General features: G+C 44.3%; 5 protein-coding genes, 2 long non-coding RNA genes, 1 other non-coding gene and 2 pseudogenes across 12 annotated transcripts; 4 read left to right on the forward strand and 6 right to left on the reverse strand.

Moving 5' to 3' along the window:
* The first annotated feature begins 63,852 nt into the window (after positions 1-63,852).
* On the forward strand, positions 63,853-102,412 carry TCF7 (transcription factor 7). Of its 4 annotated transcripts, none has more exons than XM_059698404.1 (11): positions 63,853-64,302; positions 64,483-64,549; positions 65,053-65,177; positions 87,773-87,884; positions 88,649-88,736; positions 90,424-90,516; positions 91,748-91,867; positions 92,357-92,519; positions 92,610-92,717; positions 93,227-93,275; positions 95,854-96,066. In XM_059698404.1, exons 1-11 carry the CDS (start codon positions 64,063-64,065, stop codon positions 95,931-95,933), a joined length of 1,245 nt encoding a protein of 414 aa, XP_059554387.1. In that variant the 5' UTR covers positions 63,853-64,062; the 3' UTR covers positions 95,934-96,066. The 4 variants fall into 4 exon arrangements, with proteins under 4 accessions (XP_059554387.1, XP_059554389.1, XP_059554390.1 ...); XM_059698406.1 differs by having other exon boundaries at positions 95,831-95,996; XM_059698407.1 differs by lacking the exon at positions 90,424-90,516.
* A 2,887-nt stretch (positions 102,413-105,299) lies between these two features.
* SKP1 (S-phase kinase associated protein 1) lies at positions 105,300-123,928 on the reverse strand. 2 transcript variants are annotated; one of them, XM_059698413.1, is made up of 6 exons: positions 123,792-123,928; positions 120,160-120,256; positions 111,832-111,905; positions 109,542-109,685; positions 107,325-107,465; positions 105,300-106,180 (listed from the first exon to the last, which is right to left on the reverse strand). In XM_059698413.1, exons 2-6 carry the CDS (start codon positions 120,254-120,256, stop codon positions 106,145-106,147), a joined length of 492 nt encoding a protein of 163 aa, XP_059554396.1. In that variant the 5' UTR covers positions 123,792-123,928; the 3' UTR covers positions 105,300-106,144. The 2 variants fall into 2 exon arrangements, with proteins under 2 accessions (XP_059554396.1, XP_059554395.1); XM_059698412.1 differs by having other exon boundaries at positions 123,695-123,829.
* Positions 123,630-144,569, forward strand: LOC132236151 (small ribosomal subunit protein uS5-like; annotated as a pseudogene).
* A 2,226-nt stretch (positions 144,570-146,795) lies between these two features.
* PPP2CA (protein phosphatase 2 catalytic subunit alpha) lies at positions 146,796-172,669 on the reverse strand. The gene is made up of 7 exons (XM_059698392.1): positions 172,320-172,669; positions 155,111-155,320; positions 151,486-151,659; positions 150,873-150,962; positions 149,810-149,971; positions 148,036-148,154; positions 146,796-147,543 (listed from the first exon to the last, which is right to left on the reverse strand). Exons 1-7 carry the CDS (start codon positions 172,419-172,421, stop codon positions 147,471-147,473), a joined length of 930 nt encoding a protein of 309 aa, XP_059554375.1. The 5' UTR covers positions 172,422-172,669; the 3' UTR covers positions 146,796-147,470.
* Positions 162,161-162,995, forward strand: LOC132235651 (homeobox protein OTX2-like; annotated as a pseudogene).
* Positions 172,670-187,574: 14,905 nt separating the features above from the next.
* Positions 187,575-201,722, reverse strand: LOC132234321 (uncharacterized). The gene is made up of 2 exons (XR_009452885.1): positions 201,454-201,722; positions 187,575-187,635 (listed from the first exon to the last, which is right to left on the reverse strand). It is a non-coding gene; the product is annotated as an uncharacterized LOC132234321 (long non-coding RNA).
* A 16,701-nt stretch (positions 201,723-218,423) lies between these two features.
* CDKL3 (cyclin dependent kinase like 3) lies at positions 218,424-258,298 on the reverse strand. Its single transcript, XM_059698394.1, has 13 exons — positions 258,118-258,298; positions 253,998-254,192; positions 249,762-249,940; positions 240,860-240,972; positions 238,641-238,780; positions 234,552-234,640; positions 229,604-229,757; positions 229,182-229,510; positions 227,925-228,018; positions 222,765-222,927; positions 221,856-221,953; positions 219,601-219,695; positions 218,424-218,687 (listed from the first exon to the last, which is right to left on the reverse strand). The coding sequence occupies exons 1-12, from the start codon at positions 258,280-258,282 to the stop codon at positions 219,642-219,644; spliced, it is 1,773 nt and encodes a 590-aa protein (XP_059554377.1). The 5' UTR covers positions 258,283-258,298; the 3' UTR covers positions 218,424-218,687; positions 219,601-219,641.
* Positions 234,259-234,362, reverse strand: LOC132236207 (U6 spliceosomal RNA). Its single transcript, XR_009453174.1, has one exon. It is a non-coding gene; the product is annotated as a U6 spliceosomal RNA (small nuclear RNA).
* A 984-nt stretch (positions 258,299-259,282) lies between the features above and the next one.
* Positions 259,283-263,607, reverse strand: LOC132235654 (uncharacterized). The gene is made up of 3 exons (XR_009453068.1): positions 263,222-263,607; positions 260,872-260,974; positions 259,283-259,373 (listed from the first exon to the last, which is right to left on the reverse strand). It is a non-coding gene; the product is annotated as an uncharacterized LOC132235654 (long non-coding RNA).
* A 71-nt stretch (positions 263,608-263,678) lies between these two features.
* On the forward strand, positions 263,679-278,506 carry UBE2B (ubiquitin conjugating enzyme E2 B). Its single transcript, XM_059698393.1, has 6 exons — positions 263,679-263,852; positions 266,194-266,274; positions 268,154-268,179; positions 272,168-272,257; positions 276,419-276,507; positions 277,960-278,506. Exons 1-6 carry the CDS (start codon positions 263,809-263,811, stop codon positions 278,086-278,088), a joined length of 459 nt encoding a protein of 152 aa, XP_059554376.1. The 5' UTR covers positions 263,679-263,808; the 3' UTR covers positions 278,089-278,506.
* The last annotated feature ends 5,102 nt before the right edge of the window (positions 278,507-283,608 follow it).

A 283,608-nucleotide genomic window follows, 5' to 3' on the forward strand; every position in this document is an offset into this window, starting at 1 on the left:
CTAGCAAAGCCCGCGCGGGGCATTAAATCGGGCTCCCGGACCCGGCTGAGGGGCAGGGCAACCTGGCGGCGGGGATACAGAGTAGCCGCCGCGACTGTGGCTCCTGCGCTCTAGACACTATGTTTCAGGCGTCGCAGCCCCTTCCTCTTGCCGCGCGCCACAAAACTCCCAGAAAACCCTGTGCACCGAGTTTGCACTCCAGATTAGCAGTTTTCCCCGTCATCAAGCTGCTAGCAGCTATTTCTGGAGCATTTGAGAAGTGAAAAAATTGCATTCTGCAAGAGGGTCTAATCGGGTCGCACCGCGCGCCGAGGTACTGCTGGTTCCGGCAAGCGGTAGGCTGGGGGTGAGGGCTGAAGGGGAGGGGGACTTCGGGGAATCGGACTCTGACTCCCCGCGGAGCTGGGTTGCAGAGTCTGGAGTCTATCATATGATCTCACTCATATGTGGAATCTAATGAACAACATAAATTGTGAACAAAAATAGATCCAGAGACATAGAAGCAATTGCACAGACTGTCAAACCTCAGAGGGAAGGCGGGGGAGGGAGGGAGGAGATCAATCAATGAACTTGTATACATAACCCATGGACACAGACAATAGTGTGGTGAAGGCCTGGGGTGAGGGGCGGGCTGGGAGAGGTCTATGGGGAGGGGGAAGGGGGACATACGTAATACTTTCAACAATAACGATTTTAAAAAACAAAAAGAGTCTGGAGTCACCACGCTAGGCTAGGCTGGTGATCTGGATCACCACGGAGTATCAGCGGCATCCCCCGCAAGGCCCACTCCAAGCTGACTTTTCCAAGCCAACTTCCAGAAGAAGTGAATTCATGGCTGAATGAAGATTCTGCATATCCTTCTCCTTCAGCCAACATTTTCCGAGGCTTGAGGTGACTCAGACCCGGTAGAGGAGGCTCAGAACCACAGAAACAGAAAAAGACAAGAGCTCACAACCAGCTGTGGCACATATTAAAGGCGTAGGCAGCTGGGCGGGCGAAGAGGCCATGGGGCTGGCTGCTGGAAAGCAGCGACTGGGCTTCCAGTGGTGGACAGGGTGTTGAGGAATGGGGCTTATTGGAGGGTGGGGGGTGGGGGTGCAGACAGGGTTCCCTGGGCCCTGTAGGTGGCTCAGGTCTGATTGAAAATGTGAGGAGGCCTTAAACCCCTGACATCCTCAAGAGTGAAGGACCAATGCCGGAATTCTCCCCAGGCCCTTGAGCTGCTCCATGGCTGACTGGGGACTCTGGCCTTCCCAGCTGGCCTTCCCCGCCCGCACACAAAGGCCGGCTCCTGGAGAGGGCCAGGCAGAGAAAGTGCTGAGTCACCCAGGGCCTCAAGGAGGCAGGGCAGGACCCGGCGGCTCTGAGGGACAACGGAGCTCTAGAAACCTCACTCCAGCCGAGCTAGGAGCAGATGCCATGCCCTGGCTCCGTGAAGCCGGGTGTGGCGCTTGAACCAAATGGTCACGGCGCTCCCTCCCCTGCAGCACTGCCCTGCCAAACCCCCTTTCAGGACCCCAACATGGGAGAGTTCCCCCTGCCCCACTTCCTTCTGGGGCTCCACTGGGAGTCGCCTCCAGGTTAATCACCAGAGCACCCTTTGAGTCACTTACTGGCTGTGTGACCCTGGGCAACAGGCCTCAGCTTCACTTCAGAGGGTTGTTGTGAGTTTAGAATGAGTCATATAACAAGTAACACTCAGAAAATGGTGAAGAAGGAAGCCCTCGGGCACAGTGTTGGCCTCTTCCCACACAACCCAGATGGAAGAGCTGAGCCCAGGCAACATTTCACACCAGACTTACCCACCCCCACCCCCCGCCCACCTCCACTCCCTCTGCCACAGCTGATTGGGCTGGGGGTGGGCACCTGACCTGAAACCTGCCAATCAGATCCTCTCTTATAAATTTGAATTAAGAAACCCAGGTCAGGTCTAACATTTTTTTCTTTGAGGGAATGACCCTTCTCTTCTCAGCCCACACACTTTGATGGAGCTGACTCCATCCTTGACTTTCTTAGATGGCCCCTGGCTCAGCCTGGCCAATCCGAGCACTGCACTCTCCTGGGATGGACCAAAGAGATGTGCCAGACTCCCTGGCTATTGAATGAAAATGAGACCAACCCACAGAAGAGAGACACCAGGTCCTGGGGACTTCATCTTCTGAATCCAGCCACACCTGCCTGCGCTTTCCACTGAAGTTTTTCCTTTTTACATAGTCCAGACTGGATTAGATTTTGTTCCAGATCCTAACTCATTCAATTCCTCCCTTCAAGCAGAACAAGATACAACATCCAGAAAGATGAGGGTTTTTTTTATTTTTTTCTTTATTAAGTTATTACATATGTGTCCTTATCCTCCCATTGCCCCACCTCCCCCCGCTCATGCCCTCACCTCCTGGTGTCCGTGTCCATGGGTTAGGCTTATATGCATGCGTACAAGTCCTTTGGTTGATCTTTCCCCTTTACTCCCTCCCTCCCCTGCCTTCCCTCTGAGGTTTGAGCATCTGATGGATGCTTCTCTTCTCTGGATCTGTTCTTGTTCATCAGTTTATGTTTTTCTTTTATTTATTTTATTTTATTGTTTTAAGTATTTTTTTTTATTGATTTCAGAGAAGAAGGGAGAGGGAGAGATATAAACATCAATGATGAGAGAGAAGCATTGATCAGCTGCCTTTTGCACAACGGGGATTGAGCCCACAACCTGGGCATGTGCCCTGACTGGGAATGGAGCCCTTGACTTCCTGGTTCACAGGTTAATGCTCAACCACTGAGCCATACCAGTCGGGCTTTCTTTTATTTTTAATACTGGGATGGCTGAACAGTGTAAGAATGTTTCATTTTAGGGAAGTGTTTTTTTAAAATGTATTTTTATGATTTCAGAGAGGAAGGAAGAGGGAAAGAGAGATAGAAACATCCACGATGAGAGAGAATCATTGATCGGCTGCCTCCTGCAAGTCCCCCACAGGGGATCGAGCCCACATCCCGGGCATGTGCCCTTGACTGGAATCGAACCTGGGATCCTTCAGTCCTCAGGCCGACACTCTATCCACTGAGCCAAACCGGCTAGGGCAGGAAGTGTTTTCTTATATCTAACTTACTTCCATGGGTTTTATTATAGATATTTACTAAGATGGAAGCAGTCAATCACCTTTCTAAAAACCCTATTTGAGCCCTAACTAGTTTGGCTCAGTGGATAGAGTGTCTGCCTGTGGACTGGACTGAAGGGTCCTGGGTTCAATTCCGGTCAAGGGCAGGTACCTCTCTTGCAGGCTCCTCTCCAGCCCGGGCCCTGGTCGGGGCTCATGCAGGAGGCAACCAATTGATGTGTGTTTCTCTCACATCGATGTTTCTCTCTGACTTTCCCTCCCTCTTCCACTCTCTTTAAAAATCAATGGGAAAATATCCTTGGGTGAGGATTAAAAAAATAATAATATAATATAATATTTTATATTATTTTATTTATAAAATAAATAAATATAATACCCAAGTTGAAACACTTCCCACACTTCTCTTTTCAAGACCAGATGTACTGCAAGATAATTTATTTTTTTTAATTTTTTACTTATTGACAGAGAGAGAGAAACATTGATTTGTTGTTCCACTTATTTGTGCATTCATCGGTTGATTCTTGTATGTGCCCTGACCAGGGGTCAAACCCACAACCTTAGCATATTAAGATGACATTCTAACCAACTGAGCTACCTGGCCAGGGCTCAACACGATTTCTTAGTGTTGTCTTTGCCAAAGTAACCAGAGCTTGAAGATAAGGTCCATGAGTGTAGAAATAGGAGATATAAATTTATATAAATTAGTTTTTAAAGAGAAAAATATTCTGCTTGTAACCAGCATCAATGAATTGGAGTATAACATTTAAGTTGTCTTAAAGCCCAAACCTGGTGGTTTGTTGTAACAGCAACAGGAAACTAATACCCCTGGCAGGCAATGCTGTAAATGATTGGTGGGGCCCTAGCTCAGGCTGCTATGACAGGACGCCGCAGACCGGGGGCTTACGCAGACATCGATGTCTCACCGTCTGGAGGCTGGAAGTGAGAGGCTAGGGGGTTCTTGGTGGGAACCCCGTTCCCGGTCGGTCCCCACATGGTCCTCCTTGGCGTGTGCAGGCAGAGAGCACAGCTTGGCGCCGGCTGAGACTGCTCAACCTGCATGTGTGGTACAACACTTACCCGCACCCAGGTGACGTGTGGCCTTTGCCCTCGGCTTCTGGAACATGATTGCCAAGCCCTTGCCATGTCATGTCAGATAGGAGCGTTTTCTTTAGGGTGCGGGAGGGCTGGCCACACAGGGTAAACTAACAATATGAGCCCGAGCAGGGTGGCTCCATGGTTGAGTGTGACACATGCACCAAGAGGTGGCCCGTTCCATTCCCGGTCAGGGCACATGCCCAGGTTGTGGGCTTAATCCCCAGAGGGGGCCGTGCAGGAGGCAGCCAATTGATGTTTCTCTCTCATCCGAGTTTCTATCTCTCTCTCCCTTTCCCTTTCTTTCTCTGGAATCAATAAAAACCTATTTTTTTTAAAAAAAACTAACAATATGATTTAGGGTGGGGACTGACCATACTGGATCAACTAACCTGGGATTTAGAGTGGGGGTTCTGAGTCACGCAGTAACAGCTGCACCTCCAGCGGGACTGGAGGCTGATGGTGTCAGCTACGTGGAAAGTTGACTGCAGACCCCAACAGACCTCTGGACAGCAAGGCTCGGTGACGCCCCGGCTGACGGGGTGCCGGGCGGAGGGTCGTGCAGCACTGCTGGAGTTCACACTGTCTGACTCCACTGGGGAGGACAGCGGGAGCCCCGCGTGTGGCACCCCCGTCCTCTGCCGGCATTGCTGCTTCTGGCCGGCTATTCTGTGCTCTTCCCCTGGGATAAACCATAGCTGTGAGTCTAAGGGCCCTCGGTGAATTATCAAATTAAGGGTGGTCATGGAGCCCCCAAACCTGTCAGCAGTGGGGGTGGTCTGTGGACTGCACGCCCTCTAATGTCCACTGCCCGAAGCCACACACACACACACACACACACACACACGCACGCACGCACGCACGCACGCGAGTCTTGTGCGAGGACTGTCTTCTCCTGATTTCTTCTGCTGACCAAGGTCTGCTGTCGCCCTGGCTGAGACCACGCTGCCCGCTGGACTTCTTCCCCAAGGCCCTTCCAGGAGCTGGAGAGCGGCTGCTCCCTCACGGCCCCCGCCAGTGCCGCCTCCTCCGTCCTGGGCGGGAAGGGCTTTCTTTCTAAGTGTTTTTTAAGATTTTTTAAATTGATTTAGAGAGAGAGAGAGAGAGAGAGAGAGAGAGAGAGAGAGAGAGAGAGAGAGAGAGAAACATCATTGGCTGCCTCCTGCACGCCCCCTTCTGGGGATGAAGCCACAACCTTCCAGCACATCAGACAACTCCCAGCCACTGAGCCACGCGGACCAGGGCTACCGGGGTCTCTGATGGAGGAGAGACTGGGGAGGAAGAGCTGATGCCAGGGTTTTCTCTGGAAATGGCATAGCTCTCCTAGAACTCGTGAGGTCCCTCCTCCCTCTAACGCCTGCCCTCCCTCTCCCCCACTGCCCAGGGGGGACTGTGGAGCCGAACACACAGCCCTCCCTGCCCTGTCAGCACAGCCCAAGGCCACAGGAGCCTCAGATGCCTCTCGAAGTCCAGGCGTTTCAGGTTAAAATCTAAACTTAGCAGCCCTGTTGCCCTGGGATTACAAAACAAGTTCTTCCATGACTCTTATGTAAGAGTGTTAGGCCCTTTATCCTCCCTCCCCCTCCCCAGGTCCTCCTCACCCCCGGGGAAATGCTGGCTTCCCCTTAACTGTGCTAAAGGCTCCCCCATATCAGGGGCCCCACCTCTTCTCTCCCCTAAGCCCCAAACACAAACCTCATAATTCCACACACAGCAAACCGGGAGAAGGAGAGAACCAGTTTGCTTCTCCCTGCCTGGCTTTTGGGCGTGATCCTCCCCAACCACTGGGATTGGACCACCCGACCTCTCCACGACCCCGAACATCAGGCTTCCCCAAAGATAAGGAAACACCCTTATTTTCTAGAGATGATGGAACAGACTGATTGCTTACAAAGCCTTCTGGGGGAAATAAATAACCAAAGCTCCCAAGATCTTAAGAGACACAGGGTGGTCTAAAGCGAAACCATCCCGGCCGGCGTGGCTCAGTGGTTGAGCGTTGACCTATGACCCAAGAGGTCACCATTTGATTCCGGTCAAGGACACATGCCAGGGTTGCAGGCTTGGTCCCCAGTGTGGGGCGAGCAGGAGGCAGCCGATCGATGGCTCTCTCTCATCATTGATGTTTCCCTCTCTCTCTCCCTCTCCCTCCCTCTCTGTGCTAGCCCTGGAGAGACCATGGGGGGCAAAGGCAGACACGGTCCCCACCTTTCTTCACGGAGCTCATAAGCTACAGAGAGAGACAACATATTTGCAAATGTGACGAATGCTATGTGTGGACAAACCAGGCACTATAATACCAAATCATACCGAGGGGACCAACTTTAACCAAGGAGGTTGGGAAAACTGCTGCAGAACTAACGGTTGAGCTAAGGTCTGAAGAAAGAAGGACCCTCTTTTATTGAAAGGACAATATAACACCAGCTCGCATTTCTTAAATTACTCACATTCCTCTCCCTACCCACCTACCATCATTGCAACTCTGTTTTGTTTTTTGTTTTCCTGTATAATAAATTCAGCCCCAGGCCTTGTTGCTATATTGCTACAACATTTCACCATCCCTCATGTATATGTATTGAATCTTCCACTTTTCTCCCATGCTGCTATGTTGTTTGGTGATGGCCATTTGTAACGCTGTCCAGTGTTTCGGGAGGGAGAGGATTACCTAAATGGTTCCCCAACTGTTGTCCATTTCCACGTGAGGAGGGACGTCCATGCAGCCTAAAGGCGCTCCAGAATCAGCTCAGCTCACAGTTCCTCTGGCCTGGAGCTGCCCTGCCCTCTGCCCCCCTGTGAGTGTCCACTGAGGCAGGTGGGAGGGACTCTGAGGCCAGGCAACTCGGTGGTGGGCAAACCTGACTGCGGACGGATCAGGGAACCTCCATAAAGTTCGGATTCTGGGGCCCAGTCAGGACCTCAGGCGGAGGCGAGTGGAGGGTTTAAAACATGTCCACGAATTCTTCCCCAATCCTCCCTCCCAAAGCTGGATCCCAACCCCCCTTCCTGAGGAGGACCAGAGGATGTAAGGACCCGCTCCCAATGGAAACAGGAAGCAGGAGTGACGCCGGGCGCCTGGGGCAGGTGGGAAAGCAGCGAGCTCCTGCCCTGCTGGGGAGGGGCCTCCAGCGGGCCTGGAAGAGGCCCGTATGGGGAGGAACTGAGTCCTGCCAGCAACGGCTCCCGTCGCACCGGCTAGGACAGTCCTAGTTCCCACCATGGAAGCCTCACATTCCAGGAAACGTCCTACTCCCAGGCCATGGAGACCAGTGGTCACCACGACCCGCAGTGCCAACTCTCCAGCCGTGTCGGTGAGACGCCGGCAAGCCAGCCCCCCAGCCCCAGCCAACCGGCTTCCGGCAGCAGATGACAGCAGCACCCAGCACCGGGAGCAGCATGGTACTGCGACCTCACAGGAGGCTGAGCCCGAAAACACAGCTGAGTCACTCTTTTTTTTTTAACTGATTTGAGGGAGAGACAGAGAGACAGAGAGAGAGAGAGAGAGAGAAATATCGACCTGCTGCTCCACATGTTTATGCATCATTGGTTGCTTCTGGTAGTGCCCTGACCAGAGTTTGAAACCACAATCTTGGCGTAATAGGGCGCTGCTCTAACCACCTGAGCACCCGGCCAGGGCCAGCGGAGTCCATCCTGACCGCCTCACCTACAGAAAGCATGTGAGATGATAAAGACGGACTGTCTGCAGCCACTACGTTTGCAGCGATAGGTGAGTAACACACTCAGACGCCTGGATTTCGCGGCGCCCCTGGGTGGTCAGTCTCTGAGTCAGCACCTGAGCCCCGGGTCAGAGCTCAGTCCCAGAGCAGCCCTTTCCGCTGGAACATAGGTCCGTGTAGGTCCGTGCCTCCCGATAGGAGAGTCACTCAGCACTCTGAGGTGGCTGGTGTTACTGAGGAACCGAACTTGCTTAATTCAAGGAATTAAACTTCAAATTTAAATAGCGCACATGTGTGATTTGATCTATGGAACATTCTCAAAATGGCAAAACCATGGAGCTGGACAAGAGACGAGTGGTCCCGAAGGGATGGGGTAGAGGGGAAAGGTGGTGTGTGGGACGATGAAAGGGTAGCATGTGAGGGATCTTCGTGGAGATGAACAGCTCTGTCTTGATTATGGTGGTGGCCACACAAACGTGCACGCGTAAGGAAATGACGTAGACTATGCACATTGCACCAACGTCCGCTTCCTGGTTTTGATATTGTGTGGCAGGAATGTAAAAAAAAAAAAAAAAAAATGCCTGGAAAAGGCAAGGAAACAGAATCTGTCCCAGAGCCCTGCGGGAGCGTGCCCTGACAAGGCCTGCATTTGGGAAACCATTTCAGGCTTCTGGCCTCCAGAGCCGTAAGACAAGAAATCGTACCGTTTTAAGCCATCCATGTGTGGCCATTCGTTACCGCAGCTCTAGTAAATTAATACGTTACCTGGCAAAACTGTACCGTTTGACCTAGCAACCTACTTCCAGGGATTTACTCTGAGGATATACCTCCAACAAAACAAAAGATACGCGCGCAGTTATTGATCGCAGAGTTGTTTGTCGTTGCAGAATTCTGGAAAGCACCTAAATGCCTGCAGCTAGGAGAGTGCCTGTCTAGACCACGGCATGACCGTATGATGGAGCGGCGTGCAGCTATAATTAAACGGGGGGAAACTGAGACAAATTGATTCCCAAGAGATATTAAGTGAAAAAAAAGAAAAGTGCAAAAGGATATCTATTTTTCATGTAAAAAAGTAGGGGGCTAAGAAAATATACAGGGGCCCTGGATGGGTAGCTCAGTGGTTGGAGCCTCATCCCGATGCACCTAGGTTACAGGTTTGGTCCCGGTCGGGGCATGCGCAGGACTCAACTAAGGAGTGCTGAATGGGTGGCACAACGGATCTCTCTCTCTCTCTCTCTCTCTCTCTCTAAAATATAAATCAATAAATTTAAAAATTTTAAGAAAGAAAATGCATATGTATCTGCTCATTGTGCAAAAAGAAATTGAGGAAGGAGGACCTAGTAACTAGTGAGGAAGGTTACCTCACAGGGAGGTGGGGACCGGGTGGTAGGAAGAGGGAAGGGGAACGGGTAGGAGGAATGTCGGTGCCGCTTCTCTGAGTGTATCTGTTTGAATCGTTCTGAGTCTTAAAAACATGGTAATATTTTACATATTTAAAAATTTTAATTAAACGCAACCAGGATGTGAGGAAGCCCCAAATGGAATAAAAATAGTAATAAGTGAATTTAACTATATTAAAAACAAATAACAGCCAGCTACGCCAAAAGGTGTGGAAGAAAAGATCTAATCCAAGTAGCTTTGGGGAACAGTGTTTTGATACACCTGGTAAGACTAAAGACAAAGCAACAGACTGTACACACATCTCAGTAATCTGCTCTCCAGGAGAGAATAGGTTAGCAATTTGAAGACTACTTTATGTGCATAATGGATTGAATAGTTTGCCCCAAAAAAGATACACCCCAGTCCTACCCCCCCCCCAATACCCATGAATGTGTCCTTATTTGGAAATAGTCTTTGCGGGTATAAGTAAATTAAAGATCTTGCGATGAGAATGGGCCCTAAATCCAATGGCTGGTGTCCTTATAAGAAGCAGGAGAGATCTGACAGCCAGAGATGCCCAGGGAGGAGGAGGCAGTGATCGGAGTCGTGCAGGTCCACGCGGAGGGGCACCAGGGGCTTGGCAGCCACCAGAAGTCAGGAGAGGCAGGAAACGGATTTTCCCTCAGAGCCTCCACAGGAACCAGCCCTGCTGACACCTGGATTTTGAACTACTGCTCTCTAGAACTGTGAAGAAATACAGTTCCATTGTGTTAAGCCACCCGGTTTGTGGTAATCTGTTGCAGTGACCTTAAGAAATAATACAATGTATATATGGGGATTGAGCAAATAAGTAAATACATGTGGGTAATGAGGGCCAGGTTTCATACTTTTGAAGAAAGGAGCTAAAAATAAGAAAAAGGGGAGAGTTAAAATAAACACTGTGGTATTGGATTGGTACCAGAGGTATCAGTATAAATTCATGGATATATATATATTGATTGAGCAAGGGGGAGAGACAGAAACATCAATGATGAGAGAGGATTATTGATTGGCTGCCTCCTGCATGCCCTCTACTGGGCATCGAGCCCACAACCCTGGCTCCAGTCCACAGGCCAATGCTCTACCCACTGAGCCAACAAACCAGCTAGGGCAAATTCATGGTTTTTTTAAGAGAGAAGAAATAGGTTGTCGCCTATATCTACATGTATTTCTGAGCTCTGTCCACCAGAGGGCACAGAAGCAGCGATGCTGCAGTAACAGTGCGCCCGGATCTTGGTTTCCAAGCACTGTGCTCCAGTGGAAGCAGCCAGGGCTCCTTGGAGAACTGGCCGGTCCCAGAGCGGACACAGGGAAAGTACAAGATGACCCTGGTTCCAGAAAGTACATATTTTCTGGGGGGAGGGGAGGGAGATAGATGCCCACATGAGCCAATCTGAAGGAGCTCTCAGTTGCCAAACATGAGACCATTTGAGCAACAAAATCAACCATGACATTAATAGATTATAACTCAGAATAAAATGATGCCCATGAATCCATAGTGATATAAATAACCTAGTAAATAACTAAAGGGGGAAACGGAACAACTCTTCTTTACATTATAATTCCACTGAGTAAGTTAGAAATAGAGAAGCAGCGCCCTAGCTGGTTTGGCTCAGTGGATAGAGATGGGCCTGTGGACTGGGGGGGTCCCAGGTTCGATTCTGGTCAAGAGCACATACCAGGTTGCAGGCTCGATCCCCAGCGGGGTGGGGGTGCAGGAGGCAGCCGATCAATGATTCTCTCTCATCATTGATGTTTCTATCTCTCTCATCATTGATGTTTCTATCTCTCTCTCCCTCTCCCTTCCACTCTGAAATCAATAAAAATATATTTTAAAAAATAAATCAAAAAGCACCACTTGCCAAACACCACAGTAATCATCGCAGGGCAAGGATTATCAAGGAATGCTAAATTAGTGAGCCAAAATATGATGAGAAATAGAATATCTGCAGAGTCTCAATGTATTTCCTTACAAGACTTTTTTAATTACAAAGAGAAAAAAAATCATAGCTCTCCAGCAGAGAAACCTGGCAGACAGCACCTTAGCCAGGTGATCCAATCCAACACCCCCATGATGAGACTTACAGACGCTGTGCCTCCTGGCCTCCTGCGCCGAGAGCACAGCCTCACTTCCGTGGTATTCCTACCCAGATGCATAACCGCAGTCTAGTCATGAAAAATATCAAACCAACGTGAAGTGGGGACATTCACAAAATAACTGGCCAGTACTCTTCTATAGGGTCACGGGCATGAAAGGCTGGGAACTGTCCCAGGTCGGAAGAACCTAACGAGACATGACAACTAAAGGCAGAGGATGGAGCCCTTGGACCGAAACTTCCACCAGAAAAAAAGGTCATTAATGGGTCGATTGAAGTTCTGTTAAGGTCAGTAGATTAGTCACTTGTATCATATCAATGTTAATTCCTTTTTGGACCATTGTCCTATGGTTATCCATGATACTGACATTAGAGTAAGCAGAGCGAAAGTATATCTAAACTCTTGGTTGTGTTTTTTGTAATTAAAATTATTTCAAAATAAAAGAGGGTTTTAAAAAAGTAATATTTATTAAGTCACACCTGTGCGCTGGGGACTGTGCCGGAGAACGAGGGCACTGTAGTCAGTGCTAGACACGGCCTCTGCCTTCAAGGGCTTCGCCAACAATAAACACGGGAACAAATACTTAAGGGAAACCCTGCAAACAGCGAAAAGTGCCACAGAGGGTACAAAGGCGGGGAAAGGACTGGGCAGGGCCCTGCTTCCGTTAGGCCGGTCAGGGAAGGCCTCTCTGGTGAGAGCTGAGGTCTGGACGAACTCAGAGCAAGCCAGGCAAACATGTGGGGGAACGGAGCTCCAGGCAGAGCCAACAGCGAGTGCAGAGCCCCTGAGGTGGGAACCAGCGCCCACGGGCGGGCGAGAACAGCGCAAGCGGGGTGTGGCTGGGGTAACGCCAGTGGGTGAGGTGGAGAGAGGAGGTTAGGAGGCAGGCAGGGGCAGGCCACGGGGTTTTGCCGGCCCTGGTTAGGAATGGAGACGTTATTTCTTGCCCAAATGGCAAGGTCTCCTCCCTGCCCGCCCCTCCCCAAACATCGCTCACAATGTGAATGTGTGGGACTGCACGGGGGCAGATGCTACAAGTTCGGAATAACTACCGTGTTGTTCTGCAAAGATGAAGAGATGACTCAGTTCTCCTAAGCCCTTTCTTCGTTCGAGCTGCTATAAAACCTTCATTTGTAAAATGTTCTGGAATGTTCTCTGAGCTTTCGCCTGGTTCAGACACATCCTTCACCAGCTAAGCCCTTTCGCCCTCTGCTAATTAGCCCGTAGCCATGGAAGTGGTTCTGCTCGGCATCACTGAGGCGCAGAACGACCTTGGACACCAAAACCTTGGGAGAGAGAGCCCGTGGACCGCCCTCCGGTAATGCGCGGGGCGTCCATGCTGCCTTCTGAACATTACCGCTGAGATGAGACACAAAATCAGCAAATGCCCATAGGATACCTGTGGCCACAAGGAAATGTCCGCAGGCACTCACAGGAAGGCCCAATCACAGACCCAGTCTTTACTTAGGACATGCTGCAGGGTCATGGCTATGACTCGCCGACCTACATGCCTCTGGTGTTCAGAGCGCCTGAGCGGGTGCACACAGGCGGCGAAGCGTCTCTGCAGGAAGCGTCTGGGATTTCTCCTCCCCGCCCACCATTCTCTGCTGTTTGGCAAAGGACTAGGGCACCGGCTATCGGTGCTGCAGTGCTTCGCAGTCTGGGTTCACGTAGGTGTCACCCGGAGAGCTCTAAAAACACTGCTTCTGCTCCCCCACCCACCCACACACACCCCAGAGGGTGACTTAATTGGTCAGAGGTGACTTCCAGGTATCAGTAATGTGAAATGCTACACGCGCAGCCCAGCTGGAGCGGAGAACCCTCTGTGGCCAGATGAAGACCCCATTGCTACTAGAGAATTGGCCACCAGGTGGCGCTAGAAACTGACCAAAGGAGCACAGGGGCTGTCCTCCAGCTCTGGGAGGAAGCAGCGTCCTCAGAATTGGGGAGCAGTCCTGGCCGAAGGGAGGTTTAGGATGTGGATGTGGGACAAAAGATGTTTCCCCATTCCTCAGCTGCTCCTGGTTGGAACCTACGTGGCCCTTAGTAGGGTGCAGGGGGTCCCAGAAGCAGTACCACCCTACCCCCCACCCCCACCACACACAGCACATCCCCATGCACCAATGATCCAGTCAACTAAGAAAACAAGAGGGGTGCCGGCCACCCCTTCAGGTGCAGGAGCTCCTAAGCCAAGGGGGCTCCCCCGGGGCCCAGGGGTGGGCGCCTCCGTTCCCTGGGTCCACAGGAAAGCTACCTCCCTTTTGGCAGCCAAGACGCACACCTCTAAGCAGGCCGCCCTGGCAGCTTAAGGGGAGTGACTGGTTCCGCATCTCCCAAGACGCCCTGGGAAGAAAAGCCCAGGTACCCAATAGTGCCTACTCCCTGGTGAGAAAGAGGGATGCCCTCGGAAGTCACTTCTCCCCGAACTACCTCGACGCCCCAGGAGTTTAACATCCATGGGCCCCTTTAATCTGCAGCATTCTGCGTGGGCATCCCTTCCCCCACGGAGAGAGTCTACAGCTTTCACTAGAAAGATTACACGTACAAATGACTAAGAACTGTCAAACAGATGGACTTTAATAAAGAAATGAAAAATGTTAAGATCCAGTGCCTGCTCATCCCACTGTCACAGTCCTCCTGACGGGCACAGCCCTTCCCTTGGTGCTTCCAGGACTGGCCCCCGGCTTCCCCCTGGACAGCCCTGGGCACCTGCAGGCTCGCATGAGAAGGAGCGCACCTTGCAGGCGGCTGCTTTCCCTGGAAGGTGTCGGACGGGAGGCCTCCCTGCCTGCGGGCTGAGAGTTCCTGGACTAATCTTTTCTGCTTCAGGTACACGCATGACACAGGAGAGGGCCACAGGCCCGGGGGCGTGGGCGCGTCCTGGGTCATGGAGCCCAGGCACTGTGGGGCCTCTCCCTGACCAGAGGGCAGATGGAGGAGGACAGGTGGGGCTTGGGGACACCAGGCCTGAGAGCCAAAGGCCCAGCGAGATGCGAAGTGCTTTCCCCATGGACCCAGGTCTAGCTGCTCAGGGCGGCCCTGGAAGTCAGCGTGGCCTCCCCAACCCGCGGCCAGCGGAGAGGCAGAGACGGGGGGAACAGAGCCCAGGCCTCATTTCACCAGGGAGGAACCTGAAGCTCAGAGACGGGTAGGCTCTGCCTGAGGCCACACAGCGAGGAGCCTCAGAGCCATGCCTCTGACCCAGGCCTGCTGCCCCGCTCCCTCCCCCCCTGTGCAGGGCCTTGCCCTGGCCCCCTGAGGCCTCCCTGTTGAAGAAGAATGAACTCCATGAGAGCAGGGCCCACCCAGCGTGGCTGGTGGCCTGTCCCCCGAGGAAGCGAGCGAGGCGCCACCCTCACCACCACCCGCCCCTCCCAGAGGCCCCCACGCTCCCTGACCGGCCTGGCCACCCTCGAAGCTTCTGAGGTGACCCGTTTCCCTCACTTTCCTCTCAACTTCAAAACAAACCAAAATGCAGACCAACATCCTTTGTTTGTTTTGGGGGATCAGAGAAAGGGGAAAGCAGCTCTGTGGGTTTGCACTTAAAAACAAAACTGCTCTGAGCTGCCCGAGCAGAAACCAAACCAAAGGTGAATTCAGAGGCCAGAAACCCTCGCGGCAACGCTGTCTCAGAATGAGTCAAGGGAGGGTGTGGTGCGCTCGGAAACAAGGCCGCCACTGCCCCGGCGCTGGTGGCGGGGTCAGACAGCGCACAGTGGGCCCCGGCCCTGGCACCCCACACTCACTGGGCAGCGTGGACTTGGCAGACGCCCTCCTCCCCCAGCATGGAGGGTGGGGAGATGGCACAGCAATGGAAACCAAGCCCCATGACTCGGGACCACAGTCCCTACGTATCCTCTCTCTCAGCATCCCTTTTGCCCCCAGGTCCCAGATGGGGGCCCAGGACAAGGTGAAACAGACCTGGCCCTGCCCCATGGGAGCCCCCGGCCAGCAGGTGAGATGATGGGGACCCACTTAGCACTGGGTACTATCACGGGGGTTGTCCAGGCTCTGTCTCACCTGCCTGTTGGACTTACGCTTCCTGATGAAACTGGGCTCCCCCACCTCCAGGAAGGAGCACACAGTAGGGCAGAAACCAAGATGCTCCAGGCATCTGGGGCTCCCCTCTCAACACCCAGGGTATGTGAGCCATAGGAGACATGACATGCTGGGTGGGGGCCCTGCCTAGGCTTTTCCTGGGTTGGGATGAGGAAATGGGAGCATCTGACGACTGACCCCAGATGCCCAGCTGGTGCTGTTGGACCCGGGCAATAGCCTCAGTGACCACATGGGAGCCAAACGTGAGAGCTGCAGGAGGAAGTGGTGAGAGGCTCAAGGATGAAGGGTGGATCCGCTGGCCTGCAGCACAAGGTCATCCATATCGAACCAGGAATGCCAGAGGTGCTGCTGGCCAAGTGAGGGTTCCTCACCTCTAGTAGCTTTAGATGCACAGTCTCATTGGAGCTTCACAACTCTCCAGGCTGGAGAGCATGAAGCAGCTGGGGTCAGACAGGCGAGGAGAAATGTACTCAGGTTCACCCTGCAAGCCAGCACCGGGTCAGCGGGGCCTGCTGCTCCCTGGGCGTCACTGGGCCGCGCAGGGAACACAGAAGAGGATTCTAGGCTGTGCGGCTGACCGGTGGGAGGTGGCCGGAGAGGACTTCCCACCTCCTCCTGGTTATTCTGGCCTAGGATGGGTTAAGCAGACTTTGGACCAAGGGCTTCCAGTATCTTACGCTCCCAGTTTTTGCTTATATTTTGGGCAATGAGCTGAGCACTTCACTCTCATTCTCTCACCCGATCCTCCCTCCAGCCCGGATAAGTAGGTGCCTTCACCAGCCCGTTCCAGAGATGCAGCGACACTAATGAACCCGCCCAAGGTCACCAGCTGGTAAGGGGCAGAAGGTACCCTAGTAAGGGGATTGTGCTCAATGGCGCCCTCTTGTGGCATTTAGAGGACAGCACCCTAGTAAGGGATTCGGCTCAGTAGAGCCCCCTTGTGGGCATTTAGGAAAAAGCACCCTTGTAAGGGATTAGAGTTAGACTCAATGGCGCCCTCAATGGCACACTCAAACCAAGCCTTTCCGAGAGCAGGGGTCCTTTCTTGCTCGGTACCCTCCATCCCACCCTTATCTTTTTACCAGCGGCATTTTTAGCTTACACGTCCTCATTTCTAGGATAACTGCCCCAGAGTTGGGCCTCCCCCAAGATCCAGGGTGACTTGTGATTGGGGCGCAAACGTCAGAGGCTCATTTCCCCTCGCGGGGGAGCGGACTCAGACACCTGCGCTGGCTCCTGGCACTGCAGGTGCGCGTGCCCACCAACGGCAGCCAGCACCTGGCTCCCACCGCCTATCAGCGGGAGATCTGCCCCGTCCTTCCTGTTGGGAAGCCCCTGCTGCCAGTAGATTCATAAAATCCTCCCAGATCTGCTGCCCTCGCCGGCATCTGGCATCTCGGCTCTCACGATGGGACAGAAGTGTCCTCCTTCCTCCAATATAGGGGCTGGGCAGCACGTGCCTGTGCTCACTGTGTCCGTGCCCAGGCCTGTGTGCGTGTGTATTTGTGCGTGTGAACTCGTAGGCAGGTGCCTAACGAGGTAGGTGTCTCGGTACAGAAATGGCTGTGTGATGTGCTCAGCCGTGTGTCTGTGTGTCATTGGATCATTCATTCATTCAATCAACACATTTCTTGAGCAGCTGCTCCCTGGAAGTCTCTGGGCCAGTGCTGGGAACGCAGAAGAGGATGGGGCCGTGTGGAGTTCAGAGTCTGCATGGAGCCCTTTGCCCTGTGAGGCATCCTCAACCCTGGCCATTCTGGGGAGGGGAGGCCTGGGCAGAGGCTGTAATTCTAAGGGAGCCAGAGGCAGTTGTGGCCTTTTAGGGGATTTGTCCCAAGACAAGGCTCAGCCCAGGGGTCCACAAACCCCCAGCAAGGCCCACCCTCAAAGCTGCCTTCTTTTCCTTCAACCTCATGGCAGACTAAACCGCCCACGGCCATAGGAGACAAAGCTACGTGCTAGATTCCCAAAGAAAGTCCATAAAACCAGTCAAAGCGACTCCAGGCCCTGCTGGCCTAGACCTGCAACACCTGTTGAGAAAGCACCGCAAGCAGGGCCCACCTGGCCAGCTGCCCGCTTGTTTACAGAGGGGACAGCTGAAGCTCAGTATATTCGTTTCCTGTTGCTGCTATAACAATTTACCACAACTTCAGTGACAAAACAACACACATTTACTACCTTATGATTCTGGAGGTCAGGCGTCCTGAACAAAGTGTCAGCTGGGCTGCATTCCTTCTAGACCAGTGATGGCGAACCTATGACACGCGTGTCAGAGGTGACACGTGAACTCATTTTTTTGGTTGATTTTTCTTTGTTAAATGGCATTTAAATATATAAAATAAATATCAAAAATATAAGTCTTTGTTTTACTATGGTTGCAAATATCAAAAAATTTCTATATGTGACACGGCACCAGAGTTAAGTTAGAGTTTTTCAAAATGCTGACATGCCGAGCTCAAAAGGTTCACCATCACTGTCCTAGACTCTAGAGCAGCGGTTCTCTTCCTAATGCCGCGACCCTTTAATACAGCTCCTCATGTTGTGGTGACCCCCAATTTCATTGTTACAAATTGAACATAATTAAAGCATAGTGATTAATCACAAAAACAATATGTAATTATATATGTGTTTTCCGATGGTCTTAGGCGACCCCTGTGAAAGGGTCGTTCGACCCACAAAAGGGTCGCGACCCACAGGTTGAGAACCTCTGTTCTGGAGGCTCAAGGAGGAATCATTTCCTTGTCTTTTCCAGCTTCTAGAAGCTCCCAGGGTTCCTTGGCTCATGACCTCATCCTCCCTCTTCCACACCAGCAGCGTGGTATCTCCCAGTTGCCCACAGCCTCTGCGTCGTTGCCATAGCTCTTCTGACTAACTCTCCTGCCTCCCTCATGAGGGACCCTCAGGATGACTTTGGCCCCACCTGGATAAGCCAGATCCTTAACTGACCACATCTGGGAAGTCCCTCTGGCCTTGGAAGGGAACTTGCTCACAGGTTCCAGGGATCAGGATGAGGGGGAGCATTATTCTGCCTGACACACTCAGAAGCGGAAGGACCAACCTGAGGGCTAAAGGGGTTGAGGGAAGGCCAGAACTCGGGCTCCAGACCACCCCCTCCAGTTCTGGGTCCCTTTGGGCAACACCCCAGGACAGAGGAAAAGGAGGCCTCTCCCGAACTGGAGCTGCTCTCCTGAAATACGCTGCATCCAGTGTGGTCCGTAGCACCTGGTTTGCTTTTCGGCCCAGCTGCTACCACCTGCTAGGGGGTCACCCTGGCCTGTGGCTTCACGTCCCTGGTGGCCTCGGTCTTCTCATCTGGGAAGTGGGGTGATGATGAAGGGCCACCATGTGCTTGCTGTGTGGTGGCCGCCCTGTTAGGGCTGCGGCAGGAGCTTAGCCACTCACACCTGCTCAGTCAGAAACGCGGGAAGTGAGGGCCTGGAAAGGGGAGGGCCAAACACATGGCCCCGCAAGGCTGGTCACCAAGGCTGAGCTCCTGCCCTGGGAGCTCCCAGAGAGCGAAGCCTTTGTTCCTAAGTGGGTCCTGGGAGGGATAAAGGGATGCTTCCGGCCGGAAAGCCCCTGGTGGTGCCGGAGAGAAGCCGGGATCATAGAGGGTCAGGGTTGTGACTGCGGACACCCAGGCAGGGGCCCTGGTGCACCTGGGGGCGGGGCCCCCACAGAGAAGCCACAGAGATCCGGCCAGTGTCCCCACAGCTTGGAGGAGGGAGGACGGCAGGGGTGCGGCCAAAGCCTCTCCAAGCAGGAGGTCGGGAGAGGGAGGGCGTGAGCCAGCTCCGAGGACGGCTCCTGCGGGAGGGGGAAGGGATGCTCTCGCCCACCTCCAGGCCACGTCCACCCTCCAGGCCGTGGGCCTCCATCCATCCCCACAGGAGGACACTCGCCCACCTCCAGGCCGTGGGCCTCCATCCATCCCCACAGGAGGACACTCGCCCACCTCCAGGCCGTGGGCCTCCATCCATCCCCACAGGAGGACACTCGGGACCCGCAGGGCTGCCGGCCCGCCCTCCACGGAGGCTGCCTCCTGCACGCCCCCTACTGGGGATGGAGCCCGAAACCCGGGCATGTGTCCTGACCGGGAATCCAACTGTGACCTCCGAGTTCATAGATTGATGCTCAACCACTGAGCCACACCCGCCGGGCTTCTCTGACGTTTTTAAATGTATAGAAACTTCACTGCTACTCATAAAAGAAGTTCACACTCCTTACAGAAAATGGGGGCATGAGGGCAGACCACCCAATGGCCTCACCACCTACCCAACGACAGTCACAGCTAACATCTTGGTCTAGTCCTAGTCTTTTTAATCCCTGGCGGCCTTTTATTTTTATTTTTACCACTTTTATTTTTAACGTATCTGTGCTTGGGCTGCATACATACCGTCTGTTTTGTTTGTTTTTCATTGAGCATTAATTTATTTACTGCTGGAGCTCTGGTACTTGGCACAAATAAGACCCCAATGAATATTGCTGTATTAATGAATGCATGTGTAGGTAATTTTTCTATGGTATGCATGAGTAATAATGATCAGAATATGTACGTGACAAGGGAGGGATTGGTGCTGCGTACTTTATATATGTTACCTCACGCTCACAATGATCCTATGAGAAGGGGTACTATTATCACCCCCACTTTACAGATGTATAAGCTAAGGTTTAGCGAGACAATCCCAAGGTTATTCAGGTGGCGCTGGGTGTCTAACCAGGTCTGGCAGGCCACAAGCCTCAATGCTAACGCTACATCCCTGCCTCTCAGTGAACATTTTTAGGAACAGCATTTAAAGTGACTTCCTAATAGTCTTTTAAATGGATTTAGCCACTTCTCAATCACTACCAATTTAGGTTGTTTCCTCGGTTTTTATTTCACTGTCATAAATAATTCTGCAAAAACAACTCTATGCATAACCCAACTCCATGTTCAAAGGCTGTTCACCCAGCAACAACGCCCCAGAAACTGAATTACTGGCTCCAATGGTGCATGCATTTCTAAAGCTCTTGAGGCCTGTTTTTATTCAATTGTGTTGTGTTTTCCATATGGAAATTTAGATGTGTCACACCTGCCACCTTCTCTTTTATAACATTGTCCGCTGTTTCCGGCTTTGGAACACCTTCCCTTCCCAGAGAAACTAATGGTTCTGCTTTCCAGTGACTGTACAGTTTGCTTTTAAATTATCCAGCCCTTTGGTTCTTCAGCGCACCCTTTGGGGGATGTGCTGAGGCCCCCATTGACACTTCCAAGCCCCCAGAAACTGTCCCTCCCTCTCTCCTGTGGGCAGGGAGAGATGAAAGAGAACATGAATGAGAGTGTGAAAGGGGCTGCTGTTTTCCTCACTACAGGCCAGTGTTGCCCCCTGTGCTCGTCAATGACTCCCTCACGCTCGTGTTCTTCCATTCAGTCTTGGAAGCTTCTAAAATGCGACCGATTGACCTGGAGTTAAGACCGCACTAGCCCAGTAGCTTAAGAAACTCCTTGAAAGCCTCAAAAGATGCGACAAACTCTTTAAGTGGAATATTAGGAACATGTCAAATTGGGAGTGAGGCTGTTGCCAAGCATGTCGGTTTTCGGTGACTTGCTTTGGACCAGTGGGTGGTGGAGTCAGGGGGGGAGGGGGGAGCAAGCAGCCGGGTGGGTGAAGACCTACCCACTCCCCAGCCAAACAGCCTCTGGGTGAGGAGGCCGCTGGTGGTTCTTAGAGGCGTGCGAGCCGGCTGCAGCAAGGGCTGGCCGTGTGGCACGCATGCCACATCCAGTGTGTGGATGATGCCTCACACGAGGGCATGTGGTCAAGGGAGCCCAGGAGGCTGAAACCCAGTCTCGAGTGGAGCAGCTTCCAGGCGGGCCAGTGGCTGCCTGGGCTGTTGGATAGTGACGGAACGCCGGACCAGCAGCTAGGAGGTGTGTCTGATCCAACTCTGCCAGCCCAAGGACCCTCCCTGGCCTCAGTTTCCCCATCTATGTGGCAAGGGGTTGGCTAGCCGATTCTGATGGTCCCGTCCAGCTCGGGTGCAGAGTCTATTCTGAGAATCCATAAGCAGCTCTTATAGGGCCCCGAGGCGGCCTGCGGACTGAAGGGCCCCGAGTTCGATTCCAGTCCAGGGCACCTACCTTGGTTGCAGGCTCCCCAGCCCTGGTCGGGGTGAGTGCAGAGGCAACCCATCGATGTGTTTCTCTGTCTCTCCCTTTCCCTCCCACTCTCTCTAAAAATCAATGGGAAAATATCCTTGGGTGAGGATTAACAACAACAACAAAAAAAGGGAAGGTCCTTACTTAGTCGCAAATCCCCTCAATAACCCCACCCCAAGCCCGGGAGATTCTGTACTTTGTCAATTTCCTGTGGACCGATGGCTCCATGGCCCATCCACCCACCGTTCTCTAGGTTCCTCCCATGAGCCGTGTGTTCTAGGGAGAAGGCCTGCACCCACGCTGTAGGAGGAAGTGCTCAGGGCGCCCTGCATCGTGGAGTCAGTCCCAGGAGCCGGGCTAGGGGAAGGAGGGGCACAGAGCAGGCTGGAGGCACTCGGTCCTGCCAGCCTCGGGCCACATTCTCAGGGCAGGAGCAGCGCCAGGCCACCCCACACCTATGGCTGGGCCTTCTCTCCAACCTCCACTGGACCATTTGGGCAGGTCACTCGGGGTCTCCGTGCTACCCACTGTGGCAGAGACTCAACCAGCCCAGCTGCCCCCTCACTTGGGGGAGACGGGTCATTTTCTAAACCACAAGTCAGCCAGTCCGAAACAGGGCTTCTCCCATTCTCTGTCTTCATGGCGGATTCCTCCCGGAGCTGGCATCCCCCATAACATTAACAATGAAGTACAACCGAGAAGTTACGACTTCCTGTGGGCTCCGGAGACAGGAGGAGGGGACAATTAGGCCCTTTGTTGCAAGGGCTGCTGTGTTTGTCGCTGACAATGGCATTCTTGAGGGATTTTGATATTAAAGATTGAATCACCATTTGATATACACAGTAAAACATTTCATTTACGGCATTTCTGGAAAGTGCTGTCTTCATCTATTACAGGAACTTACCGCGTGTCTTTTAATTAAGTCGGTCCTAAATGAGACACCTCCTCCCCGGTGCGGTAATTTTCTGAATGAAGCTACCCTGAAGTACTAATTAGTTTGCTTTTAATGCTTAATTTACGCTGCTGACACGGTGGTTAGGGTGGGGCTGACCTGCTGAAACTGGATGAGGTCCTGCCGGCTGGGACCAGGGGCAGCAGCTCAGGGCTCCCCTGGCCGGAGAAATGGAGCCTTTCTTTCTCACCCTGTCAAGCCTCTAAACTGCCCGCTGAGAACTGACCACGGACTTGAAACTGACCTGAATGCCCCAGTTTCTGAAGAACTTTATCTATGAACTTTTCAAAGATTGTTTTCAATAATTAAAAAATCTTATGATCAACAATTAAAAATCTATTGGATTTCCATATCAGGTGTCCCCTGACAGCAAAGTCTTAAATGTCCCTTCTGCCATATGAAAATATGCCTCCGCCACTCTCCCTCCTCTGACTAGCCCATGGACGCCACCTCCTCCCCTCAGGAAGGGAACTGAGCCGCCTCAGATGGCAGTGGCTGCCCACCACTGGAGGTGTCCAGCAGGGGGCAGTGGGAACTGGGTAGGAAAGTGGGCCAGGTGATCTCAGAGGTCCCGTCCCACCCAGCGTCCCTCTGATGGTTCCTATATTATTTTTTAAATTTTATTTTATGTTTTTATTGATTTCAGAGAGGGAGGGAGAGGGAGAGAGATAGAAACATCAATGATGAGAGAAAGTTATCAATACGCTGCCTCCTGCACACCCGCTACTGGGGATCAAGCCCGAAACCCAGGCATGTGCCCCTGACGGGAATCAAACCCAGGACCCTTTAGTCCACAGGCCATCGCTCTATCCACTGAGCCAAACCAGCCAGGGCTCCTATATTATTCATTCTCATGTCACTCACCAAAAATTTAATGTGGCCCCTCTCTGTGCATGTAAAGGAAGAGCAGAGAGGCGCAGGATTCTGCCCAAGGTGCAGATCTAGCTGCTGGGGGGGGAGGGGGGTCACCAGTGTTAAGGGCCACAGAGACAGGCAGGGGGCTCTGGGAGCACAAATGGGGGCAGAGAGGTCCCCAAGGAAGTCACCGGGAGAAGGGAGGGTAGGCCTGGGAGTCAGACCCAGCTGCACTCCCACTGGGAGCTTTGCCCTGAGGGAGGAAGGGGCCTGGAAAGTCTCCAGTCCAGAGGGAGGCAGGAGAGATCTCGCCCCCATCTCCCCTCTCACATGCATGCGTTCCGGTCCTCGGGATGGGGAGGGACAATGGCTTATTTTGTTTTTAATTGTTTTTTTCTTTCTTATTTAAAGTAAATGCACACATGTAAAAGCATCATACAATATAGGAATAAATACATTAAGAAGTCTCTCATTATCTCAATTATCAGCCCCTTCCCAGAGAAAATCGCCACTAACCTCCTTCCAGACCTTTCCCTATGTACACACACACACACACACACACACACACACACACACACAAGCGCTTTGCTGGTTTAACAGGGCCATATTAAACACATGGTCCTGTGACTCCTTTTTCCTCTACGATATATCATGCACCTCCTTCCATGAAGACCTGGATCATACGGATCTACCTCATTTCTCCAACAGCTGGGAGCACTCGCTAGTGGAGTCGGGTCTATTTATCCCTCGCCCTGCGGATGGGCATTGAGGCTGTTGCCACTTTTCTGCAGTTGCAAACAAAGCTGCAGAAAACATTCCTGGACGCAACTGTCTCCGTCACGTACGCTTCCAGAAACACGTGAAACTGCAAACTGGTTTTGTATCGTTGTGGACATTTTTTTTTTTTTTTTTTACATAAAATGCTCTCAGAAATGTACTGCTGGGTCAAACACGAGTACAGAAAGTACATCTGTCTTTTAAATGTTAACAACCACTGCCAGGCGGCCCTTCAGAGACAGGCTGGGCCGTGCTCCCTGCCGCTGGCGTAGGACGTGCCTGCTTCCTTACCTTCTCTGCACTGCTGGTGGTTACTAGGCCTTCCGATCATTTGCCTATCTGACGAGCAGAAAAAAATTACAAGGCGCTCCTCGCTGTTCCCCCTTCTGTCCTGATTTACAAGAAAATAATGAAAGGAGGCTGAGGGAGCGGCTGGAGGGCCCAGGTCGGTTGGCAGCCTGGCTGGCCCTGGGTGACCTGGGACCTAACTCTGAAGCCCTCCTGAGAGACCATGGCAGACCATCCGTGGCCCCAGCCTTGGGGATGTGAGGCAGGTGCCAGTCAGGGCCCGTGGGGAGCAAGTTCCAGAGAACGAAGGGACCTGAGCACCACAGGCTGGGGCTCCAGGGCCTCTCAAAAAGCCCCCCTCCCACCTCACCCCCACCCCCACCCCCACCCCCACCCCCACACACCCGCTGGCCCTGCAGACAGCCTCTGGGGCTCACCACTGCCCCTTCTCAGAGCTGAAGCCAGCTCTGCCCAGCAGTCGGAAGTGGGGTCTACCACTGCCCAGGGCCCAGAAGGCGCTGGGCCCCTGGCACTCCTGGCAGAACGGGCAAGCCCAAGTGACTCAGCATGGCCCACGGTTGGTGAGGGGCCATGAGTCACAAATTACAGGCCTCCCGTGCAGCAGGCCGTGCCAGCCGGTGAGGCTGATGCTGGCAGGGAGCTACCGAGCGCTGGGCTTGGGGCGATGGGGAAAGAGAGGCCCGGACAGGAGCAGCAGCCTGGGCACCCTTACAGCTTCCCGCCCCGCCAGCCAGCGGGAGGTTCCCAGGCCACAGAGCCAAGGCCCAGTTTCAGGGCTTGGACCCCAAGGGGAAGGCCTGGACGTGCTCTGACCCAGGTCTCCCCGGCTCCAGACCCAGAGGAAACTGGCTGGCGGCAGAGCCTCCTGGAGCTTCAAAGCTCCTACTGGTATCTTCCAACCGAAACTGCGGGCGAGTCCAGGGCCCGGGCGCCTGCTGCGTACAGGGGGTGCTGAGCCCCGAGGGGTGCACCCTGTGAAAAGCTCCCCGCTAATGGGAGCTGACACCTCAGGACTTTTTGGTATCGACACCAAGCCATTTAGCCTGGGTAGCAAGGCAGCAAGGGCTCCCAGAGTTTTCATCCTTTTGTGCTATGACAATGAAGCTAGACACTCCTGCAGCCCCCACCCCACCCCAGCTCCGAACTTTCCTTAGTTCATTCCGTTTACCTGCAGATTTCCTTGCATTTTTTATGTAGACAATTATGTCATCTGCACCTCAAATTGCAGTTTTTTTCTTCCATTGCAATCTTTATTCTTTTTCTTTTCTTCTCTTACTCTGCTAGCTAAAACATGTAGTTCAATGCTAAATGGTATCTCCAATAGCAGGCAGACCTCAGTCATGTCTGAGTTTATTTTATTTTTTTATAAAAATATATGTAGTTTATTGATTTTTAGAAAGAGAGGAAGGGAAAGAGAGATAGAAACATCTATTGGCTGCCTCCTGCACGCTTCCTACTGGAGCCTCCAACCCAGGCGTGTGCCCTGACTGGGAATCGAACTCTATCTTCTTGGTTCATGGGCCGACACCCAGCCACTGAGCCACACTGGTCGGGCTTGGTAGACATTTATTTTTTATCTGGTTCAGGGAGTTTCCGTCCTTTCTAAATTGATCAAGAATTTTTATGAGTGATATTAAATTTTTATCAAATACTTTTTCTGTTTGCATCTATTGAGGTAATTATATGGGTTTTCTTCTTTGCTCTGTTAATTTGGTAAATTACTTTGAGTGTTCAAATTTCACATTCTAACTTAACACTGTTCTTGTACTCCTGCTGAATCAGTGATATATATTTTCAGTTTGCTAATTTTTCACTTAGGATTTTTGCCTCTTCATAAGTAATTGGCCTACAATTTTCTTTCGTCATATTGCCCTTCACCAGTTTGCATATCAAGATTATATTAACCTCATTGGCCTGGCTCAATGGTTAGAGTGTTGGCCTGCGCACCAAAGGTTCTCGGGTTTGATTACTGGTCAAGGGCAGGTACCTGGGTTGCAGGTTCCATCCCCAGCCCTGGTTAGGGCTCGTTCGGGAGGCAACCAATCCATGTGTCTCTTTCACATCGATGTGTGTTTCTCTCTCTCTCTCCCTTCTTCTCTTCCAGTCTCTCTGAAAAGCAATGGAAAAAATATCCTGGGGTGAGGATTACTAATAATATTTTTTATAATTTTATTATCTTAATAATAAAATTTTAAAAGATTATATTAACCTCAGAAAGTTAATATAATCTTTAGAAGACATTCTTTCTTTCTCAATTTTCTATAACAATTTAAATAAGAGAAGGATATCTGTTCTTTGAATAATTTGGCGAAAATTACTATCTAGGCCAGTTGCTTTTCAGTATGTTGGAGGGTTGCTGCTTTTTAAAAAAAAATAAATAAATAAACTTTTAATTTTGGAATAATTTTGATTTAAAGAAAAGTTTTCCAAAGGTAGCTAAGAGGGTTCCCCTATTCCTCTCACCTAGTTCCCCCTAATATACGAGTTACATAATAACCAGGGTACATTTGTCAAAATAAGAAACTAAGATTACATCTGAAATAGTGTACACAATAAAAATAAACTTAAAAAAACTGACAGGCTACAACAAAAAGTAACCAAAATAGCAAAAAAAGAAAGAAAGAAAGAAAGAAACTAAGATTGGTACATTACCAGACTCTATATGGATATCACCAATTTTTCCTCAACGTCCTTTCCCAGCACCTAATGTGGAATACCACATTACATTTAGGGAGGGTTGATTTTTATGTTTACATACCAGTTTTGGTTGATTGTTATAGTAACGGGCCCCCTATGAATGCCCCTCCCTGTATCCTTACGTGTATAATTCCTCCCACATTGATTCAGTGACTTGCTTGGGCCAAGATTTGTTATTATTTGGCCAGTGAGACATTGGAAAACATGACACAAGCAGGGGCTTGATAATACTTGTGCACTGGGGCCTACCCCATTCTGCTGCTTGCTTCTGCGAGCATGAGAAGCCCAGAATAAGCTGATGGAGGCAGTGACTCAGCTGATGGCCAGCTTCGACTGCCAGGCATGGGAGGGAGGCCGTCCTGGACCACCCTGACCCAGGAGAGCTGCTGATGGCTGCCACGGCCACAGGGACCCAGGTGAGACCCACAGAAGACCTGTTCTTATAAAATGCCCTGCCCACCTGCTGACCAGCAGCAAATAAAATGGCTCTTGTTTAAGACACTGTGCTTTATGGTGAATGCTACTTAAGCAATACATAACTGATACAAGGGACAGAACATTTCTGTTTTTCTATACATTTTATACATTTACATGTTTCTAGAAAAGTATCCATTTTTTTGAAATTTCAAATTTATTGGCACAAAGCTGCTTATAGTATTCAGTCATAATTGGTTGTTGTTGTTAATCCTCACCCAAGGATATTTTTCCCATTGATTTGTAGAGAGAGTGGAAGGAAGGAGTAGGTAGAGACGGAGAGAAACACTGATGTGAGAGAGACACATTGGTTGGTTGCCTCCTGCAGGTGCTCTGACCCGGCCGGGATCAAGCCTGCAACCCAGGTACACGCCCTTGACCGGAATCAAACCCGAGACCCTTCAGTCCGCAAGCCAACACTCAACCACTGAGCCAAACCAGCCAGGGCTCACTGATAATTTTTTAAAATTTTTATATGTTTTTATTGATTTGAGAGGGAGAGAGAGAAACATCAATGATAAGAGAGACACATCGATTGGTTGTCTCCCACATGCACCTAGACTGGGGCCAGGGATCGAACCTGCAACTGAAATACATGCCTTTGACCAGAATTGAACCCGGGACGCTTCAGTCTGTCGGCCGACGCTCTAACCACTGAGCAACTGGCTAGGGCTTGCCCTCATTCTTTTTTTTTTTTTTCCCAGAGAGAAAGGGAGAGGGAGAGAGAGATAGAAACATCAATGATGAGACAGAATCATCAATCGGCTGCCTCCCGCATGCCCCCCACGGGGGAGAGAGCCCTCAACCAGGGCATATGCCCTTGACTGAAATCAAACCCAGGACCCTTCAGTCCACAGGCTCTACCCACTGAGCCAAACCAGCTAGTAGGGCTTGCCCTCATTCTTGAACAATGTGTAGTTTAGAGTAGAATTTGAGGATGACAATTCTTCTCTCTGCACTTTGAAGGTGTATTCTTACCTCCTTTGTTGCTGATGAGAAGGCTGTTTACTGATCGTTTCTTTGGAGGTAATTTTTTTTCTGTGGTTTCTTTTAGGATTTTCTCATTGTCTTTGGTGTCATGAAATTTCGCTGTTTTATGTTTTCTCTGCTCAGAAATCACTCTGCCTGAAAATTCATTATTCATCAGTTCTGGAAAATTAGTAGCCATGCAGTGTTGCTTCTTTCCCATTCTCTCCGTGGTCTTCTTCTGAAATTCATATTAGAGGTGTTTGGCCTGCTTATTCTAGCCTATGTGTCTTGTTCTCCTTTTCTCATTTATTTATTCTCTTCCTTTCTTTTTTTTTAAAAAATGAGTTTATTTGAGCCAAACTGATGACAATTGCGGGAAAACAAAATACCAACAGACTGAGAAAGGGCTCCCTCCTTTATTTTCAATATTTTAAAAATCTCTACGTTGATTCAGTATAGTCATCCAAAGTGAATTCAGGGGAGGGGGCGGATAAAAGGTTCTGTGGGAGGTGATTTTGTGTGTCTTAGCAGCAGTACCCTCCGGGGGCCCCAGCAAAACTCCCACCCACACAGCCACCTCCCCACCCCCACGGTTTTACTGTGCTTTCAAAAGAAAACAAAGACGAATGTTAAAGAAATCAGAAGCATAGAATGACTTAGAGCAATAAACTGCTAGGTTAGGAGCAAGAACATCAAAAGATCACCAAAGCTAACTAGAGGAAAGGGAAATTTTTTTAGTGTTCTCTAAACCCTATGGTAAAAGGCAGAGAGGCCCATTTCAATGACTGTAGCATTTCAATTGAGCTCAAACTCCCTGAATACTTTTCAAGACAACAGACCTCTCCTCAAGGCTTCTCTCTCACCATCCATGCCCTCACAATTCAGGGCTGTTCTTAACCCCCTGAGGGGCCAGCCATGAATGAATGGGTTGATGGGGAGGGCAGTTGGGATGATGACCACCCAGAGGTGGAGGGACCCTCCCACAACCAGGTAATCACCACCTTCTAGAGAAAACTGAATGTTTGACCAGTCCAAGTCCCGGCCACCACCGGGTCTCCTGAGTAGCCACAGAGGGAAGAGCAGGATGGAAAGCCCAGACCGGGGCCTCTGGGAGGCATACTCCTGCTTTGTAACATTTCTGTAGCAAGGGAACCGAGAATATAGGTCCCGGCCACACCTGCTGGGGCGTGGGGCCTGCTCAGGAGGGCTCTGCACACCACCTCCTCCCGCCTTCCCGCCCCCTGACCCCAGGCATGCTCTGCAAACTGGAAGGAGCCCTGTTTGTTGGAAGACAGAGTGGGGTCCTCTGCCCCTCACCTACAAGCCATCCAGCACATCCCCAGGCACCAGTCTCCTCTTCCGAATGGGGGCACAATGATCACCCCCCCACACACACACACACACAAACACACAGACTGGAGGCTGTTTTGAAAACAAAAGAGAAAAATGTGCTAAAGAGTTCTGTACGGTGCCATTCAAATTCAGAAATTGAGAAATCTGGTAAAACTTTGTTTTGTATTCTCAGAACTGAAATGTTATTTCAATAAAATTTACTTTGATATACGTGGTTATGGTAAAAAGCATTAAAAAATTGGCATCCTATCCTTTCCGGTCTTTTTTCCATACAGGTCCATAGAGTTACTGCTTTGCTTTAATACCGAGAGAACTAGGTCATCATCGCTAATGCTTTGGAGCAGCGGTTCTCAACCTGTGGGTCGCGAACCCTTTGGGGGTGGAACGACCCTTTCACAGGGGTCGCCTAAGACCATCGGAAAACACATATATAATTACATATTGTTTTTGTGATTCATCACTATGCTTTAATTATGTTCAATTTGTAACAATGAAAATACATCCTGCATATCAGATATTTACATTACGATTCATAACAGTAGCAAAATTACAGTTATGAAGTAGCCACGAAAATAATTTTATGGTTGGGGGTCACCACAACATGAGGAACTGCATTTAAGGGTCGCGGCATCAGGAAGGTTGAGAACCACTGCTTAAAGCCACGGGTTCTCCCAGCGGCATCGGCCCCTGGGGAACTAGCTGATCAGTGACTCCGAGGTGCTGTGTGTGCAGACACCTGTGCACACCTGTGCACGATTATTTTCCTAGCGGCGGCGGACTTGCTTGACCGAAATGGCGGGTTGCATGCTCCTCGAGGACCAGTCCCCGCATCCCGAACCCACCTGGGCGCGTAGGTCCCGCCCAGCCGCGTCCCCCGGGTCCAGAGGAACCTGCGGGGCTCTGACGGTCGCGCCCTAAGTGAGGGGTTTGCGGGGCTAACCCTACATTCCGAGGCGCTGCGACCCCAGAGGCGAATGACCCCGAGCGACCCCTGGGCCGAGCCGTCGGGGGATGAATTTACAAAGAGCGCCCAGCGGGGGCCTCGGGGGCCCATTCCCAGGCCGGGCGCAGCGGGGGCGGCGCCGCGCCGGGGTGGGGGCTGCGATAGCGGCCACTTCAAAGCGCTCCGTTTGGGGCCGTGGTGGGGAGGGGCTGGGCTCGGGCCCACCCAGGGAAGCCTCGTGGGGGTGCGCCTTCCCCACGGTCCCGGAAGGGGCGCGCGTGCCTGGGGCGCCCTGGGCAGGTGGGGGCATCCTCTTCCCTCGGCCTGGAGGGGGGGCGGGGGGCGGGGGGGAGCCCTTCCCCGCGATCCCTGGCTCAGCCCCACCCAGGGGCCGATCTGCAGACCTCAGCGCCCGCTGGTAGCTTTGGGCCCAGCCTCACGCAGACCAAAAGTAACACCCTGAGCTTTTCCACCAAGCAGAATTCCCCCAGCCTCGACTTTCGATTTTTGGGTTGGGAGCAAGTGTCTTGAAAGAAATGAGAAAGTTAAGTTTTGAGTCTGAAAGGGTTAAAATGGTCCCTGTCCCTCCCCCCAGTTCCGCTATTACTGCAGAGTGCGCAGTGCAGGCTGCTGGAGGCGTGGGTGATGGGTCCTAGGCAGAGAGCGTGGCCTGGCCCTGAGCTGGAGCCCCCAGGCCTTGGGCACAGCCCCTCCTCTCCACACTCCCTGCCCTCCCCTGGTAACCCCAGCACAGGAGGCAGAGTTTCCCCCCAGGTCCCCTTATCAGCGGAGGTTGTGCAGAGGGTGTTCCTGGTGGTGGGACCCAGCACCCCACGGCGAGACGCGCAGAAAGGGCCTCAAAGGGCTGAATAGCTGGCGCTAGGGTGTAGCCTCCTTACCCAGGGCGTGAGCAGCCCCAGCCCATCTTGCAGGCACCTTCTAAGATATTTGTTTGTTCATTTTTCATGTATTCGACAAGGGTCTGATAGATTCTCACTGGGTGCTGGGTGCTGAGATTACAACCATGAAAAAAATCCGATAGGACCTTCAGGACTTTAGCGTAACCCAAAGGAACAGACACAGCAGCCTGCTTCAAACATTTCTCCACCAGATTAGAGCTGGATCCAAACTTTGCCCTCGCTGAAGGAGGGGCCTGGAGCAGCTCTCCGGAGGCCAAAGACACTACCATCCCCCCCCCCACACACACACACACACCACCACCACCACCACCAGGGCCTGGCCCTGAGGCTCCCTCCTCCTCCCTTCTGATACCTGCGGCACAAGCCCACAGACCAGGAGAAGCTGCTTTCTGACATCAAGGTTGCTAAGGTTCATGGACAGCACCTTGGGGACCAACGGGCAAGGAACCTGGGGAGCTGCAAGGTGTCAAAAGTCAGCTCCTCGGGGAGGAGGCACTGCCCAACTGTCCATTGGGGTGTGACCCTCAGTCTGCACCCGGACCGTCCTCAGGTACAGAGGGTCCCTCTCAGAGCCACCAGGGACACCAGTGCCAGGTGTCCAGGTTCCCCCACTCCCACCCCAGCAATGCTCTCCCCCAACCTCCGTGTCACCTCCTACAGCCCAGCTGGGAACAGAGTGCCTCAGGGTCCTGAAACCCCAAGACCTTTAGGAGCCCCTCTCTGGGGATGTGGTCTCCTGCCGTTTCTTTTATGAAAACCTCAGAGCCCTTCCCAGCCACGCTGTGTAAACAGCTCACCACCAGCCCTTCCTTAGGCTCCACAGGGAAGACGGGGGTGAGGTGCAGGGGTGAGGGGTTGGTGCGCAGAAAAGGCTGGTCCTGCAGAAAAGGCTATGTCTACAGCCAGCAGGTCCCGGGCTTCCAGGCCCAGCTGGAACATCTGCCGAACAGACTTCTGGACCCATTGCTAACCAGACCTCTGGACCCACTACCAGTGGCCTGTAGAGCCCTACCTCCCAGCAGGATACCCACCCTGCAGCAGCGGGAGGAGCCCAGGGCGAATTCTCCTGCACATTGCCTCCCAAGGGTCAGGTGGCCCTTCAAGTAAGTGGAGGCTGAGCACTGATTCACCGTGTGGCCCCTGATCCAGCAGCCTCACCTGGCAACTCTGCGGCCCCCATCAGACCTACTGAGTCGGAAAGTCCAGGTGCCTGGCCCAGCAACCTGTACCTTTAAAAGCTTTCCAGGTGATTCTCACACACAGTAAAGTTTAAGCATCAGTGTTCTGAAGTAAGGAAGACATTCTTTGCCCTTTTACTTCAATACCTCCTATCCTTGAGTCGAGCTAGGCTGAGGGTCACATAAAAGGATTTGCTTGTGATGGTGGCAATCTGGAAACAACGTGGCTCAATGAGAGAATGAGTAAATAACCTGTGGGGATATATACTTGGGAATACTACGCAGTCATTAAAAAGAGTAACACGGGCTCCTACCTTGAGCTAGTGTGCAGACGGCGCCAGAGCCGAGCCCAGCTGGTCGGGATGATTACAGGCGTGCAGCTCGCCATCTTCGCCAACATGCTGGGCATGTCGCTCCTCCTGCTTGTCGCTGTCTATTACTACGTGGCCGTCAACAATCCCAAGAAGCAGGAATGGAAGTGGCGCTTTCTCCGCCCCAGGGCTCCAGGGCATAGTCGAGGCAAGAGCGAGGGCGTGAGGGGCCTTCCCACTTCCCTTCATCCCTTCTACCCATCACAACATATAAAGTAACTACACCTGGGTTTTTCCAAACAACTTTTATGTCTTCAAGTCTTCCTTAACCCTATGGAACACGAAGCTGCTACCACGTAGGGCCCAGGATAGTGCCTGCTTTCTTTTCTACTCCTCCACCCAATATAAAAATATAGATTTTTTTTTTTGTGGTCAAAAACAAAAAAAAAGAATAAGGTGGGTTTTCATACATTGACGTGCAAAAATCTCCAAGATACACGTGCACCATTAAATAATAAAGGAAGTTGCTAAATGATACTTAGAACTCAGATTTATGTAAAAAGAAACATAGCCCTAGCTGGTTTGGCTCAGTAGATAGAGCATCAGCCCTCGGACTGAAGGGTCTTGGGTTCGAATCTAGTCACGGGCACGTACCTCGGTTGCAGGCTTGACCCCACACCCTGGTCAGGACAAACGGACTTAGTGTTCACTCGGGGAGGGGAATGAGGGAGTAGAAAGGCTAGACAGAGCCTCCGGTGTGTCTGGCCCAGGGGAGCAGGCAGAGGTGATATTTATGAGCCAGGAACCTAGGAGGAGCTGCATTTGTTTGGGAACATATTACATTTCAATTTAGAGCAGTTGAATGAACATGTAGGGAAGGCCTACTATGTGCCCCGCCATATATTCCCTTTGTTTTCAGAGCCATAGATGATTTAGCCGTTTTCCCAGCGGCTGCACAAAGCAATCTCCTAGGCCCTCCCAGATGAAGGGTTCTAGCCAAGCATCTGCTGGTAAGCCCCACAGGCCACTGTCACCCCAGTCTTCACCCCAAGAAACCCACTCAACAAGGGAGCCCAGAGGCCAGAATAGAAAGAGAAATAAAGGCTGTTGTTGACATAAGAGGAAAAACCAGGCTTCCTGTTTGAAGTCAGGCAGGTACTGGAAGCTGTGAGTAATGTCTGAATCTTGGCCTGCTCTTAAGACAGCCTGCGGTAGGGGCTTCTCACACTCGCTGTGAATCATTCACTCGCAGGGGACATGGGGCCCAGCAAGGGCAGGCTGTGTAGAACCAGGCACACAGGCGGCAGGGTGGGCGGTGACAGCTCTCGATGCTCGCGGCTCTCAATCACCCTCGATAAGGACCCAACATCAGATGATAAGGGATTCTACAGTCCCAGTGCCCAGTGGCCTGGCTCCCAACAGCCAGACCATTCCCAGGTCCTTGGAGGCTGGGACTGTCCCCTTTTGTCCTGCTTGGGGTCAGGCCAGTGCAAGATGGCACAGTGCTGGGGACTCACTCAAGACTGGAAATGCTGCCCTGCCCTGCACTAACTCCCTGGGAGCCCTGGGCAGGGTCCTGAACCTGTCCCAGCCCCAGGCCCCTGTCTGTAACGGGACCTCATATTGGAATAAAATCTGCAAGCCATCTACAGAGGTAAAATACCAGACACCGAGCTAACGCCTTATCTCATTTAAGCCTCAAAAGAATATTCCTGGGTCACAAACAAGGAAACCATCCTATTCTAAAATGTACATAGTTTTCAACTTTATTGAGGAATAATTGAAATATGCTAAACTATCCAATATTTAAAGTGTACAAGTAGTAAGTTGGATATGTTTGTAGTCACGCAATCATTGTCACAAGGATTCCTATCAGCCCCCAAAGTTTCCTCATGTCTCTTTGTAATCCATTCCCCCCTCCTCCCATCCCAGGCCCAGGCAACCTGCTTGCGGTCCATATACATTCCTTTACATTTTCTAGAGTTTTATAGAAATCAAATCATACACTATGTCCTCTCTTTTGTGGAGACTTTCTCTTTCAACATAATGGTTGTGAGATTTATCCATGTTGTTGCAAATAGCAATAGTTCATTCCTTTGACTCGGTCAGTACTATTCCACTGGATGGAATACAATGGTACCATTTGTTTATCCATTCACTTGTTTAAAAAAAATATATTTTATTGATTTTTTACAGAGAGGAAGGGAGAGGGATAGTGAGTTAGAAACATCCATGAGAGAAACATCCATCAGCTGCCTCCTGCACACCCCCTACTGGGGATGTGCCCGCAACCAAGGTACATGCCCTTGACCGGAATCGAACCTGGGACTCTTCAGTCCGCAGGCCGACACTCTAGCCACTGAGCCAAACTGGTCAGGGCTCCGTTCACTTGTTGGTAGACATTTGGGTTGCTTCCTGTTTGGGGCTATTACAAAAGAAGTTGCTATAAACATTTGTGTGCAAGTCATTGTGTGCATATGTTTTCATTTCTCTCAGGTAAATGTCAAGGAGTAGAATGTCTGGGTCATATAATAGATATTTGTTTAACTTTTCAAGAAACTACCAAACGATTACAGTCCTGTCAGCAGCTCAGTCACTTCACATCCTTGTCAACACCAGGTTTGGCCAGCTTTTTATTTCTGATGGATACGGTGGTGGTATCTCATTGTGGTTTTCATTTGCATTTCCCTGATGACTGCTAATGTGGAGCATCTGTTCATGTGTTTATCAGTCATTTGTATGTTGTTTTTTGCGAAGTGCCTATGCAAATCTTAACACCTGTGAAATGGAGATAAGTCTTACAATTGATGGCTTAGTCTAGTTTAACTGGCAGGGAGCGCTTTTCTTTCTTGGTGGAACCTTACAAGGGATGGAGTCTCAGATTCACAAAATACATGGAGTCACTTGCCCTGGGTCACACAATGGATGGGGAACAAAGCGTCCAGCCCTGACCCTGTGCTTTTATTTATTTAAATTTTTATTTATTGATTTGAGAGAGAGAGAGAGAGAAATCAATTTGCATTTTCACCTACTTACCCATTCATTGATTGCTCCTTGTATGTGCCCTGCAGCCTTGGTGTGTCGGGGTCAGTGCTCTAATTAACTGAGCTACCTGGCCAGGGCTCTGACCCTGTGCTTTCAAATAGTACGTCATTCTACATGTTAGAAGACTTAGAAGTTTGTGGTCGTCCCACAGCACTGCTGTTCTCCAAGTGCCAGAGAGCCCTGGAATGGTCAGCAGCTGGCCCTGTCGGACCAGCTGGGAGCAGCGGCAGCCCCCCGGCTTGTGGCCCAGCTGGCCTTGGCACGCCTGTGCACCCTAGGTGTCTTCCCTCACCAAGCCTCCAGCTAGCAAGGGCTTACCGAGGCCAACTATGTGCCAGGCAGGTGTGTGGAGTGGATGGTGCCAAACAGGATACAGCCTCTGACCTGCAGGACTCAGTGCCCAGAGAGGGAGACAAGAGAGACCCATAGAACACACTCCTCTGAGGCTGGGAGTGCTCAGAAAACGAAGGGGTGGACCCCAAGTGCTCTGTGCATGGGATAGAGAAATCAGTGTCATGTGGTGCATAAGGTCTGGGCCTTTTAGGTCAGATGGTTCAAATCCTGGCTCCAGCCCTGACCAGCTGTGTTCTCAGGCACATGGCTTAACCTTTGTTGCCTCAGTTTCCCCCTCTATAAACTGGGGGATAAATGATGTTACAGAGAGGATTGTTATTCCCATTTTACAGATGAGGAAACAAAGAGGATTAAATACAATGTATGGCCCTAGCCAGTTTGGCTCAGTGGATAGAGCGTCGGCCTGTGGACTGAAGAGTCCCAGGTTCAATTCCTGGTCAGGGCACATGCCCAGGTTACAGACTCAACTCCCAGCAGGGGCCATGCAGGAAGCAGCCGATCAGTGATTCTCTCTCATCATTGATGTTTCTCTCTCTCCCTTCCTCTCTGAAATTAATACAAATATATTTTTTAAAATTTAAAATAAATAAATAAATACAATGTATGCAGAGCACTTGGTTCAAAGGAGGGCTCTTTGATCCAGGCTTTAAGGATAGCTAGAAATTTGCTTGGCTGCAGGAATAAGGAGATCCCAGGAGGGGAGCCTATATGATCCAAGGTATGGGGTGTGGACACATAGGGAAGGGCTGAGGGGGAAAGAGTCTGCTGGGACAGTGATTCCCTGCCGTCACCTCGGAAAGCCCACTTCCTGGAATGCTGCCAGGAGTCCCCTGTGGGTCCTTGGGCCTGACAATTGGAGATGCACATGGTAAAGAGGCCCAGAGGACCGGGCACTCCAAACCAAATCCTGAGGCTCTGGCCGGCATCTCAGTCCCCTCCGGGATGGCACAGTAGGGGTCTCTGGACCGAATGGGCTGCCTACAAGAAATCCCCACAGGTCTGCTCAGGTCCTGGCCAGCGCCAGCTTGCTAGGGTTTCTATGGCTAGCGCTTCATCTTTTTGTACCTCAATTTCTCCATCTCTGAAATGGGGATATGAAAACATGACATGCCTGCCTGCCCACCCCACAGAGCTGTGGCCAAGATCAAATAACTTGCTGAAAGGTATGTGAAAGTACTGTGAAACCTATATGATGTTATGCTTATGCAAATCCAGGGTAATTCATAGAATCACCAAGACCATGGACAGTCATGTATGGCAGGGATCCTAAAGAGCTTTTACTAGGACACCTGAATTTTCCTGATGAAGAAACTGAGGCCCAGAGAGGTAAAGTAACTCACTGAAAGTCACACAGCTGGTAAGCCCGGAGTCCCCTGTGGGTCCTGGGGCCTGACAATTGGAGATGCACATGGGAAGGAGGCCCAGAGGACCAGGCCCTCCAAATTGAAGCCTCCGCTCTTCTGATCCAAGCCAGCTCCAATTTCTCTGCCCCACAGGCTGGGGATCTCAGGGGTCCCAGAGCACAGGCAAATCTAAAAATGAAGTCAACAGCCAACATGCTGTCTGCTAAGGGTCATGGGAAGCCACCAATTTTGGTCCAACGCTTAGAGGTCTTTGCAAATGCCTGGTCTCTGCAGACTCAATGATGGGACCTCCACTGAAAACCCCTCCTTGGCCTTGGGGTATTTCTGCGGTTGCTGCTGTAGTGACTCTTCCCTTATCCGGAAAATGGACACTGTTCACTCCCGGGGTTTGTGCTGGCCGCCACATTGATACCAACCTTCTCCGTAGAATGGGAGATGAGATAATGGACACGAACGGGCTGTGAAAAGTCAACCCATGCTTACACAACGTGAGGGCCTGTTCCTATTGTGACGTAAGGACTCCAGGTGTGGGCAGCCCTTGGCAGATTCTAGACACGGATGAGCCAAAGGGACAGCTTCGACTCGACCACAGGAGATGCGGTGGCGCTGACTGCAGAACCGCCAGGCCTCCCCGAGAGCCAGCATGCCCAGGGCTCTCCCTGGGCCACTTGACATCAGCCTCACAGAGTCTGTCCGTTTTTGTCTTTTCTTGCACATTTGTTTTTATTTGGAGATAGGAGTGTCACTGGGGGTAGTTCTATGCCATCAGGCTACTGTCCATTCTAACGCACAGAGTCTTTGCAGCTCAAGAAAACTGACGGGCGTGCATGCAGACTCTCAGCGGCTTTTGCCACCAGGAAAACTGCTCTTTCCAGGACTCTGCTCACCATTTTCTCCTCACAAAATCCCCGTCGGTATATGCCTGGCTCTTTTTCCTCTCCTCTCCTCTCCTCTCCTCTCCTCTCCTCTCCTCTCCTCTCCTCTCCTCTCCTCTCCTCTCCTCTCCTTTCCTTTTCTTTCTTTTCCTTTCCTATGCAAAATCTGTAATACAGGCAGCAGAGAGAATTTCACAGACTCAGCACATCCCTACCCAACTTCTCATAAGTTCGGGCGCCTGATTTTCCCTTGTGATGCGCATCCGAATGGTGGGCACGAGGTACAGTGAGTGGTTTTGAAGGCAGTTCCTTATCATGGAGCGTTATCTGAGCCATCAAAGTACACTTTAAGAAAAAAGCAGTTTCGACATTAAACTTGAAGGTTTGACTGTTAAAAGTAAGAGCCTAAGAGCCGGGACAAAGCGACCACAGCTTTTATCGCACATTTGTGAGGGCGGCGTGCGGTGGGAATACTATATATTTGGGGCTTGCTGCTGAGAATGCCTCCATGGCCTTTGAACAAGAAACAAACCATGCTATGGAAATTGCCGGTAATTGTCTTTACCTACAGTTTCAGAGGGCGCACACCGGGCCTTGTGGTTGTGGGCGCCGTTTCATGCTGGGGTTCGCGTCCCCTGCTCTGCTTGGCACAAAGAACGGAACAGATCAGAGCCTCAGATCTGCGCGCACCTGTGGTTGCTGCAGGAGCAAGGCGGATCGCCACGCGGTAAGGCGACAGTGGAAAATTTCTCACCTGAAAGGAGCCAGGAGGCCTGGGCAACGCATCTGCCCCCGAAACAGGGAGTGAGGAGGAAACCAGCCCCTCCCACCTAGGAACCTCCCACCCCCACTCTGCATTTTCTCCCACGGTTTCTTCAACATCAACATGGAGGGATTCCTTCTACCCATTAGAGGGTGATACCCGCCTTCATCTATCGATATTCTCATTGAAGAAATGAAAAGAGCAAACAGAACTTTGAAGATCAGAGATTTTTCATTTTCTTATTTGTTTGTTTTGTGTGTGTTTTTCAAAAACTCATGTTCTAAAGATAGGCCTAACGGCCCTAGTCGGTTTGGCTCAGGGGATAGAGCATCGGCCTGCGGACTGAAGGGTCCCAGGTTTGATTCTGGTCAAGAGCACATGCCTGGGTTACAAGCTCCATCCTCAGTGTGGGGCGTGCAGGAGGCAGACAGTCAATCATGCTCTCTCATCATTGATGTTTCTCTCTCTCCCTCTCCCTCTCCCTTCCTCTCTGAAATCAATAAAAATGTATTGTTTAAAAAAATAAATAAATAAAGATAGGCTCTTCTTTCTCAGGAAAGGTGCTCCCGGGCACCCCTTGGAGAGATCTGGTATTGTCGGGCAGGCCTCCGCCAGAGGTCACGTGGCCATCCACAGAGGTCCTCGGTCCCCTTCACTCAGCCTGTGGGCAGTTCCTGCAGGAAGCAGGAGAGTAAGTCCAAGCAGCTCTGGCGGTTCCTGCCCTGAGGAGGGACCGCGTTGAATCTCTGAGCCAAGGAACTTGTCCAGGGGGCCCAGGGCTGGGCTCAGCCAGTGTGGGCCAGGGGCCACTGAGAAGGGGGACCCACAGACTCCTGAGCTTCCAGGCTCTCTGAGGGTCAGAGCCCCCTAACTTGTGACTCCACCAGCACCAAGGAAGGCCTGGGCTGAGCCAGGCTGGGTGGGCACTGGGAGGGCTGACCAGGCATGAGGGAGGAGGAGGAGAGAGCTTGCCAGGGACCTGGGAGCAGCAGTGAGCTGGAGAGAAGAGGCAAACTGGGGGTGGGGGGCAGCGAGTGTCACGCTCAGTCTCTCAGTGTCCCTCTGGTTTTGTTTTCTTAGCCTTTTTTATGGTGAGAAATAACACATTCGAAAAAGTACATAAAGCATACATGTACAGCCTTATGAGTGACTAGGGTGAATGCTCCTGCAGCCACCTCCAGGGTCAAGAACTAGGACATGGCTTGCCCCCTAAAACATCGACACCCCACCCAATACCCTCCTCCCTTCTCACTAAAGGTTACCACCAAGCCAACTTTTAGGGTGATCACTTCCAACTGCAGTTTTATCCCCTCAGCTCACCCCCCTAACACCACAGAATAGTGTTTGCCTAGCTTTGAACTTGATATGAATGGAATCAAGCAGACGTATCCTTTCAGCTTCTGTCACTCCACACGGTGTGTCCTCACTGCGGCCGGCCTCCTGGCTGACGCCGATGCACTGCCCCCGGGTTTGCAAGGATCCGTGCCTGGGGGTGTCCCGAGTCCTGGATCCCTGAACCAGCCTGGGGCTCCAGGCCTCCCACAGGCGTGCTCAGGCTCAGTTGTTTCCAGACGGCTGTGCTCTGTGGGGGCCGCAAAGACAAAGCAGCGTGCTCCCAACTGCCTCCGCAGAGCTTCGCGTGGGGCACGCCGGAGGCCGGAGGACTCACAACAGAGGCTCACCCCAGCCTCGGCACAGACGCCTGGCAAGGGTAGTGATCCGTGGCTGCCCTGCCGTCTCCGAACCAACCGGGCACTGGAAACAAACAATAAGCCCAGGCACATCCTAAATGAGAAGCAGGTGGCTTCCTGGGACCAGCTTTCCTAACATTCCGCCCTCTTGATTTACCCCCTCTCCAATGTGGTTCCCATTTGAAGGAGCCGGAGCCTTTGGAGCCTATAACCCATATGAAAAATGATATAAATTATAGCTCACCATCATAGCCTGGCTGTTTGACATCTTGGCATAAACATGAAGGAAGGGCCACCCTGATTATAAGGTAGAGGCACTGGGGAGAAGTGGGGAGGGCTGGGCAACCCCCCAACGTGCCTCTCTCAACCCACCTGGGTGCAGGGAGCAGCAGTTCACCTCTCCCAGGCACCTTTGAAAATCATGGTCCACAGCAGTTAGCGAGGTAGGCTCCCAAGCCCTGGGAGCAGAGGCAGGTCCCCTCCTGTCTCAGCAGCTCCCCTGGCTGCCACCTGTCTCCCATGACTCCCCACGTGCAGGCCCCGCTGGTTCCCAAGTCCTGTGCTGCTGGGCATCCTCTCACCCACCCACGTTGTCCAGACCCCAGGAGCGATTCTAACTCCCCACGGACGAGTCCCAGGCAGCTGGTTCAGAGACCCACTGATGTCCTGCCCCCAAACGCCTGGCATTCCTCCTCCTCCTCCTCCTCCTCCTCCTCCTCCTCCTCGCCGCACCAATTAGCCCTGATTACAGAATGCATGCATTGTTCTCTAAGGGTTTCATGTGTGCAAGTCCCAAATCCCCAGATGGAGAATGGGGATGGGGTGGGGGTGGGGGTGGGGGTGGGGGGAGATTGGCCAAGCCTCTCCCCCTCTCTGGGCCTCAGTGTCCCCATCTCTGAAAGAAGGAGCTGGAGCCAGAGGCCAGGCAGCCCGTCCCACCCCACCCCTCCTCCTTCTTGGCCCTGAAGCGATGGCCTGAGGACTCTGGTCTTCGGGGAAAGAGAAGTGAGCATGGACCCTCCTCCCACCCTCAGCCTCCTCCCTGGGCCCTCGCTGCCCGGAAACCCACTCCCACAGACCCTCCGAGGGAGGTCGCAGCCTCCACCCCCAGCCCACTCCCTGCCACTGAAAGGCAAGCATTGGGGCAAACATCCTAAACCACCGAGTGCTTCTAAAAATATGGTGTTTTTGTCAGAGAGCAACCTTCCACTTCCTTCAGACTTTGATCTCCATGCAGCCCACGGAGGAGTAGACACACTGACAACAACAGTTGAAAGCCTTCATCTTCCTTTGGGGGCTACCTCTCAAGAGCTTTGAACCCCAGCCCTTCTGAGCATGCTCAGATCCATGGGGGCCGCTGGCTCAGGGGTGGGAAACGGACACAGCTGCCCCCGGTGGGTCTGTGGCGGGGAGAAAAGACCGGGACAGAGATGCTGCCAGGACACAAACCGGCCACAGAACCCCCTGCAGGTTTGCAAGGCCCCTTACTGGCTACAATCTAGAGAGAAATTAATGCTGCAGGGCAGGGCGGAACAAGCAAGTGCTCGCGCACAGAAATGGGCTGGGAAGAAAGAATGGAGGCTAACGCCAGTGCGGTGCTCGCACACAGTAGGCCCTCAATCAATATCTGTGAGCTTTCAATGAATGTTCCCGACTGTGCGCTGGGCCTTGGAATGAGGATGGGTGGGGATGGGGTAGTAAGGGATCTCCTGGCAAAGGAACAACATGGACAAAGGCTCGGCCGCCTCCTGAACAAGAAACGCACACGTTCACACCATATTTGGCAGAAACAGGACTGTGGAAACTCTCCCACCAGTTCTGCAGACACATGAGCTGCTGCCACCCTGCCGGAAACACAGGTACGGGCAGAAAGAACAGGACGGCGATAAAATGATCGTCCCTGAGCACCGACTGCATGCCAGGAACCCTTCCAAGCTCTGGACATGCAGGTCCTCGCACTGTGGCTGTTGTCATCTGCACTTATTTTTCCTTCAGGAAAACAGCCTCAGAGAGGGGACGTCCTGTGGCCCCAGGTCAGGGGCGGAGCTGGATTTGAACCCAGGAAGCCCCGTTCCTGACCCATAAGGCTGAGCAGGCCCTGCCCGAAGCCTCCGTTCAGGGTTCAGGCTGATTCTGTGCTTGCCGAGCAAGACCCTGGCCTTCCTGCTTGATCGGGTGGGTGCCCAGGGAGTGACCCCAGTGCCAACTTATTCAGGCCAAGCACTCTGTTACCTCACTGAGTCCCCAGCAATCTTTGAACCAAGTGCTGGTGTGAGTTACCAAAACCAGGTGAGGCAACCAAGGCCCAAGGCAGCTAACTCTCATAGTAAGTGGCAGAGCAGGGATTTGAACTCAGATCCATCTGACCCCGAATCCTATGCCCCGAGTTTCCTCAGCAGCCTCTCTGGGTCTCACCCCCTGCCTGGGAATTCCAGACTATGAGTAATTCAAACATGTCTGAAAAAATCAAAATTACTATAATTTCCTAAAGACTTTAATAGAGGCAGATCTTCAAAACAAAACAAAAAAAATCTATCAGCAAAACTGCCAAGGGCCTCTGAGTCACTGTCTTGGGTTCTCTCTGTTTGGAAGAGGGACCTGCGTGTGAGGGACTCCAGGCCAGGGACCAGGCTCAGAACGGAGGTCGGGGTCCTGGCTTCCCCATCACGTGCTGTTCAATCCTGGGGGGATGTCTTGACCCTTCTGGGTCTGTTTCCTCATCCGGAGGATGTGCAGGTTTCTCTGGGTGAACTCCAACACGGACTTGAGATTCCCCGACTCACGACAGTTCCTCCCACTGACCCCCCACTCGCCCCGCCGGAAGGGCTGGCGGTACTGTCCTTGTGCCATGGATACACAGCTCAGTAAATCCCCTACCAGGGTTTAGGTTGCCACAGATCTCCATTCAAGCCTATTTCTTGGTTGCAGCCCTTGCCTCTTCTTGGGGACCAGTCTTGCTGGAATTTCCTTGTCTGATGGATGGTTCACAGCTTTGACCAGAGGTTGCCAAAGCCACCTGCAGCAAAGGCCTCTTTTGAGCAAATGCACAGTCATCTTTACAGGGGATAAAGGTGGTTTATGATTCCTGACCCTGAGTCATAAATCTACTAGCGATCTGCCGGAGTTGGGAACGGCCTCCGCCCCGGCCCTTGGCAAGCCTGAATGTGAGTCATTGGGGCACAGGCAGGTGCACCTCACTTGATAGAGCTTGATAGGGCCCTGAAAAGTTAGATGTAAATGAAACCCATTTCCAACACCCTAGGTCTGTGGTCGGCAAACTGCAGCTCGCGAGCCACATGCGGCTCTTTGGCCCCTTGAGTGTGGCTCTTCCACAAAATACCACGTGCGGGCGTGCACGTACAGTGCGATTGAAACTTCGTGGCCCATGCGCAGAAGTTGGTATTTTGTGGAAGAGCCACACTCAAGGGGCCAAAGAGCCGCATGTGGCTCGCGAGCCACAGTTTGCCGACCGCTGCCCTAGGGAAGGCCATTATCTTCTGCGGTGGGTAAGGACTTGTATGCATGCATATAAGCATGACCAATGGACCCAAGAAACGGGGGGGGGGGGGTACGGGCATGTGCGGGAGGGGGGAGGGGAGGCTGGGGGAAGGTCAATGGGGGAAAAAGGAGACATATGTACTACTGTTTGTAATACTTTAAACAATAAATTTTTTTTAAAAAAAGATCACTATTTTTTAAATATATTTTTATTGATTTCAGAGAGGAAGGGAGATGGAGAGAGAGAGATAGAAACATCAATGATGTGAGAGCATCATCGATTGGCTGCCTCCTGCACACACCCCACTGGGGATCGAGCCTGCAACCCAGGCATGTGCCCTTGACCGGAATCGAACTCGGAACCCTTCAGTCCGCAGGCCAACGTTCTACCCATTGAGCCAAACCACTTAGGGCTCATTGCCTATTTTCAGTCAAGTTGGATGTTCCTGTGTTGGGAGCACTGAGGCCTGGTGTGAAAGATGTGTGTGGTCATAAGACTAACACACTGTGTGCGTCCCCATTAGGGCCCCGTGTGTCCCGCGTGAGTGGTGCGCCCGGACTTGTGCTGTGGTTGCCCTGCGTGTGTGCACGGTGTGTCCACAGGGACACAGGCCGGGCCTCGGGCCTCCGGCGGGGGCAGGCTGTCCCTGCACGAGGCAGAGTGAGAATCCCATCTCAGCCCAAGCCCTCAGACCTGCGACTGCCCAGTTGGCTGGTGATGCTTCTTCACAGGCTGCCCAAGCCTCCCCGACAGCACTTTAGACACCCCAGAGTTGGCAGAATATAGACAGCAAATTTCCCGTCTGTATTCCACACGCCAGGCTCAAAGCAGTGGGCTGGGGAGGAGAGCACAGGCTCATGCAGGGCAGAGATCTGCACCCCCAGAGTTCTGGGAGGGGCAGGGGTGAGGGCCCTCCTTCCTGTTACCCAGAGAGGACGAAGCCTTCCCCCGAGGGAGAGGCACTGCTGGCCACAACCCTCCAGAGAGGGGTAGGAAGTGCGGCTCCTCTTGTGTTGGCCATTTCCGACTCTGGGAAGCGCCCGGGGCCCCTCAGAAAGCCCCCAGCTGCAATTCCCTGCCTCCCCTGAGAGTGACTGTTCCTTTCCTGCAATCCACAGCTCTAACCCCACTGGGAGCCCCACAGACCGGGGCTGTGCAACCCGGGCCTGCCTGGGCCAGCGGCAGGTGGGTGAGCGCAGCTGTCCCATCGCCGGCTTAATGCAAAGGTGGACAGGCTGAGCGCCGCCTCCTCCCAGCAAACACGCAGCGTCTCCCAGCGTCTCCGGTTGGAGCTCTTGGATTCTCCCTGCAGGCCTGCAAGTCCCAGCGGGCTCCAGGCCTCAACCTCCAAACTGGCTACCTGAGCAGGTGGAAGGTGCACTTCACAGATCCCTGCCCTGCCTCTCTTCGCTCCTCATCAGGGTCCAGCTCGCACACTGGAGCCACAATAGAGCTCGGCCCTGTCCAGCCTCTGTCGTCAGCCAACACTGTAGAAGACTGAAAAGACATGAAAAGGGGCAGCTGCCTCCACATTCCCCACAAGTGGTCCATGTCCCCATGTCCTGAGCCAATGGGCAGAGCAGGGAGGAGCTGCCCCTGGCCCCACAGCTGCCATGTCCAGGGCAGAGCACATAGTGATGGGGCTCCCAAAGGCCACCGCTGGGTTCTGGGAAGGGCGGGGCAACGAAAGCCCCTGCGGAGAGCAGCGAGGCTCTGGGCCGGGTGGAAATGGGTCTGGGTGACTTTCTGTAAGCCGTGCGCTAGTGTGAGTGTGAGCCAGTCCCCACAGCACAGCACCTGTGGGTGGCTGACCACACTGATCCCTGGACCCTTAGAGCTGAAGATGAGACCCTGGAGAGCTTCACTCCTCTCCTCCAGCCCTCCCTCAGCCAGCCATTCCCAAAGAGGGGTGCTCCTAACCCTCAAAAAGGGGTACAGTGGAATCGATCTGGCCATGAGGGGCAATGTCCACTGTGCCAGTTATAAAACAGCATGCGTGCAGCCTCAGTTTTATGAAAAAGAAAAGATGCACGTATGCAGGCAAAAGAAGGTCTGAATGAAGTGCATCAGAAGCTTAACAGGTGTTACCCTGGGTCCGGGAATTAGAGATTATTTTTATCTTATTTTCTACAATGAATATGCATTATGTTTTAACGCAGTGGCTCTCATCTGCGGATAATTCTGTCCCCAAGATGGCATTCGGCAACATCTGGGGACACTTGGTGGTAGAACAGTGGGGGAGGGGTGCATGTGCCGCTGACCTCCAGTGGGTAGAGGTCAGTGATGCTAAACATTCTACAACGCGCAGGACAGCCTTTGTAACAAAGAATTATCCAGCTGAAAGGTCAATGGTGCCAAGATTGGGAGACCCTGAGAACAACACCGGAACTTATTCTAATGGAGAGACAGGGCTGGGGAGGCATGTACCACTGCAAGCAGCGTTAGCCCGTCCCCCCGACTAAGTGACAACCCCTCTCACCCACCTCACCATGTGTGGATAGACATTTATGGGCTCACCAGCAGGCACCCTGAGGCCTGGCCAAGGGGCTTGCAGCTCCCCCCAAGGAAGTTGTGAGTTTCTGGGACCCAGCCCATAACAGGCTCATGGCCCTAGCACACATCCCACCAGCATGTCCCATCTCACCACTCCCAAAGCACATCCCCGTCTACTAAACAGACATCAACACAGATGAGTGCTGTCAGGTTAACATCACTGCCGTCAGTGAGACCTCCACGTTCTCAAACATCCTGTTCCCAGCATTTTGACACGGCATCCTGTTTTCTTTTGGAAGGAAATACAGGTTGGATTGATTAACAGATACAGTCATTATTTAACCTCAGAACTGGGTTTCAAAATTAATTTACAATAAAAGAAAAAGTCCATGCTAAATAATCTAATTATATGTTCAGGGCTCAGAATGGAAAACATTCAGGAGCACAAAAGGCCCAACCAGGCTCATTAGCTCTGTTTCGCCTCTAGTATCTCTATGGCAACTCGCTGAGGTCCAGGGGGGAAAGGCTTTTAAAATCAGACCATCAAAAACTTCACCCAGAATAGCCACCACACAAACTCTTTTAACTAAACCTTCAGATGATGAAACGGTGAGCCTGTGTTCCCAGTCGCAGCTGGGCTCAGGCACAGGGAGGCCACCTCTTCCTGGAGCCCCCGGAACCGCAAGGTGATTCATTGGCTGCAGGGTGCTTGGTCCTGCCGCTGTGCACACCCACACCTATGGTGGAGGGGCTGCTGGTGATTGGGCCTCGGGGAGCTCCTCTAGGGGCTGGGAGCTGGGGACGGACAGGAGCAGAAGTCTGTGCTTGTGCAGAAAGAGGCTGATGCCGGAGGAGGTGGCTGTCTCATTTGCCTGGCAACTCTGGGTCCATTTCCTGGGGGCTTTCCCACTGGGACCCTCACAAGACAGGTCTTGCAAACTCGAGGATTTCTTTCTCTTGGACCAATCGACTGCCAGCCTCTGACACTGCTCCCTCTCACCCTCCAACTCTCCAAGCCTGGACAGGTGGCGGTGCCCTGTGTGGCCCTGACCACAAGCCCCATGTTCGTCAGGGAAGATCCTTGGTCCCGGGCCCCGGAGGTCTCCCGCGTGGCTGTCCTGCTTTCCCCTTACCTCTTTAGTTAGGTCTCCTGACACAGAGCAGATTGACCGGGGAAAATAAAATGTTGATACATGCGCATGGTGGATTCACATAAGCATGAAAATTCTAAATATAGTGAGGCATGACTGAGAATAGATGCCATTTTGTACAGAGGAGAAAAGTAGGGAAGGGGATCTTAGCTCTTAAAAGTAGAAATGGGCAATTGCAGGCAGCTGAGAGAGCAGCAAACGCACTCCTACTGGGCAGCTCAGCAACGATGGGACCCAGGGGACTGCAGCCAACAGGCCCCTGCTCGGATCCTTCTGGCTAATGTTGGGGCGAAAATGCTTAAGGTGATTATACCAAGGACTCCTCCTGAAGCAGGGTTTTCTACCTGAATCTTTAAAGAAGAAAAGGGGCTTTAATTCATTTCTATTAGAAATAATCTGCATGCCAGCGGGGGGCGGGGGGGGGCACACTCTGGGCATCCTTGTTCCCAACACCCCCACCCAGGGGTCAAACTCTGCTGCAGGGGTGAAACAGAGCCTGGGGAAGAGGGGAGGGGGGAGGGAGGAGGAGGGGAGTAGACAGGCAGGCGGGAAAGACAGAACTCGTTGAAACCTGGTATGCTTCGGGTGAGCCCAGACTCTTAGAGTGAGGGCTTCTCAGGAGATTGGACTTGGGTTCAGCAGAAAAAGCCAGCTTCTGACTGGGCCTGGCTTGGGACAGTCTCACCTGCTCTCTAGTCCCCACAGAATTGCCCCTCGATGGGCCCAGCCCTTTAACTTCTCAGAAGTTAAGTGCTCCCGCTTCTCAGGGATCAGGTGAGAAGCCTGGGCCCATGGGGTCCCTCCCATCCCCTTTCTCGGCTCATCTTCTTATCTGAACAGCCTGGCACGGCCTGGCATCATGTCTGGGGAGTCTCTAGGGAATCTGCCAGGTGTGAAACAGCCCCACGCTGCCTCCACAGAGCAATTTCCTGGTCTCACCGGAATTGGTGGTCCAGGCCCAGGCCCAGGCCCAGGGTTGAGACCGAGTGGAAAGGGAGATGCTCATGTTTCCCAGGCTTTGCTGGTACATACGGCCTGGCCCCTTGGCTGACCCCGGGCCCATCCAGCAGGCGTGTGCCCAGCCCCGTGCAGCGGCCACAAGTGGGGAAAACAGAAGTAGCTGAACGCTTTTTATTGGTTAATTTAGACTTTCCACCCCACCCACCTGTGAAGGATTGTGAGGCCCCTCTGGGAGTAGAAGAGTATAAGTGCCCAGGGTACAGACCCCAGCAGTGGCCCAGCAGGTTTCCAGGACGAGGAGAAAACCGACCTGCCTGAGGCCAGGGCTCTCCCTGGGGGTGAGCAGGTTGAGCGTTTTCTGGAAGGCACAGAGTCCAGGCCCCTACACATCTCACCCATCGGCTGGGCTTTGAGGGCACCCCCTCATTTGCATACTGTTTGCATTCTATTTGGTATGATGCAAAGGACGGAAAATCACCCCCACACTGGGCCCCAGCTTACAGGCCCTCGCGCTTTGCTCGCACAGCCGCAGCACCCATTGCAGAGAGGAGGTCCTGCCCGTGGTCTGGGACTCCTGCCTCGAAACGGCAGCTGCTGTGAAGGTGGCAGCGGCAGAAACAGGCCTCACAAAACAAGAGACTTTCACGTGTGACTCACACACCGAGAGCCAGAGCGAAAGTACAGTGTGAAAGCCAGAGCCGGCTGCGTCTTCTCTGGGGAACCCCCTCCAGCCCCCTCCCCGTCTCACCTCTATAAGGTCCTGGCATGGCCTAGCCCTCTGGAACCATCCAAAAGAGTGCCATGCTCCCCTGCGATGGTGGGCAGGGGCCATGCCAGCCAGGCGGGGTCCCCTGCTGCTGTCTCCCAGGGTTCTAGGTCTGGGAAAGTCTGTCTAAGCGGAGGAACGGGCAGAAGAGGGTTCGTCTCGGGGAAGCCCAGCTGCGACCTCTGAGCAGTTGCTGCCTTCCAGGCCCAGGTCTGCTTCACGCTCATCTTTTCCCAGCGTGACTCCCTCCTTCCAGTCCATTCTGTGAGCCAGTACATATCCTTTCAATACACGCTTATTCTGCCCAAGACCACCAACGCTGGTTTCTGTTGCTTGCAAGCCATCATTTCAACTGGCACATCCCTGGGATGACAGGATGGCCCCAAACCCTTAGCAGAGCCACATTCGGCTCCTGGCACACCCAGGGGTCTCTGCCACCCCCAAGGGAGCAGCCTGGCTCCAAACCCCTCTCCTGTTGGCTAACAGTGGCCTGACCTTGGGGAGACACGTCCTCCCTTTGAACCCGTTTCCTCACCTGTGAAATGAAGCTGTTAATTGAGAAATATAGGATTGTGGTAAAGATGAAATGAAATAAAGGAGAGCTGACATGGGGTCTCGGCAAACCATAATTCCTTTGAATTGTCATATACCTTTGCAATTATGCCGACTTTCTATTAATTGTTCTGATTGCTTTATTTTACTATTATTTTAATTGTTATTGTTAGGAGCAAGAATAACATGGCACACGCATGCATTAGCAAAGCAATCATTACTATTCCCCACTTTACAGAGAGGGAAACTGAGGCCCAGAGAGAGTGACTTAGAAGGTGAGCTCCCGAGTCAGACACCCTGGGTTCAAATACCATCCGCAGCCCGCACGAGCCGTGTGACCTTGGGCCAAGTTACGTGTCCTCCCAGAGCGCCTGCTTCCCCATCGGTGAAACGGAGGCAATCAGGGCAGCTGCCTCACAGGCTGGGTGTTAACACCAAGGAATTGTTAGTCACTCTTTTTGGACACCATGCTGGCTTCGCAATTATGTAAGAAATCGTCTGTATTTTTAGAAATACATACGAAAGCATGCCAAGGTGAAATGACATGATATCTGGGATTCTCTTTAAAATATTTAACTAAAAAGAGAGATAATGTCAATTGAAAAATAAAAAAGAGAGAGGAAGACAGAAAGAGAAAGAGAGAGAGAGAGGAGGGAGGGAGGGACAAATAAAACAATCATGACAAAGTCCTGGTAATTGTAAAATTGGGAGAACGAGATAGATGTGGGTTCATCATACTATTCTCTCTGCCTTTGTTTGAGATCTTCCATTGATTTTTTTTTTTTTTCTCAGAGATCCCCGTCTCAGCACTGTTGTGAGGCTCTGCCCACAGGAGGCCCTCAGTCAACATGAGCCAGCATCCTCACTGGCATTATTGTGTGCTTTTTATTATCCTCCAGGCTGAGCACCTGTGCCAGGTCAGAGCCTGGATTCCTGACCCCAGGTCAGTCTCAGGGACACCTTGCCCTGCCCCGCACTGTGGGGCCTCGCCGGCTGGATGTCACACTCCGTCACCGACACTGAAGGCTCAGCCGTGAGGCTCGGAACCACTGGGGGCTGCCAGGCTCTCATGAAAGCTGTCACCGCCGTTGGGGTCCCTGTGAGTGACTGTTCTAAAAGGCCTCTTCTGCGTTTCAGCTGCACACACACATCTGGCCACAGGCCTGCCTCAGAGCCCAGGTGGGAACCTCTCACAACTCCCTGGTGACTGATGGAGAGTAACTCTGCCAGTGACATTCAGTGCCACCACCTAGTACGCAGTGTAGCAGTTATAGGGGAGATAGGGGCCCAGTGCCTAAGCATCACTCGCCTCCCATCCCTGCAATTCAGATAGAGCCTTTTCCAGAGCCAGCCACTAGGGGGTGGTCTCCCTCTGAATCGGATCCTCTCCAGGATTGAGTCAAAGGAGGCTTTGCAAGGAGCCACCCCGGTCACCCTGGGCCAGGCAGTGAGTGAATGAGTGAACTACTTGTAATGGAACAATCCCCCAAGACCCCCACCTGGCCGCAAAGTTTTTTATTTCCACTTGCATTTTAAAAATAACATGAAAGAGTTTTAATTTTTTTATTTATTATTATTATAAAAGCAACTTAATACACTAGATAGGTGCTTTGGAATTTTGTCTGTTTTGTTTTGCTGCATGTTTCAAGATTTCCTGAGCTTAGGGCAGATGGTTTTTAAATTCTTTGGGCTATGGAGTAAAGGAAGGAGCTCAAATATCCTCTGAGACCCAGGCGGGTTTCTGCCTCTCTGCGCCTCAGTTTCCCCTGTCTGCATGTTTGGGGTCCTGGCGATCTCCTGACCTCCAAAGTCTGAGCTCTAGTGTCAGGCTTTCCAGGGCTAGCAGGGAAGGTGGGGCAGGGACCACCCACACCATTCTCCACAGACCCCTAACTCCCTGGCTCCCATCTCACTTGCTCTTCAGGTGCAACCCTGGCCTCTCCTGCAGGGACTCTTCCTGGCCACTCCGGTCCTCACTGCTCACCTCCGACAAGGAGAAAATTCTGAGGTGTCCTAAATCAAATCACTGCTGGCCAGACGGTGCAGGAAGAGACAAGAAGGGGTTCATCGGTTGACAGAACCAACAAAAGACTGTATTCCCGAGTGTATGTTGGAACTCTGAACTAACTTCCAGGAGACTAGTTCCATGATTACCTGAGAACAGCCCGGCAGCACCCAACCCCAGGCCACCGCATCCTGCATATGCATGAACTTTCAGGACTGTAGCCCACTACCAATCCTAAAAAGCAAACACTTCTTCCATAGGAACAACTGCTAAACAAAAAAACACTAACTCCCAGGCTGCAAGTCTTTTTTTAAAGAAAGGGCTTGTTAAGCATGGCTGGCAAAAAAAGACCAGTCTTGGGGCGCGCAGTCTAAACCCCCAGCAGCATGTCTAGGTAGGAAAATAACATGTCCGTCACCCTGGAGTTTTGCAAGCCTGTTTATTCATCACATAGGGGGAGAGAGATGTAAGCTGTTCTGAAAGGATTTACATTAGCTGGAGAAAGAAGGGACTGGAGAAGGTGAATTGGAATCGGGGCTAGTCTTGGGACAGGAGCAGAGAGTCCTCCAGGAAGAGGTGTCTGCCCTGTGGATTAGCTATAGGCAGCGGATCGGGAAGTTCATGTGCAAATAGGAAGCAGAGGATCCTGGGGTTCGAAGGCGCCTGGCTAGTCTCTCTTTTGGATAATCTTGGAATAGCCACCTGGAAGTTAATCCTAAATTCCAACAGATATACAGGAATGTGAGCAATCTTTTGCCAGAGCTGGTCCACTGCGATTAACAGGCTAACTTTCCTCTTTCTCCCACTAACTGGCCGCTGTCATTTTAGTTTAGAGCACCTTGGAATTTTTTCTTGTGAAAACTTAAGTCTTTCTTCCCCCTACTTGGTGAGCAAAGGAGCCTGCCAGCACCATGTGGTCTTTTCCATCTGTTGGCGATTTAGACCTGGTCCTTTTTCTTGCTACCAATGTGATCCAATAAATCTTTTTCTTTCTTTCTTTCTTTCTTTTTTTTTTTTTTTTTTTAAAAAGAGAGGGAGCCAAAACCGGTTTGGCTCAGTGGATAGAGCGTTGGCCTGCGGTCTGAGGGGTCCCAGGTTCGATTCCGGTCAAGGGCATGTACCTGGGTTGCAGGCACATCCCCAGTAGGAGATGTGCAGGAGGCAGCTGATCGATGTTTCTCTCCCATCGATGTTTCTGACTCTCTCTCTCTCTCTCCCTTCCTCTCTGTAAAAAAATCAATAAAATATATAAAATAAAAAAAAAGAGAGGGAGAGAGAGAGAGAGATGTGAGAAACAGTCAGTTGCCACCTGCATGCACGCACCCGGACCCAGGATTGAATCTGCAACCTGGGCATGTGCCCAGACCTGGAATCGAACCCGTCACCTCTTAGGTACAGGATGATGCTCCAACCAGCCAAGCCACACCAGCCAAGGCAAACGCTTTCTTTTAAAAAGACTTTCAACCACGAAAGTTAATTTTTTTGTTGAGCACCAACCTCTGAGGGCCTGGGCGTGTAATTGCACCAGGCTCTTGTCCATACAGTGCAGTCCTCTACCTTCCCCCAACGCTCCCGCAGTCTCTGGGGCTCCGACACCAGCAGTGAACAAGACCAGACCAGCCCTCCCTGCTTGAGCATCCCAGCTCAGCTCCCCGACCAGCCTGAGAACTGGTACCCGGGGCATCTTCGGGACTTTCTGTGGGTGCACAGGAAAGGCCAAGACAGCATTTCCCACGCTGGGGAGCAGTCGTGCTGTGGGTCTGTCTCATGTACAAGTTCCAGCCATGAAAGGGGTTTTAACTGCTTTCCCCCTGCAGATCGGAATCTCATCTTCTAACACAAACTGTGAGAGCTCAGCCCCACAAACATGAGTAGCTCAGGTACCAGCCAGATCCTACGCCTACTACTTTGTAGGGGGAGGAGTTTGGCCTTCTGTCCCTCCCCAGTTGGAGGTCCTAGTGCAGGGGTGAGCTGGAGATGGAGCATCTCTCTGGCTCCCAGGCAGAGGCAGAAATTCAAGTTAACCTCTGAGATCTGGTGGTTCTCAGCTCTGCCGACCTGCCCTCCCAGAAACCAGTCAAGCACTATGCCCACAGTCAAGATGGAGAATGGCCTCAGCTCAACCAGCGGCCGGGAATCCATTACTAGTAGCCCGTTGTGTGGCCCAGCCTGTGGCAACCCAAGAAACCCCCACCCAAACCAGAGGGGCTGTGAATTTCAGAAAGAAAGTTTTTGGCCACAGACCTGGTCCCACAATGAATCAGGAGGAGCAGAGACCCCATCCCCCACCTAGTCAGTCTCTGCCATGTTTCCCAGGGCACTACAGGCCCCCAAAGCAAGGTGACTTGCTTGGCACAAAAAGAGCTTGGGTGTGAAGGACTGGAGGCACCCAGCTCCCCCTTAGAAAAGCTGCCTTCAGAGACAGGTCCGCCCTGAGGTCCCTCAGCCTTCTGGGGGCAGGGGCAGGGAGATGAGGGATGTAGGGCAAGTTGCTTTTAAGCCCACCCCGATCCATCTCCTGCTTTAGCATCTTCCAAAACCATGGGCTGAGAAGAGAAAGAAGAGAGGAGAGAAGTTCTAAAATGATTAAAAAAAAAAAAAAAAAAAAAAGCTTGACCAGAAAGGGAAGCCCTTTAAGATGTCAGTAATAATAGAGCCGTGAGCAAAAAGTAAAAACAGCAAAGCTGACGAGGAAAACCGCAGTTCTCAGCAGAGGCCCACCAGTGGCCCAAAGGTGCCGAGAAGCACTTTCACCCCTGCAGGCTGGCCCTGCAGATCCCGGGCCAGCAGAGCTGGGGATGCGAGAAGGAGGCATCCCGAACAGGACATGGTGTTCTGCCTTCAGGAACCAGAGTGCTGTTCCCCGCAGTGAGGCAGAGCTCCCAGGCCCCATCTTTGGGACAGGGACTTGGACCTCTGGCAGAGAGCTCCTGAGGGCATGGACCTATCTATCCTGGCTCCCAAGAGGTTAGGGGGAACTTGCTTCCTAAATCAATGACCCTCAGCACCCCAGAGCCCCCTCCCCCATCAGAAACCCTGGAGGGTGTGGCTCTGTCCCACTAGTGGCCAAGAGCACTACCTCCCCTGGCCATTTCTGAGGAGCACTTCTGTGCTGAGGGAGGCCGGGGAGGCCTCTACCAGCTCAGGATTCCTTCCATCCCCTCACTGTCCTCACAGAAGGAAGGGGGAGACATCTCCACAGCCGGCAGAGCTAGAGTTAATTTGGAGCCCTGAGACCAGGGTTTGAGCTATGTGACCTTGGGCAAGTCACTTCCTCTCTCTCTGAGCCACAGTTTCCTCATCTGTAAGATGGGGCTAAAAGACCTGCCTCTCAGGGTTGTTGGGAGGATCAGACGAGATAACAGATGGGAAGGAGTTTTGTAAACAGTAAAGTGCAGTGTAAGTGTCTGGAGACATTCTTGAGCCCAACACATATTTATTAAACATCCGCTTTCTGCCAGGCTCTGGCTTGGTCCAGGGGACACAGCCATGGGCAAGACAGGGCTCCTGATGGAACAGAAGAGGAAATGGGAGTGAGGAGGACACCCTAGGCCTACAGCGCCCACCCCGCTCCTGCCCCTGCACCCAGAGAGGCTATGCAGGGAACCCGGCTCCTGTCCCTGGTCCCTGGAAGCTGTCAGGAGTGGTCCAGCTCTCTCAGCAGTGTCACCGCCAAGGCAAACACAGCCAGCCCAGAACTCTGGCTGCTCCCAGGACCCCACGATGGAGGTGACTCAACTGAAGGAAGCAGGATTGCAATTTGTAATCGGAGTCACCCAGCAACATTTCCACAAATTAGTCAGAGAAATCTCTCCCAGGCAGCCAGGGAGAGGGGATTCCAGCCTGAGTCAGTGGGGGTGGGGAGAGGGGGCAGGGCTTCTCTGACTCCCTCTTGCCTGGTGACCTCCTGTAGCCCTGCTCCTGTGGGCACTTGACCTCCCTAGAGCTGGGACAGTTGCAAGAGTGGTTGAGAGAGAGCCCAGTTCAGGAGACAAACCATCCTGAGTTTAAACCTTAGCTCTGCCTCTCCCCAGCTAAGTGACCGTGGACAAGGAACTTGACCTTCTCAGATTCATTTCCCTAATGACAGTACTTTCAATCTCATTAGGCTTTTGTGAAGACTAAACCAGGTGACTGAGGTAAAGCCCCTGCATATTACTAGGCTAGGCATAGATGAGTTGCTTAATTAATTTTTTGGCCACAAACTGTTCCAGGTATTTTACCAACACTAACTCGCTTAATCCTTACAAGAACCCAGTGAGATCGCTATTATTATCATTCCTTCTTACAGAGAAAGCTGAAGCACAGAGAGGGTAAATGACTTGCCCAACGTCACAGAGCTACCTAGTGGCAGAGCCAAAATAGAAACCCAGGCACCTTCCGATCCTGCTTCTTCCCGTCTTTCTCCTTCCAGCCTCTGGTTTTAGAAGTGGAAGCAAGTGAGGGGAGACTGATTTAAGAACAAGCCCGCTCCTACTGCCAATCTCTGGCCTCCCCAACTCCAGCAGGCCTGTGCAAGTGCCCGGCACAGAATGGGCTCAGGCTCCAAGCTGCTAGCCTTTGCTCCTTCCCCAAAAGGCAGTGTTGCTGTTATTAATGCCCTTGAGATCAGCCTCTTACAGCAAACCTCCCCTCGAGCCTCCAGCTCCAATTAGGAGCCAGAGATGCCCAAGCCTTTACCCTCACACTTACCTCAGAGCCTGTCGTTGCTCAGATACCTGCAGCGGCTCAAGTGAGGGGCAGAGCCGAACAGGAAGTACAAGGGACTGCCCACAGCCTTGGAGAAGCCTTGAGGGTGGAAACCCCCTGAGTGGCTTCCCTCCCTTGGGAGCCCCCAGCCTCTGCTCTCACACATCTGGTGACAGAGACCTCACTGCCTCGGCGGCTGGGGCAGGCCACGGTTGGCCAGCTTGGACTGGTAGACGTGCTTCCTCAAGCCGAGATGGAATCTCTCCGTGTAATTTCCTCCTATTAGTCCTGTCTCTGCCCTCAGGCCCCACAGGCCAGCCGGCTCCCTCCGGCTTGTCGACATCTGGAGATGGCCATCTCTTGGCAGGAGTTTCCACTTGGGCTGAACGCTTGGTGGCCTCAGCCTGGTCTCAGATGGCAGGGTTCCTGGTGCCTTCCCCACCCAGGTCCCAACTCTCCACCTCAGGACTAGCAGGACTGCAGGATTGTAGGCACAGCCTCTGCTAACCACTTCTAAGGGCCTGGTCCCAAGCACAGCCTTGCTGGCTGGGAACAATAATAATTGACACTGGTCACCACTTAGCAAATACCTACTCTGCCTCGGACACCACGCTAAGTCCTTTACCAGCAGGAACTCACCCCATCTTCCCAGCTCTTTGAGGCAAATATTATTTTTGCCCTCACATAGCAGATAAGGAACCAAAGGTCCCAAGAGGGAGGGGACTCGCCCAAGGTCCCACCCCCAATAAGTACGAGGAGAAGGCCCACTTCACATACTGGCTGTGAGTTTCAAGCCCAGCTCTTGACCATCAGTTGACAACGATAGCAGTAGAAAGACAGGAGACTTACGCAAACAGAGACCAAAGGGCTCATGAAGTTGAGTGGCTCCAATTCTAAAGGCAATGAGAGTCTGGCAGGGAGAGAGACCCCGTGGACCTGAGCAGGTGGAAAGGCTTCCTGGGGGAGGGAGAGACCAGAGGTGAGCTTGACAAAACAAGGCATCTCAGACACTGCGGAATTCCCAACCAACAGACCAATGGGAAACGCCCTGCCCCCTGGAAGTTAAGGAGCTGAGTTGGGTTGGACCCTTCCATAAGAGCTCCATCTCATGGGCAGCAGGCATTTATTTATATTTGTTATTGTTGTTTTTAATATGTTTTTTATTGATTTGAGAGAGAGAGGAGGGAGAGGGAAAGAGAAACATCGATGAGAAACACTGATCAGCTGCCTCCTGCATGCCCCCTACCAGGGATCAAGCCCAAAACCTGGGCATGTGCCCTGACTGGGAACTGAACTGCATGGGAGGGCCCTCAACCAACCGAGCTACACCAGCCAGGCCAGCAGACATTTATTAAGCACCACGGTATGCTTGTTCATGCTAGCGCTCAGCAAGGGCACAGATAAGCTTTCCATCATCCCAAGAAGCTGAGAATCCAGCAGGGCAGGAGCGAAGCCTTATCAGAGCTGTGATGACCAGTTTGGGAAGCAACCATTGCTAATTTTCTCCATATCAGGGACACAAATTGGAATATGCTTGGGGGTAAGGAGTGCTTCTCCTTGCCTCTTGAAACCAGGGATATTAGCATTCCCCAAAGACATTCAGAGGAGCCACATTTTTGGAAAATCATATATAGGAAAATAGTTTTATGGTCAAATAAGTTTGGGAGACACTTGGCTGAAGGAGGTAGACAGATTCCTCTGGGGTAGGACCTCCCAGAGTCTTTAATGGCTGTATACATTGGGATTGACAGTAACTACAGCATCTGGCACAGGTTCTCTTGGGAACCAGAACACAGGCCTCCCACTACCAAGCTCTTGGGGGACCGGTGTGCCCTGGTGGCACAGTGCTTGTCATATGCCAGCCATTCCAGGCTTGCCTTTGTTCTGGTACCTTGGTGCCTTTGACTCCAGACCCTTTCCTATGGAAACCCTGGGCTATTTATTTCTCCTGGGAAGTAAATCCTAGCCCCATTCATTGGGAACAGTGGCTGGCACAGTGGGAAATTAGCCCATGGGAAATTGTCATAACAAGCCCTCTGAAGCTGTGGGCAGCTCTCTTTGTATTCTTACTACCAGCACCCTCAAACCAATTTAGCCAAACTTCCTTGGGGTTTCATCAGGAATAGCTAACATCTAGTTTTATTATTAAATGTTTATTTTAAGAGCAATTCTTGGCTATTGTACAATTGGGGGTGGAGAGCTGGTAGAGGAGAAAACCCACTGAAGATTACAAAGAAAGATGACTCCAAACCGTTTTCGCTTCATTCTAAGGCAGCTGCCTGGTCCCTGACCCAGAGCCGTGGCATCATAGCAATTGTGTGTCTTTGCCATTCTCAGGCCAAAACCACCCACATGCACACACACATGGACACACATGCACAAACATGCAGCGAAACTACACAGAGTCTCCAGGGAGCAAACGGTGTTTCTAGTAACAAACCACAGTCTGCTTCTAGGACGTGTGACCAGGCTTTGCTCTGAGAGAGAAGGTTCCATGGGAGGGGAAGTGTTCCTGCCCAAGCGGCAGCCCAGCCTCCAGGCAGCGGTTGGCAAGCCCCAACAGGATGCCAGGTTGGCTGGTGGGCAGGACAAGACGCCACTCTGAACCTCTCCCCATTGTAATTTACCAAATCTCTCTGGGGCTCCTTTGAGCCGTTTTCTGGAAATGCCACATTTCAAGGGTCTCCCTGTTAGAAAAGGTCAGAGTTCATGTGGGCCTTTCATGTTAAAGTAACTTGAAAGAAAGGAAAGGAAATGTATATTTTCAGCCTTAGCTGTGATTAAGTGGGCTCAGGCCATGAGAACACTTAGATGGTTTACATGACGTTACACGAAGAGCCAATTAGCCTAACAACTTCCGAAAAATTTCTAGCTCAAGAGCACCCGTTTATTAGAGCACTTGGAATGTGCCAGGCGTTGTGCTAAAAGTTCTTTCTTAGGATATGTGATTCATGCATCTCAGCCTCGCTCCCACAGTGCGAGGCAGGTTCAGGTGTGATACCCACTTTGCCCACAAAAAAGCGGAGCCTCAGAGCGGGTCAGTGGTTTGCCTGGGGTCCCCCAGCTAGTAAATGGTAGGGCAGGGATGAAATCTCAGGGCTGCCTAAATCCAAAGCCAGAGCTCTCTTGCTCTAACCCCCAACCCTTGAGAGCACTTTGTCCTGCATCCAACATCTGAGGACAGCACAGGTCCACCTGGTTTGTTTGCATGAAGATGAAGCCTTGTTACATCTCCAGCTCTGACCTGGGCTTCATAAGCCCAGAAGGCTCTGGGGCCCCCCTGCAGATTGCCTGGTCCCAAAACTCCCCTGGTCACATCCAGGGGCAGTCACAGCAGATCTTACTCACCTCCCCATGGAAGAACACCAGGGCCTATCGCTATGGCATCTGAGTCCGTGTCCAGAGCAGGTAGTCTAGAGCGGGCCCAGGGGTGAGATGGTACTGACTGAGGTTGCTCAGACTCCGGGAGACGCTCTAAACCCTCTTGCCTAGCAAACAGTTGAGCCACCCTACACAGACCAGTCACAGGATTCCCCAGTCCTCCTGGCAGCCCCTCCAGGCAGCATGAGTCAGCCAGAAAGTAGGAACTCGATTATTGGGCAGCTCACTGACATTTGTCTGCAAAGACCACAAAGCAGAAAAGGACCCCGCTGAATTGTAAAGGTCATAATGGAACACTAGTGAGGGTATAAAAGGGTGTGGGCTCAGGAGTTAGATTGCCTGGGTTTGGAATGCTGATAACCTCCCTTCCAAGCTGCGAGGCCTTGGGTGACTTATTCAACCTCTCTGGGCTTTAGTTTCCTCATTCATACTGGTAAATGAGTACAATCGTGCCTATATCATAGGATTGGTATGATGTTTAAGTGAGATAATGTGTGTGAAGCTCTTGACAGGATGCCTGGTACATAGCAATCACTCAGTAAAATGAAGTCACTGTGTGGATGATGACAGAATCAGTGCTAACCAGACAAGGAAGGGGCTGCTACAGGGCCTGCACTTGCCTTTTAGGGACAAGCCTGAGCTCCTTTTCCTGTCTCTCCAGGCCCAGTTGAAATCTTCCCACTCCTGGAAGCCAACCTGACCACTCTAGCCCCATTGATCTCACCACATCTGAGCTCCTTCTACTCACGGTTCGTATAGACTAATCCAGCAACAAACTTGGCTCTAATCATTTCTCAGCTTCTTAAGCTGCTAAAGTGGTCTCCTGAGCCCCTCCCCTCTCCACAGCCTGAGCTTAGGTACTCAGGTCTTCTGGCTGATTTCAGTGTGGCTGTGGATATCTGAAACTCAGCTTGTCTCTCCCTCCCTTACCCCTCCTCACACACCTATTTCCCTACTCACCTATCTGCTCCCTGTTCCACCCAGCGGGGCAAGAGGTTGGAGCCAAGACTCCACAGAGCGATGGTTCCCGGACTTGAGGATTTCAGAGGCCTATAAAATGCCCAGAGAAACTTGGGGGTGGGAGAGTGAACAGAGTTGCCAAGCTTTTCTTTTGCCAAATAAGAACATTAAAAAAAAAAAATCAATTCTCACCATCATTTCAGTAAAGAAAGGCTGTTTTCACACCAATAAAACAAAGTTCATAATCTCTGATTAAAGGCTAATACTTTAAGCTGAAAAAATGTAGCCCTCTTGAAAAAAAACAAACTCACTCACTGTTGCCCTGACTTCTCTCCTTTCTCTATGGACTGGAGAAAACTTCAGCCTGTGTCTTCATGGCTCTGGGGAACTTTGTCCTGGAAGAGGCTCCTGCTAAGTTGGGGTCACCTGAAAAGGCAGGAAGACCCTCGGAGCCTTTGGGTTAGGCAGATCCGAATTCCAACTCAGCTGGAACAGGGGCGGCTCATCCCAAAGCCAGACCGGACATCTTCAGGGGTTGAGGTGGGGGAGGCCCTGGGCCCCTCCTCCAGGGCTCTCCCCTGAGACTGGGCCCCGTCTGGCTGGAGCCCCTCGCCCTACTCTAGAGGGGATGAGGTGAGACAGCAGCAAGCTCACCCCAGAAAAGCTGACTGGGGGGACCTAATGGGCAGGGTCTTCCACACCCTTCCATGGCCTTACTGAGCACTCGTGCCCACCCCCCAGCCCCATGCCTCCTCCGCACCCCCCCCCCCAACCAGGGGCGGAAAAGAGGGCACTCCAGCCCAGAGGTGGAGGGGCCGAGGCGCCCCGCTGGGCGGGCGCAGATAGGATCTAAGCGCAGAGAAGGACGGGCCGAGGCTCTTTGATCCTCAGCCAGCCAGGCTGGGCCTGGACCCCGAGGGGCGGCGCGGCTCTCTTCCGGCCCGACTTTGCACCGCAGCCAGGGGTCCTATGAGGCTCTGAGCCGGAGAAGCGTCCAAGGCACCCTCCCTTTCCAAATACCCTCTGGCGCAGTTGTTCTTGGGAGAGATGGGAACGTAGACTCTACACTGAGTCCAGCACAGAAACCTGCTGGGGGCTGCGGTTCACTGCACCGCGACTCAAAGGGGCCCAGATCCAGGGGCTGAGCGGAGGCCAAGCGTGCTGCAGAGGCCCGAGTGGACTTGCCCCCTGGTGCCTGGTAGATGCGATGTAAGCGGACGCGCTGCCCGCGCGCCTCCTGGCTTATAGACCCTGCAGCCTGGATCTTGCGAGGTCCCGTTTGCGCCGGGCTCGGAGTCAATAGGCTCCGCGGGAATGCGGCTTCTCCCGTGTTAAGTTGCCTGGCACCCCCGGGCCGCAGGTTCTAGGCCTGGAACTGAGTTGGGACAGCCGTGGGAGGGAGAGGGTGTGGCTGGAGGATCCCCATGGCGGGGGGGGGGGGGGGGGGGAAGGGGGGGAGCGGGGTCCTTCCTCCTTGTCCTGCTGCTGTGTTCGCTCCTTGGAGCCGCCACATGGCCGAGAGGCCCTCACAAATGTGATGTATGAGCCCCACATGTAACAGGCACTCAATAAATGTGTGACGGGCACATGCTGGTGTTCGCGCTGTGAGGGGACGACCTCATTGGCTTAGGTTTGGAAAATGGGCTTGGAGGCCAATTCCTGTCGGTGCGGGGTTGGAGCACAGCCTCCGAGCAGCCCCAAACTCTAGGAAGGGCCCAAATCCAAGCCCAGGACGTACTAGGCTCAGGGCACAGACGCAGTTCACACTTTGGCTCCTGCTTTAAAATCCCCGCAGTTTTTCTGGGTGTCCGGCGCCTCGCTCGTGTTCCGCCGGGAGAGCGAGCCCTTTAAGAATATACCCCTGGGCGTGTCCCGGCCTCTCCCGGGAGAGGAGGGGCGGGGCCGGGCGACTTGGCTCCACCCACCTCCCGCCCCGCCCCCGGCGCCCCGCCCCGCCCCCCGCACTCCGCCGGCGGCGCCTTTGATGTTCCGACCCGCCAGCTCCCGAAGCGGCTGAACCCGGCGCCCGCGCCCAGTGCCCAGCGCCCAGCGCCCCCAGCCCGTCCAGGCGGAGTCCGCCCGCGCTCCTCCCGCCGCGCTCCGGGCTCGGAGGTCCGGACTCCGGGTTCGCCGCTCCGGGGCCGGCTTCGCGCCCCGCACCTCGGCGCCCCACGCCCCCGCTGGCGGAGCGCACCATGCCGCAGCTGGACTCCGGCGGGGGCGGCGCGGGCGGCGACGACCTCGGCGCGCCCGACGAGCTGCTGGCCTTCCAAGACGAAGGCGAGGAGCAGGACAAGAGCCGCGACAGCGCCGCGGGCCCCGAGCGCGACCTGGCCGAGCTCAAGTCGTCGCTGGTCAATGAGTCCGAGGGCGCGGCGGGCGGCGCGGGGGTCCCGGGGACCGGCGCCGGCGGCGAGGCCGAGGTCGGGGCCGAGGTGAGCGCCGGCCCCCGCCCCGCTCCTCCCCGCGCGGCCGCGGCCCGACTTGGGCTCTCGCGGACCCGCCCCTCCCTTCCGCGGCCCAGGGGGTCCCCATCCCTCAGAGCCCCTCCAGCCCCTGGCCCGGAGCCCCCAGCTTTCCTCGCGCCCCTCACGGCCCCTCCGATTTCCCCGCAGGCTCTCGGGCGGGAACACACTTCGCAGAGACTTTTCCCCGACAAACTTCCAGAAGCTCTGGAGGACGGTGAGTTTCTGCACGGCCCGGGTGCCCGCCACCCGCTCAGGCCCAGGCCTCCGGGGGAGGGAGGGAGCGAACCGAGGGGGCGCCTCCCCCCAACGGCAGCTCCAGGAGGCGGTAAAACCGAGGGGGTGGGGAGAGTGGGGGGCGGGTTTCCCGGGCGCCTCCGGGCTCGAGTCACTTCCGGTGCCCTGACCTTTATAGGAGTAAACAGACCCCCTTCATCTCCGCCTCCCCTCTGCCCAGGTGACTGCCTAATCCCCGTCCCGAGGAGAAAGCGCTGGCCAGGGTTCCGGGGCGGCTGGGAGGGTGGGGGTCAGGTGGGGGCCGCCTGGGGAAGGCCTGGACCTAGGATCTTCGCAGCCCTTGGCACTGGGCACCTCCATCCCGTTTCTTCTCACGAACTTGAAGGGGACCCCTTGGCAATTCTTGCTTTTCTCTCGAGAGCAGACAGCCTTCAGCCCTCGCTGCCCGGGCTGGCGTGTCTGACCCAGCTGTGGTTTTTCCAGGCCTGAAGGCCCCGGAGTGCGCTAGCAGCATGTACAAAGACACCGTCTACTCCGCCTTCAATCTGCTCATGCACTACCCGCCCCCGTCGGGAGCAGGGCAGCACCCCCAGCCGCAGCCCCCACTGGTAAGTGGCCCTAGCCCAGCCGGGTGCCTGCGACCTCCTTGACCAGGTATGTGAGGCACGGGCAAGAAGTGACTTTCGCTTACAACAAAATAGATACGGGAGAATTCCGTTCTGGTCTCTCTTCCCGTTCATGCCCAGCGGGATCTGAACCAGAGCAGAACTGTGCTGAAGGAAGGAGGGGTGGCCCTGGGCACGCCACTTCCACGCTGGCTGTTGGCTTTTGGCCTCCCAGCTTGCTCACAAGCAGGTGTCGGCCTTATCCTGGTGCTTGGTGATGCTGGGGTGCAATCTTCTCACAGTACATTTGAGCTGAGATCCATCCCCCTGACTCCTGAGGGTGGTGTGCATAGTGTGGTCTGAGCTGTGAGCTCTGTAGTTAGCCTCCCCCCTAAAGCCCGAAGTCCCAAGCCTTGGTGCTGGGAGGAACACGCAGAAAAGCTGGTGGGCTTCAGATTTCCTGGCTGTGGATCGCTACTTGCTCTGTCCTTATTGGCCTGAGTGCACCATGCAACAGAATGCCTAAACACCATGTGTGGAAAGTGAAGCTGGCTTGGTCTCAAATGCACCACGAAAGGTTTGTTGAGGTGTTTCAAATCAGTAATGTTGGTAAAGGGCCTGTTTGATGAATTTGCAAATTAAGTATGTTTACATACCCAGTGGTTTGAAAAGATTTCATGATCATTACAAACCATGCTTTTCTGACCATTGGAGCAGATGATCTCAAGTGTGAAGAGCCTACTCTGAGTGCTTTGGAGCAGTTAAGCTGCACTTAAAAAAAAAAATTCAGATTAGTGTTTAGATTGTCCTCAGTTGGGGTGAGGTTAGAGCTCCTAGAGTACATGAAAGGTCTGGGGGACTCTCTTTGGCGGATGTTGGGTGCAAATGCGGGCACAGTGTAGGTGGGTCCCACAGGTACAGGCCCTATCCTGGCTCACATGGCTCATGGTGGGGGTCACCCAGAGGGAGGAGGGTGACTGCCTGGCTTTCTGATCTGGAGATGAGGGTTTCATGCTGAAGGCAGTGGGAGGTGAGATGACAGATTGAGGCTTCCCTCTAGAAACCCAGGATGGAAAGCCTTGTAGACAGCTGACTCAGGAAGTGAGCTCCTTGCCCTCTGCACCCCTATTTTCTCATCTCTAGAAGGAGCATGTTGGATGAGTGTTCTATCTCTTTCTGCTCAGGGGTGGAGAGGATGTTTGCTTCCTTTCAAGTCTAGCGGGGAGGGGGCTGACCTTGGCACCTGATGCCGCAGCTCTCCTGAGAGACCTCTGCCCACAGGAGCAGATGCTTAACAAAGATGCTTTTGGGGCCCCTTAGAAGGAGCAAGCCCTTCGATTTGGGGCCAAGTTGACATAACCCACTACTGCCAAACCACTGGCAGGTGAGTTGCTTGCTTACATGGTCAGGGGGCTTGAGTCACTGTGATAACCCTGACTAGACAAAAGGCCTAGGCCCGAGAACAAGCCTAGCAGGGCAGGCTCCCCTCCTGCTTATTGTGAGTCCACAGTGGTGCAAGGAGAAGCAGTGTTTCCGAGTTCCTCTCATGGCATGGGCAAGTGGTGGGAGAGTGCCCAGAGAGGGAGGGCCTCGTTCTCTGTAGGGGTGTGATGCTGAGACCATTTGGTGTCCTTTAGTTCACATTGGCCAAAGAGTAGGTGGACCCACAGCCAACTCCAGCCTAAGGATGGCGGCGGGGTACAACACCCCTCTCCTGGCCTGGGTTGTGTGTTTTTTTCAACTTAGGAGCTTTCTCAAGATACAGCAGATGTATTTGTATGTGTCACACCCTCCCTATAAGGGCAGATCCCTAGGTTCTCCTCCCCACTCAGCTGCTGCCTCCCCACTGCCTCACTTCTGGGAGCACAGGAGGACAGGCTCTGGCACTGACTTTCAGTGCCCTGGGGCCAGCTGCTCCAGGGGATGTGGGCAAGGGCCTAAGTAGGGGTGGCACTGCGTGCAGAAGATGTATGTGAATGTAGTGGAGCCTCTTTTAAGAAAACTTGATAGCCCTAGTCAGTTTGGCCCAGAGGATAGAGTGTCAGCCCACGGACTAAAAGGTCCTGGGTTCGATTCCAGTCAAGAGCATGTACCTCCCTTAAAGGCCTGATCCTGGCTCTGGCCCCAGGCACATGAGGGAGGCAACCGATCGTTGTGTCTTTCTCACATCGATGTTTCTCTCTGTCTCTCCCGCTCCCTTCCACTCTCTGAAAACTTGATAGTTACAAGCAAATAGCAAGTAAGAGTAGTTGTTTGCAATACCTGAAGAGTTGTATAGACAATTACAAATTTGGTTGTGTTTTAAAAAGCAAAATTAATTGACCCTATGTTTTGGGAGCACATTTATCATGTGACTCAAGGTTCATGTCTAGAATCAGAAAATATTCTCTTCAAGTGGGTCAGGAGCTCCTTGCAGGGGCCCTGAGGGAAAACTGCCTTTGGAGGTTTTCTTCAAAGCGGTGCTTTCCTGAGCTCTTCACGGCACAAATGACAGGCTGCCCAGCCCCTGCCCGTGGGCTTTAGAACTAGGCTCCGCGGCCCTTTGTCCAGCCCTCTCTGAGAGAATGCAAGTGGTCAGCAGTTGTGCTGAGGAGCTCAAGACCAATCCCCTGACTTCCCTGCCCATGTGTAGATGGAATGTCCATGTGGCTACCACATTCAGTACCTCAAAACAGGCAGACCCGAGCCTAGCCTGGAGTAACGGGCCAGGTAACCACCTCAAGCTCAATTGCCACAGGGGAGAGGGAGATTTTTTTCCCCCAAAAAAAAGTTTGTTTCTTTTTGGTACTTGGTGTCTTGTAGACTCTGTAAGGGGAATTAGGTCAGAGTTTATTTCATGGCTGATGTTTGTCAGGCATCTAATGCGGGTTTGCACAGTTACTGGCCTAGAGCAGTCGCCACTCCTTATTTTGGTTTTATTTCCTCTGCTCTGAGACCTGGGGATAGGGGTAGAGAGCAGTGAGTGGGTTCTGGGCCAGACTTTGAGGGGCTTCTGGGATGAGTAGGGCATCATTACTTAGGGAAACACAGGCTTTTGAATATGCAGGACTGATAATCTGGTACAAATCCTCATCTCAAAAGGAATACGAGGCCACATTGCTCTTGTGACCCCTTCCCTGGGCTACACTGAGAACCTGTGGCCTAGAAGGCTGATGAGCCTTTTGCTATTTAGATGAACTGTCCAGAATGGGCAAATCCATAGGGACAGACAGTAAATTAGTAGTTGTCAGGGCCTGGGAGAAGAGGGGTGTGAGGATGGACTCTAATGGGGTTGCTTTTTGGGGTGATGAATATGTTCTGGAATTAGATAGTGGACACAGTTGTACTACCATATGAATATACTAAAAGCCACTGAATCATATACTTTTTAATGGTGAATGTTATAGTACATGAATTACATCTCAGTACAATGGGAAAAAACACACACCTGAGGCTCTTGGCTCTCATAGGGACTCGGGACTATTTCCCTGTGTCTGAGACTATAGCCTTCCTGATACCTGGGTGTGCTTCAAGCCAGGGAGTCAGGCATCAGCTCCTGGGTGGAGGAGCCCAGCTAGGCAGTGGACTCATGCTGGGGCTCCTGGCCATTTGGCTCACATTCCCTGGCTCCAAGGCCTGAGGTCCAGGTGAGGGCTGTGCAAACAAGTCCCCGGGGAGCAGGAGGTGAGGGTGTGAGCAAGACAAGCATAGGAAGGAAGTGCTGCTGACACATGGCCAGCCTATCCAGGGGAGCTCTGCAGAGATGCACCCACTCAGCCCGCCACACCCCGCAGAGAGAGCATCAGGGCCTTGTTAGGGAGGGTTACTGATGGTCGATCACCAGCTCTGGTTGGAGTGAAGCCTGTTAGAAGGGAGGCTGGCACCAGGCTGAGCACCTAGGTGCTCCGCCTCTGGGAGCATCTGGCCGAGTGGAGAAGACTCCCCCCTGGCTGGACAGTGCTGTCACAAAAGACCCAGCTGGGAGAATCCTGGGCAGAGCTGGCACAGGAGGGTCTGCTGAGCAAATTCCTAAAGCACAGTTGTCCGACAGGTGAAGACAGAGGGACTGGCAGGCACCTGGGCTCCTCTCCAGATATCCCCGATTTCCCACTTTGCTCCACTTCAGTCACCACCTCCCACGCATCTCCATCCCTCACCCAGATGGCAGTAGCAGCCCCCTCCAGGGTCCCTCTGCACCCGCCCCCACCCTAATCCTTACCCTAACTGCCACTTCAGGCTCCACATAGCAGCCAAAGGAGTCCTTTAAAAACATAAATCAGCCCTAGCCAATTTGGCTCAGTGGATAGAGCATCTTCGGCCTGCAGACATGAAGGGTTCTGGGTTCGATCCAGTCAAGGGCACATGCCCAGGTTATGGGCTCGATCCCTAGTAGGGGGCATGCAGGAGGCAGCCGAGTGATTCTCATCATTGATGTTTCTATCTCTCTCTCCCTCTCTGAAACCAATCAATAAAAATATATTTAAAAAACAACAACATAAATCAGATCCCATCTCCCACCTGATTAAACCCTACAGTGGCTTCCCAATGCTCATGGAATAAAGTCCAAACCACGCACCACGGCCTGAGTGACTGGGTGGCCAGCACCTGATCACCCCTCTCATCAGCACCATACTCTTCTCTCCCTAAATAGCAGCCACTTCAGTGTCATAATAAGTTTTACAATCAACGAGAATCTTTTCCACCTTAGGACCCTTTGCACTTGCCCCTCAGCTTGGAATTCTTTCGCAGCTTTTAACATAGCTACACCTTTTTCATTCCTCATTCGTGGCTTAATTCAAAGGTCGCCTCCTCAGAGAGGCCTCCTTTGGTACCCTCTGTCATGGCCATGGGCCTTGGCTGCCTACCCTCACAGCCTCTCTGGCCAAAGATGGCCCTGCTTTATGATGCACTTGCCATGCTCAGACCAAAGATAGCTCATCCATCAAAAGTATCTCAGCCTGCTCTGGCCAGGTGGCTAAGTTGGTTGGAGCATCATCCCATATACCAAAAGGCTGGGTGTTCTTTCCCAGTTAGGGCACATACCTGGGTTGCAGGTTCGATCCCCTGTTGGAGCGCATATAATTGATGTTTCAATCTTTCTCACATCCATGTTTCTACGCCGCCCCCCCCTTCTCCTCTCTCTAAAATCAATAAACATATCCTCAGGTGAGGATAAAAGAAAAGGGCGGGAACAGTATCTCAGCCTTAGTGTCCTCATCTGCACAATGTGAGTGGTAAGCCCTCCTCCCAACATTGGAGTGAGGTCAGGAGGCAGAAGTGCCAGGGAGGTGCCCAGGAAAGTGCTGGTGTGGCCTGGGCTTGCGACAGTGGGGGTTGGGCCATGACTGATGCTTTCTCCCTTGCTGTCCTGGCTCCTCTGGGGCCGTTGTGGCTCAGTTGTAGCCCCATGTGGACTACCATCTAGAGGGCTGTATCTCCACTTTGGGCCACAGGGGCCTGGGGATCTGAATCCTGGGGCCAGCCCTAGGGTGGGGACACAGGTGCACAGACCCCCTCCTCACTGCTGCTCTACGTCACCCAGGGGTTCTTGGAAGGGGAAGTGCTATTCCCGGGCCAGGACAGGAGCTGTGGCCACTCAGTTGATCCTGAGAATCCTCTCCCACCACCCCAAATATTTATCTGAAAGAGGTCCCCTTTCCTCAACCATATAGAACCCCTTACACAGGATGATAGGGGCTTAAGCTATATTGTAAGAAAAAAAGGGAAAGAGACCCACGTTGTCATTAGCCTCCGAACCATCCTCAGACCTTTTCTCACAGTCACCCCTGCATGCAGCTCTGTGTCTTGCCACGATTCTCCCCTTGTGTGGGGGTGCATATTTGCAGGCCCCCTGACAGTGCCATGTACAGCATCTTTACTTGTTTATCTCGAATATTGACTCTCTCCCTCATGTGGCCTCATTTGCTCACAGGTTGGGAAATGTTGCTCTGTAGAAATCACTCCTTAGTGGCTATTTTGCTTATTTTCCTGAAGCACAGTATCCAAGGAGAATGATGGGACCAAGAGGGAGGAAGAATCTGGCATTTGCTTCCCTGTAGCCCCAGTTCACTTTGGGATCCTTGCAGGGCCTGTGTATACATGGCTAATGTGGACTTTTCTCTTTCATCATTCATGTAATAGGTTTGTCGTGTGCATTGGGACTTAGAAGTTACTTTGACTTGCATTCTTTCCTGACTTGGAAGGCCATGTGGTGTTGGCTGTGGTATTTGGAAAATCTGCAGCACCCCCTCAGCTGCTCCCAAAATCGGACTTTGCTTCCAGGGTTCTCCCTTGATGCCTTTCAGGACCAGGAAGGTCCATCCTGCAGATCCCTGCACCACCCTGTTCCCAGGGACAGCAGTTTTAGGGCTGCCCTCTAGCTCAGTGGGGTGGAAAGGCTAACAGAGAGCCTTGGGTTGGTTGCCAGGACCCAGGTATTCTTCCTGAATTCTTATCACAGTTTCACCAAGTCAGTTTCCACAGCCAGGAAATAGGGACATTCATACGAACTCTGTCCACCTCCCCAGGTGCCCAGAGGCTCGGGTGTGAGTGGGGTTGAAGGGAGGTCTTGGTGATCCCCTCCCAGAGGCTGCCAGCAGCCCATGCCTCCTGGGTCTCCTGAGACTCCCATGCTCTGTCCCTGCGGGAAAGGAAGTTTAGTTGAGCTGTAAAAATGGGATCCAGGGGCACTGGCTTCAAGTCATTTAACTGCTGAAGTCTAGCTGGATCAGGATGGACATAGAGCCACACGGTGAGGATAGGGGGGCCTTCTTAGGCAGCTGCGGTCCTCAAGACATACAATCACACTCCCTCATACCTTGTGACTGGCTGCTTCCTGCCACTGTGTACAAACAAGACTCTGTTGGAGGAAACAGGTGTTTTATCAGGTCACAGGGCCTCCCTCCCCCAACGGTAAAGTGCCCAGATCCTCGGGTAACAACCCTTCTTCTGCAGGTGGGGACAGTAAGACCAGGTCAGTACTGGTGTGGCCTGGGCTTGAGACGGTGAGGGGACTTGTCCAAGGCCCCTTAGGAGAGTGGAAGGGGAAGGCATTGAGTCTAGAAGACCCACCCTCAAATGTATCTGCCACTTCTTGGCTGAGTGGCCTTGGGTAAGTTACTTAACTCCTCTGGATCATAGGTTCCTCATCTAAAATTGAGGATAATGAGAGTTCCTACCTCCATGGGTTACTGTGGAATGGATTGCGATAGTGTATGTGAGATCCCTAGCACGTAGTAGGTGCTTCATGAGTGGAAACCACTGTGGGAGGAATTGAACACTGTGATAATGGCCCTTGTGAAGGGCGCTGTGCCAAGTAGGTGGGGCACTCCTGAAGCTGAGACTGGGCTGGAGCCGGGGTGCTCTCCCTCAGCTCAGCAGCCAGCTCGCCTGGGGCAGTGCAGAGGACAGCTGTTCTGCCCATCTGGCCCTAGAATCCTGGGCCGAGACCCCTACTGGCAGTTACTGAGTCACCTGCTCCTATCCCCACCCCCACCCCTGCTGTATACTTGGCCTTGTCTCAGCACTGAGAGGACAGCTGTCTCTGCCCGCCCAGAGCTCAGTCCTGGCAAGGCCAAGAGACTCTCCTGTGGGCTCAGAGTCAGCTTTGAGGTTCTGCCTGCCTGAGTTGGTAAAGGGCACTGAGGAGGGAGAGGGGCCAGTGGGGGCAGCCCGGGAGGGTTCCAGCTGGCCAGGAACCTGCAGTTGAGAGTGAGAGAACACTCAAGGTGTGGGGACACAGCTTGTGCATAGGGTGTGAGACAGAAATTTGTATTTTCTTGACCATTGGAAGGGTGGACCAAAGCCCAGGTCTGTGGGGGCCACGAGGTGTGAGGCTAGAGTAACAGGGCTGATACTGATGGCCCAGCATGTGACCTTGATGCCCAGGCAATGCTGGTTCCAGAGCCTGGGAGTGCCTGGTGGGCACATGTGGTGTTTTGGCAGCACCAAGGTCAGGGTAGTGCCCACCAGGGCGAGGCAGGCAGAGCCTGCACCTGGCACAGGATGGATGTTGGTAGGTGCAGGGTAACTGAGGTGCGAGCAGGGCCTGGGGAGGGGTAGGCTTTGGGGAGGTTCAAGGGTGCTGGCACGTGCAAGAAGAGTACCTCAGAAGTGGAAGTTTCCATTTTAGTGTTATTGTATTTGACTCTCAGTCTCTCCAGGGTCATGAGTGGAGGGTTTTGGCCCCCTGTTTACTCAGGGGAACTGAACCTCAGAGGTCAGGTCCCACCCATTGGTGATTCAGCCAGAGTGTGGAGAGCACCTCTCATCAGCATTGTCTCTAGCAGGACTCTGAGGTTCCAGGAGTCTGAGAAGGGGGTTCTCTGAGAACCAGGACATTGTTAGCTTCTTCCTTCAGGCAGTTTGCTGCCTCAGCTCACAGACCTATGATGCTTGGGGTTTGGACATGGGTGACACCTCCCTCCCTAAAAGGTGCAGTCCATATCATCCTTCGCATGCATGAAGTCTCTGAGCTGCAGCGGGGTGGGTTTGTCCTGGTCAGAGGATCTGGCCCCTTCTTGGCTCAGTCCCCTGGTGGGTGAAGAAACTGTCCCTTACTGGGAGGGGGTAGGGACCCTGGCCTGGGGTGGGGCTGAGATGCACGTGATCTGGTCCTCTGGGGAGGCTGCCTGTGTAGCTTGTCTCACCCATTGAGACTGCCTGCCTGGGCTGTGTCAACAGACAGAGCCTTAACGCCCAGAGGGAAACTGGAGATACAAAGCCTTCACACTGTGGCAGACTTCTACAGGCAAAGCTCCCCAGAGGTCAGAGGAAGTGGATGTTCTGCCAAATAAGCTTCTCCCTGCCCCCTTACTCCTCCCATTAAAACAACCAACTCTTTCTCCCTCCAAGGACAGGAGAGCTGTCTGGGCCCCACTATCTGCTTCCAAATGATGGGTATACAGCGGTGGCTGTAGGCATGGGTGGGCAGGCTGAGGCCCCAGGGAACAGTGGGCTGGCCCCCTCCTAGAAAGCCCCATTTGCCCATGAGGCCAGGGGGCTGTGATGAGTAAGGAAGCCAGGGGACCAGGGCATCTCCTCTCATGGCTATATGAGTTCAAGCAACTCTATTAACCTCTCTAGGTCTCAGTTTCTCCCTCTAAAATGGGGGCAGGGGATCCCTAGCCTTGGCAGATTTCTGAGCGTCAGATAAGTATTGGCTGGAGAGGCCTGCTGTATGGGGGCGCTATTATAAGGATTGCTCCAGGGCCAGCCTCCCCATCAGGCAAGAAGGGATTGTGAGGAGGGAGGCACAGGTGACGGGAGTCCAGGCTTAGGGTATTCTGACTAACTCTGACCTGGCTCTGGTTGCAGCAGGCCCAGCCTCCCAGTCTGCTGGGCCGCCATCTGAAACGCATTACCGATGCTTTGTAAACTCTACATCATTCGGCCACATGAAAGCCTGGAATCTAAAAATAGGCACTCCCAGAAGACGCCCCGCATTGGTGAGGCTCAGCTGACCTCTGCACGAACACCCACCACTAGGCCACCTCCCTTGCCAGGGAGCCCCAACTGACAGGACCACACCCATCCATCCTCCCAGCGTGGGCAGCCACTGCCTGGGGCCACTTTATCTGGGCGCAGATCTCATCCAGCTGGTCAAAGCTTCAGGCCCCAAGGCCTCACCCAGGGCAGAATGTCTGAAAGAACCAGGAGGAAGCAGTTGAGAGTGTGTTGGTGGCCCTAAGACCCCTTCCTCAGTGCCATACACGCCTGGAATGTCCATGGGAAAGTTAATGGTGAAGCCATTGGGTCCTGTGGAGGGAGAACACAGAAAGGGAGCCTTGGCCACTTTCAGATTGGTGGACAGGGCGGCCACTGGCTGATGTGCTGGTGTGAGAAGGGCAGGGGCCTGCACCGGATCCTGTGGTGGCGGTGGAGAGCCTGCTGCAACAGGAACGGGGAGCGGCTGTGGGTCTCCAGGCTGCTAGGCTTGACTATTTGCCTTGCTTTCTGTGGGTTCCCTTTCCCTATGGTCTCCATGACCAACTGCAAACCACTCTTTTCCCTAAAAATAAACATGCTTATGGGATTGGGGGAAGCTTTGTAACTATCAAAGGAAATAATAGGGTGTTTAAGAAAATTACATTGCGTTTTAAATAACCAGCATGAAAGTCATTAAGTTTGAAGTTTCATTCAAATCATATGGCTCTGTGGCTGGCCTGGTGGCCAGGCAGGCAGAGGGTGGGTGAGGCAGGCAGAGGGTGGGTGGGCCCGGGCCCTCAGAGATGCTGAGAGACAGCCTGTGGAGAGTTCTGCAGCAGCAGTGAGGTCTCTGGTGGGATGAGCTAGCCGAGGGTCCAGGCGGCGTGACCACTGTGTGTGTGCCAGGCTGTGGCCACCACCCCAGAGCTTGCTGGCTGGCTTTGAATCAGGGTGCAGCCTGGGAGCCACCCAGCTGTGGTAGGCAACCTCATGGGTGGAGCTGAGGGTGACCGCAGTCCACAGGGTGTGGGGACAGATGAAGCTGGGATTGCTTAGGCTACAGGGATTGATGGCCATGATGAGTTGGGGGTTTCAGGGAAGATGGTTTGGATTAAAAAAGGATAGAGGAGATCTACAGGGCCAGGGCCACGTCTGTCCTCTTCATTGATGGAATTTCAGTGCCTTACATGGTAGGTGCTCAGCAAGCAGTTGCTAAAAGAATAATAGCAGCAGTATTGCCAGATCTGTACTAGGGGTTTTAATCCCAATATCAAGACCCTTGCAAGAATCCAAGAAAGTAGATACTATTATTGCTCTCATTTTGCAGATGGGGAAACTGAGCTCAGAGTGGTTAAGATCGTGCTAATACCTAGCAGATCAGGACTTGGACTGAGGTCTGTTTTATCTCAAAGCCCATGCTCCTCGCTGCCCTGCCCCTTAGCTGTTGAATGTGTGGAGATGGGGGCATTGTAGGCCAAGAAGCTGAAGGTCTCTGGTGGGATAAGCTAGGCGAGGGTCCAGGCAAAGTTTTCCCTACTCTTTTGGGTTCATGCGTTGGATCCAGCTGGATTCCTCTGGCCCCAAGGAAAGATTTGGTCTTCATTGCCCCGCTGCATGTGACCTCATAGCTCTCGGCTTGGGTCAGGCCTGGACCCTTTCCTTCTTGGATGCCTGGCAAGGTTAGGGCTCCCAGGGCCAAAGAGGTTGTATTTCTTGGTTAGAGGCAGGAGCACAGGGCTTCCAAAATAAATGCTACCTGGAAAAGTGTTTATAAATGACATTTAAAATTGAATCAGGTTTGATGCATGACATAGGACAGGTCCTGGTCCTAGCTTAGCTCAGAGCTCACTGTTGGGCTTCTCTGGGCCCAGGAGCCCTCCTCTGTGTGGTCTGGGGTTAGGCTGGAGGGTTTCTTAGACCCTGAGTCACTGCGAATGGCTGGACTGAGGAAGTTGAGGGCATCCTTGAATGTGCCCCCCACACTCAGTGGGAAAGCTTTTGTGAACCCGAGCCAACTGCCAGCCCTGCAGGGGCATTTTGAGAGCAGTTTTTTCTATTGCTACCATCCTCTGCTTCCCGCCCCCGACTTTAGTCACTGAAAGCCAGTCAGGAGCTCAGCAGTCTGAGCCGATAGCAATCAGGCAATAGTCCAAAGGAAATAGAGGGCCAGCGGCCCCAGCCTGGCACAAAGGCTGGCTTTCCTGAAAAGCCTTGGTCCAGGAACGCACTTGCCTTTGTCATTATTAACTCCCTTAATCCTGACATCAATCCAGTGAGGGATAGCCATGGTACAGTTGGGGAACCTGAGGCATGGAGAGACTTGCACCTTGTAAATGCTGGAAGAGGGATTTGAACCCAGGCATCTACTTGTTTTTACTGCCCTTAAACTGCCATGCTTCCTTGCCTCTTAGACAATTTATCTCTCCACCCAGTTTTTTAAAAATGAGTTTATAGTTACAGCTGGGTCTCCCTGTTCCATCCCTCCCCACACTTCACCCCCAGCAATTTGGCATTTCACCCTCTCCCCTGTATTTTTATACGGTTACACTCAGGTGTGTATCTATAAGAGCTGCTTGGTGTGGTTTGGGAACCCCTAACTCAACCTCATTAGGAAGCTCCATCACAGAGGGGCCCTGTGGCAGTTGGCAGCCCTGCCCTCCTCCCCCACTCAAACTGGGCAGGAGGAGCTTGGGTAGAAGAACTGGGGCCTGAAGCCTCCAGCAGCTCCTTTCCTCTCCTTGCCTCCATTCCCTTCGGATAAACCGCTGAGTCCAGGCAGAGCCCCAAGGGCCTTAACTGGCAATAGCTACAAGGGGTTAGACCTGATTGAGCTTCCTGACTGTGGCCCAAGGCAGAACTGTTCTGGGACTAGTACAGGCCAGGCAACTCAGACACTCTTGCTCCTCAGAAGCTGGCTGGAATGAATCTGGCTGGGAACATAGTGCCGAAGCTGGGGGTGAGATCTCCAAGTCTGTCCCTTCCACCCTCAAACCATTTCTGATCAGCCTCCGAGTTTCTGGGCCTGGCCAAGGCTCTCCTGGCTCTCACTCCTAGGCAGCACACTTACCCTTCTAGATAAGCCCTATGGAGAGCCACCCCAGGGGCTATCCCACCCCTCCTGGCATGTGGAGGGGAGAGCACAGCCAGACCCTGTGGGAGGATAACCTCTCGTTTTCCCTTTAGTCCAGTGGTTCTCAACCTTCCTAATGCCGCGACCCTTTAATACAGTTCCTCATGTTGTGGTGACCCCCAACCATAAAATTATTTTCGTTGCTACTTCATAACTGTAATTTTGCTACTGTTATGAATCGTAATGTAAATATCTAATATGCAGGATGTATTTTCATTGTTACAAATTGAACATAAAAGCATAGTGATTAATCACAAAAACAATATGTAATTATATATGTGTTTTCCGATGGTCTTAGGCGACCCCTGTGAAAGGAGTCGCGACCCACAGGTTGAGAACCACTGCTTTAGTCCTTTATGATAGAACCTAAATCATTCAAGGACAGGGTCATGGCACCCTTCCCATAAGGCTAGGTGGAGGTCAGAGCCAAGCTTCCAGTCAGTTTGTTCCAAGAAAGGTTCTTGGCAAGGAGTTTCTGGCAGAATTGGTGGTCCCAGCTCCCCAGTGGGCTAGAGACCCAGTGTGGGGAAGAGTAGAATTTGAGAACCGCTGGCTCCTTGGTCTCCATGCTGGCACACTACCAGATAGTCTGTGAGGTCTGTTGCCGGGTGGTAAAGATCTTTGGCCAGGAACCCCAAAGGGCTGGATTCAAATCCAGATCTGTCACTACTTGCTGAGAGACCTTAGGCAAGTTGTTGAACCTCTCTGGGCTTCCCTTTCCCCACCTGCAAAATCTGCACAGTCACACAGTGGTTGGGAAGACTGGTGGGACTTTGGTGGGGAACAGAACCCTGCAAGGTGCTAAGGCACACAGTCAGCTTTTAGTAGTGGGGGCTGCCATCTCTAAACCTGTACCTCTGCTGGTTTCTTCCTGCCTTTTCTACAAAGCCTTATGGTTTTGCTCCCAGGGGACCAAAATCTCTGAGCTCTTCAAATGCCTCCTTCCCCAGAGCCTTGCTTTCCCTACTGCCAAAGACAGGCTGAGCTCTTAGGCTGAATCCTGGCCTGCCTCTTCCCACGGTGGGCTCTTGGATGGCTGGGCAACTACCCAGTGAGTGACTACCTGGAGATGGGAGGTGCCCAGCCTCGGGGCTGCTGCAGAGTCCCCAGACAATGTGTCGGTAGCATCAGCTAGCAGCTTGCTGCAGCAGCTCCCGGAAGCTTGTATTTTCCTCTGAAAACATCCTGTCCTGAGGGGCGTTCACCTCAATGAGGAGGAAGGAAAACACAAACGAATGCATAGAAACCGCTGGAGGCTGTGGGCCAGGCCACTCAGCTCACGAGGCTCAGCTAGCTCCGAGGGTGCCTCGGCTGGGCTGGGTCTAGAGCAGGCCTGTGGTTTGCCAAGGCTGCATGCAGGGACCCAGTCCTCACCTCTGCTGTGGCAGGGCCCCGTTATCTGATGTCGAGGCCAGGCAGCTGGTGGACTGGTCGGTCACACGCACCTGGCAGGGCTCTGTGCAACCATGGCAACAGTCCTGTGCTGGTAGGCAGGACCAAAGCCTCCTGGTCCACGAGGGTGTGGCCCAGCCAACCTCCAGCCCTGTAGCTCCACAGACGATTCGGCCACGGCTCCATGGTCTGGGGTAGGCGTCTGGCACAAGACATCCAGTATGCTGTGGGTGGGGAGCTTTCGGGCTGTCCTCTGGAGAGCACCATGTCCTGGGCAGCAGGGCTCAGAGCGGGGGCTGAGGATAAAAGGGCATGAGCCCAGCTGGGGGTATATCTGCAGAGGTAGGGTCTGGAGGAGTCCACAAATTGAGGCCCACTTGATATGCAGGGAGTCCCCTTTGGAAGATATTGGGGTACCTGTCTCCCTCTGGGGAGTTCATTCTCATGGTCCCAGGACTTGGGGGAGCTTCCCACTCAGCAACTGGCCAAAATCCTTAGCACTTAATTTAAGCACCAGTGGCACTGGACAGTGGACCCCAGCTCCAGACGCGAAGTCTGAGGGAGCTGTGGGGTTGCCTGGAGCTGGGAGAGGAGCCCAGAAGAACTGATTGAAGCCAGAGTAAATAGATGCTCAGGGGCAGGCTATGGATGGAGACGGGCTCAGAGCTGGTAAGCCTGGCTCTTTGCAATGTGGGGAAGAGAAGTGAACTGGAGGGGGCCTTTTGAGCAGGGCTACTATGATAGAACCAAAATCATTAGGTAGTTGGTCCAAGGAAATGAAACCCAGGCTGCAGTATGCTCCCCCAAATCATGTGTCCTGGCATGGGCCTGGGTGTCTCAGAGGAAAGGGTACTTTTTCTAATTAGCACAAAGATACCATTTGAACTAGTGGCGACCCTGGCTCTGTCTGGTCATTCTGACTCCCAGAGGTATTGCAGGCAGGCAAAAGTCAGGGTAGGAGGAGGTTCAGGGTCTCAGGTGCCAGGCAGGATGTCCCTGACTCTAAGCACTGGCCTCAGCTCCTCCCATCTTCCTGTGAGCTACTGACCCTGTGCCCAGCTCCACCAAGGTGCTCTGTCCAGTGCTGGCACATTCTCTCTAAATAATGGCTCACACTGGGTGGGGCACCCATCCACAGTGCTAGAGACCCAACTTTGAGGGCCTAGCTTTAATTTACATAATAGCGATAGTGCAGGGTATGATCTCAGACCTCAGGGAAGGCATGAAGACAGACACTTATAGCAAAGCCAAGTCAGTGCTATAGTCGGTGGGCCTTAGCAGGGAACTCCTGCTCAAATGGGGAGGGTAGGAAAGGCTTCCAGAAAGAAGTCTCATTTATGATGAGTCCTGAAAGATGGATGGGAATTGGATAAGCCAAGAGGAGAGGAGAGTTCTCCCAGCAGAGGAAACAGCATGGCCCTCAGTGGCTGGAGCAGTGAAAGGAGGGGAGAGATGAGAGTGGCTGTCTGGCATCACATGTGACATTTATACTACAAGAGGCCCGATGCATGAAATTCATGCAGGGGGCTCAGCCCCCACCACCACGGCAACTGCCTCTGCCTTGGCCCCCTGCCGCCAAAGCTTCGTCCAGAAGGACGTCTGGTCTAATTAGCATATTACACTTGTATTATTGTAGATTTTTTATGTGCCTTGGTGGAGAGAACAGTAACTATCAATAGCCCACCTTTCTGTCTGGTCAGGCCCTGCCATTAAGGAACAGAGGCTCAAGGTGTGGATCTGACACTCCTTCTCAGGGCTCGTCCCCAAGGACCTCTCCCTAGCTCCACAGCAGGCATTGGGAACCCCCACGAGCCAGGAGCTGAGAGACTGAAGTCAGCTCCTGGCAGATGAGTGAGTGAGGCATGCAAAGATTCTCAGGGGCACCGGGGATTCAAGAGGCCTTCATTCAACAAGTCTTAGCGACTGTGCTCAGAACCTGACAGGAAAAGATGATTTACCAGCCAATTCTGTCTTCCAGGCTCCCCAGGCTGACCTCTGACCAAGTGGGCATCTCTGCATGCTGGGCGTTTGGAACCCCACCCAGATCACGGTCCTTTTCAAGAAAGTGACCCTTAGCCTGAGGTTAGCATGAGGAGCCAGCCTGGCAAAGTGCAGAAGGAAGTACAGGAAGTTGTGAGAGGAGGGAGAAAGGGATAGGTAAAGGTGCTAAGAGGAAGAGCTGGGCACCTGGTAGGAGAAGCGTAGGCCTGAGCAGCGGGGCATGGCTGGGATGTCGCTGTGCCATAGTGATGTGGGCTAGGACTCTGGGGGCCATGTCCATTGATTACCTGCAGGCAGGTGCGGGGGTGTGGCCAGACCCCAATAACAGGAACCTGCTGGAACATTTTTAGGATCAGGGAATCACTGGCTCTGGTAACTCTGACCAACCAGGCTGGAGAAGGGGGACATTGGCTTTAGGACTGGGACTCCCTCCTCTATTCCCCCTTGTTCTGTCCATGATAGCCATAGAACCGTTGCAGTAGAGTGGGTAGAATCCCAGCTCTGCCACTTACTAGCTGTGGGACCTTGAGCAAGCTTTATAACCTCTCTGTGCCCAACTTTCCTCATCTATCAAATGGGAATAGTAATTATACCGATATAGGTTTGTTTTAGAGGAGTATGAGTTGAACTCTGTAAGGTGCTCAGAGCTATGCCTAGCAGATGGTAAACACTCACCTGTCATTAACAGATGTTCTCTCAGCCTGGAACATTCTTTTGCATGGCACATAGTAGGAGCTTAGTAAATACATCTTGATCGACTGTGTCTGCCAATAGCAACCAACTAAGAATTCTGGTGTGTGTGTGTGGGGGGGGCGGTGGTAAGGGGTGGGTGTTTTTCCTGACACAGCCTCTGCCACAGGGAGGCCTTCTTGGGAGGACCTGGTCAGCCCCACATGCTCCTCAACCTCTGTCTTGAGGGCAGAGGAAGCAGCAACTTTCTTCACTGGGAAAGTGTTGTGGGGCTTAAGCGTTTGGGGGTTTTCAGAGTCAACCGTCAGAGGCGAGGGAGTTTCTCTGCTAGCGGTGGCAAGGGCTCTCAGGGTGCGCACAGCCTGTGAGCAGACCGCTGCGGTCTGCAGGGAAAATGCCGACTGTGTTTATTTTTCACCTGAGCCTGCAGGAAGTTAAGGGGGGGTTAGGAAGGGAGGAAGGGAGGAGGGGAAGCCAGCCAGCCAGGCCCAAGCTCAACTTCAGAGCAGAGGAGATCTACCTCAGGAGTCCCTCATTTCCACCTGTGCCTGCCCAGCCCTGCCCTTGGGCCCCTTCCTGGCTCCAGCCTGCTCAAGAAGAGGAGGGCATGCTGGGGCACCGCAGTAAGGAATTTCCAGCCATGAGCTAATGAAAATATCCCAGAAGGATGAGGACCACCTCTGGGACATGATTTTGAGTTCGGCATGGGAAGAGCAGTAAGAGCAATGCAGCAGCAGGAAGGACCACCTCTGCTGAGACTGTAGCAGACATAGCCTCCCAGCCCCAGGGTCTGAGTGCTGGATCCATCTTGGAGTCTGGAGGGAGGGGTTCTCGGGGAAGGGGGCACTGCAGGCAAAGGCAAAAAACAAGAGTAGCGGTCCTGAAGTGTTTTGATCAAGGACTATGGACTGCTATTGAGTCTTTCATTCATTTATACAGTCTACCCTGCTATGAGCACTTAATGAGTGTCCAGTTCTGTGCTCAACACACTGCCCTCAGAGGTAAGAAAGATGAGGTTGCACCATCACGATGCTCAGGGCCTGGTGGGGACAATTGACCCAGGCCTCCTTCCCTTGGAGGCTGGGCACAGTCAACACCAGGTAAAGGAGAGGAGAGGAGCTCCAGTCACTGGGCTTCCATACACAACACCAAGCCTCAGGCAACCCCACCCTGTTGTCTGGGCAGCCTGGCCCTGGGACAACCTTGTGCTGAGGCTGTGGAGCGGGACGTTCCACTGGCTGAAAAGGGTATGAGACACTGGGCCCTGTGCCAGACAGCTCCCCCTGGCTACCACCACTAGGCATGGAGGGGGCTGGAGAGTGAAGCCAAAGGGCAGCCTGCATGAACGTGGGAAGGACTGGCTAGGCCCTTAATGCCCTACCCTGGAGCCCTGGCCACCTCAGGGCCTCCGGCTGCTGAAAGGCTCTGCCCTACCCCCTGCCCACCTGGCACTTCCCCTGTGCTTTGGCTGCAGGCTCCTGTTTAATGAGGCTTTTCCCTAGTTCCCAGGGAAGGCTGGTAGACAGGATGAACCCTTTGTCCACCAGGCAACGCCCCACGCCCCACGCCCCACCCAACTGCTCCTGTCACACACATACATACTAGGCCAGAGGCTGTAGGCTGAGCTGAATTCTGTGGTTTTGTAGGCCTACCCTGAGCTGTGCTGCAACCTAGGGCTTAACCAGCCTGGCCAAGGAGGGTCAGCTCTAGCCCTCCTCAGGGAGGGTGGTTTGCCCAGAAGCTTGCTGTGGAGCCAACACCCCTCCGCCCCAACCTTGCTCCAACGGGGCAGAGTGGGACTCTGAAACTCTCTTCCTAGAGCTGGCACCTTGGAAGTCTTAGGCTCTGCTCCTAAGACTTCCCAGGGTCAGAGCTGCTTACCCAGAAGCCAGGCTTACAGCCCTGAGTGCCAAAGCGCCAGAGCCAGGGCTGGATATCAGGATCTTCTCGGAAGCAAGATCTTAGACTCAGAAGTCCCCTGTGGTGTAGAGGGTGTCCATTCCACCCTTTGGGCCAGGGCACCAGGCATTTGTGCTCTCAGGCAGTGAATGGTGGAATGCCTGCCACCAGGGTCCCAGGTTCTTGAGGGAGTAGACCCTGAGGCTCAGTCTCCTGACTTTCATGAAGCCTAGTCAGGGCTGATGCTGTCTGGCTACTACTACCCTAGGAACCTATCAGGATCAAAAGGCCCCAGAGGTTTCCAGGAAGCTTCCTACCTTCATAAGCCCTCGGCTCCAGCTCCTAAAAATTTTATAAAGCTGGGTTTTGCATCTGTGCCCAGTGAGGTAGGCAGGGCTGATATTCTCATCCTTCTTTTACAAGGGGCAGACTGGCCCAGGATCCCATAGTGAAAAGATCAGTAAAAGGTCAGTGAGCTTTGAGATGAGCTTGCCAACTCACTCACTTCACATCATGGTACACTTAAAAATTATCACTGGAGCCCTAACCAGTTTGGCTCAGTGGATAGAGCGTCGGCCTGCAGACTGAAAGGTCCCAGGTTTGATTCCGGTCAAGGGCATGTACCTTGGTTGTGGCACATCCCCAGTGGGAGGTGTGCAGGAGGCAGCTGATTGATGTTTCTCTCTCTCATCGATGTTTCTAGCTCTCTGTCCCTCTCCCTTCCTCTCTGTGGAAAATCAATAAAATATATATTTTTTAAAAATCAATAAAATATATTTAAAACAAACAAAAAAATTATCTCTGGAGTAACTAGAGGAGGAGGTTGGAGGCCGAAGTACCTATGGGAAGTCCTTGGCATAGAGCATGAGGAAGAGAGGGCAAGGTAATAGGGTTAGAGATGGAGAGGGGGCCTAATCGTGTAGAGCTTTGTAGGCCCAGGTAAGGCAATTAGAGGCTTGGGGCAGAGGAGGATGTGATCTGATTTATGTGGCTGCCAGATGAGGCCTGGCTGAGGGGGCAGGAGGCTACTGCAGTCATCCAGGTGCGAAGTGGCTGTAGCATGGACTTGGTGGGGGATCAGGAGGAAATGGTTGTTTTCTAGGTATATTTTGAAAGTAGAACCATTAGGATTTGCTGACAAACTGGATATGGGTGTGAGAGAAAACGAAGAGTCAAGGATGACTCCAAGGTATTTGGTCTGATCATCTGGAAGAATGGAGTAGCCATTAATTGAGGAAGATGGAAAGGAGCATTTGGGGCAAAAAGTCCAAGGTTTTGCTTTGGACATATTGAGTCTGGGTAGCATTTTAGACCTCTGAGCAGAGTTTATGAGTAAGCATTTGGAGAGGGGAGTTCCTAGGAGAAGTTAGCACTGGAGATATAAATGTGGAGTCATCAGATGAAGATGCTCAAAGCCATGGATGAGAGCACCCTGGGAGTGAGCTGAAGGCCAATTTTGGGTCAGGTCAAGAAGAGAATGAGATGGAACCAAAGCTGAGGAATAAATAGCTTGTGAAGTTGGAGAAAAATCAGATAAGTGTGGAATTCCATTGTGGAAGACTAATGAAGAAACTGTTTCAAGGGAGGAGGAAGAAATCAGTGTGCCCAATGCTGCTGAGATGACATGAAGATAACATGAAGACTGAGAAGTGACCACTAAGATCAGCAACATGGAAGTCATGGAGATCTTGGCAATAGTCATCTGGCGAAGTGGATAGGGCAAGAAACTAGCTAGGTTGAAGAGAGGATGAGAGCTGAGAACTGGACAAGTGAATGTGGACAGATCTGTTGAGGTTTTCAAAAAAAGGGGGATTGAAACATGAGGTAGTAGCTGGGGGAGGATTTACAGATGTGAGAAATGAGAGCCAGTGGGTACCCTGATAGGAATGAGACTGGGCTTGCAAAGTGTTTGGCATAGTGCCTGGCCTGTGACTGGTACTCAGTATATGAAGGATTTCACATGCATCCACATACCCCACAGCTGTCCCAGCCCACTCCTCTTTCCAGCCACCTGCAGATCCAATGATCCTACATCTCACCTTCCATTCCCACACATACTCCCAAACTGTCACAGTTGTGTCTGAGCTCAGTGCTGGAAATAAAAGAAAGCCTGAGATTGGCACAAGACTCCCCCAGGAAACCTGGCCTCACAACAGCAACAGGAAAGTCACAGCACCCAAGGCCTGGGGACTGAATGGTGCTATCATTACCCTCCCCAGGTGATGCTGCCAGTGGGCTGCCAGGCATGCCTGCCATCTCCAGGCAACACTCGCCTCCCCTCAACTCTCCACCCCCACTTGGCATATAAGGCCTAAGTGTCTGGCCTGTATGGGGACCAGCACCAGACGGCTAGGGAAGCACTATGAGTAGCATTTCCTCTGCACCTGTGAAGGCTTTGTAGGATGAAAAAGGGGCTTCCTACATGTCCCTTCCTCATTGCCTGACACCTAAGTAATTCAGCTCTTGGGTATTGTCTGGTTTTATCCTCACAACAACCCTCTGATCATCTTCATTTTACAAGGAAATGTATGGTCAGATATTGTAATAAGTTCTTGAAGGCCACACATGTTAGAAAAAGGATCTGAACATGGTTGGCCCACTCTTCCTCAAGTTCACAGCAGAGAGCCCTCCCTGGGAGTGACAGAGGGAGGCTCACCTGCCCTGCCCACAGAGGCCAGGAAGGCTCCAGTCAGAGGTAAGGCATCAAACTCAGGAAGGTGCTATGGTGCCATATATACGCCAGTTGCAAAGAAGGAGCCACTGCTATTGGGACATCTACCCGTCTGCCTGAGGACAAAAGGAAGGCTAATTAGCTCTGGGATGTAAGGTTGCTCCTGGTGGGCAGATGAGCAGGAGACTGATAGGTGGCAGTGACAGTACCTTCCCTAAGCCCTGAGGGGAAGGATGCAGTTTATAGCCCAGCCTCAAGCTTCCATGGAGGCAGAAATGTAGGAAAGATGGAGGCCGGAATGTAGGAAAGATGGAGGCCAGGACTGTTGCTGGGAGGTACGGGAGCCTGTGCCCACCTGGTAACCTCACACTTCGACTCTATGCAGTTCATACCCCATCTTCCCTTGTAGCCTCACCCTGGATCCCAACAGCCAGTGCTAAGAGTCCTGTGGCGAGATGTTAAGGAGTCTGGCTAAATTCCACTAGTGGGAGATTTCACCCACAGGGCCACAACCTCATTATTGTCTTGCCCCAGAGATGTCCCATTCCTTCTGTGCCATGGATCAGAAGTCACTCATCAGTGCTCCCAGCATCCCCACAGATGGACTTTCCTGAGTGGAAGTTGGGCCTCAGTTGTAGATGATGTCTCCAGAGCCTTGGCCCGTACAGATGTGTGCTCAGGATATGCAGAGCTGGGCCTTGGCCCTGAGCAACAACTCCCTATGCCTGGGTCGCATGGGGAGCCCCCATCTCAGCCTGACTGAGTCATCTCATGACAGATCCATGTGACTAGTATGAAAAGTAAGAGTCCTGTGGTGTGAGCAAACAGGAAGTGTGGGGTTGGGTGGGTTGGCCCTGGGGGAAGCCTGGCCCCACTTAGCCCCTCCCCTGAGTTAGAGGGCTGAGTGGGGGCTCTTGCCTGTGTCAACAGATCCTATTAAGCCTGAGGTGGCACAGAAGGTCAAAGTCAGGACCCCTAGTCTGGGGGCTGGAGGAGGAAAGAAAGCTGCTAGGGTAGGTCAGCTCCTCAGACCATATCCTAATGTATGGGCCTAGAGGCTGTGAGCAAGTCATAGGGCCTCAGAAACCGGAGGATCTCTGAAACTGGGAAGCAGCAAGAATTTCGTGGGCAGGGAAGATGTGCCTCCTGGAATTGAGTGCACACTCTCTACGAGGTGGGATAGCTTGGGCAAAGCCTGGGGAGGGGGAGGTGGGCAGGAGGGCTGGATCACTGGACACAGCCTGGTTTGAGTGGTACCCCCTCCTATGAGGACTGTGGTTTTGACCACCCCCATTTTCCTGTGACAACTGGGCTGCCCCCACCCCCCACACACACACAGCTATAGCCCCAAGCCCTGTGCCTTCCTGCCTCAGGTCTCCCCACAATCACCCATCCTCCTCATTTTTTCAGCACAACAAGGCCAGTCAGCCTGCCCATGGCGTCCCCCAACTCTCTCCTCTCTATGAACATTTCAGCAGTCCACACCCCACACCTGCACCGGCCGACATCAACCAGAAGCAAGGTACAAATCTGGGATGGGAGGGGCCCAATGAGACAGGTGGCTGGATCCTTTTTACAACTAGAGAACGTAGTGCTGTGCAAAATCGGGGCCCTCCTAGATGCCAGAAAAGTGGATCAGGGGACTTTGGCGGTACCAGAGGGCTGGGGGAGATGGTGCCAGGTCAGAATTTGAAGGCTTCAAGTTGAGGTAGAAACCTAATCCTGAGTGACCTCCCAATGCCAGTATGAGAGCAGGCATTTGTGTAAAGCTGATTAACTATAACACTTGTAGCTGTTCCCTCCCCCAGTGAGAAAATGGAAAGTGGTGGTTGTGATGGCTGATTCACCTCAGCCTCAGGCAAAGTCATTCTGAAATCAGCCACTGTCGACTGTGGGAAACCTGCTGACTCAAAGGGGGTGCTTGAAACCCTGGCTCCACAGGCCAGGTTCCCCCAGACTCGGGGGGGGTGGAGTGGGCAGTAGAGGCCCCAGTTGCAGACTATCAGTGGCAAGGCCTGGCCTCCCATTCCTGAATGACTCCAACTCTGCCATTGACCAGCCAGTGTCCTCAGTCAGGTCACCCAGCCCTTCTGCCTTTGGTTCCCTAGCTTGTAAATGCAGCACTGTTTTCACACTGGGGTAGTCCTGAACAAAGCCATATGTATGGTACCCTAACATGGAAGGTGGGATCTTAGAAGCCCCCCACAGGAAGCTCTAGAATGCAGTAACTAGCTAAAGTGACCTCCAAGTCAGGCTAGCTCACTTACTCGGCCCTCTCCACTGCAGTTCACAGGCCTCTGCAGACCTCTGACCTCTCTGGCTTCTACTCTCTGACCTCAGGCAGCATGGGACAGCTCCCCCACACTGTGAGCTGGTGAGTGTGGGCCCAATGGGAAAGGGGCACCTCCTGATTTAGACTGCCCTTCTTTTTTCCATCCTGTGCCGAGCACCCTGCTGCCAGTTCTATATACATACCAGAGCTGGCCAGCAGCTCTATCATTCCTCAGGTAGCCTGACATATTCCCTTTGGCAAGACTGGAGACTAGGCTACGGTCCCAGCCCTGTCGCCCTTGAACTCTGCTTCACTGTCTGAGACTTGAATGAGAGAACCTTGAACTGTTCAGGGCCATCTATGTGAGGAAGAAAAGGTAGGCCTGAACAGGGAGATAACAGCATGAATGGCGATAAGCGAGGCTGTTGCTTCTCAGCTACCTGGTGGGCAGGAGGAAACTTCCCACTCACCTCAATGCCTACTGCTGGCTGGACCCTTCCTTGGCTGAGTTACTTGAGGGCCAGGGTCCCTCCTTGCCTCAATTGTGCCTGCTTGAGCCTAAGCCCTGGGCCAGTCTGCTTGGAGAGCCTATTTAGGCTGGGCCAGGAAAAGCCAGCCTAGACCCCAAGTCAGTAGGCCCAACTGTGGGCCAAAAGCCTGTCTTCGGCTTGAGTTGGGTCTGGCAGGCTAATTGGCCCTTTGCTCAGCAACCACAGTGTGATTTGGGCAGGTCTTTAGCCTCTCTGGCCTGGGGCAGTCACTTAACATCAGGAAAGCTTGGCTTCCCAGGAAGGCAGGGTAGGTCCCGAGGCCCAATCCAGAGGCCCACCTGTCCCTTTCTACTTGCCTTTCATCCAAGTTAAACTGATTCCTCTATTTCTAGATTCTCCTTGGACAGAATTCCACTTTGAATACAAACCATGACTACCTCCATGAGTACCCCCAGGTTTGAACTTGCCAAGCAAGGATCTGGGCACCAGAAAAGCACTGCTGAAGCTTGCTGATCCTTAGGTCCCCGTCCTCACAGAATTCACTCTTAACTAGTGCACAACCCAGACAAGTGGCCAGCCAATTACAAGGCACTGTTTGTTAGCAGTGCTTTGACGGGACTGTAGGAACCCAGAGAGGCACCTCATCTAGTTTGGGATGTCAAGGGCTTTCATTTAGGATGACCAGGAGCTGAAGCAGGCAAAGTGAGCAAGAGAACAATCCTGACAGTGTCGACAGTAAGTGCAAAGGCCCTACAGATATCAACCCTGTACTGACAGGGACATTTCATTTCAGGAGGCTAGGCTGGAGGGGACCTGGGGGCCTGCTGAGCTGGCTCCCCAAAGAATGCTGTCATTTCTACCCCTTAAGCACCAGTACTAGCCTGTAGAGCAGCGGTTCTCAACCTGTGGGTCGCGACCCCTTTGGGGGTCAAACGACCCTTTCACAGGGGTCGCCTAAGACCATCAGAAAACACATATATAAATACATATTGTTTTTGTGATTAATCACTATGCTTTGATTATGTTCAATTTGTAACAATGAAATTGGGGGTCACTACAACATGAGGAACTGTATTAAAGGGTCACGGCATTAGGAAGGTTGAGAACCACTGCTGTAGAGGCAAATAGGTGCAGCACAGGTTGCCCTCTGGTGGTAGATGCTTAAAGCACACATTGGAGTGGTCCAAGCAGAAGCCAATTTCTCTCTCATCTATGGGTCAGGCCTGAGCATGGAGGGAAGTCCTTCCCCATATAGAGCCAGTAGCCAGACTGCTAACAGCTGTCTCTCCCAACCACAGGCCCAGCCCTCCTCTCTATCCCCTGTCCCCTTCCTGCGGATATAGACAGCACTTCCCTGCCCCCACTGCAGCCCCTGGCGCCCCCTATCCCAGGTGAGTCCCCTACCCTGCAGCCAGGCTCCTGCTTTCTGTTGCCCAGGCTTCAATGCCCACACAAGGCCATGTTCAGGCCACTGCTTGCCCTGTGCTAGTCGTCTGTTCATCCGTCTGTCTGTCATTCTGCAGCACCTTGCTGCCCTGTGTCTGAGAATGAAGCCAATGGGACTGCAAGAGTTCTAAACCCAGGCCAAACTGTGCAGCACAGCACCACAAAGCAGCCAGGGACAGTACATGCACATGTGTGCTTGAGCTCCTGCCTCTGTGCATGTGCAAGTCAGTCCGTGTGCAGGTCTGTATGCATTCATCCCTGTTCTGCATCCCTGCTGAGGGAAGGGCTAGTCAGAATTCTCCTGGGCATTCCCTGAGCTCCACCCAAGCTGAGGCAGCATTTCACATGTGTCTTCAACATCTGGCCTGCTCAGAGACCCTACACCAGTGTAAGCAGCAAGAGGCAGAGTGGTAGCCATACAACAGCAAGAAAGTAAAGTGGGAGGCATGTGTATATGTAAGCCCCTTTACTTAGCTCACTCCTTTAGTGACAGATGTATGCTAAGTATGGAACAAGGAATTCAGACATTTTCAGCCCTATGGAGCTCACCCCCTAGGATAGGAGGTATAGACAGCACACCAGCAATTGAATTAGGCTATGCCCTGTGGGTGATGGGGAAGCCCCAAGGAGACCTCAGCCAGATTTGATGGGTCACAGAGAGCTTCATAAAAAGGGTTAACATCTCTTGAGTAGGGGATGGCTGGAGGTGGGAAGTGATGGGAAATGGGGGAAAAGATGGGGCTAGAAATGTCAGCAGGGCTGTAGGCAAAGGGAGAACTCCGGCAAGAACAGCCAGGAGCACGCAGGTGTTTTTAAAAGGTCACTCTGGCTGTTGTGTGGAGAGAGTCCTAGAAGAGTCAGGAGAATGAGGAAGCACACAGGGTAGTCACAGGCTCATGAGGCTGAGCTGGTGAGGGCAGGTGGTGACAAGGAGAGAGATTCAAAAGCTATGTAGGGCTTAATTTAGTAACCACCTAAACGATGAATATATAGATTTTTGCAGTGATGTCTTTGTGATGTGTTGGGAGCAGGTATTTGTATGTATCAGTGTACTTGTATGCAAGCCAATGAGGGTGGTGTATCTGTTCACCTGTCGTTTAATGTGCAGGGCCTCTGTGTTTGCCAGGGTCTGTCCTGCACACACCTGACTCAGTGTTAACTTTCTCCTGCCTCTAGGTTCACCCACCCATCCCTGATGCTAGGTTCCAGCGTACCTGGTCACCCAGCAGCCATTCCCCACCCGGCCATTGTGCCCCCCTCAGGGAAGCAGGAACTACAGCCCTATGATCGAAGCCTGTGAGTGAAAAGGCACAGAGTGGGGAGGAGCAGGGGAGTGGGGACAGGGGAGCAGACTTCAGGTTCCCATCTATTTGTCAGCCAGGATACACATTTCTTCCATCAAGCCCAAGTCTTGCTGCCAGAGGAAGCCTTTGGTCAAACTGTTTTGTAGCTATTGCCACGGGCCACTGTTTTTTGAGGCTCTGAAGCAGGAGGGATTGGGTGGAGTGAGAAACAAGGCTTTAGTCTGAGCCAAGATGGGAGGGGCTGAGAAGTCCTTACACATACTTTTCTTACTTAGCTGCAATATTCCTATAAGGAACAAATACTTAACTCTGGTCACCCATTTTGGAGCGGCTAAGAAAAACACACACACACACACCACAGAATTTCACTAAAAAAACCCCTAGTATCCATGCACTTACACATGCACTGGACACACTACAGGGTGGTAGCATTAGGTGTGCATGTGGGGACTCCCAAGTGATCTGGACATGTGCTCCTCAGGAAGACGCAGGCAGAATCCAAAGCAGAGAAGGAGGCCAAGAAACCAACCATCAAGAAGCCACTCAATGCCTTCATGCTGTACATGAAGGAGATGAGAGCCAAGGTTATTGCAGAATGCACACTCAAGGAGAGTGCTGCCATCAATCAGATCCTGGGCCGCAGGGTGAGGCCACAGGCAAGGTGGGCTGGCAGGGGTGGTACAAGCCTGATGATTGCCTTACACATCCCATATGTCCCTCCTTCCCCTTTGCAGTGGCACGCACTGTCACGGGAAGAGCAGGCCAAGTATTACGAGCTGGCCCGCAAGGAGAGGCAGCTGCACATGCAGCTATACCCAGGCTGGTCAGCGCGGGACAATTACGTGAGTGGCCAACAACACACAGGGATGGGTAGGGGAACCTTCAAGATTCCATGCCCTGGGCCACAGTCTCAGCAAGAAAGGACTTTTGTCCTGAAGGCACAGATGAGGAAGGTGGTAGACTGGTGGAGGGTCCATGGCCTCCTGTGGCTAGCTCAGGAGAGGATCAAGCAAGGGGAGCCGCCCCTGAAGGCAGACCCGTGTCCTGTTTTCTACCCAGGATCTATTCCCATGCAGGGCTGTTTCCCAGTATTTGATTGGGGCTCATGAGCAGAAGGGGAGAAAAGGGCCTGGAAGTTACTCTTCCATTCAAAATGGAGACAAGTGTGAGAAAGGGAGGAGGAATCCCTAATTGCCCCATATTACCTAGCAAGAACTGCAATCAAGAACCTGTGCCTGGAATCCTAGCCACAGCCATGCTAGGCAGCAAGCTGCAGGTATCCCAGCCATTTGCTCACTGGGATTAGTGTTCTCCTCCCACATCTGAGGATCCCTCCCTTTACTCCCTGCAGGGGAAGAAGAAGAGGCGATCCAGAGAAAAGCACCAAGAATCCAACACAGGTGAGGCCTTCCCTCAGCAGTAGTGGAAGCTTCTCTCTAGGTCCCTATGTGACAAACAGCACTGCTCTAGCTCAGAGGGAGGGGCAGAGTACTTGGCCATGAACCTTCAATGCCTGGGCCCTCGACTCTGTATACAAGGCCTGGCATCTTACAAGTCAAATCCCTACTTTAGGAACAGCTATACTAAGTCCTAGGGGTAACCAGTAGAAGCCAACACACTCCCACAACCTTGGCTAACCCTACCCTATTAACAGCTTTGCCTGTCAGGGAAAGTTAGTGAGGAACTGACAGTCTGATCCATGTTAAAAAACACTGCATCCTGGTTAGTTCTGAGGTGGATAGCAGATTGTCTGGAGACTGAGCCAGGCCCCATACCTAGGCCCAGTGATCACCAGCCTGCTGGCTGGTGCCCAGCAATTTCTCTATCACACTGTACCCAACTCCCAAGCCCTGTTTTTCATTGCAGGTTCTAAGTGCTCTATATAGAGGACCCAGGGAGCCCACACTCTGTTGCAAGTCTCCTTCCTGTGAATAGATTCCTGCCCCAACTCTGATCCACATTTATGAATGACTTTCTCAACAGTGCTGTCCCCACATGCTACAACCAGGGCAGGGCAGACCTCAGCCATTTTTCTGAAGTTACAAAACGGGCTTTACTTTCACATAGAAAAGTGTGTGGAATATGTTTTAAGTTACAGCACAAGGAGATATGGGTCAGGCAGACAGAGCGTTCGCAAAAATGAAAAATAAAATGGCAGGAGTTTGGGGGTGGAGGCAGCCCTAAGGAAGAGGAGGCTGGATCTGGATCCCCATGGGCACCCCTGGATTCTTCTGCCACAGCTCCCATACTGCAAGTGGTCCCTCAAGCCATAGAAAGGAGCTAGCCTGATATGGTCCCTTCTCTTCCCCACCATTCTTCCCACTGCCTCTTCTGCCCAATTGGGTGCCGTGCCCGCCTTTCCAAATATCTTGACTCTGGGCGCTAGGGCTCCCACTGGGGCTGGCTGTGCCATGGAGAGGCCCTCTGCCTGTGGGGGCTGTGGGGTATCTGTGACTAGCTAACACTGATGTTACCTCTTCTTTCTGGGCCCTGCTCTGCCCTGCTGCCTGCCTGCTCGCCCTCTGCCCTGCTCTGCCCCTCTGGCATGGCTGTGAGCAGACCCTGGCTCGCCTAAGAAATGCCGTGCTCGCTTTGGCCTCAACCAGCAGACGGATTGGTGTGGTCCGTGCAGGTGGGTTTGTCCCCACCACCATCTTCCCTTTGCTTCAAGCTGCTTCCTTGACTCTGCACATGTTCTGCTGGGCTTATATAAGCCTTCCTGTGGCTCCCCAGCCCCATAGGATACCTGCAGATTAAAGAGCCCATGCCTCGTAAGAATGGGAATGAATACTGAACACATCTTGTAGGGAAGATCTTTTGGATCTAAGTGGAAGGAGGGGGAGAGACAGAATGTTCTAGAAGGGAAGGAAAGGCAGACTCAAGAATGTAGTTCTGGTGTCTAGGATCCTCGGGTAATGATGGTTTGGTGCTAACTAGGCCCAACTGTTCCTCAGTAGCCAAACCTCACACCATTCAGGTGGCCTCTGCCCCTACTCTCAGGCCTGAAAGTCATAATGGCCAACCAGCTCCATCACTTCAAGTTGAGATCCGTCTGAGCCCGTAAATCTAAGAAAAATAAGGTAACTATAATAGAGAATATCATGAGTAACCTGGATGCCAAGTGACTCACAATTTTGTACCTACTGAGACCAGAGGGCTAGAGAGGAAGGGAGAGAAGAGGAGGGTTGTCCTAGCCAAAGGACCATACAAAGGTTTCATCTCATAACAGAAAATATCCGTATATATGAAAAGGTGTGCCTATCAAGTGGCTAAAAGTTGCCTAGTTTTAGGTTCATGCCAGGCCTGATACGGCCAAGGCTGAGGCTACTCTAGGCAGGTAGTTCACTGACTAAGGAATATTTGAGCAGCCCCTCAGAGTGCCCTCATGCTTCTTTATCAAAGGGTAAAGGGAGATCTTGGGTAATATGTGTGTGCATGTGTATATAAACATGATGGGAGGCAACCCTGTCCCTCAGGGAAAGTCCTACTTTTACCCATTCCACAATCAGAGACAAATTATGGCCCAGAGAACTCAAGATAGTAAGAAAGTAGAAGACTGAAAGAATCACTGTTCATTTCTATTTCCCCTTCTCCACTCCTAACCTCGCTTTGAGCCCTGAGATTGCTCAGTCCAAGAAGCCACAAGCATTGCAGCCCCTTGCCTTAGTGCTGATCTGAGCCCCACAAACATTCAGAGGCTCAAAGGCTCTCCTGGAAAACAAAGCAGCCCACAGGTCCAACTACAAAAGGTCCCTGTGCCACCATGTGGTGGTAATGGCAAACTGCACTTGTCCCAGGTCTGGGCCAGGCCCAGCCAAGTTGCAGTGCTGATTCAGGTCTGAAGGATAAGCACATCCAAGTACTGGGGAGAGGGGATGAGAGGTCAGCTAGGCCTGTGCAAGGACAGCATTTTTTGTTTGTGGTGTATGACCATGAATTCACCCTCTATTTACAGATAACTCTCTTCACTATTCCTAGGAGGAAAAAGAAATGCATTCGGTACTTACCCGGAGAAGGCCGCTGCCCCAGCCCCTTTCCTTCCGATGACAGTACTCTAGGCTGCTCCGGGTCCCCAGCCCCTCAGGACTCACCCTCATACCTCCTGCTGCCTCACTTCCCTACTGCACTACTTGCTAGCCCTGCGGAACCGGCGCCTACATCACCAGGTCTCTCTGCGGCACTCAGCCTCCCAGCTCCCTGGGCCCCCACAGGCCCCCAGCAGTGCCCTGCAGAGTACACAGGTACAGCAACAGGAATTTCGGAGGCAGGCAGCCTAGCATGCACAGGACACCTGGCCTCCTCCAGGGACCCACTCTTTGAGAAGCAGCAACAGAGCCCCAAAGCACGTGGAAACCGATCAGGGGCCCTGTTAACTTCTTCTTAGGGTCCAAGTGCTGGAAATTTCAGAGGCTGCACAACTTCTGCCTGAACCTGGGGCCATCCATTCAAACTGCTCCGAGTGGTGCATCAGATCTGTGTTGTCATTTGATTTAAGGGCATCTCCTGTGCCGGTGGCAGCCTGCGTGTTTTTACCATCTGTCTGGTTAGCCAGATGCCCCTGCCTCCCTTCCTTTCCTGCTATAGATCATAGATGGACTATCCTGAGTTCAGCTGCTTTCTCTACCCTGCCTCCTCACTCCCCCTGCACTGCCACACCCTCCCCATATCAGACACTTCATGGACCAAGAATGAGTTGGTTTATCACACATGTAAGCCTGGTCACAACCACAAAGCTCAAAATGACAGTGCTTTTCTCTTGAAGGCCTGGCAAAGCCATGTTTTACAAAAAACTAGCTACCATTTTTAAACTGGGCCAGAGGAATCCTGCCGAATTCTCAGGAGCTTATAAGTGGATGGGATGAACAAGTTAGTTTAAATCTATACCCTAGGCAACAGAAAAACCTGACACTACCTTAATCTGGCTCTCTACTTCAAATTACTTGGAAATGATTCCTGAGAAACTCAATCGCCTAAGAAGCCCTGATATCAAAGCCCCAAGGCCTGTTACTAGTGGCTGTAGTCAATAGTTCAAAGAAGTTATGGCCCCAAATCCAGTGTGTATCCCTCCCCATTCTGAGGGCCTTTGTTACGGATCCATTTCCAGCTTATCCACCCCTTGGGCAATGTTGAGGGCAAACCCAACCTTTTGTGACTGCCAGTATCTTTCAGCATGAAACCAGGCCAGCTTCAGATTTCCTATGGTTCTGTGGGAATGAAGACTATTACAACCAAAACAATAAGTCCAGAAAACCTTTAGGGATAGACACTGGGTTTTCACCACAGCCTAATTTAACCCATTTATGAGCCAAGCTTCAACCCTGAGCCTTTAAAAAAATCTTTTTAATTTAACTTGTTTTTTTGCCTCCTCACCATCCATAGCCTGAATCCAAAGAAAAAGGGCTGTCCCTGTACCCACATACACCCTTCAACAAATGCCTTTAATACCTACTTTAGCCACTGGCTTCTCAGATTCCAAAGATCATGTATTCTAGTGTAGTGTTGCAGGAAGTTTTGAGGAAAAAGGACTATTATAGTATTCAAAATATTTTTGTATTGTTAATGCATCATCATAGAAAAACTTTAAACGTGAGAATAAAGATACTTTTTCCTGTTGTTTTTTCTGCCCCCCAAAGCTTGACCCTGAGGAATAAGCTGTTTCAGAAACAGGATGATAATTCTTTTCTTCACAGCCATGAAACTTGGGGTTTCTTCTCTACTATGGTACACATGTTAAAGACTCAACCTATAGAAGCCGGGGATTACTCTCATCTCCCCTTAAGGGGCTTGGGCCTGCCCGGCTCATGCTGCGGCTCCCATTCCAAGCCTTGCTCTGAACCCACCAACCCTCTGACCTAAAAACTGATGCAGGCACAGGCCAGCCTGCCTCCCACCCCCATAAGACTATGTTGGAAACGGCTATCCACAAACCCTAAGACAATCCAACTAGAAATAGATGTACAGACCACTAGGCTCCATTTTCTCTGAGAGTTGAGATTAGACTAACCACTCCATAAGTACATATCCTATTACAAGGAAAATAAGTCTTTTTATGTACTGGTATAAACTCAAAAAAAAAAATTAATAGAACACTTTCCTCCCAAAAACTGTATTAAGGTGCTTGAGGTATCTCCATATTTTTATATAAAACCTCTGAAATTTGATAATTCTACAACCTTCTTTTTACACAGCAGCTTCCATGTTAACTTTAAGACCCATCACGAATGTAAAAGGTGTCAAAGCCACCTCAATAGGTCAGTCAACCAACCACTGGGCCACCATCATGCATTGTAATTTTCACTGAGTTATATTTTTTGGATTTTGTGTGTCAGAGTAGTGTATTTAAAGTAGGCCACTGGAAATTGTAATCTTGGAGTTGCTTTTTTCTGGAAGGGTGCTAGAGGAGACCAGCCATTCTCTTGACATCTGTCCCATTTAAAGAATTCCACTCTGGCTACTGGCCTAGATGTTTCAAAAAACTACATTCTAACCAAGGCTTATGCAAGACTAGGTTGCTGCATCTGATTAGATGTCTTATTTAGAGTACGCTGGGTACATGAACAATGCACTCTTTGTGTATGTGAGAGTAGAGGGGGGGGGCTTTGGCAACATTGTTAAAATCGAGCCAGCCTTTTTAAAAAACTGACATCAAAGAGGAAATTCAAACCCTCCTGGATCACACACATTCCTATGAGGTCTCACGGTGACTTGAGAGTGTCCAATTCAACTTCAAATACCATACCAGTTCCACCTTACTGCCAGCCAAGAACTAGCCTCGTTTTCTGAGACCTGAGACAAAATAACCTAACACGTCCTGTACATGTTCCCACACAACTGGCATATTTGCTTGAAATACAGATCTGGAGCCCTCTCCCGTTGCAGCTGCTCCCACTGTGCTCAGGATATTGTGATGGCTTAGCATGGCAAAACTAGCAGGGATTTCCCAATTTGAAGGTGTTTCTCACTTATAGGAAGTCCCAGGGCTAGGATCTTCTGAGCTGTTAACTATCTTGAATGGCCCAGAAGCATAGCTATTCATTGTACAATAATCCTGGACAGGAAGGCCACACCTGGAGGGAAGAGAAATAGTTCTTTACGTTGTTCCAAAAAAGGAATTGATTACTGTGTGCATCATTAGAAAAACAGCACAGAAGGAATTTGTCAGGCCTATATATCAAAGTAGAAGATTTGAGACCAAAAAATAATTCGTATCATAAAAACACTGAATTGGCTTTTGAGGTTGGAAAGGCTGTTTTAGCATAAGTTTTTCTCAGGTCTTTTCAGAACTTCAATAGTTCACCATGGGTCCTTGAGACCAAACTGTCTATGCAAGCAGATCCTGGTTCTTGAGTCAACTCACCCGATCCCAATTATTCCAATCACTTTCTTTCTGAGATCTCAAATCACTACAGAACTCTTTAACTCAGGCTTCTGGGCTCTCCAATGTCTGGAGCAGCTAATAGATTTTTAACTGGTCTTCTATTTAAAGTAGGCCACTGGAAATTGTAATCCCAGACTTGCCCACAATGGACATGGTTGTCTGAGAGGGGCCCTAATTTTATGTATCCAAAACAGCAGAGAGTTTTTAAAAAGAACAGACGGGGATATTCCCATAGTCAGTTCTGTAGAATAAAAGCCTAGCCCAGGTTAGGAGAAATTTTGAAGTAGTTAAAGATAGTATGGGATTGGGCATAGAGGTAATTGGAAAGGGCAAATTCTATCCTAGGGTTAGGAATTATCCTATCCCTGGCTATACGCATGAGTTAGATCACTAGCAATAAAAGTAAGGAATATTTCAATAGCCATGAATTATATGGGAGATAATTAGAAGTTCAGGCTAACACTTATTTCAAGTTCACGAGAGGCTCTGGACCATCAACCAGGGTTTATGTTTTCATTCAAGTGTTCTCTCATTCCTTAATCGGAAGTCTTCAGACATGTTGTACAGTCAATGTTAAGGGTGGGGGAAAGAAATATGGAGATGGAGGAGTTATGGTCTACTCACCACCACCCCCAATGCCACTCTGGAAACCCCCTGAATATAAATTTCTGAGAGGGTAGTGCTCTGTATTCCTACCCCTCCTGTAAATCATACAGGAATAACCTGTAAACCATTTGAAGCAAAAAAAAAGTTGAGGTTGTGAAATGGCATGGTCAGCACAGAAAGGGCACATGAATTTGCACCATACAGGTGGGAAGTATTAAAAGTGAAAAAACTTTTATGAAATAGGCTGATCCTCAGAGTGAAAGAAGAGGCTGGTATATAGCAGGTTAGGGTGCTCATTAAATACTTCCTGAAAATATCAAGTTCAGTGGTACCAGAAGGTCATGAGAACAAGAGAAATGGAAGCATGTATTGTGAGCAACTAACTATACTTCATCCACAAAATGCCTCTCACATAGAACAGCTTTATCCAAAAGTGCAAAATTTTGCAAGCTAGCAGTTAGCCATGAATTAAACTATCACACAAAGTCCCACATTGGAAATCTGTCAAATAAAGAGCACTTTTATACCACCACCAATGCTCATAACTACTGACAACTCAACAGGAAGGACTAAGTGTCCAAATCCTGTTTAGGTGTCCAAATGACTCAATCTTGGACCAAGGATGTTCTAAACTACTTCTTACATCATTCTTTGTCTTGATATATACATTGAGCTCTTAGTCATTCTTCCTTCTTTTTAAAGATACAGTGATTTTAAAAATATATTTTTTATTGATTTCAGAGAGGAAGGGAGAAGAGAAAGAGAAACATCAATGATGAGAGAATCACTGATCGGCTACCTCCTGCACACCCCACACTGGGGATCGAGCCCACAACCTGGGCATGTGCCCTACCGGGAATCAAATGTGACCTCCTGGTTCATAAGTCGATGCTCCACCACCGAGCCATGCCGGCTGGGCTAAAATATAGTGATTTTTGAAAACAGTAAAATAAGGAGTCTAGTTGTAAAAACCCTAAATATTCAGAACACTTTAGTCCAGCAATTAAAAAAGAAGTTTTAGTTCTAACATTCAAAAATAGCAATGTTGCCAGAACCGGTTTGGCTCAGTGGATAGAGCATCGGCCTGCGGACTGAAAGGTCCCAGGTTCAATTCTGGTCAAGGGCATGTACCTGGGTTGCGGACACATCCCCAGTAGGGGATGTGCAGGAGGCAGCTGATCGATGTTTCTCTCTCATCGATGTTTCTAACTATATCTCTCCCTTCCTCTCTGTGAAAAATCAATAAAATATATTTTTTAAAAATAGCAATGTCCAACATGAGTCTGATAAACACTCTTCCTAGTGTCACAAAAATCCTGTCACCGATCTGGCTTTAATGTTTCTTTCCAGCCAATAATCGCCAGCAGACCTACTAACACCCAACCTCTACTGCCAGTTCCAGACTGAGCACTGCTTTTCCTCCCTCACCTTGGCATCCCTCCACCCCCAACCAAAACCAGCTTCACTTTTGAAACTAAATAAATTTTCCTCATGAAACATCTCCTAGACCCTTCCAATCCCCTAGCCCCACTTTTACTAATCAATCTTCTGTACAGGAACGTTTTTATTACAGTTACCCATTCTCTCCCAGCAGTATTTATGCTTTACCACCTTAACTATATTCCAAAAGCTCCCAAGAAGGCAACCATGTCTCACCCTTCCTACAAAGGATAAGCCAGGAGCTACACTTTAGGTATTCAACCATTTCATATGCTTTGCTTTTACTTGCATTATTCTCCCTTATTCTCCCCCTTCCTAGCTGGAAATCAGTTTTCACATAAATCTAAATAATCGAAGATTATCAACTTTTTAAAGCTCAAGCAACTTAGTAGGGAAAACATTTGAGTCCTCCCCACTTGAATGTATACTGAGCTTCAGAAAAATAAAAATAAAAAAGACCTTCAAATGGAAGTGGTTGCAAACAAAAGTTAAGCGCCGAAAGATGAGTGAGATTCTGATGTTCATGGATTCGGTAAAGGGTGCTCAGAGCATGAAGTCTGTTTTTCTCTCAGTTCTCTTTCCTGGTGAAAGCCCCTGTTCAAACTGCCCTATTAAGAGCCTAGACAACCTACCAATAATTTTTTTAATTTACCCTTGGACCAGAAAACAAATTACAGGATTGGGCAATTTTTAAGTAAATTAAGAAATCGTGAGTTTTGGAATATCTGCCCACCCTAAGTCACATGCCTATAGTGACTCACTGTTACCTTCTCCAGCTAGTTCCAAGCTAAGCTCAGCACAGTCCTAGCAGTCCACCAAATTATAATATAGGTCTTGCTTAGTTCCAGCAGCTGGTGTGTTCAAACAGTTGTAGAATAAACAAATCACAACTATAATGTCACTCAAGCATCTGTAACTTAAAGGGATGTCTTTGTGAATCTTTGGAAAAATATAAAAATTGTAAAGCAATACCTACCTTTGTGTGTTGCTAAAGGTAGATTTATGAAGGCAAGCTAAATAAACTATGGGCATAATACAGGATATTGCAAGTTCGGTTTCAGAACACCACAATAAATGAGTATTGCAATAAAGCAAACCGTAATCCTTTTGTTAGTAGAGTCTCTTGTCTTCAATTTGTAAAACACCTATTAAGTGCCATGAAGTGAAATGCAAGAAAACAAGATCTGCCTGTATAACCACTTCAAAAGAAGTAACTTGCTTTTACAATTTAAAATTAGAATCTATTGGAGGAGCTACATCCTTAGTCCATGACAATGTTAGGGAGAAATAATAAGGGCTTTGGTTTCATTTTCTATCAAAAGTGTCATAGTCAATGAAAAACTGAAAAGTCAAATGACTCTCACAGAGGTCTTAATTACCAATAGCACCGCACTGCAGGTTAACTACTGTTTCCAACTTATCCAGGCCATGCAGGCACTAAAAGGCAGAGGGAGGACTCCAGCCTTACAGTATGACTTCATGGCACAGTATTAGTTTAGAAAAGCTGGGAAGTGAGGACAGGCAGGAGTGGGTATATCTTTGAAGACAGGTTTGGCTACTATGGGAAAGGGCCACTCTTGCACAAGACAAGAGCGGAAAACTCTTTTTAAAAAAAAAAAAATATATGTTTATTGATTTCAGAGAGAAAGAGAGAGGGCGAGGGAGATAGAAACATCAATGATGAGAGAGAATCATTGATCAGCTGCCTCCTGCACGCCCCCTACTGGGGTTCGAGCCCACAACCTGGACATGTGCCCTTGACCTGAATCGAACCCAGGACCTTTCAGTCCGCAGGCCAACGCTCTATCCACTGAGCAAAACTGGCTAGGGCGAGAGCGGAAAACTCTTGGTAGACATAGTAAAAATAGCATATAGCAAGAAAAAGGGGAAAGGGTAGGAAGAGTGCTGCAGCTAGCTTAAAGGGCCTCTTAATATCAAGCCTATGATTCATTTGGGTACAAGGTATCTACAAATGGCCTACTCTTGGATGAGCTGTCAGATCTATATTAAACACTAGAGACCTGGTGCACGAATTTGTGCACGGGTGGGGTCCCTCAGCCTAGCCAGCAATCGGGGCCAGCTGAGGCCAGCTGGCCTGGGAGAGGGACCACAGGAGGTTGGCTGTGCATGTCACAGTGACCAGTCGTTCAGTCATTTGGTAACTTAGGCTATTATATTTATAGATGAGTTCAAGATTATCAGGACATTTTTATTTGTTTAAAGACTAGAGCCATGGTCTACAGAAAGGGAACAAAAATTTGAACTACTCTACTGTCTGTCTACTCAATCTTAGCTATTCAGAAAGGTCCCAGTATACTTTACATATGGGTAATAAAGTTATTTAGTCCTGTAATTCTAACAATTTGGGGGAATTATACAGATCAAGAGCTAATAGTAATAGGCTTTTGTTTCCTAGAAGCTAATACTTCGTTTCCAAATTAAACACAGCATATGCTAATAATTTTTGACTTTCAGTAAAGGTTTATGTTTGTCATAATATTGCTAGGGATATACTTGGGGTGGTTAAGGTTTTTGTAAGAATTGGCCATTATTGCAGGAATTAGCAGATGAGATACTCCAGCCAGATGGAACTCTGCCATATTCTCCACTAAAACCAAGGTAAGTGGGAAAACAAGCTTACTCTCTGAGAGTAAAGGGAATCAGGGATCCAGAGGTAGTCACAGGGGTTGACAAAGTAAACATTTTAGGCTTCAGGTCAAGTACAGACTGTGTGTGTGTTTTAAATTGATTTTGGAGAGAGAGAGAATCATTGATCAGTTACTACCTTCAGTACATGCCCTGACCGGGGATCGAACCTGGCACCTTTTGGTGTACAGGACAACACTCCAACCGAACCACACTGGCCAAGGCTCTGTGTATATTTAATGATCCTTTAAAAATGTAAACTCAGCACTGACTAGGTGGTTCTGTTGGAGCATCATCCTGGACACCAAAAGGTTGCAGGCTCAATTCCTGGTCAAAAACACATACCTAGGTGGCAGGTTTAGTTCTTGGTCGAGGTGCATATAGGAGGCAACCAATCAATGTCTCTCTCTCACATCAATGTGTCTGTTTCCCCTCCACCTTCCTCTCTCTCTATCATCAATGAAAAAAACATATCCTTGGGTGAGAATAAAAAAAAAAAAAAAAAATTTTTTTTTTTTAAAACAAAGAAGAGTAAAAATCATTTTTAACTCACAGACTGCAAAAACGCTGTGAGCTGGATTTCACCCACACACAGGCTGTGGTATACTATCTCCAGTACAGTCAACAAATGGGGATTCATGTGATACAGCATATGGGACTTTATGTAATAAGGCAGATTTGGAGCAAATAAGAGGTGAAGTTAAGCTACTGTCAATAATCTGGCCAGAACAGCTCATGAAGAGAATACAATAAGGCTACATGTGAATACGGATGATGCTAAACGGGAAAGGAAGAAAAAAGGAAACACAGAAGAAAAAACACATTTGTGAATCATCTCATGCCACCAAAAAAACTTCGTTCTACTGTAGGGGAGAGGCTGGAAACAATGACAGTGTAGTTTTGTGTGCCTGAGTACACCATTTAAGAATTAAAACACCGGCCCAGCCAGTGTGGTTCAGTGGTTGAACGTCCACCTCTGAACCAGGTCAAGGTTCAATTCCTGGTCAGAAACATGCCTAGGTTGTGGACTCGATCCCCAGTGGGGGGCGTGCAGGAGGCAGCCAATCAATGATTCTCTATCATCATTGGTGTTTCTATCTCTCACTCCCTCTCCCTTTCCCTCTGAAATCAGTAAAAAAAATTTTTTTAAAAAAAAAAGAACTAAAACACTGGCTCCAGCCAACCTTTCAATGACATTAGAGGAGACAAATGTCTATCAGAACCCTATTGCTATGTCAGCAGCTTCAGCAACCTAGGACTGCCTACGAGTCTTTTTCAGCTACAGAACCATTCATAAATTTAACTCATATAATACTAAGTGAAGAGACACATTTAAGTACACAAAAGCAAACCGTTTACTACCTACTATGTAACTTACTTTTTATTGAAAGTATCTTGCATTCATGCTGGATGCTTTCTGGGTTTTGCCACACATTTTAATGTTAAAGGTTAAATTTTTTTGTTTTTTACATGCAAGTAGTGTAAATAGTTTTGCCCATATGGGATCACTGATTATAAAAAGATGACATACCACAAGGGCTGTCTTTTTTAATTGAAAAGCTAACAACTGCATAGTTATATTTCCCCCCAAATCACAAACTGAGTAGTAACTGAATCTCTAACCAACATAAGATTAAAAATGCAAAAACAAGTCCTCAGATTCAATTAAGGAAGCCCTGCTACATATGGGCTAATCAATACCAGTGGTACTCCTTGACTCCAGGAAGCTGAAAGACATCCTAATAACCCCACTCAGAACATTTACCTCAAGTAGACTTTTCCAGCTCCCAACTCATGAATAAAGAAATACATTGTTAATTCTATTTCAGAAAACTTCTGCAAGTTGTTTTATTTACAATGCCAACTTTTGAAAAGTCACTAAAGTTAACTGGACAATAAACTAGGCAGAAATCGCTTTGCAAAAAGAGGGAAAGCCCAAAATGCCACTTTCTATAGAGAACCCACAATTCAGTTTTATTCAGAACAAGAAAAGATATTTTGATCATACTGGAAGAAACTCAGCTATAGGTTTGCAATCTGTACCCCAACTACACATGCAATGAAGACAATATTCTGCTAATACAATTGATTTGCTGCTGCATTTGTCTACTGTTTGCCTAATATTAACAATTATAAACAGAGCAGTGCAACTAGTATTTGGAACAATCCTTACAGTGTTACAGTGTCAGGCACAACTTTTCACTTCTCTTCACACCACTGGTTCTCTTTGCGTACCTAGAAAAAGAGATGGATATAAGAAAGTACCTTAAGTAGTCTTTCCTAAGACTAATACTTAGTAATTCATTAATAATCTCCGAGGTTGATCATAAAGAAACAGATGGAAAACTGGAAAAACACCAGGTTAATAGTAAACTTCCTAGTCATCCTTCTTTTCCTCCCCTAGGTTATTTTGCCCTGCTGAAATTATCAAAAAAGCAAAGGCATGCCCAGCCAGTGTGGTTCAACAGTTAAGCATTAACCCAGGAACCAAGAGTTCACTGGTTCAATTCCCTGTCAGGACACATGCCCAGGTGGCAGGCTCCATCCCCAGCAGGAGGCAGCCAATCAATGACTTTCTCTCATCATTGATGTTTTTATCTCTCTTGCCCTATCCCTTCCCCTCTTGCTAAAAATCAATAAAAACACATTAAAAATCCGTAGCCTGTTTTGCTCAGTGGATAGAGCATCGGCCTGCGGACTAAAGGGTCCAGGGTTCGAGTCCAGCTGGGGGCACATGCCCGGGTTGCAGGCTCAATCCCCGGTAGGGGGCATGTAGAAGGCAGCCAAAAAATGATTCTCTTTCAACATTGATGTTTCTCTCCCTCTCCCTCTCCCTCCCCCCTCCCTTTCTCTCTGAAATCAGTAATACACACACACACACACACACACATTTTTAAAAAAGCAAAGGCAGAGGGCAATTATAGCTTCAGTCACTAGAGCTAACAGAGCAAATTCAAATAGTTCATTTACATTATTCCAGTTTGGAGCTGTGTAAACAAAATCATTCTAATCTATTCACTAATTTCTTCCCTGTTCACAAAGTTGCTCTAAAGTATCCTAGCATCCAACCATCCTGCTTTTCTGAAGTCACTTATGTCTTATATGTAAGGTCCCAGATGCCAAAACTAGTAACAACTAAGGAATAAGTACCAAAGAGCACCTCTGGCTGAAAAGCATATTGTTCTTATGTTTATAAAAAAGCAGTATCATTCAAGTGTTTAGACTCATTTTAGGACACAGAAGGTACCTGTAATGTTTTAGGACATAGAAAGTATCTTCGTCTTAAACCCCAAATAGTCAACATTCTTTTCCTGATATGTTACGGATTTTATTCTCTTTTAAAAAGCATGTGACCAAGAACAAACTATTGGCTACATACCTGGGCTTCCTCTTCTTCAGTAAAGTCATTTTTTATATTGAAGGTCTTGCGAATCTCTTCAGGGGTTTTCCCCTTGATCATATTGGCAACAGTCTTGCATGTAACATCAAGCAAACCTTTGATGTCTAAATAGTTTGCAGCCTGTGAAGTGATTGTTGTTTTCATTAAAGTATATTTGATGGTTTAAACTAAATACAAAGTTAGCAGTTGATAATTCATATCTAATTAAGCTTAAAATGCTACTTTTAAGAAATTAAATGGAGAAGAGTAAATCAGACAAGTTTTGTGAAAGATATTTGTTCATACCCTTCATTGTATACCTCTATAATAACGAGTCCTCCTGCTGCCTTAAGTAAACTATATACACTACACCTCAAATGTTAAAGAATTGCCATACTGTGTGTGTGTGTGCGCGTGCGTGCACAACGCAAGTGCACAAGCACCACAGGTCAAATCTTGACATTTAAAGAATTCAAACATAAGCAGTTACAGCATTACATTTTATTGATCTTCTGAAATAATCAGCTTTTGGTTTCTTTGATTTTCTCTCATTTTCTATTGATTTCTGCTCTTTAACATTCCCTTTGGGTTAATTTCATCTTTCACTCGTTTCTTTTGGTAAAAATTAAATCACTAATTTGAGATTTTTCTTCTTTTCTAATATCAGTGTTTAGTGCTATCAATTCCCCTCTCATGACCCTCAGGAGGAGGAGGGTCATCCTTGTGGTGGGTGTTCCACTGAATGACCTACCACAAAAACAAAAGTTCATTCCTCTGTGGCATCTCACAGATTTTCATGTATTCTGCTTTATTTCCATCCAATTCAAAATACTTTATAATTTTTCTTTTGATTTCTTCTTTGACTCATGGGAAATTTGTTTTTCAGTTTTCAAATTATCTGCAAATTTTCCAGATAGCTTTCTGTTATTGATTTCTAATTTAATTCCACTGCGATCAGAAAATACCTTGAATTCTTTCAAACTTGAGACTTATTTTATGGCCCAGAACATGTCTAACCTTGATGGCATTTATTTTAATATACACAGAATATGTATTCTGCTGTCACTGGATGTAATGTTCTGTAAATGTCAATTAGGACAAGTTGATCAACAGTGTTACATAAGTCTTCTATATCCTTACTGATTTCTCTACTTGTTTTATCAATTATTTATAGAGAGGCCTTGAAATCTCTATGATTGTAGATGTGTCTATTAATCTTTGAATTCTATTGGTTTTTGTTTAAATTTTTGGAAGTTTTGCATTTAGGCAGATAAATGTTTAGAACTGCTCTGCCCTCTTAATAATGAACTGATTCTGTTATCATTATGTAATGACCCTTTTTAATCCTGGTAATATTCTTTGCCCTGAAATCTACTTAATATAGTCACTCCAATTTTCTTTTGATTAATATTAATATAATATATACCCCCCCTTAAATCTACTGTGTCTTTATATTTAAAGGGAGTTTTTTGTAGGCAGCATAGCTGAGTCTTGCTTTTTTTAATCCAATGTGATAATCTCTCTACCCTTTAATTGTGGTGTTTAGACTATTTACATTTAATGTGATTATTGATATGTGGATTTGAATTCAGAGTGTTAAAATTCAGTATCAGCCATAACCGGTTTGGCTCAGTGGGTCGGCCTGCGGACTGAAAAGTCCCAGGTTTGATTCCGGTCAAGGGCATGTACCTTGGTTGCGGGCACATCCCCAGTGGGGGGTGTGCAGGAGGCAGCTGATCGATGTTTCTCATCAATGTTTCTGACTCTCTATCCTTCTCCCTTCCTCTCTATAAAAAACCAATATATTTTTTTTTTTAATTCAGTATCAATTAATTTAATAAATTAAACTCTTTAAGAAGTCTAAAGGCTCTGAACTAGAGTGTCTTACAGTGTTCCTTAAAAATATACCAGAATAGCAGCTCTCTATGGAGCACACCACACCTTCGCCCATTCCCTTCTTTCTCTAGTGCACTCTCTTTTTCCAGTGCACCCCTATGCCTCTCCTCCCTCTTTCATCTCTCAAGGCACATAGCTCTCTCCCTCTTTCTCCTAAGCTCCAAGGGTCATTCCATTGCCTCTGTAACTTTCTAAATAAATCTTCCCTTATTAAAAAACAAACAAACAGGGGGGCGGGGAGGTTGGGGGTTAATGGGAAATGAGGACACATTTGTAATACCTTAACCAATAAAGAAATTAAAAACAAACAAACAAACTTACCAGAATTAGTTCAAATAGTGTTCCTTGGTCAACTTTGAGGAATTCTTGGTCCCAAACAGGAATATCATCTGTTCGCTTTTCTTTGTTCTCATCATCCTCAGGAGGAGGAGGGTCATCCTTGTGGTGGGTGCACCACTGAATGACCTACAACAGAACAATAGTTCATTCCTCTGTGGCATTTTATCACAAGGTATTCATTCCACTGCTGGGGCAAGGTTATTCCTATAATGAGCTAAGAACGAGCTAGAAGTTGACTTGAATAATAGTTAGTAGCCAAGCTCGAAAAGCAAGTATGGAGCTTGAGGAATCTTCACAACTCTAGAGGGTGGAAGATCTTAGATATCAGCTAAACCTGCAGACTATACTTGACCGCATTAAAAAGCTCTTGTGCAAAAAGATAAAGTCACACAGGAAAAGGAATGGAAAATACATACAACTAGCAATGGATTACCCTATAGAATACAAAATCTTAAGAATCACTACAAAGAAATAAGCTAAAAACAAACAGGCAATTCATAAATCTGATTAGTAAAACAAGAAGAAATACTCAGCCTCACTAGATGCAAAATTAACACTCTGGTCAGATGCAACTAGTTTAGATTGCTAAAAAATATATATATATTTTAAATAGCGATGTGAGAGAGACACATCAATTGATTGCCTCCTGCATGCACCCCATCTAGGGCCGGGGATCAAGCCTGCAACCAAGGTGCCTGCTTTTGACCAGGGATCCAACTCAGGACCTTCAGTCTGCAGGCCAACACTCTATCCACTAAGCCAAACTGGCTAGGGCGTATTAAGATTTTGATACCCTTACACTATTAGCAAAAATAGTGTAAGGGTAACAACCTCTTCTACAGGAGAGTATAAAATGGAATAACCCCTTTGAAAAGTAATCTAGCACTACCTAGTGAGACTGAATATGTACATACATTATCACCAAGCAATTTTAAATACAGACACATACACAAGACTACTCAATGTAATAACAAAACAGGAAAAGCCCACATGTTCCCTTATTAGGGGAATGAACACATTATAATTAAATTTTCAGGGAGCTGATCAGCTAGACTAGATGTACGATTGTAAAGGCCAAAACCAACACTAAAAGTATTAAGCTGTAGAATCTAAGTGGCGGGCAAATGGGTGTTTTCTGTATGATTAAAATTTTTTCACAGTATTTAATATTGGGGGGAAATGCTGAGAAAAAATGGCAGAGCCAAGAAATTTTACTGCCAGGATGCAAAAAAAGTAAAGAGCTATTTCAAGAAGGAAAAGCCAAGAATAAGGGGATTTAATTAAATAAACAATAGCTTTTTAAGAAGTATTCCAGTCTTGTAAGAAAAGGAGCACACAGGCCCAGCTGGTTTGGCTCAGTGGATAGAGCATCAGCCTACAGACTGAAGGGTCTCGGGTTCAATTCCTGGTCAAGGCACATGCCTGGGTTGTAGGCTCGATCCCCAGTGTGGGGTGTGCAAGAGGCAGCTGATCAGTGATTTTCTCTCATTACTAATGTTTCTATCTCTCTTTCCCTCTCCCTTCATCTCTGAAATCAATAAAAATATATATATATTTTTAAAAGGAGCAATTAGTACTTGCTTATATAGGCATTAAAAAAAACTCTTGAAAGGAAATAAAAGAAAGTAATGTTTATTATTATTTATGGAGGTTTCTGGTCAGATGAGAGGCAGATTTTTATCATATATTTTTAGGTTTTGGATCATGTGATTATTCAGTATACTTAAGGTTTAAATAATCTTTTTTTAAAATATATTTTCCTCTAGCCATTTTCCTCTAAGTCTAGCCAGTTTTTCCCCCAATGTGGAAACTAGTTGCTGTTTTGTTTTTTTTTAGATAAGAATTCAATTTAAATAGCTGGTTCTGTTAAGGAGCCATGTGACCTGAAACACTAAAACCCTATTCAATGTGGAGAGCCGTTTATGCTTAGACACAAGGTAAGGTGATCAACTGAGATAACGAAAGTACATCTCTTATTCTCAAGTTCCCTTTGAGGCACCCATTCAGTGGACAAACAACACAAGAATTTTCCTTTCTGCTAGTCACATATAGTCATATTTAAGTAATTTAAATGTGTTAATGAAAAGACTAGACAATTCAAACTCACAGGGCCAGGTTAAATAAACTACAACAAATACTTAGTCAATGATACTACAAAGAGTTCTAAATTTTTTTAAAAGGAAGCTATCTCTTTACCAATATAGAAAGATTACCCGGATACTATTAATGAAGAAAGAAAAATCACATACAAGTATATAGCTTGCTAATTTACCTTTTTTAATATTGCTGCATTAACATTTGGTAGAGGAACTGGGTCATCATCGCCTTCATCATCCATTCCCAAATCTAACAAAACCAGAAGAGATTTGCCATTATTTCCTAACTCCATTATAACATTTATACGAAACTAGGCTATTTCTCAAACAAGTGACTAGCATGACATGTCTGAAAGAGTATAAAAAGTACTTTACTAAGAATAGTTCTTTTAACAGCATTTAAAACTGGTGGTTCCTAATAAAAAGTCCATGAACCAAAAAAAAAAAAAAAAAGTCCATGAACCACCCAAAACTATATAAAGTTGTGAGTGGACAAATATAGTAATATTATATCAAAAGATTTCTTAAATAGGAAGAAAATTATTTAATAAATGTGACTGAGATGGCTGGGCAACCATTTAGAAAAAACACACAATCTAAACTCTTATCCTCATTCTTTATACTAAACTTTTTTTTTTTTAAATATATTTTATTGATTTTTCACAGAGAGGAATGGAGAGAGAGAGAGAGAGAGAGAGAGAGAGAGAGAGAGTCAGAAACATTGATGAGAGAGAAACATCGATCAGCCGCCTCCTGCACATCTCCCACTGGGGATGTGCCCGCAACCCAGGTACATGCCCCTGACCGGAATCGAACCTGGGACCCTTCAGTCCGCAGGCCGACGCTCTATCCACTGAGCCAAACCGGTTTCGGCTATACTAAACTCTTTAACTGGACTGCATTTAAAAAAATAAAACAATGACAGGTATCACATGTAACAGAATCTCACACAACATACACAACATATCATGCAGTCACTGACAAAAACAAGGCAGGCAGCTCCATACCTACTGGTATAATTTCAAGATTAAAGTTTTTAAAAATAAAATACATGTTATCTGAATAAAAAAGGGAATATATATTTATATTTAAAATATTTATATTTAAAATAAGGAACTGTTAAAAATATGTCATTGAGAGGCTCAGTTTCAGGGTATAACCTTTAGTGTTACTCATCGCGTACATATTACCTATAATTTTGAATCTGTAAGTTTCTCTGATTAAAAGGCCTACCTTTCCAATTCTCAAAGTGGCTAGTAAACTCCAAAGACAAAACTGAACATAAAAATCCATGTTATTTAAAGACTAGTAGCCCAGTGCACAAAATTCGTGCACATTAAAAGGGAATTAATTGCCCTAACCGGTTTGGCTCAGTGGATAGAGCATCAGCCTGCGGACTCAAGGGTCCCATGTTCGATTCCGGTCAAGGGCATGTACCTTGGTTGTGGGCACATCCCCAGTGGGGAGTGTGCAGGAGGCAGCTGATCAATGTTTCTCTCTCATCGATGTTTCTAACTCTCTATCCCTCTCCCTTCCTCTCTGTAAAAAATCAATAAATATTTTTTAAAAAAGGAATTAATTAGCAGAGATATTTTAACATTGCTATTTGCCCTTTCTCTATAGAAATGTGAGAGATGAAAGGAAATTAGTAAAATGTATATGAAAATAATATATAGATTTATTAATAAACAGTAACAAAAGGATATAACAGAGACATGATATAAAAATGACAAAAATATATGAAAACAAAAACATGATATAAAAACTGTGATGCAAACAATGACTGATAAAGTGATTAAAATTATTCTAATATCTCCCTGTACACCACATTAAGAGTGAAAACACTTTCAGAGTGCTTGACTAATTTCCCTTGTGATGAAGTACTTAGAACTTTCACTGTAACATCACATGCTCTTCAAACTCGAGAGAAAGCAACATACAAGTGACCATGTGCAAAAACGGGTTCAGATAGGAACATGCCTACTCTGTCTAGAGTTTGTCCTTGTGATTTATTAATAGTCATCACACATGCTGGCATCAAGGGAAACCATCATCGAATCAATTTAAATGGGAGGCCAGTGTCAGAGGGGGACAAATTAATTCTTGGAATCAGAACAGCCTCTCCCTCTGCAGATCCTGTTAATACTTCAGCTTCAATGTTAGGTCGTAATCTTTTGATAATAAATCTGGTACCATAACAAAGACCCCATTTACTATTGATATTTCTCAATAGCATGATGATTGCACCCACTTTCAATTTTAATTTATGACATGGCATTCCCGAAGGAGTAATACTATTCAGAAATTCGATGGGGAAATTTTCCTTTGTTTCTTTGTTATGGGGTGGGGCCACAACATTAGTAACAAAGAAACAGAATTAAAACTTTATTGTGGGGAGCCGCTACAGTGTTTTGGACAGGTTCAAGCCTTGGACTGATGAGAGGACACAGTCCTCTCATTGCCACATGCAACTCCCAGCTTGGAGGGCAGGGCCCTCCCAGCACAATTATAGTCAACTGCTGTATTTATAAGCTTGAACCTATGGTCGCAACACGTGGCCCCGTGTGCCTGAGTGATGTGGGCTTGATAGAGTTCAGGTGCATGTAGTTGAGTAGGATTGAAACCCAGGAGAATGTTTGTAAACATCTTGGTCACGCCCTTACTTTGCCTGGTAGCATCTGCTATTAACTAAAGGCATGGCTGTGGGCGTGGTCGCTGTCTCTCAGAAAAGCGAGATCCGGCTTTCATTCTCTTGTCTGTCTTTTCTAAGCCTTTCAGCGGCCCCACTCAGGTTCACCCCTTGCCGTGCTGGCACGAGACACACTTGAGAAAGATCTGCCTCCACGATCCCAGGGTGGGTTCCTGCCTCAAACTCTGCCCTTACAGGAAGCAGCTCCGGGAAACAGCTCGGGGGGAGGGCGCAGCCGTTGCCAAGACAACCCCTGTAGGACTGACTTCCTTCCGTCTGTATGTGACGAACCCCACCCATGGTTTTTATATAAGTAGATTTGTCTTTTGAGGACAGTGGATGGGGAGTGAGGGAGGAGGGTGGGGTGGGAACTGGGTGGAGGGGAGTTATGGGGGGAAAAAAGAGGAACAAATGTAATAATCTGAACAATAAAGATTTAATTAATAAAAAATAAAATAAATAGATGTCTTTAAAGATTCTATATGATATTTTCAAACCAAATGGATTTGTCCTTAGGTATCTACAAGACTAAAAAAAGGTGCCAAAGAAAAGTCAGTTAATAGTTAGCACATACCAAGAGTAGAGACCAAAAGTTACTACAGTACTATATCGGTGTAGCACAGTATCAGTTATACTGACATGGCCCATGTCGAATCAAACAATTTAGTCCCTGATATATCCAGGTGCTGTCCCAGGCAGTTAAGAGTCAGCAATGAGCCCTGACCAGTTTGGCTCAGTGGCTAGAGCGTCAGCCTGTGGACTCAAGGGTCCCAGGTTCGATTCCGGTCAAGGGCATGTACCTTGGTTTCGGGCACATCCCCAGTGGGGAGTGTGCAGGAGGCAGCTGATCGATGTTTCTCTCTTGTCGATGTTTCTAACTCTCTGTCCCTCTCCCTTCCTCTCTGTAAAAAATCAATAAAATATATTTTAAAAAAAGAAAGAGTCAGGAATGAATACAGAATGGGAGGAATTGTTGCAATTTTAGAGATCAGGATGTCTCAAGGAGATGACGACATGACGTTTCAGTATAATTTTAGAGGAGGGAACACCTAAGCAGAGGAAATGGCAAATGGGAAGGCCTTCTGACTGGAGTGTCTGGCATGCTCTAAAAACACTAAAGAACCAAGTGTTGCTAGAGCAGCATGGGCAAGGGTGAAAGGAACAGAAGAGATTAATAACAGGGGGCCTGACAGTAATAGGGCCTTCTGCATTTTTGGCTACTGTATTGGTTAAAGATGATAGAGAGCAGAGGGAAACCAATTATGGGGCTAGCAATAATCCAGGCACAAGATGATAGCTAAAAGATTTACAGCCATGAAAAAATTAAGAAATGGTCTAATTCTGTATGCATTTTGAAGGTAGGGGCAATAGGGCTTGCCAACAGATGGGAAGTAGAACGTGAAAGGAGTCAGAGAAGACAAGGTTTAAGACATGATGAACTAGATGGAATTGCCATTAATTCATATGGAGAAGGCTGTCCGGGAACTGTGATTTTTGGAGGGCAGAAAATCAAGGACTCTACTTTCATAAGTATGAGATAGAAATTAGATACAATAGATTTAAATCAGATACATAAGGGCAGACAAAGTGGTTAAATATGCAAGTCTAAAAATCAAGAGATCAGAACTGTAGGTAAGTTTGGGAACTGGTGTTTAGATGGTTTACAACACTACTAGAGGCCTAATGCATGAAATTCATGCGGTGGGGGGGGGGGGGGTCCTTCAGCCCAGCCTGCACCCGCTCCAATCTGGGACCCCTTGGGGGATGTCCAACTGCCGGTTTAGGCCTGATCCCTCAGTCAGACATCCCTCTCGCAATCCAGGACCACTGGCTCCTAACCACTCACCTGCCTGCCTGCCTAATGCCCCTAACTGCTCCCCTGCCTGCCTGGTTGCCCCTAACGGCCCTCCCTTGCCAGCCTAGTTGCCCCCAATATGCATATGGCTGGGGTCCCTCAGCCTGGCCTGTGCCCTCTCGCAGTCCGGAAGCCCTCAGGGGATGTCCTCGGGGGAGCGGGCCTAAGTCAGCAGTCAGACATCCTTAGCTCTGCTACAGAGGCGGGAGAGGCTCCCACCACTACTGCTGTGCTCGCCAAACGTAAGCCCAGCTCAGGGCTTCTGGCTGAGTGGCACTTCCCCTGTGGGAGCACACTGACCACTAGGGAGCAGCTGCTGCATTGAGCGTCTGCCCCCTGGTGATTAGTGTGCATCATAGCGACTGGTTGTTCCACCGTTTCATCAATTTGCATATTAGCCTTTTATTATATAGGATGAGACTAGATGAGAAGACCAAGAGAATAATAAATCAGTATAAATATAATGAAGAGGCCCAATGATTAAGTACACCTTGGGGAACTTCAGGCTTTAAAAACAAGGGAGACAGAAGGCTGTGACAGAGGTACAGTACTAGTAAGTAAAGTATCCAGGAAACCAAATGTAGAAAAGAATGACCAACTGTCACATGCTGTCAATAGGTTTAGATGAGAAATGAAACAAGATGATGCACTTGACAACACGTAGTTTCTTATTTTCCTGTATATGTTAGGGTTACTCATCTCCCCTCTCCTCCTTCCCACCAATGTCTTTTCCTGATCCCATCTCTGCTCAGAGTAAAACTGAAATATGATACTATCCTGTCCCAGCCTGTATGGCTCAGTTGGTTGAGCACTGTCCCATACATCAAGAGGTTGCTGGTTGACTCTGGGCCAAAGCACATGCCTGGGTTGTGGGCTGATCCCCAGTAGAGGGCATGCAGGAGGCAGCCAATCCATGTTTCTCTCTCACTGATATTTCTCTCTCCCTTCCTCTCTAAAATCAATAAAAACATATTTTTAAATAAAAATAATAATATCCCAATTTGGATCAAGTCACTTACCCTTTTCCTGAACTAGTAGAAAATATTTTTTAATCAGAAAGAAGAGAAAAAAGTTTTACTATGTGAAATACTTGTGTTTGAGGAATTAAGATTTAGAGAAAACATAATACAAAAGACCATCTTGCTTAAATCCAAATGTTATTTGGAAGAAGGCTTAAGTCACATTAAAAATAAGGGCCTTAGGGGGAGGTTGGGGGTTAATGGGGAGGATGAGGACACATTTGTAATACCTTAACTAATAATAATTTAAAAAAAAGGGGGCCTTAGCCCTGGCTGGTTTGGCTCAGTGGCGAGTGTCATCTTGCTGACTGTGCTGACTGAATGGTCCCAGGTTCGATTCCAGTCGAGGGCACATGCCCAGGTTGCAGGCTTGATCCCCAGTAGGGGATGTGCAGGAGGGCCATTCAATGACTCTCTCTCATTATTGATGTTTCTCTTTCTCCCTCTCCCTTCCTCTCTGAAATCAATAAAAATATACGAAAAAATTAAAAAAAAATAAGGGCCTTAGCCTTGGCTGGTGTGGCTCAGTTGGTTGGAGTGTTGTCCCAAGCACCAAAGGGTCATAGGTTCAATTCTCGAACAGGGCACATACGCAGGTTTCAGGTTCAATCCCAGGTCAGGTAGCGTAGGGGAGGCAAACAAACGACGTTTCTCTCACACATCGATGTCTCTCTCTCTCTCTCTCTCTCTCAAATCAATAAAAACCTATCCTCTGGTAAATACTAAATAAAAAAATAAAAATGGTTGCAAAGGATTACTTCTCTAACATTTAAACTAAAGATTTGCTGGGGCTTTTTTGCATTTAGACTGAATGTACAAGTAGCAACAGTCACTCCTTTAAGCTATTTAGTTTTAAGAACTTCTGAGAGACACCTGTATCCTGATACCACACCCTGTACCTGAACAAATCAGTCAATCCACATGTACAAAACCAAGATTTTCACTTCTGATTGTCCGGTGATTAGAAGTTTATATTTATGTTTTCTGAGTCACAAAAAAACCCATATTAGAGATATTGCAGATGCAAAACAAGGAAAGCAGTAAGTTGCTGAATTCAATAGACTCAAGTCCTCAAGAGGCTCAACTTCTAGATAAATCATCGGTATTTAAGACAAAGTCAAATGCCATGGAGGAAATGAATCATTTAACTGTTGCTATCATGCCACTTGATTCAGTGGGCAAAGTTGGTGTGGAAAACCTTCAAGGAGCCCTATGTTCTTACATTGGCAAATGCTTCTTTGAAGCAGTACAAAACAGATTAGTGTGCCAGGCACCAACTAAGATGAAATAAAGAACACTTTCATTGCTAAATCAAGTATTCATGCAACAATTGTGTTATCAGTTTCTACATCTTCTAGATAAAGCCTTACTCACCTGCCTTTAGGGACACTGGATTTTTTCATACTTGATGAATAGTGACTGTAGGATATACCAAGGGTTTAACAACTTAACAGAAATTATCTATGTATGTAAGTTACTACAATACAGGAATGTAAGTACCACATGATTGGTATCAATGACCAAAAAGAATTATACATTGTTTTTATCAACCAACAGAAGTCACACACTGAGAAAACAGAAGACACACCCTCTGCAATTCAGCTTCCACCTCTACCACACCTATTATCTGCTGTTGTTAGAAATCCTCTAGCTTATTAATCGTAAAATCCTAAGTGATCAGTCAACAGTATATGAATCCAACAATCAGTCTGTTCACCTCAAAATGCCTCCCTCTTACCTTGGCTTTCACAAATACTACTTCACTGATTCTCCACTCCTGACTGCTACATTCCTGCCCCAATTTCATTTACTGCCATAGATACTTCCATTCCTCTCAAGCCCATTCTTCAGCTCTACCAACTACAGTATCACAATCTCATCCGACCCCAAAAACACAACTAAAAACCTTGATTTTACTTTTCTTTAACACATCCTCTCTACTGCAGAACAATCTTCCAAAACATCCTAATTCTACTAGATTTGAAATATCACCCAGGACTACACACTGCGGTCTCTCCACAAGCCTGAAGAATAGCATCAGCCAAGATGTTCCCACAGCACCTTTTGGCACACAATTTTATTAATGCACTAATTATATTACCATGTGGCAGTTTGACTTCTTTCGTGTCTGTCTCCCTTCCTGGTTTAAAAGTCCTTCAAGAGCAAAAACTATTTCTCACTTACCTTCTTTTCACCAGAATATAGCTAGTGCTTGGCACATAACTCACTTAAATATCTGTAAGCTACATATCTTCCCTATATAAAAGCATTTGATATTTGAAAAATTAAGAAATGGTCTAATTTCTGAAGAACACTCTTATTACTAGTAAATTTCCCCCTCCCCACCAATTCTAGAGACTGATTTGTATGTCTCCATTTTATATTTACGTCCACCAGCCCACTGGTAACACTAAGGGATCCATGTTAACTAGTAAAAAATTTCAAAAATGTTTCAGAACCGGTTTTTCTGTCTTACTTCTTTGTTGTGCTGCACATACACTTTGCAGTAGTTTCAGAGGAATGACAAACTAGACAAAAGGGAAAACTTGGTTAAAAAAAACAAACACACATCGACTCGGTTTACAATCTACTCAGTTTACTCCTGTTGAAACCAGGTGCTCTATTTAGCTACCTTATAGAAAGGATCTCTTTTCCAAAGGCTTTAATTTTTGTCATTAGAAATTGTGAATCTAAATTTACTCGAAACTGAAAATTGGTCTTATCTATTTAATAGGGGGGGGAAATCTCATTATTTCAGACAATGCAGAAGAGGTGACCTGTATCAAAAAAATGCAGTTAATACTTTAAATTTAAAAAAGGTAAACTTAACCCCTTCATATTCTTGAGAACTTTGACAGATTACTTGTATAAATTCAATGTTCACAGGTTATCTCAAACTATTTATTTTTTCCCCCTGACCCAGGCTTTTAAAATAACTTACCTTCTAACATGGTCTTGATAGTCACAGATTGTTTGGCAATTTCAACATCAACTTCAAATATCTCTCCATCAGAACTCTGCAATTTAATTGAAGGCATCTAAAAAAAAAAAGGCATTATATTGAATCTGAAATTTACGAGATATTATTTCCATACACTACTGATTTTTTAAAAGTAAAATCAAGGTTTTTCATTGTTTTTTTGGGGGGTGGGATTACTCTGTTAAAAGCCCTCTATAACTATAAAATCCTAAAAACCTTTAGTATATAGCCCTGTAAAACACCGTGAGTGGTTATTCACGGGCTAACATACAAGTGTTTCTAAAAAATTCTTTCAAAGTATAATTCCTAGAAACAGAAGCTCTTAAGGCCTTCCCTACTGAACTCATTGCTGGTTTAAATTTAAAGTTACATTCCATACTTTTGATGCAAAATATTTCTAAAATGGGACTTACTTTTTTTGTCTGCCTTTCTGCTTTCACTCAATACTGACTACTGCATTTGAAGTTAACTGTCACAGTTAACTACCTGCAAACCTGAGGGAGGGCAGTCCAAAATAAATAAAGCTACCAAATAAGATAGTAATTTTCCTCTAGTGAAACTTACCAATGAAAAATAAGTTCAAATCCAAAGTTGATCATGACATACTTATTTATGTTTGGATCAATGCAAGATCATATAACAGAATAAAGAGCTAAGGATAAACAGATGTCAATCTAATTCCCTATGCCAAATAAGAAACAAATTGCACAGCATCCTTTTTATCTTTCATTACTGACTGTCCAGGTGTCCAAGTTTGAGATCTTCTGCCAAAATCCTCATAGTAATAACCTACTACTCGTTTCAAAAATGTATTTATTAACTAAGATTGAGTCATTAGGAAAAAGACACCTCTTACATGAAAGTTAATTGAGCAATTAACTTCAAAGACTTGAATTCTGGCCAAAAAAAAAAATTGTTTAAAATTAAAAATTCTAAGCCAGCAATTTCTTACCATCTTCGCATTCTTCGGGAGAAGAGGGTGGGGGGAAGAGAGAAAGGTAGCAATACCTGCCCATAAAGATTAATTCAAGACCTCTTCAAATTTCAAGTACAGATTTTATGATCCTTTTATTTTGTTTGTTTTATTTTTTGTTAATCCTCACCAGAGGATATTTTTCCATTGATTTTTAGAGAGAATGGAGGGGGAGAGACAAAGGGAGGGAAACACTGATGTGAGACACACATCCATTGGTAGCCTCCCACAAGGGATGAGCCTGCAACCAGAATCACACTCGGGACCCTTTAGTCCAGTGGTTCTCAACCTGTGGGTCGCGACCCCTTTGGGGGTCGAGCGACCCTTTCACAGGGGTCGCCTAAGACCATCGGAAAACACATATTGACTATATAATTACATATTGTTTTTGTGATTAATTACCATGCTTTAATTATGTTCAATTTCTAACAATGAAAATACATCCTACGTATCAGATATTTACATTACGATTCATAACAGTAGCAAAATTACAGTTATGAAGTAGCAACGAAAATAATTTTATGGTTGGGGGTCACCACAACATGAGGAACTGTATTAAAGGGTCGCGGCATTAGGAAGGTTGAGAACCACTGCTTTAGTTCATGGGCCGACACCTCTATCCACTCAGCCAAACTGGCTGGGGCTCAAGTATAAATTTTAAAGGCTTCTGAGAGTCTTAATCCTGTGATGTCACTATTAACGTGAACGTGGATAATTTGGCATTTAAAACACTCATTCACTTTATTTAGGTTTAAAGACTTAAGTCCCATTAAATCAGTTAAAATGTTCATTCAGCTTTTCCCAGACAATTATCTCCATCCCCCAAACAGACAAGCTATTAGGGAAAGGAAGCAAAAAGGTAAAGGTATGTTTTAAAACCAGGCACTGAAATATCCTCTCACTGACCCATGATTGTAAAGAATTGAATTTCGCTTTTCAGTTTACAAATATGTCTGCTTCTCCATGTTGCTTCGTGCTTGCCATAATGCAGAGGGCCCAGGGCGGAGGACCTGCCCTGTGACAAGGCAAAAAAAAAAAAAAAGACGACGACGAAGAAATCTCCAAAAGAAATATTTTAACCTAAGTCCAGTTTTTAATTACAAAATATTCTACGTTCTTTTTATGTTCTATAGTACTTGGAATAAACATTACAGAATCACAAGTCTGGCAATGCAGTTGATAAAATTATTTTTAAGGAAGACTATCATTGCACTTTTTTTTTCAAATAACTCAATAAATAACAAGATCTGCTTAGTCATAGTCAAATTAATATATTAGCTTACTCTTAAGGGAGTTTAAGTCTTATTAAATAGCAGGGAGTCAATCGGCTAATCTGTAATTCGATGCACATTGTAATCCTAAACTTAATATTTAAAGAGAACTTTTTTAGTGTTATACAACTGGAATTTGGTGCAACAATTTTTAATAATGGATGAAATTTTGATTTGACATGCTTTCAAGACCGTTACTTCATTTATTTAGGCTCCTGTTAGCTGGAAATTAAATCACTCTCCATGGCTAGCAAGATGTGAATTCTATCAACATCATGAAGGGAAGAAAACTGTTTTAAGTGACACCTCTTTTCAGGGGGCAGAGTGGAGTAATGCATTGCTCCACGACACAAATAATTCTATTGTGACGTTCTGACAAAAAAAAAAAAAGAAAGAAAGAAAGAAAGAAGAAAAAAAAACTCATGACCCAAAAACCCAAACCCGAAGTCTCCATTAAAAAAATGATCTAAAGCAAAAACAAAACAAAAAAAAGTGAACCAACTCAGGGTCACTTTTTAAAAGCCAGACACCTTCAGTTTTAGAGTTAGGGTTCCTAAAAGTCACACCCTGTTAACTATGGTACCTGCTATTACAACCGTTGTGTCACCAACTCTAGACTGTGGCAAAATAATAGGAATATTCAAGAGGAACGGGCAGCTATCTGCAAAGATTCGGCCCCACCTCAGCGGGCGGAGACCCGGTTACTAGCGACGCCAGAGACGGGAGGGAAAGGACGAGCGCTTTAAAGAAGCCCTCGGACTAGCACCGCCACGCTCCCTCTCCCACCACAACCACACGGACACACGCCCGCGCTCCCCACAGCGGGGCCGCCACTCAGACCCCGCGGCCTTCCCCGCCCCGGGTCCCCGAGGCCGGCAGTCTCAGCACCAAGGGAGGCGCCGGCCGCCGCCCGGGCCTTGCAGCCGAGCTCCGCGCCGGCTGACGCTGGCCCCGAGCAGCCAAGGCCCAATTCCGGGCTCGGCTCGCACCTTCTCCCGCCCGCCCGTGCGCCCAAGGGGCGTCGAGACGACGCACGACCAAACGAGGCCTCGCCGAGTGGAGGGGCAGAGCGGGAGAACGGAGGCCGCCGGCACCTCCCGGAGAACAGGGTCTGAGACGGGCTGCACCGGGCCGAAGGCAGACCAGGCCCCGGTGCCTCCCGCCTCTGGCAAGCCGAAGCCGCAGCGATGCGGCCACCAGCTCGCGATCCGCGGCGCCACCGCCCCTTCCGGCTCCGTCGGCGGCTACTCACGGTGCTCGGTCTCAAGGAGAGAGCGGGCCGGAGGCTGACGAGAGCCGGGCGCGTCAGCAGAACCAAAAGGTAAAAGGTGGAGAACAAGGCCACTTACAGCAACAGCGCGGCTCGGCGTCGGTCTTTATAGGAGCGGCGGTCGAGGACCCCAGGGCCAGTGACGTCACAGAGCGGCGGGGCTGGCCGCCGAGTTCGCCTGACGGCAGGTGGGGGACGGCAGGGTGGCCCCAGGACGCCTGAGGGGCGGGGCCGGGCGTAAAGACGGAGGGCGCGACGGGGCGGGCCTTGATTCTTATTCCCACCCTCGGACGCGGCATTCGCTGTTCTCAGAGGCCCCGGGGAAAGGCCGGTGCACTCTGCGACCTGCAAGGGTCTTTCAGGCAGGGGCTGCCCCCAGCCGAATTGATGACCCCGGTCCCGAAAAGCCTAGAAGCTGCTAGTGTCTGGGACGGGCAGCGGCTCCCGTTTGGGGCCGGGAAAGCTGGGGCTCCGAGAAAGAAGGCAGATGGGGCCCTGCAGTCACCGCTGAGCTTCTGTTCAGGCTCTCCGCGCCCTCCATTGAGCCTGACATGAGTTAGCTCACAGTCCGCAATACCTCTTGAGGTGAAATATCATTACCCTTTTCTCCTTTCAATGTGAGGGAACGGGTTCTGAACGGTTCCGTGGCAAAGCCAGTTTGGTGCTCTTAACCTTTTACTAACATCGACTTCTGCAGAGACTTCCGGGCCCAAGATAACCACTGTTTTAAGGAAACCCCCGGCCTTAGAGAAGAGGCCTCCCTCTGGCAATGGGTCCCCATTCATTCAGGAAGGAATGCTGAGCTCCTGTGTAGGCTCGGGCACAGCGCTGGGGATTCGCAGTGAACCAGCGGGCCAGCCAGCCAGGGTCCAGCCTGGACGGAACTCTTAATGGGTGCTCCCTGAGGTCAGTGATAGATAGGGTCCATAGGATGAAGCCAGCCCTAGAAAGAAAGGATTGGTCTGAAAATCCCCTCCCTCCCTCCCCACCCCGTCAAGGACTTTACCTGGCTCTACCCTGCTCAGCTTTGGGAACATTGCCACCCTCCCGAGGAGACTAGGGCGCCAGGCTCACCTAACCGGCAGGCACATGATGTGTTCCCGACGCCAGGGAGACAAAAGACTCTTCCACTCAGGGCCCTCTGAAGAAATCAGAGGCCTACAGTCCTGACGGGACGGGCTGGGCAGGGAGGCCAAGCAGCGTCTTGAGTTACCGGGTCTTTGTCTACCAGCAGTGGTATCCAGTGTCCGCCAGGTGCCACAGCTGATGAAGGAAGATGAAAGGACCTACAGCTCTTGCTTTTTTCCATAACACAGCCCTGCCCTCAACAACTGAGCCACAGGTCCCCGAGGCAAGGCCCCCTGGAGCCCCTTCGCCCTGTTTGCCCCTGGCATACAGTGGCACCTTGTAAACTCAGTTGAGTATCCTAAGCAGGACTGGGCAGTGCCATGTCACACATCTAGCCCAAGCACCCAGCACAAGGCCTGGCATAAAGTAGGTGTATGGTTTTCTTTGTTTTTGTTTTTTTAAATACATTTTTATTAATTGCAGAGAGGAAAGGAGAGGGAGAGGGAGAAACATGAGTGATGAGGGAGAATCATCCATCGGCTGCCTCCTGCACGCCCCCCTCCTGCACACAACCCAGGCATGTGCCTTGACTGGAATCAAACCTGGGACCCTGGTAGTCCACAGACACTCTAGCCACTGAGCCAAACCGGCTACAACAGTTAGTGTATGATTTTCCAAATTTGTCTGAGGACCCCCAATATTAGAATCATCGAGAGATGCTTGTTTTCAGGTTCTTAAAAAATGATTTACAGGGGAAAAAATAAATGATTTACAGACAGTCCTTGGGGAGTTACATCAGACTTGACATACGTCGTTTCCTGGTTACATTGCCATCTCCCATCCTACCTAATAAAGAGGGGATATGCTAATTGACTGCCATGCCCTCAAAGATGGCTGTGCCCAGTCCCCTCAGCCCCACTGGGGCAGCAGGCACACAGCAAGGCTAGACTCCCCCAGTCCCCTCATCCCCCGCAGCCGCCCAGGGCCAGCCTGAGGTGCAGGTAACCAGGGCTGGCCAAGCAGCAGAGGTGTGATGGGGGTGTCGCCTCCCACCCCTGAGGGCTCCCGGACTGTGAGAGGGGGCAGGTCAGGCTGAGGGACGCCCCCTCCAGTGCATAAATTTTCATGCACCAGGCCTCTTAGTTATTTATATAAAAGAAAATTCCGTCATTTTGACGTATATATATATATGTGCTTTATGTTTTTTATTATTTATTTACAAGTAAAGGTCAGGAATTGTTATCTTTTAAAATTTTTTAACTGTTTTACTTCTTCTGTGTATGTGCTCCATGTGAGTGACGTAGGTGCTTATGTAGGTGGGTTCCGGCTTACAGAAAAAATCACGTTACGTCACGCCGTAGGAACAGATCTCCAATGTAACACGAGAACCTACTGTGTTTTTATTTGGCCTTAATGTAGTGTTACAAATACTGAGAACACTGAATTGCAGCAATTACCATTTAATAGTGTTTTCTTTCTCACAGAATTCTGTAAATATTAATTTAAATTAACTTAAAAAGTAATTCCATTGAAATAAGTAAAATAACAAATAATATATAGTGATATGAGATCATCATAGCAAATATAAAGTGTCCCCCCAAAATTTATACACACTTGAACAGCTGATGACTCACTTAATTTTCACTCCTTTTCAGGTTTAACTGATTTGAAATAATGGGTGAAGCCCTAGCAAGTTTGGCTCAGTGGATAGAGCGTTAGCCTGTAGACCAAAGGGTCCCAGGTTTGATTCCAGTCAGGGCATATGCCTGGGTTGTGGGCTTGGCACAACGTGCAGGATGCAGCCAATCAATGATTCCCTCTCATCATTGATATTTCTATCTCTCTCTACCTCTCCTTTCCTCTCTGAAATAAATAAAAAAAATATTAAAAAAAAGAAATGAAATAATGGGTGAAGCTAGACTAAGCTTTGAACAAAGAAAATTTATCCTGAAGTGCCACTAGACTTTTTTTATGGAGATACATAAAAGATAAAGTTTCTGGTACAAAACCCAGCAACAGTTGATGAATTGAGGACACACAAATACCAAACAAAATAATTCTTTTTTAAATATATATACATTTTATTGATTTTTTACAGAGAGAAAGGGAGAGAGATAGAGAGTTAGAAACATCGATGGGAGAGAAACATCGATCAGCCGCCTCCTGCACATCTTCTACTGGGGATGTGCCCGCAACCCAGGTACATGCCCTTGACCGGAATCGAACCTGGGACCTTTCAGTCCGCAGGCCGACGCTCTATCCACTGAGCCAAACCAGTTTCGGCACAAAATAATTCTTGATGCTTGTGATTCCATTGCTTCGAGTTATCAGCAGTGCCTGGACCAGAAAGGTCATCAGTTTGAAAACAGACATTGACAAAACAATTATTCATTTCCGTAGATTCTTTTAAATTTTGAAAATGAACTATATGTTAATAAACACTGACTTTATAATGATTCAAAGTGTGTAAACAATTTTTGGGACATCCTGTGTGTATTTTGCATGCTACTAACTGCTTTATTTTTATGAATAAAGGAACTTTTTCAAAGCAAAAAAAAAGAAAAAGATGCTTGCTTTTAACATTCAGATCTCATTTACTCATACGTACTATTATATGCATAGATTATTTCAGGAAAAATACACAAGACATTGTTTGCCTCAGGGGAGGGGAACTAGGTGACGAGGGAGCAGGAGTTGAGGTGATTTTTCACTTTATATCCTTTTCTACATTTTGAATGTAAATCCATATGAATGTATCACATAGGTCAAAAATTCTTTTCTTCAAAAAATAAATTGGCTTCAGGTCAAGAAAAATGCAAATTCCTGGGTCAACTCTTGATCTAATGAATCAACTCCCCAGGGGGTAGATTTTTCTGCCTTTTAAACAAGTCTCCAAGCCCAGGACAAGTTGGGAAACCTCTGCAGTAGGACTCAGTAATAAAGCACTGCTAAGAAGGGACCAGCAATGTCTGTCAAAGGTGACTGGTTTAGCTCCATACTTTTTGAATCAACCCTACCCTCTTTCAAACCCTCCACTCAGGAGGGACAAGGCAATTGCTGGACTGTGGGGTACAAGCTAGGGATCACTCATCTCCACTCATCTATACTAATAAAAGGGTAATATGCTAATTAGACTGGGAGACCTTCCAGGAGACCTTCCGGATGTTCTTCTGGACAAAGCCATGGTGGCGGGGCCGAGGTAGAGGCGTTTAGAGGCCAAGAGGGGAGGGCAGGGTGGGTGATCAGGCTGGTGGGGGGCAGGGCCATTGGGGGTAAGCAGACCAGCAGGGGGGCCAGTTGGGGGCAAGCAGGCCATCAGTGGGGGTCAGTTGGAGGTGATCAGGACAGCAGGGGGTCGCAGTTTGGAGTGAGCAGGCCAGCAGGGGGACAGTTGGGGGTGATCAGGCTGGCAGGGGTGGGGCAGTTGGGGGTGAGCAGGCCGGCATGCAGAGTGGTTAGGGGCAATCAGGCAGGCAGGCAGGTGAGCAGTTAGGAGCCAGCAGTCCCAGATTTCGAGAGGGATGTCCGACTGCTAGTTTAGGCCCGATCCCTGTAAACCGGCAATAGGACATCCTTCGAGGGGTCCCAGATTGGAGAGGGTGCGGGCTGAGCTAGGGAACACCCCCTCCCCCATACATGAATTTCATGCACCAGGCCACTAGTTAACTATAATCACCAGCTTAAGTCTGAAAGAACTGGCTTCTAACAGTCCCCATGGTGTGTGTGGATGGAGGGGTTAAGCCCTGAGAAGGCTGAGGTGTCATTCTTACTTCAATCACTCCACACACTACATAATGAAAACCCCTTGTTCTACAGAGGAAGGAAATAAAACCAAAGAAAAGGACTCTTCCTGTGTCACACAACCACTGCAGAGTAGGGCTGAGGCTCAGGCCCAGCTATGCTTCTGCCATCACAGCCCATATGTTGAATTTTAGCCCCATCCCTCAAATGCCAGAAATGTTTTCTGATTTACAACTATTCCCTGCATACTACCACGAGGGAAGGTAAAGGCCTTGGATTCAGGTAGTCCTGGTTTTTATGGTGAAATCATTTCCAGAGATGATCTCCCTTTGTTAATAGTTTCATTACCTGTAAAGTGTTTACAGGAGGATTCCTTCAAGGACCAGCCCCCTCAGTGCATCTAAAATGGAACAAAACTCAGTTTACATTCCCTTTATCTGGCACCTATCACCCATGGGACAGACCTTGGATTCTAGATTGTGCATGTGTGTTCCAGCCCATAGGACGGCATATAAACTAAGCAGTAATACCATTCTCATGGTCAGAGATCTCCTGGCTGCACTCTGCTGTGTCAACTTCCCTAGTCTTGCTCTCCTGATAGAATGGTAAGCACATCAACTCTGTTAGGTGATCTTGAACAAGTTATTTCTCCCCTCTGAGCCGCACCTTCCCCTGCTGAGCCTCTCCTTCCTCCTTTTTGCCAAACTCTAAGCTTTCCACCTGGGTGTACCTAGGCATGGGGACCTGAGAGGATCTCAGGCTCATGCCTAATGTATAGGATCCCAAGGAGCATTAAATATGTCCTGAGGCCCTAAAACAGCATGGAAATTGCTCAAAGAGGGGGTAGGTGACCAGGAAGGAGCTTCTGGGGATGTGATAAAGGGAGCACAAAAGCAGATGAACTCCAAGCCAGAGACCATGGCACCAATGCAGACACCTGTGGGCACAGTAGAGACCAAGGATGGCAGCTCACAACCTAGTAGGGGCAAGGTCTGCCTGGTTCCCTGGGCACTAGAGGAAAATGTATGATGACTAAGGACCAGACACCCTCCAGCTCCCTCACCTCCCACTCCATACCATGACCATATACTAGTTAGCTCTGCAGAATGTAGCTGTGATCTCGGATAGCAGAAGAGGGACAGACCCTCAACTTGACTGAGTGTACCCCTGAAATGACTGAGTAATCATGCACTCACCCAACTGAATTCCCCAGGAAGTGATCAGATCACATTTCTGCTATCAAATGGTAATAGGTACTATAGATGAAGTATAGTAACCTCTGTTTTGTAAAAGGTGCTGTTTGAAATTTCCACTAGACATAGATAGTCCTTTGTTCTGTGAATTAATTCTGCCATTATTGGCTTGCTCTAATCATAGGAACTCAACTGTCTGACCTTGCAAGCCGCTCTGCGCTGCTATTCCTACCTACCCCCATACCAGGTGTCTTTTAGTTATCTGTACTCAAGGCTACTGAACTGTGTTGTACTCAAGGCTACAGGCTTCTTGCGAGATATCTGCTACCAGCAGTTCTCAACCTGTGGGTCATGACCATTGGAAAACACATATAGCATATCAGATATTTACATTACGATTCATAACAGTAGCAAAATTACAGTTATGAAGTAGCAACGAAAATAATTTTATGGTTGGGGGTCACCACAACATGGGGAAGTATATTAAAGGGTCGCAGCATTAGGAAGGTTGAGAACCACTGTCAGCTAAGCATACATAGGGCTTTTTTGAAAACTTGCAAAAGGGACCAGAAGCTCCATATTTAGGAGACAAAGACATTAGAAAAATATAAAAAGGGAAAGCTTCCTCCATGTTTTTGCTCAAACTCTGGAAGCAATATTCCTCTGAGCCCGCTAGCGTAATAAAAGACTCCAAATTAATTTGGCGTATTAAGACGTCTATGTTCAGCTCACTGATTTACAATATAACAGAAAATAATTAAGAAAATGTTATTGCCCTAACCAGTTTGGCTCAGTGGATAGAGCATCAGCCTGCGGACTGAAAGGTCCCAGGTTCGATTCTGGCTAAGGGCATGTACCTTGGTTGTGGGCACATCCCCAGTGGGGGGTGTGCAGGAGGCAGCTGATCGATGTTTCTCTCTCATCGATATTTCTAACTCTCTATCCCTCTCCCTTCCTCTTTGTGAAAAATCAATAAAATATATTTTTTAAAAAAGAAAGAAAATAAGTTATCATTTTGGCACACCTGAGTTTTCTTTTAAGATTATTTTTATTTTTTAAATTCTTTATTGTTGAAACTATTACATATGCCCCTCCCCCCTCCCCCGTCCCATTGTGTTTATTTATTTTAGAGAGAGGGAGAGAGGGAGAGAGGGAGAGAGGGAGAGAAATATTGATTTGTTGTTCCACTTATTTATGTATTCATTGGTTGATACTTGTATTGATGGGGAATATAAGACATTTTGAGGCGGTGGCGGGGGGGGGGGGGGGGGGGAAGGCTAGCAATCTGAATCTGTGCCAGTAACCTAATGTACATTCTTGATAGCCTATAATTCACTGCCCCTTTCTTAATAGTCTGGTCTAGCAAGACCTGTTTTCCTAGTTACTCCCAATTTACAAAGGCTCCATAAACAAAAATGTAACAGTTTTGCTACAGGGAAGGTCACTGATTAATAACAATGTACCTACCTATGTAGTTTAAGTTTAAAAAATTTGGCTCTCAAAAGAAATTTCAATCGTTGTACTGTTGATATTTGGCTCTGTTGACTGATGAGTTTGCCGACCACTGGTCTATGGGGATACATGGGTGCCCACTGTGGTCTGAGAGTGGTCATCTGGCCCCAGCAAAAATTGGGTCAGGGTTGGGGTTGCCTGCAGTCAGGTCTTGAACAGTTCCTAATAAGTTCTAGTGCTGATTGGCTCCAGCCAGCAGATGGTGCTAGAGTAGAGGGTCAGATGGGTATCCAAAGAGAGCATCATCACTAAACCTACCCCCTCATTGAGAAGCCTCCAGAAGCTGTCCTCTCCTCTCTCCAGGTCCCAGACTCCTGTCCAGATTCCTGGGATGGCCATCAGAGACTGGGTGCCAGGGCAGCTTGATCATACACCCACAGTGTGACCCTGGAAACAGCCTCCAATCCTACGGCGCTAGTGTCCCTCTGTGAGATCAAATTCACAGCAAACCCTAGCAGCAGTGTTTGGGTAGGCTCAGTTAAGAGTGGGGTAGTGCAGTGCATCAAGGGGTCTTTTATAGATTACAAAAACCATGACATGACCTACCATCTCCTGCTATGTCCTCCCATCTGCTTGATTCCATGGGATTCCAGAGGACCCCAGCACCAATGCGGCATTTGGAACCAGCACACTGGGGCAAAGACCACCAGAGAGGATAATCTAAAAAGACTGCAGCCCAGCCTGCCAGCTGGCTATCCATGGAGCCCCAGGCCAGGCCCTGAGATGTTAAGCATTCCTGTGCCAGGCTCAGGAGACATCAGTGAGGTGAAGGCAAGTGTGAATTCAGCATGTCCTATAAGCCAATTGCCAGGTTGTGATTTCCTAAGGAGAGTCTCTGAGTCCAGGCCCAGCCAATGGCCCACTAACTGGCTCAGAAAGCTACCAGTTTGGACTGTGCCAGTCAGTCAATAAATATTTACCTAGTATCCTCTCTGCTCAAGTGCTAGGCAGTGGTAAACAAAACAGAAAAGGGACTTCTGCCTTCAGAGAGTTTGTCTTCTAGTGGGGTAGATATCGTAAGCCTAAATTAAAGAACGTTAGGTAGGTAGATAAGTACTGTCAAGAGTTGATCTAGATGTTAATTTTGTATCCTGCTGCATTGCCAAATTCATTTATTAAGTCTAGTAGTTTTTTGATGGAATCTTTAGGGTTCTTTATGTACAATATTGCCGGGGTCCAGCCCCAGCAGGTCCAGGGGTCCCCAAAGGTGTGGACGGAGTCGGCGAAGAAGGAATGACACGGAGACAGCGTTCAGTTGATCAGCAGCCTAGCCAGGATCTCCAGCCAAGTTCTGGTCTTGATCTCCAGAGAGGCTCTGCTGTTTATTGTCTTGTTACATCCGTATTTATACCAGTTGATTTTAATCCTGTCAATTTCTATTACAAAGGTTAGGGCGTTTCTTATCTCCATTCCAGGGAGTAAAGATTATGTAGCTTAAGCATGATTGTTTGTAGTGATTAACTACCCGCCTGGCACTTAGTTAAGGAGTTTCATCCCCTCCCTGACTTCAGGGAAAAATTCCTACCTGGGGAAACAACCTTTCTAGGAGAGGCATCCCCTCCCTGACTTCAGGGAAAAATTCCGACCTGGGGAAACAACCTTTCTCGGAGAGGTGACCTTGGTTAAAACACACAGCGCTAAGGGGAGCAAACATATTAAGAATAGTATGCTATATACGCCAGGTCTCTTGAAACATATGCTGTGCAGATGTTTCTTTCCTGCAGCGACTGTGTCAGGCAGCAAGGATGGACCGGCTTCCGGCACAATATCATGTCATCTGCGAATAAGGACAGTTTTACTTCTTCTTTTCCAATCTGGATGCCTTTTATTTCTTCTTCTTGTCTAATACTACCAGTACTATGTCGAACAGGAGTGGTGAGAGTGGGCATCCCTGTCTTGTTCCTGTTCTTAAGGGAAATGGTTTTAGTTTTTGCCCATTGAGTATGATCTTGGCTGTGGGTTTGTCATATATGGTTTTTATTATGTTGAGGTATGATCCTTCTATTCCCACTTTGCTGAGGGTTTTTTTTTTATATCGAGAAAGGGTGTTGGATTTTGTCAAATGCCTTTTCTGCATCAATGGATATGATTATATGGTTTTTATATTTCAGTTTGTTTATATCAGCCGTGGGCAAACTATGGCCCGCAGGCCGAATCCGGCCTGTTTGAAATGAATAAAACTAAAAAAAAAAAAAAGACCGTACCCTTTTATGTAATGATGTTTACTTTGAATTTATATTAGTTCACACAAACACTCCATCCATGCTTTTGTTCCGGCCCTCCGGTCCAGTTTAAGAACCCATTGTGGTCCTCGAGTCAAAAAGTTTGCCCCATCCCTGGTTTATATGGTGTATCAGATTTATTGTTCTGTGGATATTGTACCATCCTTGCATCCCTGGAATAAATCCCACTTGGTCATGGTGTATGATCTTTCTAATGTATTGCTGGATTTGATCTGCTAGAATTTTGTTGAGGATTTTGGCGTCTATGTTCATGAGGGATATTGGCCTGTAATCCTCTTTCTTTATATTGTATTTATCTGGTTTTGGGATTAGGGTAATGCTGGCTTTGTAGAAAGCGCTTCAAAGTGCTCCTTGCTCTTGAATTTTTTGGAATAGTCTAAGGAAGACAGGTTTTATTTCTTCTTTAAATGTTTTATAAAACTCCCCTGTGAAGCTGTCCAGTCCAGGGGTTTTGTTTGTTGGAAGCTTTTTGATTACTGCCTCAATTTCCTCCATAGTTATCAGCCTATTCAGATTTTTTTATTCCTACTGGCTGATTTTTGGAAGGTCGTATTTTTTTAGGAATATGTCCATTTCTTCTAGGTTGACCAGTTTGTTGGAGTTGCTCATAGTATTTTTTTTTTTTTTTTTTTTTTTTACGATTCTTCATATTTCTGTGGGGTCTGTTCTTATTTCACCTCTTCGGTTTCTGATTTTGTTTATTTAGGTCCTCTCTCTTTGCTTCTTGGTGAGCCTGGCTAGAGGTTTATCAATCTTGTTTATCCTTTCAAAGAACCAGCTCTTGGTTTCATTGGTCTTTTGTATTGTTTTTTTGGTCTCTATGCCATTTATTTCTGCTCTGATCTTTAGTATTTCCTTCCTTCTGCTCACTCTGGGCTTTTCTTGTTGCTCTCTACATCTTCAAGTTGCAGAGTTAGATGGTTTATTATCAGTTTTTCTTGTTTTTTGAGGTAGGCGTGTAATGCTATGAACTTCCCTCTCAGTACTGCTTTCATTGTGTCCCAAAGATTTTGGATTGTTGTATTTTCATTGTCGTTTGTTTCCAGGATGCGTTTTACTTCTTCTTTGATCTCTTTGGTAACCTACTCATTAATAGTATGCTATTCAGCCTCCAAGTGTTTGAATTTTTGTGATTGTTTTTACTGTAGTTAATTTCTAATTTTATGCCATTGTGATCTCAGAAGATGCTTGATGTGATTTAAATCCTCTTGAATTTGGAGAGACTTTGCCTGTGTCCCAATATGCGGTCTATGTTTGAAAATGTCCCATGTGCACTTGAGAAGATTGTATATTCTGTAGTTTTGGGGTGGAATGTTCTAAAGATGTTAAGTCCATCTGATCTAGTGAGTCATTTAGGATTAAAGTTTCTTTTCTAATTTTTTGTCTAGAGGATTTATCCAGTGATGTTAATAGTGTATTAAAGTCTCCTACTATGATTGTGTTGCTGTCAATCTCACCCCTGATATCTTCCAAAAGTTTTTTTATGTATTTGGGTGCATAAATGTTTACCAGAGTTATATCCTCTTCTTGCATTGATCTGTTTAGAATTTTGAAGTGGCCTTTCTTGTCTCTTGTTATGGTCTTCACTTTGAGGTATATTTTATCAGATATAAGTATTGCTACCCCAGTTTTTTTTTTCATTTCCATTTGCCTGGTAGATATTTTTCCATCCCTTCACTTTCAGTCTGTGTGAGTCCCTTATTCTGAGGTGGGTCTCCTGTAGACAGCATATATATGGGTCATGTTTTCTTATCCATTCATTCACTTGATGTCTTTTAAAAAAAAAATATATATATATATATATATGTATATATATATATATATATATATATATATATATATATATATATATATATATTTTATTGATTTTTTACAGAGAGGAAGGGAGATGGATAGTCAGAAACATTGATCAGCTGCCTCCTGCACACCCCCAACTGGGGATGTGCCAGCAATCAAGGTACATGCCCTTGACCAGAATCAAACCTGGGACCTTTCAGTCCGCAGGCTGACACTCTATCCACTGAGCCAAACCGGTAGGGCTCGATGTCATTTGATTGGAGCACTTAATCCATTTACATTTAATGTTATTATCGATAGGTACTTGTTTGTAGCCATTTATGTACTTTATGCCTGTGTTCCTTCCTCCCATTCTATTTCTTCTTTTTATAGCATTCCCTTTAGCATTTCTTGCATTGCTGGCTTGGTAGTAATAAACTCTCTTAGCCTTTTTTTGTCTGCAAATCTCCTGATTTCCCCTTCAATTCTGATTGATAGTCTTGCTGAATAGAGTATTCTTGGATTCAGTCCTTTGCATCACTTTGTACACCTCCTTCCATTCCCTTCTAGCTCGATGTGTTTCTGTTGAGAAATCATTTGATAATCTGATGGGGGATCCTTTGTAGGTAACTCTCTGTCTCTCTCTTGCAGCCTTTAAGATTCTCTCTTTGTCGTTAACATTTGCCATTATAATTATGATGTGTCTTGGTGTGGGTCTTTTGGGATTCATCTTACCTGGGAGACTCTGTACTTCTGTAACTTTTTTCTTCTCCATATCAGGGAAGTTTTCTGTCATTATTTCTTCAAATAGATTTTCTAATCCTTGCTGCTCTTCTTATCCTTCTGGCAGCCCTATTATATGTATGTTACTTCGTTTTGCATTGTCCCAAAGCTCCCTTAGGCTCTCCTGCTTTTTAATTTTTTTCTCCAGTTGCTGTTCAGATTGGGCTTATTTCTGTCCTGTTCTTCTAGTCTACTGTTGAAACCTTCCTTGGTGTTTTTAATTGTAGCTATATCACTTTTGACTTCTTCCTAGCTTTTGCATAGATTATTGATTTTCTCATCCATCTGGCGTATGAACTGTATGACCATTACTCTGAATTCATGTTTCATGCTTCCTTTTCACTTATTTCCTTTCTTGTCAATTCCTCATTTTCTTTCCTCTGGGGATTGTTTCATTGTCGCCCCATTCTAACTATCACCAGAAGGTTCAAATGTTGAGTTGCGGGGGCCTGGGCCATGTGCAGTGGGAGCTTCGCATCCCCCGAGTGTCACTGAAGAGTTCTGACACCAAGACGTGTGGCTGCCGTGGGTTGGTGGTAGCAACGCTTGCCCAGGATCAGAGTCACAGGCACTTAGTGTGGCCTCATGTGCACACCTAGAATCAGAGACCCCGCTTGTGCTGTGCTGAAACAGAGACCCGGCTCGCATGTGCCAAAAATCAGAGTCTCCTAGCACGTGTCAGGAGTCAGGGACACCCTGTGCCCGTGCCGAGAATCGAGTATCAGAGTCTCTGTTGCTTGGTGTGGCCTTGCACCAAGAAGCAGGGTCCCTGTGTGCACATGCACCAAGAATTGAAGTCACTAATCATCCGAGAAATGCAAATCAAAACAACAATGAGGTATCATCTCACACCTGTCAGAATGGCTATCATCAACAAATCAACAAAAGACAAGTGCTTGAGAGGATGCGGAGAAAAGGGAACACTTGTGCACTGCTGGTGGGAATGCAGACTGGTGCAGCCACTATGGAAGACAGTATGGAATTTCCTCAAAAAGTTAAAAATGGAACTCCCATTTGACCTAGTGATCCCCCTTCTAGGAATATATCCCAAGAAAACAGAAACATCAATCAGAAAAGATATATGCATCCCTATGTTCATAGCAGCACAATTTACCATAGCGAAGATCTGGAAACAGCCTAAGTGCCCAACAGCAGATGAATGGATTAGAAAACTGTGGTACATCTACACAATGGAATACTATGCTGCTGTAAAAAAGAAGGAATTCTTACCATTTGCAACAGCATGGATGGAACTGGAGAGCATTATGCTAAGTGAAATAAGCCAGTCAATGAAAGAAAAATACCACATGATCTCACTTATTTATGGATAATAAAAACCATTATAAACTGATGAACAAAAATAGATAGAGGCAGAGCAGCGCACCAACAGACTGTCAAACTACAGCGGGAAGGCTGGGGAGGGTTGGGGGGCGGGAGGGGGGGCAAGAGATCACCCGAAGGACTTGTATGCATGCATATAAGCATAATCAATGGACACAAGACACTGGGGAGTGGGCGGGGGGGGGGGGGGGGGAGGAGACATATGTAATACCCTTTGTAATACTTTAAGCAATAAAACAAAAATTAAAAAAAAAAAAGAGTTGATCTAGAGAGTAAAGGTAGAAGGGCGGGGACGAAATATAGTTAAGCAGAAACTTTCTGAGGAAGGCACCAGACATGGGAAGAGGTGGGATAAGTATTTAAGTGGAGCACTTGCAAAAGCTCTAAGATAAGAATGAGTTTGGGCCCAGCCAGTGTGACTCAGTGGTTGAGCATCAACCTATGAACCAGCAGGTCACGGTTTGATTCCTGGTCAGGGCACATGCCCAGGTTGCAAACTCCATCCCCAGTGGGGGCCGATCAATGATTCTCATCACTGATGTTTCTCCCTCTCTCCCTCTCTGAAAACAATAAAAATATATTTTAAAAAAAGAATGAGCTTGGTATGTCCTAGAAACAGCAAGGCCAGCATCATTAGAACTGAATGAATGGGGGAGAGTGAAAAGAGATGAAGGCAGAAAAGCAGGTAAGGATCCAATCATAAAGAGCTTTGTATGGAGGACACCATTAAGAAAGTTGGATTTTATTCTATTTGCATTTAGCAACCTTAGGGAATGGAGGGTTAGCGAGTGGAATCCTCTAATCTACAATTTAAAGATCACTCTTGTGACTGTATGGAGAATGGGTTGTAGTTGGAGGAAGAAGGAAAGTAGTAAGATCTTTTAGGAGGCTTAAACTAGGACAGGATCTGTGAGATGAAGAGAAAGATATATTTGGAGGTATAGCTAATGGACTACATGTGGATAATAACTGCATGAATGGTGGTACTATTTACTGAGGTAGAGAGCACCAGAAGTTTGAGTGGGAGCTCAGGAATTCAGTTTGAGATATATGTTAGACACCTGAGTCACATCATGGAGGCAACGGCACTAGCTGGTTTTTCCGTGGATAGAGCGTCGGCCTGTGGACTGTAGGGTCCCGGGTTGGGTTCTGGTCAAGGGCACATGCCCAGGTTGCGGGGTCAATCCCCAGTAGGGGGCGTGCAGGAAGCAGCTGGTCAATGATTCTTATCATTGATGTTTCTATCCCTCTCCCTTCCTCTCTGAAATAAAATCATATTAAAAAAAAATAGCAAAGTAAGTTGGGCAGCAGCCGTCAAAAAGGGAAAAAAAAAACAAGTCTAGTGTAACAGTAGACAAATTATTTCCAGTACATCATTCTGTTCATCTCTTCAAATGCTAAAACTAGAATAGTCAGAAAAATAGCTACTATACTTGGCAATGGGAAAATCATCTTGATAAAGCCAATTACTTTAGTGGAGTGGTCCAGTGAAATGAAATATGAGAAGATAGAGAATAGATAACAATTTTAGTTTTGCTAACAAGAAGAGCATAGAAAAGAGGCAGGTACTTATGAGGTTTGCAGTGTCAAAGAAGTTTGCTTTTAGGATTAAAGATACTGGAGCCATGTTTGTATGCTACTGGGAATAATCCAATTGAGGAGATCCACTTTACAGGTGCAGCTACAAAGAAGTTTGTGGAGGTGGTGGCAGGAAGAAGAGATATTGTCTGATCGTACTTTGAAGTATTAATAGGCAAAGTCATCAGAGTTTTAATTAGAGTTCTGGACGGGAAGTACTGGCAATTTGAGAATAGAACATGTGAATCGGTCCTTTTGAAGCTTGAGAAAGAATCTCAGGAAATGGAGGGGATTGTCTGAAAGTAACTATGGCTGCTTTGACATTTGTATAAATGAGTCCCTACCATTATAGTTCTGTCAGTATCTCTAGCCATGCCCTACTGCTCAGGTGTAGGCATCGGGTTCTGATCAGAAAATCCCAGTCTGGACTACAACAGGTTCCCAACCAGCCAGCACCTTCCCTCCTGTTGTCCCTGACCTCCCACCCCCCACAGCTGAAGAACTCCCTGAGGATGCTGTCAGATCAGTCAGTGCAGGCTCTACAAACTGTATTTTCAGTTTTTTTCCTTTTCAAATGTCTAAATAACCTGGCCAGTGTGGCTCAAAGGTTGAGCATCAAAGGTCACATGCCCAGATTCTGGGCTCGATCCCCAGTAGGGGGTGTGCGGGAGGCAGCTGATCAATGATTTCCTCTCATCGTTGATGTTTGGTTTCAGCTCAATGTCACCTCCTCAGAAACCACCAGCCCTATTACTCACCCAATCAGTGTATTGTTACATTTAATTCAAATTTATCTAAATTAAAAAATTTAGCCCAGCTGGATGTGGCTCAGCAGTTGATTCAGGAACAAAGAGGTCACGGGTTCAATTCTTGGTCAGAGCATATGCTTGATCCCAGTGTGTGTGTGTGTGTGGGGGGGAGGCGTGAAGGAGGAGGCCGACTGATGATTCTCTCTCATCACTGATGTTTCTCTCTCTCCCTCTCCCTTCCTCTCTGAAATCAATAAAAAAAAACATTTTTTAAAATAAATTTGAAAATTTAATTCACAAACTACTTGAATTGTGCAGACCACCAGCTCTGGCTAAAAGAGTACTTCTTTTTATTCTCTTGCCTCCTACCCTGCTTTATTTCTCTTCATAGCAAATGATATTCCTTTTATATTTGTCTCTCAGAAGTGTAAGCTCTACGAGGGCAGACACTTGGTGTTGCATACCACTGTATTATTCCCAGTGCCTAATAATACCTGGCATATAACAGGTACTCAGTAAATAGTTGTTGAGTGTTTAAAGGCATTTCCTTATGTTTTCCCTTTAAAGGTTGTTATATTTTAAAGGGCTCCTGGTTAACACAGAGAAGTGGCTAATGAAACTTCAGAGCTGCAATTACCCAGGACCTGGGATTGGGGGGCCTCACTACCCTTCTGTTTCCTTTGCACATCTAACAGTTCTGTCTTACAAGGACAGGACATAGCTGCGATGAAGTAAAAATAGCTTCTAAGCCCACCCATGCCATCTAATCACTTGTCTGACTCAAGGTACCTGTGATACACTACCTGAACCAGCCACTACCAGCACTCTACCAAACCACTCAGCTCAGCTGGTGCCTGGCAGTGGCTTACTTACTTCCATGGACATTAAAACACCATGGCAACATCTCTTCTTGCTCAACTCACTTGCCACACTCCCCCTGGCTGAAAAAGCTAAGCCCTTTTACTAGAATCACATACCTTTCCCCTCTAACACAGAAAAACCCTGCTTTCCCCTTCTTCCTATTCAATAAATCCTGCCAATTTATTCTTACCTCTGATCTCCCCTTTAGACAAATATATCTGTCCTCTGCCTCAAGGCTTGGAAAGCCTTAACATTCTTTCATAAACAAGAGCATGAATATGCACAAGGCTTGGAATGTTGGGTGTCAGGGAGTTATAGGCTTTAAATTAAAGGCAGGTTCCTGCTGACCCAAGATACCAGGCCAAGCAACAGATGGATTTAGGACTCACAACTCACATCTGGCAATTCATCTAGCTACCACTTCCCTCACTCCATCACCAGGAACCCAGATAAGAGCCAAAGCAGAGCCTGGATTCTGTCCAGTTCGTGAGGGTGAGAAAGGCCTTCTGTGCCTACAAAATGCAGGCACAGAACCACATATTAGTAAGGGTTTTCAGTAAGGTGAGGAAATGGTCAGGTGATGAAGGGCTGGCATAAGACTCCATTTACTACACTTTGTTAAAGTCTAAACAGCTGACTAGTTTCTAACAGTCTTATACGGAATACCAGATTACTAGAGTCTAAAAAAACAAGGTCATTCTTTAGCTCCAATACTCCAAAATCAAACTGGCTTCAGGGAGAGAGAAATTCTTTCACTTAGATAATAACAGATGGAGGTGGGGGGTGGTAAATAGCACAGATTTTATGAGCAGTGAAAATACTCTGTATAATGGTAGATACATGTAAATACATGTGTCCAAACCCATAGAATGTACAACCATGAATTGAATGTACAGCTTAAATCCACAGAATGTTTACCAAGAGTGAATGAATCCTAATGTAAATTATGGATTCTGAGTGATTGTTAATATAGGTACAATTTTAATAAAGGTGCCATTCTGGTAGGGGATGTTAATAGTAGGGGAGGTTGTATGTGGGGCCAGGGGGCATATGAGCAATCTCTGTACCTTCTTCTCAATTTTGCTGTGAATTCGATACTTCTCTTAAATTTTGGAATTGCGTGTCCCATTCCATATATACCTCCTTAAAAGAAACCCCTTTCATTTCTAATCTATCTGTTGATCTAAGTCCACTGTGAAAGTTCCTTTATCCTCAGGAACAATGGCTAGGCTGTGGTGGCTGATGCTGAATTGAAAATCATTTTCTTGATTAGATTTAGCTCTTTCAAATCTGGCTCATATAAATGTCCTTGAGAAACATAGTCAAGTCATTCCATGAGCTCTGGGAATGCAGTGACCAGATTATACTTGACTTGGTCCAAACTCAAGAGGGCCAGTGTGCAAATAACCCTCCCTCACTATAATTCCCAAAGGGCTTGCCACACATTTGACTTCCTGAAGCAGGGGTCAGGCACACACACGTCACTTTCTCTAGACCCAAACACTGTAAGGGAACTCAGTCGTTTAATTTGGTTTAGTATTTTATAGTAGGCTCTTGCCCACCCTTCAAAGGCCACTAAATATATATTTCAGCGAACAAAAAAGAACTCTAATGCTTCCTGAGTCAGTTTTCAAACTGTTGAAACAGCTTAATAAAATAATTCGTGTAAAATGCTTGGCACATGGGAAACGCTCACTGTTACACATTATTCACTTAGCTATCTCTGCCATTTCAAGGACTGAACATTCAATACCTATTGCTCTCCTGGGCACTCTAAATTCAACTCAACCCTTTACAGTAATGGTCATTTCAGCACTCTACTCTCATTCACATGCTGAATGCACCAGAACCCTAACTCACTCAGAATGTCAACTATCTTTTAGGATTGCAACATCAAAATTATGTACTTCAGAAGCCACATACTCTTCTAAGATACCTAATGATGTAGGTCATCTGCCACGCAGGTTGATAGCAGAAATGTCCAAATGCTTCCAAGAGGCGCCTTAAACAAATTCATTATGAAGATCCAAGTCATCTATCAATTCCCAATCCTATTTTAAAAATCTTGGCTTCTGTCCTGGCCTGTATTGCTTGTAGTTTAGAGTGTTGGCCTGCTCACTGAAAGGTCATGGGTTCGATTCCCATTCAAGGGGCCATACAATCCCTGGGGTTACTTTTCCTAGGATCTAAGGTGAAGCTGGAAAAACCCAAAGGCCTACACACAATCATTAAAGTTTTGTTTTAAAGAAGTTCAGTGCCAAAGACAAAATATGATGCCGTGGCGTGGCACCAGGCAGAGCGGTCATAACCAAATCTCTCATCACTATGACCTTTTCAGAGGTTATAAGCTATTGCAGCGATTTTCAACCATTTTTGTCTCACGGCACACATAAACTACTATAATTCTGCGGCACACCAAAAGTATGTATACCTCCCCCCATCTGACAAAACTAATAGGTGTAATTTTGATTCATTCACACTGGATGGTGTTGTGTTGACTATTGTCCTTTTCTTATTCGACAATCTACAGGAAAAGAGATCATGCCCAACTAAATCATCATTGCATATCTTAAAAATTCTTGCAGCACACCAGCTGAAAACCCCTGAGCTACTCTACTGCCACCTCAAAGATCTTGATGAGCTTATTTAAATGTTTATCTCTCCAGCCCTTTACAACTTGTTCCAGTGTGGCTATAGGGAAGGAATAGTGAGCTGGGCTTAGGTTTGTCTTTGTGGTGTACTTTTAGTCAGATCATTGAGAGGATTAAAATTAAAATGGTAGTTTTATTTTAACCAAGGTAAAGATTAATCACACGTCTTTTGCATGTGGTTCTGGGAAATAAAGAATGCTCAAGATCACATACATACATTATATTGCTTCCCTTCCCACTCCTGCCTGCTGCATTCAATACACACTCCAGACCCCCACTGCTGTTGGCAAGGGACTAACCCTAACCTGGCTTTTCTCCTGACACGTGTTTTGACATGTAACCTTGTAGTCAGGTCTACCCTTGACAAGGCTTACAAAACTTAACCACTATCCCTTACCCCTGCCCCCTAAGTACCATTGCCATGCTGAAGCAGTTCTGAATCTACTGCCAAATACCAAAACAAATTAAACCACTGAGTTTCCTTACAGCTCAGAAAGCATGCTAAGCCTTGCTTCTTTTCTGAGGAAACACCAAATGGCGAGTGATGCTGGCACTGTGGGAGGGCCCTGAACGCCATGGAATGGGAGGTTCTGGTGGCTTCAGTGGAGGATTTGGCCGTGGCATCTGGGGCCAAGGTCGCACTCAGGCTGAGGTTGCAGAGCTCGAGGAGGCAAGGCCAAGGACCTGAAGATTAAGTTGCTGGAGATCTCTCTTCTCCCTGCCTATCAAGGCATCTGAGTTAATTGACATTTCTTGCCGGCAACCCTCAAAAACGAGGTTTTGAAGATATGTCTGTGCAAAAGCAGGAGTGCTGGCTAGAGCACCTGGTTCAAGGCATTTGTCACTATTGGGAACTACAACGGACGCATTGGTTTCGGTGTTAAGTACTCAAAGGAAGTAGCCACTACCATCTGTGGGGCCATCATACCGGCCAACCTCTCTATTGTCCCTGTGTGGCGAGGCTACTGTGAGAACACTGACAAGCCCCACACTCTCCCTTGCAGGGTGATTCACTGTGGCTCTGTGCTGGTGTGCCTCATCCCTGCCCCCAGGGGCACTGGCATCGTCTCAGCCCATGTCCAAGATGCTGCTGCTGCTGATGGCCAGTACTAACGACTGCTACACCTTAGCCAGGGGCTGCACTGCCACCTTGAGCAACTTCACCAAGGCCACCTTTGATGCCACCTTTAAGACCTCAGCTATCTCACCCCTGACCTCAAAAGAGACTATGTTCACAAAATCTCCCTTTCAAGAATTCACTAATCATCTTGTAAAGACTCAAACCAGTTTCTGTGCAGAGGATCCAGGCTCTAGCTATGGCCACCATATACTTCTACACAAGAAAAATAAAGTGGATTTAGCCTGTTAAAAAGAATATGCTAAGCCTTGAGGTAGAAGCATTCATTGGCCTCTGGCATTTCCAAGAGATTTAATTATACTTTCTACTTTGGTCTTCAAGTGTCTGCAGAGAAGTACTCTTCCTTTAACTTCCTTTTCTATCACAATTCTGGTCTTTGACTTCCACCAATGGGCACTGGACTTGTGGTAGCTGCAGCCTACCACTGCACTCAATTATCTCTATCATTAGTAAGAACAATTGATTTGTCCATTAAAGCCTAAATGGACTTTCCTAATAACAATACTCTGGTTGACTGAAGCTATCTCAAGAGAAATTTCCAGAGTCCAAGTAGCAAAATGAGCCACATGAAGTGGTTTGTTACATTAGCAGCATTCTAGGTGGAGAAACAGACTAGCTACTTATCCTAAACCTGTTTAGGATACAAACTCCATTCAATTAAATTTCAGCCATGACAATCTATGGTTTGTCTTAAAGAAACATGGTCTTATTTTGAGCATTCAATCACTAGCTATAACTATCTTTTTTCTTTTTTTTTTTTACCTCCTGGGAAAGACAGTCTAGTCCAAGTATGACAGGAAATATAAACTTGGAGTTTGCTGCCCAGTTTACTTGTAAGTTGTATGTCCAACCTGTAAAAAATGTATACATTATAAACATCCATAATCCACTTTTTCCTTCCCTCAATTTTATACAACAGCTGATAAATGAACACTGTAACCTATTTATAGGATAGCACTAGGACTGCAAGTCAGCATCCCATTTTTGTCTACATGGCAGTCAGTACCTGTGCAATTAACCAAATATATTTAATAAAAAGCAGAAATAAAATGTACTTAGCCATAAGGCTTAAAAATTATAATTACAACAAATATAGAGATCATCAGGCACGCCCAAGATAATACATCTACAACCTTTATAAGGCTATTCAATAGAATAAATTAACTGAAGGGGAAAAAAACACTAAGATTTGAAAAGATTAAGGCTTTAATGAAAATAATTTTAACCCACGGGAACAGATTCCACCTCAAAATAAACATGCCTATTACTAAATTTTAAGGTCCAATTCTAGGAACACACTACAGTAGAAATTAAGGGACTGCTTACTACATACAGGACAGGTAGAAATCACTATTGAAACAAAGTAAGAGTCACATGGTTTATCTTAATTATTTACCAAAATCCACAACCATCATCATCCACCACAAAAACCAATTTTCTTAAATGTGTAGTTGGGAAACTGAGTTCTTAAATCTACATGTAAATTAAACTCAATTGGGAAACTTAAAAATATGTATACCTGAGCCCTCCTCCTCCAAACTAAATCAGAGCCTCTGCATCAAGGATGAAAACCACAGAAATACCATTGTTTTCCTACAAAGCCAAGGTTAAGTCTTTCTTACATGCTAATATTCACGTTACACTTTAATTTAAAACACACTACTGCAACCAAAAAAAAGGTCATCTATCTTTGCTTAGGGTATTTAACCTAAGAAATGAGCCCATCATTTTACCAATTCATTTTACCCATACATTCCAAAGCAAACTTCAAGTCCTCAGTGTATTCAAAATACTCATTTTTAGTTGAGAAGTCTTTGATATTTTTTTTGAACAAGAACCTTTTAAAATATGAAAATTTTATTTTAATCTGTTACTGAGAAATTAACAACAGCAATTATATATTTTTAAAGGAAATTACTATACTTACCAACCATTTTCTTTACTTATTTCATAATCAGGTAGATTACTAACACTTTCTAATTGAGATGACCGAAGCCCACAGTATCTACAATTAGACAATTAATTTATAACAATATATTTATAACCAGAAACTGCACTGAATAAGTAGACACATTATTTACTTCGTGGCTCTACCTGAAAACATGCTGTTTTATTAAAAAGCCCAAAAACTTAAATCTCAAGTTACATGGTTTTACAGTCCGATCTCACTGAAGTAGCACACAGATTTCCTTTCTTGAAAACAAGTTAATATGCAGGAAGAACCCACAAAGAACACACTGGCAATCTGATAAATTGTACTATCTGAACTATAAATCATGAAATTCACCTGAAGAATGTTAAAGAGTTACCAGAGAGACTATGTAATGGACTTGATTTTTTTTTTCTTTACCTAACATTCTACAAATTCTAAAATTTATCAACTGATTTATCTTTTAAATAAACAGCACCAGTCTTGCCCATTGATACAATTAAAATTTGACTTTCTCAGTTCTTAGTTCACAAGTTTATTATGAAAAACACTGCAGTGCCCTTGTGCAGTTAACATTGTCTTACAGGAGGGGGAAAAACAGTTCTGTCAAAGCAACTCACCAGGTTCTGACAATAACAAAGAACAACATGAGGCTGAGATTTGAGAAGGGAGATAAACTGAGTGCAGACAAATCATACAATTAAATTAAACGGTATCCCTGAAAATAAACAGAACGATTTCAAAACTCACAAGTAGAGGGGAGGCCTTGGTACTTATTTTTAAAAATGTTCATTAAGCTCCAATGATTGTTTGTTGCTATCCTTATCTACAGTCATGCTGAGTAAAGCTATAGCTAAATGGAAGTTAAATTGTATTCACGAGGTGTTAATGTTTACATCTTATCTGCAGTCTCTCATAGAAAGCAAAAGTAACTACAAATAACGTTATGCCAGAAACTGGTTTCTTGACCAACAATGTCGCTTCAGCATGCAATGAACTGGTTCATTCTAAAGTGGTCACGGCTGTTGATGACAAGAGGCTTTGTATTTTTATATGGCACATCTTTTGGTCCATGTGAAAACAAGTTTTTTGAATGTTAACTATTCTCTGACACTTTGGAGTTACTGTTGCTCTTCCAATTTCCATTAGGTCAACATATGGTTCATGGCAATACTGTACAAGTTTAAAATTTCATTACAGGAAGTAGTCTGGGGTACGACGAGTAACATGTGGCTCGCCCCTGCGAGGTGCTGGGTCAAACTGCAAGCTGAAAAACAAGACATATTTGTTGTTTATACTTGAAGACACCATTGTACTGACACTCAAAATCAAGAACATCATTCTTTCAAACTTTACTCTATTTTTTCCTATCAAATTTCAGCTTGCCTTAATGTAACAAAACTAGTTATAGCTCAATCATGCTTTTAATAAGGGTGTTCTAGCTGAATGCCTCCTCAAAGAGCCAAGGTAACTTTAGCCAGAGAGGATATGCTTTTATATACTAGGCTTCCTTATAAGATCAATTGTAAGATGGGCTCTACTAAATAAGTAAAATGTAGGTTTAAAGTTCTAATTTATATTAGGACCTATATATCACAAGTTTCTGTTGATGTATTTCAAAATACCATAGGTCTGTTTCAAAGGAAACTTAAAAATCAAATTGGAATGTATTTAGCAATGAGCTTTTCAACTCTTAAAACTCCCATTAAAACTATATATTCAAATAATAGCAATCAACTACTCAGGTATAGATACTTACAAAGAGTATTTTAGAGTATCATCAAGTTCCATGATTGCAGCTTGGTTACCACAACGATAACAATAGTTTGGAGCACTGAAAATCGTTACTACATTTCGGTCATGGCACCAGTTATATCCCTACAAGGAAAAAAGAAAGACATAAAAATACATTTTACTCCCTTATTTACAAAACTAAATGTTACTCAAGAAAAAAAACTTTTCTCTCAAAAAGTCTTGAAAAATAGCAACAGTTTCTAGACAACAATAATTTTCTGTGCTCTACACAACTTTTTAAATTAGAAACAATAATCAATACATCTTCTTCTTAAATATCTGGCCTTCTGTAAACAGCACTGTCTCACCAGCCTCTCTTATTGCAGTGGCTCTAAACTGATCCAAGAATGAGTATATGGCCATTCCTTATAAAGGCAGATAAATACTCATAGGAGACCACAACCTTATTAATTCTCTCATCAGTCATAAGTGAAGGTCCCAAGGCGGTCATTGCTCAGGTAAAAAGAATAGATGCCTCTAGCATTTCTGGCTTTATTCAAATGCATCAGTTACTTTTAAAATATTGTTCACAAATTTCTTTCCCTATCTTTAGCAAAGTCAGACTTTACTGATAACCACAGATTTGTATTAGAATTAATCTAACAGGACTCAAATTTTATTTGTATGCTAAAAGTCAATGTTCTATGCTAAGAATTGAGCCCATTTTTCCCTTTTCTTCTTTCAAATCACTGTAATCTTACCATCCAAAAGACTACTTAAAATATTTTGGTTTATTTCTTCCCAAACTCTCCTCCACACATACACATTAAATATACGAAATAACAAAATTGAGATAATAAAATATTACATTCCCTCTTCTCCTGCCCCCTGAATCTTACTTCCCCACTCTTAAATCCCAAGCACTATCCTGTCATTAAGAATCTGTCAAGCCTGGTTGGTGTGGCTCAGTGGATGAGCGCTGACATATGAATCAGGAGGTCACGGTTCGATTCCTGGTTAGGGCACATGCCTCAGTTGTGGGCTCAATACACCGTAGGGGGCATACAGGAGGCAGCTGGATTGATTATGCTTTCTCACTGATGTTTCTTTTTTTAAAAAATGTACTTGTATTGATTTCAGAGAGGAAGGAAGAGGGAGAGATAAAAACATCAATGATGAGAGAGAATCATTGATCAGGCTGTCTCCTGCCAAGCCTTCTACTGGGGATCGAGCCCGCAACCCAGGCATGTGCCCTGATCGGGAATCAAATTGTGACCTGGTTCATAGGTCTATGCTCAACCACTGAGCCAAGCCAACCTGGGCTCACTCACTGATGTGTCTCTATCTCTCTCCCTCTCTGAGGTTAATAAAAACACATTAGAAAAGAATCCTGGGGGGCGGGGGGGAGGAGAGGGCTGGGGGGGTGGTGCGCGGGGGTCAACTGGGGAAAATGAAGACAAATGTAAAACTTTAGACAATAAAAAAAAAGAATCTGTCACATTTATGGTGACGGACGGAGACTAGACTTTGGTGGTGAGCACACAATATCATAATTGTACACTTGAAACTTAGATATGTTACTAATGAACATTGACTCAAACTTAAAAAAAGAATCTCTGAAAACATGTTACCTATGAATTTCATGGTGACCAAAGCTTGAGATTTTACTTCTAGTGTGCACCTACTGAAAAGGCTCAGGCTACATGTTCTCATTAGTATCATTCATTTAAAACCCCCTAATATCTTCCTTCATTAAGTTTACATAAAAGGCAAATCAGGTTTCAAAGAACAGAACGTACCTCCATCACCAGCTGGTGAGCTCTAGACACCAACGTGAGGCCATTGGCATGATTAAATGTCTCAGAAATATCTTGCCCAAAGGTGTAACCGGCTCCTCGAGGAGATATACCCCAACCACCACGGTCATCTGGATCTGACCACAGCAAGTCACACATTGGACCCTAAAAAAAGCAAGTTAAGTTAAACAGACTTGCAAAAATGGTTAATACATGATTTGAATAATTCATCAAAAGCAGACTTTATTGATAATCACAGAATTGTATTAGAATTTAAACAGGACCCAAATTTTATTTGTATGCTAGAAGTCAATGTTCTATGCTAAGAATTGAGCCCATTTTTCCTTTTTCTCCTTTCAAATCACTGTAATTTTACCATCCAAAAGGCTACTTAAAATATTTGGGTTTATTTCTTTTTAAGTGGTGTTTGCTGAAAACAGTAAAAGGTTTTACAGTTACAAATATCTATGTCAAATAAATAAACTATTTCCAGATGTCTTTTAAGAGAAATAGCCTACATCAATGAGCCCCAATAACAAACCCTAATAATTTGCCTATAGTATACAAATGTCAATGTTAGGCACTAGAGCAGGGATGGACAAACTTTTTGACTGGAGGGCCACAATGGGTTCTTAAACTGGACCGGAGGGCCGGAACAAAAGCATGGATGGAGTGTTTGTGTGAACTAATATAAATTCAAAGTAAACATCATTACATAAAAGGGTACGGTCTTTTTTTTTTTTTTAGTTTTATTCATTTCAAAAGGGCTGGATCCAGCCTGCGGGCCGTAATTTGCCCACGGCTGCACTGGAGTCTAGTAATTAAGACAGAGACTCTGAAGAAAACTATACCCTATGTCCCAAGCCCAGTCCCACAAGTAGGCGATCTTGGCAGGTTCCTTATATTAGCTTCTTCTGAAGAATGGGTGGACAAGAGTGTTCACACCACATGGGGTCATTTTTGAGAATTGAACAAAAGAATACATATAATGAACTAAGTTACAATTAAATTTTTTCCTCCAAGAAGTTTGCTAAAAAGATTTTATTAATCAAATAAAAGTCATTACCTCATGGGGAACTTCTTGTAGGCGATCAAGTGCTCTGATGTGATCCAGTGTATCTATGGATGGCGAGAGGCCTCCATGTAGACAGAAGATCTGAAAAGAGTGGTTTATAATGTTAACCTCACCTAAAAACAACTTGAGACATTCTGGCCTAAGGTGCAGACAGCAGCCCACATTATTTAACCCACCTGTATCTATGTTCTGCCACAACCAGGCTTGTCTCTGCACCTCCTCTAAGCCATCTTTCTCCCAACCCACTCTAAACTACTGAATACACTCCCTTTCTTCCTGATAAACCATCACTACTTAATGCAGACTCCACTTCAATCTGCTCCTCCAAGAAAATGTTTCTCTGATTTCACCCTCACCACAGACTATAATCTTCTTTTGCACAGAATTTTGTTATGGTCTCCTTAATTACATCTCCCAGATGTGTCCAGAAACAGTTTGAAAGGATGGATGTAGTCCCAACATATAGTTCAGGGCCTGATACAAAGGCACTTCAAAGAGGCCCCAAAGGGATGTGAGTGGACAAAGAAGTTACTGATCCTTAAACATTAAGAAAGCAGAATACTGAAAACAATCAGTGATGTAAGTTTTAAGAAGACCTACATACCTGCCCATCCACCAAAGCAGTGAGAGGAAGATAGTCAAAAAGATCTGTAAAATATTTCCAAACATTTGCATTTCCATATTTCCTTAAACACTCATCATAGAAACCATATACTTGTGTGATCTGTCTGCTCTCATGATTTCCTCGAAGAATAGTGATGCGTTCACGGTAACGAACCTGAAACAACAAAATGGAAAACAACATGAAATGCTGGCTCCTTCAAAAACCAAACAATTCAGCAAACCTTCCACAGCGAAATCTAGAGTTCTAACTTTATTGGGGGAAAAGACAAAAACCGAAAACCATTCCAAATCCTTGTATCACACTGAACTGAAACCACACATCTACAGGCACTTGTCCATGAGGTATTTGTCAACCCCATCTCAACTAAATCAAAATTCTACCACCAATTTTACACCAAGAGAATTATCAGCTATAATACTCTATTCATGAATTATTTCTTGTTAAATAATTTTTGGTAAATTTATAATTATGCAACAATCATCACAATCCAGCTTTATAATCATTCCATTATCCCCAAAAGATCCCGCATGCCTATTTGCAGTCACTCCCAACTCCCACCAACCACTGATTTACTTTCTATTGATTTGCTTTTCTAGAAATCTCATATAAATTAATCACACAACATGCAGTTATTTGTGCCTGGTTTCTTTCACTTAGGCGGAATATTTTTGATGCTCAACTGTATATGGATCAGTAATTTGTCTTTCTTAATTGCTGCATAGTATTCCATTGTATGGCCATACCATCTTTTGTTTCTTTATGCACCAGTTGAATGAATACTTGGATTGTTTGCAGTTTGGGGCTACAATGAATAATGTTACTATAATCATTTGAATGTACATGGTTAAAATTGAATTTATTGGGGTAACGTTGGTTAATAAAGTTACTACATGATCTATATATTGTACTGTGTGCTTACCACCCCAAGTTAATGCGTGTAAGTTTTTAATTTAATTTTTAAAATATTTTTAAATTGATTTCAGAGAGGAAGGGAGGAGAGGGAGGGAGGAGAGGGAGGGAGGGAGGGAGAGAGGGAGAGAGAGAGAGAGAGAGAGAGAGAGAGAGAGAGAGAGAGAGAAACATCAATGTTGAGAGAGGATCACTGATCGGCTGCCTCCTGCACCGCCCCCCCCCCTCCCCCGCCCCCGGGATTGAGCCCGCAACCAGAGCATGTGCTCTTGACTGGAATCAAACCCGGGACCCTTCAGTCCACAGGCCAATGCTCTTTCCACTGAGCCAAACCAGCTAGGGCCATGTAAATTTTTATATGAACGTATTTTCATTTCTCTTGGGTAGATTCCTAACTGAGTATAATTGCTGGGTCATATGGTAGGGATACGTTTAACTTTTTGAGAAACTGCCAAACTTTTTCAAAGTGCAGAGCATTTTATATTCCCATCAGCAATGCATAAAGATTCAATCTCTCCACAAATTCACTAACACTTGGTATTATCAGCCTTATTGATGACAGCCATTTGAATGGCTGTGACTTTAATTTGCATCTTTTTATGTGCTTACTGATATTTTCTTGGGTGAAATATCCAAATACTTCGTCCATCTTTAAATTGTCATCTTAGTTATAACAGGTTTTAAATATATATATGAATACAAATACATTTTCCTTAGTGATGTCTTTTGAAGACCAAAAATAATTCTGATGAAGTCCAATTTATTAATTTTTTAATGGATCATGCTTCTGGTATCATAGCTAAGAAATCTATGTCTAACCCAAGTTTACAAAGATTTTCTAAGTTTTATTCTAGAAAATTCATAGCTTTAGCTCTCATATTTAGGTCTATGATCAATTATGGTCCATTTATATGGTATGAAGTATCTAAGTTCCTCTTCTTTTTTTGTAAATGGATACTCCTGTTCCATCACTATTTGTTAGTTTCCTTCCCCCTTTATTAGTTTGTCATAATAAAGAATAGGCTGTCATAACAAAGCACCACAGACTGGGTGGCTTAAATATCAAATGTATTTCCTCACAGTTATAGAGGATGTTGGTAGGATTGGTTACATCTGAAGGCCCCTGTCCTTCGCTAGTAAATGTCTATCTTCTCTAGTCTTATCATCTTTCCTCTGAATCTGTGTCCAAATCTTTTCTTATAAGGACACCAGTCATACTGGATTAGGGCTCCCCATCTGACCTCATTTTAATTACATCTTTAAAGACCCTATCTCCAAACACAGTCACATTCTGAGGTAATGGGGGTTAGGTCTTCAACACATGAAATTTGGGAGTAGTAGCAGCACAATTCAACCCTTAACAGCTTCAAACATGAATTCTTAAAGTTAACATATTCAATCCTTCTGAGCACTGGGATTCATATCCTGGGCTTTAAGGTCAGCTTATAAGTCTGCTCTTGTAATATCTAGAGCTACCACAGAAAGTTTCCATCATTTAATCTAACCCCTTTATTTTACAGATGCAGAACATAATGACTCCAAAAATGTTCTGTAGCACTTTATATGATTCAGACTAGTAGCTTCAAACACATACATTATATTAGTTGCCTAAAATTCAGCTCTTGCCAAAACCACATCTCACTGCTTCTCCAATATTAGAAGTCTTCGGCATTTTACCATTCTGCATATTTAGTAAAATCTTTTCCCCAAAAGGTAAAGTCAATTTTTTTATGGGAAAGACAGAAGCTTACCATACTAAACGCTATTTATCATTTCATGTTTCACCTTCAGACCTTTGTACATTTCCCAAAGCTATACCCGATATAAAGCAACTTGTTTTCTTTAATTATCATTTCTATTGTTCTAGATTATCATGACATGCTTAATGGTTACATGCTTAATAGTCCATTGAGATAAATCATATTTTAGATATTCACTTTCTGTTGGATATTTAGGTCAATTCTTTCTGATATTAAAAATAATGCTGCAGTTTATGTTTTCATATAAATAAAGCTCTTTTCCTCTTGAATTTCTACTTCAATAAAATTGTAATAGGACTACTCTGTCAAAGGATATAAACATTCCAACAACTGACATTTCATTCCTTTAAAATACTTCAAAAGTATCTAGGAAGGTAATTATATTCCCTCCACATCCCAATTTATTGATCTAAAATCTATCTGACCAGCCTTCTAATATTTTTTCAAATAATCGAAGGTTATTTTCTTCCTTAAGGAATAACCTTTTTTTGCCCTGGCTGGTGTTGCTATGGCTATTAGAACATCAACCCGAATACCACAGAGTCTCAGGTTCAATTCCCAGCCCCAAGTGAGGTGTGTGTGTGGAAAGGCAATCAATCGATATGTCTCTCTCACATCAATGTTTCTCTCTCACTCACTCTCCCTCCCACCTCCCTCCCACTCTCTAAAAATCAGTAAAATAAAAATCCTCGGGTTAGGATTAACAAAAAAACTCCCCACACACAAAACTTTTTGTTTTTATTCTATACCATCCCCTTACTCAGACAGACAGACCTATGATTTCTAGGTCCCAAATCTAAATATTTGCAATCCCAAGTTTAAAGTTTTATTCTAAAACTTAATATTCAGAGAAAATCACAAATCTCTGGAAAAAAGAACATTCAAAAGGACTGTTTTACTCAGTTTAAAATATCTGAACATAAAATTGAAGTTACCTTAAGAGCTACAAGCAGAGTAACTGTTTCAACTGAGTAGTATCCTCTGTCAACATAATCTCCCATAAACAAGTAATTTGTATCTGGTGACTTGCCACCAATTCTAAACAGTTCCATGAGATCATGAAATTGCCCATGAACATCTCCACAGACGGTGACTGGACATCGAACTTCTTGCACGTTGGATTCTTTTGTCAGGATTTCTTTAGCCTACAGAGAGAGAGAGAAAAAAAATAAAATAAACCAATACACTTGACATTAAACATTAACAAATACACGTTTCTTCACACTTAATGTAGTGTAAGGCGCAACTCAGTAGAAAATGAAATTGCAGGCAATTATGATCCCATTATTAAGAGGGCAAGATTTTGTTCCATTGGTCATCTATCCTCGGAATCCAAAACCAAATGTGTATCAAGATGCACAGCCCTATTTCTCTCTTCAGTATCAAGAGTTTTTAGGCCTATTAGTTGTCATCTAAGTAAACACTAAAGAAACTATATTATTAGTAGCTGTATAAAGATCAATGAAAATGGAGCAAGACATTTAGGTACCTAATTCCTTAGTTTTAGAGTTCTTTTTAAAAAAAATATATTTCTTTATTGATTTCAGAGAGGAAGGGAGAAGGACAGAGAGATAGAAACAACAATGGTGAGAGAGAATCATTGATCGGCTGCCTCCTGCACGCCCCCTACTGGGGATTGAGCCCGCAACCCAGGCATGTGCCCTTGGCTGGAATCGAATCCGGGACCCTTCAGTTCTCAGGCTGACACTCTATCCACTGAGCCAAGCCGGCTAGAGTTCTAACTATAATGCTGGCATTCCAGGAACCCAGGCTATGAGGAGAGGTTTCTTAGTCCTGCTTGACTTTAATTTTTGAAGGACATTAAAATTTTATCTGTATGTTAATATACTTTTTTTAAAAATTATATCTTTATTGTTCAGATTATTACATTTGTTCCTCTTTTCCCCCCCCATAACTCCCCTCCTCCCAGTTCCCGCCCCACCCTCCGCCCTTACTCCCCACCCAGTGTCCTCATCCATAGGTGCATGATTTTTGTCCAGTCTCTTCCCGCATCTCCCATACCCCTTTCCCCCCCAAGAATAGTCAGTCCATTCCCTTTCTATGTCCCTGATTCTATTATAATCACCAGTTCATTCTGTTCATCAGATTATTTGTTCACTTGATTCTTAGATTCACTTGTTGATAGATGCATTATTTGTTGTTCATAGTTTGTATCTTTACCTTTTTCTTCTTCTTCCTCTCCTTAAAGGATATCTTTCAGCATTTCATATAATACTGGTTTGGTGGTGATGAACTCCTTTAGCTTTTTCTTATCAGTGAAGCTCTTTATCTGACCTTCAATTCTGAATGATAGCTTTGCTGGATAAAGTGATCTTGGTTGTAGGTTCTTGGTATTCATCACTTTGAATATTTCTTGCCACTCCCTTCTGGGCTGCAAAGTTTCTGTTGAGAAATCAGCTGACAGTCTTATGGGTATTCCCTTATAGGTAACTGAGTTTCTTTCTCTTGCTGCTTTTAAGATTCTCTCTTTGTCTTTTGCTCTTGGCATTTTAATTATGATGTGTCTTGGTGTGGTCCTCTTTGGATTCCTTTTGTTTGGGGTTCTCTGCGCTTCCTGGACCTGCAAGTCTATTTCTTTCACCAGGTGGGGGAAGTTTTCTGTCATTATTTCTTCAAATAGGTTTTCAACATCTTGCTCTCTCTCATCTTCTGGCACCCCTATAATTCTGATGTTGGTACGCTTGAAGTTACCCCAGAGGCTCCTTACACTATCTTCGTATTTTTGGATTCTTTTTTCATTTTGCTTTTCTGGTTGGGTGTTTTTTGCTTCTTCGGATTTCAAATCTTTGACTTGATTCTTGCGCTCCTCTCGTCTGCTGTTGGGTGTCTGTATACTATTCTTTATTTCAGTCAGTGTATGCTTAATTTCTAGTTGGTTCTTTATCACAACATCAAGGGTCTCATTAGATTTCTTGTAGATCTCATTAAGTTTATCGGCAGTTTCTAGAAAATTATTGAAAGACCTTAAAAGTGTGGTTTTGAGCTCTATATCCTCCATTTCTGTCATGTTTCTTTGTCTCCGCATTTTTTATGCTTTCTTGGTGCACCCCCCTTGTGGTCTTTGTGCACAGTCTTGTTGTAGTTAAGCCTTGATTGTTGTCGGTAATACTGGGGGTGATTTGACCCCCAGGCCAACTGGCTATGAGAATCAGCTGTGACTAATATACTTTTTATACTTTACAGTATACCAAAATACAAGCTTCTTGTTTTACAGTTTGTGCCTATTCAATATACATGGGTTTTATACTGCTTTTAGAAAACTGTTTGACAGCATTCCTCCACATAGTCACAAATTCAAACATTACTTTTAAGGGTAACATAATCTACCTCTCAATACCATTTCATTCATTCAACACAATTATTGACCATTACTATATACCAGAAACTGTAAAGAGCACTGGAAGATATCATTCATTTGCTACATTTATCTGAGTGACATTATGTGTCAGGCAGGTTCTGTGCTAGCTACTGAAGGTATAGTGAACAATGTAGGTCATTCCCATGGTAGGGTAGGGGGTACAGGCCAACAAACAAGTATCTAAGCAACAGAGTACAGACTGTTAAATGCCATGAAAGGGAGAGAGTAACTGGTGGAGGCCACTTTAAATAAGATATCACAACAAACAAGACAGCTCAAAAAGCACACAGTAGAGCAGGAGAGATAGACAATAAAAATGATCATTACAGCCCTGGCTGGTTTGGCTAGGTGGACAGAGCATCAGCCTGTGGACCAAAAGATCCAGGGTTCAATTCTGGTAAAGGGCACATGCACGGGTTGTGGGCTCGATTCCCAGCAGGGGGCATGCAGGAGGCAGCCAATCAATGATTCGCTCTCATCACTGATGTTTCTATCTAACTCTCCCTCTCCCTTCCTCTCTGAAGTCAATAAAAATATTTTTTTTAAAAAATGATCATTACAAAAGGGCCAAGTGCTAAGACATGCTAGAGTAAGCAGCAGTGCTCCAGGATCACAGTCCCCGGGACAGCTAGAAAAACTGACTGAGCCTGAGATCCAAAAAAATGAGTGAGTTAGTTCCACAAAGGGGATGAAAGTAGAACATCGGAGGAGGTCCTACACAGGCAGATGCAATTACTTGTAAAAATGCCCCAGGAGTTAAAAGAGGGAAAAATTAACATGACTGAAGCATAACACACAAGAGTAAAGAAGAGGGTGGACTGGGGTGGAGGTAGGGTAACCCACTACCCTGGTTTTAACACTGAAAATCCTGCATCCCAGGAAATGCCTCAGCTGTGCCCATGCAAACCATAACAGTTGGTCACTCGAAGTAGGAAATGTAGGAGGAGAAAGAAACATGGATATAGACTGAAAAACAAAGTGGTATTGGAACAAAGATCCACTGGCAGCAAAGTTGATGAGTGAATGTAGTATTTCAGGGGCAGGGGCTATGAAATGTGGTATTGTGGGTATCTGAAATGGAGTAGAGCTTAAAGACCAATAGTATTCCAGGACTGATCCACAGGCAAGTCTTGCCCAGTCTCCTCCCAAAACATATCTCAAATCTATCTGCTTCTATCTTTTTTGCTACTGCCCTGGCCCAAGCCACCATCATCTCTCTGGATTACTATGCTGGCCTCCCTATTTCATTTTCCTGTCTCTAATCTATGTTCCATGCAACAAATTGACAATTTTTACAATGTTTACCAGATTCATTTTAGTCACAAATGTGTACACAGCACCTTGCTAGAACAATGCCTGTGATGTAGAAGGCACTTCGTTCAAGCATCAATAATTTTTTTAAGTCTCCCCTCCCCACCCCATACTGGTGCTCTCACGTGCAGCCAAGTTTAAGAACCACTATTTTCAAGTCTCTAAACATTTTGTAACCTATTTCAGTATATTCACCAACCACTGACATCCAAAATTATTAATTCAACCTAACATTTTTAAATGTAGAAAATATTCACTGTTCTCAAAAAGGGATATTTCTAAAGAAATACATATAATCCACATCACTAGTGTAATTCCAACCTTCCTTGGTTTCTTATTACTAAAAAGCAGTTCACTAGAGATATTCTATTACTGTTTGGCATTAATACCATGTCTACATACTAATGAAAATAGCTATGAATGAAATGATAGGCCTTACTTCAAAGAAATTTTCAGAAGTTATTGTCCACTCTCCACAGCCCCACTGAACAGAGTAACCAACAATAGCATTCTGATATATATCCTTTCAAAACCTTGTTTACACATTTTAAGTCATATTATGAGCCTAAAGAAATATAACTGCATATTTAAACTAGAAACAATATTGTTCAGCAGTCTGCTTTTCTCCTTACCAAAGTATCTTGGAGTTCAGAATGCATATATATAGACCTGGTTAATTTCTCACATTGAACATGGAATATTATCTGAGGAACTAGAGGTCTGGTGCATGAAATGCATGCACAGGTAGGGTCCCTAGGCCTGGCCAGTGATCAGGGCCTTCTGGCTGCCGCCCCCTGGTGGTCAGTGCACATCGTAGTGAGTGATCAAACTCCAGGTTGAACTCCTGAGGGGACACTTTTATATATACAGACTAAATACCTAGATAGCTAGCTAGATAACTAGATAGAAGATAATACTCTGGGGGAGGGGGAAGCTGCATGTATATCCTAGTATTTGCTCCCTTGTATACATATGAAGGCACATTTCCTGAAAGAAGATACTATGAAGTGGACTTATCAGTATATCTAGTGGTTTGCATTTTTTTAAAAAATATATTTTATTGATTTTTTACAGAGAGGAGGAGAGAGGGATAGAGAGTTAGAAACATCAATGAGAGAGAAACATCGATCAGCTGCCTCTTGCACACCCCCTACTGGGGATGTGCCCGCAACCAAGGTACATGCCCTTGACCAGAATAGAACCTGGGACCCTTGAGTCTGCAGGCCTATGCTCTATCCGCTGAGCCAAACCGGTTAGGGCTTTTTTTAAAATATATATATATTTTTATTGATTTCAGAGAGGAAGGGAGAGGGAGATGAAAGATCAAAGAGGGAGAGAGAAACATCGATGAGAGAAATCATTGATCAGTTGCCTCATGCACACCCCTAACTGGAGATCAGGCCTGCAAACCAGGCATGTGCCCTAACCGGGAATTGAACCATGAGTTCTTGTTTCATAGGTAGACACTCAATCACTGAGCTATGCCGGCAGGTCTCATCCTCTGGTATTCTGACTTCTATAATTTAAAGCCTATGTCCCTGAATTATGCATGGGCACAAAAAAGCAAAACACACACACACACACACACACACACACACACACACACTCCCAAACTTTTTTGCTTCTCCTAATCCCCTAAAACAGTTTTTCAGACCTTCAAATGTCTCAGCTACTTAACATTTGAAAAAAGATCAAGTTAAAAAAAAAATAGTGTAATTAGCATCATATTCATTTTTTTTTTATTGGAACCCTACTGAAATTCAGTCAAGTGGTAAATAATGAAATGAATGAATTCAAGGAAAAAAAGATTTGATGTAAAATTTCCTAGCTTGGCCGGTGTGGCTCAGTGGTTGAGTGTCAAACTAGGAGGTCTTGGGTGACTCCTGGTCAGGGCACATGCCCAGGTTGTAGGCTTGATCCCCAATAGGAGGCAGCCAATCAATGATTATCTATCATCCTTGAATGTTTCTATCTCTCTCTCCCTTCCCTTTCTCTCTTCTCTGAAATAAAATATATATATTTTTTAAAATTTCCCATTTAAAATGGGAATAGGCTATTTTATTAATAAGAGACCATCACAAGTAACAGTGTGAAGCTAAATTTTATACCATCCTAATAAACAATTTGGAAAATCACTTGAAGGAAAGGAACCTTTAGGGGTATTAATTTATTTTCAACATCCTCTCAGCATTCTGAGTTCAGATTCAGAAATCAGACTTTATTTCAACCTGCTATAAAGCAATCAAGTATAAGGTGAATGACTTATATAGATCTGCTTGACATTCTTAGATATAGGTCATCCCTAGCCACCATAATAGTATGAAATTACAAGCAACGCAGACTTAAATTAGACCTCACAGATCATCTAAACCAAGATTTTTCAAGGAAGTAAAAGAGAAAAAACATGAACCAACAGATTCACCAACCACTTATAATCAAGCAAACACTTAAAAATACAATATGATTACAACTAAGGAATTTTTTTTTGTATAAAAAGACCAAAAAGCATTAAAATGTTGATTGTTAATTTCAGTGGAAAAACTTTAAGAATAATATGACTGTCATAATCCTACCACAGCAACAAAACTACTCATTTCTTTCAGTTTTTTACCTACATACAGACCTCATGTCTATAAGTGGTCAACATCTCGTTTGTGTTCTAATATTTCATATTCACTAACCCAATTTCCTACAGCATTATAGTGATCATTTTAAACTGCTGTAGAACATCCTCCTGAACAGACTTATGCACGTACTATTGTTATCTGAATGATTTCCTTTTAGAGTATTTTCAATTGATGGGATTACAGAGCAAGATAGTATTTTTTAGTTTCATATGCACTACACAACAGGATTATGCTTTTTGTTAGTGGTGGGATGTGGAAGAGCTGCTGCTGCCTCTGAAGCAGTAAGCAAGCTTTTCACTTAGTTCCACCACTCCAAACACTCCCACCAAGGGCCCGAATCTGTCTACCCTGGGTGAAGCCAGACCTTCTAGCTGGATCAGCCGTGGGCAAACTATGGCCCACGGGCCGGACCCGGCCCGATCGGCTGTTCTATCCGGCCCGCGGAGCCGAAAGAGCGGAGGGTTCTCTTGCTCTCCCCTCCGCTCCTTCACCAGCAGCAGTGTTAACATGAAAACGTCGGAAACACGGCTACTGCTCCTTCTTCTGAGTCCAGTTTAAGAACCCATTGTGGCCCTCGAGTCAAAAAGTTTGCCCACCTGAGCTGGATTCTACCCCCCTCACCCACTCACCATTTGGACTGACTTTGGGTGTCCTAAAACCTTATTAGCATGATGCTTTATCTTAAGCAACTGCCTTATATAATCAATGGGCTGAATCTGACCATTTCTGGCATAGACTTGCCGAATTCCTTGATGGGCTACCAGAATACAGTTTAAGAATCAAAGAGCTAAGTAGCATCACCAGCAGCAGCAACAGAATGGAGGTTAAAAAAAAAAAAAAAGTGATACCTGCCAAAAGGAATTTCCAGCCCAGAAAGTGAATTCAGAGAGTGGAGCAAGTGGCCAGTTCACTCACCCCTCTAGCACCCCAGTTCCAACCATTTCCAGCAGCAGTGCTCCTGTATCTACCTGGAGTCCAGCTTCCATTTCCCCACTGTCAGATCCCTTGTCCACCTTCTCTTCCTCCATGCATGACCTATAGCCCATAGCCTATACTGGGGTTTCAGGTTATAGTCAAGAATATAATAGCTCAACTTTCTACTTTGGGGGCATGCATGGACTACAGATCTTACTTGACTCCTCTGCATCACCAGCTTCCTGGACCAGAAGTCACACACAACCTACTGGTACCACTACAGTCACCAGCCATCTCAATCAGTACTTAGCTTCTCTTTCCACCCAGAGATATGTAGCTTCAAGCCTGGTTTTAATTCAACTACTTAACTGCTTGGATTATAAGGACCAAACTGCCTCCTGGAAGTTTAACTTCAAGGATGACTACTTGGATTATAAAGATCAGACATCTTGTGGAAATTCCAGATTTTGTGAAGACCTGTAGAAACTTTGTTGTGTGGGTGATTTTTAAATATACTGGGCTGGACATTCCAGTTTTAGTATGGTTTTGCAAACTAATGTCACCACAATAAATTCAATTTAAAAAAAAGAGAGATGGGATGATGCTCAGACTCATCTTCTGGAATACTTGAAGGAAAAATGAAGGTCCTTAGAGGGGCCCACCAATCAGCAAACTGAAATGGACAAATCAACCTACTTAAGATCCTGTCATAGTCTTAGATCATTGGTTTTCCTGATGTGCGAAGTAATCAAAAGCCTTCTATCATGTGCAACCAAAACAATAAGAACACTAAACTGTAAGGGAAAGAGGGGAAGCACAGAGCCTACATAAGCAGAGGCGATCCAACGGTTTAGCCCATTCTGATTGAATCTTAAAAAATGGACAGTATCTCAAGTTCACTCGCGTCTCATGACCAACTGTTAGTTGGCACTGAAAAACTTCAGGGCTGTGTGAATTGTGCAACTGATTGTCCTAGATGCACTACTTTATTTTTAATGTTTACGAGGAGTCAATACGTAGTTTAAGAGACAATCAGCGTCTTATATAAATGATATACCAGTGGTTTTTAATCTATGATCTCAGACTTCAAAACTGTGATCACCTGTTATTGTATGCGACCTTGAACTCAACCTTCGTAGGGGTTCTTCTGTGATTAAATAGGTTATAATGATAAGTAAAATTCAGAGCAACCAAGTACTTATCTAAAAACATTACCTTTGCCTGGAGGTGCTGCACTGCAACTTTACATCAAAATGTCTCTGGACAAGGAGAATGAGAGAAGAGAAGGACACAAATTCATCTGCAATTTATGGCCAGTAAGTCTAGCAGTAAAGAGACACTGGTCAATTGCTCTGGCCCTAATAAACTTATAAACTGAGATCATTATTTATGTTTGCAGATGTTAACTGGAAAAGTTATATATGTGTAAACCTTTTCTTCCTGTATTTAGCAGGTATTGTGTCTAACGGTTTGGGCCTGTGTGAAGCGCATGCAAGATCGTGCATGCGCGCACACATACACATTCACACCAGATTATGCCCAACTTGTTATGCAACATGCTCAGCTATCCTATATAATAAAAGCCTAATATGCAAATTGACCGATTGGCAGGACGACCGGTCACTATGACCTGCACTGACCACCGGGGGCAGACACTCAACGCAGGAGCTGCCCCCAGCCTGCAGGCCCCCGACCAGCAGGGGTTAGGGCTGGTGAGCAGGCGGCGCTAGGCCACCCAATCGCCCTGCCGGTAGCCCCACAGATTGGCCCTGATTGCCAGCCAGGCCTAGGAACTCTACCCATGCATGAATTCGTGCCCCGGGCCTCTAGTTTCAGACATAAAATGCTATCTCCTGATTTAACTGGCACTTTTCCTTTAAGATTTCTAACTTTTTATTCCATGTTTATTTACTACCAGTTATTTCTCCTCTTATACAAATTGTCCACACATACTCTTCAAGTAGTCACAGAGTTGGGTGATGATCTTATGAATTTTTTCTATTAAAATTCTGATTAGCCAAAACTGGTTTGGCTCAGTGGATGGAGCGTTGGCCTGCAGACTGAAGGGTCCCAGGTTCGATTCCGGTCAGGGGCATGTACCTGGGTTGCAGGCACATCCCTGGTGGGGGATGTGCTGGAGGCGGCTGATCGATGCTTCTCTCTCATCGATGTTTCTGACTCTCTATCTCTCTCCCTTCCTCTCTGTAAAAAATCAATAAAATATATATTTTTAAAAAAATTCTGATTATTAATTCCAATATTCATTGGAACTCTAGTAAGTAAATTTAACATTTCACACTCTAATCATACATCTTCACCAATATAGCCATAAAGGCATAGGAGAAGCTGAGAAAAATGCAATCTTTGAATTTTACTTTTCAGTTAAACAATTCAAGACATTTTAAAACTTTTAATTTAAAGTTTTAATTTACAGCAAAATAATTAAATTTGCAGGCAAGAATACTTTTTTCAATATCTTAAGAGAATTTCACTTTGCTTTTTGCTGCTTTAAAAAAGATAAAAGATAGGTTTCTTTGATTTTCATAACTATGCAAAAATTATGTTTTAAGATAAATATATGTGGCTAGATTTTTACTTTGGTGTGATACATAAAGTAGTGCATATTAGCTCTGGAAGCAAATGAATTTATGTTATCTTCAATTATCAAACCTTTTTTTATACTACTTGTCTTTCATTAATTATACCAAACAGATGGTTCTAACATTTTATGAAACAATTCGGTCTTCTTTGATTAAAATCTGTATGATTAAGCTTCATATAATCATCTTCATCTCTAACCAAAATAAATGATCATTTTCTTTAAAACCATATATCTGACCTCAATCTTTACTAAGCAACCTACACATGTGCATAAATTAAACATTCCCAATCATTCCTGCATGGGGGGGAAAAACGTTAATCTACTAAGCTGAGAAATGTTGCTACATACATAGTTCATTAAAAAATTCTCACAACAATTGATCATAAAACTAGATTCAACCACTCTGGGTCTGTTTCCTCCCCGATCTGTAAAAGATGACTTGGCCTAGGTCCAATGGTCGGCAAACTGAGGCTCGCGAGCCACATGCGGTTCTTCGGCCCCTTCAGTGTGGCTCTTCCACAAAACACCACGTGCGGACGCACATATAGTGCGATTGAAACTTCATGGCCCATGCGCAGAAGTCGGTTTTTGGCCTGGACGAGTCTATTTTGAAGAAGTACTGTTGATATTTGGCTCTGTTGACTAATGAGTTTGCTGACCACTGGCTAGGTCTTTAAGGTTCCTTCTAACACTAAAATTCTACTCCATTCTAAAGTCATTCTTAAAAGTCTTTTAATGAAAAGTCAGAGCCACACAACAAAATAGATGGTGGGCATTACTACTAGTTTACAAATGATGGGTGCAGAGAAATAAAATTCCCTCGATCACCACTAGTACAAATGTTCTAAAACCTTTCCTATATAGTTTACAAAAGTTCAACCTTCTGACTAATCTGAAACCCTGCTATTAAGAACAAAAAGCAGTCCTAACCCGTTTGGCTCAGTGGATAGAGCATCGGCCTGCAGACAGAAGGCTCCCGGGTTTGATCCAGGTCAAGGGCACATACCTTGGTTGCAGGCTCCTCCACAGCTTGGGCCCTGGTCAGCACGTGTGCAGGAGGCAACCAAGCAATGTGTTTCTCTCACTGAGAAACAACAATATTTCTCTCTGTCTCTCCCCCCCCCCGCCCCTCTCTTCCACTCTCTAAAAATCAATAGAAAAATATCCTCCCTAGAGGATTAAAAAAAAAAGAACAAAAAGCAAACTAACAAATCCCTGTGATAATGCTATTTAGACAAAGCTAAATACTGAAAGCCAGTAATGCATGTAATAGGGGCTTAAAATTTTTGATTGAATGAATTCCAAAAACAAATGTACAGTGTCACATTGTTAATAGCATCAAATGACACTCCAGAACCTTTGTCAACTACACTTCTGTATATGACTTTAGCTGCTAAATAAACAAACTGTTTCCCAGGGCACTCTAGAACAAAGGTTCTCAAGCTTCTTTCAGCCCCCCCCCCCCAACAACATAAATGTAAAAATTCCAATCTGTAGTAGTAATTAAATGATTAAGGCAGAGGTGGGGACAGGGAGTGGTGCCAGAGCAATTGGCCAGCTGGTCATGTACAACCTTTAGACACACATTTCTCTGTCACTGCCTTGTTCATCCATTCCAAGCCACAATACCAATACATAACTAGGCAATAGTAACTTGGTATTGTGAAAGTAAGCTATTAACCCCAGGTTGTTACTTTATAGTTCTTTCAGACCCTAGCCCAGGGGTGGGCAAACTTTTTGACTCGAGGGCCACAATGGGTTCTTAAACTGGACCGGAGGGCCGGAACAAAAGCATGGATGGAGTGTTTGTGTGAACTAATATAAATTCAAAGTAAACATCATTACATAAAAGGGTACGGTCTTTTTTTTCAATAGTTTTATTCATTTCTAATGGCCGGATCCCGTGGGCAGTAGTTTGCCCACGGCTGCCCTAGCCATTTATTGACAAGCCATAAGTCTCAACTTCAGCTTCTTCTACTACTTCTGCTCCAGAAGTAGAGAGAAAAGCTATTTAAAACAAAAGGAAATCTTTCCCCTTCCTAGTTCTAGTCCAATTCAGATTTCACTTGCGTAGGAGTATAGGTTGAGGATTTTTTCAGACAAGGATGGTAATAGGAAATGAATTTTTTAAAAAAAGTGATATAAGCATAACCCATGGACACAGACAGTAGGGGGGTGAGGGCATGTGCTGGGGTGAAGGGGGGCAAATGGGGAGAGGTCAATTGGGGGAAAAGGAGACATATGTAATACTTTAAACAATAAAAAAAATTTTTTTAAGTGAAAAGAGAGAATTGGACCAAGTAGAAAAGAGTTAAAAAAAGGGGGGCGGGTCCCTTGCCACACAAAACTTTTCCTATCTCTCCTAAGCACTTTCACAAAAAAAAGATTCTTGGCCCTGACCGGCTTGGCTTAGTGGATAGAGCGTAGGCCTGCGGACTGAGGGGTCCCAGGTTCGGTTCCGGCCAAGGGCACATGCCTGGGTTGCGGGCTTGTTCCCCAGTGTGTGTGGGGGGGGGGGGGGGGGGAGGGGGTGTTGCGGGAGGCAGCCGATCGATGATTCTCTCTTATCATTGATGTTTTTATCCCTCTCTCCTTCTCCCTTCCTCTCTGAAATCAATAAAGAAATATATATATTAAAAAAAAAAAAAAAAAGACTCTTGCCTACCATTTCTTCAACCCAAATCCAATGTTTCCTGGTTTTCCGAGCTTAACTCCTCTAAACTAAACTAATATTCCATGAGACTTATGAGATAAGGAAATACCTGCTGTCATAAAAAGTGTGAACACCAGAGTGGTGATGCAAATGTTATCCCATACACTCCTGAAATGCTCATCATTCTTTCTACAGCATGTGTTTCACTACCACCAATATTTGTAGACACAGAACTCTTGACTCTGAAACAAAGAGAGTTGGAGAACTTGTGTATCTGAATAGTAGGACTGTTCATCTTTCGGTGTTTCCTCATTAAGTCAACTCAAAACCAACTGCATTACTGCTTTTTGCCTGGAAGATCATGAAACAAAGAGGCACAAACAGCTTTGACTGTGGAAGCTATGAGGATAAAAAGAAAGGCAATTTAAACACTGTAATGAACAATGTCAGTTAAGCTTTATTAGAATATTTCAGAGCTTAGTCTATGGATCACAATTTACACAATCTGAGAATACATAGAAAATAAACTGGAGTTTTCACCTCATTAATCTTATTTGAGGAGGGAATACAGTTAGCCACATCCCAAACTGAAGAATAATTATTGTCTACTCCTCCAGGACACAGTAAAACAACAGTATGTGACAGGTATAGGGAACTTCCAAACAATCAAAATAAAAGTAATGCTTTATTTTACAGAGCTGTTGATTCTACAATTCAGGCTGGCCTCAATTCACCTGCATCTTTTATTAACACTACCTAAGAATCTAAAAGGGGGCTGTGAAGCAAGGCTAGAACATTGGTCTTAGAATCCTTAAATCTAGGCAATCTCAATTTAGCCCCTGCAGTTAATAACTTTACCTTCCTGAGCCTCTAGTTTCTATTTATAATTGAGGACAATAACTGTTACATAAACTTAAGAGAACTATGCATGTAAAGTATGATGAACATAATATTCTGTATTATGCTTCCCTGCCAACTGTTTTCAATGTTCATATTACTTTTATGAAAATGAACCAAACAATGTAAACCAAACACATATACAGACTAGCAAAAAACATATTACATACTTCATAAAATAATTTATCTTTGGTCAAATATTTTGTAGCTCATCTAATTAGAAAGAAGGGGTATGTTTTCTATATACTCACGTAAGAAAGGTTAAAACTAAGTGAAGCCTAATGACTGCATTTTATTTATAGTGCAATGGAAAACAGCATACCTTGTTAAAGAACTGCTTTGAGAAAAAAAAATCTGGCTATCAAACAACATTCTCTACAAGTTTGGTAAGAACTGAAAGCACAAAGCCAAAAATCATACCTAAATTAAACCACTGCTGAAGTCATATAATAAAAGAGTGTTTACTGTAGTTAATGTGAAAAGCCAAGTTGACACTAATATTTTTTCCCATCTGTAGATGGAAATATACCAGTCCAATTACACAGATGTAGTCATGTTACTGACTATAGAACTGTGCCTGACACAAAACTGCACTCACTTACCATAAATTTTTAAACAATCAACAAATTATGATCCCAAAATGACAAGGTATACTGCACACACACAACCACCTTGGCTTTTTAAAAAAATATATTTTATTGATTTTTACAGAGAGGAAGGGAGAGGGATAGAGAGTTAGAAACATCGATGAGAGAGAAACATCGATCAGCTGCCTCCTACACACTCCCTACTGGGTATGTGCCCGCAACCAAGGTCCATGCCCTTGACCGGAATCGAACCTGGGACCCTTGAGTCCGCAGGCCGACGCTCTATCCACTGAGCCAAACCAGTTAGGGCACCTTGGCTTTGATATAACCCTTAATCACATTTGAGGGGTAGAGGAGCTTGACTTGTTAATAACATAAAACTATGTTCACTCTTGGATTCTCTGCATTTGAACACCTACCACTGTTCAATGTTGATGAGATATCATAATAATGGCCTCTGCATTTTAAAAATTACAATAATCTCTTATGATGATCTTTACTACTTTAAGTATTTCATTCAGATCAGGCATTTTCAGATATATCAAAGGTTTTAAAATTATCATACCGTCTCATAATCAAAGAAATAATCAACTATTACTAAGTAGCTATTTCCAACAAGTATCTTTTCTTAAAATAAAAAAACGATTGTACTAATGAAAAAAAAAATTTCCCTCAAGATTTTTAAAAAATGTAGCGTTCACCAGATGGGTTATTAGCCATACAAATATTAACAGTGAAAAGGGAATTTTTGTTTTACTAGGAAGACTTGTACAAAAGATCATTTCAAGTCACGTATCCTAACTCATCCCACATACCTAAAAAACTGCCTTCAAATTAATTTAGTCTGGAAATAATAATAATAATACCAAAAGTTGAAACACTTACAAGCTAAAGACAATAGGAAGGCTGTGTGATGGTATCCCCCCCCAAAAGGCTCACCCATTTCTTGGAAACCTACCTACAAATATTATTTCCCATCTTTTTGGCTCTGAGAATTAAAATCTGGACAGGCTGGATGAGCAATAGAGATTTAAGCATAAATTGATTAACCTCACATCTTAGTTTTACAAAAATGTGGAAAACAACGAACATTTACTAGATGCACCAAGCTTCATACACCCCACCTAAGCATCAAATATTTCTCGTCTGTAGTCTCCAACACAAACCCTCTACTTCTGTGGTCCATTTACTACTGATTTCCAACTAGATTCAGACTCCTTGAGAATAAACATTCTGCATTGCTTTCCATTCCTCTCATAAAAGGAAGCAATCTTGGACATTCAGTAGGTTTTCAATATTTAAACACAAAGCATTCATTTAAAATGAAATTGTATGATCTCAAATTAAACATGCTTTAAGTCTACAGACAAGAAAATGGGTCCTGGTTGGGTAGCTCAGTTGGTTAGAGCATAATCCCAGTAGACTGTGGGTTCAATCCTCGCTCAGGGCACATACAAGAATCAACCAGTGAATGCATTAAATAAGGGGAACAACAAATCGATGTTTCAAAAAAGAAAATGGATCAAGTGAAGTGGTTGCCCCAAGGTCAGTCACAATTATTCACTAGTGTCCAAGTCTAACTTTGCAGTCCCATGATTTTCCAATTACATCATTACTTCTCTTCCAATATTTTCTACACAAATGACTAGTCATCTAGCCAACTGCTGACTAAGTCTTTATGTAAAGTACTAAACTCTAAAAGTCACTAAAATCATCACTTATGGTATCTACAAATTAAGACCTAATAATATACATTAAATAATTCTGAAAAGCTTATTTGTACATCTTTAAAATAAACACCATCCTCATTTGATGCAGGGGAATTAAGGATCAAGAAGCTACCATTACAATGCAGCTCCAATAGATGATGTGCCACCTCATTAACTAGGAGAGTTTTGTTTGGGCTTGGGATAAATAAATCTGAATTTGCCTCACTTAAACTGCAATTATTTATAGCATAATTTCTTTAAAAGCCTATTTTAGGGGTATATAGGCCAAACTCATGAACCTAATTTTCACATCAAACCACAAACAAGTCAGCATAATAGCTCTGTAATAACTTCCTTCACTAATACAAAGTGATAACATAATATTTCACAACTCTGTATTAAAATAAAACGCTGCAAAGTTCACTTTAAAAAAGGGTAACTAAACTGGACGAATGAAACGGACTACAAGATCCTATTTTCAGCATCTGTAAGTCCGCAACACAGTAAACGCTCAATCGACAGCTATTATTATTACTACCACTTAAAGCCACAAAAATACAAACAAGTAACTTTCCTAACAAAGAGCCAGGACACAAAATTTGCTGCTCTTACCATTGATGTTGCTCATTTTAAAAAAATAAATGGCAAAATGCCAAGTACGTTAAGCTTAGAGAAAGATTTCCCACTACCCAGTTTAGGTCAGCATAGAAATCATAAATTCAACTGACATTTGACTTCCAATCCCCAAACTCCATATACGGTATGATCCAACAAATTCTCCCATTTCTTCCAACGATGAAAAAGAACTTATATGCCTCCCTATACCTACCACCATGACCTTCGTAGAAACTAGGTTAAGAGATTTGTTGTTAAATTCTTAAAAGACGCGCTTTACAAAAAGACTGGACAAGACCGCTCAGCGAATTTGGCGCAATCCCCCTAGGACAGCACTAAAGCAGTGGGGCCCCTCGATAGGTCTCGGGGTCTGGCCTACAAACTCGCCTTTGGGGGGACCCTCTGGGCAGCTTTGGAGCTGAGACTCAGTCCTGAGTCCAAGGGAAAAGCCTCCGGCCCACCTCACAGGAGAGTCTCAGGTTCTGTCTCCGGGCGTTTGAACCCAAGGCCTCCTGCCCGGATCTCAAAACCGCCCCCGCCCGGGGTCTCCGCTCCCCCAGCACCCGTCCGACGCCGAGGCCGGGAGGCTCCGAAGCCTCGGAGTGGGGTGAACGGCGCCATTTTAGGCGCCAGCGGCAGGGACAACCCATCTCCGCGCGAGAGGCAGGGGGCGCCGGGTCGCCTGGGAATCGCCGCCCGACCGCGCCGCGCCGCGCCGCGCCGGACCCCGGTCTGGGAGGCGCCGGGGGCCCGGGCGGGCGGCCTCCGCCATGTTGCACCCTCCCCACAGCCACCCCTTTCTCGGCGGGCGCAGCCCACGGCGGCTCCCGTAGCCGGAGTGTAACTCACCTTCTCGCAGAGGCTCTTGACCTGGGGCTCGGAGAGCTGCTTGCACTCGTTCAGCTGCTCGATCCACTGGTCCAGTTCCTTGGTGAACACCTTCTCGTCCATGATGCCACCCGCCCGAACAGGCTGCCGCTCCGCGCTACACCCGCGCCGCCGCCCGCACACGGGCCACACGCACACGCCGCCGCCGGTCCCCGAGGTACTGGTGTGGTTCCTGGCGGTGGCTCGGCGCTGGCTCTGGCCCGCTGGCTCTCCCCGCAGTGCTCGGCCGCTGGCCGCTGTCTTCCTCAGCTAGCTAGAGCTCCGGAGCTCGGCTCTCTGTAATGGCGGCCGCCGGCGTGGTGACGTCACGCCAGGCGTCAGGAGGCGGCGGGGCGCGGAGGGGTGGGAGGGCCGCGGCACGAGCTGCGCAACTGCGGAGCCGACCCTGGGCGGCCGCCAGACCGGAAGAGGGGCGGGAACCGGGGGCCCAGGCGCAGGCGCAACATCGCCCGCTGGTAACAGGCACCTTGGGCATCGGGCGTGGTCCCCCAGGAGGGTGGGGCCTAGGGGGAAGGGCGGCCCGAGTCCCGGCCCGGGCAGTGATCGCGGCGGGGAGCTGGGCTGATCCTGGGGCACGACGTCCTACGCGGCGGGGGCGGGGGCCTGGCGCAGCGCAGTCCGGGCGGGCGGGGCCTCCCAACGGCCAGAGAGGCCTTTGCCGAAAGGTGCTGCGCCCCGGCTCTTCGCCGGCGACCGCAACCAAATCGGAAACGAGAATGCGACCCCACCGCCCCTCCGCGGTGCAGCAGCGCCGGAGTTGCTTGGGGTTCCTGCATCTTTGTGGGAAGGAACGAGCGCAGAGTTGTCGCCTGGGTGGAGGCCACCTCCACCTCGGGTTGGCACCTTGTAATTAGGTCACTCGTAGGCGGAGGAGGGTGTACCTCCCGGGGGAGTGCTGCGCAGTGCACCCGACTCCCCTGGCGCACACCTTTCCCTGCTCCTAGGCCGCTAGTCGGGTACGATGGCTGGGCCGACGCTTGGGTTTTTCTCTGGGCCCCGACCTCGCCCGGCTTCCTCACACCCCTCGCAGCCTCGCCGATTTGGCCTTCTGCCACAGGTGTGCTCTTTCCTCTGACTCCAGTTCCTCCCGGGAATGAGAGACATCACACACGCACGCACACACCCCTGCCCGCCTTGGGCCACTTTCTAAAGGGAAGGGTGGAAGAGATGGACGCTTCCGTCCTGAACCGGCGGTGGTAGAAACGGCTACCATCCGCGCTTAAAGAAAGCTTGGCTATCTTAGGATCAAACCTCAGTCTGGCTGTGAATCTCTCTGGGGTTTGTGATATGTTTTCACATCCCAATGTCCCTGCATTCACAAAAATATTTTGGCTCCAACTGTATGCTAGATCCAATGCCTGGGAGAGAGACGGGGGTCTTCCCAATAGACGAGGTACTCTGACCCGCTGGGGCTTGTGTTCATTCTCCCAGCAGTGCTCTTTAAATGATCTGGGGTTAGACAGGCAGAAGGGAGATTCTGATGTCCACAGGATCCGAGAGAAGCTTTGCATTTAACCTTAAAGCACCAGGCAAAAGTTGAACCTGGTCCCCTGACTTCTAGACTCCCTACCCTAGAGGGGAATGCTCGCCGCAGCTCTGAGGGCAGCATCCTGACCGACCAGCTGAAGAAGGCCCTGGGGGCCCAGATCAGCCAATGAGGGACTTGAAAATTCTTCATGCAAGACAACCTGCTTGACCAGGCCAACTGGGTTGGCCTTACCCGGCTGGAAATTGCAATTCTACTTTCTCTTCTTACCTCCCAGTAGTGTGGCCCAGGAGAAAGTTACTTAGATCTACTCCCCCAAAAGATTATATGTAATTAACTAGTCGGGGGAAAAGTTATTTTAGCTCAAGTCTGACCATGTTTTGCAATTAGCATCCCCAAATAATACAGGAGTAAGAGTTGAGACCATTTAGAATGAATAAAGAAAAAAACTCATCGCTTGGTGCCCACCATTATAAAGACATGTCCAGTGTGCTGTCTTAGTCTTCAGGTTTCCTGGTACCTGTCTCATAGGGCAAGAAGCAGATGGGCACTCAGAAAAGAGAAGGGACTTGCCCAAAATAGTGATCAGGATTTAAAATTTCATACTCCCAAGTGCCAAGTCTTAATCTCTCTCACACAACTGACCGCCAAGGACTGAAATATGACAGGTTCTATATAATTTCCCTTTGCTGGAGTTCTTATCTAGAAAGGTAGGATGATATTAGTTTGGTCTATTAAAAAGTATTGAGCACTCTGTATGTACTAAGATTATAATGAGTGGGTTTTTCAAAGGTGCTGTGAGCTCCTTGTTGCTAGCTAGCAATTAATGTAGGTATTATTTGTTTTCTCTTGATGCAGATTACTTGGCTCACCACCCCAAAATGGAGGGAAGATATAATTATATATACTTAAAACAGCTTGCCAAGTAATTAGATGCCAGGACTTAACTTCTTAAGCAATGAATTCTAGGAAGCTCTTATTAGCATTCAAACAGTGGAGTAAAGCATATAGAACTAAACAATATAGAACTAAATCAGAATGTCTTTAGAAGAAATCTAATATGTTTTCTTACTCTGTAGAACTCAAAGTAGCTCATGGATCTTAAAATTCAGCGTGATTAATCTGGTCTTGACTAATTGGCCTGACTTTCTCAATTCTAGAACTGAGGAATACTTTGAACAAATTAAAAAACAAACAACATATTTTTTTAAAAAAATTCTTGGCCAAAAGACAGAGTGAATAAAGAAAATATGCTTTCAAAAAGAATCTTTGCTCAGAAGACAAATTCATTATGCAGCGAGTCTGAGTGTGCCTATGATATTTAAACATGGCTATAAATAAAAATCATCTGATGATGGGGGTGGGGTAAGAGGAAGATAACCTTGACCAAATAGCTTCATAATAGGCACTCTTTAGCGATGGTATAAAAATTGACATTAAACATAGAGAAGGAATGAGATGTATTTTGTCAGCCATTCTCTTGGCCTTATGTGAGGTTTATTTTGTTGTTCCTTCCAGTTGCCTGACTTCTAAAGTTACTGAGACAGAAAGTAGAGCTTTGTAGGTTAAGAAGTGGCTCTGGAATCTTCTTTGAATTCTGGTTCTGTAACTGCCAAGGTATGTGAAGTTTGGCAAGTTACCTAACTTTTCTGAGTCTCAATTTTCTCCTTCATAAAGGGAGGATAATTGTAATAGCCAAATAACACGGTTCTTCCGAGAATTAAGCGAAATTATAAATTTAAGACACCGAACAGTATATAATAAATAACCAGTAAGTATTAGATATTATTTCTAAGTGGTCTCTGATTCCTTTTCCCCCTCATTATATTTTTCTTTATTGACTTCAACGAGGAAAAGAGAAAAGAGATAGAAACATCAATGATGATAGAGAACTATTTATTTAAATATATTTTTATTGATTTTAGAGAGGAAGGGAGAGGGAGAGAGAGATAACATCAATGATGAGAGAATCATTGATCAGCTGCCTCCTGCACGCCCCCAATGGGAATTGAGCCTGAAACCTTGGGCATATGCCCTGACTGGAATCTAACCATGACCTCCTGGTTCATAGATCAATGCTCAACCACAAAGCAACACTGGCTGGGCGGTCTCTGATTCTAAATATCCCTAATGCCAATTGGAGTCCCTCAGTGCCTGCCATGAAATACATAGTGGTCTTTGGACACAAAATAATGGTATCATATAGACACAGAGCCATTGGATGAAGTGGAGATGAGGGAGAAAATTCAAGCAAAGAGAGGTAGAGATTGAACAAAAAGAATACCTCTCTTTTCCCTTGCTATCAAGCAAACATTCAGAAGGCTTGTTGTACAGAGAGAGAGAGAGAGTCACAGGATTAAATCCAAGAATTAACACAGCTGGTCAGTTTTATGCTCCTGTTGGCTCATAATCTTATTATGTGAAAAGGGTGCCATATCTGATAACATGTTCTTTGCACCAAGACCTTCTATCCCCAGAAATCCCAAAATAAAGACCTGAGCAATCAACATCTTAGTGGCTTTGCCTATGAGAAACCTGCCATGATCTGACCAATCAGAACTGCCCAACAATCAAAAAATTTCTGGACTCAGGATATGTAATGATATTTGCAACTCATTGGTATCTATCCCTGTTTCTCTCCTTTGTGGTTTTCAGAAAAATTAAACTTTACTGCCCCTTCACCTGGAATTAGAATTTTATAAATGTGGCCAAAATGTTGTGGCCAGGAACTTTGCCATAGAAATAATATAGCCCTTTTGCCCAGCTATTACAGTTTGGCTAAAGAAAAATTAAAAGAAGATAAATTACCATGTCCCATGGTAATGTCCCTGATGTCCAGACATTATTCTCAGTTATAGAGGAAATATTTTTTTTCCTGCTACATAAAAAAAGTCTCTGGAATGGAAGGCAAAGTTCATCACTCCAGAAGACTGGGTAAACATTAAGAATACTGCCACCAACTTTGTACCTATTAAAAATCTTATCATAGGAGTATGTTTATTGACATAGAACATTATTCACATTATATTATTAAGTGAAAACGTCCCTTATAAAACAGCATGTGGCTATAACCCTAATTTTATTAAATATGTATTATAAATACATGTTTATAGGAGACTTTAGAAAGATAAAACAGTGAGGTATTAACATCAGTTGCTTCTGATGAGTGGGATTGTTTTCTATTTTCTTTTTAGTTAAGAAAACAGTTTGGTTCAACTGTAATGAAAACATATTGCTTTTATACTTGTGCAAAGAAAATCTTCAAAATATCTGAGTAAACTTGATAAGTTACCTCTTTGGGGAATTATAGCCCCAAAGAACATGTAGCAACAGTTCTGTTAAATTTTCACTATGCCCTAGAATATTACTCAAGGACCCGCACTTGTGAAAAATGCCTCACCTCTCCTGTGGCTTCTCACATGGTTCCTCAGAAAGCATTTCAATATGACCTTTTTTCCTGCCTTCTCTCTCACTAAAAGCTCTTCCCCTCAGCTCAATCAACCCCCTACTCTTCCAGACCAATGTTATATTCATCCATTTCATTCCTTCTTTCTCCTCTTTGCTCAGCGTGTTCCTGCTCTCCAGATAGTCTCTTGTAGCTATATTAACCCTGCTTGTCATTCAAGACCAGTTAAAGCTCCACACCCTTTGAAGAGTCTTCTTTCCTGCCTCCAGGTCTCTCTGGATTGGGAATGCCTAGAAGACCAGCAGGAAACCCCAAGAATTTGGTGGAACAGAACAGAGACCTGGCACTTGTCTGAGCTGAAGGGTGTGAATGGAGGGCTTATTGGTGAGGTGTTCCCTAAAAACTCCCAGAAACACTGTGGAGGAGGGGGCCATTTTGCAGGGAGCCAGAGGGGAAAATCTGTGTACATTTTGTTCTTTATTTTCCAGATTACCCAGTAAACCAGTGCTATCACTCCATTCCAGGTAAGATTTAGATATCAGATCCCCGAAGCAGGTGCATTTGCAAGCATAGAGGCATCTGAGCAATGCTTTGGAATTTATTTGCAAAGATAGAAAGATGGGCCATACTGCTCTCCAGTCTGATGGAAAGAAACATTTTGGTGTACCCCCTCACGGAAGTGTTAAGCTGATAGAGGGAACACTTGGCAGGGAGGCATCCTTGACTACCAGGTACTTACTAGTATGTGATCATCCTTACATTCTGAGCATGGTGGACGGTAAGGGAGTTAGGTATACAAAGAAGGAACTGAGAAGAGATAACTGATGGATAATTGGTCCTTAGAGGAAGGATGCTAATCAGTTGTCTCCATCTTTGGAGGAACAAACAAGAGGAAATGAACCTCTGTCAAGTAGTAACAATTATAAGGCCAGCACTTATTAAGCACTAAGCACTTACTATTTGTCAAGTACTTTTTCTAAGTGCTTTACATGTATTCTATCATTTATTCCTCACAATTTATGAGGCAGGTACTATTATCCTCATTTTAACAGGTGATGAAACTGAGGCATAAAGGGATTAAGTAACTTGTATAAGTAAAATAACATGTAAGGAGAGTTATTGGGGTTCAAACTTAGACAGTCTGACTTTAGTGACCAAACTCTAACTACTAGACAGCATTTAGCATCAGATCACAAGTGATTTTCATGAAAGGAAGACTCTGACCATTGGACCATCTGACACTTTCATTGCCCAGCAATCCCCAAGGATAGAGCAATAACCAGGATCCTTAAAGTTTGCAGCTTAGTGAGTGGCCTGCGGTCCAGACCACCCCATCAATCCTATTCCCTAAATATATCTATCCCATACCCTCCTCCACTGTCTTCTGCTTATACCATCCCCTTCTGCTCTCTTTTCTTTCTTTCTTTTTTAAATCCTCACCCGAGGATATTTTCCCATTGATTTTCAGAGGGTGTGGAAGAGAGAGGGAAAGACAGAGAGAAACATCCATGTGAGAGAGACACAGCGATTATTTGCCTCCTACACGAGCCCTGACCAGGGCCTCGGCTGGGGAGGAGCCTGCAACTGAGGCGCATGCCCTTGACTGGAATCGAACCCTTGTTAATTTTGTCATTCCTTTCAGGTCTGCAGGCTGACACTCTCTCCACTGAGCGAAACCGGCTAGGGTTGCTCTCTTTTCCTGATGTACCCTCTTTCTTTTTCTCCTACTTCTCCATTTGTTCAACCTACTGGGATAGCCCATAGATACAGTTTCGCTCCTCTTTGGGCATCAGGATAAAAAAGGCTGCTGGTCCCTGGGCTCACCCCAACTTCTGCCACCAACAAGCTGTCTGATTTTGAGCACATTCTTTCCCATCAGTTTCCTCATCCAACAATGTAAAGATTGAACTATATTGGTGAGTTCTCAAGTTATGATTCATGGGTGAATTCAGGGGGATCCATCAACTCCCAAAGGATAATGTATAGGAATTTTTAAAAATAATATTCTTACTGAGATAATTTTAGATTCCCATGCAGTATAAGAAATAATCTGAGAGATGCCAGTTTCCCAATGGTGATAACTTTTAATACTGTAGTGCAATATTACAACTGAAATATTTGATAGTGACAATCCACCTATCTCATTCAGATTTGCCCAGTTTTACATACACTCACTTTTTGTGGTGTGTGTGTTTACTGCTATAAAATTGGGAATTTTCTCTTGCATGTGCTTTTTTTCTGGGGAAAGGCTCTTAGCTTTCATCAGATTCTCTCCAGTATCAGAGATGCAAAAGGGGGTTGAATTCCCAGCTCTAGGAATTCTATTAGACTACACCCAAATGTCTAGCTTTCTATTCCAACAGCCACATTTAATTAGTGCTTACCACATGGCAGATGTAGGAATACATGTGGGGAAGAGGTGATGGAAAGAGGTTCAGAGAAAGCCAGGATAAACCCAAAGGTGCATAAAACACAGTCAACCCAGCAAGGGACAGATAATCCAACAGGTAAACAAATCATTTGTTAAACTTGTACAGAAGGAGAATGGCCTTGTTGCTTGGGGCAGCTTGGGAAATATTTTCACAAAACCTGATGCTTGAGCTACATCTAGAAAGATAATCCAGAATTCTTCAGCTACGAAGAGAAGAAATGTTAAAATCACTCCATCTTAAATCATATCTATTCTAGATGTTTTGAAGAAAACATAGGAAACCATGCCCACATTTGTTTATTTACAATGTTAAGGTGTCAAATTCTTTAACCCCCCTGTGTTGTTATTGAGGCCAAGGGATTTTTTCCCCCTGAGTATATTTTCCACTGTCTTGTCCAATTTGGATACTAGATCCTGCCTGCTCAGCTTGAGAAAGGCATTTTATCTCTGGCGCCTTGATCACATCAGAGCTTATATTTAAAGCATGAGTGATGAGAAGAGACCGAAGCTAAGTTCCTGGCTCTGTCCCATCCCTAGATGCACCCTGGAGCACCCTCTTTCTCCCAACATCAATGCTACAGTGGTTGGTGGGAGTCAGAGTTGGCCAGAGCCATAAGTAAAACATCTTTGCTCTCCAATCAGTTCTCCAGTTGCTGGGCTCTCCTTTCCCACTGGCTCATCAGAAAACCGCAGGGTCTCCCCCATGTCTGCCCTCCCCATGTTAGATGGTTGGCTGCCTTATATGGGCTCTGGTTCAGACACCACTTGGGGGTCTCTCTCTGTGGATTGCAGGTTCCACGTCAGGTTATGCAGTTCCCAGTAACTATTTTCAGGGAGATTGTTCTCAGCGGAATCCTCACTGCATCAGGTAGACCAAAACCCTACGCTTGGGCCCACCCTGTGAAGAACCCCCTACAAGCCCCATTCAAGGCACCACTTCTCCTGACTTCTGTGTCTTCATGCTAGTTAATGCCCTAAACCTCAGTATCTTCATCTAAAGATGGGGATTATAATAGTACCATCCACACAGGGCTATTTTAAGCTTTAAATAGACCCATGTAAAGTTCTTAGCACATAACAAGTACTCGGTCTACATTAGCTATTATTAACATCATTTTTATAATAAAATAATTTTTTATTGTGAAAGATTTAAGGATCACTATAGAAAATTTATGAACTACTGACAAGTTTAAGGAAGAAATAAGCATAACATCCAGGGATGAGTGTTATGTATTATTTTGATGTGTAGTCTTCCCAGCTTGTGTGTGTGTGTGTGTGTGTGTGTGTGTGTGTGTGTGTGTGTGTGTATGAAATTAAAAACTGGGTTCATGTTAAGAATGTCTGTTCTGAAACCTGGTTATTTGAACTGATATATCTTAAGCACTTTACCATATACTTAAATACTCTTAGAACATAGTATTTTTAAAAGACTACCTAGTTTCCCAGGTGAGATCTTCTGGACCACATCCTCTGATACACCGTGGATCCATGTGGTCTGGCTGCTCTCCCTATGATTGGATCAGTCTACCTTCAGTAAAGTCTGAGAATGGCAATTTCCCCAAGCCCTTTCCAACCCTAGGGATCATTGAAAATGTTTGGCCACTTGATAAGAAAATACAGCTCACTGCTGTTTAACTTTGTGGCAAGGTACTGACTCCTCTAAAAGCTGAGAGAGAAGGCATTGTCCTCAGAGAATTGTACCCAGTCTGATAACTTCAGTGACATTTCCCCAGTGGCTCAGTTGCTTTCCCATGTCCTAAAAGAGGTGACACAGTTGGAAGGAGGAGTGAGGGGGGCCAGGATGGGAAACAAGCCCAACTCATCACAGTGGAAGCTTGTCTCCTGATCCCAGCCCCTGCCAGTGTCAGATCACTCCCTGATGAAGCAGGCATTATCTCTCCTCCACCTCCCACCCGAGAAGAGCCAGTATAATGCTGCCCTTTGTTAATTGAATTGATAAATTTAAACCTCTTTCTCTGCTCTGCTGTAAAAGAACTTTCTATTTTGGGCTTAGTGACATAGCCAAAACTAAGCAGAGAGCAGCAGGCTGCAGCATGAGTTAATAGTTTTTCTTCAAGGGAGAGAATCCACAGGCAAACAGAAGGGCTTTCCAAAATACATTGTCTGCATAGCAACATGCAGCCTATTTGCTGTCTTTCTGCTGACAGATATATTTCAGGTTCAACACTGAACACTATTTAACCTTCAGAGTAAGCTGATGGATTGATTCTGAACAATCAGGTTTCTAAATTCAAATCAATTCTCCAGGAATTTGTGGATGCCTCCCTCTGTACCTAGAGCTAGACTAGGGATTGTCAGGGAAGATTGTTCTGTCCTCAAGGGAAATCTTAGCCACCAGAAATTATTTTGATTTGAGGAGTACCTAAAACATTTGCCTAAGAATATGCCTCCCCCTGCTCCTGTGTCTCTGCCTGAAATTCCCACATTGACCTAAGGGTCCTGGGTTTCAAGAAGCCTCCACACTGTGTTCCAATGACCCATCTGCTGCCAGCCTTGTTTGGATGCAAAAAGTGGATGCAGGATATATAGGGAACCAGGCCAAACAGTCCCTGTTCTGCATTATCATAGCTGTTATAGTTTTTTAAAAATATATTTTATCAGCTTCACAGGGATCCCGAGTGGCGGTGGCGGAGGAGGCCGTGGCGGTGGCGGAGGAGGCCGACGCCTCCTTGGGACTGCCTGGGCCGAGGTCTCCACTAAAAAAAAATGTGTGTCTGTGTGTGTGTATTATTGAGTTTACAGAGAGAGAAACATCCATCAGCTGCCTCCTGCACGCCCTCTACTGAGGATCGAGCCTGCAACCAAGGTACATGCCCTTGACCAGAACTGAACCCGGGGCCCTTCAGTCCGAGGGCCCACGCTCTAACTACTGAGCCAAACCATTTAGAGCATACCTGTTATAGTATTGATTAAACCCCCAGCAAAGTAAATGCTTTCATTTCTTTAGGTTTATGCCCATCAAGATAAGAACCAGGATAGCATCAGACATCCTTGAGTTTGATAAGAGCGGGCATGTCAGAAGACATCTCACACAAGTCCAGATATCAGTAAATGAGATTCTTTTAAAAAAACAAAACACTGTAATCCTGCTGATCAAGTCCTGAGCCAACCTGTCTTTGCCCCTTGGTTAGCATCCTGTGACAGACGTAAGCAGTGGCAGTTCTCACTCAAGGTCAGCTGAAGCGGCTTAGATTGAGTCATCCAGGACAGCTCCTTTAAAACGGGTCAGATTTAAAGTCCATCAGAAATTCCCAGTGACCATTCAGGTATATTTAAACCTTCTTAAATGTGTGTGGAGGTAAATCAAATATCTAAGTTATAAAGAAAGCTGTTATTTTCATGCTGATGTTTCCTCAGCTTTCAAATGAGGATAATGACAATGCAAACTTCTAAAAGGGGACAGAAGGCTTAATTTATGACTTTTCAGGAAAGAATCAATGGAATTTTCAGATTTCTGGGAGAAATCGAACTATTACTGTATTTGTGAAATGTGCTTGTGAATTTAGAACTACATTTCAGTACTTATAATAAGCCTGGATAACAGTCAACCATGCCGAGATGTGAGCCACATGAATACTATTATCACTATTATTCTTGTGCACAATCCTATATAATAAAACCCTAATATGCAAATCAACCGAATGGAACGACCATTCCCTATAATGCGCACTGACCACTAGGGGGCAGACACTCAATGCAGGAGCTGCCCCCTGGTGGTCAGAGTGCTGCTCAGCCAGAAGCCTGGCTCATGGCTAAGGAGCAGGGAGCCTAGTGTGTAAGGAGCAGCGAGCAGGTGGGCGGTAAGGAGGGAGGGGTCCCGGACTGCAAGGGGACACAGGCCGGGCTAAGGGACCCCCCCCCCCAGTGCATGAATTTTGTGCACTGGGCCTCTAGTTGTAAATAAGCAAGGAGGTGGGCTTTGAAACAACACAGGGAAACAAAAGTACAAATCAGCGGGATGCATTAATAAACATCAGCGCTGGGAAAATAGTGACCACAACGTGGGCCTGTGACATAAAAACCATAACGGAAGCTTGGCATTAGAAAGAGGAGCAAAAGTTAAAACCTGGAGATGGCTGCCACATGACAGAAAGATTCAGAGGTTCACAAATGGCCTGGCTGCTTCACCCAGGACAAGGTACCCACCATCCAGTGGGGCCTGGCTTCTCCTTCTCAGATGCTCCAGCATAGCCTCATCCCCTTCCATCCCTCATACCAGAAATACACCACCCCTGCAGTGCCTGTTCCCACAGTGTCTCTTGGTTAGATCTCCATTCCCATGTCCTAAAAGTCACTAGCTCATATCATTGGCTTGCTGATGCTCTCTTTAAAGAGATCTGGGGTGACTTCTATCTCATGTGAATCCAGAGTCAGCATTGCTCCCTGCTGTCAGCCAGGCCCCTATTCTTTTGTCATTAAGAATGATGGAGACCACCCTAGCCGGTTTGGCTCAGTGGATAGAGTGTTGGCCTGTGGACCGAAGGGTCCTGGTTTTGATTCCAGTCAAGGGCATCAGGCCCCTCCCCAGCCTGGGCTCTGGTCGGGGCTCGTGCAGGAGGCAACCAATCAATGTGTTTCTTTCATATCAATATTTCTCTCTGTCTTTCCCCCCTCTCTCTAAAAATCAATGGAAAAATATCCTCAGGTGAGGATTAAAAAAAAAAAAAGAATGATGGAGACCAAGAGTAAATTTTAAGTGTTCTCACCAAAAAAATAAATAATTATGCCCTGGCCGGTTTGGCTCAGTGGATAGAACATCGGCCTGTGGACTGGAGGGTCCTGGGTTCGATTCGGGTCAGGGGCATGTACCTTGGTTGTGGGCACATCCCCAGTGGGGGGTGTGCGGGAGGCAGCTGATCAATGTTTCTCTCTCATCGATGTTTCTAACTCTCTATCCCTCTCCCTTCCTCTCTGCAAAACATCAATAAAATATATTGAAAAAATAAATCATTATGTGACGTGATGCAGCTGGTAATCATTTTGCAACATATAAGCGTATCAAATCAACATATTGCACACCTTAAACTTATACAATATTGTATGTCAACTGTATCTCAACAGAGATGGGGGGTAAGAATGATGGAGACTAAAATTAGCTCCAGTAGCTCACTACAAGGTCTCAGACTGGGTTTGGATTCTCAGGATACCCTTCCTTCCTCTATCCTACTTGATTTCAAGTCTAAGGTATGCTTTGTTTGTTTGTTTGTTGGATTTTAAAGTCTCTTCTGAGAGACTCAAAGTTCATAAAAAAATGTCAGGGAGCAGTTAATAATGATCAAGAAGTTATTTTGTCACCAGATGACTAAGCAAGAAGAAATGGACCCAAATTAAGGCAAGGGAGATTTCAGTTGACACCTGATGAAATATTTGGTGAAAGATGGAACACAGGCTGGACTAGGCCATGGGCAACAAAACGGGAACTTCATATCTTTCCAGAGCCCTTCAAGGAACAGACTGAGCAGACTGTGCATAGTCTAGACTTGAGGCAAGCCTGCCGGCAAACAGGGGAAAGCCAGGGTTCCTTTCAGATCTGGTAACAAACACTTCAGAAGCGTGGCCAGGTGCTCTAGCAAGCTGAATTTTTATTATTAACAACTGAACAAGAACCTATTCCTAGAAGAAGAAGGAGGGCTCAGAGCCTGTCTAGGATTCCAAGAGCTCAAGTTACCTGTGAGGTTTACCCCCTGAGCCCTATGAGTCTGGTTCATTTTCTTAACCATGTTTAGGGGGACAAAGATGGGGAATCTTAAATGTTAAAGTCCAGTTAGTGGGAGAAACTTTCCAATAGTCAAATAAATCTTGCCTGTTGCGTCAAAGTCATATCTGTCAGTTATCCATGCAGAACTACTTCTGAAAATTTTCTCCTAAAGAAAACTTCCTGAAGGTATTGAACAATGCCAGAAGAAGACAGGGGTTGCTGCAGTTCCTGATGAGCTCAGCAGAGCCCAGAGCCAGCCCTTTCCAGCTGAGAAAGTTTCCCTTTGTTGCCTCAGCCAAGAACTACGGAATCCTGGGTCCACATACCAGGCTCCTTAATCAATGATGAATCTACTTCACTTCCTCCTTTATTTCCTAACCAAGAGTGGCATTCCAGTTTCGGTATGGAGGCCAGAAAGGGCTGACGACGTCATCACTTCCCCATAGAGTCATCTTAGCAGGTTGCTTAAGAGGTAAGCCACCCGCCCTTAACTTCCTTTTGAAAGCCCAAACTAGAGATTATAGTTCTTAAATGAGGCACTCAACTTATTTTGCAACAGATGAAATTTTTCAAAACAAACCTCCAAGGTACATCTGTATAGGACTTGGGTGGAGGTGAGAGTTGGCCAGCACTGCTGAGACCTGGCTTTCAGTATGAGCCCTTCTACATTCAGGTCCTTTGGATAACCTTTAAAATGATGCTATGACATTTCTCAGCAATAACATTTTCTAGAACTCTATACAAAAAGAGGAAAAGGGGTAGCAGTTGTTACAGAAGATTCTGGCCTCAATTTCACCTGCTCAGGAGAATTAGAGCAGTGTTGCAGCCACACCAATAAGACACGTACCCTCCTGGGTCAGGCCCACGGTCTCCACCACTTAGGAATGAAGTTTGGAACAACCACTGGGTCTCTGGGGAACATGGTTGCCATTCATCCCTATTTCCTGCCTTTTTTCCTCTTCTCTACCCTGAGACTAGATTATTTATATTTTACGGCAAGAAAAAGTATGATGCATTCATTCCGCATAGCTTCAGAGAGAATCACTGTTGGTGATTGAATTGAACTCCGCTGTTTCTGACACAAAAACCAACATTTAGATCAGTGATGGCAAACCTATGACACGTGTGTCAGAGGTGACACGCGAACTCATTATTTTAGCTGATTTTTCTTTGTTAAATGGCATTTAAATATATAAAATAAATATCAAAAATATAAATCTTTGTTTTACTATGGTTGCAAATATCAAAAAATTTCTATATGTGACACGGCACCAGAGTTAAGTTAGGGTTTTTCAAAATGCTGACACGCTGAGCTCAAAAGGTTCGCCATCACTGATTTAGATAATCACCATCCCTTTGCAAGACTTTTAAAAAATATTGGATTACACTGTGTGATCTCTTACCTCTAATATTTTATTTTATCATTCCTGAGAAATCATAGTACTCTGGGCCATGGAGTGAGGGGCTGGTTACATGGAAAGTCCTCCCATGATGAGATTACTAACTTAATGGAAGAGACAAGCTGGAGGAGAAAAAGCTCTTGGAATACAGATAAAAGGCACAGGCAAATGAATTACTGCTCTACAGAGTTAGTGTAGGCTTGAAGACATGTGAGGGACTGAATAGTGTACTATGCATTAAGAAGAGAAAATACCAAAGGTGAAGCGATTTAGAAGTACAAATTACCAGTTATAAAAATAGTCACAGGAATGTAAAGTACAGCATAGGGAATCTATAATAATAAAAGGTAATATGCTAATTAGACCGGATGTCCTTCCGGGCGAAGCTGGGGCTGCAAGGGAAGCCTGGGTCCTGGGTGCTGGAGGGAAGCCGGTGCCAGCAGCTGGGGGAAGGAAGGCCTACTCTTGCACGAATTTCGTGCATCGGGCCTCTAGTATAGTTGATAATATTGTAATAATTATATATACAGTCAGGTAGGTACTAGATTTATTGAGGGGGTCACTTCGTAAGTTGTATAAATGTGTAATCACTATGTTATACACCTGAAATTAATATAATATTGCATGTTAACTATAATTGAAGGAAAAATTTAAAATAATAGAAATTACTGGGTATGCATATTTTTCTAACAATAATTCATCAGTATTTCTTTTTTGCTATAATACTCAACTCAAAATCTAAATACTGCTAATTCTGCCCTCTACCTAGAGTGATTATTTTTTATTTTTTATTTTTTTTTTTTTTTTTTTTTTTTTTTTCTTTTTTTTTTTATTGCTTAAAGTATTACAAAGGGTATTACATATGTATCCATTTTATCCCCCCGCCCTAGACAGTCCCCTAGCCTCCCCTATCACCCAGTGTCTTATGTCCATTGGTTATGCTTATATACATGCATACAAGTCCTTTAGTTGATCTCTTACCCCACTACCTCCTGCCCCCCAACCCTCCCCGGCCTTCCCGCTGCAGTTTGACAATCTGTTTGAGGCAGCTCTGCCTCTGTATCTATTATTGTTCAAAAATTTATAATGGTCTCTATTGTCCATGAATGAGTGAGATCATGTGGTATTTTTCCTTTATTGACTGGCTTATTTCACTTAGCATAATGCTCTCCAGTTCCATCCATGACGTTGCAAATGGTAAGAGTTCCTTCCTTTTTACAGCAGCATAGTATTCCATCGTGTAGATGTACCACAGTTTTCTAATCCATTCATCTACTGATGGGCACTTAGGCTGTTTCCAGATCTTAGCTATGGTGAATTGTGCTGCTATGAACATAGGGGTGCATATATCCTTTCTGATTGGTGTTTCTGGTTTCTTGGGATATATTCCTAGAAGTGGGATCACAGGGTCAAATGGGAGTTCCATTTTCAGTTTTTTGAGGAAACTCCATACTGTCTTCCATAGTGGCTGCACCAGTCTGCATTCCCACCAGCAGTGCACAAGTGTTCCTTTTTCTCCACATCCTCTCCAGCACTTGTCGTTTGTTGATTTGTTGATGATAGCCAGTCTGACAGGTGTGAGATGGTACCTCATTGCTGTTTTGATTTGCATCTCTCGGATGATTAGTGACTTTGAGCATGTTTTCATATGTCTCTTGGCTTTCTGAATGTCCTCTTTTGAAAGGTGTCTATTTAGGTCCTTTGCCCATTTTTTGATTGGATTGTTTATCTTCCTTTTGTTAAGTTGTATGAGTTCCCTATAAATTTTGGAGATTAGGCCCTTATCAGATATGTCATTGGCAAATATGTTTTCCCACACAGTGGGTTTTCTCGTTGTTTTGTTGATGGTTTCTTTTGCTGTGCAGAAGCTTTTTATTTTGATGTAGTCCCATTTGTTCATTTTTTCTTTAGTTTCAAGTGCCCTAGGAGCTGTATCAGTGAAGAAATTGCTTCGGCATATGTCTGAAATTTTCTTGCCTTTGGATTCTTCTAAAATTTTTATGGTATCCTGTCGTACATTTAAGTCCTTTATCCATTTTGAGTTTATTTTTGTATATGGTGTAAGTTGGTGGTCTAGTTTCATTTTCTTGCATATATCTGTCCAATTTTCCCAACACCATTTATTGAAGAGACTATCTTGGCTCCATTGTATGTTCTTGCCTCCTTTGTCAAATATTAATTGAGCATATTGGTTCGGGCCGATTTCTGGGCTCTCTATTCTATTCCATTGATCTATATGCCTATTCTTGTGCCAGTACCAGGCAGTTTTGAGAACAGTGGCTTTGTAATACAACTTGATATCTGGTATTGAGATCCCACCTACTTTGTTCTTTTTCAGGATTGCTGCAGCTATTCGGGGTCTGCTTTTATTCCAGATGAATTTTTGGAAAGTTCGTTCTAGATCTCTGAAGTATGCTGTTGGTATTTTAATGGGAAGTGCGTTGAATTTATAGATTGCTTTGGGTAGTATGGACATTTTAATGATGTTGATTCTACCAATCCATGAACACGGTATGTTCTTCCATCTGTTTATGTCTTCCTCTATGTCTTTTTTCAACGTCCTGTAGTTTTCTGAGTAGAGGTCTTTTACCTCTTTAGTTAAGTTTATTCCTAGGTAGCTTAATTTTTTTGGTGCAATGGTAAACGGGATTGTTTTTATAATCTCTCTTTCTGAAAGTTCACTATTGGTATATAGAAATGCCTCAGATTTCTTGGGGTTAATTTTGTATCCTGCTACATTGCCAAATTCATGTATTAAGTCTAGTAGCTTTTTGATGGAATCTCTAGGGTTTTGTATGTATAATATCATGTCGTCTGCAAATAAGGACAGTTTTACTTCCTCTTTTCCAATTTGGATGCCTTTTATTTCTTCTTCTTGCCTAATTGCAATGGCTAACACTTCCAGTACTATGTTGAACAGGAGTGGTGAGAGGGGGCATCCCTGTCTTGTTCCTGTTCTTAGGGGAAATGGTGTTAGTTTTTGTCCATTGAGTATGATGTTGGCTGTGGGCCTGTCATATATGGCTTTTATTATGTTGAGGTATGATCCTTCTACTCCCACCTTGCTGAGAGTTTTTATCAAAAATGGGTGTTGAATTTTGTCAAATGCTTTTTCTGCATCAATTGATATGACCATGTGGTTTTTTTCTTTCAATTTGTTTATGTGATGTATCACGTTTATTGATTTGCGGATATTGTACCATCCTTGCATCCCTGGGATAAATCCTACTTGGTCATGGCGTATGATCTTTCTGATGTACTGCTGGATCCGATTTGCTAAGATTTTGTTGAGGATTTTGGCATCTATGTTCATGAGGGATATTGGCCTGTAATTCTCTTTCATTGTGTTGTCTTTACCTGGTTTTGGTATTAGGGTGATGCTGGCTTCATAGAATGAGCTTGGAAGTGTTCCTTCCTCTTGAATTTTTTGTAGTAGTCTGAGGAGGATAGGTTTTAGTTCTTCCTTGAATGTTTGGTAAAACTCCCCTGTGAAGCCATCTGGTCCTGGGCTTTTGTTTGATGGAAGCTTTTTGATGACTGCTTCAATTTCTTCCATAGTTATTGGCCTGTTGAGATTTTTAGATTCTTCCTGATTGAGTTTTGGAATGTTGTATTTTTCTAGGAATTTGTCCATTTCCTCCAGGTTGTCTAGTTTGTTGGAGTAAAGCTGTCCATAGTATTTTTTAACAATCATTTGTATTTCTGTGGGGTCTGTTGTTATTTCGCCTCTATCGTTTCTGATTTTATTTATTTGGGTCCTCTCTCTCTGCTTCTTGGTGAGTCTGGCTAGAGGTTTATCAATCTTGTTTATCCTTTCAAAGAACCAGCTCTTGGTTTCATTGATTTTCTGTATTGTTTTTTGGTCTCTATGTCATTTATTTCTGCTCTAATCTTTATTATCTCCTTCCTTCTGCTCACTCTGGGGTTTTCTTGTTGCTCTCTTTCTAATTCTTTGAGTTGTAGAGTTAGATGATTTACTACCATTTTTTCTTGTTTTTTGAGATAGGCCTGTAGAGCTATAAACTTCCCTCTCAGGACTGCTTTCAATGTGTCCCATAGGTTTTGGATTGTTGTGTTTTCATTGTCATTAGTTTCCAGGATGTTTTTAATTTCTTCTTTGATCTCATTGGTAACCCAATCAATATTTAATAGCATGCTATTCAGCTTCCAGGTGTTTGAGTATTTTGGGTTGTTTTTATTGTAGTTTATTTCTAATATTATGCCATCGTGGTCTGCGAAGACGCTTTTTATGATTTCAATCTTCTTGAATTTGGGGATACTTTGCTTGTGACCCAGTATGTGGTCTATTTTTGAATATGTCCCATGAGCACCTGAAAAGAACGTATATTCTCTGGCTTTGGGGTGAAGTGTTCTGAAGATGTCTATTAAGTCCATCTGATCTAGTGAATCATTTAGGATTGCTATATCTTTGCTGGTTGTTTGTCTATAGGACTTATCCAGTGCTGTCAATGGTGTATTAAAGTCCCCTACTATGATTGTATTGTTGTCGATCTCTCCTTTGATATTTTCCAGGAGTTTTTTTATGAATTTGGGTGCTCCTACATTGGGTGCATATATGTTTACCAGGGTTATATCTTCTTGTTGTATTGATCCCTTTAGTATTATGAAGTGGCCTTCCTTATCTCTTGTTAAGGCCTTCACTTTGAGGTCTATTTTGTCCGATATAAGTATTGCTACCCCAGCTTTCTTTTCCTTTCCATTTGCCTGAAAGATATTTTTCCATCCTTTCACTTTCAGTCTGTGTGAGTCCCTTCTAATGAGGTGGGTTTCTTGTAGACAGCAGATGTATGGGTCATGTTTTTTTATCCATTCAGCCACTCGATGTCTTTTGGTTGGAGCATTTAGTCCGTTTACGTTTAAAGTTATTATTGAAAGGTACTTGTTTGTAGCCATTTCTTTTTTTGTGTGGCTGTTTTCTTTCTGAACTTTTTATTTCTTATTTTTATATCAGTCCCTTTAGCATTCCTTGCAATGCTGGCTTGGTGGTGACAAACTCCCTTAGCCTTTTTTTGTCTGTGAAGCTTCTTATTTCCCCTTCAAGTTTGAATGATAGCCTTGCTGGATAGAGTATTCTTGGATTCAGTCCTTTGCTTTGCATCACTTTGTAAATTTCAGTCCATTCTTTTCTTGCCTGATGTGTTTCTGTTGAGAAGTCATTTGACAATCTAATGGGAGATCCCTTGTATGTAACTTTCCGTCTCTCTCTTGCAGCCTGTAAGATTCTCTCTTTGTCCTGAACATTTGCCATGGTGATTATGATGTGTCTTGGTGTGGGTCTTTTCGGGTTCACCTTGTTTGGGACTCTCTGGGCTTGTGTGACTTTTTTCTTCCCCACCTCAGGAAAGTTTTCTGATATTATTTCTTCGAGTAGGTTTTCTAATCCTTGTTCATCCTTCTGTTGTTCTGGTACTCCTATTATTCGTATGTTGTTTCGTTTCATGTTGTCCCAAAGCTCCCTTAGGCTCTCCTCCTGTCTTTTAATTTTTTTCTCCAATTGCAGTACATTTTGGGTGTGTTTTGCTTCCTTGTCTTCTAATTCACTTATTCGGTCCTCTGCTTCTCCTAGTCTACTGTTGATACTTTCAATGGAGTTTTTCATTGCAGCTATATCACTCTTCATTTCCTCTTGGGTCTTACTTAGGTTGTTGATTTTTTCATCTGTTTCTTCTAGCTTCTTCCATATGTTATCGATTTTTTCATCTGTTTCTTCTAGCTTCTTCCATATGTTATCGATTTTTTCATCTGTTTCTTCTTGCTTCTTGAAGAGGTTGTCGATTTTTTCCTCCATCCGGTTTATGCACTCTAGGATCCTTATTCTGAATTCTTTATCTGTCATGTTGCATGCCTCTGTATTACTTAGCTGCTTTTCTGGAGAGTCCTCCTTCTCTTTCCTTTGGGGGTTTCTTTGTCTACCCATGTTTGATCTCAATGACATATCTAGACGTTGAGTTGTTCAGTGGTTGCTCCCTTGGTGGCAGTGACTCCTTGGTCTGTGGTTGCTCTTCGGGCGGTTGTGGTAGCAGCTGCTCTTCAGTTGTCAGCAGCTCCTCTGGTGGGTGCTGTTCACAGCTGTGGTGGCTCTTCTGGCTGGTGGGGCGAGGTTTCACGTACAGCTGCTGTTCCTCAGCAGAGGATGTGGTGCTCAGGAGGTTGCTGTTGCTTGGATCTGCTGCGTTGATTTAAAGGCACAAAATACAACACAACAAGGCACCACGTACCAGGCACTATACACAAATATATTTACGATATTAATAACCCCAAGTAAAGGTGACCACCTGAATTAAGAGAATTAGGGGATAAGGAAGACGGAAGAGAAAAAGATAAAAGAGAGAAAGGAAAAGAAAAGTAGGGACCAAAAAAAGGGAGTGCAAAAATGAAATTGGGAAAAAGGAAGGGGGAAAATAAAAGCGAGAAAAGAAAAGAAAAAAAAAGAGCGAAAAGAGAGAATGAAGTGGAAGAGGGGAAGAGACTTTTTATATGAGGAGAATACTCCTATAGAACAGCCATTAATCCCAACAAATTCCAGCAACAGCTCCCTGGATATGAATGCAAACTAGAAACAACCAATAATATAACGATGAAAATAGAATGGTGAACACTAATCCCAAAATAAAATAAAGAAAAAATAAAATGGCACTTTAAAAAATGGTAAAATGGTAGCAGTAATAATACTGGTTAAAAATAAGAAGGTAGTAATTAAAAGGGTAAAATCAGGTGATGGAAAAAGAAGAAAAAAAAAAAGAACAGAAAAAAAAATAAAAAAAAATTGGTTTCTTAGTTAAAAAGTGAAAAAAGAAAAAAAAATTGCAGTAGTGAATGTCCTTCGTTTCTTCTATTCTTCAGTGTGGCTCGCCTTAGACCTTCCAGGTATTCAGGAGAGTGTTGAGATTCCCTGCGATATACTGTTCCTCTGTGTTGTAAACCACAGTCCTTATTTTAAAGCATGCCGCATTTATTTCCCAGACTGCCTTATTTTGTGTTTAGCAAAGAGTCAGTTTGTGGGTCAGCCTCTGGGTGGCAGTGTTCTGGGGTTGGCCTCTGAGGCTATAGGTCCTCTCTGTCGGGTGGAAGTTCACTGCCCAGAGCTGACTGCGTAGTAGTTAGTTACCGGCGCTATGTTGTTGCTGGGATTGAAAATCCCCCTATAGGCCAGACCCTGTTAACTCCCAGGGACTGATCAGGTTATCTTAATCCTTGATCTCGTACAGGGTGGAATCTGGGTGTGGCTGTGCTCCTTGCCTGGGGGCTGGGCGGAGGAGACTCACTCTCAGGAGCGGGTGGCTGCCCCAGTCCTGGCCTCAGGGGTGTCTCAGCACTCAATTCACTACCACCTCTCCCGGCTCCCCCTCTTTCCCCAGTCTCTCCCCAGATTCCACTCCTCAGCACACTCTCCCTCTCTTCAGCACAGTTGAGTGTCTGTATCCGAAATGTCCCATGAACAGGATTCAGTGTAAACAAACAAACAAATGCCGGCCGCGGAAACGGGGACGGCTTGGTTTCTGTAAGCTTCTTCTCTTACCGGGACTGCATGGTCAGGTCAGCTCTTCAGGCTGCCCCCTTTAGGCTCAGTCCTCCGTGATCACAGAACCCAGCTCTCAATTTCCCTGGCGGCGCCAGGAATCCCGCAGTTCTCCTTTCCCCCGTCAGGGGCTGTGCCTGTCCCAAAGGACGCGGCTGTCTGCCACGCGGTCTCCCTCCGACTCTCTGGGCTCAGAGGTCAGGCAAACTTTCCTGCCCAAATCCCTGGTTTTTTTTTACCTTTCCAGGGGAGTTCTGCTCTTCCCGGCTGCAAACCCTCTCACCAGCTGAGCAATTTCGCCAATTCGGTGTGAGTGCTACTAGCTTCAGCTTCCATTTGCTCCGGGACACGACCTGGGACACGTCTGCCTATATCGCCGCCATCTTGGTTCTCCCTAGAGTGATTATTTTTTAAAAGATGTATAATTTTCCTCTTTCATCATTAATGTTTCTCTCTCTCTCTCTCTCTCTCTTCCCTCCTTGATGAAATCAATAAAAACGTATTTTTAAAAAAGGGTCAGTGTTACCACTACCAGCACTGTGCTTCTGTTCTCATTGATCCTAGTGGCCTGTTCTCCAAAAAACTTGGAAATTTTTGTTTTTAAAAACCACAGAATGCCCGGGGAAACCAAGATGGCGGCATAGGCAAACACCTGAAATTGCTGCCTCACACAACCACTTCAAAAATACAACTAAAAGACAAAACAGACATTATCCAGAACCATAGGAAGGCTGGCTGAGTGGAAATTCTACAACTAGAAGGAAAGAGAAAAGCACACTGAGACTCAGAGGAGGTGCAGAAGTAAAGTGCAGAGGTACGGAGGCTCGAGTGGGCGAGGAAAGGGGCTGGCAACAGAGGAGACTGGTGTCTTTTGCAATCAGGAGGGAGGCACAAGCTCCTGACGGTCCTGACTCCAGTTCCGGGCAAGTCTCTGGGGACCCAGACACATACGGGGAGAAACTGGACTGTCTGGCATCGGGCAGAACTTGAGGGCAGCTTTCTCTCAGAGGTGTTTGCAGCGATTACCAGGACACTGAGACGCAGGGCCTCTTAGGGCAGGACTGAGGATCAGCCATAGCTGTTTGCTCCACCCTGTTGATTCCCTGAGACCCCACCCCACCTTACCTGCCAGCAGAGGCTTTTGCATATGAATGGGCTGGCCCTTTGAGATCTAAAATTATCTAACAAACTGCAGCTGGGTCAGAAAGACCCAGAACATCCAAAAGAAGGCCCAAGGCCCCACAGCAGCTTGCATTGCTTCACAGCTGGGCCTCCAAAACCCAAAGAAGAGGAATCTGTAGATCTCTCCATAGCTCCTGCTGGGTAGCCTCAGGCAGAGGCTAAATTAGCACCTCCTTAGAGATCCAAGAGCCAGTGTACTCAGTGGTCAAAGTAGGACCATCCAGATTACAACTCCTCAGATCCATAAGGGACACACTCAGGGGGCAGACTCAGTGAGCACCAAAGCCCCACTGAAGCAAGTCTTGCCCCAGAAGGGTGTCTCCAGCACAGAAGTTCTCCCACTGCAGACACAGCTGATTCTCACAGCCAATTGGCCTGGAGATCAATTCCTCCCAGTGATACCTACAACAATCAAGGCTTAACTACAACAAGACTGTGCACACAGCCCACAAAGGGGTGCACCAAGAGTATCCACCCCAGGTAATTGGGGAGGCTGAGCCACTGGGCTCTATAGGACACCTAGCACAGAAAGCCACTCTATCAACACAGGGAAGCATAAAAAATGCGGAGACAAAGAAACAGATCACAAATGACAGAAATAGAGGAAAGCAAACTACTGGATATAGAGTTCAAAACCACGGTTATAAGGTTTTTCAAGAATTTTCTAGAAACCGCCAATAAATTTAGTGAGACCCTCGAGGATATGAAAAAAGACCAACTAGAAATTAAGCATACACTGACTGAAGTAAAGAATAATATACAGAGATCCAACAGCAGACAAGAGGGTCCCAAGAATCAAGTCAAAGATTTGAAATACGAAGAAGTAAAAAACACCCAACAGGAAAAGCAAAAAGAAAAAAGAATCCAAAAATATCAAGATAGTGTAAGGAGCCTCTGGGGTAACTTCAAGCATCCCAACATCCGAATTATAGGGGTGCCAGAAGAAGAGGGAGAGCAAAATATTGAAAACCTATTTGAAGAAATAATGACAGAAAACTTCCCCTACCTGGTGAAAGAAATAGACTTACAAGTTCAGGAAGTGCAGAGAACCCCAAACAAAAGGAATCCAAAGAGGACCACACCAAGACATATCATAATTAAAATGCCAAGGGCAAAAGACAGAGAAAATCTTAAAAGCAGCAAGAGAAAAAAAGTCAGTTACCTACTAGGGAGTACCCATATGATTGTCAGCTGATTTCTCAACAGAAACTATGCAGGCCAGAAGGGAGTGGCAAGAAATATTCAAAGTGATGAATACTAAGAACCTACAACCAAGATTATTTTATCCCGCAAAGCTATCATTCAGAATTGAAGGTCAGATAAAGAGCTTCACTGATAAGAAAAAGCTAAAGGAGTTCATCACCACCAAACCAGTATTATATGAAATGCTGAAAGGTATTCTTTAAGAAGAGGAAGAAGAAAAAGGTAAAGATACCAATTATGAACAACAAATACACATCTATCAACAAGTGAATCTAAAAATCAAGTGAATAAAAAATCTGATGATCAGAGTAAACTGATGAATATAATAGAATCAGGGGCATAGAAAGGGAGTGGACTGACAATTCTCGGGGGGGAAAGGGATGTGGAAAGAGACTGGACAAAAATTGTACACCTATGGATGAGGACGGGGGCAGGGGCATGGTAAGGGCAGAGGGTGGGGTGGGAACTGGGTGGAGGGGAGCTATGGGGGAAAAAAAGAGGAACAACGGTAATAATCTGAACAATAAAGATTTATTTAAAAAAAAAGATGTATAATTTTGCCCAGCTGGTGTGGCTCAGTGGTTGAGCATTGACCTATGAACCAGGAGGTCACGGTTTGATTCACATGCCCAGCTTGCAGGCTTGATCTCCAGTGTGGGGCATGCAGAAGGAAGCTGATCAATGATTCTCTCTCATCACTGATGTTTCTCTTCTCTCTCCCTCTCCCTTCCTCTCTGAAATCAATAAATATTAAAATATTAAAAATAAAAATGTATAATTTCAAACATATATAAAAGTAGGCCTTCTGTAAAAGCTAATAATTATTTACTAATTTATATAGTGAAGAGTATAATGATCACCCATGCACACATTATCCAGCTTCAACAATCATCAACTCTTGGCCCTTATTTTATCTGCACTCCCAATGACTTCCCCCATTCTGTGCTATATCAAAGCAAATAGTAGGCATCATATAATTTCATCTATAGATATTCAATATGTATCTCTAAAAGATAAAAGTCTTTTTTAACATAATCACTCCCATACTTGAAGTTAATCATTTCATAATATCCAGGTGATCATGTTTTAGGAAGCAAATAAAAAATGTTAACCAGTGGGGAGATGTGAAATACTGCCATTCCCAGAGGCACTGTAATTGAATATGGCATGTCTCTAGCTTTGCAGATAAAACCTCAGAAAGTGGGTGATGAGATTTCATAGTCAATCTAATTATTTTAGAGTTTTGGTTTTTTTTTCAGAGAGAGGAAAGGAGAGGGAGAGAGATAGAAACATCAATGATGAGAGAGAATCATGGATTGGCTGCCTCCTGCACATGAGCCCTGACAGAGAATCAAACCATGACCTCCTGGTTCATGGGTCGATGCTCAACCACTGAATCACACTGGTCAGGCCAACCTAATTTTTATTATTTATTTATTCTGCACTTCAGGATGAGAAATTATGAGATGAAATCCCCATTAAAAAAAGTAGAGAGCCTGCCTCCTTATGAGTGATTCCCTTTGGACAGTGGAGACCATGTAATTAGCCAATGTCATGATGTCATCTCACATGTTACCTCAGATCTACACACATAGCTCAGGAATGTGAGTGAGCAGCGTGGGCAAGGGAATTACGTGTAGACCCAGAGCCATGTGCAGAAGCAACAGTGTATGAAAGTTTTCCAGTGCCTAATTCTCCTGGTTTCTGTTCCTTTGGAAATATTTTAGGAATTTATTGGACATGTAATAACATTTAGTGGCATTCATAAGGGTTAGAAGACATGTAAAAAGGGTTTTAGTTCTAAGAAATATACATATATAATATATATAATATACATAATATACAATATATAACATAACACCATATGTCATAATTAATATACTATAATACACTATAATATAATCTACATATATAAACAGGGTATATGCTAATTAGCTGAGCGTCACAACCGCTCAGGAGGAGCTGCGCAGCAGATGGGCGGGAGGGGACTGCGTGCTGCCCCCACCCCAGTGGCCATGGGGAGGCTGAGGCTGGGGGCGGGCCAGAGTGGAGACACAACACACAGAGAGGCTGGGGCTGGGGGCAGGTCAGAGCAGAGACACAACGCACAGGAGCACCTGCCCCCACCCCAGCGGCCACAACACTGTGGCCGGTGCTGGGCCTCTAGTATAATATAATATAAGCAGTATTATATATATATATATATATATATATATATATATATATATATATATATATGTATATATATATATGTATATGTATATGTATATGTATATGTATATATATAGTATAATACAAATTATACTATATATATATATTCTCTGTATTCCTTTGTAATGGATTGACAAGTATTCCTCTAAGAATATTACACAAACATAGGTTGGTTTATGTATTTCCCAAAGACTTATTTGCAAACAATTCTCTAAACCTAATCCTATTTTTAAAGCTTTCAAACAGAGCACGTTTTGTAAAGCTAATTTATGTGCTTTGTGTCTCAATTTTTGAGCATGGTGTTTTTTCCTTTCTTTCTTAAAATTAAACAATCCCAACTAGGCAGGAGGAAATCACATGTTCTTTGGTCTGTGCATGCCTTTTCACTCCTGTCCCCCACTACTGCAATAGCCATCTATGGTTTTTATGCCTCTTCTCTTGCCCCTTCCTACTGAGTTGTCTTCCTAAAGCATATGTTTAGTCCTGCCACTCCACTAATAGGCATTTAATGCTTCCATCACCTTCCAAACTCCATCCCCCTCCCTCCCCCCCCATTCCTTAGTATAGCATCCCAGGTTCTCTGAGATCTGCCCTGTCTTACAGGAACCACCTTATTTCCCCCTGCTCTCCACTCTCCACATTCTCCAGCCATCAACTAGTAAATGTTTTTTATTTTACTTTTTATTTTTTAAATATTTTTTTAATTGATTTCAGAGAGGACAGGAGAGGGAGAGATAAGAAACATCAAAGATGAGAGTGACACATCGATTGGTTGTCTCTCACACCCGCCTAGACTGGGGCCAGGGATTGAACCTGCAACCGAAATACATGTCCTTGACTGAAATCGAACCTGGGAACCTTCAGTCCTCAGGCCGACACTCTCTACTGAGCCAAAACATGACCCACGTTTTTCCAAACACTGAACCACTGTCTTCACTTCCTAGAATAAAAGTATAGCATACCCTTCATGTCAGACTGGATCGAATCCTGGCTCTGTCAACTACTAGCTGGGTGACTTTGATAAAAATCACTTAATCTGCCTGAGCCGGGAGTTTGAAGATTTGGTTGTATTAAGCATGTCAAATGCTTAGCACAGTGCCTGGCACATAATAAACATCCAGTATATGATAGCTCTTATTTCAATGTATTAAGATCCTTCTATCTATCAAGAGACACTACCCCCTTGAAGCCTTTTTAGTTCCCCCAGCTGAAAGTCTTATTTCCTTCCTCTAGGACCCCACAGATTGTTCATACCTCTTTCTCAGCACTAATCACTTTCTGTCTTGTATTACTATTATTATTTAGATATGCATCTCTGTTCCACTTTACTAAATCCCTGCCATGTACTAAATGCCATGGGGAATGAAATATGAAGGAAACTTGGTTCTTTGCCATACAAATGCTCACACTCTAGTTAGCAAACAGAAACAAACATTAACAACTCAAAAATAATTCAGTGATGTTTGTTGAATAAGGCTGTGGATCATTATCATTATTATGATATTGTTTCCCTGAGGGTTTCTTTTATAGAAGAATCTCCAACTCTGGGCTAGATTTTAGCCCAGGGACTATTTCCCCTACTACTAAACAGAAATTTCCTCCTGAGAGCAAATACAGTGAAATACAATTGAACCCAGCTGAGTTTAGGGGACTCAAGAGAAAGGCAATATCAGTGATGTTGTCAGATTCAAGTGATACGATCAAACTATGACTTCCCCTATTCTCAAAGCTTTTGCCAAAATAAATACACAGTGTTGGACCTAAAATATGGCACAAGGCTAAAGCACTTCTAGTCTCCTTTTCCTGATGATGCCGTTGTGATGTGCATTCTTGATGTATGTATAATTCAAGGGCAGACCGGAGGGTGAAGGCTGCATTCCATGCTGCCTCCTCTCACTCTACCTACGGATAGTCAAGAAACCATGAGGTCAGTGACTACCACTGGTTTTCAGCTTCAGAAAGCTGGCAGTCCTGACTACTGAAGTCCTACATCTTTATTGTACTAAATGAAACTATAAGTCAGTGCCAGGTTGTCAGGGTCAACAAGACTTCAAGTGAGACTGCTCAGGAAGCTGCCTCACCCAAATACCTGAAGATAAAAACTACAACACCTACACCAAGAAACAATGCAACTGGACAGCATATTTTGACCGTGTGAACTGGGTACATGTCATCAAGACAGTTCCTAATGAAATAATTGCTCTGGGCTGCCAAAAACAGGACTGGCTTGTTCTTCCGGGCAGAGCCAATCACCCCCTTTCTCTTGCAGCCTTCTACTCCAGGCTGGCTGAAGACTATGGCCCTGTGGCAGGCCTAGGCTGATTTCTTCACTCTACCTCTAGAGCTCTAGCTCTGTGGGTAACTGTGGAAGAGAAAGCTTTACTCAACTATGGGCTGTTTTGTGTTTATGAAACATTAAAAATTTAAATGTATGGTCAAACAATGGGCTTAAATGTTTTAAAGACAGTTCATTCCCAGGAAGCTAAAAATACTATAAAATCCCTAATGACATCACACATTTTTTTTTTTTTTTTTTTTTTTTTTTTTTTTTTTTTTTTTTTTTTTTTTTTTTTTTTTTTTAAATATATTTTATTGATTTTTTACAGAGAGGAAGGGAGAGAGATAGAGAGCTAGAAACATCGATGAGAGAGAAACATCGATCAGCTGCCTCCTGCACACCCCCTACTGGGGGATGTGCCCGCAACCCAGGTACATGCCCTTGACCGGAATCGAACCTGGGACCTTTCAGTCCGCAGGCCGACGCTCTATCCACTGAGCCAAACCGGTTTCGGCGACATCACACATTTTAATCACAGTATCAAACAGTATTTCCAGCATTTGTAGAGACTTCCTTTTTTTTCTTTTCTTCACAACTGAGTATGCCACCTGGCATGTGACTTAAGAGTCCAGATGAGGCTAAAGGTTCACTGCTCTTAGTGCCCCTGAGGCTCTCATTTTGTTTTAACGAAATCACATTCATGAGAGTCAAGCTTCTAATCACTAGCACCAGCAGCTTCATTTTTCCACTTCAAATAAATTCTTGGTCCTGGCCTGATAGCTCAGCTGGTTAGAGAGTCGTCCCAATATGCCAAGGTTGCAGGTTTGATGCCTGGTCAGTCAGGGCACATATAAGAATCAACCAATGAATGCATAAATAAAAGGAACAATAAATTGAAGTTTCTCTCTCCCGCCCTCCCTCCCTTTCTCACCCCCTTCTCTCTCTGTCTCTAAAATCCAATTCTAAAAATATCTTACCCTTTCTTAAAAAGTAATTATTTTTTATATATGTTTTCATTGATTTTAGAGAGGGAGAGGGAGAGAGAAAAACATTAATGATGAGAGAGACTCATTGACTGGCTGCCTCCTACATGCCCCCTACTGGGGATCAAGCTTGCAACCTGGGCATGTGCCCTGCCAGGGAATGGAACCATGACCTCCTGATTCATAGGTTGACACTCAACCACACTGAGCAACACTGGCTGGTCAATAATTCTTATATTTTAAGAAAGAGAAAAATATTCAAATTGTCATATAGGGTGTCCCAAAATTCATGCAAGATTTGCAACTGAATTGAATTGCAAATCTTGTGTGAATTTTAGGACACCCTATATAAGTACCACTGGCCAACAATGAGAGCAATACTTCCAAGACTCTGCCATGAATGCAGTAGAGGACGTCAGACTGCAGTAGCCCAAATGATAAATGAGAGCCTGAATATAAGACAGGTGGACTAAGGAGAAGTTGTAAGTTCAGTGAGTACAAAATTAAAATGAGTGGAATCCGAGGGCTGCTTGTTCTATTAAAACTACCTTTGTAGCCGAAACCGGTTTGGCTCAGTGGATAGAGCGTCGGCCTGCGGACTGAAAGGTCCCAGGTTCGATTCCGGTCAAGGGCATGTACCTGGGTTGCGGGCACATCCCCAGTAGGGGGTGTGCAGGAGGCAGCTGATTGATGTTTCTCTCTCATCGATGTTTCTAGCTCTCTATCTCTCTCCCTTCCTCTCTGTAAAAAATCAATAAAATATATTTAAAAAAAAAAAAAAACTACCTTTGTATAGCACCTCTGGGTTACAACCTACGTCCGTGTACATTATCTGATTTGGTCATCACCTTCCTTTCTCATCTCATCCCACACCCTTCTTCAGTTTCAGGGAAGAACAAGGAGGGTAAGATGACAGAAATCAGTATTTGCTTAGCATGACTTATTAGTAAACACAGAAGTATTATCTATATCTTACTTGATGTAATACATATTGAGTAACTACATAACAATCTAATGGGGTGTTAAGAGTAAAGATTTGTTATAGGACTTCTTTACACAGGTATATAAGAGGGACAAAACCCAACATTATCACAGAATTAAATGATTATTGATGATGTACACACCAGGCATCTTTGGACATGACTGCTGGTTTCCATAAGCCGCCTGAAGAAGTCTAGATTCTCAGCCCATCAATGGAGCGAGCAACTGCCCTTTTCAGAATGAGATCCCCACACAGGTTAAGCAGAACTTCACTCAATGCCTCGCCATCAACAATTCTTAAAAAATTAAAACAGAAGTTTGATTCAAGCAGAATGTAAAAATATGAGAAATATGGATGGTTGACCACTGATTAGATAATTGGTGGTATTAAGAAACTGTTAATAACTGTAATAAAGGCACATAGTTATCTATATAATAAAAGCACAATATCCAGATGTCCTTCCTTCCAGACAAAGCCGCAGCAGGTGGGGGCTGTGGCAGAGGCAGCAGAGGCTTCCCCACCTCCCTCCCACAGCAGTGGCGGGCAGGGGCCCTTGCATGAATTTCGTGCATCAGGCCTCTAGTGTATTTATAAGAAGAGGAAGGACTTGGGGAGGGTTACACAACGTCATGGACACACCAGTATTATTAAATTATTCTCTATACATTTTTGTATTTCTGAACTACTTCACAATAAAAATACACATTAAAATTAAAAAATGAAACAGCCCAACAGTGTGGCTCAGTGTTTGAGCATTGACCTATGAATCAGGAGGTCATGATTCGATTCCAGGTCAGGGCACATGCCTGGGTTTCAGGCTTCATCCCCAGTGCAGGAGGCAGCCAATCAATAGTTCTCTCTCATCATTGATGTTTCTCTCTCTCTCCATTCCTCTCTGAAATAATATATATATATATATATATATATATATATATATATATATATATATATATATATATATATATATACAAACAAGTACGCAGTACCTATGTAGTCAGGGGCCCTGACCTCTTAAAAAAGAAAAGAAAAGAAAAGCTGTTTGGCTCAGTAGGTAGAGCATTGGCCTGAGGAGCGAAGGGTCCTGGGTTCAATTCCAGGCAAGGGCACGTACCTCGGTTGCAGGCTCTGGGCCCTGTTTGGGGCACATGCGGGAGGCAACCAATCAATGTGTTTCTCTTACATCAATATTTCTGTCTTTCTCTCTCTCTTCCTCTCTCTCTAAAAATCAATGGAAAAATATTCTTGGTGAGGATTAAAAAATAAATAAAATATAAAATAAAAGGCTCTCTTTAAAAAAGGGAAGAATTCTGGAAGAGTCCTACTCTTCTTGGATTGACTTCCAAGAACAATACCCATCTCTACCCAACCCTCAGCTTGTAAGAATTGCTTCTATGTTAAAATATTTTTATGAAAAAATATTTCTAGCAGGTTTAAGTAATTATAATAAAATCCTCTAAACCCAAGGGACTCAAGAAACCTAACATTACTAGCACCACTGAAGCTCCAGGCACACTCTCTCCAATCACATCCCCAGCAGACAGAGCTGCTATTCTGAATTTTGTTTATTATTCCTGGCCTTTCTTAATAATCTAATCACATAGTTGTGTATTTTAAGGTATAGTTTTTGTTGTTTTGTTTTGTTTGTTGGTTTTTTGGTTAACCCTCATCTGAGGATATTTTTCCATTGATTTTTAGAGTGGAAAGGGAGGGGAAGAGACAGAGAGAGAAACATCGACATGAAAAAGATACATTGTTTGGTTGCCTCCCACATGTGCTCCAACCAGGGCTGGGGATGAAGCCTGCAACCGAGGTGTCCTTGACTGAAATTGAACCCAGGACCCTTTTGTTGTTGGGCTGACATTCTATCCACCTAGCCAGACCGAATAGGAAGGTATAGTTTTTTTTTATAAAGATGAAAGCAGATGTTAATGAATTTTATTAATTGATTTGAGAGAGAAAGATTGACTTGTTCCACTTATTTATGCATTCATTGATTCTTCTATGTGCCCTGACTAGGGATCAAACCCTGAACCTTGGCATATCAGGATGATGCTCTAACCAGCTGAGCTACTCAGCCAGGGCTAGTTTTGCTTATGTTTAACTTATATGTGTGGAATCATACTGTGACTTGTGTGTTGTTGTTTTTTGGTGAAATATGTGAGATTTATCTATGTTGATGCATGTAGTTGCTGTTCATTCATTTTTACTCTGTATTAAATATATTACTATTTATTTATCCAGTCTGTTGTTGATGGACTTTTGGACTGTTTCCAGTTTTTGTTATAACAGATAACTCTGCTGGAAACATCCTTATACTTTTCTCCTGAGGTCCATGTACAATACTTCTCTCAGGTAAACACCAAGGAGAGGAACAGTTGGGCATAGGGTGTTGCCCATCTGATAAATAATGTCAGATTTCCCAAAGTGGTTGTCCCACTGTACACTCCCACCAGCAATATATGAGAGATCCCATTGCTCCATATCCTCACCAGCACTTGGTATGGATGACTAGTTTTTGCCAATTGGGTGAGAGTGAGAACTGGAATATAAGGTTTTAATTTCTCTTTCCCTGCTTAAAAATAAGCTGAGGCTTTTGTTATTTTATTGGCAATTCATCTTTCTGTGTTTGTGAAATATCTGACTCTGCACTTTGTTCATTTTGAGAAGATATGTTGTCTTTTTTATTAATTTTTTTAAAAGGAATTTACTGTATATTCTAGATATAATACTGTAAGTTTCCAGTTGTGTCTTGCCTTTTTGCTTTTTCAAAGGTGCTCTGTGATGAAGAGTAGTCCTAATTTTCAGTGTAAGTGAATTTGTTCATTATTGCTGTTTTCTTTTGCTTTATGTGTTGGTATAAGGCAAGAATCTAATTCCTATTTCTTAAGTATGGATTGCCAATTGTCCTAGTCCTATTTCTTTAATAGGGTAGCCTCTCCACTGATCATCAATGCCACTTGTATCATATATTGTTTCTGTACATGTATAGGTTTATTTTTAGACCTTTTATCGGTTCCAGTGATGAATTTTCTACCCTTACACATTACAAAATTTTGAGTCTTGAGGTCTGGTTAGGCAACCTTTTCTACTTTTTTCTTCTTTTTAAATCTTTTTAAATAAACAGCCTTTGCTGTTCCATATGAATTTTAGAATGAAGTTGTCAAGGTCCATTGGCCGGGGGGGGGGGGGGGGGGGGGAGGAGCACAAACAATCCCTGTTGGGATTTTATCGAAATTTGTTGTGAAAAGCTAACATCTTTATATTTAATACCTGTTGAAAGGAGGCAGTTGTAGAAATTCTTCTTGCTGAGTTTCAAAGGCATTCCTTAATATATGTGGGATTTTTTGCAGATTCACTTTTTCAGATTCAGAAAATTCCCTCCCATTCCTAATTTAAAAGAGGTTTCTTTCCACCCAGCCAGCTTGGCTCAGTGGTTGAACATCGACCTATGAACCAGGAGGTCGTGGTTTGATTCCTGGTCAGGACACATGCCCTGGTTGTAGACTTGATCCCCACTGTGGGGCGTGCAGGAGGCAGCTGGTCAATGATATCAATGATTCTCTGTCATCATTGATCTTTCTCTCTCTCTCTCCTTCTCTGAAATCAATAAAAATATATTTTTAAAAGAGGTTTCTTTCCACCTTTTATCAAAATAGATATTGAATTATATCAAATATTTTTTTTTGCAGAAACTAAAAATAAAACTAATCCACCCCCCTTTAATCTGTTAGAGTGGTAGACTTCAAGAATAGGTTTTCTAAATCAACCTTGTATTCTGGGATAAACCCAACTTAATTGTTACATATTATCACTTTTACATAGTCTAGATTTTGCTTGCTAATATTTTGTTTAGAAGTTTTATATTTGTTTATGAGCTTGGGCTGTAATTTTCCTTGTTTTACTGACCTTGCCTGGCTTTGGTTTCAAGACTATTCCATGCATTCATTCATTGAACAAAGTTTTTAATCCCCCTTATGCACAGGCACTATTTCTAGGCACTTGGACATGTCATGAACAAAGGAGAAAACTATCCCTATCCTGATGGAGATTATATTTCTAGCTAGCCTCATAAAATGAATTGAAGTATCTTCCCCTTTTTCTATTCTCTGGAGGAGCTGTTTGACTTGGGAATTCTCTCTTCCTTAAATGTTTGAAAGAACATATTTGTTAAACTCTCTAGGCCTGGTATTTTAACAATTGATTCTCTTTTTTTTTTTGGTTACAGGGTCATTTACGTTTTCTATCTATTTTTTGAGTCAGTTTTAACCAACATTTTGTAGGAATTTTTCCATTTCATTTAAATTTTAAAATTTATCGGCTTACAGTTTCTGGCAATGTTCTCTTACTATTTTCTTTTTTAATTTCTACTACCTCTGTCCTTGTGGCCCCCTTCTCATTTGTTAACTTCCTTGTCCCTTCCTTGTTGTTCTTGATCAGTTTCATAGGCTTGTCCATTTTGCTAGTCTTATAAAAAAGTCAGCTTGCAGATTTGTTCTCTATTGTACTATGTCTCAATTTCTCATTTCATTAATTTCTGTTCTTACACTTGTTATTTCCTTCCATTTTGGTTTTATTCTGTTCTTAAAAATTCTTCAGTTGGTGTCCAGTTCATTAATTTTCAGCCATTATCTTCTGATAGAAACATTTAATGTTACATATTTCCTTCTATTACAAGTCTTTTTAAAACTTTCATAAAAATTACAACACATACAGGAGAAACCAAGATGGCAGCATAGGTAAATACCGGAGTTAGCTGCCTAGAACAACCACTTCAAAATACAACTAAAAGACAGAAAGGAGATTGCCCAGAACCACAGGAAGACTGGCTGAGGGGAAATTCTTCAACTAGAAGGAAAGAGAACAGCATACAAGACTCAGAGGAGGCGCAGTTCAGAAAATACAAAGGTGCGGAGGTATGCGTGGAGCAGGCTGGTAGCTGAGGGCGCAGTTGTCGTTTTCAATCGGGAGGGAGTCTCAGATTCTGAGCTCCAGTTCTGGGCGAGTCTCTAGGGACCCAGACTCAAACGGGAGAAGCAGGACTGTCTGGCATGGGTCGGAACGAGAGAGCAGCTTTCTCTCTGAGGTTTGCAGTGGTTGCTGGGACTCTGAGAGGCAGAGCCTCTGGGGATGGGACTGAGAGCAGCCATAACTGCTCCCTCCACCCGCTCTGTTGATCCCGTGTGACCCACCCGCCCCGCCCAAGCCCTGCGCAGAGCCATTTGCCAGATAGCCTCAGGCAAAGGCTAGATTAGCACCTCCCTAGAGGACAGAAGTTTTCCCGCTGCAGACACAGCTGATTCTCACAGCCAGTTGGCCTGGAGGTCAAATCCCCCTAGTATTAACTACAACAATCAAGGCTTAACTACAACAAGACTGCGCACAAAGAACACTAGGGGTGCACCAAGAAAGCATAAAAATTGCGGAGACAAAGAAACAGGACAAAACTGTCAATGGAGGATATTGAGTTCAGAACCACACTTTTAAGGTCTCTCAAGAACTGTCTAGAAGCCGCCGATAAAGTTATTGAGATCCTCAAGAAATCTAATGAGACCCTCGATGTTATGATAAAGAACCAACTAGAAATTAAGCATACACGAACTGAAATAACGAATATTATACAGACTCCCAACAGCAGACCAGAGGAGCGCAAGAATCAAGGCAAAGATTTGAAATGCGAAGAAGCAAAAAACACCCAACCATAAAAGCAAAATGAAAAAAGAATCCGAAAATACGAAGATAGTGTAAGGAGCCTCTGGGACAGCTTCAAGTGTACCAACATCAGAATTATAGGGGTGCCAGAAGATGAGAGAGAGCAAGATATTGAAAACTTATTTGAAGAAATAATGACAGAAAACTTCCCCTACCTGGTGAAAGAAATAGACTTACAAGTCCAGGAAGCGCGGAGAACCCCAAACAAAAGGAATCCAAAGAGGACCACACCAAGACACATCATAATTAAAATACCAAGAGCAAAAGACAAAGAGAGAATCTTAAAAGCAGCAAGAGAAAGAAACTCAGTTACCTACAAGGGAATACCCACACGACTGTCAGCTGATTTCTCAATAGAAACTTTGCAGGCCAGAAGGGAGTGGCAAGAAATATTCAAAGTGATGAATAGCAAGAACCTACAACCAAGATTACTTTATCCAGCAAAGCTATCATTCAGAATTGAAGGTCAGATAAAGAGCTTCACAGATAAGGAAAAGCTAAAGGAGTTCATCACCACCAAACCAATATTATATGAAATGCTGAAAGGTATCCTTTAAGAAGAGGAAGAAGAAGAAAACGGTAAAGATACTAATTATGAACAACAAATATGCATCTATCAACAAGTGAATCTAAGAATCAAGTGAATAAATAATCTGATGAACAGAATGAACTGTTGATTATAATAGAATCAGGGACATAGAAAGGGAATGGACTCACTATTCTTGGGGGGGAAAGGGGTGTGGGGGGTGCGGGAAGAGACTGGACAAAAATTGTGCACCTAGGGATGAGGACAGTTGGGGGGTAAGGGCAGAGGGTGGGGTGGGAACTGGGTGGAGGGGAACTATGGGGGGGGAAGAGGAACAAATGTAATAATCTGAACAATAAAGATTTCATAAAATTAAAAAAAATTAATATGGATAATTAATAAAATAGCATAAATTACCAAAAAAAATTTACAACACATAAACAACAAAATCACAAGAGTTCAATGAATTGTCACAAAATGAACAGAACACATGTAATTCCCATGATGCAGGTCAAGAAACAGAATATTACTGGACATCCGAAGCCCCCCTCATGCCCCTCCCAATCACCATCTCCTGTTTTTCCCAAAGGTAAAAACATTATCCCCATGGATTAGTTTTACATGTTTTTGAACTTTTTGAAAACAGAATAATGTAGTATGTATTTTGTGTTTGACTTCATTCAATATAATATTTGTGGTATACATCTAAGTTGTTGCATATAGGTAATTTGCATATGGGTGTAATTTGTTCATTTTTACTGCTATATAATATTTCTTTATATGAAAATACCAGAATTCATTTTCCATTCTACCACTGATGAACATTTGTGTGGTTTCCAGTTTGTAGCTTTTACAAATAATGCTGATATGAACATTGGATTCTCTTATTTTAAAATAATTTTTCAAACTTATAGAAAAGTTATAAGAACAGTACAAAAAAACATGTTTTTCCTGAATCATTTGAGACTACGTTGTTGGTATGATGCCCCCAAATAATAGAATTTATATGTAATTCCTACAAACAATGGTATTTTCTTCCTTCCTTCCTTCCTTCCTTCCTTCCTTCCTTCCTTCCTTCCTTCCTTCCTTCCTTCCTTCCTTTCTTTCTTCTCTCTCTCTCTCTATCTCTCCTTTATAAATTTTACTTTATTGATTTGAGAGAGAGAGAGAAACATTAATGTGAGAGAGAAACATCGATTGTTTGCCTCCTGCATGTGGCCTAACGGGGGATAGTACTGCAACCTGGTTATGTGCTCTGATCAGGAATTGAACCTACTACTTTTTGTTGTACAGGATGATGCTCGAACCAACTGAGCCACACTGGCCAGGGCAACAATAGTATTTTCTTAGTTAATCCCAATACAATAATCAAAAGCAGGAAATTCACATTAATATATTACTACTATCTAATCCACAGAACTCATTCAAGTTTTCCCAACGGTCCCAGTGTGTTTTTCGTAGCAAAATACTCCAGTCCAGGATCACATATTTTATTTAGCTTTCCTATCTTTCTTTCAATATGGAATAGTTCTTCAGTCTTTTAATTTTTATGGCCCAGTTATTTTGTATAGTGCCCCAACATTTTAGTTTTTCTAGTATTTCATTATGTTTAGATTCAGGTCACATATTTTTGGCAGGAATATCAGAGAAATAATGTTCTTTTCATTGTATCCTGTCAGGTGCTAAATGACGTCAATTTGTCCTATTAATGAGAATGTTCACTTTGACCAATTTATTAAGGTATTTTCTAACAGGTTTCATCTCTATAAAATTACTATTTTTTCCTTTAGAATAAGTATATTGTGGGAAGATACTCTGACACGCTGCAAATATCCTATTCAGTTTTAGCATCTATCAATGATTCTTGCCTGCATTAATTATTAGTGTGATGTCTGAGAGTGGGTTTCATTTTAGCTATTTTTAGGATTTAAGCTATTTTTGTTCGCATTTTCCAGCTGGGAAAACTGAGCCTTAGAGCACCACACTTATCTTAGTGTGAAGTGGTAAAGGCATGATTGGACTCTATTACTCATCTGTACTTGATGGCTTTTAATAAAAATAAAATGTTCATTCAATAAATATTTTTAAAAAGAAAGAAGCCCCAGGTGTTTACAAGTACAGTTTCAATAAATAGTCTGATACTTACCAGATATTGTTTGGTGGATAGAAATGAAAGAAACCAACTTTTCAAACTCGAATCTATCGAACAATAATCCAAGGAAGACTATTGATGGCAGAATTATTCCATAATAAATCTTGCTTTTAAAGTTTTTCATGAGGCATCAGATTCCTTCAACATTGTAATAAACAGTTTGATGTAATAATTATTAGCCACAAAGAAATTACTCAGGGACGCCCAAAAGATGATGGCTGAAATGTATATAAATAATCTATAGCTTGGTTTATATGTCCTAAGACTTTAGAATCATTCATCTGAGGAAACCCAATTCCTAATATTTTAAAAAATATATTTTTATTGATTTCAGAGAGGAAGGGAGAGGGAGAGAGAAATAGAAACATCAATGATGAGAGAGAATCATCGATTGGCTGCCTCCTGCACATCCCACACTGGGGATCGAGCCTGCAACCTGGGCATGTGCCCTGACCGGGAATTGAATTGTGACCGCCTGGTTCATAGGTAGATGCTCAACCCCTGAGCCACGCAGATGGGGCCCTGGCATGCATTTTTATTTCATCTCTCATCTAGAGGAGCAAGAAGCATTGATTTAGAGCAAAAAGCATTGCTCTAACAATTTTTCTAACTTATCTGATATTCCATGGAATTCTGTTCCTAACTTGCATCCTTCTGTCAGTATCCCATCTTCATAGCTAGTTCAGTCTAACAGGGGATGAAGAGTGCTATCCTTTGTTACACCAGGGCAGAGACTGTCTCCAGGTCCTGAAAATGCTGGGCCCTTAGCTCCCTCTGGAGGAGGTTAGGACTATTTGACTTCAAAGAAAACCAGATTCACCTTTACTCTGGCAAGAGAGGCACATAAACTATGTAATAGCCACTGGATACCTGCAATCTATATACCGCTATGCATTAAATGAAAGCTAATTTGTAACAGCAAGAACCTTAAAACAAAGTCAGCTTGAAAGTCAATCTCAGGCAAACTTCATTTCACAGGTTCATTTATTCTTTCAATACTGTTATGTATGCATTTAACTAAGCAAAGAAATCATTTCACTTATTCTAAGCCGAGAGCTAATTGAGAGACCTGCATAACACTGAGCGTACTTAACACAATTTCCCACTCTATAGCAAGTATTAAGTGTACTAATTTAGGACTTTCCTGGTCCCCTGACACACAGTGGCTAAAAAACAGGAACGTGGTGACTTTAGGTGGAGAATGTGAAAATCTGACCCATATACTGTAACTCACTTTGCAGAGCATTATTTCTATTCACTCTTTCACTTGCCTTATCTGAATTTCCTTGTCTCCTTTCTCTTTTTTACTTTCTGAGAAACAATTTTTCTAACTTATCTGATATTCCATGGAATTCTGTTCCTAACATGCATCCGTCTGTTATCTTTCTATAATTAAGTTTCAATTCCTTTATTAAAATACTAACAAATTGTAAACTCAGCTGATCTCCTTCACCTTTAAACTCCATGCCAGATCACTTCTACTTAGTCCTTGAACAATGAATCATAGCCTGCTATAGAGAGCATATTCTACCAATAAAATTATCCCATATTTTTCAAGTGATTACTATATAAGGTGCTTAATAAATTCATTCATTCATAAGCAAAACAAAAGTTATTGAGTGCCAATACATGTGGGTTGCGACCCCTGAAAATACACCCTGCATATCAGATATTTACATTACGATTCATAACAGTAGGAAAATTACAGTTATGAAGTAGCAATGAAAATAATTTATGGTTGGGGGTCACCACAACATGAGGAACTGTATTAAAGGGTTGCGGCATTAGGAAGGTTGAGAACCACTGTGCTAGGCACTGTTCTAGGCATGGGGAATACAGCAGCAAACAAAATCCTAAATCCCCACCTTCAGGTGGTTCCTATTTTAGTGGAGGGAAACCATTAATAAAGAAAATAAGTAAAATACATACCTTGCTAGATAGGAAAGTGTTATATGAAAAATTAAAAGGGGGAAAAACCAAGACGGCAGCATAGGTAAACACCGGAAATTGCTGCTTCGCACAACTACTTCAAAAATACAACTAAAAGACAAAACGGACATCATCCAGAACCACAGGAAGGCTGGCTGAGTGAAAATTCTACAACTAGAAAGAAAGAGAAAAGCACACTGAGACTCAGAGTAGGTGTGGAAGTAAAGTACAGAGGTACGGAGGCACACGTGGAAAGGGCTGAGGACACGGTTGTCTTTTTCAATCGGGAGGGAGTCTCAAGCTCCCAACTGCTCTGAACTCCAGTTCTGGGCGAGTGTCTGGGGACCCAGACTCAGAAACTGGACTGTCTGGCATCGGTCGGAACTCAAGGGCAGCTTTCTCTCAGAGGTACTTGCAGTGATTACTGGGACACTGAGATGCGTGGCCTCTTAGGGTAGGACTGAGGATCAGCCATAGCTGTTTGCTCCACCCTGTTGATTCCCTGAGACCCCACCCCACCTTACCTGCCAGCAGAGGCTTTTGCATATGAATGGGCTGGCCCTTTGAGATCTAAAATTATCTAACAAACTGCAGCTGGGTCAGAAAGACCCAGAACATCCAAAAGAAGGCCCAAGGCCCCACAGCAGCTTGCATTGCTTCACAGCTGGGCCTCCAAAACCCAAAGAAGAGGAATCTGTAGATCTCTCCATAGCTCCTGCTGGGTAGCCTCAGGCAGAGGCTAAATTAGCACCTCCTTAGAGATCCAAGAGCCAGTGTACTCAGTGGTCAAAGTGGGACCATCCAGATTACAACTCCTCAGATCCATAAGGGACACACTCAGGGGGCAGACTCAGTGAGCACCAAAGCCCCACTGAAGCAAGTCTTGCCCCAGAAGGGTGTCTCCAGCACAGAAGTTCTCCCACTGCAGACACAGCTGATTCTCACAGCCAATTGGCCTGGAGATCAATTCCTCCCAGTGATACCTACAACAATCAAGGCTTAACTACAACAAGACTGTGCACACAGCCCACAAAGGGGTGCACCAAGAGTATCCACCCCAGGTAATTGGGGAGGCTGAGCCACTGGGCTCTATAGGACACCTAGCACAGAAAGCCACTCTATCAACACAGGGAAGGATAAAAAATGCGGAGACAAAGAAACAGGTCACAAATGACAGAAATGGAGGAAAGCAAACTACAGGATATAGAGTTCAAAACCACACTTATAAGGTTTTTCAAGAATTTTCTAGAAACTGCCGATAAACTTAGTGAGACCCTCAAGAAATCTAGTGAGACCTTCGAGGATATGAAAAAGGACCAACTAGAAATTAAGCATACACTAACCGAAATAAAGAATATTATACAGAGTTCCAACAACAGACTAGAGGATCGCAAGAATCAAGTCAAAGATTTGAAATACAAAGAAGCAAAAAACACCCAACTGGAAAAACAAAAAGAAAAAAAGAATACAAAAATATCAAGATAGTGTAAGGAGCCTCTGGGGTAACTTCAAGCATACCAACATTTGAATTATAGGGGTGCCAGAAGAAGAGAGAGAGCAAGATGTTGAAAACCTATTTGAAGAAATAATGACAGAAAACTTCCCCTACCTGGTGAAAGAAATAGACTTACAAGTCCAGGAAGCACAGAGAACCCCAAACAAAAGGAATCCAAAGAGGACCACACCAAGACACATCATAATTAAAATGCCAAGAGCAAAAGACAAAGAGAAACTTAAAAGCAGCAAGAGAAAAACACTCAGTTACCTACAAGGGAGTACCCATACGACTGTCAGCTGATTTCTCAACAGAAACTATGCAGGCCAGAAGGGAGTGGCTATCATTCAGAATTGAAGGTCAGATAAAGAGCTTCACTGATAAGAAAAAGCTAAAGGAGTTCACCACCACCGAACCAGTATTATATGAAATGCTGAAAGGTATCCTTTAAGAAGAGGAAAAAGAAGAAAAAGTTAAAGATACAAATTATGAACAACAAATACACATCTATCAACAAGTGAATCTAAAAATCAAGTGAATAAATAATCTGATGAACAGAATAAACTGGTGAATATAATAGAATCAGGGGCATAGAAAGGAAATGGACTGACTATTCTCGGGGTGGGGGGAGGGCGTGGGGGGAGCAGGACGAGACTGGACAAAAATCGTACACCTATGGATGAGGACATTGGGGGCGGTAAGAGCAGAGGGAGGGGTGGGAACTGGGTGGAGGGGAGCTATGGGAGGAAAAAGAGGAACAACTGTAATAATCTGAACAATAAAGATTTAATAATTATAAAAAAACAAAAAAAAAATTAAAAAGGGATTATGAATGGGGAAAGCTGTAACTTTAAGGAAACGAGGTAGAGAAGTCTTCATATATAAGTAAAAACCAGTAAAGAGGCTGTCATGAACAATGGGAAGGAGGTGAAGGAGAGAAGCAATCACGAAGTCACCTGAGAAAAATTTCTAAGCAGAGGAAATAGCAAAAATTAAGGTTCTAAGGCAGGAACATACCTAGGAACAGCAAAGAGGTCAGTGGGCCTGGAACAGAATGAGCAATAGGAAGAGAGCAGCAAATCAGGTTAAAGAGGGGCCAGAGGCATACTGTGTAGGGCCACGTAGGTTACTATAATATCTGTGGCTTCTACTCTGAGTGAAATGAGAAGCATTGGGGGTTTTGAGCACAGCAGTGACATAGTCTGATTTAAACTGTATTAAGGACCCCTGTCCCTGGCCAGTGTGCACAGTTTGATTCCTGGTCAGGGCACAATGTTGGGTTGTGGGTTCAATCCCCGGTGGGGGGGTGTGGGGGAGGCAGTTAATGTTTCCTTCTCACATCAATGTTTCTCTCTCTTCTTCTCACTCTAAAAATCAATAAGAATATATTCAAACAAAACACCCAGGCAATGAGTTGGTAAGAGACTGAAGGTTAAACAAGGGTATAATCAAGGAGATTAGTTAAGATACTACTACAAAATATAAACAAGAAATGTTGTGAATAGCAGGAGGGTAAAAAGTAGTCAAATCCTGGAAATACTTTGAGGGTAGAGTTGAAAGGATATGGAGCATCAGAGAAAGAGAAGTCATGAATTACAAAGTTTTTCTCCTGAGCAATTGGAAAAATGGAGTTCCCTTAACTAAGATAGGAAAAACACAAGTGGAAGAGATCAGGACCTTAATCTTGGACATGTTAGGTTTGAGATATTTATATATTTTAGTGGAGCTGGCGAATGGGCAATTGGAAATCTGAGTCTGGAGTGTAGGGGTCAAGTCTAGAGACAGAGAAGTGAAAGTCATCTATATATATAAAAGCCTAAGCAACCAGAATGCCAGAACGACCAGAATGACCAGTCGCTATGATGTTCACTGACCACTAGGGGGAAGACGCTCAATGCAGGAATTACCCGCTGGTGGTCAGTGCACTCCCACAGCCAACCTCTCATTGCTGGCCAACCTCCCACAGGCCCCCCCCCCCCCCCCCACCACACACACACACACATCCGGCAGGCTCTGGTTGGCAGCTGGCAGCTGGCAGCTGGCAGGAAGGCCCTGGCCAGCCCTAATCGCTAGCCAGGCCTAGGGACCCCACCCATGCACGAATTTCATGCACCAGGCCTCTAGTCAGTTTATGAATGGTATTTAAGCCCAGCTTGTGTGGCTCAGTGGTTGAGCATTGACCCATGAACCAAGAGCTCAGTGGTTTGATTCCTGGTCAAGGCACATGCCTGGGTTTTGGCCTCAATCCCCAGTAAGGGGTATGCAGGAAGCAGCCAATTGATGACGTTTCTCTCTCATCAATGTTTCTACCTTCCTCTCCTCTCCTTTCCTCTCTCTCTAAAAATAAATAAAAATGAAAAATTATAAAAGGTATTTAAGACCATGTATCTGGATAAGCTCACCAAGGGAGTGTAGACAGAACACAGAATAGGTCTAAGAACTGAGCCTAAATACTTGATGTTTCTCTCTCTGTCTCTCCACCTCCCTCCCATTCTCTAAAAATCAATGGAAAAATAATCTCAGTTGCCCTAGCCGGTTTGACTCACTGGATAGAGCGTCGGCCTGGGGACTGAAGAGTCCCAGGTTTGATTCCGGTCAAGGGCATGTACCTTGGTTGCAGGCACAACCCCGGTAAGGGGTGTGTAGGAGGCAGCTGGTCGATGTTTCTCTCTCATCGATGTTTCTAACTCTCTAGCCCTCTCCCTTCCTCTCTGTAAAAAAATCAATAAAATATATTTAAAAAAAAATCTCAGTTGAGGATTAACAAAAAAATAAAAAATAATTAAAAATAAAGTAGAACAACAAATTAATGTTTCTCTTTCTAAAATAAATAAAAATGTAATTAATAAATAAAAGAGATTATAATATTATAATACAAATTATGCTTTCCTTTGTTTTTCATGTCTACTTTTAATAAATAAAAAATCAGGTAGTGTTTTGGTAAAACACCAGATAATCCCATTTTATTGTTTTTTTGTTTGTTTTTTAAGAATAGGACAATTGAGAATTTTGGCACTATTCTTCTTTTGGGTTGTATATAATTGGGTTTTATTAGATAAAAAAGGTTTATAGCACAGAAAAAGCACTATCTGATGGAACTAGAAAACTGAAAGAGTGCTGGTAGTTGTTTATAAGGATAAAAGAATTTAACACTTGAATATCATATAATTTACAGATATTTTTAAAATATTGTAAATACTTTCACAGCTGACTAACAGAACATATGTTTAATCATTTAATGTTAATGAACAGCTTTTAGAACAATGGGTCAGACATTTCATGAAGGACTCACTTCAGAAAGCCTGAGCATCCTAGGGAATAATTGACATTTAAAGTTATGTGACTAGCAGAGGGCAGAGATCAGTCAAAATACATTGTGTCCTATGACAGGATGTGTTACCTACTCAGTAATCATGGCAAGTAAAGAGGCAGAAAGACAGATGACTTTAATTTCAAATCAGAGCATCACATCAACAGAATTCTTAGAAGAAAGATGAAAACAGTGAATGGTTTGCTAACAAAATGAAGTGGAATGATGCTAATGCAGATGAATGGCCTACTTACAGCTCGTTACATTTCTACTGTATATAAAATAAAAAGGGAAGACTTGCCAATTTGTATTTTAAGATTTAAAAGACGCTACCCAAAAAAATCTGCTCCTCTTGAAATTTTTCTCCGAACAATGGCCATCTCCACCCTAAAATTAGAAACCAAACCAGTAAGAACCAGAGATAAGAATGTAAATATATATTGCCAAAACTTTACCTATTATTGTTAGATTTTATGTAACAACATATTCTATTAAACTACTAAATGATAAACATGCTGGTCAAACCAGAAGATTTGCTTCAATGCTTTGCTCAATTTCCATCCTTATTAAACACAACCTTCATGATGTGTTTAAATGCTGTTCCAGAATGTTCAGCGTAGAAGCAAACCCATGTTTCATTCTTATCAAATATATTTGTTTGCTCAGAAATATTTGGTGCTCCCAGACATTGGGATCTTATTTTATTTTACATTAAAAATTTTTTCCTTCTGTAATTACAAAGTTTTAAGCCTAAGCTAAGAATGACCACTAATCAAACATGACTGAGATAATGAATATATCATTAAAATTATATGACTTGCCCGGCTGGTGTTGCTCAGTGGATTGAGCATCATCCCATGCACCAAGAGGTCACTGGTTCGATTCCCAGTCAGGGCACATGATCTGGTTTCAGGTTTTGGGTTTGATCCCCAATAGGGAGGTGCAAGAGGCAGCCAATCGATGTTTCTCTCTCATCAATGTTTCTATTTCTCTCTCCCTTTCCCTTCCTCTCTCTCTAAAATAAATAAAAACGTTAAAAAATAAAAATAAATAAATTAATTAAAATTATATGATTTAACATAAGCTGTAGTTTTATTAGGATGTACCAGTCAGGCAGTTTATATATATATATAATTTAATGTTCAAATTAAGAAAACAAATAATTTAAAGATTAATACATTTAAAAACAAATTTAGGTAAATATATATATATCTACACAAAATTTATTATATATTTGTAGAATTATCTAGTAGCATTTTTTGCATGTAATATTAAAAAAAGGATTTTTAAAAAACCATACAGTGATTCTGGGATTCCCTGAATTTTCAGCTGCTGCCTTTTCTATTCTGCATCTGGGAGGTTCTTCTTCCTTTCAGTTTGTGCATTTCCTGCATTCTAAAAAGTAAATAGAAACAAGGACCTTAATTGAGGAAATGGTGAGTCTTTGGCTAAGGAAATATAGCCACAGACAAGTACTTGTACTTTGCACCTGGAGGCTGTTTCATAAGGTTCAGGGAGACTATCTAGCAAAGTATCCTCATTATCATCAAGAAACAGAACTGAAGGTAATTTTTGTATGGGCTCTTATCTCTCTTCCTAATACACTCTTTAGCAGTAATTTCGGGTTTCTCTCTAGATCACAGAGTCTATTCAATGCATGCATGTACTATTTCAGCATACATTTAAGATGCTTAAAAGAGTTTAATGTACAACTGGGAAGTGCCTGGATCTGATTAGGTAATTCAAAAACAAGTCAATGACAGAGCAAAGAATAAAACAAATAAGTTGCTAGTACCTCTTATATTTTTAAAAACATGTGATATTCTTTTTTGCTCTAAACTAACAAACTACCAACTCAAAATTTAGGAAATATTCTTAATTCTGACATTAATTTATTAAAAGTGTCTAGAATAGCCTTAGATGCAATTTCAGTCACTTGTCAAAACTGCATTTGAATGGGCAATACAAATAAAATACAATCACCATTGATAACTTCTGGTTATTTCTCTTTTTTAATTTTTTCTAATAACTACAACCGTTTCAAGGTCATTCTTAAAAATGCCATCTTTTTAGAAGTTCTACACCATATGAGCAAGAAGGAATTTTCCCTTGCTATTTACTTTTGTATTGTAATATTACAGAACTATCTTAAGAGTTCTTTTCTTTTTGCATTGGCATGTAATTGTAGTTCCAGAGGGGCTCTCTGAGGACAGAGGGATAAATACATAATAGCACATTACTAACATGCCCAAACTCAGGAGCCCTAACTCACCAATCATTCAAAATATGTGTAAATGGTGTGCTGTTCAACATCAAGTCACCAAAGTTTAAAGCAACCTTAATACTTTTTATAATTAACTAAAAGATGACCACTAGTGGCTTTCATGTTCTAGCTAGAAAATTTCTCCTTTCTGCAAAATAAACTGGAGAGCTCTTAACATGTTCTAGGCCAAGAATAAAGTATAAATGTCACAAAAAGTATATCTAACAATGTTGATAACTGTTTTACTTGAATGTTGTAGAGATTGAACAGACTTAGTTAAAATACCTTCTTAAGTAGTTTCAGATCAGAGTTTTTTCATTTTTCTAATTTACTCAAATTTCCTTGATAGGGATGTGCTAATTTTATCATGAATAAAAATGTAATCAAGCTCTGGGCTGTGTGGCTCAGTTGGTTGGGTGCTGTCCTGTGCACTGAAAGGTTGCTGGTTCCATTCCCAGTCAGAGCACGAGTCCGGGTTGGGGGCTTGATCCCCAGCAGAGGGCATGCAGGAGGCAACCCTCTCATAACAATGTTTCTTTCTTTTCCTCTCCCTTCCTCTTTCTAAAAATCAGTGAACTATTATTTTTTAAATGTAATCAGTTTAAAAAAAAAAAAAATAAGAAACTGGGATAACAAAGTTGCTGGCCTCCCGAAAAAAGAAGGCTAACTATGCTATTTAATTCAGTGGGTGCTCTGCACAATCCCCTTCTTTCAAAAGAATACGTTTAGAGAGTATTCATTTGGATGTTTAGGGCTTCAGATTCCCAAGTAAAATTCAAGACTCTCTCTGGTGGGTTGGGGCTGGGACATTTCAACAAGATTATCTGATAGCTAGCTAAGAGCAAATACTTGTGAAAATAGGACAGCAGGTAGACAGAAGGTATTCGAGAACAAATTGGAGGGGAAAAAACAAACCAGGAAGAGGCTCAAGACAAATCTGTTCTTGTGGCCAGTATACCATAAGTTTATACCATTATTCATTTCCTCTGGCATAGGTTACTTGTCCAATGCTTGGTAATACACATAACACATACTCCTTTCCCTGAATACAATATTCTAATCACTTCAACATTCAAATAAAGGCTGGTATTCATTACCCTCCCCCGCAAAAAAGTTATAAAACCTTTAGTAAGTAGTTATTCTGGAAATATATACTCGGTTTCTCAACTTCAAAGATTACAGAATTTTTAATTTTTACATAACTTTCCAATGATAATAACTAAATTTACACACCAAGTCAAGGATTCTAAACAGCATTCTTTAGTTAAATCTATAAACAAAAAATGTTTTACCTCTTGTTTTTCTTGATTTTGGTCCATATTAAGTAAAGTTGGTATTTTAGATGACTCTGTTTTCTTTGATTCCTTCTTTGGCACTTTTATCTGTTTAACTTTTGCAAAAATATATACAACAATGACAACTTATTATTCTTCATGAAAATTTTACTTTCCTTTTTAAGAGTTTCAAATGGAAATTCTGATGCCCACTTAAGCCAGTTCCTCACTTTATTGAAAAGGAACTGAACAAATTATGAGTTGTAATGGTAAAATGCACCAGTCATAAATTATTTGTTTTATAACTTTACAAGTAATATATCATTAAAAGAATACATGTATTTTTTAAATTCTGAGTATAACTGTCAAATGGATCGGATAATTCCTCTTGAACTGTACAAGTACTATATTCTTGCTATTATATTAAGTTTTCACAAGGTGTCACTGTTCTTCAAAGAACATAACATTTACTCTGCCAAAAAATGAGTTTCATTTTAAGAAATCAATACCTGTTAAAAATCTTAATCTACTAATTCCGTGGATTCCTGAAGCTCATATATAATTCCTGCCATTATATGGGCAAATAATCATGGGTAAACATAGCAAATTGATTTGTTCCAGATCATATACTGAACCAAAACCACCTTCTTTAAATACTGTTCTTAACATTTCAACAATACTAAGCTAATAAAATATTTAACTTCTAAAGTTTTCTTAACCTTTCTTTAAAATTTTCTCATTTAAGTCTCACCCCTTATTTGATGATGAGGGGTGGGAGGGAGGGCATCCTCATCTGCTGAAAATATTTTTCACAGTAATTTACTATTTTCTACCTAAATCACGCTATAACGTGCAAGTTATGTTAGAAAAAAGGTTTTGTGAAAGATAACATTGGGAGACTTGTAATGCTGTGCAACAATTATGTACCTTCCGTTCTTTTCGTCTCACTTGATTGTATTATGAAAGGCAGTTTTGGGAAATGGAATTCTCTCCTGTCAGGTCTGGAGAAATTCAGCTTCCTTTTATTTCCACTTGCCATATGGTCACTGTGACTTGTCCGCTCACTGAATACACCTTTTTCCATTTGGTTCTAAACAAACAAATAAGCAAGAGTTAATTTGAAGAAAAATGTGTAACTATTCAATGACAAGCCTAGAATTGTTAGCCATTCAGATGGTATAAAGGCAGTGGTCGGCAAACTGCGGCTCGCGAGCCACATGCGGCTCTTTGGCCCCTTGAGTGTGGCTCTTTCACAAAATACCGACTTCTGTGCATGGGCCACGAAGTTTCAATCGCACTGTATGTGTGCGCCCGCACGTGGTATTTTGTGGAAGAGCCACACTCAAGGGGCCAAAGAGCCACATGTGGCTCGCGAGCCGCAGTTTGCCGACCGCTGGTATAAGGTATGCATAGCGATGCCTTCTAAGAGAGAATAACAATAAATATATAAACAGATTAAAGTTCAATAAAAGTTTCATAAAGCAACATTATTTTTAGCATATTGAATATTCTGGGAATAATAGTCTTGATCATGAGAATCACAATCTTAACTTTTAATTTTTAATCCTATTCATTATACTCTGACTTTGGACAAATTGCTTCAATTCATTTTATTAAAAATTTACTTCTCTAGCCCTCACCAGTGTGGCTCAGTTGGTTCAGCATCATCCCATGCACCAAAAGATAGCAGGTTCAATTCCCAGTAAGGGCACATGCCCATGCAGTGGGTTCAATCCCCAGTAAGGGTGCATATAGGAGGCAACCGATCAATGTTTCTCTTTTTCTCCCTCTTCCTTCTTCTCTCTCTAAAATAAATAAAAACATATTGTTATTTTTAAAAATTATTTTTCAATTTAAAAATAATGTGCTCTGGACACTGGGAAAACCCAAAAGGAAAATAAATTATTTGTGAACTCGGCATTCTGGAAAACCGTTTATGTTTTCTGATGTTGCTCATTTGACAACATATGATAAAAACTTTCCTAGGTTAACTGAACTGTCTGGCTTCAAGGTGAGGGCTGAAGGAGCAGCTTTCTCCCAGACTCAAGTGCTGGCAGAGGCCATTGTTCCTCTGCCCATTCCCCCCAGAGCTGGTGGCCGACTCCATATCTGAGTCTCCATCAATCTAGCTAACATGTTTCCCCAGCCCCGATGATTCCCTGAAATCCCACTCCACCCAGTTTGTAGGCATACAAGTCCAGTGGTTTTTCCATATAAACAGCCTCTCTTGCCTCATGCTTCAGACTTTCCTAAAATCTCACAAACAAGTAGCATCTGGCCTCTGTGTACCCCATATCTTTGCTAAGTGGCCCCACACCTGGCACTAGTAGCAGCCAGCCTCGGACCACAGCTTGGCTTCTCCTGGGCACCTCTAAGCTCAGCATAAATAACAGCCATTGGCAGATTGCTTTATAGCTCATGCTGGGTGGCCGCAGGCAGGGCACAGGTGGTGGCTGACGCAGTGGACAGCTTCAGATCACAGCAGATTACAACCCAACCACCTCCATTAGTGACACCCTCAAGGGGTAGGTTCAGTGGGCATCAAACCCCACTGAGGCAAGTCCTTTTCCCTTAGTTTCAGCTGGTCCTAGAAGCTGATTGGCTTGGGGAGTCAATTTCTCCCAGTGATGTGCCAACAGCAATCAAGGCTCAACTACAACAGGACATTGCACACAGCCCACACAGGGGCGCAAAGCTTGGGTGACTGGGGAGGCTTCACCAATGGGCCCTACAGTACACCTAACAAACAAGGACACTCTACCAAGTCCAGGAGACATGGCAGCTCTACCTAATACATAGAATCAAACACAGGGAAGCAGCCAAAATAAGGAGACAAAGAAACAGGTCCCAAATGAAAGAACAGGAGAAATCTCCAGAAAAAGAACTAAATAAAATGAAGGCAAGCAAACTACCAGATACTGAGTTCAAAACAATGGTTATAAAGATACTCAAGAAACTTAGTGAGAATTTCAACAGCATAAAAGATAATATGAAAACCATAAAAAAGAGTGATCAGAAATTAAGGATACACTAACTGAAATGAATAAATGACAGGGAATCAACAGTAGAGTAGATAAAGCAGAGAATCAAATCAATTACTTAGAATGTAAGGGAGCAGACAACAACCAAATAGAATAGCAAAAAGAAAAAAGAATCCAATGAAATTAGGATAGTGTAAAAAGCCTTTGGGACAACTTCAAGCACACCAATATTTGCATCGTGATGATGGAAAACTTCCCTAACCTGGCAAAGAAAACAGACATACAAGTCCAGGAAGCACAGAGTCCCATACAAGATGAACCCAAAGAGGCCCACACCAAGATACATCATAACTAAAATGTCAAAGGTTAAAGACAAAGAAAGAATCTTAAAAGCAGCAAGAGAAAAGCAGTTAGTAATCTACAAGGGAGGTCCCATAGGATTGTCAACTAAATTCTCAGCAGAAACTTTGCAGGCCAGAAGTGATTGGCACAAAATATTCAAAGTGATGAAAAGCAATGACCTAAAATCAGGATTACTCTTCCTAGCAAAGCTATCATTTATAATCAAAGGACAGATAAAGAGCTTCCCAGACAAGAAAAATTAAAGGAGTTCATCACCACCAATTCAGTATTATATGAAATATTCAAGGGTCTTCGTGAAAATGAAAATAAAACAAAAAAAGCTGGGGTAAAATACTTATACCAGACAAAAAAGACTTTAAAAAAAAGCCAAAACAAGAGACAAAGACCCAGCAACTCCACCTCTGGGTATTTATCCAAAGCAACCCAAAACATTAAATCGAAGACATATACATTCATGTTGTTTTTTTATTACACTTTCAAATATATACATATATATGTATATATTTTAAATATATTTTTTATTGATTTTATAGAGGAAGGAAGAGAGAGAGAGAGAAACATCAATGACAAGAAAGAATGATTGATTGACTGCCTCCTGCACACCCCACACTTGGGATCCAGCCCACAACTTGGGCATGTGCCCTGACCCTGAATTGAATCATGACCTCCTGGTTTATAGGTCAAAACTCAACCACTGAGCCACACATGCCAGGCAGCATTCATATGTTTATTGCAGCATTATTTACAATAGCCAAGATATGGAAGCAATCTAAGTGTCCATCAATAGATTAGTGGATAAAAAAGAAATGGTGCATACTGGCTGGTGTTGTTTAGTGGTTAGAGTACAAGCCTGTGCACCGAGGGGTCATGGGTTGGATTCTTGGTCAAGGTCACACACCTGGGTTTCAGACTCGACCCCAGCCCTGGTCGGATGCATGCAGGAGGCAACCATTCAATGTGTCTCTCTCACACCCTTCTCTCTCTCTCTTCCTATTTCTATATTTCTCTCTTTCTCTCCCCTCCTCTCCATCCCAGTTATACTCTCTCTAAAAGGCAATGGAGAGAATGTCTTCGGGTGAGGATTAACAGATAACAAACAAACAAACAGAAGTGGTGCATATATACAATGGAATATGATTTGGCCATAAAAAATGAAATCTTGGTATCTGTGGCAATATGGATGAACCTAGAATGTTTTGTGCTAGGTGAAATAAGTCAGTCAGAAAGACAATGCCAGATGATTTCACTTATATGTGGAATCTAGAAAACAAAATAGACAAACAAACAGAACAGAGGCAGACTCATAGATGCAGGGAGCACTTTGACGGTTGTCAGATGGGAGAGGGGGTTGGAGCAATGGGTGAAAGAGATGAAGGGATTCAGAAATGCAAATTGGTGGTTGCAGAATGGTCATGGGGATGTAGAGTGCAGCATAGGGAATATAGTCAACAATATTGTACTATGTATGGTGTCAGATGGATGCTGGATGTATTGGGGTGATCACTTTGTATTAGATAAATGTCTAATCACAAGGTTATACACCTGAAGCTAATATAATATTGTAGGTCAACTGAAGTTTAAAAATAAAAGGCCATGGCTGGGTAGCTCTTTGGTTAGAGTGTCATCCCAATATACCAAGATTGCAGGTTTGGTCCCTGGTCAGGGCACATACAAGAATCAACCAATGAATGCACAAATAAGTGGAACAACAAATTAATGTTCTTTGCTCTCTCTCTCCCCCTTCCTCTCTTTCTCACAATAAATAAATAAAAATATTACAAAATGTAAGACTACCCTTTAAAAAATTTTTAATAAAAAGGAAAAGAAAAACTTTCCTAGGTTAATGAACAATCTTCCACAATGTAATATATAGTATCCCATTGTGTAGATATACTCTAATGTATTTAACCAGCTTGCTCTTGGATGAATTTGTTTTCAATTTCTTATTGTAAATAACACTATGGTTCAATTTTTAAATAAGTACTTTTCTATGTTAAAAAAATGAGGGAATGAACTACACTGATTATTTTTTTCTAGTGAAAACTAAAATGTATCTTTTTGGCAATTGCTTTAATCTATAAAGTAAGGTATTAACATTTTTGAGGTGCAAAAACAAAAAAACAAAGCTGTACAGACAATAGTACAATGAAGGCCAGTGAAGAGGGGGAGTGGGGTACAGTGGTTCATTGGGGGGAAGGGAGACATCTGTAACAGTTTCAACAATAAAAATAAATTTTTAAAAAAGTCTTGGGACTTTTTAAAAATATATATTTTATTGATTTTTTACAGAGAGGAAGGGAGAGGGATAGAGAGTTAGAAACATTGATGAGAGAGAAACATCGATCAGCTGTCTCCTGCACACCTCCTACTAGGGATGTGCCCACAACCAAGGTACATGCCCTTGACCAGAATTGAACCTGGGACCCTTCAGTCCGCAGGCTGATGCTCTATCCACTGAGCCAAACTGGTTAGAACAAGTCTTGTGACTTTTAAAGGTGAAACATTTAACACCCCCTCCCCGCAAGTAACACATTGAATACACAAATCAAGTTAAAAGATTAACTAAAATTGTGAAGGCACTAAGGACATGATGGCCTATTTTCATCTCAGGAGGGGAAAAATGAAACTAAAAGTACATTTTAATAAATATTGGTGCCCCAGAGATGGAGAAAAGGGCAAGGGGACCAGTTAGAGGGATAATGTTGAAAGAGGCCATAATTTAATGACTAGCTTCTTGCCTTACTTGAGTGGGACCTGTATCCTCTTGCCTGTTATTAGTCATGGCGTGTCCAATAGATTGTGAGGAAGTATGTCTCTTTTTTGCTCTTTCAGTTAACCTATTATTTAAAAACAAGTAAATAGTTATTAGAACTCCCCAGAAGTGCTTCTGTTTTGAGTTAAGTTATACCATGGAAGTCTAGTTAGAACACTGAGTGCCAAAATGCAATTGTCAGTCTTTAAGTGCTCACTGCTCTAAGTAGAGAGGTGAAAACAGAGAGGGGAACAACTCAGTTATGGCTAACATCAGTGGTAACAACCATATTTTAGGGTTATTCCAATTGGCCCACTTGGTCCCTTCTATCTGATCTGAACCTGGGTCTTTGAATTTCTGGGTTTCTGAATTTCTGAACTTGCTGTCCAAAGCTGGTTTACAACCATGGTTATTGCAGCAATAGTTTTTGGGTCATCTCAAGAACTGAGCTCTTGCTGTCTGTAACCTGCTGAACCTTTCGACTGGCACAGGCATGTCCACATGGACAGGTCCACTTGCCCACCTCTGCAGGGCACTAAGTTTCCCAGCATGTAGCCCAAATCAGCCTGGCAGGGTCAGCTTGGGATATTGAACCTAGTCTCCTTCCTCATCTAGATATATTGTAGTTTCCCCAAATTTAGAACTGGTGACTTACTAGACAGACCCTGCCGTCCATCACACTGCCCTTGATGAACAGACTGATGCACCATTCTCTCAATCTGTATTAGTAGCTAAAACTAACCCAATATGTTGGCTTACTCCCAAAATATTTGACCTTGAAAGACTATTTGACTATAAAAGGTTATTCTCAACCATCCCCTCTCCATTTAGAGAATTCTCTTTGATACAGAAATAAAGCTTACTTTGTTATACCAAGGCAGGTCAATACCAGGACTTAGGTCATAGCACCTTTTTTTCCTCTCCAAATGAGAAGAAATGTTTCTAAGGTTTTGTGTTTTTGTGTGTGTGTGTGTTTAGTTTTTGTTTGTTTGTTTGTTGGAAAATTGAGGCTTTTCCAAAAAGCATTAGTGAAAAATTAAACTTCTGGATAGCCAAGAAAAGTTAATTTCTTCTACAGTATTTATAAGAAGGACTCAGTAATGGGCCATTGTATGATTATAATTTCAATGTGTCTTCAAATTCAGTTTACATACAGATACTATGAATCTGATTCTTTGAATACTATTATATAGGAACATTATATTACTTAGGTCCATTTCCTTCTGTCTCTTTTCTGTTAGAACTCACCTTGAATTGGAGTGGGAGCGATTTGAATTGAGATTGGAAGCCATCAAGTTACTGCTAGTTAGGTTGATGGGTGGCATCATCATATTACCTCCAGCATGTGGATTGTCTTTCATGCCAGTAGAGTTAGTGCTGGGATTGGCAGGGTTTGGTGGTTCATTGATTACAGATTTTACATTTTGAGACACAGTATGAGCATTTTCAATTGCATCTGACTGACCATGTCCACTTTCATACTCTGTCTTTTTTGGTTCTAAGGTATCTACTTTTCCTCCTTTGACTTTAATAACTCTGTTTTTTATTTCCTTGGGCTTTTTCTCTTTTTCCATTTCCTGGAATAGATACATCCACAATCTGAGTCTGTAATTTTTATCATTAGTGTGCTAACTATAATGTTACTGGCTAAAAAGAAAAACAGTTTTTACCTTTCCCAAAACTGAAGTTCGTAGAAGTGTATCAGTATGCATTGTTTTTCTTTCATCTTTCATAAGTTCATTTTCTTTAGAATTCTCCTTTGACTTTATGAATGAATTGACTTTTGCTTCCTGTAGTAATTTAGCTCTTAGTTCTGGTACGAATCTGATAAAACAAGCAATATTAACCAATAATCTTTTTACTTATGTAGATAATTTTATCTTTAATAGACCATTTAATCAATTAATTTACATTTTAACCACAGAATAAATAAGTAATCAAGAATGCATGCTCAGCCCTAGCCAGTTTGACTCAGTGGATAGAGCGTTGGCCTGCGGACTGAAGGGTCCCAGGTTCTATTCCAGTTAAGGGCATATGCCTAGGTTGTGGGCTCAATCCCCAGTGGGGGGCATGCAGGAGGCAGCCAATCAGTGATTCTCTCTTATCATTAATGTTTCTATCTCTCTCTCCCTCTTCCTTCTTCTCTGAAATCAATAAAAATATTTTTTTAAAAAAAGAGCAAGCATTCTTGTTAAAAAAAAAAAAAAAAAAAAAGAATGCATGCCCAAAATGGCCCAATATTTATTTACCCAATACAAATTGCTTCCTGGTAAAGACCAATCTTTCAATTTTGCCATGGGAGTCCTATATAATAAAAGGGTAATATGCAAATTGACCATAACAGCAGAATGACTGGGAATGACTGGTCACTATGGCACACACTGACCACCAGGGGGCAGATGCTCAATGCAGGAGCTGCCCCCTGATAGTCAGTGCGCTCCCACAGGGGAAGCTCTGCTCAGCCACAAGCCAGGCTGATGGCTGCCAGCACAGTGGTGGTGGCAGGAGCCTCTCCCGCCTCCTCAGCAACGCTAAGGATGTCCGACTGCAGCTTAGGCCTGCTCCCCACTGGCAAGTGGACATCCCCTGAGGGCTCCCGGGTTGCCAGAGGGATGCCTGACTGCCAGTTTAGGCCCGATCCTTCGGGAAGCGGGTCTAAGCCAGCAGGTGGATATCCCCCGAGGGGTCCCAGACTGCAAGAGGGCACAGGTCGGGCTGAGGGGACCCCCCCACTGAGTGCACAAATTTTGTGCACCGGGCCTCTAGTTTACTATATAAAACGTTTACAGCAAGAACCAAGATGGCAGCATAGATAACTGCCTGTACTCACCACTCACCACCTCCTACAATCACATCAAAATTACAACTAAAATACAGAACAAATATTATTCAGAATCACCTGAAAGCTGGCTGAATAGAAGTCCTACAACTAGAGAAGTAAAGAAGAAAGCACACTGAGACTAGTAAGAGGGGCAGAGGCGGGGAACAGGCTGGTCAGACACCTACATGTGCCATTTTTGAATCATGAGGCTGTCCATGTGGAGCAAGGGATCCCAGCCCCACACCAGACCCCAGCTCAGGGTTCCAGAGCTGGGAAGAAAAGTGTCCGAAACTATGGGCCGTAACAACCAGCAGGGATTGTGGCTGAGGGAATCGGAGGTTACTGGGATCCCAGGTGTTCCCCTTAAAGAGCCTGCACACAAACTTACCTGGTCCTGCTTCTTCTGAGCTCCAGCACCAGGGGGACCCAGACACATACAGGGAGGACCTGGATTATCTAGCATCGGGGCAGGAAATCAGGGGCAGCTTTCTCCCAGATGGGTTTGCTACAGGGGTCATCCTTCCTGTGCTGGGACCTCCCCTGTTTCAGGGCTGACTGGCAGCCATGTCTGAGTCTCCATTAGCCTGGAGCACACTGTTTGCTCCACCCTGGGGATTCCCTGAGACCTTGCCCCATCCATTTTGCAGCCCCAACCAAGCTGTCTACAGCAGCTTTTCCATATGAATGGCCTGTCCTGGCTCAGGCTTCAGACTTTGCTAAAATCTCTCAAAAAAGCTGAAGCTGGTGACAGCTTGCCCCAAACCTATCGATAAAAGGCCTAAGACCCAGCACTAGCACCAGCCTGCCTCGCATCACAGCTGGGCCTCGCCTGGGCCTCCAAGCCCAATACAAATAGCAAATAGCAGCCATCTGAAGATCTCTTTGTAGCTCCTGCCAGGTGGCCCCAGGCAGTGGCTGACTGCACCTTCCTGGAGGCCCTAGAGCTAGTGCAGCTTCAGGCCATAGCAGATTACAAATCTACACATCCACAAGCAACACACTCAAGAGGCAGACTCGGTGAGTACCAAAGCCCCACTGAAGCAAATCCTGCTCCATAGGGGTGTCTCCTACACAACAATTCTCCCACCTTAGTTACAGCTCATCCTCACAGCCAATTGACCTGGAGGTCAACTTCTCCCAGGGATGCCAACAGCAATCAAGACTCAACTACAAGACTGTGCACATAGCCCACATAGGGGCACACCTAGAGTGTCCAGCTCAGGTGACTGGGAGGCTAAGCCACTGGGCCCAACAGGACACCTACTACACAAGGCCACTCTACCAATTCTAGAAGACACAGAAGCTCTACTTAATACATAAAAATAAACAAAACAAGCAGCCAAAATGTGGAGACAAAGAAACATATCACATAGGGAGGAAAAGAAATGGAAGCAAGCAAATTACTGAAGACTGGGGTGTGTGGGAGGCAGCCAATGGATGATTCTCTTATCATTGATGTTTCTCTCTCTCCCTCTCCCTTCCTCTCTGAAATTAATAAAAATATATTTTTTAAAATGCCAAGGGTTAAAGACAAAGAGAGAATCTTAAAAGCAGTTAGTTACCTACAAGGGAGTGCCCATGAGATTGTCAGCTGATTTCTGAACAGAAATTTTGCAGGCCAGAGGGAATGGCAATAAATAGTCAAAGTGATGAATAGTAAGGAGCTACAACCAAGATTACTCTATCCAGCAAAGCTCTCATTTAGAATCGAGGGTCAGATAAAGAGCTTTACAAACAAGAAAAAACTGAAGGAGTTCATCACCACCAAACCTGAAATGTTGAAGGGGATTCTTTAAGAGGAAGAGAAAGAAGAAGGGGGAGGAGGAGGAGGAGGAGGAGGAGAAGAAGAAGGGGGAGGAGGAGGAGGAGGAGGAGGAGGAGGAGGAGGGGGAGGAGGAGGGGGAGGAGGAGGAGGAGGAGGAAGTCGATGAGAAGGGGGAGGAGGGGGAGGGGGAGAAGGGGGAGGAGGGGGAGGAGGAAAAGAAGGGAAGATGAAGAAGGCTCAAAAATATGAACAATAAGATGGCAACAAATACATATCTATCAACAACTTAAATCTAAAAATCAAAATAAATAAACAAGAAATCTAATGAAAAAATAAACTGGTGCATAAAATAGAATCAGAGGCATGGAAGCATGGAAGAGACTGATGAACCTCAGAGGGAAGGGGGAGGGGGAGCAAGAAGAGATTAACCAAAGAACTTACCTATGGACACAGACAGTAAGGCTGGGGTGGGGTGGGAACAGGGTAGAGGGGAGCAATTGGGGGGGAAGAGGGGGATATCTGTAATACTCTCAACAATAAAGATTTTAAAAAACCTTTACAAAATAGACTTAGAGAAATTAGATTTCTTTTGTGATGCAAACTTTATAAATATTGCTTTTAATTTTGATAAGTATGCTATTCTTTTTAAGGAAGACTCATGTCCCTTTGTCCTTTTTATGATTCTTTAAAGTAATAGTATTTAAAAGATAAATTGATAAGTTTCTGAAATCTTACTCTAGAAAAATATTTTCATACCCTAGCCGGTCTGGCTCAGTGGCCTGCAGACTGAAGGGTCCCAAGTTCGATTCCAGTCAAGGGCACATGCCTGGGTTGTGGGCTCAGTCCCCAGTTGGGGGCATGCAGGAAGCAGCTGATCAATGATTTTTTTCTCATTACTGATGTTTCTATCTCTCCCTCTCCATTCCTCTCTGAAGTCAATACACACACACACACACACACACACACACACACACACACACACACACACATATATATGAAGAAAAATATTTTCAGTACAAAATGTAACAGAATATCAATATTGAAGGGAGATGGTTTTAGTTTGGCCTTCTTATTTTTATTTTATATTTTTGTCTTCCTGACACTGGAACCCTGGGTTGGGGGGCTGGGACCCCTCACTACTCAGTGGGGACTTCCACAGCTGAGATATCCCTCCTGATTTTTATTTGCCACATGTGGATGTGGGATCAGCCCGTTCCGTGTCTCCGTCCCTTCTACCAGTCTCAATGTGGCTTCGTCTTTAAATCCCTATTTGTAGAACTTCCATTCAGCTATATTTCAGGCAGTTCTGAATGATGTTTGCTCTCTAATTTAGTTGTATTTTTGACCTGGTTGTGGAAGGATTTGGGTACCACATTTACCTATGCTGCCATTTTGACAGGAAGTCCTATTGGTTGCTTCTTGTATATGCCCTGACTGGGAATTGAACCCACAACGTTGGCATATCGGGACAGTGCTCTAACCAACTGAGCTACCCAGTCAGGGCTATTAATCTTAATTTTAATGTATATATCAGAGATGGTTTCAGAACAAGAAAAAACAGACTATTCTGAGTCAGAGCTCCAGATGGGGAAAAAATTAGAAATTACTGATTACTTATTTAATGTTACTTCTGGCCACTGGTGTCCATTGCAAATGTTTGTAAAGAACTTAGCACACATCCTAGGATATAGTAACTGTGTAACGAATGTTAATTTAAATTATTATCTTTTAATTTTTTTCAAAATATGGAACACTTCATTTTGCGTGTCATCCTTGCGCAGGGGCCATGCTAACCTTCTCTGTATCATTCCAATTTTAGTATATGTGCTGCCGAAGCGAGCACTGCAATTATTTTTATTATTATGACACCTGTAAGTCTACTATATAACTAATCAACATAGGAACTCAGTAAGTTTTCATTAAATTGAATTTTTCTGTTGTGTAACATTAACCTATGTAGCAATTACTTTCATGCTAGTAAAATTTCCGAATACAAAACACTTAGAAGTCTACATTCACTCAAAATGCTTACTTTTCAATAAATCCATCTCTAGTAAAATACTCATGATGCAAAAGATCAGCAGATGATATTCTCTCAGCAGGAGCAATTTGTAAACAAGCCTAGAAAATAAAAACAAGATTCTATGGTTAAATAAGCTCTTAACAGGGCTCTATGAAACAAAAGTTCAATTTATTTGACAAGAATAAAAGTAATTAATTACCCAGAGCTAATAGCATTCTTGAAAAGATGGAATTAGACCTCAGGAATATCTGACAATGAGTTCTGACCATTTATTTTCCTAAGAAATTTGTACTTGTAAAGCATTATTACAGGTTAAATGCCCTATGATTCTAGTCGAAACAGAAGCCAGTTTATTTTGGCTGGCATTTGCAGAAATTTAATTAGGTCCTATTGACTCTCTTATCAGCCTGGAAAGTACTATACATTTTAAAATTTGGTAAGAGAATAGATTTCATGTTATGTGTGTTTTACTACAATAAAAGAAATTGACTCAAAAGTGAAATTGAGTCCATTATTTACTTTATAATGTGGGAATACCTAGATCCTTAAAACTGCAACTAGCTAAACATATGTGTTTATTTTTAAAACATAATAGTAATTCATCAATAAAACTTACTAAGAAAAATGCTGAAAGGTTTGTGTAAGACATAGCCTATTAGAGGCAGACAAATTAGTCCTTCTATGAATAATATAATTCAGAAAATTTAAAAACATGCCCCGGTTTGGAAAATGTAACATATGATACTTTGGGAAACAAACAGGCAATTCCTTTAAAAACTACTGGCATGGTTCAGTAGTTGAGCATCAACCTATGAACCAGGAGGTCACAGTTCAATTCCCGGTCAGGGCACACGCCCAGGTTGTGGGCTCTTTCCGCAGTGTAGGGTGTGCAGGAGGGAGCCGATCCATGATTCTCTCTCATCATTGATGTTTCTCTCTCTCTCTCTCTCTCTCTCTCCCCCTCCCTTCCTCTCTGAAATCAATAAAAATATATATACTTTTAAAATTTTAAACATTCAGCCCTGGCCTGTGTTTCTCAGTGGTTAGAGTGCCAGCCCATACACGGAAGGGTTGTGGGTTCAATTCCTAGTCAAGGGCACGTACCCACGTACCCACGTACCCACATACCTGGATTGCAGGCTTGATCCCTGGCCCTGATTGAGGCATCTGCGGAAGGCAACCAATTGACCTTCCTTCCTTCCTTCTTCCCTCTCTCTCTCTCCCCCCTATATCCCCACCCCCACCCTGCTCCCTCCCTTCCTTTCCACTCATCCTCAGGTGAGGATTAACAACAACAAAAAAAGACATTGCCCTAGCTCAGTGGTCGGCAAACTGCGGCTTGGGAGCCACATGTGGCTCTTTGGCCCCTTGAGTGTGGGTCTTCCACAAAATACCACGTGCAGGCACGCACGTACAGTGTGATTGAAACTTCGTGGTCCATGCGCAGAAGTCGCTTTTGGCCTGGGCGAGTCTATTTTGAAGAAGTACTGTTGATATTTGGCTCTGTTGACTAATGAGTTTGCCGACCACTGCAGTTGGTTTGGCTCAGTGGATAGAGCATCGGAGCATCGGCCTGAGGACTGAAGGGTCCAGGGTTGATTCCAGTCAACGGCACATGCCTGGGTTGCGGGCTTGGTCCCCAGTGGGGGGGCCTGCAGGAGGCAGCCAATCAACAATTCCCTCTCATCGTTGATGTTTCTATCTTTCTCTTCATCTCCCTTCCTCTCTGAAATCAATAAAAATATATTAAAAATATATTTTAAAAAGGAGGCATTATTTCTAGTCTATTAAATCAGCAAATATTTTTTTAAATTATAACATCTAATGCTAGATTAAGAGTGGGAATTTATATCCAATGCTACATGAGAGAACTTGAGTATAAATCAGTAAAATCTTTCTGGAGAAAAAAAATAGCAAAATACATAAAAAATTTTAAAAAGTATAAACCCTTCGCCCACTACTCACATTTTAGAAATTTATGCTAAACAAAAATAAAGCAAATTCAGAAAGACAGATATAAAAGATGTTCATTGTAGCATCTTTACCAATAGCGAAGGGGAAAAAACCTGAAAACAAATGTCCAAAATTGCAAGATCAACTAAATAAACTATGGTATTGTCATACAATGAAACACTATGCAACTACAAAAAATTGTGATGTAGTTCCAATTTGCTAACATGGTAATATGTTTATCATATTATAATGCTAAATGAAGATTAACAGGTTACATAATAGTGTGTAAAGTATGATACCTTTTAAAAAGCTTAAATTTCTCTTTTTTACATAAACCAGTAACTTAGTCATTTATTATCAAGTATTATATACTGAACATAATTGTATATGCTATACTTTTATACAACTGGCATCTCAGTAAGTTTGCTTACACCAGTATCACCACAACCACATGAGTAATGAGTTGTGCTAGGCTCCGGCCTTATAGTGACTACAACATCACAAGGCAATAGGAATAATTCAGCTCCATTACAATCCTAACGGATCACCATGTATGCGGTCTGTGGTTGACCAAAATGTTATGTGGCACATGACTGTATATATGGCCCAATGTACTGCAACTCCCATGGCTAGAAACTGTTAGAGCTGAGGTTTACATATATCGGGTCTGTAGCCAGAGGCAGCACTTAAAAAGCATACATTTCTAAGCATATATTTGTTGGGCAGTCTGCAAGTATCTAAACCAAAATGTTAATTGTAATATTTTCCTGGATTATGGGAGTTAGAAAAATCTTAGCTTTTCTTTTTTATCATGTGTTTTCTACTTTTTCTAAAATCATTATATATTGTGTGTATAATTAAAACTATGAAATAAAAGAAGAAATTAAACTGAAAATGTAGTAAACAAATCTGATCTTTAATAAATTCTAGTTCTCTCCAGGTACCAATAAAATATATTTTTTCCTTCAAGAATAGTCTTTAGATATTACATAAGTTTAAGTTTATCTAAATAACAGCAACATCAACATTTGTTGACAGCTTATTCAAGGCCCTGTGCTCAGAACATTGCCACCATTACCTCATTTAATCCTCTAGCCCCAGGAAATAAATAGTTCATGTTGTTTTACAGCCCAGTAAACTGAGGCACAGAGATTAAGTGACTTGTCCAAAGTTATAGAGCTGGGTTTTAAATGTAGTTTATGTGATTCCAGAGTCCCTTTTTATAAACACTGCACTGTACTTGCTTTGAAATTTAGATAACCACTTCTTTTTAAAGGTTTTTATTTTATTTTATATTTTATTGTTTTTTTTTACAGAGAGGAAGGGATAGAGATAGAGAGTCAGAAACATCGATGAGAGAGAAACATCGATCAGCCGCCTCCTGCACATCCCCCATTGGGGATGTGCCCGCAACCCAGGTACATGCCCTTGACCGGAATCGAACCTGGGACCTTTCAGTCCGCAGGCCGACGCTCTATCCACTGAGCCAAAAGGGTTTCAGCAGATAACCACTTTTTTAAAGGGCTATACATTAGGAATAAGATACCTTTGATGATGCTGGGAAAGAAAATTGGCTGGATAAAAAAAAAATTAGTAGGAACAGTTACTTTTTACATTAAACTCTCTTACCTTTCGAACTTTGCAGTGAGTGTATAGGTATATTTATTACCTAGTTTAAAACAAAATTTAAATTTTAAAATAATTTAAAAGTGCTATAAAAATTTTTCCCTCCAATTCAAGTTGTATTTTGGCATTGGTGTGTCTCCAAACAATATTACAACTGCAGCAGCCAAAGCCATGTAGATACCTTAGGATACCACTGTTCACAGAATACATCCCTAACTTGGGTATTAAAAGATGGTTATAAACAGGGTAAGTCCTTAGAATATTTCTAGTTTATCCCTAATTATCATTAAAACCGGAATGAACTAAAAATAATAAACAGGATTATCCTAGATGGCTTTCAGTTCTAATAGTCTAGGAATTTTACTTTCTCTGAGCTAAACACAAAGACAGGAATATAGAACTTTAACAGATACCATTACTTTTACGAATCCTTTTAGAATTTCATTGAAGTAATATCCTAAAACTGTATTATAATGTATGCAAATTTCCCAGAAACAAGTCCTTAATCTCATAACATACATGAACTATATCTGCTAACAATCCATTTAGCTTTGGGTATTTTTTTCTTGCATTCTTGGGGTGTTGAACTTGAGGAAGGACCACCCCTGCAAAAATAGGACTCTTGGAAAAGAAATTCTGCAAGTGAGGTGTCAAATTGCCTAAAAAGAGAAAAATATATAAGAAAACACAGAAATTAGTCTAAATCAAAATAATCAAATTGCTATATGGTCTTTATTATGTTACTAAAAAGAGATAATAACAATTCCGTTATTTTAATTAATTAATTATTTAATTATTTTTCTTTTTGTGTTGTTTTGTTTTGTTTGTTAATCCTCACCAGAGGATATTTTTTCCACCGATTTTTAGAGAGAGTAAGGAAGGGAAAGGGGGGGAGAGAGAGGGGGGGACAGAGAGAGACAGACAGACAGACAGACAGACAGGCATCGATGTGAGAGAGACACATTGATTGGTTGCTCCTGCACACGCTTCGACTGGGGATTGAACCTGCAACCCAGGCATGTTCCCTTGACTGCACATTGAACCCGAGACCCTTTGGTGTACAGGCTGACACTCCAACCACTGAGCTACAGTGGTTTTTAAGTTGAACAAGGAACTATCTGAATATAGCATAAAAATTAAAGTTTCCCCAGTAATCTGTTGATAGCACATAGACAGTACAGAATGTCAAACAACCAGGTTATCTTTTCACAAAATAAAATATATAATATATAATGCCATCAGGAAAAGCAAATCTAAACGTTTACATATTTCCATATGAGTATCTAAATGGCTTAACTAGCAACTGTTAATCAAAAAAAGCCTTACTCAGAAAAGCTAGCATATTAAGATTATTTAGATATTGCAAAAAAAAAAACACCCACAAGGCTATAGAGTAGTAGTAGAACTATAAACAGGAGTGGAGAGAGCTAATTTCTAGTTAGTACCAGTTTTGCTATACAACTAGTTCTGTGCCTTTGGGCAAATCTCCTCCCTCTCTGTGCCTTGGTTTCTTCATCTGTAAAAGACAAAATGGATCCCATCATCTCTAAGGCTCCTTCTAACATTAATCTCATTAATCTCGGAACATTAAAAACGACATAAAAAAGGGTGATGCTTGAAGGCTCTGAACTATATCTTTAATCAATATTTATCCAGATTTCATGGTTTTTATAGTTGTTTACAGTACCTTTCTCATGATCCTGTAATTACATGTTTATGTATAGCTTCCCCACCACAAAAAGGGCTCCTCCAGCTCCTCATTCATAAATACATATACAGAAAAACTTATTGAAACTTCATGAGCAAGAATATCTATCAAAATGATTGGTTAGTCAAACAGATAATCAAATAATTCAGCTTTCATCAAATATTTTTTTGAATAAGTTATTTAGCTATTTGGTTATCTACTATAGTTAAAAAAAATGTTTTCTCAGCAAATAATTGACTTTCGATCTCCAAGTGCTTTTTAAAACCATCTAAATTAAATCTATTATTTAAAAGTCTTTGAGATATGCAAATATTTATTTCTTTATTTTAAATTTCAGAGAGAAATAGAAACATCAATGGTCAGCTACCTCTTGGACGCCCCACACTGGGGATTGAATCCACAACCTGGGCATGTGCCCTCACCAGGAATCGTAACCTCCGGTTCATTGGATCAACGCTCAATCACTAAACTACATGGCCGTGGCAAGATATGCAAATATTTATAGAAGCCAAATATTTTAAGCAATTTTCAAACAAATTGAAGAAGATTCCTATTGTACTATTTTTCTTATTATCAACCATCAACATATGGCTTACCTATTTGCATCCTGGCAAAAAATATTATTTGTAATAACAGAGGAGAATTTTCTACTTTTTTTTTTTTATCAGTTCAAGCCATGCATCTGCTATATCTATCAAAAGAATATGCTCCCCTGTTCTTATAATGAGAAAACTAAATTTGAAAATCAAGCCCTAACCGGTTTTGCTCAGTGGATAGAGCGTTGGCCTGCGGACTGAAGGGTCCCAGGCTCGATTCCAGTCAAGGGCATGTACCTTGGTTGTGGGCACATCCTCAGTAGGGAGTGTGCAGGAGGCAGCTGATCGATGTTTCTAACTCTCTATCCCTCTCCCTTCCTCTCTGTAAAAAAATCAATAAAATATATTTTTTTAAAAAAAGAAAATCAAGCCAATTTGATCTGGACATACTTATTTTAGGCATTTAACAGTACATTTCAATAATACCTACCTACCTACTTTTAAAACAATTTTATGAAGTAAATCCAAATCAGAGCTGCTAGGAAGAAAGGGATTTCCAGTGGCCATCTCGATGATCATACAGCCCAAAGCCCAGATATCCACAGGTCTGAAATAGATAAGAATCAATCACTTTTTCATAGAGAAATATATAAGATATCTTTTCTAAAAAAATACTTATAAAATAAAGTTAGGGACAAAGAAAAAAGAGTCAATAAGTGGTATCATTTTTAAAATTCACTGTAATAGCACATGGCAACTTTAGGTTATATATTAAATATTATCACATTTTACTAATATCACTAAATATATTATATTTAAACTGCATGAGAAGTTATGTAGCAGTCCAGATAAAAAGTAATTCTAAAATTGTTTCAGATACTTATACGAGAACATTATGAATTTGTGCATGGGTGGGGTCCAGCCGGCCCACCCCAATGGGGGCCCATTGGGCTGGGCTGGCGAGGGGGAGGGGCCACAGGTGGTTGGCTGGCCAGCCCTGTCCCTGATTGGAGTGTTGCAGGCCGATTGGGGCTCCGGCAGGGTTGACTGCCAGAGTGCCCCATAGCTATCAGTCATTCTGGTTGTTCTGTTCGTGCTGCCATTCCGGTTGCTGGGCTTTTATATACTAGTATATAGATGGTTTATGAATTAGAATTGGATAAGAAAATCATCTTGTATTTAAAAAGTAAAAACTAAAAATCTCAACGTCACATTCAGAAAGAGATATAAATAAACACTACAATGATCTCTATTTTTTTTAATGATACAACTGATTAAAAATTGTAAGATTTGATAACTGTTGGTGAGGCTATGGAAAATAAACACTCCCATGTACTATTCTGGGAGTACAAACTTACACAACTTCTTGGAGGGAAAATTGGAAAAAGCTACCAAAATAAAAATGTACATACAGTTGACCAAATAACTTTATTCCTAGAAATTTATTTTTTAAAAAAATTTACTCGCAAGCCAGATAGCAAGGGAAAGACCTTTATTTCTGCAGCTGTCTGGCTCCCGAGTATCCTTGGTGTTCTGCCAGGACCCCTGGTTTGGGTCTTGCCTTATTTCTAACAGGGTTAACAAATGGAAGGACGTGTTTTTAAAAGCTGCAATAACTTACCCACATTTTATATCCTACCACTGATGAGTCCAAAAAAACACACACAACAAAACTTCAAATAGAACATATGAGGGGTGGATAAGGCACCAGACACTGTCTATTTTACTTCCCTCCACTGCCAGATGCAAGACTCAATAGCGTAAGAAGGAGATGAAACTTAACTCAGTTCCTCAGGAAATCCACTTGCTAGTACTGCATGGCAAGCTATAAAGAAAAAAGAACAAAGCTAGGGAATGGACAAGTTGAGATTATTTAAAATGACGAGTTTAAAAATGTGATTGAGTTCAATCTCTTTACAGGGCAAACAACTGTTTTCCCTGGCAGAGTACTTTCTATGGAATCATCTCTCAGTCCTCTGGCCTGCATTTCTGCCATGACTCTATTGGCCCAAAATGTAAGTCCCATCTGCAGTTGACTGCATAGAACTTACTTTTCTGTTCTTTATATATAAAGAAGATTTGTTATTTCGCATGCATTGAAAAAAATAGAAGTTTTCAATGAAAATTTTACTAAATGGATTTGCAAATTCTGCTTTAGCAATCTACCTTTAAATACACATTCTGTGGGTTAGCTATTAGGAATAAAGTGATGGCTAAAAAAAATTTACTCACACATGAAAACAAAGATAAATTATAAAAATTTCACAGCAACACTGTTTGTGGTAGAAAATATTGGCAACAATCTAAATGTTCATCCATACAGAAATGGATATATAAAATTTTGTACAACCACACAATGAAATATTATTCAGCTGTTAAAAAGGATGACATAGGTCTATCTATGTGTGCTAATATAAAGTGATCTCTAAGATAAACTCTCAAGTGAAAAAAAGTTCATTAAAGAAATCAAAGAAGTTATAAATAAATGGAGAGATATTTCATGTTTATATACACTGAGTGGCCAGATAATTATGACCACCTGATGTTTGTAGGCAAATTATCCATACACTGCATCGTATGTGATATGGAAGCCGAAGGCCTGTTCGAACACCTTTGCTGTCTGCAGTTACCAAGATAAAATGTCTCCAATTCTAACAGGAACACAAGGATTGGACAGTAAAGCATTGGAAAAAAGTCATGTGGTCCAAAAAATCACGTTTCCAGTTGCATCATGCAGATGGCAGAGTGATAATTTGGTGGAAACAGTATGAAAGCATGCACCCCACATGCATGAGTACAACGCTTCAAGCTGGTAGGGGCAGTGTTATGGTTTGGGGCATGTTTTCCTGGCATGATTTGGGCCCTTTAATTCGTGTGGAACAACATCTGAATAGCACAACATACCTAAGTATCGTTGCTGATCAAGTTCATCCTATCATGTTGATGGCGTATCCCAATGGAGATGGCTTCTTTCAACAAGACAATGCGCCATGCCACGGTGCTCGTATTGTGCAGGAGTGGTTTCAAGAACATGAGGGAGACTTTACCTTGCTTAGGTGGCCCCCACAATCACCAGATCTCAATCCAATTGAGCATTTGTGGGATGAAGTTTAAAGAGCCATCAGGCAGCTGGTTCCACAACCATCAAATCTCACAGAACTGGACAGTGCTATTCATCAGGCATGGTGTCAGATTCCTCGCATCACCTTTCAACATCTCATGGAGTCAATGCCAAGAAGAATCACCGCAGTATTGAAGGCAAAAGGCAGCCCAACGAAGTACTGATGGGGTGGTCATAATAATCTGGCCACTCAGTATATATATCCCACGTTCAAAGGCTGTTAAATCGAGTTGTTTACCCATATCTTCAGAACAAAATCACTTCTACTGTCGTGGTAAACAACCTGCTTCCCTATTTATAATGGTCTGGCCCTCTAGCAACTTCAGCGCGAAATTATAGCTAATTTGCCTACAAATGTCAGGTGGTCATAATTATCTGGCCACCCAGTGTATATGCGATTTGATAAGTATGCTATTTTGTTGTGTCGACTACAAGCTTCAAAACTTCATATGTCAAATTTTCTGAAGGTGTTAATATCATAGAATTTCATGCCAAAAAAGAGCATTTGCAGGAAGTTTTAATTCATTATTTTGAAGAAAACTGCTGCATAAGGCTTCGGGAAGCTTATGTGAACATGCTCCATCTCAAGATACTTGTGAACGCTGGTTTAAACCCTTTAAAAGTGATGATTTCGATGTGAAAGACAAAGAACGTCCAGGTCAACCGAAAAAGTTTGAAGACCAACAATTACAAGCATTATTGGATGAAGATGCGTGTAAAACTCAAAAACAACTTGCAGAAAGATTAAACGTTGCTCTGCAAACAATTTCCAATGGTTTACAAGCAATGGGAACGATTTTAAAGGAAGGAAAACGGGTGCCACATCAACTTAACGAAAGAAAAATGGAAAACCAAAAAGTCATTAGTAAAATGTTGCTTCAACGGCACGAAAGAAAGTCTTTTTTGCATTGAATTGTGACTGGTGATGAAAAGTGGATTTATTTTGAGAATCCCAAATGCACAAAATCATGGGTTGATCCAGGTCAACCATCAACATTGACTATAAGGCCAAATCGCTTCAGAAAGAAGACAATGCTCTGTGTTTGGTGGGATCAGGAGGGGGTGGTGTATTATGAGCTTCTAAAACCAGGTGAAACCATTAATACTGATGGCTACCGACAACAAATAATCAATTTGAACCACGCTTTGATCGTGAAATGACCAGAATGGGCCAGAAGACACCATCACACACTTCAAAACACGTTAAAAGATCATATGAGCCACCTTCTGAGCATCCTTCCCCCGAGATGGGAGAATCCGTGTGCTTCCAGCTTAAGTCTGGACTCATCTCTGCAGGGTTTGCTGCTGTTTAGCCCCAAATGCTCTGACAGTCACAAGGTGTTTTTATTTCTCCTCTCCCTTCCTCTCTGAAATCAATAAAATATTTTTTAAAAAGTAATAGTAAAACCACAGTGAAAATTAATAGAGAATTTTAAAAACAGAGAAAATAAATGAAACCAAAGTCTATTTTTTGTAAAGATCAACGAAATTGACATTTAGAATGACTAGAGAATACACAGATTATCAGAATCAGAAAAGAAAGTGGTAACACTACTATCAACCTTACAAAAATAAAAAAGATTATAAAGGAATACAATGAACAACTGTCCACCAACAAATCAGATAGTTAGATTAAATGGACAGTTCCTGGAAAAACACAAACTACTAAAACTGGCTTAAAAAGAAATAGACAATATAAATAAATCTATAAGAAATGAAAAAACTGAATTAGTAATCAAAACACTACACATAAAAGCAAGCCCAGGCTCAAATGCCTTCACTGCTGAATTCTACCAATATTTAAATAATTAATTCCAATTCTTCACAAACTATTTCAAAAACAGAAGAGGATGGAACACTTCTCAACTCAATATTAGAGACCACTGTTATCCTGATACCAAAACTAGACAAAAATATCACTAGCAAACTACAAACTGGTATTGCTTATGACTATCAACACAAAAATTCTCAACAAAAGACTAGCAAACCGAATACAACAACATATAAAAACAATTACAGTAGGTCCTTGGGTTACATTGGAGATCCGTTCCTACAGTGACATAACGTGATTTTCGCTGTACATCAGAACCCCCCTACATAAGCACCTACGTCACTCACGTGGAGCACATACACAGCATTAACAAAGTGAAACAGTAAAACAATTTAAAAGAAAGATAACAATTCTTGACCTTTACTTGTGGTAAATAAATAATAAAAAACATAAAGCACATATGTACATATGTACATACATCGAAATGACAGAACTTTTTCTTTTTAGTAAATAAATGGGAGATGGCAATGTAACCATGAAACAACGTAACCCAAGGACTGCCTGTATATGCCATAATCCAGTGGGATTCATCCCAGAAACAAATGTTGGTTCAACATGCAAAAAACAAAATACACACGATCATCTCAATAGGTACAGAACAAGCATTTGACCGACACCTTTTCATGATAAAAATTCTCAACAAACTAAGAAGGGCATCTCTGAAAAACTCAGAATAACATCATACTTAATGGTAAAAGATTGGATGTTTTTCCCCTAAGATTAGGAACAAGACAAGTCTATCTGCTCTCACTTCTATTTAACATTGTACTGGAGGTTCTGGCCAGGGAAATTCACCTGAAAAAGAAATAGAAGGCATCCAGACAGAAAAAGATGTAAAATTGTCTCTATTCACAGATGACATGGTCTTATATATAGAAAGTCCTAAGAAATCCATAAAACAATTATTAGAACCATATGACCCACAATTCCAACTCCTAGGTATACACCCAAAAGTAATGAAGATACATGTCCATACTAATGGCCACAGCAATGTTATTCATAATAGCCAGAAAGCGGTAACTATAAAAACGGTCATCATCTAATGAAGGAGCAAATAAAATGTGGTATATCCATAAGACGCATATTATCCTATATAATAAAGATGGAATATGCAAATTGACCATCGCTTGGCAACAAAGATGGCAGTGCCCACAGCCAATAAGGAGGCGATATGCAAATTGACGCAATGAAGATGGCAGCAGCTAGGCTGGGATGCTTGCGTCGTTGCCATGGTGATGACACAGGCGTTGTGTTCCGCTCTGCCCCGGCTGCTCTAGGCCTCTGGGCAGTGCACGAAGGCAGAAAGGTGGCTCTGGCCAGAGCGAAGGCGGTGCTGGCAGCCAGGGGAAGGAAGGCTATTCTTGCATGAATCTTCGTACATCGGGCCTCTAGTTCAGCCATAAAAAGAAATTAAGTCTGATACATGCTATGACACGCATGAACCTTGAAAACATTATGCTAAGTGAAAAAAAGTCCTAAAGGACCAGATATTGCATAAATTCCATTTATATTAAACATCTAGACCAAGCAAGTTCATAAAGAATGAAAGTAGATTGGTGGTTGCCAGGGCCTGGAAGGGTTGGGAGGAAATGGGGAGTGACTGCTAATGGGTACAAGGTTTCTTTTTGAGGTGACGAAAATGTTCTAAAATTGATTGTGGTGATAGTTGCACAAGTTGTAAATATACTAAAATCACTGAATTGTACACTTTAAATGGGTAAATTTTATGGTATGCAAATCATATCTCAAAAAAACTGACATAAAAAAAAGGCTAGATTCCCCTGGCTGGGTAGCTCAGTTGGTTAGAGCCGTGGTTGGCAAACTGTGGCTTGCAAGCCACATGCGGCTCTTTGGCCCCTTGAGTGTGGCTATTCCACAAAATACCACAAAATACCTCGTGCAGGCATACACATACAGTGCAATTGAAACTTCATGGTCCATGTGCAGAAGTCGGTATTTTGTGGAAGAACCACACTCAAGGGGCCAAAGAGCCGCATGTGGCTTGAGAGCCGCAGTTTGCTGAGCTGCAGTTTGCCGATCACTGGTCAGAGCATCATCCTGATAGGCCAATGTTGCAGGTTCAACCCCCAATGAAGGCACATACAAGAAGCAACCAATGAATGCATAAATAAGTAGAACAACAAATCGATGCTTCTCTTTCTCTCTCTTTAAAAAAAAAAAAAAAAAAAAGATGCCCTGGACGGGTGGCTAAGTTGATTGGAGCATTGTCCTATACACCAAAAGGTTTCGGGTTCAATTCCCAGTCAGGGCACATATGTAGGTTCCAGGTTCCATCCCTGTTCATAGCACTTATGGGAGGCAAACAATCGATGTTTCTCTCTCACATGGATGTTTATCTCCCTCTCTCTCTCTCTCCCTTCTTCTATCTCTAAATTATTAAAACATATCCTCGGTTGAGGATTTTAAAAAGACTAGATTAGCCCTAACCAGTTTGGCTCAGTGGATAGAGCATCGGCCTGTGGACTGAAAGGTCCCAGGTTCGATTCCACCCAAGGGCATGTACCTTGGTTGCAGGCACATCCCCAATAGGAGGTGTGCAAGAGGCAGCTGATCAATGTTTCTCTCTCATCGATGTTTTTTTTAACTCTCTATCCCTCTCTCTTCCTCTCTGTAAAAAATCAATAAAATATATTTAAAAAAATAATAAAATAATAAAAAAGTATAAAGTACAAAGAAATGTAAAGTAACTGATTATAATAAAAGTCAATATCATGGTTATTTGGGGGGAAGGGAAAGTGTTATAATTGCAATAGGGCCCATGGAGGGTCTTCTGAGTTGGCCAACAAAATTTTATTTTATTTTCTGGTATCTGTATTTTGTTTTACAATAAAAAGATTTTTAAAAACACTCATGAACAAATTTATTATAAATGCAATGTGAATGAAGCCTCATAGAATCCAAACTTGCCATGTACAAGGAAGCAATGCTGGCTCTGTGAAGTACAGAGATTATACTTATCTGCAAGAAACTTACCTTTCAGCAAGAAATATTTTAAAGAACAATAGCTAGAGTAGAACTAGGTCATATTAAATATTAACTGGCACAAAACTTACAGACAATGTACATGAAGGTTTAGATAGGGATATGATTTGGGGGCAAGGAATAAGGACCGGGGGATGTATCAGAAAAAGAATTTAAGCTACATTGTGAAGAGAGGATAAAACTGGGACTAGATTTGATGGAAGCTACATTCACTGAGAATTTACTATATTTTAATGTTTTTTTATTCATTAAATCATTTAAACCTCAGAACAATCCCACGAAGCTGATCCTATTACTATTTGCATTATACAGATAAAGTAATTGAGGCAGAGAGATCGTTTGAGTAAGACATCAGTGATACATACAGTAGAAAAGGTACTTGGGAGTGACTTCAGGTAAATGAGCTTACCTTCTGTGCTTCAGTGTCCTCTGATCTAAAATGAGGAGGACAATAGTAGCACCTTCACCATAGAATTATGAAAATTAAATTATTTAATGCATGTAAAGCATTTAGAACAGTTTCTAGCAAAAAGTAAGTACCCATTAATATTAGATATTATTGCCCCGGCTAGTGTGGCTCAGTTGGTTGTAGCATCATAACGTACACCAAAAGGTGGCAAGTTTGATTCCCAGTCAGGGCACGTACCCAGGTTGTGAGTTCGATACTCATTTGGGGCATGACAGGAGGCAACCCATCAATGTTTTTCTCTCGCTCCTTCTCTCCTTTCCCCTCTCTCTTTCTCAAATCCATGAAGACATATCCTCAGGTGAGGATTTAAATATATATATTAGATATTACTATAAAAACAGAATAGAATAATGGTTTCTAGGAAAAGCATGCAAGAATATCTCCCTCCATTGGTTGTATTAGTTGTACAACTTGGTCCCTTTATGTTCTTTGAGATACGTTATTTGTATATTAGATTGCTGTTTCATATACTGCTTCTACTGTTTCACAATAAATTGAGACCATGTTACCTTTTGAGGCATCCAGAACAATATAATCTTAAAAAGTATTATTTGCCAATCTTTGCAAAGAGAGTGCCATATTCCAGAAAATAGGACACATGTCAGTTCCTATAGTAACACTGGCAGTGTGAGGTAAATTATTTTAAAACCTTTGTATAATGTGGAGGCTAAACGTAAGCAGATAAGACAACTCTGCCAAGGATACAGTCTGAGGGATGTCTGCATAGGTCTCCTGGGGTTTGGGCCACTTAGCCCCAGAGAGCAAGCATGGTAACATCAATAGCCAGTATGCAGGTGTCTATCAGACCTCTCTGTAGAGGTATCCCTTTCTTAAACCCAATTCAGGTGCAAAAGGCTGAGGGTGTCAGTAAGATGGGTGACAAAGTCACCACAGGTAAAAAAAAAAAAAAAAAAAAAAAAAAGAGAGAGAGATGAATGGGAAAGGCCAGGCAAGATCCTAAAATGTACATACTTTCCGTAAGAGGTATCTTTTAATACTAATTCTGGAGCTCTATACCAGCGTGTGGCCACATAGTCTGTATAAATATCCCCAGGAGCTGCTAGCATTCGTGCAAATCCGAAATCACAGAGTTTAATAATTCCTGTCTGGGATACTAAAATATTCTCAGGTTTTATATCTCGATGAATGATCTAAAAAACAAACAGAAGATGCAATACATTAAAATGAGGTTTCATTACCTAGAGAAGCTCTCAAAAATTATACAGAGAAAATCTAGCTAATTAAGGCAGTAAAGCTATTTTCTTACCCCATGCAAAGGATTAACCACACAGTGCAAAAGCTGAAGTTATATATTTTCAATTCTTGCCCCATACATTATCTCAAAATGACAGGGAGCCGAAAAAAAAACAAGTATAATACTAAAAAAGGTACATCACATTCCTAAATGGAAAAGTCATCAAAAGAACTTGAAAAAAGTTTAACTTTCCTTTAACCCCATGTCACATCCCAGGTACTACCCTTTCTCTCATTTTCTTCACAGTAAATCTCTTGCTGACATCACCTCTACTCATTCTTCACTTTATGATCATTCATTCACCACTCAAAGTAATGGAATCTGTCTTCTGCTGAAATGTTCCATTAAACTGCCTGAGCCAACATCAACAACGTAATTGTTGCTAGTCCAACAGAGACCCCTCAATGCATATCTTACTTGATATCTTAGTGTAAAAATGTTGCCAACCATTCCTTCATTCCTGATTACAGGGACCTAAAATTCTCCCAGGCTCCTTCTATCTCTATGGCAATTCTCTCTCTATCTGTCCCTTAAATGCAGGTTCTGATCTTAGGTTTTCTCTTCTCATACATCGTGCTTCCTGGGAAATCTTGTGTACTTTTTTTTTTTTGGTGGTGGGGGGGGGACCATTTTCTTTACTTGGTTATGGAGACACCATACCCTCTTGGGCTTCTTCCCAACTACTGGCTATTCCATCTCAACCTCACCTACTTTTATAACTTTAGTAACTATCCATATACAGATGATTTCCAAATTTCTTTGTCTAATTTCTATTTCTAGATATCGCTCCTGGTTTCCACAAGGAGTGGAATTCTATAAGAAGTCCCACTCAGCAAGTCCAAAATTAAATGCATCATCTCCCCCAAAGCTATTTGTTCTTAATAGTACTTGTGCTCCTGGGAAGGGAACCAACACTGACCCATGTCTCAAGCCAGAAACCAAGGTATTTTTCTTCCTTGGCTCCCATATACTCTTAACCTACCTACTTCTCTCTCTAGTTCAAGTCCCCTCAGCTCTCTCACCGAAAATTACTACACTACTAACTACTCTCCCTGGATTCATTCTGATCCCCACCAATCCTCTGTCCACAATGAAGTCACAGTACTGCTTTAAAATTACGTGTGATTATGTCACTTCTCTGTTTAACATCTTTCAAGGATTCTCCACTCCATGTGACAGATTAGTAACTCCTTAAAATGGTTTATAAAGCCTTGTAGGATTTGAACTTTACCCACCTTCTCAGCCTTCTACAACCTCTTTCTTTAAAAAAAATAAATAAAAACATATATATATATATATATATATATATATATATATATATATATATATATATATATATATAGATTTAAGAGGGGAAGGGAGAGGGAGATATAAATATCAATGATGAAAGAGAATCATTGATTGGCTGCCTCCTGCACGCCCCCCTACTGGGGATAGAGCCCGCAACCCAGGAATGTGTCCTTGATCAAAATCGAACCTGGGACCCTTCAGTCTGCAGGCCGATGCTCTATCCACTGAGCCAAACTGGCTAGGACTATAATCTCTTTCCCTAGAATATTAGTTTCCCAATTTTCCAGGATTTGTCTAATCTATGCATTTGTGATGTTTGTAGTAGATGTTCCTTCCATTTGTTCTCACATCATTCTGCACTTACCCATTACAGTATTTGTCAGGCTATATTATTAATTGTCTATTTACTTGTTTGTAACTCCCACCAGACTTGTAAGCTCCATGAGGGCAAGATATATGTCTTGTTTAAGCTATATTACCAGTGCCTAGTACAGTGCCTAAAACAAGTAAGGCATTTTAAAACTTTATCAACTGAATGAAGTATGTTCTTATCACTGGAAAAGTATCATAGCACAAGTGAAAATGTCTCAGTGACAGAAATCTGGGATCTATCTTTGTTTATATAACTTAATTGCTATGTTATATATTGCTATGTTTGGGGTTGGCTCTTGTTCTGTCTCCGTTTCCCTCCACAAATGGCCCAAAGAATTAACCTCGGGTAGTAAGTTAGAGCCATCTTAAAGGTACCATCTATACAACTACATTCATCTCTTTCCACTTCCACAACTCCTCAGGATGAATTTCAAGGCTCTGGCAAAGCTCCCGCCTGGCCACCTGTGCAATCTTATCTCCCTTTGCCTGGTCTCTGTAAGTGCACCTATTGCCACTCTCTGAAGTCCCCGGACCAGGTGTACCTCTATTACAGTGGCACCCCATCTGAATACATTCCCTTTTCAAGTGAAATCTTAGTTACAGTTCAAAACTGTACTTACATTAGTTTTAGCTCTTCTTTGAAGTCGTCTACTCTCAGTCTAGCCCATATTGGTTTTTTCCTTTTTCAAAAAACATTTTTAAAGTCTACAAGGCACTATAGGACTACAGATAACATGACTATTCCTGACTCTGATACAGTGCTAAACACTTTATACCTACTACCTAATTTTATCTTTACAAAAAAATCTGTGAGATACTATAGTATCATTTCACAGATAAAGAAAATGAAGCTCAGTGAAGTTAGATAACATTTCTGGGCCCACAGAGTAACGGGGCTGCCACCTTTCATTGTGCAAGTTGTGAACTGCACAAGTTTTGTGTTTATCCACAGATAAGCTGGTGGGTAAAAATCCAAGATAGACTGATAACAAAGACTGGTGCTTTTAACTTTTGCATTATACTGCCTTCCCATGGATCTAGCTGGAAAGGAAATCACAATCTGAATTCCAGTTGCTATCCCAACCATATTTTTCAAAGCAGTAAAATGTGATACACTATTAGCAAGACAGAAAATTAGAAATTAGGATATCTGAAAAAGTATGGAATATATATATGCTATGCCTATATCACTTACTAATAAAACTATTTTTGAAGCTTTTACTGTTATTTCCTGAATACAAATCTAACTTTCCAGAAAGCAGAGCTCACAGTGGGAACAAAATATCTCCTTAATAACCTGAGCTAAGGCAATGCTAAAGGCAGCACTAAGAATCCGAAGAGTTGATCTTCTTTCCTTTCTTGATTTTTTCAGGAGTTAAACAAGGCTCTATATCTCTTAGCTACTTTATTTCTCCTTTCTTCCCCTAAAGGTATCCACATGAACTTGCCATTCCCCTGGCCAAGTTTCCACTTCCTACCTTCAAACCTCCCTTCATTTGAGCTAGCCTAGCTTTCAACATTTTAAAATGTACTTTCTCTAATAAAAGATGCCCCAATTGACTTTTGATTCCTCTATACCAAATTATTAATACCATACTTGGTCTGCCCGATAATTAGAAATATGGTAAGCTCACTATGTTTTCTTGGTTCTGCAACTAAGTTAGAAAGTAGTGACCTCATTTTCAGGATGTCAATATTGTACAGAAAGATAATTTTAACAACTTCATAAAAGACAGAACAATATTTATTTTATTTTGGGCGTCTGTCAATGGCTTTTTATTTTTATTTATTTTTAAAAAAAAATCTTTAGCCCTAACCGGTTTGGCTCAGTGGATACAGTGTCGGTCTGCGGACTGAAGGGTCCCAGGTTCGATTACGGTCAAGGGCATGTACCTTGGTTGTGGGCACATCCCCAGTAGAGAATGTGCAGGAGGCAGCTGATCAATGTTTCTCTCTCATCAATTTTTCTAACTCTCTATCCCTCTCCCCTCCTCTCTGTAAAAAATCAATAAAATATATTTTAAAAAATCTTTAAAGTATTACATAGGTCCTCCTTTCCCCCCATTAACCTCTTCCAGCCAGCTCCTGTCCTCCCTCCTCCCCCAGGCCCTCACCACCCAGTGTCCTTGTCCACGGGTATGCACATGTGCATACAAGTTCATTGGTTGATCTCTTCCCTCTCACATTCCCCTGCCTTCCCTCTGAGGTTCAACAGTCAAAACAAAACAATATTTAAAGGGCACTTATCATTCACATACATTCTATAGTTTGGCTTATTCTGCAGCACTTACATTATTATTGTGAAGATATTCAATTGCTCGAATGATTTGGAAGAGGTATTTTCTAAGTCGTTTACTCTCTAGTCCATGACAATAATGTTGTAATTCATCTAATACTGTGTGGTCAATAAATTCAAATACCAAATGAATTTTCTTTTTCTGTCTAAAAACTTCAATCAGATTGACCAGGTTTTCATGATGGAATTGCTATTGACAAAGAAACAGATTTTTAATAAATTATTTCATGCACAATGATTTATACATATAACAACTATATTTTAAAATGAAGCAGAAATATTCTCAGCTTCTTTTCCTCCATGCATTTCAACAGAAATTTCTCAACTGATTTGCTTACATTCCTGTTTTAAGAAAATGTTCATCTATTTCATAATTAATATTTATAGAACAAAGGGAAATGTATTGCTTTACTTCAAGTTAGCATTTGCTTGTTTTTTATTAAAGTAATTTAATGTACTATAATGCAACTTGGTATGCTGCTAAGAGATATCTTCCTGTCTTTTAACTTGATTTGTGGTTAAATTTAACATCTGAAATTTAAAAGGTCCTTATATTTTCAAATGAGCACCGAGTTCAGTGCTACTGAATGATCTGAATGTATATAAATTATTCTTTGAGTTTAATCCTAAACTCTTGAGAGTAAAATCTGTTCCGGGGGGGAGGGACATTATAAATTCATCACACTGTAACAAAAGAGTATCAGAATATCTAGAAACTTTCAGGTATGTGAAATACCTATTTATAGCCAGAAGGACGTTACATAAATATACAATTATTTGTGTGTACATTTTTGTTCTAGTCTATTGAGCATTATGCTATTCTATTTGAATAAAATAATAGTCTATTATTCTATTAAGCAACAAGACATCTTTTTAGACTGATACAATAATTTTAAAATGTCAAAAATGGTATGTATCAGCTTAGAAAAGAAATGACATTTTAATATTTTATGCTGCTTATTCTATTTTGTAACACATTGATTTAATTACAATAAACTCTGAGTATTTAACTTTTTCAAATTACCAAAAATACTTATTCATTTGGCTAAAAACTAAGGGGTATATTTTCAATATTAGATTCATTAGAAAACTATACTTTATGAAAATTATTTGCCTTTATTCTGAGGGGATATTAGCAATTTTTCTACTTATCTGTATTAATATCTAAACCAGTCCTTAAAACATGACTAATAGAAAAACATGTCAAAATATAATGCCAGATGCCTTTCCTACTTTTGCTCCCAATTACCCTGGTGGGCAAGATGCCAGCAGCAACAGCATGCAGGAAGTAACAAAACAAAAAATGACGGCTTTTGGACTTTAATCTTTCAACTAAGGAAAATTATGGGTTTCCTATCCAGTCTTTATTTTAAAGGCAAAAGCAGTGAGGGGTTAATGGGAGTTAATAATCATTAGGGAAGATCCCCAGGGGTACACTCTCAAATAAATCATGAAACCCCTAGAAATGCTTCATTACCCCTTTTCAAGTTGTTTGTTTTCCTTCATTACTAGACAAGTTTTATACAGATATTTGCACTAATTACTGTCATTTATTTAGTAAAATTCAGAAGATAAAAATTTAGTTCAAATTAAGTCATTATGACTATCTTTTTAAATTAAGTATTGTTATCTAATCCAAGAAATCTCTCTTGTAGAATCAAACTAAAAATTCTATAAGAAATAAACCAATACAAATAATTAAGGTGTCTCAAAATAGTTTGCATAATAGTTGTAATAGCTGTAACATTCAAATTCATCCCTTTAAAAAAATAATCAGCTTAAATGCAATAGAGTTGAAGAAAGAACAAAAGATATTACCTAGGAAAAGGTCTTCTAATCAGATTACTCGCTTACAGTGTATAATAGTTGCCTTACAGTATTATTATGTTTTGGGTCATCAGAATAAGGACTGGTGTCTTACACAAAATTTTAACATCTTTACTGACTTTAACTTTCCTTTTCATTGTCAAGAAATAGAGCAGTTCCAACAATACACAGACACCTAATATATTTCTTCAATTTTGAATTGATCCATCATACCTAATATACACTTACAAAGAAATAGAATATTACTTTGTTTTCTTCATTAAATAAAACATCTAGACTACATTGTCAAAGTCATAACCTTAAAGCATCTAGATAAATTCCAATTTATAAAGTACATATATACTTAAATCACTAGTTTTGTACTCAGTCACCAAGGGGTCTTAATGCCCCTTTCTTTACACCCGGGAGCACTTTCCCCTAGGCTGACCTGTCATACCTACACAAAACCCTATCTTCTGCCCTGATCTCTCCTGATACTATTCCCCATCTCTAAGAGCCCTCTGGCCATCTTTACTTAAATGTACTCCTGTCACCTCAAATTCAACATTTCTGGTTTTTCACCTGAGGATATTTTTCCCATTGATTTTTGGGAGTGGAAGAGAGGGGGAAAGACAGAGAAAGAGAAACATCGATATGAGAGAGACACATAGATTGGTTGCCTCCCGAAAGTGCCCCGAATGGATCAAATCTGCAACTGAGGAATGTGCCCTTGACTGGAATCGAACCCGGGACCCTTCAGTCTGCAGGCTGCTGCTCTCTCCACTGAGCCAATCAAGGACAAATTCAACATTCCTAAAACTGAACTAGTTCCCAAACTATGCCTCTTGGGGTATTTCAAACTTCCATGTTAGTACTCACTGAACCTCAAAGAAATCTTTGTGTCTTCTTTTGCAATATATCATGTTTTAACTTTATCTTCCATTCAAATTGTCACAATCCAGTAGGGTTCCTCGTGACATTTACTAGTATTCCTGAATTAAATTCCCTAACAGGACTCCGTATTGTTACTCTTGGAGTCCTCCAATCTTTTCTAAAAAATAGTGCCACATTTGTATTTATAGTTTCTTTATTCTGAATTCAAAACCTTCGTCCTCTTACAAATTCAAATTTTAACTTCTTAGCCCAAAAGACAAGATTTAAAAACCGCTCTGGTTGGTTTGGCTCAGTGGACAGAGCATTGGCCTGCAGACTAAAGGGTTCCAGGTTCGATTCTGGGCATGGGCACATGCCCAGGGTTTCGGGCTCAATCCCCAGTAGGGGGCAAGCAGGCAATCAATGATTCTCTCTCATCATTGATGTTTCTCTCTCTCCCTCTCCCTTCTTCTCTAAAATCAATAAAAATACATGTGTTTTAAAAAAAAGACTTAAAAACCTACGTCCAATTTACCTTTCTAATTCTACCTGTATTTCGGTACAGGAAATTCTACAGGCAAATACCTTTGCTCTTTGTCTTTTCCACTTTGCTCCTTTTTTTTTTTTTTTTTTTTTATCTTCACCCAAGGATTTTTTTCCCATTGATTTTTAGAGAGAGTGGAAGGGAGAGGGAGAGAGAAACACCAATGTAAGAGAGACACATCAATTGGTTGCCTCCCACATGCCCCTAACCAGGACCAGGAGGCTACAACCGAGGTACATGCCCTGACCAGAATCGAACCTGGGACCCTTCAGTCTTCAGGCTCAACCCGCTGAGCCGAACGGGCTAGAGTTCCACTGTGCTCTTTATCTTTGTCCTGCTTTAGCCACCCTGAGCTTATGCTGTTCCACTAACCTATTATACAACAGTCTCTCCTTCTTACATAAATCCTACACATCATTTAAAGCCAGAGTCATGTCCCAATTCTTCCAAGAAACCTTCACTACCCAACAGGACTTTGTGTTAATCACTTGGCACTTCTTATGAGCCACTTTTTATTCAGTATTATATGTCCTTCTGTCTCTCTGATTAAATAATAAAAGGCCTGAAGAGCAGGTACTGTCTTTTACCTCATTATAGTCTCAGCATCTGGCACAATGTCTTGCACAAAGTACACATTTTTATATTTCAGAATAATTATTTCACAATAATCAGTTAAATTCTAGAAGATAAAAATTTAGTTCAAATTATAACTTTTGTTATATTATCCGTAAGCACATATATCTTGTATCACTATAAAATTACAAAATGTAAGACACTTGTTTTTCTATTACCTGTCTTAATACATGTGTTAACTGAAAAACTCCTTATATAATTTGTTTCCATAACTATTTCTCTCTCAACTTAAAGAGCAATTAAGGCAAAAGAAGCAAACCTTTAGAAACTTTATTTCTCTCGTTGCAATTTTGTTGACAGATTTTTCTGGTGTCTCATAAAATATCTTAATGGCCACTACCTGCCCGGTATCCTTATGTTTACACTTCATGACTGTTCCATAACTTCCTTCTCCCACTTTTCCAAGAGTTTCATACATCTCCATTCTTAAGCCCTGCTTCTTCACAGAAATAAAGAAAATGTTAAACATTTTTACTTTATTTATTGAAGCTGGATAATGCAGTTCCACAATAAACCCATACTTTAAAATACAGAAACATAGAAAAAAAATAGGATTCTTTTCCACAGGCACCGTTTGTCTTTGGAAACTGCCAGCCCGACAGTAAGGTGTACTTGTGGGGCTCCAGCCTTCCGGAGAACCTCGGGAGCCACCCGCTGCCTCGGTTATTCCCATCAACACTAAGTATTAGGATTCCTTCACTACACGTCACAATCCACGGGGCGGAGGGTTATCCTCACACTTCCGGTCATGCCCGTCAAATAAGAGGTCCGCAATACTGCAGTGGCCCGCAAGTCAGTCCCCGGGACCCAAGAAAACCTCGGTCCAGCCCACTCCTCAAAGCAGATATCTTAGGGTCCCGGGTCAGTGTCGCACCCTACGCCCGGCGGACGACCTCGTCCGGGCAGCCGCGACCGCCTCAGCCCATTCTGTGGTCCCGAAGGTCCGGCCCCGCGTAGTCCCAGTTCTACTTTGGCCGCCGGTCCCACTAGCTCCCCACCACCCGCTACCATGGCAACGGTGCCGCCGGCCTCGCGCTCGGAACCTAGTGCGCAAGACCGGAACACAGGCCGGACTGGCCTGACCCGGAAGGAAAATGAGAAGTAGCGGAAAAGACTAGTTTCCGGTGTGCTCTAAACGGAAGATCGTTTAGAGGTGGAGGTGGGGGATCAGTGGTTGCCAACGATCAGGTTGGGTTCTCCTCGCAAAGCTGATTTAGAGTGGAGATGGGGGAGGGGGTGCATCAGCAATTCAGACGGCAGCGTGAGTGACTGCAAGTACTCTAGGAGAGGGGAACCGCGGCGGAGGCTCGTCCCGCCGGCCTCGCGTACGTCCCCAGCCTAGAGAACACCTGCGCTTCCGCTGGGTCCTAAAAGGACGGCAGGTGTCATCACATAGTAGAGACTTCTTGTAAAAGGAGACTTCCGAGCAAGTCTGTTGTGATTGTAGTTTTCTAAGTTAGCTAGTTATGTAAATACTCCATAGACGAGTTTGAGTTCAGCTGTCCACATTTCATCCTTAAAATGGAGGGAAGACGCTTCTTACATCAAGAACATTTCTGCAATACGCTTAAAAAATTTTTTTTCAAGCTCATAGTAATCCTTTTTAAGAAAACTGTGTGTCAAAACTGGAAAACCTTGTCTAGGGCGGGGGGATAAAATGGATACATATGTAATACCCCTTGTAATACTTTAAGCAATAAAAAAAAAACAAAAAAAAAACTGGAAAACTTCCTTTTGGGGGGAAGCAAATATTTCAACGGGTTCTACCACACATGGATTAACACACAAGGGTATAGGGAAAGCTGTTATCTAATTGCTTAATACTAGAATGAGATCCTGCTGGCCTTCCAGCCTCCAGTGAATAACCAGGATATCACTGGAGCAAGTGCCCTCTTTCTTAAGGATTTCATTTATTTTTGTCTGTAAAAGTAAATTTAAATGTTAAAGGGCCAAATCTCACTGTTTCCCTAAATGAGGAAATACCATTATCCAGTAAATTCTAGTCCAGTTGGTCCCACCCACCATCCATATTAAAATTATATCTGGTGAGCTTTTAAAAAGGTTCCATCCCAGAGATCCTAATTTAAATGAGAAAGAATAAAGGAATTGGTATTTTTAACGTTTCTGAAATGTTTCAATGCTGCTCAAATTTATATTGAGAGAGGAGTGGGAGGGGAGGGAGCGGTGGTCATGGTTGTCTTTTTCTTTTAATATATTTTTTATTGATTTCAGAGAGGAAGAGGGAGAGAGAGAAACATCAATGATGAGAGAGAATCATTGATCAGCTGCCTCCTGCACATCCCCCACTGGGGATGGAGACTGCAAACCGGCATGTGCCCTGACTGGGAATTGAACAGTGACCTCCTGGTTCATAGGTCAACATTCAACCACTGAGCATGCCGGTCAGGCAATGGTCATGGTTTTGAAACTGGACAACCAATGGATCTGGGCTGGGACTGATGGATCCGGGCTGCCTATCACTACTTGATCCAATTAAGCAGAGACTGAGTTGAATCATATGAGTGTTTATTCTAATAATGCCACATTATGGGAGAGCAACAGGTCATCCATGAAAATCTGCTCTGCTTTTGTTGGTTAGAAGGACAAAAATTACATGGGGAAGTGGGCAAAAGGAGTTACAGGCATGGGGAAGTAGGCAAAAGGAGTAAGAATGGGTATAATGGTTACTAGTTACAGGCAATTCGGGGGTTTGGAAGGGTGGACTCTATTGTTTCAACTCGGTTGTTAATTCTTTGATGAATGGACCGCATTCCCAGGTTAACTCCCATGTCCCAGGGTGTACAACTCGCAGCCATTTAGAATGTGTTTTCTCCAATCAGAATAGAACAATCATGGTTAACAGCATGATTAATATTTCTGCCCCTGATAGTTTTTGTTTATCACTACCAAAATATTGAGAATTTTTTCCATTTAAAAAGTTATTCAGTGTGGTTCTGGTTAGAGCGTCGGCCCATAAGTGTCTTGGGTTTGACTACCAATCAAGGGCACATACCTGGGTTGCAGGTTCGATCCTGGGACCTGGTGCAAGGGAGGTAACCAATCTATGTCTCACATCGATGTGTTTCTATCTTCTCCTCTCCTCTCTTCCACTCTCTCTAAAAATCAATGGAAAAAATATCGTCGGGTGAGGACTAACCAAAAAAAAAGTTATTGAACCCTGTTATAAAATACTTCGTATTTATGAATAAGAATGTCATAGTGGGCTCAGACTTCATAAGTATATTTATTAAATATTTGTTGTGGACTAAATAATTGCAAGGGACAAAGCATGAATCAGAGTCCTTGCCCTCAGTGATCTCACAATCTAGAGCTACAGAATCACTACAGTATAAAATTATAACTTTTAAAGGGAAGGGGAGCAGAAGAGATTAAACAAAGAACTTAAATGCATATATGCATAACCATGGACACAGACAACAGTGCAGTGAATGCTTGGGGAGACTGGCAGGAGTGGGATGGAGGGGATCAATGGGGGGAAAAATGAGGACATCTGTAATACTTTCAACAATAAAGATAAGTTAAAAAAGAAACTATCTACTGTGAACCATAGGCCCCAAATGCTATTACTTGTGCTAAAAGCCCATGATACCAAACCTAGATTTAATACCTCATCTAATTGCAGTTTCAACCTCCGCCAGAAGCAGCCTAGACTAGGAAATTCCAGATAACCACTCAAGATTTTGTTTTCTGGCAATTGTTGACAGTTTGGCTCAAATAAATTCACAAAAATTCTTCACACGTTTGAATGTTTCTTATGTTGACAAATGGCTAGATAAATGACATAACAGACTTTTTTTTTTTTGAAGTTTCTCTTTAATATTTCATTGCATGTAACCCTACCAGTGTGTCTTCATCCTTGGTAATGGGAGGATTAGGATTGCTATGGCAGGAAGGCAAAAAAGTAAAAATAAGGATATTCAGCTTTTGATTTAGAGAATCACATTTGTGAATGCACAGCAGGACCTATCAAAAGTTAAGTCTGGCTAACTTGATGACAAAGGCAGTTACTGAAAGCAAGAGATAGGGTTTGAAAAAAGGGAGTGTTGACATAAGAAACATCCAAACCTGTATAGAATTTTTATGAATTTACTTGAGCCAAACCGACAATTGCCAGGAAACAAAATCTCTTATCAGATTGAGAAAGTGCTCCCGAAAAAAAATGGCAGTTTTACCATTTATTTTATACATCAGAATCAAAGGAGAAGATGTAAGGGGGTTATATGAAATCCATTGATTAGGGAGATGGTGGAACTCAGATCGAGGAAATCTCTGAAATTGGATAAAAAGTATACCAGAGACTCAAATACTTCTTTTACATTGGTGGGTTCAGGATAATGAACACATCATGGTATGTGGAGAAAAGATAACAACAGGGGTTCAGTGGTCTCAAGTTCTGGTGCAAGATTATGCCCCAGGGGTCTGGAAAAAGGGGGATTACTCTGACATAACAAAGGTATGTTATCATAGATGCAAAAAGACAATAGGACATGACTACCTTCCATGACTCCCTTTTAGTTAGGAAGTTTTCATTTCAGACCATCCTATATGGCTACTTTAGGTCTCTGAGCTTGTAAAGCTTGCCATGCAGGCCTCCCCTAAATCTGTCGGTTTTAGTATGTGGCTCCTTTTTTGTCCAGGAGATACTAGGTAAGTGGGGAAAGTTAACCCTCTCTGGTTCCATTGAACTATGGGCAGTTTGGGGCAATGCCAAGGCCCTCATCCTACCCGCTCATTCTGGTTTGGGCTGAAGAATTACCCTAAAATATATGAAAAAGTTCAGGGTCCTCTACAAGAGTCAGTAACTTTGAGCTGCTCTCCCACCCTTCCCCCGCCGTCCCTGAAGCTGTGGGGAGCATTTCTGGTGCATCTGCATCAAAAAAGCTAGTATGGAAGACCTGAAATGAGTTATCCAGGCTAGATATAAAATCCCTATCCATGTCCCCAGATCTGAATCTACACCATTTTTTTTACCTTTGCCCATAATTTCCAACCCTGGAAACCCCACTTCAATGCACACACAGGCAATTTGGCGCCCCTAAGGAAGATTTTACTTTGTATTCAGGGGATTTTACTTTGTATGGGTCTCAGCATTCAATACCGCAATAAAAAAATAAAATAAAAAAATGGTGGTCCCATCACTTTATGTACTAGATTTGATAAGCTTTTGAACCAACCAAAGGAGATTACAATCCCAAATTATTTTTAGCTCTGTGTTAAAGAGACTTAGGCAAAACATGCTTCGCTTCCCAGAACCTCTTCCTCTCCCATTGCCCTCCCTGTTCATGGGACTAAATGTTTGGAAAACTAATACAGGTGTATGCCCATCCGGTCAGTTTAACTACCTGCTTCAAATACCTGGCCGAGACTCAGGTGCAGCGTAGCTCTCGCTTTACCAGTTCTAATCACGTCATAGGGGCACGTGGTTCTGGATACTTCGCCACCTCCCCCTCAGGGGTGGATTGTTGACAACGCCGCCGGTAGATCACGTGACCTTACGTCATCCCACCTCCTTCTCCTGAAATCTCCAACCCGCTTGAGTCCCCCTCTCCCCACTCGGTCGGACCTAACCTAGTGAAAGGGGACGCATCTGGGTGGAGTTTCGGCTTTGTTGTCTCCTAACCCACAATATCTAGTCTGAACACAGAGAATACTCATTTTCCAATTAGTTCAGGGAGCACCAATGGCAGGACCCTGTTGAAAAGCTACCCCAGGAGCTCTCACCCGTGCCCTCCCCCTTTCCTCCCCCCCTCGCGCCGTGGTACTGGCGGAGGGCGGAGGGATCTGGAGGCGGCGGAGGGAGACGTCATTGCGGGGTTGTTTGTGCAGCCTCCGTGGCGGTGACCCGCAGTGATTCGGCCGCCGCGCCGGGGGGTGGGGGGGCCGCGCGGGACTCTTTTCTTTCAGACGGACTGCGGGGCAGCTGTGGAGCATGTCGACCCCCGCCCGGAGGAGGCTCATGCGGGATTTCAAGCGGTAAGGCCCTTCCCCTCCGCCTGGACGACGGCTCCTCCCCGAAGCTGCGGGCCTACCGGACGCGGATCCGGGACACCTTCCTCTTGGATCCTCCGATGGCCGGCTGTGGGCCCCCGGGAGCGACGGGAGGCCAGTTCCGACCCCCGTTCGCACTCCTTCATCCTTGGTTTCTCACTCCGCTATCCCTCCCTTCCCAAAAGTAAAAAAAAAAAAAAAAAAAAAAAAGGCTGTGTGCACCTAGGATTCCCCGCTGCCCGCTTGGGCCAGCTGCCTGACTTGTCGCCCTGCCGTTGAAACCTTACCCCCGCGCCTGCACCCTGCGGTACCCCTTCTCGAGACCCCAAAAGGGAGCCCTTGCAGAAGCTTTTTCCTCGCTGACTCCACCAGTGAACTTGGCTCGACGGGCCTGCGGTCTCCTCGGAGGGGCAGGGTGGAGGCGAAAAGCACCCCCCTCCCCCTTTCTGCTGGGAGGGTGGGTCAGCCTCGGGAGGTCGGAGGTGGTTAACCCATCCCCCGAAACCCGACTCCCCCCCTCCCCCGCCCGCCGGCCGGCCAGGACCTTGAGAACTGGCTCAGGCCTGGGACCGAGCTGGCAGCGCCGGCTGCCAGGACCTTCTGGAACCCCGCTCCGGGGCCTGGTGCATAAAGCCCTATCTATAGTCTCCAAGGGCTGGAAGAATGCCTTCCCCGAGGCAGGCGCTAACCTGATCCTCCCAGGGCCTCCTTTTGTAAAACGGTTTTGTTAGGAGGTGTGGGGGGTGGTGAGGAGGAAGGGACTTTTTTTTTTTTTTCATCAGTTGTTTACCTTTTACTTATGGTACGGTGGGGGGAAAGTAACAGAAAACTTGGCATTGCGATCCTCTGTTTTTCTGAGACCTGCCCTGATTGAGACGAAATCTGTAGTACAGAAACTTAAATCAGCGGCTCAGGAAGTGACCTCTCAACTTGGCCATGATAAAATCGTCGGTGAGGCCTTGGAAGCCATTGTTTTGGGCTTTGACCAGTTTATCATCATTGAATATATTTGTCACTTCTCCCGGCCGGTTACCTTCGGTGGGCGTCCAGCAGCATCATTCCTGTAAGGCTTCTGTTCGTGGCCCAGTCTTCTTGAGGCTGACTAAAAATAACTGTTTTTATGTGGACTGATTTGAAAGTATCATACCACATGACAATCACTGCACATATATATATATATATAGAGAGAGAGAGAGAGAGAGAATACAGCGTTTATTTTTTACTGAGTCTTTGAAAGGAGATGCCCTATTTCATGTAAAAGTCATCTAAAGCTTGAAATCAGTAGATTTCAAATTAGCTGAAATTCAGATGAGTGAAATTCAAATAATGAAACTTCCAGTTCGTGCCTATTGTTACCCTGATTTGCTGTGATTCTCTGCTTTATTCTGTATTGGACACAGGGTGCCTTTGGTAATTTTCCAAGGGTCCTCAGGTTACAAGAATTTGACAGATGTTGGAAGATAGTTTTGTATTGAGTCTCCTGCTCTCAGAGGTAGGTTTAGTGTTCGTGCAGCGCCTTTAAAATAAGGACTGACGGAAAACCAAGCAATTTTGATTACTCTGAAAGCCATTGCTAATTGAAGCAAATGGGATAAAGTAGCTCTCCTGCCTGAAACTACTTTCCTAATCGAATTGAATTAAGTGTTTTCAGTCCTTTAGTGGTCACACTGAGGATTTTTTTGTTTTGAGGAGGAGCAGGTTTGGTGGCCATGTTGCACAAATAGCCATCCTTAGCACTCACAGTCTGCATTACAGCAGCAAAATAGATGCTTCTGTTAAAATGTTTTTTGCACTTGAGGTTTTTTATTTTTGGTTGAGGGCAGCCTATACATATATTAGTTGTTGAAAGATATCTTAATCTTGATGGTAATTGAAGAGGGATACTCCCAAGCCCTTTAGCATTCTAGATGATTTGTAGTGGTATCTAATAAGTATGTACCTGGGCAAGTTTTTTTTATTGTCAGATGGTTTATTCCAGCTCAGCGTAAGAACAAGGAAATAGGTCTTGTTTGTGTCTCAGAGCAGATAGTATAGAACAGGGGTGGGCAAACTTTTTGACTCGAGGGCCACAGTGGGTTCTTAAACTGGACCGGAGGGCCGGAACAAAAGCATGGATGGAGTGTTTGTGTGAACTAATATAAATTCAAAGTAAACATTACATAAAAGGGTATGGTCTTTTTTTTTTTTAGTTTTATTCATTTCAAACGGGGCCGGATCCCGTCGCGGGCCATAGTTTGCCCACAGCTGGTATAGAGTCTATAGGTGTTCTATTTGGCCTTTTTAGTGGCCCAAATGTTCAACTTTTAAAATTACTACGCATTTCTAGATTGCAAGAGGACCCACCTGTGGGTGTCAGTGGCGCACCATCTGAAAACAACATCATGCAGTGGAATGCAGTTATATTTGGGTGAGTTGAAAGATAAAACAACTGCTAGGTGTGGTGAGTTTTTAAAAATGAGCAACTAGGAAAAGAGACTGAGGTGGAATGGGGACCTTACAGAAACTGCAAGGAAATTAGAAAAAACATTGCCATAAAAGTTTTATCGGTTACATAAAATTTATTTGCATTTGCAATTAATACATAAGATTTTATAGCCCTAGCTGGTTTAGCTCAGTGGATAGAGCATCGGCTGGTGGATTCAAGGTTCCCGGGTTCGATTCCAGTCTGGACACATGCCCAGGTTGCGGGCTCGATCCCCAGTAGGGGGCGTGCAGGAGGCAGCCAATCAATGATTCTGTCGTCATTGATCTTTCTATTTCTCCCTCTCCCTTCCTCTCTGAAATCAATAAAAATGTATTTTTTAAAAATACATAAGATTTTATAACAACTTTGGGTTTTACCTTATAAAAATACCATTTGAAACTAAAGGAGAAAATATAAATGATTTTATACAAAATGTGCCAAGCAAGTGTTTATGCTTGTATTTATTAGAACTATAAAAAGGCTAGGAACAAAAACATTGAGAACTTAGACTATGACAAGATTTTAAATAAAAAACGTTTCATAGCCCAGTATGAAATACAGGCATACCTCAGAGATACTGTGGGTTTGGTTCCAGACTACCACAATAAAGCAATTTTTTTTTTTTGGCTGGTGGAGGGCCTTTCTTTCAGTTCATAAAAAAAGGCAACATCTGTGAAGTGCAATAAAATGAGTATGCCTGTAGCTGAATGAAGTCTCTGAGAAGCAGTCTTACATTCTACATATATATTGCATATATGCTTTTTAATTTAAAATTTCCTTATGCCTTTTCTTTGGTTTTCTCAGAATTGATCTTTTTTTATTTCACCCTTTTTTAAAAACTAGGGTTTTGTGCTAGATCTTTAATTTTAAAGGGGAATATTTTCATAGTCAATTCTGAGTTGCCTCTGAATTAGTTACAAGTAAGAGTCCGTCTTAAAAACTAGTGGGAAAAAGAGGGTAGTCCTCCTTCTAAAGTTATTATTTTAAATTCAGGCTGTGAACATGCTTCTTTGAGACCTGAATATGCCTTGCAAGTAATAATTAAACTTGATGCTGCTGCTTAGGAAAAATGAAATTGGGGTATGGAGGCCAGGAAAAGATTGAGCAAAAGAAACTGGCTTTCTTGATTTAGTTATGTCTATCCAGTTTGAACTAGAAATTGCTCTGTTGAAAAATAGAACACACCTGCCCTAGCAGAGGGGCTCAGAGCATCATCCAATGCGTAACAGGTTGTGGGTTTGATTCCCAGTCAGAGCACATGCCTAGGTTTCAGGTTCCATCCCCAGTCAAGGCTCTTAAAGGCCCGGCCAATCGAAGTTCCTCTCTCACATCAATGTGTCTCTCTCCCTTCCTCACTAAAATTAATGAACATCATACCCTTGGGTGAGCATTTTTTTAAAAAGCAGAACATGCTGCTTTGGTCACATACTTAAACTAAAGGGTATTGATTTCCATCTTACTGATGTAAATTAAAATAGGACCTTTTCTCTTAAGAATGCACATATTTACAAAATAACTTGTTGGTATTTGGGAGCTGAATTCTTTTTGTGCTAAAATTATGATACATTTTTGTGTGTGTGTGTGTGTGTGTAAAGCACCCTAAAAGGAAAACTTAGAAAATAAAAGTTAAACTTTTATGCCTAAATCTGTAAAAATTTAGGCCTAAGATGATACTAAATTAACACTATCTTAAAAACTCCACAAATTGTCAGGATGAGCCCCTCTTTCTGTTTGAGTTTATCCTTTCCACTCTTGAAAATCAGGAAAAAGCAGAACAAAAGAATGAAAAACGTGTTTTAATCAGAAATTTTCTTGTTTTCAGACCAGAAGGGACACCCTTTGAAGATGGTAAGTCATTCTCCTTATGTTTTCTACAGTGTTAAGAGGCTTTTTAAAAAGTAGGAAATTATGCCCTAATTGGTTTGGCTTGGCCTGCAGACTGAAGTGTCCCAGGTTCGATTCCGATCAGAAGCACATACCTTCCCCCCGGCCTGGGCCCTGGCGGAGGCTCTTGCAGGAGGCAACCAATGGATGTGTTTCTCTCACATCGATGTTTCTCGCTTTCCCTCTCTCTTCCACTTTCCCTAAAAATAAGTGGAAAAATATCCTTGGGTGAGGATTAATAACAACAACAAAAGTAGAAAATTATAACACCAATGTATCTACGTAAAACTGTTTTTTATTGTTAATAGGTCAAAATAAAATTAAATACTGCTACTGAGTTTACAAGACTTTCTCCTCCCATCAGCTTGATCACCTTTGTTACCACTCTATTACCTTAATATTTGGCTATAGAACTTTAAGCCTAGATCATAGGGTCTGTGTTGTTAATAGTTTAAATTTGGATGGCCTTAATAGCATGCTAACAATGTTCCTGTGGTAAACACTAGGAGAGGGTAATCGTGCTTTTTTTTTTCTTTTCTTAACTTTGTCATCTGTATTGATAGGATGTTGAGCTGAAATTGTTCTTAAATACACAAAGCTGCCAGTAATTTCATATACAACTGGCATTCAACACCTGTAAACAGCATTCTTGCATACTTTTAAAAAATATATGTTATTTTTTTTAAAAAGCAAATTTCCAGTTCTAAAAAAGAATTGTTAAACAGGTTTGTTTTAATTATCAAAATGGTTTCATCATTAATGTAACAAAGATATTTGTACAAAGATATTGATTGCAGCACCATTTTTAAGGACATAACCTGAATGCCCAATAGAGGAAATGGTTAGCAAATTATGGTTTAGCTAGACTCTGGAGTATTATATACCTGTTAAAGAATAAGGTAGACCAAATGATGTTACAGAATAATGTATGTTGCAATAGTACATATATGCAAGTGTGTCTGTCATGTTAAAGAATTATGTACCACACTGTTACCAGTGGTTACCTCTAGGTCAGGGTTAGGAATTAAATAGAGGTACTTAAGGACTTAAGCTTTTAACTCTACACCAAGTTATTCTCAAGAGTGGTCCAAAAACCCCTTAAGGTCCCTAAGACCCTTTCAGGGGTTCAGTGTGATCAAAACTGTGTTCATACCAATACTGAGACATTTGCCTTTTTTCACTCTATTGACATTTGTACTGGTGGTACAAAAGCATTATTGACTAAAACCAGGACCTAAGCAGTTTAGTGTCTTGGCATAAATCAAGACAGTGGCACCAAACTGTACTAAGTGGTACTTTTTATATTTTAAAAAATGCCAGTTTCACTTAATCTCTTGGTGAAAAAGTGGAAATTATTAATATTATTAAATTCTGATCCTTGAGTATACATCCTTTTAATATTCTGTATGATGAAGTGGGAAGTATGTATACAGCACTTTTCTTGTATACCAAATATGATGATTGTCTGGAGGAAAAATACTTCTGCAGTTGTTTGAGTTGCAACTTGAACTACTGCTTTTTTCATGGAACATTCTTACTTGAAAGAATGACTGACAGACAAACTGATTATTTAGGTTTGAGTATTTGGCAGGTATATTCTCAAAAGTGATCTAAGTGAGCTGTTAGGTCAACAAGAGCAGCTGAACAGTGAACCAGTATTTTCCAAATGTGGATGATGTAAAGCTTTATTTATATGGTTTCAGATTCTAATTGCAACTAACCTTTAAAAACTTAACATTTCTTTGGTGTAATATTAAAAAAAAACCTAGTTATCTGAAAAGGCTATGAAAGTACTCCCTTCCTTTTCATTTATATAATTGTGTGATGCCTGATCTTCATGTTCCTCAACCAAAACAGCATATTGCAACAGATTGAATACAGAAGAAGCTAAGAGAATCCAGCTGTCTTCTGTTAAGATAGTCATTAAAGAGATTTGCAAAAAATATAAAACAATACTTCACTTCTCACTAACTTGGTGAGAAGATATTTGTTGTTGTTTTTCTCATTAAATGTTACTTAGGTAAATGTGTAATAAGTTTATAGTTCTTGATATATATTTTAAGATTTTTCTGAGTTACAATTTCTAATACAACACATATTGGTAGTTACAGCCACTGGTGTGCTGGGGGCAGCTTGTACTGATTTGTAAAAACAGATTGTTAAAAGTTTTGGGAATTTTTGCAAGCTGATTATTAGAGAGCCAATATTTTAAAATGAAATTATTTTTTATTTTTGGTGGAGATGCCATAAAATGGTATGCTATTGCATGCATCTCTTTCCAGCTTCACATTCAGTGACTTCACATTGAAGCTTGGTGGAATGAGAATGTAAAAAGGGTCCTGAGCCCTAGTCGGTTTGGCTTGGTGGAGAGAGCCTGCTGGCTGAAGGGTCCCCTTCAGTCCCGGGTTTTGTCAAGAGCGTGTGCCTCGTTGCAAGGCTGGATCCCTGGCCCTGATCAGGGCCAGTGTGGGAGGCAGCCAATCGATGGATGTCTCCTTCACATCGATGTTTTCATTTACATAATTGTGATTGTCTCTTCCATTCTTTCTAAATTTCATTGGAAAAATAACTTCAAGTGAGGATTAATAAAAAAGGGGGGTCCGGAGACCCCACAATAGGGGGAGAACTTAAAAGTAGCTGTTTCATATTTGTGTTTACTTGAAATTTTTACATAGTACATTTTTGTAATTAAAGAGAATTAAAATGTAAACTTTAAAAATACATAGGTATAAGGCTGTCTTCACTATACATTTCATAGTACCTCTATTAATATATCAAAATATGAAATAGATACCACCTATTATTTTGCTTATATCTTTAACCTCCCTAATTCCAAATTTCCAAACAAAAAATTGTGAAGAGGTAGAGTTTGAATGTCAAATATGAGTAGTGAAGAAGATAAAGAATAAAATATTTTACTAAATACATGCCTCTTATGTTAGTAAACTGAAGCCAGAAGCTTAGAATTAGGTTAAGGTTTTGTTGTTTAGATTATTTTTTAAATTTTTATTTTTTAGTAGATTATTTTTAAACATTTTTTTTAGTTATAGTTGGCATTTTTTTAAAAAAAGTGGCATTGGTGACATAAGGGAAAGAACTGTGTAGAGACACATGGAATGGTTTAAACTTTCATTGACTTCGTTAGGAATAAGTTTTTCCAAGGGGTTGTAGTTAGAGGGAGGACCTCTCTAAGCTACTCACCTTTAAGGTGAATTTCCTCAAAATAAAAGGACTTTGGATAGTGAATAAACACAAAAGAAGTCTAAAAAACAAACCCCAAACCACTAGTAGTGTTATTTCTGTGAAATGGATTTGGAATTGGAGTTGAGAGTTCTTAACTTTTCTGTTTACTGTGAACAGATTTACTTTGTTAAAATGCATAATTTTAAAAAAATGCCTATGCTTCTATTGACCAAAAAATACTGATATAGACTGACCAAAATGTACTATGTTGGTCTATAACCAACAATAGTAGGCAGTTACACTTACGCTTACCAGTACTGATTCTTGGCATATTTAAGTGAAGGGAGTCTTATGGGACAGAACAGACCTTTTACATTAGCTCCCAAGTCTCCAATCTGAGTCCTTTGTATGTGGTAGTCACCAACTCTCAAAAATCCTCTGGGCACCCTCCCCTCTTCTAAGTTAAAATAAATTGTCCAAATGTGCATTTTAAATTTAGTAGCTAGAACCAAATTGCCCTTTAAAAATGTAACAGTTATCATTCCACCAATAGTATGTGAAAGTGTTAGTTTCCTATGCTTGCCAATGCAATGTGTGTTGTCATTCTGACATAAATTGAAGTATATTAGTATGTTTCATATGCTAAACCAAAATTCACATGAATTTTTATGTGGTGCAAAAACCAGTATGGGTTGAAAATTCATTGATGAAGAGATTTAAAAGTTATGCTTGTCTGTACTATAATTATTTTGGTTTGTTTTCTATCTAGGTACTTTCAAGCTAGTAATAGAATTTTCTGAAGAATATCCAAATAAACCACCAACTGTTAGGTTTTTATCCAAAATGTTTCATCCAAATGGTAAGTAGCAACTTTGTTTGACTTTGCAAATGATAAAGGGGAGGGGGAAAGCTTGTTTCCTTCCTTCTAGGTCTTACCCCATAGCTCTCACTCCAAGGGCCCATTTCCAGATGTTGTTTCCGATCAGTATTAGTCACAAATCTTACCAATGTTCCAATTTGAGATAAATTTGTTTTAATAACTTCTGATTTTAAAGTAATATTCATTTGTAGAACTGTGAAAGATGTGGAAAAGAATTTGTCACTTAAAATTTAGCTTTAAAAACAAATAAATGTACAAAATGGGTACGTTCTGAATAAAGTTAAGTACCTAATTTTTTATATACTATGAACATTTTCCCTTATTAAATATTTCTACACCATTCTTAGTGGCTACAAAATGTTCTGAGTTTGCCATAACTTATCTAATCAGTGTCCAGTTGTTGGTTTTCAGCACTTTTGATATTCCTGAAAATAAATCTTCTCAAATACTCCTGAATATTTCTTTAGAATAAGTTTTTAGAAGTGGTATTACTGGATCAAAGGTTTGTGTATTTTTAAGGCTTTTTAAAATAGTTTTACTCTTTTTTTCTCATTCCTATTTTCACTTTCAGAAGTTTATTATTTTTCATAAATGATTGCTGAGGGACCCTTTTGTAGTTAAATTTGTTTTTCCCTGAGTTTGTGCTCTTTACTTTTAATATATTATTCCTGGATTATAAATTACTGTCTGAAAGACTTATTTTCCAAAATATTTAAGCTCTCTTTTTGTAACCTTTTGCTCATTTCAATGTGATCTTCCTCATCAGTTAACTTCTTTTCAGAAGGCACATATTCAGAAGTCTTTCTGATTGCATGAAGTCTAGTACTGCAAACTGCATGAGTGGGCTATAGGCAGGTAGAGCTCCCTACTCAGAGGAGTCTTTTTGTGTACGTGGAACCAGTGTGACTTCCCAATAATAGATTTAATTTCTTTTGCTTTTTCCTTCCAGCTGCCATTTTTTTTCTTTTAAAGCCAAGACAGGTTTAATTGAATGTTTTGTTTCTGTTTTGGGGCAATTCCCAAGTTGCTTACTACTCTGCTGTTGCTTTATCCTGGCTTAGACTTTATATTGAATCAACCCAAATTATAGTAAGGGGGCTCTGTAAATCAAGGTGGAATAGACTGTAGAATGCACAGGGAGTATATGTGTATAGGTGTAGGATTAATAGATTTATGGAGAAACTATATTGTTATTTTTGATCATTTAATATTAATAGCATCGTCTCCCTTTTTTCTGCTATCAGTACTTTTTTATTGTTAACTTCCTGGTTTACTTTATTAACATCTTTATTGAAATAGAATTCATACTAGGGGCCCAGTGCACGAATTCATGCACCTTGAAAGGAACTGTGGACTGCGAGGTTGAGGTGGGCATAGGACGGGTCTCGGCCCATCCTCTGCGCCCCTGCCTTGCCCCTCCTACTGTGGCCCCTGGTTCCCTGTCTGCTGGCAGCCCCACTCCTGCCACCACTGCTCCCATGTACTGATGGTGCCAGCCCCACTCGCACCCCCTGACAGTGCAGAGCAATTCGGGCTGGCACCAGCAGTTGGTGCAAGCAGGGCCAGAGCTGTCAGCAAGGGCGAGGGGCGGCTGCTGCCTAAATCGCCCCTCAGGAGCAAGGGGAGGTTGAGAAACCCCCAGGGGCAATCAGGGCCAGCGCTGGGCACTGGCAGCGGTTCTGGCGTCAGCAGTGGGTGTGAGCAGGGCTGGTGCCAGCAGCAGGTGCGAGCACCAGATGGGACCACAGAGCATGGGAGCAAAGAATTTTCAGTAACCACCAGAGGCTTGCCCTGATGACAGCGACCAGCACCCCACCTTGGTCTGGCACCCCGCTCACCTGCTCCTCCATGCCGCTGCAGCCAATGCCCACCATGTTCCACTCGCGCCCCCTGGTGGTCAGTGCACATCATAGCAACTGTTCAGTTCGGTTGTTCTGCCGTTTAGTCTATTTGCATATTAGGGTTTTATATAGAGAGATACGATGCTCTTTACCCATTTAAAATATACAGTTCAGTGTTTGTTTTAATAATTTTTATTGAATTCAGAGAGGAAGGGAGAGGGACAGAGAGATAGAAACATCAATGATGAGAGAATCATTGATTGGCTGCCTCCTGCATGCCCCCTACTGGGGATCGAGCCTGCAACCCAGGCTTGTGCCCTTGACCAGGAATCGAGCTATGACCTCCTGGTTCATAGGCCAGTGCTCAACCACTGAGCCATGCGGCTGGGCCAATTTTAGAACCCTTTTTTTATGACCCTCCCCCAAAAATCCCATACCTGTTAGCAGTCCATGGACTTATTTTTTGTTTCTATAGATTTGCCTATTCTGGAGATTTTACATAAACAGAATCATGTAATATAAATGGTTCTGTGTGACTAACTTCAGCTAGCAAGCTAGTTTTCAGGGTTCATCTATGTTGTAACACATAACTACTTCATTTTCTTTTTTGGTGAGTGATATTCCATTGTATGGTTATAGTGCACTTTATTTATTCATCAGTCCCTAGGTTTCTTGTTTACTTTTTTTTTTTTTTTAATATGTTTTATTGATTTTTTTACAAAGAGGAAGGGAGAGGGATAGAGAGCCAGAAACATGGATGAGAGAGAAACATTGATCAGCTGCCTCCTGCACACCCCCAACTGGGGATGTGCCCGCAACCAAGGTACATGCTCTTGACCATAATCGAACCTGGGACCCTTGAGTCTGCAGGCTGATGCTCTATCCACTGAGCCAAACCAGTTAGGGCTTGTTTACTTTTTGATTACTTCTCAAAAATAGTTACTAGTTCAAAACTTAAAAATCATTTTATCCTTTCATGGGATTTACAGAGGTGTGATATTTGCTCTGGGTTTTCTAAATGTGATGTTCCTTTGGATTTATAGTAAGTAAATTGACTTGTTTTTAAGCTGAGTTTTACGATCTGGTCTAAAGCTAACAGTTGGAAGTACCTAGCACATGGATAATAATGGGTAAGAAGGATAGAGCCCTGTGGTATGACAGCATTTAAGTATACTTTGCCTCGTCTTCTCCCCCTGCTCCCAAAAGCTGCATTGCTGTTTTTATGTAGAGTGATCTGGCTTGCTCTAAAGACTTCTAAAACTTGTTAATTACTTTTATTTTTTAATTATAAAAGGAATGTACACTCAATGCAAAAACATCACAAAATACAAGAAAAGATAAAACAAGATCTTTCATAATTCTACTATCACAGTTATCTGCTAGTTACATTTTGACACTTAATCTTACAAATGTTTTTGCAACTGCATACACCTCAAATGAAGATAGTTATAATTTTTTACTATAAATGGAATGATATTATCCTATATAAATGGAAAATTACAGTATTAAGGTAATATATTATGGATGTCTTTCTACATTAGTTAACATAGGGTAGATGTGTATCATTTCTGTTTGACTAGTGTGGCAGTGGTTATATGAATGTAGCATTTAGCAGGTCCCCTCTATATGGGCCACAAGGTGGTTTCCAATTTTTCACACTTATAAAGAGTGTTATAGTGAACATTTGTAAATAAAATTTTGTATGTTCATGATTATTTCTTTTAGAGTAATTTCTGGGAGTGAAATTGCTGTGTTAAAAAATAAACTTTAGCTCTAGCCGGTGTGGCTCGGTGGCTAGAGTGTCGGCCTGTGGACTGAAGGGTGGGTCTCAGGTTCAGTTACCAGTCTGGGCACATGCCAGGGTTGTGGGCTCGATCCCCAGTGTGGGTGGGATGTGCCAGAGGCAGCTGATCACTGATTCTCTCTCATCATTGATGTTTCTGTGTCTCTCTCTCTCTTTCCCTTCCTCTTTGAAATCAATAAAATATATATTTTTAAATAAATAAACTCCCCTCCCCCCCCCAAAAAAAGCTTTATTTAAGAATATTTAGAAATAGGGAATTTAAACAGATTTACTATATGGAATGTTGAAAAAGTTTTAACTCCCACCCAGCCTCCTCATGAGAAGGTACAAAATAAGAGACCTTATTTAGGACTGGTTTTCTTGTGAGGATGGGGTTTAGTTATTGCCTAATTTTCAAAACTTCTGTGTGGGCCAAGCGTTCTATTTGTGGTAAAGCTTTCTCTTAATAGATATGACAAAGTTAGTATGTAACCAGTTTTAGTGTTGTCTTTGCAGTGTATGCTGATGGTAGCATATGTTTAGATATCCTTCAGAATCGATGGAGTCCAACATATGATGTATCTTCTATATTAACCTCAATTCAGGTAAGTGTATATTAAGATGCATCATCGTTTTTCAAGACTCTGTGGTATCCAATCAGCTCTTTTAAGCATAATCTAAAGACGGAGTGAGCAAATTAACTTTCCCAGCCCTGAGATAACCAGTGGCAGAGCTCAGACAAAAAACCCATGATTTTCAGACGTCTGGTCTCCTTTTTCATTAGTGACCACCATAGATCAAATCCACAATTATTTTCCTGTTTATGTGTAAGTTAATGTTCTCACAGGCCAAGTATTTGTGCCCATGAAGTATAGCCAGAAGTTGTGGAGAAGAATGAAAAATCTCAGGGAAAGATAAAAGATGATTGCTTAAAAAAAAAACCATAGGGACCTCAAGAAACTGCCAAGTGCAGAGAATTGAGAATACTGCCCCATCCAAGAAATTGTCTACACTAATAAAAGGATAATATGCTAATTAGGCTGAAAGTCTTCCAGACATCCTTCCAGACGTCCTTCCGGACAAAGCCATGGTGGTGGGGGCCGAGGCAGAGGTGGTTGGAGCGATCAGGCCGGTAGGGGAGAGTGGTTAGGGACAGGCCGTCAGGGGAGAGCAGTTAGGGGCGATCAGGCTGGCAGGCAGAGTGGTTAAGGGTGATCAGGCAGGCAGGCAGGTGAGTGGTTAGGAGCCAGTGGTCCTGGATTGCAAGAGGGATGTCTGACTGCAGTCGGACATCCCCCAAGGGGTCCTGGATTGGAGAGAGTGCAGGCCCTGCTGAGGGGACCCTCCATCCCCCACACACAAATTTTGTGCACCGGGCCTCTAGCATATATGTAAAAGAAAGTAGCGTAACTATTTGCCAAAGCACTCTGGCAGAATATTTCACAGTGGACCTTGAATGATAGTTTTCTGGAGGGGTGGAGAGAGGTATGTTTTAGTTATGTGGATTTGAGAGGAGCAGAAGTAATGTTTTGGTTTGTGACCTTTTTAAAGCTTTGCTTTAATTGGGGTCATCTTATAAACATTGTTTTTAACCTTCCTATTTCATCCCTTTGCTGCTAGATATGTTTTATTGATTAAAGGAAACAAGATTATTTAACTTTATAGTGAGACATTTGCCAAATAACTACAATAATAGAGCTTAATGTTGGAAAAGGTTTGTTACTAAGCTATTTATAGGTGGTGTATATTAACCAAATCTGCAAATCAAACTGCTCGCTTCCTACTTTAATGTTAGTAGGCCAAAGAAGATATTCTTTTCCAATTTATTCCAAAGGTCTTAAAGCAATTGATAGTGATCTATTTTAGAAGCTTTTTTCTAGCAGTAGGAATCTTCTCACTGTATTTATCAAGCCATTTCTGAAATTATTTAGACCTAAAAATATGTAAGACATACTAATTTCTGCCATTTTATATAACTTCTGTGCTCCTTATCGGACCCCTGTTAATGCAAAGAACAACTCTGCAACTCTTTTTTTTTTCTTTCTCTTTCCTTTTAGTCTCTGCTGGATGAACCAAATCCAAACAGTCCAGCTAATAGCCAGGCAGCACAACTCTATCAGGAAAACAAACGAGAATATGAGAAAAGAGTTTCAGCCATTGTTGAACAAAGCTGGAATGATTCATAATAGACAACTGGTCTGTTAATCTTTTTCATCATTGTTGTGTATAATTTACCTCTCAGTAGAAAGGCTAACAAATTTTAAGTGCCACCAGTTTTAAGGATTCTGCAGAAGAAAAGTCCTTCAGTTTAGAACCTATAAAAGCTTGTGTATCTTGATTAATGTACTTTTTATTGCATGGTGTGAACTAAGTTATTGCTTACATAAATTTGTAATATATCCTGTTTGTATTTTTTTCCAAGTGTATAATGTTGGTGTGGAGTTTTCATGACAGAATATACACATTTTGTAAATCTGTACTTTTTTCAAATATTGAATGCCTTATTTTTGAATTCTTTAGATTTTTAAATTGGAGAAAAGCACTTAAAGTTTTTTATATATGAATATTACATGTAAAGCTGTTAAAATACATAACTTCAAGAGACTTTGTCACTTATTTCCTTATCTATGTAGGAGGGGTTAATAAGTCTCTAGTTCTCAATCAATTGATAGTTTCATTTCCAATTTCAAAAGAACAGATTTATATTTTATCAAGAAATTCTTCAAATTTGATTCTAAACACTTATAATCTCAAACTTCATTTTTGAATGCACCTGTATTGCTTTCAATTGAGCAGTTATAAATTGGTTTGTTCTGTCCAACTCTGTACTTAGGCCACTTTTACTGTTTCTTCATGCTCTACTTACTGTTAAACTGTGCCTCTTGTGAGTTCACAATTTGCACCTCTACCATGAGGAATTAGCACCTTTACCTTTAATGAGCAGAGAGCTGATGCAACTTATTTGCTGCTTGATAGCACTTTAAAAGACTTTTGATAATGAAGAGAGTAAAACCATAAGCATTTACCAAACATCCATACCCCACTATTAGCAATGAATAAGAATTTCAGTGGACGAGCAAGGCAGACATTTTTTAATCTCCTAAATTGTATAAAAGTTGTATTGCATCTAGTTTACATTTAAACCATGGTATTGTAGAAAGATAATACAAAGCTATCCTATGCCTTCAAGTAGGATAGAAAATGGAAAATATACAAGTAAATTCTGTTGAACCACCTGTGTAGTCTTTCTAGTAGTTAAAACAGCTATTTCAGTAATCCCAAGAGTTTTCTTGTCATATTCCTACTAGTTTAGTAAGCTCAGAACTGCTTCTCTATTAGAAGACTGTAGGATGGCAATATCTATAGCTTTTAGTAAGCAAAGTTTAACACTAGAAGGATAAGTGCTGATCGTTTCTTTTAAAGTTATTAGCTGGCAAATTTGGGGGTAAGTGTATGGCCTTAAGTACTTTGATACAAGTGAGAGTTCACTCACTGGAATTAATGGCCAAAAGTGGGGGAAAGGTACTTTATTTAAAGATGCTTTTTGGTCATTTTAAATGTGTGATGCTTTTATATTCAGCTCTAAAATTATACTTTCTATAGACATATAGTCCAGTGAGTGAAGTGACTCTGATCGTTAATACACAGTAGCAATGAGTCTTCCCTCTTACTTCATTACATGTTATTTGGATACTGCTTTGAAATCTATTTTTATCCTTAACCTGTTTTCCTTTCCCTATTTTAAACTCAAACATTTCAAGTATCGATGGGAAATTATTGAAGAAAATTCGTGCACAGGTAGGATACCTAGGCCTGGCTAGCAGGCCTGCCATCTGGGGCCTTCCTTTGTTTGTGCCGCCCCCTAGTGGTCAGTACACATAGCAAGTGATTGAACTCCCGAGGGGACACTTTGCATATTAGCCTTTTTAATATATAGATTATATCTTACTTGGCAAGGAGTCAACGTATCCAACTCACCTAGTCTGCATATCATTGGAGAAAATTCTTGGGAACGGTCTCTGAATTACTCCTCAATAGTTTTTTCCTTCAGCTTAGGAACAGCTTAGGCTAATGAGGACAGTGCAGCAGCTAACACACAAAACTGTGCATGGCTAAGGATGGTGGTGATTTTATAGCATCCTGGGCATTTCACATCCATGATGTGGGAATTGGGCTCCGTACCAGGCGTTTTTCTTGTTTTGTTTTCCTTCTGGAGAGGGATGTTGTCATGGGGAAGTTGTCATCGCTAGAAAGGTACTTACAAGGTTGTATAAAAAAATATGTACTTGTAAACTCTATACAAATTTTTTATTTAAACTCCACAAATTTTATAAAAAGTTGTTTAGGTATGAAGGTGGATTCATGTTAAAATTTAAATACATTTGTGACAAAATTCCTTTTTAACAATACATAACACTGTACAAGGCACTATTCTAAGAATTCTGACATACATTGCATCTCAGACTTAGTAATCCTGAGGTGTAGGTATCAAAGACTAGCAAACTAGGTACAAAGAGATTAACTGTGACTAGCTCTAGATCAACCAACTAGCTAGTGATAGAGCTGGGATTTGAACTTAAATATTCTATCCCAATTTATGAAAATACTTTTGTTGATTTAGAGTTATGTACAGACTGGTATCTGTCCAATGAAAATGTTTTCCTGACCACCATTTTCCAACTCTTTTTCTAGTATAAAGTCTTGATCAAGGGACATTTTCAGGTCTCTGCTATAAAGGACTATGATTTATCAATAGACCAAAAATTTTTCTCTTCCTAAAAATATCCTTGAGTCTGCACATCCCACCCCCAAAAACATAAGTTCCATTAATATGATTAACTTCTAGAACTGATCTAAAAATTATTAATATAGGTGGAGGTAATAGGGGGAAAAGCTATTTAAAGTACCTTATTTAGTAACATCTTTTGTGCTCAATGAATAAGGCACCTAAGTTTATTCATTTAGTACTCTTTTTAAGAAAGAACTCAGGCTTACAGCACAATTTAGTTACATCTAAGGTATTTTGATCTCTTAATTCTTCCATGTTTCAAGAGCAGAGACCAAGTTTTTAGGTCTTGGTGGTGTTTATTACAATTCCTTTATATTGCATTCAGCAATGCAAAGTCCCAAAGAAATCGGTTGGAATTATGTATGTTAATAGAAAAGTCAATGGTTGGAAAGCTATTAAAGGTAAATGAAATTGTGTATAGGACCTGGGTCCTTGTGCCCTCTTTAGTTCCCATGTAGTTAGGGAAAACAGCTGCTGTCAGATAAGGGGAAAGATTACTTACCAGTTATTCCAGTATATAACATAGAACAAAGATATGTTGAAAGAATTGACAGTTTTCCTCTATCCTTTCAAAAAATACAGAAATATGTGCCATTCTGTCAGTAATTTCTCTACACCATCACTACGGCTTTTTCTTTTTCTTTTTTTAACCTTTTATTATAGAAAATATCTAACAGGAACAAAAGAAGATAGAAAATAATTGGCTTTCCATAGGTTCATCATCCAGGTTCACATTTTTTTCTTTTCATTTTCTTTTTTTCTACCTGACTTTTCCTTTTTTTTCTTTCCATCACCATGTATCCCCTCTATGGCCCCTTCCTTCTTCACCCAACCCCTCACACCTCCAAAATCACCATACTGTTGTCCATGTCCGTGGGTTCTCTAGTTTTTTTTCTTTTTTTCATCTCTACACCACACCCCAACACCACCAACAGACAAGGAGCAAATGATTTCACTCATATGTGGCATTTAATGAACAAACTGAACTACCAAGCAAAATATAGACAGCATTATAGAGAACAGTCTACTCCTTTTTTAAAATTGTCTCAGAGATCCTTTAACTTGAACAGGGCAAACCAGATTTCCTAATCAGCATTTCTAGCCATGACCCCTAAATTGAGGTCATCTGTACTTTTCTTTCTCCTTTCTTGCTCCTCATAGACAATATCCTCAACCACACACTCAAACCATGAGTGATATGGATCACTTCATTTCCTCTTAGTTATTATATATGTTGGTAATTTTCTCATCCAGCTAGTTAAGGTGTATGACCCTTACTTTGCATTCTTTCTCTGACATACTGCTTGCCTCCATTTTATTTAGTTTCTTTTTTGGCGATTCCTCATTTTCTTTCCTTTGGGGGTTTCCCTAAATGGGGTTTGTCCCCCCATTTTTGCTCTTTCTGGCCTTGGGGTCCAAGGGGTTGAAGGCCCTAGCAGTGCAATGATCTGGGACTCACTAGACTGGAGGCTGGGTCTACCTTCAGTTTCACACCTTTATTGTCTGCTCTGAGCTGTACTCCTTTCTCCCCTGACTCTGGTCCCTCAGTTGTCCACTTCAGATTCTCACAGTGGGCGGGGGCATGTGCACAGTTCATCTGGTATGCAACTCCTTGTGAGGGCCCAGAGCCCTCTGGCATGCAATTCACTGTGTGACCCCAGCACCCAAGGCAGGATGACGCCCTAGAAACCCCTGGCAGCACACATGCAGCATGGTCCTGTGACCTGTGGCTGGGCACACCAGGTTGAACCACCAGCTCTGACCTGGGCTGGGGGTAGAACACAGGCCAGGTGACAGCTCCACAGTTTGAATGGAAAAGGCATGCCCTTCTGCAGCCCTGCGGATGGAGCCTGGTCTGATGGAGTGATTGTGGGTGTTCATTTTTTTCTTGCATGTAAATGTAAGTTGAGACATTTCATATATTCCCAGCTTGGCTTCAAAGGTAAAACGGCAGGAATGAAGTAGTGAGAGTTCACTAAGTGCCAGGTGCTTTCACTGACATTAGTTTAGATTAAAGGATCATCCCCACTTTGCCGATCCCTATCCTGAGGTGAAATAACTTTGGGAAGCATCTCCTAATTCACATCTACTAGGTTCAGTTAAATATTCTTTAAAAAAAAAAAAAAAACATGTCAAAGGAAAAGGAAAATGCAGCCCTGTAGAATGAGATTTTGGTGCTAGCATTCACATCAAAACAAGGTCTCCACACAGTGCAAGGTTGACCTTACTACTACCTTCACTAAACCAGGGGAGTACCAAGACTTGCCTTAGGCCCTAACAGCATCTTCCTCTCAAGCAATAGGTTGGAGGGCCGTAGTCAAGGATATTTTGGGTTCATTAGCCTACTTTTCCTAGACAGAGAGAAAGATGGGACTTGGGCCACAACTACCAGGGTGATATTTTAAGGAGGCACCCTTTTCTGACAGCACTGTTGGAAAGAAGCTCTGGTTCACATGGTCTAGAATAGATAAGAATTCATCAAATGGGAGCTTAATAGTCTCAATTTTTACAACTTGATTTCTAAGGGCATCTGTTCAGATGGTTACCCCAACTCCTCAGCTGGTCCTCTTACCCAAAGGCAAGGAAGGCTTCAAGCCAACCTCCATGTCACAGGAACATATACAAAGGACTCTGCCCCTACAGCTGGCATTGTGAGAAAGCCCAAACCAAAAAAGGGCAGCCAATACTGCCACTCCTAGCCCTGGGAGTCATGACTTTGAAGGGACAAACTTTTTTTGCTTTTCACTAAAAAATAAACAGGCATTACTATTTGCTCTCTATTTTAATGAAAAGTGAGCCATGTGAAATTCTGTTTCTCCACCAAAGAATTTGTGTATTTGTGTGTGTGTCCATAACAAGCAGAGAATTTTATTTTTTCTTAATATATTTTTATTGACTTCAGAGAGGAAAGGAGAGG

The sequence above is a fragment of the Myotis daubentonii genome, chromosome 5 (assembly GCF_963259705.1).
Source record: "Myotis daubentonii chromosome 5, mMyoDau2.1, whole genome shotgun sequence".
NCBI classification, from domain to species: domain Eukaryota; kingdom Metazoa; phylum Chordata; class Mammalia; order Chiroptera; family Vespertilionidae; genus Myotis; species Myotis daubentonii.

What these genes read in the sequence shown, in the direction of transcription:
- SKP1 (XM_059698413.1), bottom strand. Translation starts at nt 120,256, where the DNA reads ATGCCTTCAATTAAATTGCAGAGTTCTGATGGAGAGATATTTGAAGTT. An exon ending in ATGCAGCAATATTAAAAAAG is followed by an intron (nt 109,686 to 111,831) that starts GTAAATTAGCAA and finishes GTTCTGTTGTAG; the next exon opens with GTCATTCAGTGGTGCACCCA. An exon ending in CTGAAGAAGAGGAAGCCCAG is followed by an intron (nt 106,181 to 107,324) that starts GTATGTAGCCAA and finishes CTCTTTTTCTAG; the next exon opens with GTACGCAAAGAGAACCAGTG.
- CDKL3 (XM_059698394.1), bottom strand. Translation starts at nt 258,282, where the DNA reads ATGGAGATGTATGAAACTCTTGGAAAAGTGGGAGAAGGAAGTTATGGA. An exon ending in TAAAATTGTTTTAAAAGTAG is followed by an intron (nt 238,781 to 240,859) that starts GTAGGTAGGTAT and finishes TTCTCTTTTTAG; the next exon opens with GCAATTTGACACCTCACTTG. An exon ending in AGGATACAGGTCCCACTCAA is followed by an intron (nt 222,928 to 227,924) that starts GTAAGGCAAGAA and finishes TTGTTTGTTTAG; the next exon opens with AACCAAATGGAAAAAGGTGT.
- TCF7 (XM_059698404.1), top strand. Translation starts at nt 64,063, where the DNA reads ATGCCGCAGCTGGACTCCGGCGGGGGCGGCGCGGGCGGCGACGACCTC. An exon ending in AGGCCGAGGTCGGGGCCGAG is followed by an intron (nt 64,303 to 64,482) that starts GTGAGCGCCGGC and finishes ATTTCCCCGCAG; the next exon opens with GCTCTCGGGCGGGAACACAC. An exon ending in CCCAGCCGCAGCCCCCACTG is followed by an intron (nt 65,178 to 87,772) that starts GTAAGTGGCCCT and finishes TCATTTTTTCAG; the next exon opens with CACAACAAGGCCAGTCAGCC.
- PPP2CA (XM_059698392.1), bottom strand. Translation starts at nt 172,421, where the DNA reads ATGGACGAGAAGGTGTTCACCAAGGAACTGGACCAGTGGATCGAGCAG. An exon ending in TCAAGAGCCTCTGCGAGAAG is followed by an intron (nt 155,321 to 172,319) that starts GTGAGTTACACT and finishes CTCTCTCTGTAG; the next exon opens with GCTAAAGAAATCCTGACAAA. An exon ending in GATACTCTAAAATACTCTTT is followed by an intron (nt 147,544 to 148,035) that starts GTAAGTATCTAT and finishes CTTGTTTTTCAG; the next exon opens with CTTGCAGTTTGACCCAGCAC.
- UBE2B (XM_059698393.1), top strand. Translation starts at nt 263,809, where the DNA reads ATGTCGACCCCCGCCCGGAGGAGGCTCATGCGGGATTTCAAGCG. An exon ending in AGGGACACCCTTTGAAGATG is followed by an intron (nt 268,180 to 272,167) that starts GTAAGTCATTCT and finishes TTTTCTATCTAG; the next exon opens with GTACTTTCAAGCTAGTAATA. An exon ending in CAAAATGTTTCATCCAAATG is followed by an intron (nt 272,258 to 276,418) that starts GTAAGTAGCAAC and finishes TTGTCTTTGCAG; the next exon opens with TGTATGCTGATGGTAGCATA.